The 288,358-nt window shown below is 40.2% G+C and overlaps 1 protein-coding gene across 2 annotated transcripts; it reads right to left on the reverse strand.

The window, feature by feature from the left end:
* Nucleotides 1–8,916: 8,916 nt before the first annotated feature.
* Nucleotides 8,917–218,156, reverse strand: GRIK1 (glutamate ionotropic receptor kainate type subunit 1). 2 transcript variants are annotated; one of them, XM_075910575.2, is made up of 17 exons: nucleotides 216,987–218,153; nucleotides 116,883–117,050; nucleotides 113,804–114,061; nucleotides 100,954–101,135; nucleotides 90,366–90,419; nucleotides 87,284–87,457; nucleotides 81,589–81,732; nucleotides 60,003–60,110; nucleotides 51,291–51,404; nucleotides 49,922–50,125; nucleotides 48,895–49,118; nucleotides 42,895–43,013; nucleotides 37,752–37,969; nucleotides 31,500–31,725; nucleotides 17,487–17,737; nucleotides 16,309–16,473; nucleotides 9,240–9,376 (listed from the first exon to the last, which is right to left on the reverse strand). In XM_075910575.2, the coding sequence occupies exons 1-16, from the start codon at nucleotides 217,108–217,110 to the stop codon at nucleotides 16,324–16,326; spliced, it is 2,718 nt and encodes a 905-aa protein (XP_075766690.2). In that variant the 5' UTR covers nucleotides 217,111–218,153; the 3' UTR covers nucleotides 9,240–9,376; nucleotides 16,309–16,323. The 2 variants fall into 2 exon arrangements, with proteins under 2 accessions (XP_014430532.3, XP_075766690.2); XM_014575046.4 differs by lacking the exon at nucleotides 16,309–16,473 and having other exon boundaries at nucleotides 8,917–9,376; nucleotides 216,987–218,156.
* Between the last annotated feature and the right edge of the window lie 70,202 nt (nucleotides 218,157–288,358).

The raw sequence follows: 288,358 nt of genomic DNA on the forward strand, positions 1-288,358 counted from the left end.
CCTTAAGTGCAGAGGACTGGACCAGATGATATCTCATGGAGCCTTCCAGTTCTACAATTCTACTGTAAGAAACAATTCAAATTGTCTTGTGATCCTACTGCAAAGGCATAGTCCAGAATCTTGTCCTCAGCTGCAGTTCACAATAGGCTCACCCAATTCCAGAAAGAGAATGGGTATGGATATCCAAATGCTGATGGGCAGCTCTGGGGTAAGAAATTCTCTGACCACATCTTGGAACTTAAGGTACTCTGGAAACACATTTTAGAATATTATTACAACTTGACTTGGAACATGATTTGCAAATATACAAATTTAGCAGAAACTGTGCTATAGATTTGCTAGGGGTAGCTCATAATACCTAGAGCAGCGAAAAACATACAGTGGTGCAAGTTTTCTAACTAGGGTTCTGTAGAAAATTGCATATAATGAAAAGGTCTGACTGTATTAAGCTGCACAGCCATTTTTTTCAATATAACTGTGGCTAGCAAGCTATGCTGCCAGGTTTGGGAAGGACCTTAACAAGAAGCTAAAATGTGTCAGCTAACAATTAATCAGGTAATTTGGATTATTTACCTCACTTATCAGCCACTCACTAAGCTGGATCTCATTGGCCAGTAATAGAAAGTAGAGGGCAAACTTGATAACCTTGTAAAAGCTCCATACCATGTTCTCTTAAAATGCTCAGCAGCATCCTTATTCTTAGTGTCTTACTGGTCTTTAGCAATTCTCCTTTTGTAAGCTCTTCAAGGTGAAGGCTCCTGTCTGCTTAAATATTTAGGGGCTATTAATAACAAAAAACACACATACATAGCAGATGCTCAACTTCACTTTTGGATGCAGGCATTAGAAACATAGAACCCTCACTGCTGGCTTTAGTCACATTCTTGGCTGCTTAAGTGTTGTACATCTGTGGCTTTTGGCACTGCACTGTCATGTTCAGAACTAGTCTTTTGTTTCTCTTGGTTCTTACCCCTCTCCCCTTTTTTAAAATTAGACCAGATACCTGTAATGCCATTTAGGTACAAGCCTGCATTGGGGTGTGGCACAGCTGCCCTGACCTACCTCCAGAAAGATTTTTCCCAGATTTCCCTGCAAGTCCTTGGTGTGCAATGGGAATGCTGCCACTGCTCCAGCATGCTCATCTTTCTCCAGCACCTCAATCACATAGGCTGGTGCAGAGGGGGATAGAGCCATGATCCAGCATGTGTAAGTGCCCATCCCAAAGGTCTCACTGTTCCATTGATAGCCTATTCAGTGTGGCCACAAGACTTACTTACACTCACTTCTGGTTTCTCTCTCCAGATTTATGCATCTGGTTGCACCACTGCAGTGCAGCCTTCTCCACATCCCTCATTGCCGCCTTTTGCATGGCTAGCAACCTTGGCAGCTAGCAAGCAACAAAGCCATACTGAAATCATTGCAAAGTTGTGCCTGCCCTCTGCATGGAAGACCTGTTCTGACCTGCCCCGCCTTTGTGCACTATACAAAGACAAGCCCAATGTGGCCTTTTATGAACATGTTCTTGTGCTGCCCCTTTCAAGTATTTTAGCTAGATTCTCTGCCAAAAACAGGAAAATTGCTCCTCAAGGTGGTGATGGTGATTCTCCCAATAGAGGGGAATCCTTGAGTTTAGCTAGTTGTATGCCACTTTCATTCCCATTCCTGCATACGGGTGACTCAGGGGTATGCTGGGCCAGCAGAGGGGGACTGAGTACACAACTATTGATAAATTGTATAATCAATTGCTTGATTATACTTTGGTTCATCATGAAATATAATCGAGACCTAATAATCAATATCAGTCATGGTTGATTGCTAAAAAGTCAATAGCAGTGCATAGGTTGAACCGTCCAGCAACATCTGTGGTCCAGCATGACTTTAGTTAGCCATATGTCCACTAGACTTTAGTTGCCAAGTTTCCCAAGGACCCATGAAGTTTGTTTACAAACACCAGTCCTGGCTATTGGTGTGCTGTACTGTTATTTAGCGCTGATTCACCCCTAAATGTCTTACATACATTCTGTAATTTTCACTCCAACTCATCTGATGAAGTGGATTTTACCCATGCAAGCTCATCTAATATATTTGTTAATCTCTAAGGTGACACAGGACTGCTTGTTTTTAAAGTTACAGACTAGCATGGCTACCTCTCTGAGACTTTCTAAGAGCCCCGTGAGCAGTGGGAGTGTTAGTAATGTTGCTAGACAATGTGGACCTCCCATGGTTTGGCAAATCCTCTGGTTTGGCACAGGTCAGGTTCCAAGTCTGCCAGACTAGAGAGGTTCAACTTGTAGTACAGGCAAAGTTTCAATATATCAGTTTCCGGGGAGCCATGTAGTGCAAAGTTGTTAAATTCACCTTATGTAGAAAGTTTGGTTCCAAAGGTACACACTTGTGCTAGGAGTATTTAAAGGATAACTTTACAAGTTACAAATCTCTTTACACATCACAAAAATCCAACCCACCACTTTGCCCCAATTCTTTATCTTATTGTCGTTGTATTGAGTTACTGTACAGATACTGGTATCTTTCACCTTGCACCAGGACAGAATATTAACGTGTTTTGCCTCTGAGAAGTTTCCTAGTTTCTAATGCCAAAGCAAAGTGTTATGGGATACTTAGCATAAGTGAACAGGGTTACAGAAAGACATAAATCCATTCAGGCCATATGACTTATTGATATGTTAGCCTAGTATATATTGGTCAACACAGACATCTGCCTTTCATTAACAGCATTCCTTGGGCTGCTATAAGCTATAATTGCAGTTTTTCTGACCTCAACTGCCCCATGATCAGAGAAGGAGAAAGGTGTGTCAAAGTCAACTTTCTATTATCACTTTCCTCAGGTGTATCCAGTGTAAATTCGGTGCAGTTGTAGATCTGGCCCATTGACTAATGAAAGAAACACAATCCTCAAAATTTCCCAAGATGGCTAGTGACGGGGGTGCCTCAGTATTTGAGTGCTCAGTCTGAGGGAACTTTAAAGAGTCTGATGTTTAGCACTTTCTGAAATCAAGTTCACTTAAGGCTTCTCATCACCCAGGATCACTTACCATTTCCGAAAATCTCAGCTGAAGATCTTCTGTTACTGGGTGAAGAAACACAGGCGTAAAACTAATATATATGACTTTAATTTTAAAAAATATTTTCTAAATGTCACTTCAGTTGGAACTATAAGAAAAATATTGAGAGTTGATTTAATATTGTAAATATTTTTGCAGTGGATCAGCACAGTTAATTAGTCAAGGAATTTCTGTAATTGTGACTCATTAGGAAAACGAGCAGTATACTATTTAGTAGTTGGCACATGGGTATTTTGGTTGGGTTTCTGTGAATGGTCTGTGCATTGGTATACTTGTGGACATGCTGCCTGAATAAAAAACTAACAGTTCCTCTTCCCACTGTGCCCTTTAGAGATAGCTGTATGAATAACAGGATCTATTCACCAGAAGTTCCAAAACTGGGGGAAAAAATTTTGTTTCAGGCTAAATGCCAGATTTTTAGAAAAAAACTTTTAAATCAAAAACTGTATTTTTTAATTGTTCAGAATTGAACTAAAAGCTTTGTCTTAACCATTAAAATGCTTTGTCTCAATTTTTTATTTTTAAAATAAAAATAAGGAATTTCCAAAAACTAAATGCTGTTTTGAACCAAAATAAAGTGGGGTGGGAAAATGTTTTCAGATTATTTTATTTTATTTTTTTTTTACACAAAATGTCTGCGTAGCCCAATCTGCATGTTTACTGAGTGTCGGAGAAGGGAAGCTCATACAAAATATTTTGCCCAGCTCAGTTGATAGCCTCCTTTTGTAGTCATTGACCATGCTTCTATTACAGCTAACGATGACAAAACTTGTCACTTGGGGTGTGGAAAAAACACCCCCATGAGTGATATTCGTTTCAATATCATAAGTGGTAGTGTGCACAGCTACTGCTGCTCATGTTGGTGGTTTAATTTTTTTATGTCAGTGGGAGAGCTCTTTTCCATCAGCCTGAAGCAGGTACATGAGTGATCGTATAGTGGTACAGCTGTGCTGGTGTAAACTCATGGGAGTAGACAAGCCTTTTGTCTGTACAGCATTAAAAGGAATTGTACACCCTAGTTTTAGAAGGGTTAAATTGGGAGTACTGTCAGTGTGCAAAAGAGTGATACGTTCACCGAACATCTAACTACCCTTGTGCACCACACAATTTGGGTAACGCAAAGTACTCTTGTGTATCTGGTTTTGTACATAGCTCATTCTTAAGAGTTCTAGAGAGATTCGGATAATTTTTCTTTGGCTGTTGAACAAACATCTGCCCCTGATCAGCTCACCACAAAGTAGAGGGCAGTGAATGTTACAGAAGACATACATCTGATTAACATTTTTTTATGAAGCTAACTATAGTTTTCTCCCTCTCCTTCCTTTCTCTAAGCCTCTCAGTGTTAAAAAATTCCATCTGAAACAAATAGCTTAATTCAATATTACAATCCTGTAGCACTTTAAGGGCAGAGCTACCAAAAATTGAACAATGCTAAGTGGGCTCCCATCCCAAGAAAAATTGTTAGTGAGATTCCAAGTGTTGTTTGAAACATTATCATTGTCATACTCAGCCTGTACCTATAATGTCCTTCCTAATTCTACAAGGCTCTCCACCACAGTCTGTTGTGATTGGGTCAACATATGCTGGAGTTTGGCCATGCAGACCCCTCTTATCAGCTGCTCCTCTGTCCAGATAGCCTTTACCATGGGTGCAGATGAACAAGCAGCTTGAAAGGAATTGCCATCTTCTTTTCCTTTGTAAGGTTCCTTCTGTGGAGTTGGTGATTTGACACTTCCCTCCACCCCTCTGCTCTCTTCTGTGTTTTCCTTGGGTTCTATCCTTTAGTCTCTTCCCCTTCAGACCAGCCAGACTGAAGGAGAGGCAGCTAGTGGAGTTCGAGTCTTTCCTCTCTGACTTGTCTGAGAAGATCTCCCCCCCCCCACACACACCTCCACTCCCACCCCAGCCACTACAGTATGGTGTAAATCCTACCATATAGCTGTTATGTAGGGAGTAGCCACTTCCATAGTGCCCATTAATAGCTGAGCCAACAGAGGATTCCAGTCTGTGGAACACCAGTCCCAAATAAGATTGGTTAGAAATTTCAACCTGGCCAGTTGAGCAGCAGACTAGCCTTTTAGACACCCAGTTGTGCTGAGCTCAATTCAGTTTTCTAATGCCAATTACTTTTTGTCACCAGCCTAATAGAGTTCTATGCTGTGAGTCCATCCTCAGAGTAGAAGGATGTGAGTTCCCCCAAACAGATGCAGTCAACTATTTTGACTTTGCTCTTCTCAATCATTGCGGTTTAGTTTCCACATTGCATTTCTAAGAGTCTGACAATATTAACCATATAACATCTATTTTAAAAATAGCAAAGACAGAGATGGGAGTGTGGGAAAGTGAACAGAATCAAAATTTTAGCTTCAAATATGAATTTTGTTTGACATACACATTTTGTGTCTGCCAATAAGTTGTATCTTTTTTCCAACTGATCAGCTAGCCAGAAATTCCCAGTCATTTGAGGGCTGCAGGTGACAGGTAGCTAAATAGCAGTGATTCTGATCATTGAGGAAACTTGACTACTGCCAGTCCAATATGGAGTAATTAAGGCATATCAATCATTTGATACATGGGATTACAGATTCATAGCATTGCTGCAAGAATCAGTCCCTTAACATAGGGTGTTAAACTGGTCCGTTAGCCAAATGAAACCTTCTGGGCTTAATATTGACTTTTTATTTCAGCTGAAGACTTTTGAAGATCAGTATAAGTAATAGAAAGTATAAAGCAGATGGCTATAAAGAAAAATACAGTATACATTTTTCTTCCTCGTGAGTGGAAAGTTTCTTCCTTACACTGTGCACTGATGTAACATGGTGAAGGAGGCTGGGATGAAAAGGGAAAACTGAAAAGGTGAACTGGAGTCTTTGTTGGAGGAAGTGCTTTGTACTTAAAAGACGTGGGGCAAATGAACAGAGTGCCAGTAACAGCTTGTGTTCTTTTGGTTGGCTTGATGTGTTTTCATGTATATAACTTGCATTGCAGCAATACCCACACGTCCCAATTATGCGTCTGTTGAGCTAGGCTCTGAGTGTACACAGTTAAACCCAGAGATCTGATATAGTATGTTGTTTTGTACTTTCTATAGAGTCTTTTTTCCAGGTATCATCTCAGTTGTTAAATGTTAATTAAGCCTTACAATACCCCCCCAACCTCATGATGTGCAATAGTATAAAGATCACATCACCCACTGCAAAAATACAGATGCTTCTGGAATGAAACACGGTAGCAGCACCCATCAACACTTCATTCCTCCATTAGAAGCAATTAGAGTATATGCATGAAAAATAAGCCAGTTTAACTCTCTAATAAGAACATTTGCTTTCCTGACAGATAATCTTCCAGTTAACTTAATTTGCATAATGTTCTGCCATGTAAGAAAAAAATCACTATTTGCTGGGACATTATAAAAAGGTCACAACTAATCATATTTGTTACTGTGAGTTTGCAAACAGACACACTGTTATCCCTCAGGACAATGTGTGTTTTCCCTCTTTGGGTTTATACACTACAGGTTGAACTTCTCTAATCTGGCACCCTGGGAACCTGACGGGTGCCGAACCATGGCAGGTCAGTATTGTCTAGCAACATTAACAACTCTTCTATGGCTTACTGGGCTCTTAGAAGACACTTAGTGATAAATTAGAGCTAAATAATGCACGGAACACTGAGAGCCAGGATTGGTAGCATGGAAATTTGGCCTCCCCCCATAAGCTACCTAAAATCATGCCAGACCATGGATGTTGTTGGACCAGAGGGTGCCAGACTAGAGTAGTTCAACATGTAGTTGTAATCTTACCTTGTGCATTAATATAGCAGACACATTATACGGTGTATAAGCAGGTATTAAAAACTAAAATACACTTAATATCCACCATGTCTTTTAAAAAAAATGAGGAATGATCTGAGCCACTTTAAAAGTGATTTGATTTGCAGGGTGGTGGTTGCTTAGATCTTTATGAAGATAAAATATCTGAAGTTCAGCACCTAAAATCACTAATCACTATTTTAAATCCAGCCCATAATAATTTATACTATTCACACTACTCCAATAAAGGAACTTAATTCATTTCAAGCTTCAGGCCTCCACTGCTTCCTTTTGATTCCCCCAGCTGTGCAAGTTAGTGTAAAAGATCCAGGGGGACAAAAGGGAAGGTTCTTTTCCAGTTTACCTCAATGTATGTATTTCTCCCATCACAGCAATTTGCAAAGGATGTGGATGTTACCAGAAACCCAAGGTGAGTAGCAGGAGGTCTGCTTCCCCATGAAAATGTCGAAGAATCACTATGGAGCTTAGCACTCCACTGAAGCAGTAATAGCTCTTGTGTCTCTTTTGTTGACTCCCCAATCAGAGAAGGCAGAGAACATGACTATGAACTGTGATAGATGGCTAGGGCCTGACTCTCTGATGCTTTGGGTCCATATGGCTGTCAGAGGATCAAAGAAGAGAAGGGGGTCTTTGCACAGCAGGCTGGGGAATCATGGTTTTCAGACGTATGGTAATTTTGCTAGTGTCACCCCCTGGGATTGCTCCTTTTTTCCACTTGTGAATCTGTTCAGAAGAGGGAAATATGTCCACTTGGTGACAGTCATTTAAAAAAAACTTTACACAGCCTCTATACTCCCACCTCTCTTTGTATAATTTGCAGTATTTTTCAGATAGGTGGTGACTCATTATACAGTAAAACTATAACCTATTTATGACGAGTACAATATCAGCCTGGGAGGCTTTAAAGCTAATATTTACTAGCTTATTTTTAAGTCTCATGAAAATTATCAAGAAAGTATGTTCATGGTCTGTGGCCTGCTCACGGAGAGTAGGGAGATGGGCTGGCTGCGGGGGCCAATAAATGAAACTGGTTTTGTACATACTACACAACAAAACGGTTGATATTTTGGGACAATTTGAGACATTTTAGTTTGGTTTCCAGGTTTGTATGGAATCAAAACTGGAAAGTGAAAGATGAAAAGTGTGCGAACTGCAACAAAAGGTTATCAGACTCTGTAAGCTTGAAACACTGAGTTACATAACTCAGGATTTTTTGGTTTTTGTTCTTTTCCTGGAAGGTCATATATTTAAAAGACAAAGTTGTATCCTCTGCTGAGCACTACAGGAACTGTACGCACATAAGCAAGGGCAGAACATGGCCCTTCAAATTTCACACTTTGGGGCCATCAGAAGCCATTCCTCATATTTTCTCAGATGCTAAAAAGAGGTAGTATTTCAGGAGAGACTATTATTTGCTTAATTATAGTATCTTTAAGTGGTGTCCCCTGTGACACACTTAAAGCAAGTACAGTTTCATCCTAGAAAATGAGCTCTGTTCTATTTCCTAAAAGATGCAGTCTAGCTTTGGTATTTTTGTGGTCAGTTTTATAATATGAATAAAATTAATGGTGTACTATTGGCTGTTATTTCTAAGGGTGACAGTATACATTAGGCATTTTTTAATACCAAGAGCCAAAAGGATAATGCAGTATACAAATGGTTTGACTGCCAACTTTCTCACCTTTTCAGAGCGTTTGTAATATTTGTTATTGTTTCTTAAAGCCCTCATTTTAATAAAAGGGAGAATCTCAGCTTTTATTTTAAAAATCCCACCTCTCCTGGTTGCAGTGAGAAGCTTAAAAAATGTGATGCTAAATAGGTCAATACCAGGAAGGCAAATAATCTTCAAGCCACTCAGTTTTGTATGGCCAGACACATGTTTTTTAGCTGCTTGTAATTGGCAGTACTGCAATTTTTTATGAAAAGAAATAAGAATATGTTATGGCTATGAAAGTGAAAGGAAAAATGTAGGACATACAGATTATTTGGAAAAAAACCCTCTGTATCTTTATTTATTTAGAAAGCACATACAGCGATGTATGGGAAGGGAACAGAGATGCAAAATAGGTCAGCATACAAATTCTTTTCAAAAGAAATGGTGAGATGCTTTTCCAAATAGTTGTACATCAGTCTAAATGAGCATTTAAACTGCTGGACCTTTCCTAGATAAAAAGAAACCACATACAATTTCTGAAGAACAAGTTAAATGTCTATTTTCAGAAATTCCTCGAGTCAATTTTGTAGGCAGCAAAGTTTGGTTGTTTGTTTTTATTCCTGATGTTTCCTGGGAGGGGTTTCCCCCTGTTTATGCCATGGTTTCTTTCCTCAGTGTCCGCCTCTGATGACAAGTAAGGATACTTGTGAACGATGATCTCCCTTTAGTTCTTGACCTTTTCTTTAATTTCTTCTGATGCTTGAGTGAAATTCCGAGCTCCTCCATTATAGCATTGAAAGAAAGACACTAGAGGAATTTGGAAAAAGTTCTTAACATTAATTGAAAATACATTTTAAACTAAAATTCTTCAAAACTTTCTGTCTGTAGAAACCTAAACTCTGGCTATAAGGCACAATTCACGGGTTTCACTAATTTTGGGAGTTTCTTCATGGAATTAAACAATCTGTAGTGTAGGGCCATATTGCAGAGTGGATTTTCAAAAGTTCTGGGCACCAGCCCCAATCCTGCTTCCATTGATATTTAGTTTAACATTTATTTCAATGGAAGCAAAGTTAGCCCACCGCTGTGTGGATTTGAAAATCTTACCCGAAGTCATTTATGGCTTCCACAGTTCCATCCAATTATGGAACTTACCTTTCCTTGGAAAACCATGATCACTGTTAGCCTTAAAATGCACTACTGCTAAAGAGACCAAATACAACTTATTTTAAAAGATTATTTGATTCTTTCCCTCCTCATTAAACTCATACATCTTAAGAATAAAACATTTTCCAATACTCTATATTTCTACTGAAAAATGGAGAAAAACACTTCAAGAACATTGTGTATCCAGGAAAGTTGAAGTTACCAGTACATTAGAACAAAACACTTGGAGAATTGCAATATGGTTTACAAAGTGGACTGTCATTTGCTACAGCACTCATGATGATATGTTGAGGGAAAATAATATAAAACTGACTGCTAAAATAACTCCATGTGGTATAAAAATGTATAATAAATGCCTCAAATGGAATGAGTTGTGATGTACAACTAATATATAGATTTTCAAAAGTCAGGTGATAGGTGTGATTTTAAAATGTACTTTTGACCATCTCACTGGCACCCTGCCCACTAATCTATTCTTTACTTTTAACATTCCAGACCCCTCTGAGGAGTTTTAAGAGATGCTATTAAAAAAAAAACCCAACCCAATGAAATATTTTCTGTATCCCAAACATGGATTTCCTTCTAAAAGTACAATGCTGGAAGATGGGCTCTCTTCAGTCTTTGATTAGTAAATCAATTCTAATAGGTCATAGCCTACAGAGCTAAATATGAAATATTTATACCAGGAGAAAAAGAAATCCAAACTTGCCTACCAGCTTCTAGTTCCCAAGAAAGAATTTGAAGCTGGTGGAATCATGTTAACTTGGGCAGAAAAGTGATTTAGTAAAGGTTACAGAGGGAATCCTTTTCAGAGCAAGGATTAGATTTCAGGACTTCAGTACCATGCCCTCCCTCCTTTCTCTGAGTAGTATGTGGCCCTGTTTCTGCAAACTGTGGTGCACACAGCACCAGTAAGAGACTGGAGCAATACTATGTGTGTTTCTTCAGGTACGTATATATATTGTATGTATCTCCATAAGGAGCCATTTATCTTCTGAAATGTGGCATATACTTGATGTGAACTAATTTGAGCAATATGTTGCACACACACCTTGGCTGTATCTACACTGGGCCACTTATTCCGGAAAATCAGCCGCTTTTCCGGAATAAGCTGCGAGCTGTCTACACTGGCCCTTGAATTTCCAGAAAAGCAACAATGCTCTACTGTACAAAATCAGCCGCTATTCCGGAAAAACTATTCTGCTCCCGCTCGGGCATAAGTTCTTATTCCGGAACGGTGTTCCAGAAAAGGGCCAGTGTAGACAGCCCAGTAGTCTTTTCCGGGGAAAAAAAAGCCCCGATCGCGAAAATGACGCTCAGGGCTCTTTTCCGGAAAAGCGTGTCTACATTGACCATGGACGCTTTTCCGGAAAAAGGGCTTTTCTGGAAAAGCAGCCTAACAATGTAGATGCTCCTTTTCCGGAAATACTTATAACGAAAACTATTCTGTTTTAAGCATTTCCGGAAATTCATGCCAGTGTAGACACAGCCCTAGTGTAACTCTAGATTATTTATTTAATATCCACTTCCTTTAGGCTTCATTTTGGTTCATCTTATGAAACACTGACTGCCTTAAGTATATAATAAGTAAATGGTCATTAACTCATGACTGACTTAAAATGTAATTGATATGGGCAAGAAAGCATACTGCTTTCTTCAAATTACTTTCTTGCAGATCACCCCTTGGTAACATTCAGGAATTCACTGGTGTAATTACCATTTTAAATACAGCTTTTGGCAACACAATTTACGAATTTCTGCAATTAAGCATTAGTTTGAAGCAGTGATAGCTGCTAGGGCTCTAGGCCCTCTGGCAGCAGTTGCTGAAGCAGGTGTCGTCCTGCTGTTGAAGTTACTTTAAAATTGAATGAGCAAAGCTTTTTTTTTTTTTTTTTTTTTTTTTTTTTTTTTTTTTTTTCAGCGAATGTAATCACTGATTTCCCCAGCTGCTAAAAAATATATGCACCAACTCACTGGCTCTAATATGTGGCTACTCCCTCTACCTTATTTTAATAGTAATTGGATTTTTTTTTTAAATCTAGGTTTTAGAATAAACCAAGAATTCCATGGTGAATGAGCAAGGGAATATATTAATCACTAAACTGTGTCTAATTTTTAGATCACTATCATGCAGTGTTTGACATTAATCCATGTTCTTTATATGTGTTGCAGATGTAGACTTATACACAATCTGCATAGGGATAATTCCTATAGACTGAACAGTGTCTTCTACTGGCATGTGAATGTTTACATCAAGGTTTTTCCCAGACTGATTCAGATTAACTAGATCATACTGTACTCATTTTGTTGTATATAATTAGAAATCTCATGAATAACATGTCATAAGTGTGTAGAGATGTTTGAGACAACACTGATAGGTCGATACTTGAAATCTTAAAAGTTTGGATACCTGTTGAATAAACTTCATGGAGCTTTACATGGCCCATTGGTCTGTTTTACTTATAAACTGCACATCTTTTTATTTTTAGTAATAATTGATGCTGTTTACCCAAGTCTGTATCCATCAGTGTTTAAATCTTGTATTTTAGAAGTAAACTTCTGTTGCCGTGCACATAATTAAACATTTTACTAAATTGTCATCAGTTTCAAGAGTTGCTGGTGTAAAGGTCTGGTTTAAAGGTTTTAGTTTTGAGTTTGTTTTTATCCATAAATAGTTTCCCATATTTACAAGTAGTACACACTGGGACTGTGGCTTAATCCCAAGTGCTTCTGTATGGCAGAGAAATATTCACAGCCATACAGGTATCTTAGCATGCAGATATTGGATGACCCATTCAGAAGAGAGTTAATCAGTCAAAGGAAACACACACTGGAATCTGCTATTATAGAGAAGGCACAATTTAGAAACAGGGAAAGAGGAAAGCTTTATGACAACTTTCTGACTCCTACACACGATAATGCCTAGTGTTGTATCTATTTGGAATTATAGGAGGAGTTGTAGCTCTAAGGATGGATTTAAACCGATGTCTTGGGAGAATTAACTACTACAAAAGCTGTTTAGGTTTAACAGAGTCCTGTAATAATGAAGTGAAAGTATAAATAAAGCCTGGGAACCTAGACTGACCCCTTTACAATACAATTCAAAGGGAATATTGACCAGGTTTGTAGACTTCAACTTTGATGTATGGCATGTTTGTCTGCAAAGTCCTGCCATCTTTTAGAAAATATAGTGGAGGAGGTGGTGGACCTCTACAAACAGTTATAAAAGGCCTTGAAGTGAGGGACTGTACTGCCCCTCCTTCCCTATTCCCACACACGTTAGGATATTCTAAACTGCAACTTGAGGGTGTTTAAGTAAACTATCTGGAAAATTTCTTACAAAATCTCCTCTGAGATACATTTCATGAGGCTCAAAGTGCTATTTATTTTCAAACTTGTACATAGATCACACTTCACTGCTTCTAAAGTGACCTCAGCCCTGTTACAACACAAAACTCTTAAAATTGTTCTTTACAGTTTGTTACACAAAGTGGAGATGAGAAAGCAGGACTGACATTACAAAATCAGAATTGCCCTGAACTCTTCAGATGAGCCAAACCTGTGTCCATGCTGAAGTGCAACTGCAAGCCAAACCACCATGTACATGCAAGAGGGAAACATAGTGGTAAGGAAACACATTCCATTATCAAGCTGCTAAAGGATTTTTATAAAAAAGTAATGCATGTGAAATATCATGATAGCTTTCTTTTAAAAGGGTAATGTAAAGTTAAAAATCCATTTAAATTTGCCTTCTGTGTTTACTTCTTGAAGTGTTCAAGCTGAAAGAATATGAAAAGCTTTAAAATCATTTTAATATTAACTCCTTAGACTTGGTTGATGTTGAACATATAAAACAGATCCATGCATTTCTCTTTTGCATATAGTCTGCTTCACTTTCTAGTTCTATTAAGATGTTGCACTGTTTGCCTTGCAAACACTGTATGGGACCATTGTTCCTTTAAAATATTGGTTTAGGTCTAATTAGACTAGGGAATTGGTCTCTTCACTCTACAGTAGGCATATCAGCAGATCCACCAGCTTGCTCAGGTCTCCCAAATATTTCTTCCACTACCATCTCACAACTGTAGAAAATTGTTTAGATTTTTGGGGGTAGATTTAACTGGACAGGGAGTTTTAAAATATATAGGGAAGATTGAGGAGAACCTGGAATTTTTGTCTAAATATGCCACACACAGTTCTTTGAAGCCAAACTGCCTATGATGATGATCTAGTCAGAAGAATTCATACTGCACTTAATAAATAGTAAAGTGGGGGGAGGGAATCAATCTATAGCTACTGTGTCACAGTGAACATTTTTCATAATTCTCAAATGACAGGATAAATTTATCTTGGCAGAATATATGACCAAAATCCAGTGGATAATTTAGTAACTGAGAAGAGCAGAATCAGGATTTTCTTTCCGTGGGCCAAAGCAGACATGCAGCGGCACATAAATGGAACAGTGGCATATGCTTAATGTTAAAAGAAGATATTTTGCCTTGTGCTAAGTACACTGGAGAAAAATGTTTCAAAGTAGTTCTTCCTGATGCAAAATCACTGCTGCAAATGAATTCAAAGTCTTCTTGAATATGCTGCATCAAGGTTTTTAGAAAGTCTTGGTTTATAAGAGCACAATTATTTCCAAGACTTATAGATCAAAGCTGTTGGGACCCTGAACAACAAATTTTGCTACCAGAGGAAGAGTTAACTATTGTGAGTAATTCCATCATAACCAGGATAACTTCTTCCAGGGTCTGGAGTGGGTTGGGCACACACACAAACGGACATGCTCATATTGTAAAACGGGCTTTCTTGGTCACACAAACAGATGGTTTTTAAGATCCAATAGAAGAACCATGAAAATAACTAAAATGGTAATTAAAATGGGCCAATTAACAATAAACTAAAGTGGATACAAAATGCATAGAATTCACTGTTCAGGTCACATAGAAAGTACATGGAAGAGATGAGAACAGGACTGAGGGTACGTCTAGACTACACGCTTTTGTCGACAGAAGTTTCGTCGACAGATACTGTCGACAAAGCTTCTGTCGACAAACAGCGTCTAGACTATATTCAGTTCTGTCGACAAAGCAAGCTGCTTTGTTGACAAAACCCTATAGTCTAGACACAACCCTACATGCAATAACACCTTCTGTCAACAGAACTCTGTCGACAAAAGGCGTTATGCCTCGTAAAATGAAGTTTACCAGTGTTGACAGAACTCAGCGGTAGTGTAGACGCAGGTATAGTTTTGTCGACAAAAGTCCACTTTTGTCGACAAAACTCTGTAGTCTCGACATACCCTGAGTTGAAGTGTATTCAGGGAGATTAGAGCATTTCGAACACTTCACCTACTTACTGTGAAGAAGTCAATCAGCAAGAAGTGTTTAATTGCAATAGCCTTCAGATATGGTTTCTCCAAAAAAAGATCATTAACTTGTTACATCTTGTGTTGAAAGGGTAAAATGCAGTGTACAAAGAAACCATACCAATATAAAATCTCAAGAGCCTATAGCAGGCTCAAAGATGATCAATACAAAGATGTCCTAACCACTAAAACTCCATACCAAAGAGAACAATATGTGTGGAAGATGAAATAGTGAAAAGTACAGGATCAGCTGGGTAAAAAGTAACTGGGGTTATTTAGAACAAAGGGCAGTTTATCATGTTTTATGACATTAATCCTTACCTTAGAGATATATTTATCTAAAACTATGGTCACACTAGTATTTCAGTATACCTATTCCAAACAACTTCCTACACACAACTTTATATTAACATATTTATTATGCAGAACAAATGCTAAGCATTCACAATTCATGATTTGTATCCTGACTGGTGTTTACACCATGGAATGAATCTGTTTTATAATATGTACAGTATGTCTGATCCTCCTTTCAATTACACACATGAACATCAAAATTAAATCTAGACCATTATACTGATGTAAAACTAGTGTCTACAAGAAGAAAACTAGGTCTTCTATAAGGATGCATTCACTGAATAGATTTTTTTTAATGTTAATTGGTGCCAGCTTAAAATGTAAGTGTGATTTTTGGGGTACAGTAGTACATGTTATTTGTAGGTGTTATATAATGAATTTAAATAGATGAATTAAGTTAATTTAAATATGTGACAGTGGGAACACGGTGCTGTCACTAAAAATCACTAGCTCTTTGCCATGAATGTGCCTTTCAGAGAGTTAATGGAATCTTGCAATTGTTGCTTTGTGAGGTTTCTAAAGAGCTGCATGGACTTTGTGCTAAATGCTCTAGAGAGGCAAAGTGTGCGTTTCTGCAAATTATACTGTCAGCAAATGGCATGGCAAGGGAAAGATGGAAAGAAGATAAATACATTTTTCTTACCTGAATATGTTGAACTACCCAAAAGAATGACGAGGATTATTCTATATAAAGACTAACACGTTTTAAATCTATTTTCTGTTCCATGATATGCACTGAACTACTCTAATTCTTAACACCCTGATTTTAAGGCTATTAATATGTTAGACAATATTTTGATCACTACCACGTATGCTCTTTGAGATGAATGCTTTCCATTAGACACACCTTTTTCTTTACTGATTATACGGTGTGAATTGAGGGTTGTGTTCGAATCCCTCGCTCCTCTCGGATTAATTTGCCACAGTCTAACTCCGTAGATAAGGTGGTTCCAGAGGTGGAGTTGGATGGATGGGTTTGCTTACATTGTAGTCCATAAAAGAAACAAAAAGCCTTGCATGCAGAGGAAAAAAATGGAGAAAAACGGATAAGTGAAATAACAAAAAATATGAAAATGAGAACTCTAAATGTAAAATAAAAATTTTATTATGGAAATAAGTCACAGATTATATGCAATTTATAGTTTATATTATCTTTATGGTGCTATACTTTCTATAGTAGTTTGAAGATACTATATAGACTTCTCATTGCCCTTTAAGAAAAAAAATCAGAGCAGAAGTTGTATTGAAATGCGCTGTATTCTTCTTTTTAAACAATCACTTCCCACAGATATATTGCCATTTCACTCTAATGCTGTTGAAGATTTTCATTATGATGCGACAGACTCTAATCTACTGCATGTTACTGTGATACAGTAGCAGGATTTTCACATAGACTGAACTTGGCACAGCCGATTCACATGGGTATTCACCCAAATTCATAGTGCACCGAGACTCCTGCCCCCCAGCTTCCTCCCTCCACACACACAAGGCTGCACTGGCAGCTCCTGGGAGTAGGCCAGGGGAATGGGCAAGGGGAGGCAGGGAGCCTACCAACTGCCAATCACGATTGACTGGGAGACTACCCAGAATTGCCCAGTTGATCGTGCTCAACAAGTGGGTGACCACTGCTTTAGAGAAAGAGGAAATTGCATGTGTGGAGACAGAACAAGTAGATTGCTTCCATTCCCAAAGGGGTAATGCTAAAGCTATGTAGAGAGCTGTAGCTTTGTTTTTATTCCTTTCCAATTCATTTATTCAAAATGTTAAGACCAAGCAACAACTCTTCAAGAATTAACTACACTTGAAATTTCTGCCCAGTCCTACTATGCAGCGCTAATCAGCTTGAGAGTGAGATACTTCTCTCTTCTCGTTTAATAAACATATGCAACTTTTGTGCCAGGAAATCGTGGCAAAGGTTCAAGAATCCAAGCACCTGAATAGACTCTTAATGGTTCAGCCTTCTATGCCTTGACCACCCCAGGCCTAAAAATACCCAAACAGAAATGAGTTGGCAATAGGACTCACCTGTTCAATATCGCTGTTTTTCCTTGATTTATATATAAATTCTCCAATGGCTACAAACACTGAAAGAACAAGTCCAGCGGCAAGCACTATAAAGATGCCCCCAATATTCTCAACCCCCAGAGCACTGGCCTCTTTGCTGTCCTCCTCAGGGCACCCGTTACCCCGCCACCACTTTTCTTTCATCATGTGCAGTTTCCCCTCCTCCTGAAGCTGGAGAATGGCAATAGTAATTTTGTCTCTGTAAGGAGACCCTGTTGATCAAGAAATAACCGGTTAGTATTTGTTGCAGGATTTGAGTGTTGGGGGTAGCGGGTGGGAATGCACCTTTGAGACAAAAGTGCACCCTTATAAAAATACAAATTATTCCTGATTATAACCAAACGAGTTTTGTGCATGACTGCTCTTGTTTGGATTTCTTTCTATTCCAATGGCACTAACTAGTGAAATTTGCACTGGTGACTGACAAAAGAGAGGGATCTTTCTGCCTAGATGTTCATATGGGAATGCATTAGGGTTTCTGTGGATGCCTATAATGGCTTTGGCCAAACCACTGCATTGCAATAGATCTTCACCTAAATTCTTTTAGTGTCTGAGCATTTCACATTCTCCTGGAGATGCTCTGCTTTCACAGCTACTCAGTACACTTCAAGCTTTTACCACTGCATTTAAACCTAGCACAACCTTAGGAAAATGTATAGTGAGTTAAATAAGTTCCAGTCTTGGTTATATCTTTGCATCCTTAACAGCCCACCGCAGTTGGCATAAATATCAGAGCTGAAGCTGGCCTTGTATTTTCTTTACAATCTGCAAAGTGTCGCCAAATATAGGTACAGGTAGCAAACTAACCACATAACACGCATTGTCATCACAGGTGGCTCATGGTAGCACTCTGGAGGTACACTGCCCCCTGTGGCCCCCTGATTTCCTGCACCTCCTCCACCCTAGGCACCAGTCATTCATGCGTGTTATACTGTCAAATCCAGGGCTGGATTTAGGCTGATTCCCCTGAATCGGGCCCCATGCCTAAGAGGGCCCTGCTCCCGGGCGCACAGCGCATATCTGGCCCCCGCCCCTGCGAATTGGGCCCCGCACTTCCTAAAGCCGGCCCTGGTCAAAGCGGATGATACCTCACAAGCAGAAAATGAAGAACAAGATTTTAGCTGTCTTCCCCCCCACCCCCACTTCTTAAACAGCCAGAACAAAGTAACAATGGAGGAATTAAGCCTAACAGACCAGCAGGAGCTAGCAATGTGAACAGGACTAATTGGCAGCAAGCACAAAATTCCCCAAAGGGTGAAACCAGAAGCCTATGTGGACTAACTTCCTACAATATTTGGAATTTAAACTGTAAGAAGCTTCATATCTTGGGCTGGTTTAGGCTGCAGCTGATGTTGACTTAAAACACGAGGGTTACGTGCAGTTACTGTGGAAGTGTCTGCACATAAATTTCACTACTGCTGACATAACTGCCCTGCTACGCTGACTTCATAACTCCAGTGGCGTAGACTAAAGGTTGATGTAATTAGGTTGGCACAGGGTCAGTGCAGCGACTGTGTGGCTTATGTTGACTGTTAGTGGCTTTCGGGAGTCTTCCCACACTGACAGTACACTCAATACAAATGCTTCTGGTGAGGACACACAATGCTGACACACACAACAAAGTGTAGACACACACAAGTGATATCATTACTGTGGCAAGTATATACTTACATATAGACTCACAGACTTTAAGGTCAGAAGGGACCATTCTGATCATCTAGTCTGACCCCCTGCACAGTGCAGGCCACAGAATCTCACCCACCCCTCCCAGAATAATCCTCTCACCTATATCTCAGATATTGAAGCCTTCAAATACTTTGAAGACCCCAAGATGCAGAGAATCCTCTAGCTGAGATCTGTACCCCCATGCTACATAGGAAGGCGAAAAACCTCCAGGGCCTCTGCCAATCTACCCTGGAGGAAAATTCCTTCCCGACCCCAGATATGGCGATCAGCTAAACTCAGAGCATGTGGGCAAGACTCATCAGTCAGACACCCAGAAAGTTCTCTAGTAATTCCTATCATCCCTCCATTGACCTATAATGAATGGTCAATTAGTTACCAAGATCATGTTATCTCATCAAACCATCCCCTTCATAAACCCATCTAGTTTAATCTTGAAGCCAGATAGATCTTTTGCCCCCACTACTTCCCTTGGAAGGCCGTTCCAGAACCTCACTCCTCTAATGGTTAGAAACCTTCGTCTAATCTCAAGTCTAAACTTCCTACTAGCCATCTTATATCCATTTGTTCTTGTGTCCACATTGGTATTAAGCTTAAATAATTCCTCTCCCTCCCTGGTATTTATCCCTCTAATATATTTAAAAAGTGCAATCATGTCCCCCCTCACCCTTCTTTTGGTTAAGGTAAACAAGCGAAGCTCCTTGAGTCTCCTTTCATAAGACAGGTTTTCCATTCCTCGGATCATCCTAGCGGCCCTTCTTTGTACCTGTTCCAGTTTGAATTCATCCTTCTTAAACATGGGAGACCAGAACTGCACATAATATTCCAAATGGGGTCTCACCAGTACCTTGTATAATGGCACTGACACCTCCTTATCCCTACTGGAAATACCTCGCCTAATACATCCCAAGATCGTATTTGCCTTTTTCATGGCCATGTCACAATGGCGGCTCATAGTCATTCTATAATCAACCAGGACTCCGAGGTCCTTCTCCTCCTCCGTTACTTCCAACTGATGTGTCCCCAGCTTATAACTAAAATTCTTGTTGTTAATCCCTAAATGCATAACCTTACACTTCTCACTATTAAATTTCATCCTATTGCTATCACTCCAATTTACAAGATCATCCAGATCTTCCTGTATGATATCCCGATCCTTTTCTGAATTGGCAATAGCTCCCAACTTTGTGTCATCTGCAAATTTTATTAGGACAGTTCCACTTTTGGTGCCAAGATCAGCAATAAAAAGATTAAATAAAATTGGCCCCAAAACTGATCCCTGAGGAACTCTGCTAGTAACCTTCCTCCAACCAGACAGTTCACCTTTCAATATGACCCGCTGTAGTCTCCCCTTTAACCAGTTGCTTATCCACCTCTCAACTTTCATATTAATCCCTATCATTTCCAATTTAACCAATAATTCCTCATGTGGTACTGTATCAAATGCCTTACTAAAGTCGAGGTAGATTAGATCCACTGCATTTCCTTTATCTAAAAAATCTGTTACTTTCTCAAAAAAGGCGATCAGGTTGGTTTGGCACGATCTACCTTTTGTAAAACCATGTTGTAATTTGTCCCAATTGCCATTAGCCTCAATGTCTCTAACTACTTTCTCCTTCAAAATTTTTTCCTGGATCTTACATACTACAGATGTCAAACTAACAGGCTTATAGTTACCCGGGTCGCTTTTTTTCCCGTTCTTAAAAATCGGACCTATATTAGCAATTCTCCAGTGAAATGGTACAACCCCTGAGTTGAGAGATTTCTTAAACATTTGTGCTAATGGACTTGCAAGTTCATTTGCCAGTTCCTTTAATGTTCTTGGATGAAGACCATCTGGGCCCCCCGATTTACTCCCATTAAGCTGTTCAAGTTTGGCTTTTACCTCGGATATGGTAATATCTACCTCCATATCTTTAGTTCCATTTGTTAAGTTACCATTATCCCTAAGCTCTTCATTAGCCTCATTAAAGACTGAAGCAAAGTATTTGTTCAAATATTGGGCCATTCCTAGATTATCCTTAACCTCCACTCCATCCTTAGTAATTAGCGGTCCTACTTCTTCTTTTTTTGTTTTTTTTCCTATTTATATGGCTATAAAACCTTTTACTATTGGTTTTAATTCCCTTTGCAAGGTCCAACTCTACCTGACTTTTAGCCTTTCTCACTTTGTCCCTACATGCTCTAACCTCAATAAGGTAGCTTTCTTTACTCATCCCTCCCATTTTCTACTCCTTATATGCTTTCTGCTTTTTCTTAATCACCTCTCTGAGATGCTTGCTCATCCAGCTTGGTCTAACAACCTGCCTATACATTTTTTCCCTTTTCTAGAGATACAGGCTTCTGACAGCTTCTGCAACTTTAACTTAAAATAATTCCAGGCCTCCTCCACTTTAAGGTCCATAATTTCTTTAGTCCAATCAACTTCCCTAACTAATTTCCTTAATTTATTAAAGTTAGCCCTTTTGAAATAAAAAAACCCTAGTCTCAGATTTATTTTTGTTTATCCTTCCATTTAATTTGAACTGAATTAGCTCATGATCACTCGAGCCAAGGTTGTCTCCTACAACCATTTCATCTATGAGGTCCTCGCTACTCACCAAAACCAAATCTAAAATAGCATCCCCCATTGTTGGTTCAGAAACTACTTGATGAAGGAATTCATCAGCTATCACATCTAGGAAAATCTGAGCCCCGTTATTATTACTAGCACTTGTTCTCCAGTCTATATCTGGAAAGTTGAAATCTCCCATGATTACGTGGTTTCCATGAGTATTTACTTTAATAAAAACATTAAAGAGGTCTCTATCCATATCCAAATTGGATCCTGGTGGTCTATAACACACCCCAAGCACTATCCCAGGGGAGGATCTGATAGTTTTCTTTCCCAATGTGATTTTTGCCCAAACAGACTCTGTCTTCTCCATTCCATCACTTTTTATTTCTTTACAATCTACCTCATCTTTGATATACAATGCAACTCCACCACCTTTACCCTTATTTCTGTCTTTCCTAAACAGCACATACCCTTCAATACCTGTACTCCAGTCATGCCTAGTATTCCACCATGTTTCTGTTATTCCTATAATATCTGGCTTCACTTCCTGGACCAATAGCTCTAGTTCCTCCTTTTTGTTACCTAGGCTCCTCGCATTGGTGTACAAACATCTTAATTTTTGCTGTTTGGCCTCATTCACATTCTTTACCCAATTTGGCACGGACGTTATACCTCCAATATGACCTATTAAACTAGTATCCACCCCACCCTTCCTCATGTTCATTCTCCTACCCCCAGCTATATCCTTTCTTACTTCGTTTTCCTCCCTCTCAGTGTTAAAATCTGGCGTAGAGATTACCTTGGCATCTCCCAACCGTCTCCCCCAAATTCCTAGTTTAAAGCTCTCAATCAATTGAGCCAGCCTCCATCCTAGAAGTCTATTTCCCTCCCTACTTAGGTGAAGTCCATCCCTAGAGAACAGTCCTCTGTCCATAAATGCCTCCCAGTGACCATACATCCCAAAGCCCTCCTTATAGCACCACTGCCTAAGCCATCTATTGATCATCATAATCCTGTCCCATCTTAGTTGCTCTTCTCTAGGAACAGGCAGAATCCCACTAAAAATCACCTGAGCCTCAATTTCCTTGAGCATCCTCCCCAGCCTAGCATAGTCTCCCTTAATTCGTTCCAGCGAGAATCTAGCCGTATCATTTGTTCCCACATGAAGGATGATCAATGGATTCCTTCCTGCTCCCTTAATAATCCTCTTCAACCTCAGTTCCACATCTCGTATCTTAGCACCTGGCAGACAGTACACCCTTCTAGTCTCTGGATCAGCTCTGGTTACAGGCCAATCTATTCTTCTCAATAAGGAGTCCCCAATCATATAGACCTGCCTTTTCCTAGTGACAGACTAGAGAATTTCACTATCTCTAGCTTCCTCTGGCTGCAAGTCCTTGCCATTCATATGCTAGGTTGACTTAATTTTGTAGTGTAGACATGGCCTGATAGATATTGAAAGAACTCCACTGAGGTCAATCACTTCTTTATGAGGCTAGCCATCATATCTATTAGCTTATCCATTAGCAAGACAGCTTAATTGTCTATGTAATGATTCCACAATTGTCATTTTAGCTGCAGACTAAGATGGTTGCAATTTCCAACCTGATCAACAACACTATGAATTCTTTAATACAGGGGACTGTAGGTTAGATTTCCATAGGAGTTTAGACATATAAAATAGGCAGTTAGGGGAATTTTCATGAATGCCTTGGTGCACTATTCCAAAATATTGGAAAATTTAGTTGCACAAAAATTCCACTAGGTGCTTATCTACATCTTTAGGTGTCTAAGCATCTATGAAAATCTGTCCCTAAATTTCCATTCTCTCTCGTACGCTATGCAATCTTATGACACTATACACAAATGTATTACAAATAATTGTACTATGGATACAGTAAGACACCCACCCCACCAAGCGTTTTATTTCCGTTCGCCAACTATATTGTCTAGAGAGAAAAAATGTAAAAAACATTCCAGTTTACACTGCTAAGCCAGATATCTTCCAGAGCACAGTCTGTTGCCAGCGATAGAATATGCTGAGACTGCAGATGCCAAGACAGATCTGATTATGCAAAGTTTTTCTGGATAACCAAAAGTCGTCAGCCTCTGCTTTGGGTACCCAGCAGTGAAAAAGAAAGAAATATACTCTGTATACAAATACCTTAATAAACCTGCATTCTAATTTAAAAAAAAATCATCTTACAAAAAAGTTAAAGTTGCCAGCTACAATATAATTAGTAGTGCCTCTTGGAAAGCAAGTGCATCTGCCAAATTGTTAGGAGGGGTTCTGGTTCCTAGAACAGCTAGGTTATGTCAACACTCGCGGCTTCTTGTGCAAGAAATATGCAAATGAGGCTAAGCATGGAGTATTGCCGAGCCTCATTTGCATACCTAATGAGCTACCATTTTTGCAGAAGAGGCTCTTGTGCCAGAAGGACCTGTCTACACTGGCCCTTCTTGCGCAAGAAAAACCCTCTTGTGCAATGCCGTTACGCTGATTATTTTCAGGAATAACGGCATTGCGCAAGAGGGTTTTTCTTGAGGAAGAAGGGGCAGTGTAGACAGCTCCTTCTGTCGCAAGAGCCTCTTCTGCAAAAATGGCAGCTCATTAGATAGGCAAATGTGGAATATCGCCGAGCCTCGCTTAGCCTCATTTGCATATTTCTGACGCAAGAAGCCGCGAGTGTAGACGTAGCCCTAGAGTTTATTAATCTACATGGTAGGCTATAAGGCCCTTGTCCTCTCACTCTTCTCCCTCTTTCCCCCCCCCCCCCCACCATAAGGAGATGGGTTGGTGTGGGGATTATGTGGAATGTCAATTCTTTGTTTTTGTGGCTGCAGGGTTGTTTGATTCCATCTTGATAGTAACAGAGACATCTGCCTTTATACTTATACTTTTAGAATTTTGTCACGTGTGCCTAGGGCATTGGACTGGAAACTTTAAATTATTATTGGAAAGTAGTAAAAATTCACAAATGTTCATTGTCATACCTCGGGTTGTTGAAATACAGCTACCCACTTGCTTAGCTACCTCCTGATTATAGTGATTATCAGATCTAGTAGCACATGGGTACTGGCAGCAATAATTGTGAAATCAGTGCTTGTTTGATGCTTGTAATGAAATGTAATTTCTTCAGCTGAATTCCTTCAAAGACACCCTTTTGGAAATATATAATGTTACTTTAATGTTACCTATGTCCTATGCACTAATCCTCTCAGAATGCACTATGCATATAAGTACTCATGAAAAAACAGCAGTGTTGGCTGCTTTAGTTCAGAGCCAAATTCAAAACCATTCACTAAAAAAAACGAATAGAAGGAAGACACTGAAAGTCATCTAAACCTGCCTCTTCTTTGTGTTATGGAAGGAAGAGAGAGAGCATTGTCTTTTTTTTTTTATAAACTGGTGGAGAATGCTCTTATAAGTAGAGTTAGTAGGAAAAATATTAGAATGATTTTTCCAGTGAAACATGCCCTTTTTAGAAAACCGAAACTTGGAAAAAAATTCATTCTCCTCCCTCCCCATACTTCTCCCCTCTTCCTCTTCCCCTCTCCAATCAGATTTCATCAGGAAAATCAAAATGACAGCAGCTTGCCTGGAATAGTTTTGTCAATTTCAGTGGCAGCAAGTGAAACTGACACAAACTTTCTGGGAAGGCTGAAGAGGCAGAGTGCCTTGAGCTAGAATGTCTACACTGTAATTAAACAGTTCCTTAGCTTGAATCCTGTGAATCCTGGTCAGCAAGCATGGGCCAGCCCTGGTCTATAATTCTGCAAATAAAAAACATTCAAGTGGGCTGTCAGATGGTAAGGCTCTAGTAATTTGACATGTCTTTCTTCTGGGCAGCTGCAAAACTGGAAAAATTCACTTTGATTCTTCTGAAACTGAATTTTTCTTGAAAACCTTTGCCATGAAATATTTCAGTTTAATGTTTCATTGCTGTTTAGAGTGATCTTTTTTCAAAGACGCAACGATTTTTACAACAAAGGATTTCTATTCTCTAGGGCTGTGTCTACATTGGCATGATTTTGCACAAAAGCGTCTGCTTTTGTGCAAAAACATGCTGCCTGTCTACACTGGCAGGGAGTTCTTGAACAAGAACACTGACATTCTAATGTGTGAAATCAGTGCTTCTTGCTCAAGAACTGTGATGCTCCCACTCAGGAATAAACCCTCTTGCGCAACTGTTCTTGTGCAAGAGGCCAGTGTAGACAGGCAACATGAATTTCTTGCACAAGAAAGCCCGATGGCTAAGTGGCCATCGGAGCTTTCTTGCGCAAGAACGCATCTACACTGGCACGGATGCTTTTGCGCAAAAGCACATCTCTTGCGCAAAAGCACATGCCAGTGTAGACGCTCTCTTGCACAAATACTTTAATGCAAAAACTCTTGCGTTAAAAGTATTTGCGCAAAATCTTGCCAATGTAGACATAGCCTAGCTGTCTCTAGTGCTAAAAGCCATGAATGTCCCCAGCTAGATATAAAAGTTTTTTTTAAAAGTATATTCTGTTTTTCCACTTGTCTGAGGATCATACTTAGTACATTCATGAGAATTTCTGAAGTGCATGGGCATCTGTTTGCACGTGTAAAATCTAGGCATATCTTTGCATTTTAATGACTAGGATTGTACAAGAGGAGACTGGGTGGAACTAGCTAATAATGTGGCCCTAAAATTTCTTAGAATCCAAAGTCCATTTATATTAGAAAAAATATGGTCTTGAATATTGAGAGAAGACAACTGATCCCATTTCCTTTGGGAATTCATGTGTATTATGGGAGGATCTTTGCAGCATACCTTGTCTAGGGTCTGTTTCAACTTTTTAATTTTGTATTAAAGTTGGTCGTGAGACATTAAAATGTTTTATTTCTCAAGACATTTGAAGATTTGTATGTACAGTATTGTGATCAGGGCCCCTCTGTCCCCTGCCAGCCCCTGCACTTCTCCCCTTGGCAGGATGGGCCTTGGCAAATAGAGGATGCTTTACCTGTGTCTGGACAGTCAGCCTTCCCTTTAGTAGAGGGTTGGGCTTGTATTCTTTCTTTGATATAGGGAGTCCAGCCTGTCCTTCTGGAGCTCCTCACTCTCCTCCTGTCTGTTAGCTCAGGAAGTGTATGTCTACACTATGGGACATGGTCAAATTAAGATACACAATTTCAGCTATATTTATTGTGCAGCTGAAGTCAGAGTACCTTAACTCAACTTTTGGCGTTTTCCACACTGCAGGAAGTCGAAGGGAGAACACTCTCCTTTCAACTTCCCTTACTCCTCATGGAAGTAGGTCTATTGGCATCAACCAGTGTGTACCTCTCAGTTCAAATTAGTGCATCTTCACTAGGGCTGCTAATTCCAACCCTGGAAGATCAACATCTTTGATCCTCTCTGTAGTGTAGACGTGCCCTAGCTGTTTGTATTTCTGTCTACCCATCCCTGTTCTCCCTCCACCTACCAGGGAAGGTTTTTAAAAGGTCTCAGGCAGGCCTGAAGTGGAATCAGCTGACCCTAATTGATCCAAGACAGTGTCCCAGTTGATCCTAATCTGCCTGAGACAACCTCTAGTCAGCTGCTCCAGCTTGACCTTCAGTAACCCACTTCTAATTAACAGGGGAGTTAGCTTTTTACCCTTCTAGGGCTGCCTTTTCCCATTCTGTTGCTGCCCTCTGGCTTGACTTTGTCACTATATATATATCTCCTTGAAGCCTACTGGTCTTCTAAAACAGCATATTCATCATAGAAGAAAAAAATCTTACAATATACCCACAGCTGCCTTTCCAGTGGATGTAGTCTCTCTGAGGATTACCATCTGTTCCAATTATCCCTTCATTGTTTTTAGTGTAAAGCACAGCAGCTTTATAACTGCTATGACATTCTTGCCATACATTTATTTATTATTTATTTGGGAGGATTTAAAAGTTTGGGTTCATTCTTCTCAGCCCAGGAACTTTTTTCTCACATAAGCAGTGGAAAAATATTTCCCAATATCATTTCTATGGAATTTTGGCTAAGATGGGGGCAGTGTGCAATAGCCTGGGGCAGGTGTCCTTCCTCAGTGGCTCTCAGCCTTCCCAAATGACTGTAACACTTTCTGGAGTCTGAATTTGTCTTATGCATCCTAAGTTACAACTCATTTAAAAATGATTTGCTTACAAAATCGGCATAAAAAGATAAGTGTCACAGCCCGCTGTTACTGAAAAACTGCTTGCTTTCTCATTCTTACCATATACCGTAAAATCTGTGTTATCCAGCACGCTCAGGGACTAGGACATGCCAGTAATCTAAAAATTCCAGCTATCTGAGGGGGCGGGGGGCAGGCGCTATGCGGGCCCTACGGGAAGGAGGGGCATGGGAACTGTGTGGGGGCCATGAGCTGCGGGGGGGGGGGAGGAGACGGGATGTGGTCTGGTGGGGGGGGGGGTGGAAGCCGGGAGGCGGAGGTGGTGGGGGCAGCCTGGTGGGGTGGAGGGAGAACTGCGGGGGGAGGCTGGCCTGCCGGATATACCAGGAGCTGTGGAGGGAGCTGAGACACTTGCTCCTGGCTGCTGTTCGCCTCTACCCCAGGTATGTGCTGCACGCTCATCTGAGGAGCATCTTAGCACTTAAAGGGCCAGTTTCCTCTCCCCCACCCCCTGGCTTTTTTTGCCAGTTTCTACAGTTTTCTGGATGCTTAAGTTCCGGATAGTGCAGATTTACTATAACTGTAAAATAAATCAACTGGATTAACAGAATACTAGAACTAAAAGGTGTGACGGCACGTTGGGGGTCCCCCGTCTCCTGCACCCCGAAATGGCACAAACAGACTGCACCAGCCGGTGGAATAGAGGAAGTTTATTGCCTCTCCAGGGTACAGCACAGATGGAATCTGGTCACAGAGCTGGGCTAGGATGCCTCAGGCCCCCTTGAGATGGGGGAGACTGGGCCCCTAAACTCCAGCCCCTTTCCCTAGGCTGTCTCCTCCATGCTTCCACCCAGCAACTAACTAACTCTCTTCCAGCCCTGCCCCCCAGCCAGGGCAGCATTCCACCTTCCTTTGTTCCTCTCCATGGGGGGTGTCTGGCCCTACTGGTTTGCATAGTGACTCATCCTGTTTTGCTGGGTCGTGGTACCCATGGCAGCCAGTGGGGGTTACCCCAGAGCCAGCAGCATAGAAACCAGCCAGGTACCCCCACTACATCACAGTAAAAGGTCATCAAGTTCATTCCCAGCAGGATCAAGCACCATCTAGACCAGTGAGGGGCAACCTAGGTTAGTGAGTGGGCCGCATGAGTACCCCTCCTTTATCCCAGAGGGCTGAAAGATTATTGTAACCAAGACGGTTTCCTGGGATAGGGTAGTTTTCCTAAGCATGCTTTTGTACCTAGAATTTGTGGGGTGTGCTGATTGAACTGTAGGAGTGCTTTGATGAGATGCAAAGGAAGTGCATGGCTCCCACAGTCAGTGTTATCTGCCCTTGCTTTATGCATGTGTCATTTGAAATATGAGGAGGAAAAAACTACACAGACAAAAACCAGCAGAACCCGTGACAATAAGCAAAAGTTCTTGCAGCCCACACACAGAGCCTTAATAGGCCACATGTGGCCCATGAGCCTCAGGTTGACCACCACTTATCTAGCAGGAGTTTGAATCTGCTCCAGTGGTGAAAATTCCACAACTTCCCTAGGTAACTTATTCCAGTGTTTAACCACCCTGACAGGAAGTTTTTCCTAATGTCCAACCTCCCTTGCTGCAATTTAAACCCATTGCTTCTTGTCCTATCATCAGAAGTTAAGGAGAATAATTTTTCTCCCTTTTTCTTATAACACCCTTTTAGATACTTTAAAGCTGCTATCATGTCCTCCTCTCAGTCTTCTGTTTCCAAACTAAATAAGTCCAGTTCTTTCAGACTTCCCTCATAGTTCATGTTTTCTAGACCTTTAATCATTTTTGTTGCTCTTCTCTGGATCTTCTCCAATTTCTCCACAATTTGCCTGAAATGTGATGCCCAGAACTGGACACAATATTCCAACTGAGTCCTAATCAGTGTAGCGTAAAGTGGAAGAATGACTTCTCGTGTCTTACTTTTTTTTTTTTTTTAAGTGTCACATTGTTAGTTCATATTTAGCTTGTGGTCCACTATGACCCTTAGATCCCTTTGAGCAGTACTCCTTCCTAGACAGTCACTTCCCATTCTGTATGTGTGAAACAGAATATTTCTCCCTAAGTGGAGTACTTTGCATTTGTTCTTATTGAGCTTCATTCTATTTACCTCAGTTCATTTCTCTAGTTTGTCTAGATAATTTTGAATTAAAATCTTATCCTCCAAATTATTTGCAACCCCATCTAGCTTGGTATCATCCACAAACTTTATAAGCATGCTCTCTGTGCCATTATCTAAATCATTGATGAAGATATTGAACGGAACCAGTCCCAAAACTTGACCCTTGCGGAATGCCACTTATGTCCTTCCAGCATGACTGTGAACCATTAGTAACTACTCTCTGAGAGCAGTTATTCACCCACCTTCACTGTATTTTTCTAGTTTATTGATAAGAAACTTATGCAAGACTCTTTCAAATGCTTAAAATCAAGGTATATCACATCTTTGCTCGTTTTCCTATTAAAGAAAGCGATCAGGTTGGTTACTGTTACTTATCACACTTATCACCGTTACTTATGACGACTCAGTATGGCCATTCTTATGTTCTATGTACCCCATAGGGGTGTGCATGATGCAGGTTGAATACCACTGTTGTACTTCACTCAGACAGCCAAAGAAAAAAATGAAAAGCCAAAGTCTATGAACAGTTTCATACTAGTGTAAGTATGTAGCTAATTCCACAGTTTCAGACTAGTGTAAGTCTGTGGAATTGTACTGATGTAAATAGGGAAGAGACCTGGGTGTGAGTAGTGCATGACTGAGCAAGATAAATATATTAAGCTAGAAAAAACACTGGTTACACAATATCCATTTGTAGAAGGCCCCAGTTTCTGTGAGGAAATATTCTAGCTCTTTGAATATGTATCATTAGCAAAGTATTTAAACATACAGCAGCAAAGCAAGCAAATCCACTGAAAAGGGCAGCTGCTGCTTAGCAGAACTGAGGGAGATGCTTTTAAGAATGCACCAAAGCACTAAGATTTTTAATGTAGGAATACGGTCTTGCAATGGTTTCTTATAGTCCCAACATATTGCTCTGACATAATTGCAAACTTCATAGATTATTCTACTAAGGTGCTCAAGCAACAGTGGATAGAGTGTGATATCAATCCTCTCTCCTTTAATGCAGCTTTGCAAAGGGTGCATATGTTACATAGCACATTTTACTTGATTTTTCCCCACATCCCCATCTTTCTACATTATATACTAACAGAGAGCTCCTGGAGGTAATCTGTATTGGTTGCATGGTTTAATAACATGGGATGGAGGGGCAGAGGGCACCCAATCACCTATGAACAGGACTTTTTAATCTACAAAAGCAGCAGGCCAGCTAAATGCTTCTTGAGGGCACTTTCTACACCTTAATTTTCCTGATTGCTTATAAGCCATTCTCTTGCCTTTCCAATTAGTGCAATTGCCAATTAGTGCAATTGCTGTATCTGAGGCAAGAGAGACATTACATGAAAGAAGGATCCTGGAATCCGTTGTAGCTAGGTGGAGTGCTCAAAGATTACAGAAGGCTCCTAATGGGCATCCAAACTGAACAACCCAGAACCTCTTGAAGTGCGCTCCTCATTAATATCGTTAATGCATCTTACCAATAGGAGTTCCCACACCGTAGCCTTTAGAATCAATGAGTCCTCCAATCTGGGTGAGGTTGCAGTTTCTCTGAGTCACGTATTCTATGCTGGTGGATTCCATTAGCAGGGCATAGTCTGTTGTGAGCACCCGCTGGATTCCCTCATCATTGTTCTTCACCAGTGCAGTCTGCTGCCTACTGCTCATGAACGCCCACATTTTTTCATATGTTGATATTTTGGATTTCTAAGGAAGGAAAGTGGATTCAGCAGAAATGTTAGTTCTCAGATTATGCTTGTGAAACATTCCTATGCTTAGTGTGAATGGTATCGATAATACCTCTTGAAATGGGGGGGAAGTAAGGGTTGGGGGAGGATTCTTTTTCAGTTTCCCCAGAAATGTTAAAACATGTTCCCCTCACGTTTTCCACACTGTGCAGTGTGCTGGGAGGCAGTTTCTTACTGCCTTCTACACAAGGGATGCCAGCATGTCAGCCTTCACATATAATCTCAGAGGAGCTTTGGGATCCTTTTGGAGGAGTGGTGCTATATAAATGTAAGATGTTACTATGATCCCACTGAATAAGTTAGCTGGGCTGAATGTAACTGATCGCTGCATTGTGAAACCGTGCCTAATGAAGAGGAAACAGTAATACCATTCACTGTTGCAAAAGTGGATAATTGGGGTACTGGCTCTTCACATGGAACCTGAAGTCTATAAGTTGGGCACTTCACAGTAAAGCCCTAAACTGCATGAGAAGGAAGTGAGATCTTAAAAGCCAAGGTGCCCTGATACACTTGTGTTTCTGCCTCCCACCACAGCTAACATAACAGGCCTAATCCTGCTCTCCCTGATTCCTGTGGGCATTTTGTCATTGACTTCAAAGGGAGCAGGCTTGGGCCTTAATGTGCTGATATCTACGCTTCAATTCTGCCCTGTAATGTGATGCTATCTAAACAACGAAGCTGAGGAATAGACTGTGCCTGGCCCCAGCAGCGGGACTTGAGTAGGGTGAGGTGGAAAGGAACCACATAAGGAACATCCTTGATGCCCTTCACCTAAGAGCCAGGCACAGTGCCAGGGAGCTAAAGGACTGTTTCCTCCTTAACTCCATTTACATGGGACAAGGCAAAGGGAGGAGTTGCTCACAGCACAAGGCAGCTTTGCAATCCTTGAGGATGGTGCTGAGTGCATGCTCCCTTTTTCACCTCAGGTGCTACATGAGGCGTTATGTCTTTTTCTGTGTAGTTTTTCCTGGAGCTGTCCATGGGCGCTGCCCCTGTGCTCAGTGTACACCTTTCTTGTAGCTGCAATCTACCATGAAGTGCTTGCACTGTATTAACATTCTTCCTGATTTCTTTTTTGTACTCAGGCTAGATTAAACATACACTTATTTTTAATTACAAATTGAGATTTGGTCTACAGGTGGGAGCACGCATACATTGTTTGTTCCTATAAGCTGTATTTTGCCTTAACACTTCATAGCTTTCCACCCATTTTACAAAAATGAAAAACGACTGTGGCTGTATAGCCCAGTTATACACCTGTACCTGGATAGAAAAGTTGTTGCACTCGTTGCTGCTGCTGCTGCTAAAATCAGTTTATTAATAGCATGATTTAGCAAAAAATCAATATACCACAATTTCGGTACCTATGCGCTCTCTCCCCTTAATTCTCCAGAGCGTTCCCTTGTACTTTAGTAAAACACTTCATGCATAGCCACTGGTGTTGTGAATGTTTCCATCTATTGGACATTTTTTTCCTATTTTCATTCAGCTGGATAAACAGGCTGTATTGCATGGTTTGGCTAAGGCAACCAGTGATGAAAGCAGTAGTCTCTTCTCCATTTACAGAACAAGGTTTTTTTTTTCCTGTTGTTCTTGTTGTTCAAATGTCAAACACTTCCAACTTCCTAAGTACCACTTTCCCTCTTGTCACATAAATGCAAATGCTTTTGGAAAAGGACTCATTCTCTTTTAGCCTGGTGCCTTTTCTGTTACTTTTACTCTCAGAAAGGATCCAAGTGAAATACACATGCAGTAATGCATCTGGAACAAGAAACGGAATCCCTGCAGTAAGAGCCCTTGTTTTAAACTTCTGTTTTTACAATCACCAAGAAGTACCTCCTTTCAGAGTTTTTAGGATTAGTGAGCTATCTGTAGAATGGGCTGCTGTGGGTTCAAGAGGACCTGGGTTGTTTTCCTTGTTTCTGCCTGGCACTGGACAATTGTGTGACTTTGGGTAAGTCATTTCCCTGTTTGATGCCTCTGTGTTTCCTTCCCATCCTTCACATATTTAGATGTCACAGGCTCTTAGACGCTTTCTCTACTTCCATTTGTGCACTTAGCATAATAGAGCCCCAAGCTTGGTTGAGGCATGTAGGTGCAATGGCAAGAGATGTAAAAATAATCTAGTTATCTACCCTGTTTGTTGTGTGCTAGTAAATATTGTATTGACTTCCCAAACTAGTAGTAGTTAGGCTTCTGGTCAGTGTGGTTTTGGAAGGCTGGGGGAATGGAAAGGAAAAATACATGTATGGGTATATAGTGTTGCTGGTAGCCAGGTCTGTGGACATGGGCACATCTACCTCAGGACTTGGGCTACACAAAAAATGATTATTGTATTGTTTTTTTGTACTGAGTGCTGGGTAACAACATGCTCCTAGTAAACTAAGCTGACTATTGAAGCACATACTAAGAGCTGCTCCATCTGTAATTTTGGGGCACACAGATTGTCTTCTCTAAACTCTTCCCTTCTCAATCCATAGTCCTCCCTCAAGCTTGTCTACAGTATGAAGACCATATAATCTCATTGCTTTCATTTGAATATTCTTGATGTGACACTGTTATGACCACGTCACCGTTCCGGATAACAGAACCTGAGTTTCCATTCCATAGTCTGTCTTCCAGCTCCCTACTGGTTGCCTTCTCTTGAGCAGAGACCTATGTCTCTTTCCTTTCTGACGAGGGAACGTGCTAGTTGTACTGTTCCTTGCCTTCACTGTATTATTCTCAGCAGAGAGGCTGCCCAAGCACACCTGCTTGCTCTCTCTGCATAAGTACTTAAATTGCAATTGCTGTAGTTAAAAGCACCGCTCAGTTCTTTCTATGCAAACTTATTTTTTTTAAAGTAAAAAGTACTACTGGGGAGAGAAAAAAAGAACCTACATAACTGCTAATAAGTTTACCAGGTCTTTCAAATTCACACCCAAGGGATTGGCTTATGGTTAAAAGTTTATCTTGGCTTTAGCTCATCACCATGCTCTGCTGCCAGCAAATGCTTGTGAAACCCACTGGCATTAAGGAGGACCAGAGACTTTTGTGGTGGATCTAAAAGTTCCAGTCCTGCTGATGAACCATGTGAATGTTGATGTGTTGCCACATGATGGAACTTTGAATTTTTTCACTTTACTTTTTTAAAACCCTCCAGTCACAGCTGCACATACATCATCTAACTTCATTCCCAGTCTTTTGTCATATGCACTGCACCTCGCATGTGCTCAGAGGTGGAAATGAAAGAACCCTAGAAACATTTATCATGAAAACTTAGGTGCCAAAGAGGCAATAGCCACAGATTTGTGGATTGCAGCATGTGATGCTAGCCAAGTCATTTAAACCAACCTCTCCCAGCTGCTCACTAATTCTGTATCCCTCTTTTCTGGGACATTGGCTTGGAAATCTAGGGTAATCTGATTTGTAAAAATGTTGAGTCCCCACAGCTGCAACTGAAGTCAACAGGAGCTGTGCTTGAATATAGAATATGGGTAACCTTTATGCTGGCTTTTCCTTACTTTTGAGTGTTTGACTTCTCACCCATAGTATTTTATTATTTTTAGTGGGTGATTCTTTGTAAAGCATCAGAGAGGTACATCGTACTTTATAGCCATAAGAAATAAATCCATGTCCTCAGGGTACTTCCAGTCTAAATTTTATACATACAAAGATATGTACTATTTATAACCTATTGTGTGTTAATTTGGGGCAAATCATGTTTTCTCTCTCTCTACCTCTGTCTCCCTTCACATCCTTTATCTCTGGTCTAGGAAGGGTCTTGCTTTGTTTTTATATCCCACCTAGCACAGTGGATCATTGATCTCTTTATGACATCTAAGAGATACTTTATTAGTTGTATTAGCTGTGTAGCAGTGATATAAATGTGAAATTCCATTTTTCATGCACTTTTCATCACATCACCTAATTCATCTCCACTCTCCACAGAAATTACTTCTAGCATTCTTCCATTTGAGTATCCATATATAACTTGAAGACCGTTATAAGCATGGGTTCATTTTGTAACACATCGATAACAAATTACCTGATTTGAAAACTCAGATGTTTAAATGCTTAAAAAAAAAGACCCATCTTTATTTGTGCCTGTAAAATTCCACCCTTTTATTAGTGTCATAAAAAGCCAGACCAAAAGTGAAAGCTGCTTTGGAAAACATGTTCTGATGTTCACAGTGCCCAGAGTCTGCAGTTATTTCCTCTGCTGCAGCAGGAGCCATAAATGCAGAGGCCTTCTTTGTGCAGATCCATTGTGGTGACCTTTCCTGGCCAATGAGGGGACACTGGGCTAAGGAACTTAACTGGGGTCTTTCAGGTAGTAGTACAGTACAGTATTTCTTTTCTACACCACAAGCCTCATAGATGTACCTTATTAAAATAGGTGATACTGTAGTTAATTTGTGACAGTTCCTAGGGTTCTCAAATTATTTTTTCCAGCATATGTTAATGAAGATTTCAACTTATTATTACAAAATCTGGCTAAATAATTAAGCTTTGAAAAGAGCATCAAATTCATTCTCTTATTCAAACACGCAGACACTTCTGGAAATGGGGGAGGAAGGAGGGAAGTAAGAGAGGAATTTACCGTTAACTGCTATAAGCAGGGTGTCTGTAAGATGTAGCAAACGACTGCAATATCCAATTACTAGTTTTCAGACTTTTCCAAATATATGAACTGAGATCCATTACTTTCTTTTATTTAAAGATATTAACTAAAACCATAAGACTGCATTGGGATTTGAGACATATGGGTTAAATTCCCAGATCAGCCACAGACCTTTTTAAAATAACAAAACATGTTAGTCTTTAAGGTGCTGCAAGACTATTTGTTGTTTTTTAAAGTTTTTCCAGTTAGACTAACTTGGCTACCCCTCTGAAGCTTTTTTAAAATACTCACATAAGATGTCAAACTGACACCAGAAACTGAAGCTGTTCCTTCACAGAAACTCTCTGACACAGGTAGCAGAAGCTATTTTCCCCACATGTTGCTTCAGTGTGACTCATTCTCTTTGGAGGGACTGCTTCCTACAGGTTACTTAAAAGATGCTCAAATGCCATACTGAGAAGCATGATATTAATAACTTACTAGGTATATTCCTGCTGTGTGTGCCAACAAAGCTGCTAATTAGAGCTAATTGCCATGGGATGTTTTTGTACATTTCCATATTTATAACTTCTTGGTATATGTGTTGACATTTTATGAGATCAACTCATTGTAAATGTAATTAAATTATCAAAGGTAATCTAGCTATCCACGGAAACTCTCAATTATATTACAGTTTAGATCTATATTTTTTTATGTATTTTTTAAAAAACAAATGGACTTTAACTTTCATTGACAGTTGTATTTTTCTAGTAGCTACTTGAGCTATTTACCTGTTATAAAGTTTGGGCCAAACAGCCCCCTTTTGAAGACTGAAGAATAACTAGTGCTAGTGGGCCCTAAATGGGGGGAAAACCCCACTGAGATTCTCCCTGTAGAGTTTCCACAAAATTCTTTTAGCTTGGGCATGGGGTTGCCTCCCTTACCTGACTGAATAGATCTTGGGGAATCCAGCAGAGGTGCGGGGCCATTCCAAAAGAGAATGTTGTGCCTGTACATTGTTTCAGAGTCCTTTAGCCCACTACTGTACTGGACCTATTCTAGCAGGGATTTTTGCAGATTGTAGCTGCCCAGCCCCCTCCATTCTTAGGGAGCAGTGGGTGCAATGGCCTAGAGGATCCTTCAGAAAAGGAATTAGTGTCAGGCTGTAAAATATTTATGGTGGTTTCCTGCTGATTGGATTCAAGTTAAGATGCATATAATACAACCTTCCCCATCACCTGTGCAGATTCCTGGAGGACCCTGTGTGGATCGTGGAAATGTTATAACTGCTAAATTTTACTAAATTACTGTTTTCACCGTTTCTCAGTCTGTTCCCTGTTTCTGAATCTATTAGTGAAAAGCTGCAATTCTCACAATGCAAAAGCTGCCTGACTCCATCTTACCTTGAAGAAGGTCATAGTTGATCCGTCTCTAACAGCTCCGTATTCTATCTTGGTTTGCTTTGCCAAATCATCTGCTGAATCAATGGGGGATTCCATTCTTTCAACTGTTAGGAAGGCAGCCAAGTTGGCTGTGTAGGATGAAATTATGATTAAGGTGAAAAACCACCATATTCCTCCAACTATTCGGGTAGAGAGAGCTTTGGGCATCAGCTCTGATCCTGTTATAATATCATCAAAATAATACAATTAAAACATGTTGAAAGAAGTCTCTTTTGCTGACAGTAGATTTTAGGAGTATAATACATTTATGATCTACAGAATAATAAAAGAAATGTACACAATCTCACATATGCATAGCTAATGTTTATAATGGTAAAATACTTTGAAAGGGATGTATGTCATGATACCTAATAAACACACAATTATCCATGGATCTGAACATCAGTTTGTCTTTGTGCTAATGTCACTTTTGGAGTTAACCTTTTAGACTCCTACCAAGCCATACTAGCCATGTAGTTGTATTTTAACTGCTTGATACAAGTATTGTAATGAGTCTTTAAGCCTTAAACCTTCAGAGTAACAATACAGTAGACCCTCAGAGTTTTGAACACCTTGGGAATGAAGGTTTTTCCTAAATCTGGAATGTTTGTAGCTTGGAACAAAATGCTATTGTTCTTCTTTCCAAAAAATGACAACTGAACATTAACTTTTAATACAGGTTTGTAACTTCACTATGTAAAAGAAAAAAATTCTGTTCTCCCTTTATTTTTTTTTATTTTTTTTAGTAAATTGCATTTAATACAGCACTGTACTGTATTTGCTTTTTAAAAAAATCTTTGCTGCTGCCTGATTGCACACTTCCAGCTCCAAATGAACAGTAGGCTCATAACTCAGAAATTCTACTGTATCCTATTTGTCATGTAGAGAAAATGCTTAAAAAGAAGGATTTAGTCCATGTCCCTTATCTATACATCAAGGCTATGTCTACAGTGCATTTTTTTTCCAGAAAAAGATACGCAAACTGCATTTTGCATACCTTTTTCTGCTTGTTTTTTCAAAAGAAGCTTTTCTGACATTTTGGCCATCTACATGGGGCCAAATTGGGAAAAACCTCCTCTTTCAGAAGATCCTTATTCCTCATAAAATGAGGAATACAGAGATGCCGAAAGAATGCGCCCGCTTTTTAGAAACTGTTCTGAAAAAGCGGATGCATTCTCTGGATGCAGCAGAGTTTCCATGGCAACCCCAAAAAACTCTGCAGTCTAGACATAGCCCAAGGTATGTAGGGTCCTGCATCTTTCTCTCTCTCTCTCTCAAACACTATAACTACAGTCCGTAGTGTTCCAATACAGTCAGTGGGGCTTACATGAATAAGGACTGCTGGGTCAAGACCTAAAATATGTCCTGTTATAAGCCTATACTTTAAAACAAAGTTATGAAAGGTAAAACAACTCTGCAGTCCCTTTTGGATTTGTACATGATGGTGAAATGTTATGAGTAATAAATGAATCCCAGTTTAAAGGACAGATTGATAAACTGAAGTGACATTAGTATATCCTACTTCACATCCCACATTGTGAGAGTTGGATAGTAAATGGATAATTTGTATATTTCATTTTACTTTATGAGGGCACGTAATTGACTGATGAGGGTTGAATTTTATTCCAGTTGTGAAGCAAAGTACCTCTAAACACTGAGCCAAATTCTGCCCTGGATGACCTAGCCTGCAAACTTGCTGACTTCAGTGGATCACTTGAGTGTAAGGCCCCGATTCAGACAAGAACTTGATCATGTGCTAATATTCCACTGACTTCATTTTACCTTCCAAGGTAAGCACTGTGCATAAGTGCTTTGTTGAAATAAGGATGGACTTAAGCAAATACTTAAGTGATGGATGAACTGGAGTCTGTGTGTGTACAAATTTGATTTAACTAATAGTCATTATTATTAGAGAGAGGTCCCCAAGTGTTATGTCTTCTGAGCTACTTAATGATTCATGTAGGAGCTTCAGACATTTCACAGAAGGCATGTAAGGCCTTGGAAGATTTTAGCATAAAACTGTGTACAATTTGAGCAAAAATTGCAAGGATAATAATCTTCTAAGCCTCAGGCAAACAGATTTAATTTAGCTTTTTATAAATATGTACACATCTCTCTTTAAAGGTCAGAGCTAAGCATAGCCAAGGGCTCTGAGTACATTGATGGTTGCTACCAAATTACGAGTGGTAACAACAAAGCATACTTCCTGTGGTGTGTAGCCTTTGTGTTATAGTGATTATAAACTAGGCCAACAATCTAAAAGTAGAGGTTCTTATTTAATGTATCATTTTAAGTGCTGCAGATTAATCCAGCTTTAATTGTGCTTTTCTTGGTGCTTTATCAGACTAGATATTTTAAAATGTAGTGAAACATGGAAGGTTTTTTTTTTTTACTCCTATGGATGCATTTATTTTTGAACTGTAGTTGACCTAGCAAATGTAAGAGCAGGCTGCTACGTATGCTGATTCAGTTCCTCGTGGAGATGTCATTTTCTAAAAGCCTAGATAATTACAGGAATATAAATGATGTAGTTAGACAGAGATACAATACCTAGTTTTAATATATAGCAATAGGTAGTACATCTTTATAGTTAGAGATACATGATAATAGATGGAAGTGGAGAAGCTCTTGGTTACTGTAGTTTTTTGGCAAAATTATAATATTCCAGTGGTTTTCTACAGTGGCAAATCAGTTGTACAGCAGAAACAGAAACTCTTTAAATATAAGCAAACTAAGGACAGTACATTTTAATCTTCTACTGAAGATGTCTCTCCACCTGGGGGAAGATTGAGGCTGCCATGATAGAGCTTCCTGAGTTCAATTTAGTGGGTCTAGTAAAGACCTGCTAAATCAAACTCAGAAGGAGCCCCCATAAGCAGCCAGTACTCCTCTGGTGAGGTGTAAAGGAACCTGATGGGAGCATTGGCCCCCATCAGCCTCCCACTGTGGGAATGGTGGGGAAACTCAAATTAAGGTACTTGGACTCCAGCTATATAACTAGTGTAGCTGGAGTTGTGTATCTTATTTTGACCTTCCCCTTCAGTGTAGACCTGCCTGAGTGTTGCAAACAAGGGGATTGATCTTGCAAGATGACAAACACTTTCCCCTCTTACAAAAGTCACTAGGAGTTGAGTATGGAGTTCAGTGTCTTGCAGGATCAGGCCTGTGATTATTTCAGTATTAACCATCCCTTGGAAACCAATTCAGCAAAGTACTTAAGCACATGCTTTAGTCCCATTGATGTAATCTTGTGAGTTAAGTTCTATCTTTAAAGATAAGACTGTGCTTTTGCAGTTTGTTGAATTGGACCTTAGCAGGTAACCTGGTTTTTTAAAAGCAATTGTTTCCCATACATTTTTTAATTCATTTGTTGACTAAAATTAGAAGTATGCCATGTCTGGATACCTTTAAAGACTAGAGGAAATATCTGGGTTGAAAACTTCAAGGGAATGGGGAAACAACATCTAAGTAAAATGTTACTAGCAAGATTCATGGTCAGAGACAATACTTGCTGAAGTCTCTCTAGTGCCTTTTTATGGCAGACATGACAGCCAATCCTGATCCAGACTTTGCTCACGCTCTGTAGAAAAGAGAAAGTCTGATCATCACATTTTAAAATTGAATTAACAAGTGGCTTCCAATCAAGCATAACAAGCAGCTTCTGTTAACAAGAAAGAGCATAACAATAGATGCAGAGGTTAACAACCATTCATCTCTTGTTCAAACTCTACACGTTACTGATGGTGCACTTACAATCACACGTACCACAAGTTTGTACATGGAAACATTTGCTTTGCCTTACAAATGTTTTTGTAAAGCTTCTTTAAAGACAAGCAGAGTCTGGTTGGGGCTGACTGTCATGTACCCAAGGTAGTGGTAACTAGCAGACACTACATCCCACAGTTTGCTGTGGATGATGGTAAACTCCAAAAAGGCAGGATATTAAAAACACAAAATCTTGGGGGCACTCACACACAAAGCAGTCACAATTATATACACACACCTGCCTGATACTGTAAAACCTTAGTCTGTGCTTTACAGATACATTGGGGGATAAACAAACATAATCTTCTTCAAAATAACTTTGGTGAGGATATGTGTGTCCTGTGAATATATCGATAAAACTGTGTGCATGTATTATCCTAGTTACAGTGTGAAATTTCTTCACTACTCTAAGAAACATTATTATTATTATTTTATTTTTATTTTACAAAATCCAAATTAGTATTGCCTACAAAAAAATTGTTCCTGAATGAATGTAAGTATTCGTTACTGAAATATTTGGAAATTGCTGTAACTTCATCTATGTGTTGCTTATTTTTTGCCATAAAATGTTTTCAGAGATATTGGTACAATAGCCCTTTAAAAGGAAGTCTCAAAATACACACACCATACGCATTTAGCACATGTGTTTGCTTGTTTAAATATTTCTCATATTGAGTGCACTTTGTTGCCTTTCATTATCAAGCGAGTATTGTGTGCATCTTCCAAAATTCAGCAGCAACTGGGTCTTGACTTGGTTAAATTTTTAATGTTGGTTACATTTACAAGAGGATCGAACTCAAACCTGCAGAAAAGCCAATAAAATTGGTTTTGTTTTGGATCTGAACAAAAGTTTGACAATTGCCAACAAAACTTAACAATCTTATTACAGAAATGCCTTTTGACTGGGTGTTAAAGTCTTTGTTCTAGAATTGCTCTGGCTATAACTGTCTATATTGGGATGAAGCCTAAATTAATAGAGATTTTTCTTGCTTTTGGAGTAGGAATTTTAGATTTATCCTCAGTATAAATTCCTTTATAGTCATCTTGCTATTATTTTATGTTTTGTTCACAGAAGCTCCCATTTGGCCAGTCCACTTTATACTTCTCTGTATGTTTTCCTTTCTAATTTCTGCTGTTACCTGCTTAAATCCAAAATAAGGTCTAAGTTTCATTTCCCTTCCCTCCCTATCCCAGCTTCACTGATGTGTAATCTGCTTTTGTAATTTTTGATATCAGGTTTTACAATATATGTGTTAGCTACAGATGGTGGAGTTTACCAGCACAGAAGCCCTTGAGCAGACTGTGGGATGTGTGCAATAATGATGTGTGACCGGTGTACCTTGCTGCATGAGAGCTCCAACTCCAAACCAGAAACTATTTAGTAAAGTAAAATTGTTTTCCACCACATCTGAGTCAGGGTTGCACGGGTGGGGGTTATACCACTCATAGGGTGTAAACCTGTGGTAGTTAACAGAAACAGTCTGTAAACATCAGATAAAATTCATACTGAGCCAGCAAACCTGCTAAGAATGCAGAAAATGAAAAGATTAATGAAGAAAATAAGATAACCGAAACTCAAAGATATATCCATAAGTGTCCAGCATGCTATGCAAGCTGCAGAGCAGCACCATAGTGCAGTGAGTGGCTGTCAGAGCTCCAGTTTCAGTGTAAACCCTACTTCATTAATCCTAATGCTCTTGGACTGTGATCTTCAACTGCTGTTTCTTTCAAGTGTCTCAGTGATTCCCCAAGCCACCTGATTGATGCTCTGCAGAGAAAGGGATGCTCTGATTCCATGTGGCTGCCCCTTGGTGAAAGCATGAGAGAATAAAGACACTCTAAGGCTTTGCCTAGACTACATCCCTCTTTCGAAAGAGGGATGTAAATTAGACATATCAAAATTGCAAATGAAGCCGGGATTTGAATTTCCCGCACTTCATTTGCATAATTGCATGACAGCATTTTTTCGAAAAACACTATTTTGAAAGTGAAATCGCGGTCTAGACACGGTTCTTTCAAAAAGAAAAGCCTGTTTCGTAAGATCCTATAAACCTCATTTTTACAAAAACAAGGTTTACGGGATCTTATGGAAAAAGGCTTTTCTTTTTGAAAGAACCGTGTCTAGACTGCGATTTCACTTTCGAAATAGCTTTTTTCTAAAAAATGCCATGATGCGATTATGCAAACAAAGCACCGGAAATTCAAATCCTGGCTTCATTTGCAATTTCGATATGTCCAATTTACATCCCTCTTTCAAAAGAGGGGTGTAGTTTAGATGTACCCTTAATGCACTCCCTTTGGAGTACTCTCTCTCTAAAGAACTGTTATTGGGCATGACAAAAAAAAACCAACCCTATTTTACAAGACATGTTGGTGTTAAGAAATGAATTTTTGTATCTCTCTCTCCAATAGCAAGGCGAAGTTATTGTTGCTACTTTGAGAGAGTAATTTCAGTGTTTAAAAGCCATGGGGTATATTTTCAGTATCATGTATAGAGAATTAGGCAGCCAGTTTCCTCTTAATGAGTGAAAGAATTCTGCTCAATTCCCAGCTCACCTTGCTGAAAATGCAAAATATTTACCCCCTTCTCATCTGCAAAATAGTTGGCAAAGTTAGTTTAAAATTTGTTCCTCCCCATGGTACCCTGCCTGCTGCTTTTCAGCTCTGCAGAGCACATTAGGTACATTCCTGATGAAGTTTGTCTATTAAAGCTATACTCATAATGTCATGCCAATACATTTTAATTACTGTTTCAGCAATATAATTAAGCTTTGAATTTATGCACTCTTACAACCAGAGCACTACACTAAGCTAAAGTAATGAACACTGATAGTAATGAACCTACTAATTGAAACAGTAGGTAGCTTAAGATGCCATTAACTAAACAATATAATCATCACTAGTACAATAGTAAAAAAAAATAATTGCAAGAGGCAATATAAAGATTAAAGATAAAACATTTCTGCATACACCATTAAAAAAAACAAACAACAAAATCAAGCTATTACATTCCAGCAAGTTTTTCACTGTGCTAAGTATGAAAACCACCTTTATACAATCAATGAAATTGTTCTTAACTAGATTTATTCACAAAGGGTGAAACTCACCCCTTGAGGCCCTGGCCCATATGCACCAGCTAAACCACACATAAGCCATCAAAATACAAGGCCTTCTGCAGGGCATTCTCCCATGCTGAATTACAGTGTTGACATGTTATAAAGAGCAGAAAACAGTATTTATGCCTGCTCTTTTGCTGCGACTCTTGCACTGCAAATTGAGCCAGGGCTGGGCTCTTACATTTTTGTCTAAGCCACACATTTATTACTTAAAACAATGTATCACTAAATGAACAAAATGGCAACTCCTAGAAAATAGCAATAAAGTTCAGTCAGCAAAACTACTCCTGCCAGACTGGACAGATTTTATTTTATTATATGAATTTTTTATTATAAAAGTAGCAACAGTTGATATTTTTAATATTTACTAGTATATCAAGAGAACGAGTCACCTAGAATTAAATATCAGATGTTATTGTTGTGTGCCTTATTCTGTGCAATGTACTGCACAAAATTCAATACAGTCAATAGAGGAGGGGAAGGGCAATGATTGTATTCCAGGACTTGGCTAATCTAGGAAATGTCTGTTTATAGTTCCACTGTTGTTTCTACTGATTCATTTCCACCAGTGGGAGCAGTAGCATGGACAAGTTTTTGGTGGTTGCTGACCTTTAATCACTACCTTATATAGGGTTTCTTTCAGCAAAGTTAGATGACACTGTGCCTATATCACTGTGGGACATCTGTTCTAGCACTTCCACCACTGATGTCATCTGTGGACATGAAATGAAGATGGCAACAGAGAGAAATTTTAGCAGAACATTATTGGTGTGGCCATAGCTATTATGGAGTAGAAAAAAACCAGTAAAAATTAGTATCTTTTAATAAATAGTGATAAAGGCATAGCTATTTGTTTAATTATGGCACTTAATGAAAAAATAAATGACAATGATAATGTTACATAATACTTAGGGAGAACTAAGATATGAGTCATGCCACTGGGGAAAAAATTTACAGGTATGTCCATAAATATTATGCCTGCATATTTCTCTCAGTGAACGTGCAACAAGAAAGAATAAAGTGTATTTGTTATTGCACTGCTAGAATAGTAAAGATTTGTGTGTAAGAGTATGCTTCCAGTATCCCACCAAAAAGTTCTTGAAAATTGACCTGTTCAATGCATGGCGAAAAAAACAAATCTTTAGCAGCTGAAAAACAGTTTTAGAGGGGTCAATGGACTATTCTGGCTTTTTCTAGATGTGCAGTGGGAGTCCAGCCTGTGAAAGCAAGTTTAAATGTCGGATGTGTGTACTGAACACCTTCAGCATAACTATTTGCCAACTAATTTAGCACTGTTTCTAGGCACCAGTTCAGCAAAGCACCCGAGCAGATTTTTAAGTTGCATTGACGTGAATAGAACCATAACCTATTCTTAACGCTATTAAGCCATTTGCTGAATTGAGCATTTAGTCTCCTGTTTTCCTAAATAAGTAATGAATAAGAATAACTAAGCTCGATATTTCTAAGGATTTTTTAAAATTAGAAAATGAGAACCATCATTGTTCTCAGGGCAAGACACTGGTTTTACCTAAAGGAAGCAACATTAAGCAGTTGAGAGTGAAATACAAAGGATGATGAGTCAATAATATATTTCTCTCTTACTGGGGGTTGAGGTATAGCCTACTGGATAGCTTTCTTGATTACTTGCTGTATCTGGTGTATTCTTTCGTATACTTAAAGCTTTGTCTGTTTTCTGAGTGTGACATGGTTTTCCTAGAGAACCTACGAGGTTGAGGGCAAGCTGGGGCTTGTTTTCTTTCTCCCTGCTCTATGGTGGAGAGTGCGTGGGATGATTTTAATCTTGGCGCACAACAGCAGAACAAAGCTAATTTGTCACTGGCGGGCAGATTTAATATCAGCCGTGAATGAGAAGATGATTTGTGTACAGTTAGAACTATTATTCATGCTACAGTGAGCCATTGCAAGAGCTTGTGGGGAATCATCACTAATTGTACACAGTCTCATGGCTGATACTATATCCGCCGTCAGTGATGGATGAACTCTTTCTGTCACCCGGGATTTCACTACACTAATGAGTGGTTCCATGGTCCCTTACCCGTACCCTAAGCAGTTTAAAACAAAACAACAATAAAATCCACAAATTGCCCTTCATCAGTGTAGCCTGCCTTGGGTACTTGTGCTGAAATCAGCAAACAAAGTTTCACGTATATGAGAGAGTGCCTTTGAAGAGCGCATCCATTGAAAAGAAAGCTGTTCGGCAGGCCATAAAAAATATACAACCACGTCAAACTGACCTCCGTGGGATTGCTCTTGTAAATAAGGGAGCTCATCAATGAAAAGAAATCCTAATTCGGGGTGTATATGAGGGAGAACTCATGTCTCTGTGTCTGTCTGCCCCTCAACTATGGGACTTGTACTCCTTCACTGGAGTGGCTGTGGACAGGTACTTCTCATCTGGTCCCCTAGCTGCTGTGGTGAGAGAGGTCTGAGGCAGCCCTCTCTCCTGGGGGCAGCCTGAGTACTGAACACCTCATCCTCAACCCCATCCCAGCGCACAGATTTAAATGAGTAAAACCAAAACTTATTTCAGTTGAGGATCTGAGCAATGTTGGGTAAATCTCCTGATCTGTTATATAAGTTAGATCATGAAGAGTTGTATGATTTGAAACTTGTTTTCTTGTATCTATGCTGATGCTCTTATTCCTTCACGAGTATGAATTATGTCATTGTTTTATATTCAAAGCAATACATAATAGGATCATGGAAAAAGCTTTGAGGTGTCAACAGGAAACAATAAGTGTTGGTAATAGAAAACTACTAACCCAGAAAAATAATTATGTATATTCCTAGGGAGGAGAAAAATGCTCAATAAATTCCAAATAGTGGAAAAAGTATAAATAAATATGACCTTTTTCCGAGTCTTAGTATAGATATCAAATGCCATCAGAAAAAATAATATGGTTCAAATATGGCATCCAAGATGTTAAAATATTTTATATATAAAATATTGAAATTACTTAGGCAAGGATTTCTTATCAAGCCTCACGTGCAATGTAGATGCCGGATCCCACAAATCTTTATTCCAATGACTTAACCCTTATTCATACTGGTAGTAGATTTTGAAGTTAGTGTGACTACTTATGTAGGAACTATTCCTGTAAGAAAGTTATTGGAATATCAGACTTCAGGGGTGTGTCTAGACTACACGGTTTTGTCGACAAAAGTCCACTTTTGTCGACAAAACTATACCTGCGTCTACACTGCCGCTGAGTTCTGTTGACATAACATTGACTGAACTCAGCAGTTTTGTTGATGGCTATAAACCTAATTCTATGAGGAATAACACCTTTTGTTGGCAGAGTTCTGTCAACAGAAGGCATTATTGCAGCTACACTGTCCTTTGAATCTACACTGTCATGTCGACAAAGCGGCTTGCTTTGTCAACAGAACTGGATGTAGTGTAGATGCTCTTTGTCGACAGAAGCTTTGTCGACAATATCTGTCGACAAAACTTCTGTCGACAAAAGCCTGTAGTCTAGATGTACTAGGATTGCTCAGAAAGTAGTATTGCTGAATTCTGTCAATCATACTTTCATATTTTTCCTTTTCAGCTTTTAAACACAATTTGTGGGTTTCTAAACTTGTATTTCATTAGTAGCTAGCTCTTTAGTGTATTAGAGTTCATTGGTAGCAAAGGTCCTGATCCAGGACAGCACTTAAGCATATATTTAATTTTCAGTATAGCACTGAAGTTAAACATGCTGTCCTGGATCATAGATATCTTTTTGAATACAGATCTCACTTGGGAATTGATAATACTTGGTGCTTTGCATCGCCTATGACAATCCACTTGACAGAGAGGTGTGGGAACATCTTGTAGAATAAAGCCCTTGGGCTTTCTGTTGTGCTAGCTTGACTTTTCAGAGTGAATTGATCAGAACTGACTCCCACCCTTCAGCAACAGGATTTTAAGATTCTCTTGGCTATTAACTGCATGTACTGTTAGTTGAAAAGTATGGTGCTTACAAAGGCATAACATATGTGGTGAAAAACAGTTGTACGTAATATTTTCATTTCTGTTAAGTAACTAGCACATTTTATAATTTTACTCCTCCGAATGCAGTAGTTTTGGTACTGGAAAAAAAATCTAGAATATATTTAAATTGTTATTAATGGAGTGAGTCTATGTTGTGTGACCAGTGTAACACATACATGAAAAGCAAGTAAAGTGGGTGTGTCTTTCACACAGTCTTTAAACTTACCTTGCAATTACAAAGAGTACACAACTGACTCCAAGGCAGGCTAGGAGGACGTACATCCAAATATCAGGAGAGAGAGGGTTTAGAAAAGAGAAAACACCAGGATTTGTGCCATTTGGTTTCCGGTACAAAATACTGATCCCAAGTGTCATGAAGGGTTTTGAAAAGTCAATTACTTTCTCCCTTACGTAGGTGATGGTGAGAGGAGCAACTGCCAGATCAGCTTTCTGGGAACACAGATTAGAAAACATTCTCATTCTCTTTGCCTTCAACAGGTATATTTTTTTCTTTCCTTCCACCTTTTCCCGTGGGTATTAAACAAGATAAAACAAACAGGTTTAGTTTTGCCTAGTTGCTGAACTACAAATGAGTGTAAAATAAAAATTTGTGGTTTCCTTACTTAAAGGTTATTGTGGACAGGAAATCTACTTCAGATGAGGTATAGTGATTTGAGTACGACTGAAACAGTTTACCTCAGGAAAGTGCAGCAAAAAAATTAATTATTAGGACATTACCAGAGGCAGAATGGACATGTCTGAAATACTGCTCCAAAAAATTAAAACTTTCCCTTGTGTTTGCAGATACTTTGATACAACAATATGGGTACCTTTCCAATGGATAGGACAGGGCGTGATTTAGGGAGCTTGCTTGGGACTCAGCACCACACATGAACTGCAGAGCAGTGAAGTGCAGGGCAGACAGGATCTCCTGCTATAGGGATTTAACTATTATTGCTGGAGGGGCCCAGGTGCAGGGGAAAGTGCTGTAGTCTCATGACTGTCAGATAAGCCATGGATCAGGTCTACAGCCTAGCAGAATGTACCTCTTCCCTTCTAGAATATCCCAGTTCTAATGGGGAAGGATCCCCCCCCCCCCAAGTGCAAACCCTAAATATGTGTCTTTGTTCAAAGGCTTTTCTGCTAGTGATGAAATGACTAGTGATCTGCTAATGAAAACACTTCATTCGATTTGGCTTCTTATAAACTATCTCTGGTTAAAGCAGAATAAAGACAGAAAGATTCAATCTTACATGATCTATAAGTTCTTTGACCATCCCATTCCACTCTCCTTTGTCATTCTGGGCTCCATATTTACCATCAGAAACTAGTTTGACCTCGTAGATGAACCCTAAAATATTTGAGAGTTCCTTCAACAAATCCAGGCAATATCCTTCAAATCTGTCATTTCCATACAAGGGCTTATCAGACTTTTTGTACATAACATAGGGATCTTCCTACAGAATAAACACACCAAACATGTAGCAACAGAAATGAGGTACATTTCAGATCATCTCAGTTTATACAATATACAGAGAGTTCGATTTACTAGAATTGTACAGGTGCAAGTAATTTACCGTGTCCATTAAAAGTCATCTCAGGTATACTAGTAAATTGCCCAAATCAATTAGCTATGAATGTATTTGAGCCTAAGTTACATGGGATCTGAATGCCTTTACTCCCAGCTTTAGAGGAGTTGTAAGCACTCCAAAATCAGGCCAAATATGCCATGTTAAGGGATAAGTAAGGATACTGCAGTAGTCCAATAAATACTAGACCAAGAATCATACATAAAGTGAACCTAAATATCAACTTTCTAAATAAAACAAACCTTAAAAAGTGTGAAAAATATAGCCATTAACTGGATAATATATTCATTGAGAGATGAAAAAATAGCATAGGCAGAGTGGTTTTCTGCACATGGTATTTCTGTAATTTCTTGTAACAAGGTTCGAAATAGCTCGCATCCTGGGCAAGGCAGGCTTTTGTAGCTTTAACCTAAAGTGTAGGACTCCTGGCAGTGGAAAGTCAGTGCAGAGGGAGTTGCAATAAAAAGAATCTACAACTTCCCCTTCTCCAGAATTAATCAGCACTGGCCCGGAAGTCAAGGATTAGCATAGCAGATTACACAGTTCAGCACATCTTCCCTTCCCCACACTAACTTCCATTCAGCACTGGTGAGGATGTACTAGAATCCCTCTCTCCATTTTGTGCCATAAGCTCTTCTCCTTCAGCCACCTTAACCTTATTTATAGTGAGAACTCTGAAAATGTACACACTGGCCATGAAGCTTAATATTTCTGAGAGACATTTTCTTGGTTGAAAGAAATACAGATTGTTTCTTCAAAATACAGAGATAAACTGAACCTAATTTGAAAATGTGATTACTCTTGTATATAGATGAACAGTGGGCAGTTGGATTTTGTGTCTATATGTGAATAATATGCTGGGCTAGAAATATGATTTGTCAAACTGTACATTGGTACAGGGAACCACAAAAGATGAAGTGCAGAGTTTAGGCTAAAAAGGAGGTCATCATATAAATATGTAAAACAATGCAAGCAATGTATGGTCTATTCTACACTATGGTTAATAATATTGACACCGTGCAGCAGGACTTACCAAAATGGTAGTGACTATGAGTGTTCGGTTAGCCAGTGAATCAGTGATATTGGTAGATCTGTCTTTATTGCTGTCAGTCATATTAAGGCCACTGTTTGAGTTCCAAACCCCAATCTGTACCAAACAAAGTAGATAAATGGCTGCTAAACCTCTGGGATTGCATTCAATGAAACTATGTGTAATTTTCCATAAATGTGCATTATTGTTTGTAGTCTAAAAAGAGAACATTGATACCATACATCACAGTGAGAGACTAAAACACCAGCAGTATGAAATGTTTCAGGGGAAAAAACTGGTTGTAATTCTAAATAAGGGTACAACATCCCATTGTCCCATTTTAAATTCATTAGGAACACACTGTTTTTTCAAAAGCAGGTTGAAATGAATTAACCATAAGAGTATAAAATACGTTAATTTGCCAATTGCCACATGTTGCCAATTTACCACACGTTGCCAAAGTGGAACATGTTGACTTTGTCAAATGTCTATTTTCATGATGTGGTGTTGGTGTTTTGTTTTGTTTTTTGTAAATGGTAAAGTTGAAACATGTGGCAAGACCTTTCTTTTCCAATACAACAGATTAAAAGCTTGAATAAATGTGCTGAAATAGATTGACTGAATGTGCTGGCCTTTACTTCTACTCTGAACCCCCGCTGAAGGCATAGACGACGATTCCTGTCACTTCTTGACTACTGATATGAGAGAACTATCAAGGTGATGGCATTTCACCCTCAATCAATGTTTGTTGGTAAATGCAAAAGACTAAAGAACAATGGAGTTTTAGATTCCAATCCCCACAATAGGAAGTAACACTAGTACTTAGGGCCTGATCCAGAGCCCAGTGTGGCCAAGGGGAAAGCTTTCACTGATGTAAATAGATTTTGATCAGTATTTTTATGTTGGTGAAAAATGAATTTATTCAAACAAATATCAGCTTCACAGATATTCAAACTTTTAATAATCTCAAGGTCTAACTTCCAAATTCTTTTGTGACTAGTTAATGTCTGTCTTTTAAAAGTTGTATAGTTTTGGAAACTTGGCTATAATAAGTGATCCCACATGTTTGTATGTAGAATTTTTTCCTCCTGAGAAATATTCTGACTTTCAATAGGTATAATTAAAAATGTTACTGAGCTAGCTTTGCACAAGACCCCAGAATAGCAAAGTATGTAAGCACATGTCTAGCTAAACACGAGTAGTTCATTCACTTCAAAGGGCTATACATGTGCCCAAAGTATAGACATGTGCTCAAGTACTTTGCTGAGTAGATGCCTAAGTGCCCAGCTCTGCAATATTCTGAGTGCTCTTCAGAACTGCCAGACTCCTGAGCATGGGAGGGAGAGGAGGGGACTCTGCACTCATGGAAGGATTGAGGCCTCAGGCAGAAGGGGCTATGTTACACCCCAGCCAGCCCTCAGAGCTGCCTGCATCATGCTGTGTGGTGGTGATTTAAAGGTTCCAGGGCTCCAGCTGCCGCTGCCAGTGTCACTGCTTCAGCAGAAGCAGCTGGGAGCCCGGGGCACCTTTGAATTGTTGGGCCCTGGGGTAACTACCCCTGCCCCTCACCCCCACTGTTGGCAGCCTGGCGCTCTTCAATCCTACTGAAGTCACTTAGCACCGAGTCACATAACTGATATGTTGAAGAATCAGGCCAAATGTGAAAACCACTGTTCTGTATGGGCCTGATCCACAAAGGGATGTAACTGTTCCAATCTCGACAGTCACAATGCCCAACTGTTAGGTGCCTAGAAAAATCACAGGAACAGCACTGCAATCCACAAAGCCTGAGTCAGGTAGCTACGCTTCTTATGCAATGAATGGGGGAGAGAGGTGCCTTATAGGGCCATCTGCAAACGCCATCATGCTCGGCAGCTCCCTGCTAGCCCATGGTGGGTATAGACAAGAGGTGCGGGAAGAGGTGTGTCTGGAACCTTCTTCTGGAATCTAGTGGCTTAGAAGTCAAAATTGTTCCTTGTGAGATGGAATTAGGCACCTGTCTGTCTCCACACAAAGCAGCTGGGGCGGTGTGTGATGGAGAGCTGCTCGCTTGTAGACTTTGTCCAATGGTTAGGTACCCCCTGGGATGTAGAAGGGATTTAACAGGGATCTGCCACCTCTCTGATGACTTAGCCACTAGATTCTGGCTGGGGGGGCGGGGAGGAGTGTCTGTCTCCACTTTAACATCCCTTCCCCCCACACCAGATCAGGCCACACAAGCAAGGTAGGTATTCCTCTACTTCTCTTCCTCCAGTCTGTGGATTGCAGTGGAGCTTTGGTGAAGAATTGGTGCCTAGATGCCTATAGTGAGGCTGCAGTGTGCATGCCTAGAGGCCAGATACATAGGCACCTAGGGAATATTTACAGCAGAAATGTAGGGTGCTAAATAGGTCTAGGCACCTACAGGGTTAGGTGGAAACTGAGCAGTTCTGTGGGTAGTAATGGAGTCTAAAGCAAAGACTTAGGTGCCTAAATATAGGGTTTTTGGATCAGGGCCTATTGCCCTAAAATTGAGGGCATATGAGTAGTCATTTTGGTCAATTTCATGGGCATAGGATTTTTAAAATAATAAATGTAATAATTTTAGCTATTTAAATCAGAAATTTCAGTGTTGTAATTGTAGGGGTCTTGATCCAAAAAAGGAGCTGGGGGGGACAAGTAGCAGTATTGCTACACTTAATTCTGCACTGTAGCTGATGGTTGGCACTGCCTTCAGAGCTGGGCTCCCGACAAGCAGCTGCTGCTCTCCATTTGGCCAGCACAGAGGTAAAGGTGGCAATATTGCCAACCTCCTAAAATAATCTTGTGACCCTCCACCCTCCCCTCCCCCTGCCAAAATTCCTTTTCAGTCATATACCCCAATTTGAGAAACTCTGGTCTCCCATGTGAAATCTGAATTGTATAGGATAAAAGCACACAAAACACCAAATGTCATGAGGGAGACGAGAGTTCATGGTCCGTGATCATTTTTCATGGCCATGAATATGGTAGGGTCCTAGCAATGAGCATTTACAGGATTGGGCCCTGAAGTGACGTCTGAGTACAGCAATCAGAAAATGGAGCTTTCATTATCTATCTATTGTTAGACACCCAGGCTGAAATGACACACACAGAAGATGTTTAGAGAGAATTCAGTATCTTTCCATGCTATTAGAAAACTTGATGAATGAAGTATGATAGGCCTTCGACCAAATTAATGCAAAAAAATGCACGAAGCAAGCAGATTCCCTGTATCAACATTCCAGGCTTTTGAAGGTTAGAAAAAGAATCTTGCCAAGCTAATTGTCCAACAACCAAAAATACAGAATCAAAATATCTGTTACTGAGAAGTAATACATTTTGGTAAAGCTCACCACAGGTTTTACTTTAATTGCATAGAAAGATTTTCATCTTAACCTGAACTAATGAAATTGCACCCTCCACTCGGGGGAGCAAAATCTATATGAAAATGGTATATGTTGTGTGGGTTAAACCGCCAATTTAACTGATCAAAACCCATTTAATGATCCATACACTGGTCTGTTAAAGCGGCCTACAATGCCATCACAAGTATAGATCATCCTTGTATAAGTCCAAGATGAATTCCAAAAAGCTTGGACTTACAGCAAAACAACTAAAAGGAATTGTTTTCCCGCAGCTGACTTCCATTTGTGCAAATTGTGGGTTTGGGGGCGGGGAGGGGGGTTTGTGTGCGACTTAAGAGCGGGGAATGGGAGGACTTATAACGCATCAGTTCCTACAAGTCTCAATGACTTTAGCATGGAATGGATGCATACCAGGGCGACTTATAGTGAGCCGCCGTGTATCACCTACCATCTTAGGATAAAAGAGTTAACCCATTTCCCTTGGATTTAAAGAGACAGTGCCAGCTGAAAGTCCATTTAGTATACATATATTTTAAATTGAAAATGTGTGAAAGGTAACATATTGATGGTTTGGAGGACTGACGTACTCCATCCTCGGAATAGTGGGCTTCATCACACTGATCTACCAATGCATTTCAACCGTACCCTGGAGTGCTCAGCTTTCGGTGCCAACAAGTCTGCCAAATCAGACACAAAGTGAAACTGCTGACTTGCCTCCACCAACTGTCAGATGACCAGTCACTGCTTACCCAAGTAGAATTCACTGAGGCAGGAGGTATCTTTGTCCAAAATCCAACACAATGGGGAAATGCTCCTGATTGGGGCTTTGGGGATTGCTATTCTATAAATATTCCAATAAAAATTATATAATTCAAACTCTCTGTCGCTGAAAACTCCTGGATCCCATTGTTAATTTCTTTAGCTAACCATTTCTCCTCCTATGACATTTTTAAATGGGATAACTTTGTTCATTATTCCTCTCCCACACACACACACACACACACACACACACACACACACACCTCTCTTTCAAGCTTCTTTTGCTTCCAGAAGGAAATCAATTTGGCATTATTGATCTGAAAAGTATGTACACACGCACACACGGTATTCCTTATATTTAGTTAATATGGGACCATGATAAATGACTAGTTTCTTTTAATTTGTTTTGGGGCAGTGCACATTAATCAAAAGCTATTATACTCAGCGTTGCTGACTTCCTGACACACTGGTGTGCTTTAAATAGTTGGCAATGAGGAAGAACAAAACAGTCATATAGAACATGAAACAGCAAAGTCATAGTGTATACAGAGTACATCAGGATGGCCATTGTATGTTAGAGTTAAAGGAATGACACTGTAGTTCAGTCTTGATGTATTAACAATGAAAAAGGTCAGAAAGGGATAGGATGAATGAGGCCAAGGTATTACATCACTATGATGAATTTGGAGGGGTTTATTGCAGTTTAGTGACAAATTCAAGACATATAATATGCCCTTCTCAATGAGTCTGTGTTCTGAACCAATTGTAATTTGGTTTAAATTAATTCAATGCAACATGAAATGCCTAGAGTCAAAAGCCAGATTGGTTCAATAAGCTTCTGTATGTCAGGTAGGATGATCTATCCACTAGTAATGAGGAAAATGGAATCTGTTGTGCCTTAGCCTGATTCACTGAAGATTAAAAAGGCTATTAAGTATGTGTTTTATTAGATTAGAAAAACAGACCCATAGGACACTATAAGCTACTCTACGGTAGAGTGCCAAAAGAAAATATTTTTAAATGGGAAAAAAGTTTAACATTCTTAAAGATGTATGCAAAATATAATATTTATTAATTTACCCAGCATTTTGAATCTGTAAATCCCAAACAGTTTGTAAAGGTGGGTAAAAAATTATTTCCATTGTATATTAGTGGAAAACTAGAGACTCACAGAAGTCTAAGGGCCTTATTATCAGAGGTACTGAGCATCTGCCATGGCCATGACTTCAGTTGGAGCTATTGGTGCTCAGCATTTCTGAGAATCATGCCTTGTAAGTGACTTGCCTATGGATAATTGAATCCACAGCAGACCTGAGAATAAAATGTGGTTCTTCTGACTCCCAATTTGGTGCCTTTTCTGTTGGGCCAAGTATCCCCCATGGGTCTGTCTACACAGAAGCTTTATTTTGGAATAACTAACGTTATTCCAAAATAACGTAGTCTGTGTCTATACACAAGCAGTATTTTGACACGTCAAAATAATGTCAAGCCAGAGGACTTCTTACTCTGATTCCTGTAACCCTCATTTTTCAAGGAGTAAGGGAAGTCTGAGGAAGAGTGCTCTTTCTTGGAATTCCTGCTGTGTAGACAGTGCCAAAAGCTGAAATAAGCTATTTCAACTTAAGTTATGAAATTGACATAGCTCAAGTTGCATAGCTTTTTTCGGCTTTAGCTCTGCTTTTTAGACATGCCCCATATGTTAAAAAGAAATATGAGATTCCTGGAATGAATTGGACAGTTTATAATGAAACCTGCTTCCGGTTTGCATGTGTTCTTGAATGTCTGAATTGTGTATTAATCATACGGACTATTTTATGCTAGGAGCTAATGTAGTGATTGAACCTTAAGTTGACACTAGAAAGGTCATTTGTTGCACACACTTTGTGGAGGTGTCAATAAGTCATACATTTAGCACAGTACCCACCATTAAAACTGTGACAGGCACCATTATTTGAAACCCTAATTTTGGTGACTCTTTAATGTGTAAGGTAGGAGATCAGCTGTGAAGGTGTCTGCTTTTCTTATAGCCCCTAGCCTTCATTCAGAGGAGGAAGAGGGGCAACCCTTAAGAATTAAAAAAAATATTATTAGGAAAAAATGTAATTCGGCTAAGGTTTCTTTACAATTTGAAAGTACTAGAGTGTGTATCTTGATTAAGAAGGGAATTCATTCTATCTCAACAAAGCACACCCTAAGGTGGAATATTGTCTTAAACTGCAATCTGAGATCCATTTGCAAAACCCAAAGGATGAGTTATAAGACCCAACCTGAAGGTTTCTTGCATCACTTCTCAGTGTACAAACCTTCTTCCACACTTTATATAAATGTTTAGAAACTTCGCCAGCAGCCTTGGTAAAGAGAAAAATAAACAGAGTGCTTTATTAAAGATGAAAAGGGAAACCAGTCTGGAGAGCTGGGTGCTAGTACAGGTCATTACATTTCAGCTTTTAGTTAACTTATAGATGATTATTCAGAATCAAAATGGAAATCCCCTGAGCCACATACTTTAAGTAGGAGGAGAAATAAGCTTGTTGTTACTTGGTGCTAAGCACTGACTCTGCAAGTCAAAAACTCTTTTTCTTAATTTATACCTCCCACACCCCACTCCTTTCCCTCCCATCATGAGCCCTTGTCTCTCTAGCTAGCGCACAGGGAACCCATTGAACACAGCTCCTTGGGTGCACAGGGTGCATGAGCCTCTAAGTGGGTATTTTGTTTCCTACCCTCTACTCTACACAGCAGAACTGTGCTGGTTCCAGTAAATTCAGAGATTTCTTCATCCTTCAGTTTTGCCTCTAGTAATTATATCTAGCTGACAATATAATGCTGGAGGTAACAGCAGTAGCTTTTATTCCAGTTAGGCTCCAGTCTATAATCTTCAGGATTAGGCATCTTTTTCTTATTCGTGTGTATTCAAAAGGGAAAGAGAGCTAGGTTCTTTATTGTCTTCCGAGTCTGAAGCCTACAAATGTGGATTCTTTATTTTTGTTTTATTTAACAAAAAGAAGCTCTGGATAGGTGTCCAACTTGCATCCACAGAACAATTAGTAAACTGTAATATAAGGGAGAGAAGATAAGGGAGACAAGACCTTTTAACACAGATTATTTCTGTAGTGGCTTTGCAATTTACAAGACTCTCAAGCCTATCCTGATGGAATGAGATTTTACTTGACCTTTGCTTGAATGTAACACCACGTTCAGAAGCTTATCCAAAAGAACACTGTTTAATCTCAACAGAGTAGACTACAACTAATTTCATTTTTCCTCGGTAGCATGACTATTTCAGGGGTGGAGCAAGTGGTGTGGGCCCCTTATGTTCCAGGGGTGCTGAAAACCAGTGGAGCTCCAGTGACTCTTGACTTACTGTGGGGAAGCAGGAAGGAGCAGTGCTCCCACAAATCGTTCTGTAATCTCCATGGCGTCTGCAGTGTTGCTGGGTGGAACCAATGTACCCAGACTTTTATTGCTAATGGAAGATTTTTTAAGTACTGTTCCAAACCAATGCTATCTGTCATCTCACCCATGGTTTCTGGAGTTAGCCAGCAAGAGATAAAATCTCAGAGCTATTGGGCGATGGCCCATGGGCTGCCTCCTTTTGAAAATGTTTCCTCTTGAAACTTCCTCTGATAGACCCAGGTGAGAATCCAAATCAATCCAATATGGCATTCTTTAGAGTGTAGTAAGCTTGGTCTCCTTCTGCCCATAAGGCCCTGTAAGCAACCCAGGCCCATCCGATTAGGTAAGGGGCAAGCTGCGTGACCCAGGACCTCCTCTCATAGCCAGTGGTGGCCACCCACTCAGGAAGGTTTTGAAGGGAGTTAGTCATTTTGGGTAGAGTGGGCCCTAGGAAAGCCTTAGCAGAATACTCTCATGGGAGCACTCGATGAACCTTGCATGAGCAATGTGGAAATATCAATTCCATTTCTGTTTTGCCAGATGGGCCATCTCCATGCACTGCCAGGGGGAGTTGCTATTAAGACTTCCTCGAACTAATGATTCACTTCTTCCTTATCTTTTGCTGCTTTATTATTAATTGCAATATTTCTTTTATAGCACTTAAAAAAGAAATTCCCTAGCCACTCAGGGTCCTAACATTCAGTCTCAGAGCATGACTCTGACCTCAGAGCTTGGGTTGGGGGGACATGGGGGAGGGAGTGGTTCCTTTGCAAAGTCTCTTGTCAGTTCTTATAAGGGCAAACCACTCTGGGTTCCTTTTGTAGCTGCTCTTCCCAAAGCTGACTGCTCAGCAGCTTCTCAGAGTCAGTCTTCTTCTTCTCCCTAAGAACTGCTTAACTCTCTTGTAGGGAATCAGCTGCCAGATGTCTCCACCTGGCTCATTTAGAAAGCCTGCTTCAGGCTTTAATCTTCTGCAGGGCCTCTTCCTTGCCCCCTCTTGCTCCTTTGCTCTCTCCCAATCTGTGTTTCAACTTTAACCCAAGCAATGTTAAAAGTAGAGTGAGCTTTTTTCAAGAAATGTGAGTCAAGATATCCCTGTTAAAGTAGGTTTTCATGGTGCATGAGGTCCACCTTTAAACAAGTACAGTCTCACCCATTGTACCACATGGCTCACAGTTTGAGCACAGTTACTTACCTTTTCTGTTCCTTCCTCCTTGAGACTAATAATGTCCAAATCAAAATCCTTTCTTAAGCCATCTGTTTTGTTGAAGGTAATGCGCCCAGTCAAACCATCCCACCGTGCCTAGGGACAAGTGAAAAAGGTGCTTCCTTTTAATGTTTAGTAATAAATATTCTAAAGCCATGAAAAATATTACACTTATTACCTCTCTGGTTGCCTATTCCCAGGCTGTACCCTCCCAAGCAGTCTGAATGATGTAGAGAAAATCACCAGGGGAGTTTTCCTACCCCTGAGTACTGCCCTCAGTCCCTATGGTTTTTACCATGGGACAGGGTGGTCTGGCCACCAGCCATGATCACCTGTAAAATGTTGCTGAAGCCTCATTCCCATCTTCATCAGAATCCATGGGGTTCATTAGCTGAACCAGCTAGCCATCCAAAATGGCCAGAATGTTCTTCCAAAAAAATCTGATTTTGGTTTTCCTTTTTTAAAGTGACACCTACATCAGTCCTGCCAAATCCATTACAGGAGCCCACCAGTGCACAGAATCTCACATTTCACCTCATCCTGGTAACTTGTGAAGGACTTTCATCACTTGCTGTTTGGACTGTTGGATAGACTATGGTTAATCAAACCTAGACCCAAGGGATTAGGGTCCTAATGCCCTGAGACTCTTTTGAAAATCTAAGCCTAAATAACTTAGGTCAGCACATTATCTGGAGGACTACATTCATAACTAATAGAGGTGCAGCTGCACTGGTGACCGAGGAAGATTAAAAAAAAAACAAATGAGACACGTATTTATATTTAAAATAATGTTTTTCAAATCATGACCTCAATTCTGCTTCCATAGATGTCCATGGCACAACTTCCATTGAATTTAATAGAAGAAGGAGTTTGCATAGACTCTCTGAATAGAGGTCCATTTAAACATAATTAAATAAAAAAGGCACTTTCACCTTCACAATTTCCTTTAAACTTTAATATCAGGAAAGAAATGAAATGGGGGCATTTGTTGTATCACAGTATATTCAGCTAGGATTATTGTACATAACAGCATACAATAAGAATAATTCTGAATTGTGGTTGTCAATTTTCTGTTCTAAAGCAACCTCTAATGAAGTATAAGATTTCTCTATCTTGTGTTCTTTCCCAATATAAATCAATATATGCACCTTTTAAAATGAGACCCATTTGGTTTGGTGACTGCATTTTTTGGTCCTACAGCTGAATTTTATCAACTGGAAAGAAAGATTTGGTGGCTTTAAAACTGAAAACAATTTTTTTTGTTTTTAAAGACCTGCATATTAGATTAATTTCTTCAAAAGTACAAGAAAGACATGAATTATGACATAGATTCACATATCTACCAGCCTTATAATTCTTAAATCATGGGCTTTTCTACTATGCATTTTTTCCTCTTCATTTGATTTTTCTTAGATAGCGTTTTTTTTTTAAAGCTGCATAATAAAAATGAAGAAATATAAATTACAGAGTACTGTAACCACTTCTTTTTTTAATCTGCACATTGTTCTGAATCTCCAGGAATTAATCTGACAGAGGTTTGCTATCAGTGTGTATCTCAAACAAATCTGATAAGGCTAGAGCTTGCCTCTAAATTTTATGGAAATAGGGTCAGATTTTCGAAAGTGCCCATTCAGTGGTGTTCCTAAATCATGCAGGAGTGTATGACAATCCCACCCATAAATAAACATATTTTCTAAATATGCAGCTCATATTTTGATTGGGTGATATTATATACTAAAATGAGTATGTGAGAAGGTTGATGCATTTTATTTTATAATACCAGGTTTTTTTAATTTCTTCCTCTGACATGATCATGATCAATTAGGGTATGTCTACACTACATGGCTCCATCGACGGAGCCATGTAGATGAGCTTTGTAGGCATAGCAAAGTGAAGCGGCGATTTAAATAATCGCTACTTCATTTACATCAAAATGGCTGCTGCGCTGTGCCGATCAGCTGTTTGTCAGCACAGCGCGGTAGTCTGGATGCTCGGCGGTCGACATCAAAAGCCTCTGTCGACCGCCCCGGTAAACTTCATCACACGAGGCATAACGGGGCGGTCGACAAAGGCTTTTGATGTCGACCGCTGATTATTTAAATCGTCGACAGAGCCATGTAGTGTAGACATACCCAAATAATGGATCTTGTTGAGATGATTTTTTACATCAATTTATTTGTACACAGTGATTTGCCACTATCTGTTCACATTCATCATCACTGTATCACATGCCTGACTCCTCCATTAAATGTATTATGGTCTTAATAAAAGAACTACCAATACAATTTTCAAAAGTGACTTAGCAGCCTACATCTCATCGAAAGTTAATGTGATTTATGCTCCTTCATGTCCGAAGTCACTTTTGAAAGGAGGATTTAGGATCCTGAATTATGGAGGTGCTTTTGAATGTATATAATTCCATTTCTGACCGCAAATATACTGGTATAATAAAAATGGGATATTTCAAAAAAGTCATATAATAACCTTTTTATGCCCTGCATGCCTTATGAAATTAAAGAAAGCTTTCCAAAAAGTTCATATCCTGATCCTTTTGAAGTCAAATTTACCAATGGCTTCAAGGCATGCTCAGGGGAGCTCTATGGCCTGTGGTATAGAGGAGGTTGTGTAAATTATATTGTCACAATGGTTCCTTCTAGCATTATAAACATGAATGAGACTAGAATTTGGCCTCTAAAGTAAAAAATGCCAGTTCCAAGAAAGTATAGTCTATATGTCACTTCTGGGGAACAATCAGGTAACTCAAGGATGTTGGATCATACTAGATATCACATGGTCAGGAAAATAATGGAAACTCAGTTACATAGTTCTCAAATGTAATTAACAGAAATGAAGCAGAACATTCAATACAGTGAGAATTTACATAACTATGTAATTGCAGTAAGATTTCATGTTTTATATGCAAGATTTATAGCAATTGTAATGTTTTTAGTGTCATTCCATGTTAAATGTTACATGGTATAATGAAAGTCAACCAGAACTTAATCAGATACTTCATCACAAGAAATAGCCTTTTTGCACTTATTCTTGCTTTTGACTCTAGTAGAAGTTAGGGCACAATTTAAAACTCTGATTTATATTATCTTCTACATGATTTTGGTTGCTGTGAGTTGTAGCTTAATCAAAGTCAGCAGCTTGTATTTGCAGTATCTGTAGCTTGAATCTTACACTCAATGAGATTCCAACAATAGTACCATGGTCAAAAAAGTCAGGAAATGATCTCCTACAACACTTTTTATTTGGGGTCTTGTTGGCAGTAGTAGGACAGTGCAGTATTTAGCAGAGGTTCACAAGCAGATGTCACTATCCTAAAATTATATTTTATCATGTCATTAATATCTTTATTTCTACTTTCTTTATATTTTTATTTCATCAACAGGAATCAGTATTAGCTCTTAGTTCCAGACAAAGCCGATCAGCAGATCAATAACAAAACCAATTGTTTCAGTTGCAATCAATTTTCAAAAGTTGACAACTTTAGAGTTCAAAATTTAGGACAGGAGATTGGTTTAATGTTCTCTTGTGTTTCCGATAAACTTCATTTTCCATTTTCAAACCTTGTTTTTAGCAAGGTATAACTAGTGCACGTAATTATAATGTACAATACATACAGTACTTTTAGTGCACGAAGAATGAATACATATTTACCTTCAGGAGGAATCTGTCTAAATTTTAATCTGTGTGCTACAAAGGTATCCAGGCAACCTTGTGTTTAGTCCAGGCATGTCCAAAGTCCGGCCCACGGGCCAATTGCGGCCCGTGTTCCAGTTTAATACAGCCCCACAGGTAATTTGGCAGTATCTATCTTTTATGGCCCCCAACGAATCCATATGTATTGAGATGAATGCATTGTAAAATCTCAGTTAATGTCAGTTAGTCTAAATCAGTTATAAATATATTTGGACACAACATGTATACTTGGTGTTATGTTCCTGTTCATATTTTTTTAACTTAAAAGTTGATAGACAACCTTTATTACCAATAATATGTAATGTACTTTACAATGTTCCTGACATATATTTCAGCTTCCTGGATTTTTTTTTCATCTGGCCTTCAGATATGAAAGGCAGAGTGATTTAACACCTGTTTAGATTTGTCATCCATGTGACGAAATGAAAAGTATGCCGTTTGCAATAAACTTTGCATAAAATAGTTAATTTGCATTTAATTTTAATGGTTCAAAGAATGTCAGGCAAAATGGTCGGCCCTCACGCATGTTCACTTCATCAAATCTGGCCCTCTTTGAAAAAAGTTTGGACACCCCTGGTTTAGTCCATGCTCCATTATCATTGACATCAAAATATGAATCTTTTCCCAGACAGTGTAATGGGATGCACAAACCCCACTCTGGAGAGGAAGAGGTTAAGCAATTGTTCTACGCCCACGAAGCTTTTCCCCACTGAACCTCCTGGAGGGGGAGCTTAAAAGAGGAACAGAGCTGCTCACTTGCCAGCAAGACTGTGGAGGAGAGCTGATCTGTACTCTATGGTTATGTCTATACTGCAGGCATTTGCCGGCAGAGGGTATGCTAATGAAGTGCTCATTAGCATTTGTCATGCTGTCATTTGCATATTCTTTGCTGATCAGGGGCGGATATAGGACAGGGCGAGCGGGGTGGCCGCCTTGGGTCCCACACTTCAAGAAGCCCCGCGCATGTGTTGTGGCGCCACCACGCATGTGTCATGGCAAACGGGGGCCCTGCGAAATTATGCTGCCCTGGGACCTGCAAAATGGTCATCTGCCCCTGCTGCTGATGCTTTTTGTGCAAGAGGTTTTTGCGCAAAAACAAGCAGTGTAGATGGGTCTGTTTTGTGCAAAAAAATCTTTTACATAAGATCCTTATGCCTCAACAAGGTACACTGCTTGTTTTTGCGCAAAAACCTCTTGCACAAAAAGCAAAAACAAGCAGTGTACCTTGTTGAGGCATAAGGATCTTATGTAAAAGATTTTTTTGCACAAAACAGACCCATCTACACTGCTTGTTTTTGCGCAAAAGCCTCTTGCACAAAAAGCATCAACAGAGAATATGCAAATGAGTGTGACAAATGCTAATGAGTGGTTTATTAGCATACTCTCTGCCGGCAAAAGCCTGCAGTGTAGACATAGCCTATGAGTTTCTATGATGGAGTTTTTGCTGACTGAGGCCTGGCTACAGTGACCTACCGAGCCTACAAAGAAAGAACATGAGAGGTGAGAGGACTGCTAGGAAGTGATCCAGTGAGGCAGCTACTTGGCACGTTAGTTGCCAACCATTGGGTCCTGGGTCAGAGCCGGGGGGAGAGGGTGGGCTCCTCTAGCAGCTCCTGAAGAAGGATCACAATGGATGCCTATCATCCAGTGGGGAACCTAGCTGGGAGGGGGGAAGACCCTGAAAAAACAAGTGTCTGGACCATCAGGGACAGACCTAAAAGGGAACACCTGAATCCCTCTTTTAATCCCTATTTTAATTATTTATATCCCAAACTTGAAAAACATGACCTGGTTGGAGGGCTGAATCACTGAAAGGACAGAGTGATACAGGGCAGAACAATAGCAAGGCCATGTCTACACTACCAAAATATGTCAGTCTCACTTGCATTCGCGGGGCATCTTGTCCCTAGGAGCAATTGTAACGATTGCATTGTAAACATGGGGCATTATGGGATGTCTCTGAAAGCGAATAACAGTTGAAATAAGAAACACAGTGTGTACTCTGATACCATGTTGACCAAAGTACATGGGCTGTGACTCTACACTGCTCAGGAAGGTGAGGTTACTAACTTAGCCTAGAGAGGCATTAATGTTGGCGAGAGGCAAATTTAAGGAAAGACACTTCCACAGCTAGGTTGACATAAGGCAACTTACAATGACCAGCAAGGGAAATGCTTGGGAGAAAGTCAACCTGCCATAAGTGTGCCCCACTACTAGGTGTCGCAGGCAAGTAAATTATATTTTATTATGTATTTATCTGGATTCATTTAAAATATGTTTAGTTAAAGTATTTCAGTTAGCTGCTCGTAGCATTCTCTCTCTTCCTTATTGGCTATGTCTAGGTGCCAGTCATTGGGGGCAGGGTGCATTAATCCAGCTAGCTTGGGTCCCAGAGCAATGAAGCCAGCATGGGCCATGCAAACCCTCTCTGAATTGTGCGTATCTAGTCACAGGACTGGCCCATGCTGTGGCTGCTGCTAGCTCAGAAACGCTGACTTGAACTGTGGTTATGTTCTATGAGACTAAATTACACTGACATCACTGGCAGTGGGTTTTTTTAAGATTTCAGAATCTCAGCTTCTTCGAAGTGCCATGGCAATATATAAATGTAATCAAGCAATCTTTATTTATAACATCTTAAATTATCCCAGAATATTTACTGTGGGATCTTTACAGAGAGACTTGATGTCTATACAGTCCTTCTTTTCTATTGATTTTTCCATGTTCTTTAGTATTCTGTGTAATATGACTTTTTCCTGGACCTATTCCTGTGTTTTCCATTTGGCATCTAATCAAGCACTGCCTCTGCAATCTCAGGCTTTATTTCAACTATTGTGTGGGCCGTACCCATATGGGAAAGACTGTAAATCTACATGATTTGTCCCTAGGTGAGAAAAGCATTGGAGGAGAGGGAGAGCAAATGTATATGTATGAAATATATAGAACATGTATATATATAAATGTGACACAGTACTTGAGTTCCAAGTTTCCACAATATTAAATAAATAGCTCTTAGAAATAACCAGCCCAACAGATCACTAAATATGGCCATTGGCTGAATTGCTTGGTCTAAATGCTGCACCCACTACAGAAAATTCATTCTCTATGCCATGCATCGTTGAGATGTTGCACAGCATCAAGCTCAAACTCAGCTGCGCGTTGGGTCTGCTGACATTTTGCATCTGTCACAGGACAGTTGAATTATTATATAATAAGCAGACTAAAGAGATGCTAAACTATATCTTGTGTGGAAATATGAAAAGTATCTTTTGACAGAAATGCTAAATTGTAGGGCTGGATCTTAAAGCCATAGAAGTTAGGTGGAGCCATTCTATTGACTGCAGTTGGTTTTGGATCAGTCCTCTAAAATTGGCTATGTGGGCTCTCTCCATATGGCTTGTGCAAAATGAAGGATGAAAATTTGAAGACGAGGTTGAGGCCTCATTAGGAAAGTGGATCCTGAAATCCAGTTTTCCCGAAGACAGTGAGCATTTGCCTCTGTGTAATAGATATATTAGAAGAGCTCTCCTCTGAAGATAATGGTGTTACATTGATTTGCACCAACTGAATATGAAGTCCACAGAATATGTGTGTGTGCTGAAAATGAAGCGATCATAGTCTAGTAGCTAGACTCTAGTGCAAGGATTAAAAGTCAGGAGATCTGGAGTGGAATGCTGGCTCCATTGAAGTAAATGGCAAAACTTGTATTGACTTCAATGGAACCAAGATTTTAGTCCTGGATTCTAGTCTCAGTTGTGCCAGTGCTATGGGTTTTTTTTCCTTTTCTTTTTATGGCATATGATAAGTCACTTAAACATACCTACAAAGAAAGAGTTGTCTTGTGCCCCCTTTTAACATCTTTATAATTAATTTAAAAAAGCCTTAAAAGTTCTCATCTTCAAGACTCGAATTTTTCCTGTTTGCTTATTACATTTGAAATGTAAGTATTAGCAACTTGTCAGACTGTGTAATGATAAGAAAAGCAATGAAATCATGACATCAAAGCTTCAAGGGCTGAAATCCAAGCTATTCAGAGGGAAGGTATTTTAGTCGGATTGTTTAAAATTATTTTGCTTTGTTTTGTTGCGCCTCTTTTCCTCCTATTTCTCCATAATGCCCAATGAACAGTTTGAAGAAAGGACATATTTGATAAAGATTCAACTCTCCTCCTGTTAGAGGCCCTGAGATGCTAACCAAATAAAGGAAGAAGTAATAATTCCTAAAATTTCTAAATTAAAAGAAAGCAAGCAGAATTTTTTTTTTTAAAGGAGATAGCATATGCCTGGGAGTGGGGGATGCTAAAAGTTTAAAATACTCTGCAGTTCACCTTTATCTTTTCCTTGCCTCCTTTTCTGCAACATACATCACAGATGTGGTATGAAACTTTATTAATTGTACATAAAATTCTTTGAGTTCCTTGGGTGAAAAGTGTTCCAAATACAAAGCGCTGATGCATTGTCAGACTATATTAAGAAAGGGTTTGAAGAGAGCTACTTGAAATATTTTTTTTCCATTTCAGATTTTGTTTTCAGCATTTTTTAAGAATCAGCTGTAATGGCAGAAATCCTATTTAATGGAGTTCTGGCATTTCAAAAGCAATGGAAGGCAGAGTCTTCAGGTGTGTTGTTCTAAGTTTAAAAATATTTAAAGGAGAATTCTATTGTGATATTACACTATGTAAATAATAATAAGGAGATCAGAAGGACTATTTGTAAGGAAAGTAGTGCATTGTAAAATGAAAAATCTGGATATGACAACCAGCCTAGCTTTTATTAAACTAGTGGTCAATGGTTCTTATAAATGTGGCTGTTTTTAACCTGTGGCTGGAACAAATGATTGTCCAAGTGCAAGTCCACTGCCTCTGAGTGTAGTTTTAAGACATGTCTAATGTCCAGCATTTTATTTTAGCAGGTGCCAATCCAGGTAAAATCCCTATATGGACATTCTTGAGAGTGGCTTATTTCAATTCAGCTTAAACCAGTTCTTAATCTACCTTAACTAAACCAGAACAAGATGAGCTTAAACCAAAAGAGTAGTGTCCATGCAGCCATTTGCACCTATTTAACCATATTTGATTAATATCACATCTTTAGTAAAACTGATGCAACGCTGCACGGAAATTGGGCCTTCAACTGGATATGAGAAAGGGGGGCCTTTTTACCTTGATTGGAAGGAGTACTTTCCCCCTGTGGTGGGAGAGAAGCAGGGGGGTTAGAGGAGAACCCCACAACCCACTCTATCTTGCCAAGAGGCACATGTGCTGGAACTGGGGGTGCTGTAGCACTCCCTGGCTTGAAGTGATTCCCATTACTGTATATACAGGATTCACAATTTAGTTCCATGACCTTCAGCACCCCCATTATAAAAATTGTTCCAGCACCCCAGCCAGGAGGGGCTCGCACATTAGCCATAGGATAAGGGGAGCACCAGCATTAACCACTAGGAAGAGGTTTCAGAGTTCTCTCGAAGCTGCAGAGAGAAGGCAGCACCACTGCTTTGCATTCTCTGTGTTGGCACATAGCTGAGAGGAATCTACTGCTGGTGACCTACATAACTTGCTTCTTCTCACTAGGAATAATTGTTTCATGAACTATTTGAAAAGTAAGGAAGTTGGTTTACACTGCAAGACCTCATATTTGCTACATACAAGTCTCCATGTGTAGTTCCTAAACCTCAGCACTGTGCCTGATGCACTGAGTAGTCCAAACTTCAAGGATGGAAATCCAGAAGTGTATTTTGCCCCTGCATTGCTCTAACCAAATGAAAACCTTGAATACAAGCTGGCTCTCTCTCAAAGGCTGATCTAATGTGTGTATTAAATCCATTTAGCACAAATTCAGCAAGCACATAATTTACCTCTGTGTGTTTCAAAGTACATTACTCATCTTTAGGAAATGTGAGAACACACATATGCACATTACATCACAGTGATATTACATTAGGGTCTTGTTCTGAATGTTGCAGATCTTTGGCACTTATCAAGGTCAGGCTTTGCTGCCTGATTATACCAACTATGTGAGGAAAAATACACTAACGGGGGTATAATTATTCACTTTTCTTCTTTATTGTACTTCTCTCTCTCTCTCTCTCTCTCTAGCCCTTTGTCTTTCTTAAATTTAGTAGAAAGTTTGACGAAGAGGAATTCATTAAGAGAATCTGAGGGACAATGGATTATTCCTCTTCTTTGTCTTTATTAGAACTTCCTGCTTATACAAAATAGAAGGGTGACCATTTACTGTGGCTTTGACTCAATAGTCAGATATGTGACCAGGACCATTACTGTACTAGCTGCAGTACAAATACAGAGGCAGACATGGTTGCTCCTCTAATAAACTTGGGATGCTAAACTGGAAAAAAACAGAATAAAATTGTAGGGGTTATGAAAATTATCAGGGTTGATTAATGCACATGTAGAAAAATATAAATTATGTCATGTGATTGGCAGTTAGGAAAACAATCAGACTACATCTACACTACAAGTTTTCTCAGCAAAAAAATACTAACGAGGGAGTCATTTGCATGAGTTGCGATCTCGTTTGCATCTTTTCTGCCGATTCATTTTTGCGCTGGAGGGGGTTGCGCAAAAACAAGCAGTGCGGACGTTTTCTTTTTGTGCAAAAACCCCTTTTTCCGCAAGACTGGTGGGTATACTGGTCTTGTGGAAAAAGGGGTTTTTGAGCAAAAAGAAAACATCCACACTGCTTGTTTTTGTGCAAAACCCCCAGCGCAAAAACGGATCGACAGAAAATATGCAAAAGATATCGCGACTCATGCAAATTAGTCCCTCATTAGCATATTTTTGCTGAGAAAACTCGTAGTGTAGACGTAGCCTCAGAGCTGCACTGCTGCTCTATTGTATAGCTATAGCTGTCTGTGCTGCTGAATTGGAGAATTTTTAACCCCTCATCAACAGCTCAACAGCAGTTGTGGAACAGGGCTTCCCTCTTTTACAGGGCACTGGCAATGAGAGGGAGACACTATTGTACCTTCTGTCCTAAAGTTAGAGGAAAATATTCTTATTGTTCCTTATTAGGTTCCTGGATAGGCCCCAATGTAGAGAGCAAGGCTAATCATTCGCTTCCATTGTATTAAGCAGAGCTTGGATTCCTCTCTATATAAAACAAAAAGCTTATAAATTTTTATAAAGGAGGTACAAACGATATACATGTACACTTAAAGCCAGCATTTCCAGAATGCAAAAACCATCCATTTTATGCAACTGGCCAGCAAAGCTGTGAATCACATCATGCTGCTGAAGTGCAGATTCAAGCAACAGTTAAGAGGATAAAGATCACTGCATTGTATAATCTCATCACTTTGGTTCAGAGTCCAGTTGCTGCCCGGGGATTTTTTGGCTTGTCTATGTCCATGGGGAAGTTGATGGTTTATTATTTGCACTGTAGTAGTTACTGGGAGCTACTCAGGATCCTCATTTTGATAGGGACTGTATGTACACAGAACAAAAAGACAGTTCCTACTCCCAACAGTTTACAAGTCATAGATTCCTAGGTCAGAAGGGACTGATGTGATCTACTCTGAGCTCCTCTATAGCATGGGCCAGAGAACTCCTCCCAAAATAATTCCTTAAGCATATCTTTTAGAAAAACATCCTATTATGATTTAAAATGCCGGTGATGGAGAGAAAAAGTAGAATCTCAGGTAGGAGTAGAGAGGTTGCAACTGCTGAAATACTGTGCCCAGAAGATTAAGGGATGATCATCACAGTCCTTGAAGCTGTTCCAATGATTAATTACCCTCACTCACAAATTTACAGCTTATTTCCAGTCTGAATGTGTCTAACTTCAGCTTCCCACCATTGGATTATGTTAGATCTTGTTTGCTAGATTAAAGAGCCAATTATTAAATATTTGTTTCCCATGTAGATATTTATAGAGCCCAGGGTATCCAACCAGTTCTGAAGCAGTAGCCACTATAGTGCAAACTAGCCACACTCAACTGACCAAATAGCCACATTGTTCAAGCCATCTAGTCACACTCAAATGGCCAAATAGCCACATGTGGTTTAGTGACTAGTGAGTTGGGCACCATGGTTATAGACAGTAATCGAGTCACCTCATAATCTTTCTGAAAAACTAAATAGATAGCTCCGTGCATTTACCACTGTCACCATAAGGCATGTTTTCTAATCCTTTCATCATTCTCATGGCTTTCCTGTGAACCCCCTCCAGTTTATCTTGCACTGTGGGCACCAGAATTCTGGTTGAAAAATGCAGAACACTTTTTGTGAAACGTTAACAATTTCCTTGAAATTTCCTAGGGTGCGTTAATGCTTTAGAGCCAAGCTGATTATCCATGACAATCCCAAATCTTTTTCAGATTCACTAGTTCCCAGGCTAGAATCCCCCATCTGTAACCAATGGCCTACATATTGTTTGGTCAGGCCCAGTTTACCAAAGGTTCAAGCTCTCTCTGAGGGTATGTCTACACTACAGCGCTAGTTCGAACTAACTTAGTTCGAATTAGTTAATTCGAACTAAGCTAATTCGAACTAACGCGTCTAGAACTAAAAACTAGTTCGAATTAGCGTTTTGCTAATTCAAACTAGCAAGTCCACATTGAGTGGACCCTGAACAGGGCTTAAGGATGGCCGGAAGCAGTGCCGGCAGGGCATCAGAGGAGGACTTAGAGCGTGGAGATGCTGTCTCAGGCTAGCCGAGGGCTGCGCTTAAAGGGTCCTGACCCCCACCCCAGACAGACAGTTCTAAGGGGTGCCCCACTTGCAAAACAGTCCTGGCTTGGATTGCCCGGAGTACCCACACTGGGCACATCACACCACTCGGCCATCAGCCCGGCTGCACTTGCCGCAGGCTGCGATCTGGGGAGAGGGGGCAATCGGGGGGCTGCAGGAGAGCTTCCACCCCCAGAAGCCCGCAGAGCCAGCCCAGTCCTCCCCATCGGGGGCTCGTACCCCATTCCTCCCTCACCTCCTTCCACTTACCCTTCCCTAGCCCCCCTTCTTATTGATGTACAAAATAAAGATAACATTTCTTCCAACATTGACTCTGTCTTTATTAAACAAAACTGGGGGAGACTGGGAAAAGGAGGTGGGAGAGGGGAAGAGAAAGGCTGGGAGAGGGGAGGGCAACTAACATGATCAGGGGTTGGGAACAGGTCCCAGATGAAGAGAGGCTACAGAGACTGGGACTGTTCAGCTTAGAAAAGAGGAGACGGAGGGGGGACAGGATAGAGGTCTCTAAAAGCAGGGGTTGGGTGGAGAGGGTGCATTCAGAAAAGTTCTTCATGAGTTTCCATAAAGAAGGACTAGAGGACACCAAAGGAAAGGAATGGGTAGCAGGCTTCAAACTAGTAAGAGAAAGTTGTTCTTCATAAAGCAAATAGTTAACCTGTGGAACTTCTTGCTGCAGGAGGCTGTGAAGGCTACAACTAGAACAGAGTTTAAAGGGACGTGAGATCAAGTGATGGAGGTTGGGTCCATGGAGTGCTATTAGCCAGGGGGTAGGAGTGGTGTCCCTGCCCAAGGTTTGTGCGCTAGTGTAGTGGCTATGAATGTTAGTTCGAACTAACGGACGTTAGTTCGAACTAACATTGTAGTGTAGACTTACCCTGAGTCAGTGACCTATTCTCTTCTCTTTTTATCTGTCCCAGTTTTTGTCATTTATCAGCAGTGTTCCCTGTAAACTATGTGCTTGTGCAGCTGCTCAGGAGAGATTCAAATGCTGCCCAGCTGATTAGCAGAGCACCCACAGCTAGGTTTTGTGTTTCTGTTGGTGGTACACATTTGCACATGCCTTGGTGCACATACCTTTTCCATCCAGGTGTAGAATAAATTTTAAGAGGAAATATGGTTTCAGTGATTTTGTGTTTTCTTCCATGTCATTGACAAAAATATTAAACAATGTATGGCCAAGAAGCAATCCCTGAGGCATCTCAATGGAAAAACCTATCAATCATTTTTATATCTATTTAATGTGTCATGTTAATTTTATATTTCCAATTTTGTAATGAAAATATTGTGTGGTACCAAGTCAAACACATTACAGAAATCTAAGTATATTACATAAATGCTATTGCTTTTATTGATTTAACTCGTAATCTCATTAAAAATCAAGTCAGGATCTATTTTCCATAAACTCATGTACAGTTGTATTAATTACATTACTCTCCTTTAATTCTACACAGTGTGAATACATTAAGAATTTAGTAAAATTCTGCCTTATTTATCTATCTACAGTAAGATGAGTCTGAATCAACCAGTCTTTTTTAGATACAGAAAGAACCTACAATAAGTTCTCTTGATTTTTCTGATGTAAAACTAGTATCATGTCTTCTCATTTAGGCATGTTTCCTCTGGGACTTAATACTACCAGGCCTTCTTCTCTGTCGATGGGTTAGAAAGATACTTGCAAAAAGAAGTCAAGGGACTTCTTTGGCTTCTGAGAGAAAAAACCTTTAGAGCCTTCTTGTCTTAAATCAATTAGCCCAAAAATCAAAGAACTCTCTCTTCTAATTTTAGAGATAAGCAGGCCCTTGTGCTTGCAGGCATTCATTGTGTTTGGGTCAGACATTTCTCAAAGGGAGTCCTGGGGCATATTTTTGGGAAAGAATTATTGCAGATATATTGATCCAGAAACTTGAAAGAAATGCACTTATGCTATAATATCAAAGTTGGTAGTCCCTGGGCTGACCCAATGTACTTATATTGTTGTTTTCTAGGCTCCTGGTTCTAAATAAGGAGTTTGTTCATCTCAGAAGAATGCTCAACTAATTTCTCTAATGATTTTTTAAATAATTTAGTGCCATCAGACTACATTATTCTTTGATCTAGAGTTTGTATGAAAAGCTCTTAGACACAGATTTCTTCTAGCTAATAGTCCTTGAGGAAAATCTTATTATAGCACAGGGTAAATGAAAGTTCAAGATGTAAATGCTTCAGATTTCCTTGAATCTTTATTTGAAGATTTCTGATTTGGAAAAGGAGGGATTTCTTAAAACCGCTCAAAAAGATACAACACAAACAAGAGCCAGGACTGTCACAGCCTTCCATGTCCTGTAAAATATTAGTCCCTCCTTGGTTACTATCTAGAGATTGAACTCTAGACCTTCAGAGCTAAAACTTGAGACTTTCCTTCCGTTCTTGACCTCCCACTCACTCACATTAGAAAACAGAAGCTGGCTTGTGAGACCTTATCAACTAGCAAAGAGGCTTGCTTGACTGGAGCTTTCTGCTGAAAACAAGGTGGTTGGTGTTATGGGCAGGTGGGGGATAAATGGCTCCTGCTTGGATAACGGTGGGCATGGAGAGGTCTGTCTTTTGTCACAGGGAGCAAGGGGAATTGAAAAGTAGGTGGTGTTGGACAAATGGATAGAGAGGGGGGGGGGGAACCGAATTAACTCACCCTTTGAAATTTCTCCTCCTCTCCCTCCCTGACCCGTCCACCTCCCCATTACGCTTTTCTGATGTGCAACATTATATATGCCAGAAACATTATATATGCCAGAAAAATACTGAATTTGTGTCTCAGATTTTAGCAGCCTTTTCCTTGGGAATCATGGTGACTTGTTTCCAGCAGAAATATTGCTAGCCATCATAATACTGACCTTAAAGGCTGGGTGCCTTCTTTGTGCCTCTGAAAGTCTCCCCCTTTGGATTTGAAGGAATTCTTTATTTTTAGATCAATGAATTATTTTGCAACACCTGCCTCATCTGTAGCATTAAAAGTTTTTTCTTACTGTTACTGGTTTTCAGCAAGAATAGAATACACACTGTTGGGATGAGAGATATTTATCTGTTTAGATTTTATGAGCTTAAGAGGAGTAAGGAGTTGATTCTTAAGTGGGAAAACATTTAGGCTATGTTTAGACTACAAGCCTCTTTCAAAAGAGGCTTTTATGAAAGAATCTTTCAAAAAAGCTTCTTTCGAAAGAGATCATCTAGACAGCAACCAGTATTTTTGAAAAAGAGAGCCGCTTTTTCAAAAGAGAGCACCCAGGCAGACTGGAAGCTCTTTTTCGAAAAAGCACTCTTTGAGTTCAATAACGCCTTTTTTCGAAAGAGCACTTAAAAAAGGCGTTATTCCTTGTAAAATTAGATTTTTTGTAGTTGAAAAAACTGCCATGTTCTTTCGATTTAAATTCAAAAGAACGTGGCAGCAGTCTAGATGCAGGTGACGGTTTTTTTTTAAAAGTTCACTTTAAAAAAAAATCCTGTAGTCAAGACACACCCTCAGAGTCCATTGTCTTTTTCCATCAATAGCACCTTAGGAAAATCATATTTGTTTTTTTGGATTTTTCTCTGTGTTTAAAGGATCTTTCTTTGGGATATGCCCAGAGAATCTGATCATTAGAGTTTTTATTATGGGGTAAGGAGTAATTTACTAAGTAATTTATCCATCTTCCTACTCAGACTTTTCTAGCACTGTAGAGAATGAGATTTCTCTCTTCAATGTATCATTTCACTTTTATTATACCTGAAGGGCCAAATTCTGCCCTTGGATGTACAATTCCCATCTTTTGAAGTTAGTAGAAATGTTTTTATATTATATTTCCTTAAGTGTGGAATAGAGGAAGAAGAGAAGTAGAAATTAGGAGAAATTAGGAGAATTCCCTCCCGTAACTTTAGGTTTTCTGCCTGTAGGATGACTAGGGGAGAAGGAGGATTCATGTTTATCCTTTTCATATTTACTATGTCTTTCTTTCTATTTGAGGAAGGATTATGTTTCCTTTTATTTCCTTTCTGAAAAGAAAATGACTTTTTCTTATTCTGGGCACTGGGTTGACTGGGGGTGGGGGAAGGTGACAAGATGTAACCATATGGAAACTCGACCATAAGTAGCCTATGGATTACAATACCCTTTAGATAACCAGTGAAACTAAGTCTTGGAGAGAAGTTCTTCTGATGAGTTAGTCTTAATTTAAAAGAGAAAAATGCTTCAAGGGCTACTGTGGAGAGTCATGGTCCCCTGCTATGTACTGTTTGTAATATTCTCCCAGTCAGGGACTAGTTTATGACTACTTGGACTTCAAATCAGTTGGGAGAATTGTGGGTTTGGTATGGGCTTGTTTTCTGGGAACCAGAAAATTGCAGTCAGAATCAGAAGCAGCTCTTGAGGTATTTAGAATGTAATTAGATTTCTGTTGTAGTATCGATCACTCCTGTAGCCTCAGACACTGATGTTCTTTTCCTCTAAAGACAGAGTTAGTGGTACTCAGCTAAATCAGTCTCCTGAGGTCTAAAGGCAGTGGAATTGGTATCATTAGTTAATTCATACTGTTAATTCTGAGTTGAAGGGAGGATTGCACTCATGTTAACACAGTAATTCATACTCACTCAAGGCTTGTGGCTTTTTAGATTAACATAAATAAAGGAACAAATTCTGTCCTCAGATATGCAGATCAGGAGAAACCCATTCATGCACATCTGAGGAGAACATGGAGCTCAACCTATGATTTCCAACAGAATACTGATTGAAAAAATTAATTTGCCCAGCTGCTGAGAGAAACAAAAGCCCAGTTCTCTACAGGTCTGAGATTTTCAACTTTTATTCTCTCCATTGGTATGTCAGAACAAATTAAATTGCTGTGCAAAAGCAAAATTAAAAACATGGAGTTCGCTAACCATATAACTCGTTGCTTTCCACATTTGTCCGCTATCCTCTACCTCAGTTGCAGGGCAGGTACCTTGCCTTCATACTGGTCTATAAAATTGTTCAGACTGTTGGTACTATACAAATAAAAACTAAACCATACTTAGGAAAATAAATGGACACAACCATTATGCAGCTACTTTCTTACTGTCTCTTGGCTTGCTCCCATCCTTACTGTGTCGCCTAGTTCTTTGCATGAATTAGTCAGTCCTAGTATCTCTATCTGTCTCTAAAGAAAGGTCTCTCTGTTCATCTGTGAGTCTGTTTATTCAAGAACCTCCTTCTAAACAGTCAGAGCTAGAGCACCAAATTTGTTATGAAGCTTTCTCTTCTCCTAACTTAAAGCAAGGTCAGGGTTTGGTTGTGCCTGGAATTTGATAGTTTTCCATATCGTGGAAAGTGTAGGACCAGAGAGAGGAGGGACATGAAAGGGAGGGGCATAAAGAGAAGGGATGCGATTCTGAGAGTGGCCACTGTGGGGGAGTGAGCACAGGAAAGAGCCATATTGCAGTGGCGACTGGGGGCAGCTGCACCATCAAGAGAGTGGCCAGCAGGGCTAGGGCTGGCCATAATCTCAGATTTATAGAGCACTGGGCTTCTAAGTAGCCCCTCTGCCCCAAACTTTTCCCCTCAAGCCTGTGCTCACGTGTGGGGGGGGGGGGGAGGGGCAGGAGAGGAGGCCCCTGGCAGTCAGGGGATTGAGGGAAGACAGAAAGGCCCTGATGACTGGGGAGAAGATGGAACCCCCAACCCTGAGCCCCCTCCTCAACCCCCAACCTCGCTCTCGCACCCCCCCCACACACACACACCTTCAGCCTCCTGCTCTGCCCCTCCACATCCCCAAGGCCCTGCCCTGACTCCTGCAGCCCCCACACCGCCAGCCCCCTGCCCTGAAGGACTTTTAGAAAACACCAGGTAAGTCTTCTAGTTTACAATATAATTTTAAACTCCTGCTGAGTCTCCCCTTGCAAAATGCATTACTGCCTTAGTTAATCTTATCAATTCATTTTAATCATGCACTTTTTGGCTAGCACAGAAAACACAAAGATAAGAGTCTTGGAGTGTGTATATCAGTGTTTTACTCACCATGAAAGAAATTATCCATGAAAGTATTAGTAATTAGTTTATATAGTTTGTTCCCAGCAGGAAGTCAGCTCTCCAGGATAAATGTGACCATAGAATCACTTAACATATTGAACCTTGAATTGGCTCTGCTGAGATGCTTCCACTGCTTTGGTCAAAGTTTTAAGGTGTTTTCAAAGATTATGATGCAAGCCATTTATGTTATGTGCTAAAGTCCACCATGTGTGCAGCAGAGCATCAGTGAGTTATGAAACAGTATTAATTGATTACAAAGTCACTTGTCAGTTCCGTTGGAATCACTGTAAAAATGTACCACCGACTGAGACTAACTACTACCTCATTTTAATTTGAGGCCTAATATAGGGATGTTAAATGGTTATCCATAAGCATTTAACCTTACTGGCATGTTTACTGGCAACTGGTTAACCTGAGAGTAGGAACAGCCCCAACCCATGGTGGTCTGGCCAGCAGGACCCTGGAAGCCGTGCATGGTGGGGCCAGAACAGCCCCTAGCAACTCAGTGCAGCGGGAGCCAACACAGTCCCCGCTGCTTCCAGCCTCACCTGTACACAAGCTGGAGCAGCCACTAATGCCCAGGTTAGAGCAGCCCGGCATGTCAGGGGTGGGGCAGGAGCAGTCCCCCTGCCCACAGACAGTGATTAACTGGTTATTAACAGTGATTAACTGGGGGGAGGGATAGCTCAGTGGTTGTGAGGATCCCTAGACTCCAGGTGGGACCAAAAAGGAGGGGTTCAGTGTGTGGGATGCTGGGGAGTGGAGTGAGGATGCATGGTCTGGGTGGGAGGACGGGTGAAGGAGTGAGATGGGGACATGATGGCTCGGCAGGAGGAAGGGTGGAGGAGTGGTCTTGGAGTGGAGGTGCAGGGGCTGGGGAGGAAGTAGGGTACAGGAATGGGCTGGTGATGGGGTCTGGATGAGAGATAGGGTGCAGGAGCAAGCTGGTGTGTGGGTGCAGGGTTTGGGCAAGTGCAGCCAGGAGATTGGGGTACTTACCTGACACCACTCCCCGAGGGAAGAGGTAGCTTCAGCACCCGTCCTCTATTCCCATTGGCCATGATTTCCAGCCAATGGGAGTAGTAGGGGTAGAGCCTGCTAGTGGTGACACAAGTGGCTTCAGACTGGGGCAGAGAGGGAATAGCAGTGCACAGAGCTGCTTCCTGCACCCCGCCAGGCATAGGCACTCGGGCTTTCATGTCTGCATACCAGAGACCTGGGCTTCAGCCCTAAATCTAGTTTCATAATCCAGCCCTGCCTTTATTGAGGTAGGCTACATCTACACTACTGAGTCTAAGATGAGGATGGGAAGAGGGGTGGTCAAAGCAGCTCTGAGCCTGACTTAGGTAGTTAACACTTGGGGCTTGTCCAGGGTGATGCACTCTATGAGTGTGTGATTTCTCAAGTGCACAAATGTATTGTGCATTTATTGGTTCATGTAAATCCTGCTAGCGCACTTTAGCATAGTGCTGTTTGAAACAGTAGTACATAAAAACACACTAGGGAACCGTTAGTGTGCACCAGCAGAGTTTACATGGACCAATCCATGTGCAACACAAATTTGTAGAGTTTAGAAATCACATCCTAATCGAGTGCAATGCCCTTCTGTGGAGAGAAGCCCTACACTGAGACCAGCAGGGCCTTAACAGAGACTCTTACTTTCTTCTCTGCTGGGCTGCCTGCTCCACCTGGAAGCCTCTGCCGACCTCACAAGTACTATGGCCCTTATTGCCACAGGCTGCCCCTGCACCAGCCTCACAGTCTCACCTTCTGCTGTCCTCTCTTATAGCCCGCTCAGGAGAGGACAGGCCATGCAGCAATCTTGAACCCTGCTGGAGTGAGGCACGTGGCTTCGTGGCAGTTCCAAATGCTGCATGGCATCTATTGCCTCCTGCAAGCTCTTCAGGTCCCCAAATACAGTGTAGGTCTTTTCAGTTACTGTATACTCCTCCTATAGGTCCTCAGAGGGGAAGACACTGTCCTGCCTGGGGAGTCCTATGCAGTTCAAGTGCTGCTGCATGCCTTCTCTCCTCTTGTGTTGTGAGTGAGGCTCATGAATGTCTCCTCACCTTTCCCCATCAAACTTTTAAAATAAGGTCCCTGGGGCTGGGGTTGCTCCTGTTCTTACTTTATCCTTTTTAAAGGCAGAAGCTTGGTACAGGCAGGTAGTGGATATCTACAGAACTTCCCTTGTGAGGAAAATATAGGAAAAATAGTGAAGAAAAAGAAAACGAGAAGGGAAAGACGTTGTCAGTACAGCAGAAGATCAGAAGAGACAAGGTTTTGGGAACTTCTGAAGCTGCAAATTCAAATGATCGGTAGGGACTTTTCTTTGACACCCCTTGATGGAAAGAGCTCTCAAAGATTCTGAAAAGGTACCTATCTCTTGACTACATTTTATATAACTTCATGTTCTGGTTGCAACTTGCTTCCAGAGAGATTTCTGATTTCAACAACATGCCACATCACGCCACCCACTGTATATTGTATCCCTTAGCCTGCCAACTCCATTCCCCTTACACAAGTGCAGTCTGGGTATGGCTTTGATAGGAATTACAGATCTTTGGATGTGGGGAGAAGAAAGGAACAATCACTTCTGACTCCTGCCTCCATACAACATTTCCTTCGTGGGAAGAAGAGTTCTGTTTGTTCCTAGTGTGATTCAGTATTGCAAAATCAGTTTGTGTGGGGGTGGAAGCACTTCACTCATTTGACAAGTGGCGAATCAGCCTGACAATGGCAGTCAAACAAGAGCAGTGCTATGGAATCTGGTTACAAAGATTCACACCAGTTTCTACAATGGTAGCAGATGGTTTTTCCATAACTTAGTGAATGGTGAGTACCCAATTCCATAATTAATATAAATCAGGAAAGACCTGGGAAGTCGTATAGGAAACTTTATCGTGCCTGGAGTTTCTTGCAAAATGTTTAAGGTGGGATAAAGTTGCTATTGAAATGCAGGCAGGAGCCTTGTGTCTATAAAGCAAAGCTCTTAACAGAGGTAAACAAGATAGAAATGGATATTCTAACAAAAGAAATCAGAATGTACAACATGTTCCATAGTGGCATGGAATACAGAGTCCAGTGCAATAAAGAATAAAAGAGGGGATTACGCTGGCTGTAAGCAGATGGTATATACTTGCCTCTTTTATCAGATTCATAAATCTGGGTCCAAAACGCCATGGCTTGTGTCTGTGGCACTGCAGGGAGCTGACAGTCATTTGGGAGGCACGCTGGGAGGCCACTGCAACCATATAAACAGCATCATACATCAGAGCTGCTTCAGTCTGCATGAAAAACAGAAGGGGGTTTTTTAATTTACAGCTTTCTTCTCCTTACTCTTTTATCATCTCAGAATAAACATCCCATTCTACTTATGAGAAATTAGGGCTACTTTTTTTTCTGAGACTCCCATATGAATCCAAGGTTAAAATAAAGAGACTGGCCTTGTTTCTTAAGCCTTGTATTAATTTTTGCTATGAGGTATTGCTAAGGAAAATATTTAACAATCAGATGGAAGAGAAAGGAAGTGATGTTTAGTGATTAAAGCACAGGAACAAGGAGATTTCCATTTTATTCCCCTCTCTGCTATACATTTCCTGCTGTAGGAAAGTCTTTTGGGTTAAAATTTTGACAAGTGCATTGTGTAAAATTTTGAAAAGTGATTTAGGAGCCTAAGTCCCATTTTTAGAAGTTCCTAAAACTCAGATTTTTATAAGTTTTTGGATTCCTAAAGATGAAGAAATTTGCCTAGTTAGATTTTCAAATCCTGCTAATTATCTCTCTATCATCATGTGCCTGGACACCTTTAAAATATGTCCTTTAGTCTCCTAAATCTCATTTAAAAATCTCTAGGATTTAGGAGCTTAAATGTCTAGTCACTTTTGAAAATGGGACTTTGACACTTTTGAAAACTTTGCCCAAAGTGTTACTATAAGTCAATGGGACTTGTGTCACTGACAGATTTTTGAAAACTCCACTCTTACTTTCTGCCACAGTTGTCCTTTTATATTAAAGAGGGGTGATTTTTTTACTCATCTCATGGAGATGTTGTCAGAATTAATTCATTAGTATGCAACATTATTTATTTTAAAAATACTGACTAATTCAGAAATAAATTTGTGACAAAGAAAAAAATAATGACTTGCAGAGGAGAAACTGTACTCATTTATGCAAACTACTACATAGCTAACCCATCTTTTATTCTTTCTCTATGGTGTTCCTTTGGGAAATTAACAGATTTGATTCTTTGTCTGTTTCATTTACCTAAGTAAATTACAATGGCATCAGTCTTATCAGCGCTGGAAGCTTTTCCTGGCAATCAAATGTGATCCAAATATACCGACTAATCTTAAACTACTGAGAACAAGGAATCACTCCTGACACCTAGTCAGACTCTGCACCAAACATAGCTCCCACAATCAAAGCTAATAAAAAATGTTATAAATGGTGAGATGCAGGAGGCAGGAGCAGCCATACTGTGAGACAAGCATCTTAAAAAGTTCCAAACAGATCCTTGTGACTAAGACTCTAATCCAGAGTCCCACAAAGTCAGTGGAAAGACTCTCATTAACTTCAATAGGCTTTGGATCAGGCTTGAAAAATGAGGCTGACTAGGGCAAATTAATCTAGGGTTTGAATCAGTTTCACAAGAGTTACAAAATTTGGCCTAGAGAGTTTGAGGATTTCTGGTGGAAATGCTTCAGTGCAGATCTGTTTGCATCACCACTATAGTCATACCATGCCATTACTCCAAAATAAGATGGATATATTGTTTGTCTATGACAGCACCTGTTGGGTATGAAGCTGGAAACACTTGATCAAAGTTCACTGCTTTATAATTGTTAATATTCATCCATCTTGCTGTGTGACATTGAGCAAGTCACTTGTCCTCTCGGACTCTATCTCCTCTTTTGACTTTGTTTGTTTTGTCTATTAAGGCTGAATCATGTGGCTGCGCTGAGGAATGAGAGGGGCACTTTGCTCTGCTATGTTGATCACTCATATTGTGAATAGCTGTGTAGGGGAAAAAGTTGCTTATGTGGGACCGTGACACTCCCCGTATTGTACATGTGATCAGAAGTGAGTGGAGAATAGGTCTGGGCTGGCCAGCATAGTCCCTCCTCCTCCCCCAAGTGCCTTAGGAGAATACATGCAGTAGCCAATATAGACCTGATACTTATCTACTGGAGCAACTGGGAAGCAGATTGTGACTTAATCCCAATAAACACCCCAAATACATTCCTGGAAATGCAGTTTGAGTGGGGAAAGGCTGCACTGATACGAGAGATGGTAAAATATTGATGTGGATCACTGGTATGAATCTACAGCATTTCAAATCATCTCTGATGGTAGTCGATGGCATATGTGAAATGACTTGGTTTGTTGTTCTTCAACTTCAGTAACCACCAGTCAATGAAAAGGCCATACATTATATTGTCATGGGGTGAGAACTGTTTTCTCACCACTAGGAGTCAGTGTTAATATACTGCCCTACCAGGGTAGTAGTGCAAGCTTCAACTGCTGCCTATGTTATACCTGTTCTCTAGGTTTCATAGTTCAATAATAATTAGGATCATCACAAAAACATTTTTCCTGGCTGCTAGCTAATGTGGACTCGGGTGAGCTGATATTTTGTAAAAAACATGAAATAATAAAAGGCTCCTCTGCATTCACAACAAATGAGTGCACCAACACATTTCTAAAAACACTTAAAAAGCAACAAAGGCCCTGTAGCTCCTTAGGCCATGTCCACACTCAGGGGTTTTTTCGGGAAAAGGCTACTTTTCCCGAAAAAACTTCCCCTGCGTCCAGACTCAAGCCACGTTCTTTCGAAATTATTTCGAAAGAACGCAGCTTTTCTTTCGATGGCGGTAAACCTCATTTCACGAGGAAGAACGCCTTCTTTCGAAAGCTCCTCTTTCGAAAGAAGGCGTTCTTCAATGTAAAGAGGCCGTCTTCGAAAGAGAGCATCCAGACTCGCTGGGTGCTCTCTTTCGAAAAAGCAAGCCGCTTTTTCGAAATTTCTCCGTGCAGTCTAGACGCTCTCTTTCGAAAGAGGCTTTCGAAAGAGCCTCTTTCGAAAGAAGCCTGCAGTCTAGACATAGCCTTAGAGACTAACCAAAAAATATATAGATCATATCATGAGCTTTTGTGGGCACAACTCACTTCTTCAGATTAATATTAGAAAGCATAATCATTCTCCTGATGATGCACAACTTGTCCTAGCTTCATTGTTTAATGAATTACAGCAGTATTGTAGCTAATGGAATATGTAAACTTGCTATATATATTGAAAGTAAGCACAGCTGATTAGCAATCTTGTCTGTTTATATTGTTTCCGAATAGTAAGACATCTGAACAAACTTGGACATTCGGAAAAGGAAGGTTCTGTTTAATAAAAGAAGAGATCTAAACTCTGTTTTCTTAGAACCTAGTCCTGCAATCAGATGTGTATAAATCAATGGTTCTGCCTGCACATATGCCTTTGCAAAACTGGGGCTTTAGACTCTAAGGGCATGTTTACACTAGGAAATTATTTTGAAATAAGCGTTATTCCTACTGGAAAGCAGGAGTTATTATTTTGAAATAAGCAGCCCTTTATTTTGAAACAACAGGCTTGGTAGTGTGGACACTCCACTTATTATTTTGAAATAAGGACTAGTCGACTATCCGATAAGCAACTGCTTATCGGATAGTCGACAGGTCACTTCCCCCCTCCTCCACTTGCTTCCTCTATCAGAGAGTATGTTTAGACTATATGCCTCTGCCTACCGAGGCATGTAAAATAGGCTACCCAACGTAATCAATGAAGCTGGGATTTAAATATTTCCGGCTGGCTCAGCTGATTGTCGGCACAGCACGCGAGTTAAGACGAGGATCGGTCAACAAGGGAAGCCTTTGTCGACCGCTCCCTTATGCCTCGTGAAACAAGGTTTACAGGAGTAATCAACAAAGGCTTCCCTTGTCGACCGATCCACGTTTTGACTCGAGCGCTGTGCCGACAATCAGCTGAGCCAGCTCAGCGCAGCGGCCATTTTTATTTTAATGAAGCCGGGGATATTTAAATCCCAGCTTCATTGACTATGTCAGGTAGCCTATTTTACATGCCTCTGTTGGCAGAGGCATGTAGTCTAGATATACCCAGAGGCCACAAGAGAGATGGAAGAAGAGAGTACTTCAAAGCGACAGTGCCTCATGGAGCCTGGGGTGCCGGGCTCCGTGCGATGCCGCCACTTTGAAATGCCACTGTGGCATTTCAAAGGGGCAGTGCCACATAGCTGATCCTGAGCTCTGTGCAGTGCCATCCCTTTGAAATACTGTGGCGACATTTCAAGGCAGTAGTGCTGCATGGAGCCCGGGATCAGCTGGGGAGTCCCCATCTGACCCCTGACTCCATGCAGCATGCCAGCTTTGAAATGTACAAGAGTTCCCAGGAGGGGCTCTTGTGCATTCCAAAGAGGAAGCTCAGCATGGAGCCTGGGTCCAGCGTGGGACTCGAGTCCCGCACTGACTCCAGGCACCATGCAGGCACTTCTGCTTTGAAATGCTCTTGTACATTTCAAAGGCGGAATGCGGAAGTATCTATTGACTAGTTGAGTAGTGGATGGAAATTCCATCAACTACTTGACTAGTAAATTAATTGCTAGTTAACATCCCTAGTGTAGACCAGGGCTAAAGTCATAGGGATGCAGACAATATCTACTCTACTCCATCTCGTAGATTTCTGTAAGCACTGCAGTAATGCTTAAATGAGAATTTTTTAAAAAATGCTAAGGATCATTGGCCTGGGATATTCTCTATAATGATTAGTGAGTTTCAGAATTACATCTGAAATAATTTTGTAATGAAGTCTGTTCTTAACATGAATTGAATGATGTGGGCTGCAGCATAGAATATTTTTTGTATGCTGGAAAAAACTGCCAAAACCTAGAACCTAGTTTGTTAGACTTACTCAACTCAACTGTTTCTATCTTTCCTTTCAGTGCTTAGAAGGGCACTCCCTCTCCCTCCCCTCTCCTGCCCAATTTCTCATCAAGATACCTTTCACTTATCACTAAATTACATCTTCAAAGCACGAGTGCTGCTGTAGATGATCAGAATGGAGAAAGAAGGCACTTTTCAATTTAAAAATGCTATTACTAGTCTACAAGTACGGTATTTTTCCTTGCAGATTACTAATACTATACCTCTCTGGAAGTTTTTATCTCCTACTATATTCATCACATTCTGAACCTTCTTAGAGAAATGAGGCTTCTTCAAGTGCATTTGACAAGAGAGATAAATGATAAGTGCAAAGCATCCTGTCCTGGTGCATTGTAACTCATTTATTCATGAGAGTGTCACTGGTTGTCACATGGCTAACCACAACATTAGTTAAAGGAACAAATTCACTACCATGGATAAGAAAAGCAAAATAAAATAAAATATTTAAAATGCAGGTTTACTTTTGAGGATTCTCTTCTAACATTTGTAAAATGAAGTTAATGGAAAAGCAAATGGGAAGCTTCTACTTCTGCTTAAACTTGGTCAGACTTCCAACAGCGCACATAGAACTCTGTCTTGTATTCCTGCTCAGGAGACTATTCCCATTAACTAGTTACATAAATAAGGGCTGCAGTAGTAGGCTCATAATGCTTGGGCAGATGTTGACCACCAAATTAATTTTGTTTCCTAAGTGTCTTCCTTTGCTGCCCCCTACTTTCTTCACTTCTACCTACCCAGATAAATATGGGCGACTAAGAACAAAACTTATTTGTTTATCCTTAGATTGGAAATTGATTTACAAAGTCCTTTGGAGCCATCTGTTCTAAGTTCATGCTATGGTTATTCACTTACTGTCATCATGCCATCTAGGAGACCAGTTTCTGGTTTGGGTGGTGCTTGTAACCTTTCCATTGACCACTTTTCAATAACTGATGAAACTTGTGGATTGTCAATGTTGAGCAGGCGAAATCCGGTCATGTTTACTCCACTGTATCTGTAGGGTTCCAGATCTAATGCAAATAGATCCTAAATGATCATTTAAAAATAAAAACAAAATATTTTAAGATGTATTATTTTAGAGCAAACTGTTTGTCAGTTATAATCAATGCTTCTCAACGAAGGCTGAACTCTGCACTTTTTGTCATTTTCAATTAAATGCTGGTGTATATTGTTTTCCTTTGCATCTCTTCCCTCTGCTGTCTCGCAAGCACTAGTCACACCTGCATTTGTGTATAGATTTTTTTTTTAAATAAATCTCATATCTGGTTTCTTGGAACATAATAATCAGTTCCCCATAACAGCACTATTTAACAAGCAAGCTGAACTTCAGTATCCGATTTTAATTTGTCAGTCTTCTCATAATGTTACAACTACAACAAGCCAAAATGAAGTAGTTTTTGGCCAACGTTAAGTGTACTTTTCAATCCCAGGAATGAAAATTCTAGGTGTGGAGAGTTTCTCCTGCCTTGCCAGCAACAAGTAACTTGCTGTCACCGTGCCTAACATATGTCAGGCCAGTGCATAGAACTCTATGGCTATGTCTGTACTGCACTGTTTTATGCAAGAAATATGCAAATGAGGTGAAGCGTGGCATATCGCCGCACCTCATTTGCATAATTAATGAGCGGCTGCTTTTTGCGCAAGAGGTTTTGCTCAAAAAGGAGCCATCTACACAGCTCCTTTTTGTGCAAAACCCCCCTCTTGCGCAAGAGCCATTCTTCCTGAAAAGAATGCTGAAGAACGGCTCTTGCGCAAGTCTGGGGTTTTGCACAAAAAGGAGCTGTGTAGATGGCTCCTATTTGCACAAAAGCCTCTTGTGCAAAAAGCAGCCACTCATTAATTATGCAAATAAGAAGGGCTTGCCGAATCACGGCAAGCCCCGCTTGCCAGCCACGCTGTCCAGCAATCTGCACATGTGCAGATCGCCCAAACCCAGCTCTTCTGGGTTGCAGTCTACTCGCCACAGGCGAGTAGATTGCATTATTTGTCAAGCCCTGCAAATGATGCACTGCAATATTCCACGCTTTGCCTCATTTGCATATTTATTGTGCAGTATATACATAGTCCCAGTGTATTAGACACTTGAAGTTTATAGGGCAGGAAAATAATGGCTACTGTAAGTGACAATTCTGTGACACTTTTCAAAACTATATGTTGTGCGGTAAAAATGAGACTTGTTTGCTAGAGATGAAGTTTTTTGCATTTCAGAAGAAAGTCTTGCTGATAGCAGCAGACCAGTGAAGCAACAAACGATCAGGTTGTGGCTGTGTACTGACATTACCTGTAAAGTGTCAACATTTACAATATCACAGCGATGTCTTGCTCTGAATGTAGAGGTCTGCAGGGGTACAAGTGTAGTGATACGCTTCAGATACTATAGCTTGCCAACTGTCTTGTAAGTATTGACATTATAAATTTGAATGAACTAATCTTTTACAAAGGAGAGAAGACCATAGTGTTACATATTTTTGGGAGGCAATTAGGGTAGATTGTATGGAAGGTTTTTCTAGATTCCATTTCAAGTTCTAAACATTTAGTACCTGCAGTTTTCAGACACACAATTTTTTTCAACCATTGCAACACATTTGTTTAAATAACTTAATCGTAGCCAGGCAGACGATGAAATTTTTGGGTGTAAAAAGGACAAAAATAATAATAATGCTGTAAAACTTAGAACAAAAATTCAATTTTCTCCAAATTTCAGTTGTGTTGACGTACCCCCAGATTTCTCTTGAGTACTCCTAAGGGTACTCCTACCTCTGGTTGAGAAATACTGGCCTAATCCACCACAGCTGTTGCCCTACAGTTGAAGGACCTTGACTATCTTCTTGCTGCATAACTGAGAAAAGCAGAGCAGAAGGAACAGAAAGAGAATAATTTTAGAGGCCCTGATTCATCCAAGTATTTTGGCATGTGCTTGACCCTCATTAACTTGGACTTAATCACATGCTTCAAGTTAGGTAGGTACGCAAGTTCTTTTATGATTAAGGGCTGAATTAAGCACGTGCTTAAAGGCTTTGCTGAATTCTGGCATTACCAAAACTGTACAGAAAAAGAGATAGGGCTTCATCTAGAGGACAAGGGTTCAACCCCAAATGGGGAAGTTTGGATTTGCTCCAAACATGAATTTCTGTTCTCAGGCCCATTTCTATAATTGGCTAACTCAGAACCCTACACCTAATCATCGGTTCTCTGCCAAATTTGGAGACATTTTCATCCAGACTTAATTGTTTGGCTTCATCGCTACACAAAGCACTTTCTCAAATGTGATTCTGTTAATGGGTATTTCATTTTAATTATTTTAACAAAGCAAAGTAAGAATTAGTGGGGGAAAGTATTGGCCAGTGCTACAACTTCAAAACCTTGGCTCCTGAAATAATAATAATAAGTAGTAGTTTTTTAGGGTGTGTCTAGACTACACCTCTCTGTCGGCAGAGAGATGTACATTAGGCACATTGAAATTGCTAATGAAGCAGGGATTTAAATATCCCTCACTTCATTAGCATAAATATGGCCACCGTTTTTTTCGAAATGGAGCTTTTTCGAAAACAAGGCAGTCTAAACACGGATCTGTCGAAAATAAACCCTTTTTTGACAGATCCTCTAAACCTCATTTTTTGAGGAATACACAATCTGTTGAAAAAGGGTTTATTTTTGACAGATCCTATCTAGACTGCTGTTTTTCGAAAAAGCTCCTTTTCAAAAAAATGGCAGCCATGTTTATGCTAATGAAGCATGGGATATCTAAATCTCTGCTTCATTAGCAATTTCGATGTCTTTGATTTGCATCCCTCTGTTGACAGAGGGACACAGTCTAGACATAGCCGTAGTTTTTTTAACTGTAATGGTGACATTCAAAACTCAGAGGGAGATGCAAGTTTTCAGCTGTCTCCACTGAAACAATGTTATTGGCAAAACTCTCAGTATTTCTTACCAGTGTTGTAAAAAAGTAGTGATAGTATTCAGTCATCATTCCCATGGAAAGAATCTGTTGAAGAAAATCAAAGAGTGAAACAGACTTTCTAAATAGCCTGACTTGTGGTACAGGTTGAACTTCTCTAGTCCAGCAGCCTCAGGGCCTGATGCATGTCAAACCAGAGAATTTGCTGATGCACGCAAGATCAGTATTGTCTAGCAGCATTACCAACACTTCCACTGCTTACTGGGTTCTTGGAAGTCATTGACAGGCAAACTGGAGCTAAAGAAGAGCACAGAACACTGAGAGCCAGGACTGGTGGCCGTGAACAAACTTTATGGGACTGCAAGAAACTTGATCACACCTATGATAAATGGATATCTGGCTAACTAAAATCAGGTCAGACTACAGATGTTGTTGGACCAGAGAGTGCTGGACTTAGAGAGGTTCAATCTGTATTTACAGATAAGGATCATGTCTACCTATCCCAAAATAAAGATCAAGAAAATGGCCATAATAAACAAGAGGAAAGACAGAGTTAATGGGAACCATGAGTGTTATTGTGAGGATTTAATATCTACATATTTGTCCACAAGAAACTTCACTGAGGCTTTGCCTACACTTCCAAGTTTAAAGCACTGCTACAGCAGTGCTTTAACACAACTGTGTGGTCATGGCAGCAGCACTGGAAGAAAGCTCTCCCAGTATGCTAGGTAAACCACCACCACAAGGGGAGTAGTTAACAGCACTGGGAGCCTATTTACACTTATTTTTTCACATCCTTGAGCAACAAAGTTACAGCGCAGTAACTTGCCAGTATAGACAAGTGCTGAAACTGCTAATTTATTTCATGTCCATTTCTGACCAACTATGCAACGGTAACCATTTTCATTTGCTACTGAGTGATGAATTTGAATGGATAAAATAGATATGAAAGATTTTGCACCCTCTTTGCTAATCCCCTAAGTCATCCATTACTGAATAAACCTATTGTTCAGGTAAAACCCTTTTTAAGGGAAGGATCACTGGCCAGATATGAGAGATTGTGTTGAACATGACAAAATCATTCTATCAACCTTTGATGGCAGTACTTAAAATGTTAAGTTAATATGCCCTCCATCTGGAAAATGGCTTTATGAGCAATAGGTAAATGTGGCCATGAAGATGAGATGAGTTTTTGCTGAGTTGTAATTGCAGTTGCCAGTAACTTGAAACTAATAAGAGAGTTGCAGAATCAAAAGGCAACAAATTAATCCACTTATTTTAATGGATTTCCATTAACCTACATTCATATATCCAGGCTACATTTAGCACACTCTTCTTATACACAATGTCAAAGGAGGATTTTATGAATGCACTGAGATGGTGTTTAAGATGCCTATAATTGAGTGGGTGCCATAGATGAAATTAGTCTAGTCTTCTCTGTGTAGTTCCCAGGTGACACGTGTATATCCCAAAAATCTTGATCACAACTGGCACTAATCAGTACCTTGGCTTTTAAGTGCAAGAAAGTGTCCAATGACTTTGATGGCCAAATCCAAAGACAACTGAAAGCAATAAAAGCATTATCCTTGAATTAGGGTACGTCTACTCTGCATGGCTATTTCAGGATACTGGAAGTACCCTGAAATAGCTATTCCACATCTTAATTATTTTGAAATATTTTTTGAAATAACAGGCACTATTTCGGCATCCCAGTAATCCTCGTTCCACAAGGGTTAAGGGATATCTTGAAATAGTGCATTATTTCAAAATTTGGCCCTGTGTAGATGTGCCAAATTTCAAAATAAGCTATTTCAAAATAGATTCGAAGTAATATGTAAGAAATTTGTGTAGCACAAATTCCATATCTTATTTCGAGTTAATGGTGCTGTGTAGACGAAACCTTACTGGGCTTCAAGTCAGGCCATGAATGTGCATGAAGACTGAACTCTTCTATCATTCATAAAGATAGTTCTTTCAAGTCTAAAGGTTTAAACACATTTATTCATCAATGGCTTGCACCTTTTATAATTATTTATATCTGTGCAAAATAACATTTCACACCTGAGTTGCACTACTGTAAAATAACTATATAATGTTCAGGGCAATGGCAAATCAATTTCACTATCAAGTTGTAAGGGGAAGCCTGTGCCATTAATCAAGCACAACTTGTTAATTAGGGACCTTTCATTTTGATTAATTTGCTTATTTATTCTAAAAATAATCCCCTCTTTATAGCAGGTTCACCTAGTACTTTACTTATTAAAGGACAAAATGAAATGCCACAAGAAATTTTTAAAATTTCCTGACATTTCTCTCTACAAAATAAGCAGGAGAATTTCTCTATATTGCTGTGATATCTAGAGCACAGGAAAGAAAGCCCACTGAAGTCCCCTTAAACAAAGGTGCACTACTGCAAGGTAGCTCTTCAAATGTGTCATTAGCTTTAAGTTTCAAAATATGTTTAGTAACTGGGTATGCAGTGGATCATCACAATGACTTCTCATCTCTGCATGCCTCCTTGCATCTCATTCCTGAGAACAAATACGGTTGTGTCATTGTATCACAGCTCCTAATAGACATTTGACCAGGTTACCAAAAGAGCTTTATAATTTAGCATGTGCTGCAGAAGATGGAGAATGGAGGGACTTTAATTACTCAAAAGCTTCAGAGGGGTAGCTGAGTTAGACTATAACAGGACATTTCTGTACCCAGATATTTCTGAGAAAGTTAACATGGCAACACACACACTTTCCAATAAATTCTTGGAATCTACTAGGAAAATGTTTGGTTCAGAAAGTGGAGGAAGTAACAAGGGGCAGATCCATTTTAGACTAGATTTTGACCATCAAGGAGGAAATGGTAGAGAAATTGAAGGCAGTAGGCTATTTGGGTGAAAGTGATCATGGTGATTTCGTGATTCTTGGATAGGAAGGAGTAAGAGTGCAGAATAAGGACAACAGACTGCAAAAAAAGAGATAATTTATAACAGTTTTCAAATATATAAAGGGCTATTATAAAAAGGACTGTAATCAATTGTTCTCAGTGTTCACTAAAGGTAAAGCAAGAATCAGTAGGTCTAATCTGTAGCAATGGAGATTTAGGTTAGCTATTTAAATGTTTTTCTTAACTGTAAAGGTAGTTAAACTGTTGAACAGATTTCCAAGGGAGGTTGTGAATCCCCATCATTGGAGTTTTTTAAAAACGGGCTAGACAAACACCTGTCAGGGATAGTCTAGTTTCGAGCTGGACTTGATGACTTCTCAAGGTCTCTTCCAAATCTACATTTCTGTGATTCTATGATAGGAATACAGTACTTTGACAGAGCATTATCAATGCTTGCTTGCATATTGCTTATTCATTGTCAGTGCTATTATTTTGTTTCGTGAGCATTAAGTTACTAATTAATCAAATAATTAGATGCATTACCACCACTCTATTTCCTCAGACTACGAAGATAAGCCTTATTAAATATATCTCACCCACATACCCTAGATGCTGAATGTTCTTATGAAACAAAGAGAGAACTATATTGTGTAAATCCAGAGTACAGTAACGCCAAAGATTTAAATCAAGCTATTTTACATTTACTCTGGTAAAACTGAGTCCAATACATTGAGTTACCCTTCTCTGAATACACACTTAGTGTAGAATTCGGCTCCAAATTTACACAAACTTGGAGAAATGCTATAGTCTATGAAATATTTCAATCACAAAATAACTCTTCTATTAATTTCACTTTATACCATCACACACATTACTAAAACTTTGAACAAATATCTGTCATCTTAATTAAGTGACGCAAGTGTCACTATAACCTGCTGACCAGTGTGTGGTACACGTTTCCCTGTGTGCTTGTTCCACAGCGGATGGAAGTTGTATAGCCGCTAGTTACAGTACCTGGCTCTTCAGCCTAAGGATGTTAAATTGCGGTTAGCTGGCTAATCAGGTAGTCGATACAATTTGTATCGACTAAACGATTAGTAGATAAGGGCCACTCTGCAGATTGCAGTGGGGGTAGCTCCTGGAGTCAGCTGGAGCTGGGACTCAGCACTCCTGGCTCAGGCTGGCTCCAGGAGCCACCGGACTCTTACTACATTTAAAATGCAGAGGCACAGTGTCCTGGACTAGTGTGAGCCCAGACTGCTCGGTGCTGGCTTGCGCCGAGTCCAGCAGCCCCTGTTCACAATGGCCAGGGCTGGCTAGAGGTAGGGGCTACTCCAACAGCAGTCCCTGCATGTGGCCTGCCCTGGCCACTGGTAACAGAGGTTGCTCTGGCAGCAACACTGGCTCCTGTCCCCCCCGTCTTGCTGCCTGTCATACAGAAGCAGCAAGGGGGCTAGCAAATAATTGAGTAGTTGACTACTCCCTAACATCCCTACTTCAGCCCAAGTTGTGGAGACCAATGCTCTTAGTTCTGGAAGCCCCTAGTTCAATCTCATGAAGGTCACCAAAGGTGGCAGTTGCCAGAAAATGAAGATTTTGCCTCATATCTGAAAATATTAGTTAGCCTAGAAGTACCAGCCTGCTCTCTCCCTGTCTCTGAGTCTGCTGGATGTAGAGACTCCTCGATGCACCTAGCATACACAGCCATAGAAGGTGCTCACTTTTCCAGTGGGGCACTGTGCACATAGTTGCAACCACCTAATGCTGTCTTAGGGCATGTCTACACTAGGAAATTATTTCAAAATAACTTAATTCGAAATAATTCCTGAAATAACAAAATTGAAATAGTGTGTCCCTACTATGGGGGAGCCTCAAAATTAGTCCGAGGCAGGCTCCGTTATTGTGGACATGCTACCTCGACTTATTGCCCCAGGAAGCACTGGGAAGTAATTACTTCAAATTACTCTAGGGAGTAATTATTTTGAAATAGCAGCAGTGGAGAATCCACACTATGGCTATTGCAAAATAGCTATTTCAAAATTATCATTATTTCCAGAGAAAAGCAGAAATATAGATTTCAAAATAACCAGCCCATTATTTTGAAATAACAGGCTTGGTAGTGTGGGTGCTCCACTGATTATTTTAAAATAAGTGGGGGTTATTTCAAAAGAACTCCCTAGTGCAGACCAGGGCTTACATTGCTCCTAAACCTGCCCCCATTCAAATGATATGTGGTATAAAGGTATTTTCAAAAGAGGTGGTGAGATGCACTGAGCATGCTCTGTGGTTTGGTTGAAGACTTAAACCCAGGCATAAGAGTTTGTCCAGCTGACTCATCTAATTAAGCTAGAGGACATGTTTTAAAGGAGCCACATGGCCAGAAAAGGAAATCTCCCCAGATGACTGTCTCTTTAAGGTCGCTAAGAGAGAAGGGGATCCCTCATCTCAACTTCTTTCCCCCTTGCTCCCAAGCCTACATGGTGATTTGGAAGGAAAGATCCCTTCACAATCATGGGAATTCCTCCAGCAGAGGGAGAGTAGAGCCAAAGCTGCTTGGGGTAAGACTATGCTGCAGTTGTGCCACTGTAGTGCCATAGTGTAGATGATTCCTACAACAAAAGAAAGGGTGTTTCTGTCAATATTTTTAATCCACCTCTTTGAGGGTGTATCTAGACTACATTTTTTTTTTAAAAAAAGTGGCCTTTTTTTGAAAAAACTTCACCTGCGTCTAGACTTTGATTTAATTTCTAAATTAAATCAAAAGAACATGGCAGTTTTTTCAACTGTGGAAAACCTCATCTTACAAGGAATAATGCCTTTTTTTGAAAGGGCTCTTTCCAAAAAAGGCACTATTAAATGCAAAAAGGGCTTTTTGAAAGAGAGCATCCAGACTGCCTGGGTGCTCTCCTTTGAAAAAGCAAGCCGCTTTTTCGAAAGAAATGGTTGCAGTCTAGATGCTCTCTTTAGAAAGAGGCTTGTAGTCTAGATGTACCCTGAGAGGCTATAACTGGGTTAGCAGAAAAATTCTTCTGTCAACCCACTTGGGTCTACTTTGGGGTTAGGTAAACCTAATTCCAGTTGCTCAGATCACAAAGTTTCCTATAGCCCTGAACGACATAGTTAGGTCAGTCTAATTTTTAAGTGTAGATCAGGTCTTAGAAAAATGGGACTAGGCTGCTACCTACCATCCAGTCATTGGGGTTTGAATACTGAAGTGGTAGAGTTTTTATCTTAAAACGAAATTTAAAAGTTTGAGTTCTATTCTCCTTCTTTCTCAAGCTCTTTTCTTACTGGAGCTATACGGGGAGGTCGAAGTAATGCCGGTAGGTAGTTTCTCACCCAGAGAAGATGTGTCCTAGAATAGTAAGCAGTGTTAAGGAGCCATGGAGCTCATCTTGTACCATCTCCCATGCTGCTAAGCACAGAACAGGATTTTGATCTTGCATAATGCAACAACTAGGCTTCGGAACTGACTGATAGACTGAGAAGGTGCCATACGGTATGTGTCTTACTGGGACCTGGGCAGTCGTATAGTCAGGATAAACTGTGAGCTGGTTAAGTCCCTTACAATTAGAGATACTCTAGCCAAGGAAAGTCTTTAAAATGGCATTTTAATGAAGTATCCTTTCCTATTTTATCATTGTTCCATAGAAGTTGTGTTATCCTGCACTTTACCAACACAGCATTTCTGATCTTCAACAGAGTCCAGCTGGCACAAGGCCGGCAGGCTCCCTCTCTGGCTCCACATGGTTCTTTAGAAACGGGACATGTCCCAGCTGCTCCTAGATGGAGGAAAGACCACAGGGGCTCCATTAGTTGTTCCCGACTCCAGTGCTGGCTCTGCAGCTCCTGTTCGCTAGGAACCTCAGCCAGTGAGAGCTGCAGGGGCATTGTTCAGAGCCAGCTGGCTGTACCTCTGCCCAGGAACAGCAGGGACATGTGGAGAGCAGCTGAAACCCCCTCCCATGCCCTGATGCCCAGTCTTGAGCCCCCTCCTGTACCTAAGTTCCCTCTCTCTTAGTTAACTGGAATTTTTGACTTACCAGCACCCACCACATATGCAGATAACAAAGCTGTTACTGTAGTTAGAGTGCTTACTACTGTGGCACATAGTTTTAGAAATCCTGTAAGAACTGAATGAGTTATTTTGCTGCTTATGACCACCACAGAGCTGAAATGACTATAGAAATCTTCATAAAACATTTTATGGGTGTTCTAAATCTTACTAAAAATATAGGCACATTCTGTAAACAATGTAAGAACAAAAAAGTGGGGGGAGAAGAGAATTTAAAATGAGTAGCTACAAAATCAGTCAGCTTGTCTAGCAGTAAAAGCTACCTCAGTTATGCTTAAGTCAGAAGAGTAAATTGCAAGTTAATATTAAAAACGTAACCAAAGTAGATAAGCCATGACACATAAAAAGAGTCTTCCGTATCAAAGAGACCTGACCTTTTCTATCTCTCAGGACACAGAATTCCCCACAAATTATTCCTATTGTATTTAACTTTAGAACAGTTGATCAGTAAGTACGGTTGGTCAAAAAATAAAAATTCTCAAAAATGTCAATATTTATAAGGGTTTTTTTAGGTTCTAGGTTAAAAATTAAATCCAGATTTCATGTTATAAACACATCTTCTCAAATTCTGACATTTTATGTGACATCTTCATAACATCTCTAACATTTTTGATTAAAAAGTAGATTTAAAAAAAGTCAATTTAAAAACAATGATTTTTGATTCATTAACCTTTCTGTTAAAAAATTTAAGGCAGTTCAATTAAGAAATAGTGAGCTTTGTAGCCTTTTTATTTCTAGAAAATTAAAATGTTCCTTGCCCAAACACAGTCCTCTTATCATAAAGCCCACTGTTTACTTTTATTTTATTTTACATGGACATTAAAGATTTCTTATATCTTTTAGTAAAAGAAGTTAACTGGCTCTGTCTGGCCAAAATTTCAACTCTCTCACTATTATGTCAGTCTTTATAATGTTGCCAAAGCCACATGGAGGTTAGAATCTCCACTGGCATGTAGATATGACAGAAGGTTTATAAGTCAGAAAGATTACATATTCTGTTAGCAGAATTTATAGACTGTCAGCAGAGTCACATAGGCCTTGCATGTTTGTAAATTTAATCTGCCAAATCATTGGTTTGAAGAGAATTAGACTGAGATTTTCAAAAGTAGGTTAGGTACTATTAGGTCTCTTTGAAAGTGCCACACTATAGACTCCGCTAGTGCAGCATGTTTAGTTTGTTAGTGCTCTCAGTTCAAAGTTTAAGAACAACATAATGCTATGAAGCACATACGCTTTTTCAGCTCAATTGATGGTTCAAGATATCACAAAATCTATTTACACAGGTGGTAGAATCTTATGCTCCATCAGCCATATTGCTCCAGTTCATGGAGATTATAAATTCTTTTGGAGGAGTGTTAGTCACATACTACGTTGTTTTGCAGTTCAGTGACTAACATATAATCATCTTTCCTCCACATCTAGAATTACAGCAAATATCATCTTCCTATCAAAAGACAATATAATGCTCTGTATAGGGGGAACAGTCCCTTCAGAGTTCCAGTTGGAAATTATATCTAGTCAAAAGCTCTCTCCACTGCTTTTGCTCTAGAGAAAATTCCAAGCAGCTACAAAAAAGGTTAGGAAACTGACCGGGGTTAGAAAGTCACACATTTTTCCAATCTTCCCAGATTTAGGTCTGAGAAGGGACAGCTGTGATTCTGACCAGTTAGTCAGAACATCTGGACCCTGTTAGGCTGGTGAGGGTTCCAATAAATCTACAGACTATCAAACACCAAGCATCAGATCTATAGAGCTATCCTGTAATCATGAGATACCAACCTGAATATAGACACCCCCACACATATTTGCTTCAGCTGTCTTTTGATCAGAGAAAGTGCCAACATATTTTTGCTTTTCCTTCATCTGCATTCCATAACAAGCCTGTCTTATAACCACCATTTCTCCTCCTCTTACAAAAGCTTAAAAATCCACTTGTCTAATTTTATCTCCAAAGCCTAAAGTTCATTCCACATCCTGGCTATTACTCCTTTTTCTGCAGTAGCCACATCCTCTCTGACTTCTTCTATCTTTCCCTCTCCAAGCCATTCAGTGTGCTATGCTGCTTCCTTCCCCATAGCTCTGACCCAAGGCACAGTCCTACTCAGTTCCCTTTTTCTTTCCACAATCCACTTCATGCTTGACTTTACTTCAGTTCTTTGCAGAGCATCTTTGCAGCCTGCTTCCTATCACTTTCTTCGGTTCTCTTCCCTGCACGCCATGATTTCCCACTGTAGTGCAGCCTTTGGCTACTCATGTTTTGTTGATTTTTTGTGCTTGAAATACTCCCCACCTCCACTAGTGAGACAGCTAATCTTAGTCACTTCCTTGGAACTGACTTTGTTTGCTTAGCCTTCCACTGCAAAACTCTTTCCTGTGTCATCTGTTCCTGCTGTTCAGAACTACCACTCTATGTGCCAAAAATAAATCAAAGCACATGACTTCCTGGTGCTTCCCTGCTGTTTCTCAGCTTCATTATATCTGATGTAGCCCCTATAAACCAGAGATAGACAAATAACGGCCTGAGGGCTGGATCCAGGGTTAGCTTCTGGTGGGCCCCCACAGTTTTATTTACCTGCACAGCTGCAGGTACCAGCTATCGTGGCTCCTATTGGCCACTGGAAGCAGTGTCCTGGTCCTTGGCACTTACTGCTGTTCCTGTTGACCAGGAATGGTGATCCATGGCCAACAGGAGCAGTGATCACAGCTAGTTGTGGCTGTGCAAGTAAATATAGCACTAGCGGCCTGTCAGGGGCTAATCATGATGAACTGCCACTATGTTATTTCCCACCTCTGCCCTAACCTGTTAGCCAACGTGCTTAGGCCTGTGTGGTGCCTTAGTGAAGACACTCTGTGTCTACATGGGCACAGGAATCTGCCTGTGCTGATCAGCTTGCAGGACTGGAGTCCTAATCCTACAAAGACTTACATGCTTTCTGCACTGAGGAGTAAACACACTACATAAAAATAAGCTGGTGCATACATCTTTGAGGCAATGGGGCTTTGGATTGCAACCTTCTTGGGACAGGAATTTTTAGGGTTTATCTTTGTCTGTATCTGGGGTGCTGTAGAAATTCACAGTACATAACAATACAAATGTTTTCTTTCTCTCTCTTTTCTCCAGCTTAGAATTTGAAATTTGGCGAGGTGCAACCAGTCAACCAAATTCTGCCCCATTACTCTGGTGTGAATCCAGAGTTGTTATATTGTCTTCAGTGGAAATAGTACAGATGCATTCTGATGTAATCTGTTTAATTTGATCCAGGAGGTTTTCTGGAGACACTTGAATTGAACAAGTCATTATGCACTTGGAAAATGATCCTTACATTTAGACATAAGGTTAAAAAAGTTGAAACTGGACGTATTAAAAATAATGAAATATTCCTTTCATCCCGGCAGAATCCAAAGTTGTAATTAAAATTGCAAATCATCTTTGCTGGTTCAACCTATATTCTCATCAGAAATATAGCTCAGCACATCTCCAAAGTGCTGTAAAACTCAGCAGAGCTCATATACTCTGTTGCTCTGTACCAACTTTCTTTGATAACAGATCTATAGTTTAAGCCACTTGAATTCCATTTTATTGTTTCCCAGCAAATGAAAACCAAATGGCATGATATCTTTGAGAATGAGAAATGAACATTGTTGGGTTTTTTCCCCTCTTACCTGCTTAAGGATTTCTGCTGCTGTTTCATGTGAGCAATCAAATATCACATAGAACTCCTTGCCTTTCTTCATCTCCTTGAGTAAAGGCCTGGCATCTTTATTCCCAGAGGGCAACTGACGGATTTTGATTTTAATGTTATATCTAGAAGGGGCTTTGATGAGCTCTTGCAGGCGAATTAGACCTAGAAAATGACAACCAATCATACGGTTGAATGTTCTGTGAAATGAGCATTTATAGCCACTCAGTCTCTTATCATTTCCAATATATTTCAAGCTGCCACCTATCTAAAGGTTAAGCTATTAACTTTTCATTTGTTATCTTTCTTGCTAGTATGGCTTATGCAGCTGTTTTCCTTTTGTGGACCTATTTACCTTGGAATCATAAAACACTACAAATAGGCTCGAATTTTGCTGGTATGTAATTCTTTCTTTCTCCCCAGTCTCTCATCATAAATATCTATGTTAAACAAAGCAAACCAGAATTGTGTAACCCTCATGTAAACATTCCTTTATGATTTCAAAGGTGGGCAAATAATAGGAACAAATTCAGGCCACAGCATATCCACCATAGATCATTTACAATCTAGTAGATTAGGATGAGTGGCACGTCCCGATATTTATTTGTAGGCCTTTCTGTGGTTATCACTCTAGTGCCAGAGTACCTTGGATTACCTCTGAGGAATGGGACTATCATTCATTATATTCACTGGAGAAAGTGAAGCATAGTGAAGGTAAGTGTCTTGTATAACATCAGACAGGAAGAACAATGCTGTTACTATCTCCTGATACTCAGTTCTGTGCCTTAACCACAAGACTATCCTGCTTCTCATGATATAAGACATTCGAGGCTTGATTTCCAGTGGCTTAAAAACTCAGGGTTTTTTTTTTTCCTTTTATTTACACCTTCAGCTGGGTGTAAATCTGTTCACTTTAAGTGAGGGCTATGCTGACGTACCTCAGTCGAGGATCTTCCCCCAACTACCTGCATACAGTACACTGCTTACTAGGCATCTAGCTCAGTAGAACTCTTGAATCTTATTTTAAGTGTGGTATTGCTTTCTCTTTCTCATTCTTCATGGACCTAAATTTCCTACAAAAACAGTATGCTGTACTTCTCCTGCGTGAAAGTAAAAAGAGTACGTGATATAGTGAGTACCCCACACTGGCCCTGCAAAAGATGAATTGGGCCAGGTGAGCCTAATGAGCTGATTAGTCTCCCACTGGCTTTCCTCACACTTGTCAGGAACGTGACAGACACAAATCGATGGGAGAGTGCTTAGCCATTGATCTGATGTGTCTTTACCAGACCTGCCAAATCTGCACCACTGCATCAATCACAGCAGTGCCAATTTAACTGGCAGTCTAGACGTGACTGTAGTAACCTAGTCAGGGAGCTAAGTCCCAAGAAAATGCTGAGATTTGGGAGGGAGATTGGCACTGCAGGCAAGAAGGAGAGACCGAGTGATGTTGTGCACACTGTAGAAGTGGGTGTCTCCCTCAGGAGCTAATCCCCACAGTGACCAGATGAAGGTACCAGACCGGCGTTGAGTGATGCACCTAATGGAGGGTTTCTACTTTTCCAGTTGTGGATATCCAGATCCCCAAAGCTCTGTTCCAAATGCTCTGCCTCTTTTTCATCTCCCCCCATTAGATTAAAAAAAACCCAGAGATTAGGACTTGTCAAATGACACCCAGCTATTCAAGCCAAAACCTGGACTGTCTGGGGAAAACCAGATGGGTGGCAATCCTAGCCCAGTGACAGGGTCTTAAAAAAATAATAAAAACATGAGATACAGACTAAGAAAAGCTAACAAATAGTAATTATGAAAATGAATCCCTCAGCAGGCCAGAGTGAAGGGCATATTTGATTTACCGTGTGTTTGAACCTACTTGGCTGAATGATCCTCTACTACAAGTATTGTACTAATGCAAGGAAAAGCGCAATAAAAAGCATTACTCTGTTTCCTCTGATGTTAATTAATGATTGCTACATTGCATGGTGTTGGCTTTCACTCAAGAATTCACATATATATTGAAAAAAGTGACACTTTCTCTGTTGTATTGGTTCTGTGCTTTTCAAGGGTTTTTTTTTTTCCTTTAAAGCATCAACAGTCAATATAGCCATTATGAGTATTCAAATGGAAATCATTGTGCACATGGTCAGAAACTACAGGCTGGCTTCCAGCCCAGGCTCCTAGATTCATTGTCATGAGAGTGGAGCACAAGCTTCTGAAGCTGACTAGCAAGCAGGGGAGTTTATGTAATTTGGCTGTAAACTTGTAGTTTGGCTGTATCAAGCATTCAAGTGTTTTGCTACAAACTGTGACACTGTAGTCACTATGACCAAAATGATTTTAACAAAGAAAAATTGAGATGCTGGGAAAAAAATCATTTCTGGTATGCTGAGAGCATCTCACTAACAGCAGTACCTGAGCTTGAACTTTATTGCTTTGTTTAAACGTGTTCTTCAGCAACGGGAGTTATGCTACATTTTTAAGTGAACTGCGGGAGCATGAACAAGGTTTGCTGGAGAAAATGATGCAGCATGGTAGGGCTGGAGGAAAAAGAGCCCAGCTCCTTCAGAATGTACTGTGGAAAATGTAGGCTCCCATTAATGTCTGTAGTCTCCCTATTGTAAAAGTAGCACAAAAAAAACAGAACAAAAATGTATTTCATCCCTGACCTCTCCCACCCAGGTTCCTAGATATTGTAGATAAGTATTCTGGGCCAAATGAAAGGACAAGGTACAGCTGCAGGGGAAACAAAGAAAATGAAGAAGCACTTACGTCTGAAAGGAGCTGCTATTTTAAGAACAGCCTCACAAAAAGTGGCTGGAAGTAATCAATAATGAAGAGAAATATCTTTAGCAAGAAAAGTGTGTGAGAGAGGTTAAATACTTTCTCCCCCATCACCACCTCAAAACCTAGAACATCACCAAATTGTGATGGTATTCAATTCTCCACCTCAAAAATTGATGTGTATTCAAATGCAGCACTTTAATTTCTATTATTTTGGTGGAATAGCTCAAAAGCCCAATTTGTTAAAATTTTCCAAATTCAGTCCAGGCTGGTGGTGTTGGTGGAATGGGGCCAGGGTCTGTATTTCTAAGTATGGTGAGTATCTAAAAAAATTAATAATGAAAAGAAAAAAAGTGAAATGTGGCATGTGCCCATCATGTGGAATCAGTGGAAGGATGCAGAGGGGATAGTCAAAGCAATAAGCCAGAAAAAATATTTTTGCAGCAACATTTTGAATGGATTTAGGTAAGAAAGAAGATGAATGATAAGATCAGACAAAAAGAAGTTGCAGCAGGCAAGATGTGAAATAATGAGACCCCAGAAGAGAATTTTAACTATAAGGATGGGGAAAGGCCAATGTTGTATGTAATTCCTAGGAATGAAAACTTACATCCTGAACAGTTGCATTCTTAATTTTTCATTGATTCATATAGCTATTTTTCAAAACACTCGAGTAGCATTTGTTTATCCTGAGGCTATTTGAAATATAGTAGATCCTTTGCTGAAAGCAGGAGGAATTATCCCATGCTAGGGTATTCATTCAGAAGTCAGTAAAAATACTTTAGGAGAGTTGAGGAAGGAGGCTCTGTATCTTGCACCTAAAATACACTGATAAGTTTATGATACATGTTGATGGATGAACTCTGGAATTTAGAATTCCATTTATAAGCTGTTGTGTGGATCTAGCTGGCTAAACGGACTGATTTTTTTCTAAATTAAAATTGTATTATAATGTGAAGGTAGCAGGTGCTATGTAGTAGTTACTGCTGAAGAGACACTCTTTTTATAACCCTTTGCATGCATAATTTTCTGAATAAATCACTTCTTGTTTGAAATCTCACTCTTATTCTTTGACCACCTGGTTTATGGTTGTTTGAACATGAAAAAAATTGTTTAATTTGATTTAAAGAGTAAAAAAGAGAGTAAAGAGTAGATAAATCCAAAATATTCTTCATTGAGGAAATGTGTGCTGATATTTTTGAAAAGAGAAAAAGCTTAGAAATAACAAAACTGTGTTTTATAAATATATGGATGCTAAGAAGGCAAATGCATGTTACAGTAGGAGTCTACTATAGACCAGCAAATCAACAGGAGGAGTATGTGAACGTGTGTTACTTCTAGAGAAAAATAACAGAAACATCCAGAACAAAAGAGCTAGTAGTAATGAGGGACTTTACTTACCTGTACATCAACTATCCAGAAATATATCGAGGATAGCTTCTCTTTTCTGAAAGTGGAGTAAGTAACCAGGGGCAGAGCCATTTTAGATTTGATTCTAACAGGGAGGAATTGGTTGTAAATCTTTGAAGACTGAAGGTAATTTGGGTGAAAGTGATCATGCAATGATAAATGTCGTCATTTCTAAGGAAAGAGAGGAGTGTGAAGTAACAGTAAAGACAATGGACTTAAAAAAAGTAGATTTTCAAAAATTTATAGAACTGGTAAGTAAGATTCTATGGGAAGAAAATCTCTAGGGGAACTGGAGTTCGGGAGAGCAAACAGTTTCTCAGAGATAACATTGCTGGCAGAATAGCAAACTACTCCAATGCAAAGGAAAGATGGGAAGAAAAGTAAGAAGCCAGTATGACTACATCAGGAACTCTTCAATAAGCTCAAAAGAATAAAGGAATGATACAGAAAGTGTAAACATGGGAAAATTGCTAAGAATGAATACAAAATAACATAATTGTGTAGGAACAAAATAAAAAAGGCTAAGATACAAAATGGCTTACACCTAGCAAGGGCCATAAAAAGTATTATGAAGAGATTATTTAACTAAATTAAGAGCAGAAGAAAGGTGAAGGAAAGTGTAGATCCACTACTTAGCAGGGTAGGAGAGAATGATGAGAAATTAGAGGACTGGTGTGAATTCAATAAGAGGAAATTCAGTAAAAACAACTACAAAAGAATACATTTAAGGAGGAAAAATTAATTGCACATCTATAAAATGGGCAAAAACTGTCTAGGAAGAAAAAGATCTAGGCTATGTCTACACTGGCACCCTTTTCCGGAAATGCTTAAAACGGAACAGTTTTTCCATTATAAGTATTTCCGGAAAAGCGCGTCTACATTGGCAGGATGCTTTTCCGGAAAAGCACTTTTTCCGGAAAAGCGTCTGTGCCAATGTAGACGCGCTTTTCCGCAAAAAAGCCCCAATCGTCATTTTTGCGATCGGGGCTTTTTTTGCGGAAAAGACTACTATGCTGTCTACACTGGCCCTTTTCCAGAACAGTTTTTCCGGAAAAGGACTTTTGCCCGAACGGGAGCAGCATAGTTTTTCTGGAAAAACAATGACGATTTTACATTAGATCATCATTGCTTTTCTAGAAAAGCAAGCAGCCAGTGTAGACAGCTCGCAGCTTATTCCGGAAAAGCGGCTGCTTTTCCAGAATAAGTGGCCCAGTGTAGACACAGCCCTAGGGTTTACAGTGGCTCACATGACAAAAAAAAATATGATGTAGTTGCTAAAAAAGGCTAATTCTGGGTGCCACATTTTAAGAATGAGATTGATAAATAGAAGAGTCCATAGGACAATGACAAAAATCATAAAAGGCTTGAAAAAACTGACCTGTGAGGAAAAGTTTAAAAAAAAAAAAAAAAAAACCAACAAAACCCCTAGCATCTTTACTTTTGAAAAAGAAGGATGTGAGACCTCAGCACAATTTTCTGATATATTAAGGGCTATAGGTCTCATGTGCAGCTGGGGGGACTTAAAGATAATTAAATCCTGGACCAGGATTCCAAGGAAGTTGTGGAATTCCTGTCACTGGAGATTTTAAATAGATATTGAACCCAACACCAGGTAATTCTGTTTTGAACCTGATGACAGATAAAAATGAATTCATCACTCAACTAGAAGTTGATGGTTGTCTAAAGACCAGTGATTGTATATGGTTTGATTGCATTCAATAAGGGTGAACAAAGGACAGTCTCGACCATTAATATATATACTGATTGCTTCCAAAGGGTTAATTTCCCAAAAGTGAGGGAAATTACACAAACTTGATTGGAAGGATAAATTTAGACAGAAAAATATGAATGAAAGATGGGAGTTCTTTTACAAAGATTTTACAATGAGCAAAGAGTGAAAAGCCCATTGTATTTCAGTGGCAAAGTGAAAGAGGCAGTTTGAACTAAAAAAAAGCAATATATATTAAACGGAAAATGAGAAAATAGATGGTAGGAGTTACGGCATGCAGAAAGTTGAAAGGGAAGCTAATGATGTCAAGGGGAAGTCTGTGACTGGTTTAAGAACAATAGGAAGTTTTAAATTTTATATTAGAAACAAAAGAAATCCTAGCAATGTTTACATCTGTTACTGTAAAACATTGTAGAACATGATGTAGAAGCAAAGACTTTTTTCAATAAATACTTTTGTTCTGTCTTTGGAAAGAAGCAGAATGTTCAGTTCATACCACATTATGAAGATGAAGTATTTCAGTGATCACTATTTTTAAACAAACAGCTCCAGATTACTTACTCTAAAAGAGTTGGTTGAGGTAATCTCTGGCTTGCTGATGTTAGATTTTAATGAATTTTGGAAAACTGAGTGAATTCCAGAAGATTGGAAGTGTCCTAACGTCGTGCCTGTATTCAAATAGGGCAAGCAGTATGACCCAGTAAATTATAGGCTGGTAAGCCTGACATCAGTTCTAGGTTGTGCAGGGGTCACTAGTAAGATCAATCTGTAAGTAAATATTAAATCACTGGTCATGTAATTTGTGAATGAGACTAAGATTGGCAACTTGGTAAATAGTGATGAGGATGGGACAGTTATACAGGATTACCTGGTAACCTGGGCCTACACGAATTATCTACTCTGATGTATTTACTGAACTAATATATCAAGGGTCTAGTTTTATGTAAAACATATCATAATTGGTGCTTCAGAGTAGAAGCCAGCTCCTTAGCTGGTGTATAGTAGCATAGCTCCATGGAAGGCTATTTGAAGAGTTCTGACAAGTAAATGGTTTGTGAGACAGTGTAATATGGCAGTGGATTGGGAATCAGAACGGGGTTTTATTTCCAGGTCTGTCACTGACCTGCATTGTGATGTTAGGCAAAACACTTAATCACTCTGTGCCTGTGTTCCCCTCCAACCTTTGCACTGTCTTTTCCATCTGAAAGACTATAAACCAGGGATGGGCAAAATACGGCCCAGGAGCCGAATCCGGCCCACCATGCCACCAGATCTGGTCCGCAGACCACACTGCCTAGATGCTCAAGAACACAGTCCCCGCAGCTCTCTTCTCTGTAGGGAGAGGGAGGCTTCGTGTGATCTCCCTGCCCCCAATCCAATCCTCATCTCCTATTGGTCAGAAACAACCAGCCAATAAGAACTGACCTCAGCCAATCTCTCAGCTCCTATTGGCTGGAAACAGCCATCTAATCATAGAATCATAGAATACTAGGACTGGAAGGGACCTAGTCCTAGGAATGGAGAGGTCATTGAGTCCAGCCCCCTGCCCTCATGGCAGGACCAAATACTGTCTAGACCATCCCTGATAGACATTTATCTAACCTACTCATAAATATTTCCATAGATGGAGATTCCACAACCTCCCTGGGCAATTTATTCCAGTGTTTAACCACCCTGACAGTTAGGAACTTTTTCCTAATGTCCAACCTAAACCTCCCTTGCTGCAGTTTAAGCCCATTGCTTCTTGTTCTATCCTCAGAGGACAAGATGAACAAGTTTTCTCCCTCCTCCTTATGACACCCTTTTAGATACCTGAAAACTGCTATCATGTCCCCCCTCAATCTTCTCTTTTCTAAACTTAACTCAATTCTTTCAGCCTTCCTTCATAGGTCATGTTCTCTAGACCTTTAATCATTATTGTTGCTCTTCTCTGGACCCTCTCCAATTTCTCCATATCTTTCTTGAAATGCAGTGCCCAGAACTGAACACAATACTCCAACTGAGGCCTAACCAGCCTAATGACTTCTCGTGTCTTGCTCACAACACACCTGTTAATGCATCCCAGAATCATGTTTGCTTTTTTTGCAATAGCATCACACTGCTGACTCATATTTAGCTTGTGGTCCACTATAACCCCTAGATCCCTTTCGGATCTGAGAAATTGGCCTGAGAGACTGGGGCAGCGCCAGCCTCTTCCCCCACCTGAAGCTGAGAGCCGCGTGGCAGGAGCAGACTGCTTTTGCAAGCAGGCTGGTGCTGCAGCAAGCAAGGAGCTCAGCCTGCCTTGGGGGTGCTGCAGCCTGCTGGCCAGGAGATATTTAGGTAAACTCCTCCTAGCCAGTGCTTGCTTCTGGCACCCCAACCCCTCCTACAACCAACTCCCTCCCCCAGATCACTATCCACACCCTCTGCACTCCCTACCCCAGGTGACAACTCCCTTGGAGACCCTGTGCCCCTCCTACATCCCTTCCCCAGACCGGAATCCTCTCCTGCATCCATACTCCCTCCCTGACCCTACCACCCCAATCCCCTGACCCAGGTCACAACCCCCTCCTCCATCCAAACACCCTCTCAGACCCCGCACCGTTTCCTGCACCCCAATACCTTACCTCATGTGCCCTTCTGCACCCAATTGCCAACCTAGATTCTGTACTCCCTCCACAGAGAAGTGTGGCCCTAGACCACTTACCAAAACCTTGGAGTGGCCCCCCACCAAAAATTACTTCCCACTTCTGCTATAAGCTCTTCAGACCAGAGTGGGCAATAAGTGTAGTTTGCCAGGGTTCACTGCTGATGGGTTGCCAGGTGCTTTATTTACCTGAGCATCTGCAGGTATGGCCGCTTGCAGCTCCCTTTGGCCACAGTTCTCCATTCCTGGCCAATGGGAGTTGCAGGAAGAGGTGTGGGCTGGTCCACAAGATAACTGGGGCTATCTCTGATCAATTGCGTATGGCCTGCAAGCTGGTTATTGCCTACCTCTGATCTAGCACAATAGTAAGTGCAAATGTAATAGAAGAAGAAAAATGTTCTTAATGTACACTTAATTTCTAAAAAGAAATGAGGTTTGCTATTTTCCTGCTGGTTTAAGAAGTTTTTCTTTTTATAGTGGTAGTCATTTTAACACCCACCCCTGAGCCAAGCAATATTATTCCCACTCAGAATCCAAAGGCAGCATCTTTTATTGATCATACTTGACTTGTTTTTGCGCTGCCAACTCCCATTTAATGTCTCGATTGATTATTCATTTACATTGTAAATATCTTTGCAGATGAAATCTCTTAACATTAATCATCTCTGGAATGTAAGCAAGCAACACAAATGTTTTTAATGCTAATTGGATAATATATTGCTAGATTGAAACATAAATTTACATTAATTTATCCATAAATATATTTTGGCATCCTGTCCTGTGAAAATGCTGCTGAGCTAGAATAAACTTACTGGGAATGAAAATGATCACTACAGTAAACCCAGTCTGTTTTTCCCTTTTGTGTACCTCCACCAATCTGGTAAATTCTGTAAGTACAGGAAGAGCAATGTTGAGATCTGCCATGTATCAGATGTATCAACACAGGGTGGCAGGCAGCTCCCCAGGATATGGACCAGAAGCTGCATGTAGCCATTTGGGTAACAGATAAAATCATGCTTATCAGTAACCTGTTTAAACAGCTACACTCTTACATCTCTACTTTGTACTGACATCAGTGGTATGGAAATCAAAATAAAAGTATTGTTCTTAAAACTCCAAATGTGGTTAGCAGGAATTCTGAGTTCATGACATATTTTATGACATACATTTTCTAATAGAAAGTTTCGGTTTTGAACATCTTATTTAAAGACTGTGGTCAATAATTTAGATTGTACAGAATAAGGGTGGATACACAAAAGTATCAGTGGATCTATCTAGACTCCAGTTGAATGCCTGTATAGGGGCATCAAAGCCTCACTATCTTTCCATGATAAATTTAAAAAACCAACAAATGGTCTGGTAACACTTTATAGAATAACAAAACATTTTGGCTGCGTTTAGATTGGCATGATTTTCCGGAAATGCTTTTAACAGAAAAGTTTTCCGTTAAAAGCATTTTCGGAACAGAGCATCTAGATTGGCCTGGACGCTTTTTCACAAAGCACTTTTTGCGGAAAAGCGTCCGTGCCAATCTAGACACGCTTTTCCGCAAAAAAGCCCCGATCACCATTTTCGCGATCGGGGCTTTTTTGCGGAAAACAAATCTGAGCTGTCTACACTGGCCCTTTTGCGCAAAAGGGACTTTTGCCTGAACAGGAGCAGAATAGTATTTCCGCAAGAAACACTGATTTCTTACAGTAGGAAGTCAGAGTTTTTGTGGAAATTCAAGTGGCCAGTGTAGACAGCTGGCAAGTTTTTCTGGAAAAGCAGCTGATTTTCCGGAAAAACTGGTCAGTCTAGACACAGCCATAAAGTGCTACCAAACCATTTGTTGTTTTATTTAATTTATCCTGTACAGACTAAGTTGGTAACCCCCTTATCTTTCCATAGAAACTCAATAGACAATAGGAAAAGAAGAAAAAATCAGTCATATGATCAACATTGGGGAGGAGTATATGTATGCAGATAAATGGTGGGAGTTTAAAACATGCATAATATTAGGCTATGTCTTCACTGTTTAAAAAATCTTTTTAATTATCCCACTGTAACAATCCTATTTGGAACAAGGCAGTGTGGTTTTACTGAGGTAAACTAGGTGAAGTCAACACTATACATCCACCTATGGCTGATGTCACCTAGTTTACCTCACAATATAGTCCCCTGTCCACATTACAATTTTAAAGTGGTAGCCATCCCTCATTAGCAATCCCACTATTAAAGAGCTCATTTCTGACAATGAAGATGAAGCCCTAGCATAGCTGTGCCATTGATACTGGAGTTAAGCTAAGATAGAGCACTTTTTAAAAATACTACCCTGAAACTGTAATCCTAATACTTTGGCCCCTGGGGTAGCAGGGCTTGTGTTGCTAAACCTTCCATCCTCCTCTAGCTGTGGTTATAAGACACAGTTTCCACAAATTCCATAAAGAAAGGAAGAGGTATTCAGTGTTCCCTGGGTATTGGTTAGGGATATAAACTGTCATTTAAAATGTTAACTAGTTAAACACTGGGGGGGTGTTTAGACTACAGGGTTTTTTTCGAAAAAAAGTGGCCCTTTTTCAAAAAACCTTCCCCTGTGTCTAGACTGCTGCCGCGTTCTTTTGAAAGTAAATCGAAAGAACGCAGCAGTTTTTTCGACTGCGGAAAACCTCATTTTATGAGGAAGAATGCCTTTTTTCGAAAGTGCTCTTTCGAAAAAAGGCGCTATGTAATGCAAACTGTACTTTTTCAAAAGAGAACATCCAGTCTGCCTGGGGGCTCTCTTTCGAAAAAGTGGCTTGCTTTTTTCAAAAGTACTGATTGTAGTCTAGACGCTCTTTTTCGAAAGAGGCTTGCAGTCTAGACGTAGCCTATGTATAACCAATTAACTATGGAGCAGCCCCTAGCCATTCCGCATGCCTCTCTATCCAGGTCTGGCATATCATTCCACGCCATAGGTGGAGGGCTGCTCCAGCCAGTCTGGACCCACTGCAACACACCGCGAGTAGAGGGCTGCTCCAGCCTAGCTGCGATGCTGGTTAACTGGTTACCAGTTAGCATCACCAGCTATCCCTTTATATCACTAGTATTGGTAGTAGATTCTGCCCTGAAGCATTTTCTTAACCAAAGCTCTCAATTTAGTGTAACTTAGAGGTTTTTGACTGAATTAGAACTTTATAATGGGATTATATTCAACTAGCTGTTGGAAGTTGAGGCTATATAACTTCAGCCTATCGGTACGTCTACACTTGCACCCTAATTTGAACTAGGGATGCAAATATAGGTGACCGAAATCGCTAATGACGTGGGGATTTAAATATCCTGCGCTTCATTAGCATAATTTCGCCCCTGCGCTGTTTCGGAGCTCAGCTGTTTCAAACCAGGAAGTGCGCTCTGGGCCATGTTATTTCAAATCAAACCCCTTGGTTCGAACTAACGTTACTCCTCATTTTTTTTCATAGTCTCTGACTGTTTGCAATTCTATAAACTCTAAATTATATGTTGCATATAACCTTTTCCCTGCAACAGGTGGACTACAAACCCTAAACTTCAAGACCATGTCTATGCTGTGGTTTAGACAAGGAGTTTCCAAACTCTGGGTTGTGGCTTGTTAAGGACAAGCTGCTAGCTGGCTGCAAGACACTTGGTTTACCTGCTCCTCTGCAGGTAAGGGGAATCACAGCTCCTATTGGCCACAGACCACCATTGCTGGTCAATGGGAGCTGCAGGAAGAAATGTGTCCAAGTCAGTGCCACTTCCCACAGCTCCTATTGGCCAGGAACAGCAATCCATAGCCAATGAGAGCTGCGATCGCTTGTACCTGCGTAGGCGCAGGTAAACAAAGCGTCTCTCAGCCAGCTAGCAGCTTTCCCTTACAAGCTACAACCCAGAGTTTGAAAACCCCTGGTTTAGACAATACCTAACAATGATAACCAAACATTTACTGCAAGCAAGGCTATGGCATCATGTCACTGACTGATGCATTAACAAGGCCTTTTTCTGAGAAACGTGTTTTAAATGATTCTGTAGGCTACCAGAGGGGATGCTATTTGGCTAGCCTGATTCTTAGTGACTGAATTTTTTTCTGCATTAGTTAGGGTAATGGTATTGCTTAAAATATGGCTGCTACACGGCAGCATGGTTTTAGACTTTGCCAACCTGGTGGCTCACAGCTGCCAGCATTGTCTGAATGGACTGATAATCAGCATCAACTGCAAATCCAGTCTCTTTCAAATATTTAAAAATATTCAGTTTTCATTAAATAAAATATCTTTATATATAATCATGCCCCCAATGTTTACCTACCTGTACTGTCCTCATATACTACTGTCACGATTTTCCAGTTGTAATAGAGTACCAAATCCAAAATGGCCCTGCTGATCGCTGCATAGTCTGGGTAGAGGTTGATATAAAATGCATCTTTGTTATCCACTGTAGGGTGCTTCCATCGGGTCTGTATATGTGGAACTTCAAGAGCATTGCAAATAGACTGCACTGCACTGACTGAGGAACTGTGGGATGGTCCAAACAGTGCAGCTACCCCAAGTGCAAGCTGGTCACATGCTGAAAAAGAGAGGGGAAGAGCTGTAAATGGGCTGCAAAGCCAGGGAATATGATGCATTTTGTTTTATTTTGGGTTTGGTAGTACATTTCATGTGTTGAAGGGCATGCTTTTGAGAATTGATCAGGCTCCCAAGGCACCTGCATTATAGATACTCTACATTGCACAACTAATTAGGAGTGTATTGCAGAATCAGCTCACTGCAAATAAAAATTAGATGACTGTTTCACTTCATTACCTTTAATCAGACTGAAATGAAATCCCTCAGTGGGGTGTTATCCTGGAGAAACCTAGAGCTATTCTGACAACCTATATGTCAAATGAATGTCATGTGAATTAAGTTTCATGGCAGATTGACAATAGACAGATTCATTTAGTTGCAGTGGACAATATAGAGGTTCCCTAGAGGATGGACAAACTGCTATCAAAATGAGTTAGTTTGTTTATTTCAAGCCAAAGACTTATAAAGAGGCAAGAGCATTGTGATTCCTGGGGTCTGTTTCTCTCTGTTTACTACTAAGGGACATGAACCTTACTACCAGTAAAGTGGGAAATGAAGTTTCACTGCACATTGTTATATTCGTTTTTTTTAATGTCAAACAAATATCAGTTTCTAGTGATTAAGTAATTTTAAATTTAAAAATAATGTAATGCATATTCGACCTGATCTTGTTCCAAGTGGGGTCAACAGCAGAGGTCCCACTGAAATTAATAAGAGCAGGCCCAGGCCAGTGATATCATAAGAAAAAAATAGGTTTTATTTCCAGAATAATTTTATCAAAGTGGATACCTTTTATTCCAATCACCGTAATGTAAACTATTTCTAACAGTAAACTAGAAAAACCCATCCCCATTTTGCCCTACACCTCTCCTCTTGTCCTTGGGCTAATCATTTTATAATGCAACAAAATTCAAGGCTCTTGTATAGGTGATAGAAATCTAGCTGCAGATATATCTATCCTCATGAACTAGGGTGAAACTATTCCACGTAGCCTTGAGTGATCTGATTCTTTGTTGGAAATGCTGCAATTCCTGCAATGACTTGAAATGATTAAATTATCCAAACACCTACAGTGAGCTGAGCTCTTCTCTGCTAATATTTAGCTATGGAACTAGTCCATTGTGACAGAAAATCAACAACTTTTTCTTTTCTGAGTTTACAAATGAGCACTGTGTACACCAGTGGCTTTCCAAGGGTTAATTTGCAAGCCACCTCTGGGCATGTCTACACAGCAGGGCAAAAGTTGAATTAAGCTATGCAACTTGATCTACATCAATTGCATAGCTGAAGTCAAAATAGCTTATTTTAGCTTTTAGCACTGTCTACACAGCAGGAAATCGAAGGAAGAACAATCTTCCTTTGACTTCCCTTGCTTCTCGTGAAATGATGGTTACAGGAGTTGGAGTAAAAATCCTCTAGCTCAACAATATTTGGAAATAAAGGCTTGTAGTGTAGACACGGTCTTTGTTATTTCTGAATAAGGTCAATTATCCCAAAATAATGCTGCTGTGTAGACATAACCTCAGAGAATTATGGGTATTGATGTCCAAATCATAAAGATGCTGTAAGTACTTTAAGGACAGAAAGTTAACACTTCTATTTTATTTTGTGTGTTTTGGAATATGAGTGTAACAATATTTATGATTTTCTGATTAGATTTAGTTTTCAATAGCCACAGTGCAGGATCTTTCAATGGAATCTAAACTTTTATTTAGCCCTATCATGACCTATGTTGTATGCTTAAGTCAATAAATGATATTTGAAAGGCAAATTAACAGGGAAAAACTACAAAGAACTGTCTTACAGGGGGATTATTTTGTTTGAAGCAGTTCAGGGTATTTTTCTAGTTGAATAATATATTGCATTGAGTGCTCTAAGACAAATTACTAATAATTTGAACATCTGAAAGGTGACAGCAAGTCAGTGTTCCCAACAAGCTTCATGATGTGGGTCCACATATCTATTTCAATAATCCTGAGCTTGTCTTTTAGCAAACATATCTTCTGCATTTGCTTTTACAGTAATCCATTTTGTTTTAATGAATGAATTGCAAAGTACATCCTCAGAATCCTTGGTGATTTATGGCTTTTTTTTTCTAGGCTTGTTTCCATCAAATTTTATGACAGTGTCTTAATTTAGGGAACAAAATTACGTCTATGGACTCTTAGCATACTTTAGGGATGTCTTCTAGTAGTGAATGATTAGGCTGTGTCTAAGGAAACAAGTGACAGTCCCAAATGAGTTTTTGCCTTTTAGTCTGCATGTATGTTAGATGAGATGTCAGACATTTGTCTTCCATTCAGGGAAAATAAATGGATGAGTATATATATTTCTTACTTTTTCAAGCTCAGTTGTTATATATTATTAGAACAGAGCAACCCATCTGCTTTTACTCAAAGCGCTAACATTGCAGGATAACCTCTTCATTCACCCTTTGCTTTGTAGTAGCTTGGAATTAATTTGGGGTGAATTATGTACATCAATGTGATTTAATTAAGAAACACAACATCTTTCTGTTCTCCTTTAGACTGCTTTCCACTGTCTTCAGAAAATCTGTGGTGAATCCATTTTTTTAAAAAAAGAATTGGGCTGGGCCTGCCGTCTTCAATTTGGTGGTATTAGGATTTATCTAGAATGTAGGTAGCTTATCAAAGGCTAGATAAGATAAAAGTTGAAGCTGGAAGACACTTATATCTACCAGTGAAGCTGTAGACTGAATTTTCCTGATATACTTTGTCTACAAATATCTGAGCTACTGCATAAGTATACACTGTACAGAACATACACATTACAGAAGCTGATTAAAATATTAAGAAAATTACCTCGTCTTGAGGCTTCAAAACTATCAAAAAGGTTAATTCTCTGGATGTCATAGGTTAATGTGGTATTAGGCATCAGTGTTCTGTTTCTGTTAATGTTGGTGACTGCAAACTTGAAAGCTAATTCTTCAACATTAACAGGTTCATTCTCCACAGTTTCAAATATTCCTCCTGTAAAACAAGGAGATAAAAGAGAAGCATTATTCACCTCTTTATTCATCACTATACTTAGATAAAAGCAAAGTATGAGCAATTTATAGCAGAAAACATTCAATATTTTAAAACTAGGATTTGAAGACTAGTGCAGGTGGGGGTCATTCATTTTATCCACAATATTAGTGTTGAATAAATCAATATTCTATACACTAGCTATACAGATATGTGTGAAAGACACTGCTCAACTTCTATGTAGATATTTTCAAAGTAAAAATTTCCAAAAGCATATAAGTGACTTAATAGCCTAGATGATAAACAGTATGGAAAAAGAGAAGTGTTATTTACCCTTTTTCACACACTAAAAAGAGGAAATGGTTGTGTACACTGTAGAAAAAGTAACCTATGGAACTCAGTGCCATGAGATATTCTTATGGCCAAAAGGTAAAACTGGGTTTAAAAAAGAAATGGACAAGTTATTGAAAAAGAGTTCATCAATGGCTATTAGTCAAGATGTTCAGAGAAACAGCCCCATATTTGGGGAAACCCTAAAACTCTTACTGACAAAGGCAGGGAGTGGAAGACAGGTGGATCACTCCATAATTCAGAGGGAGTTTACAGAAGCTTTGGTGTGGGGGTGGGGGGGGGCACTGTTAGAACCAAGATACTGGGCAAGATGGATCATGGTCGACCAAGCATGCTAGCAATTATGTTCCATTGTAAAAGTAAATTTAAGTACTTTTGTAAATGCCCTTAGAAGTCTAATTAGTCATTTCAGGCACAACTAGGCATTGAGGGGAGTGTGCAGAGATGACTGCTCCCAAGGGAACAAAGGGGCAGAGACGAGGCATTGTGCCTTGTACAAGCGTTATTCCACCAGTTGCTCCTGAGAAAGCAGGGGGAACCTGAGCACTGCACCACTCTTTTTCTGCGTCTGTGTTTGGTCTGTAGCTGCTGACCAGTGGAAAGCAGGGTTGAGGTAGTGATTCCATCTCCTTTGGAGAGGCTTGAGCTGGTAGCTGTGCTAACCTTGTGGCATGAATGCGATCAGGGGAGTGTAAGGATGGCAGTAAAGATCAACCTGGGCACAGGAAGTTCAGGGATGGCTCATAATACAAATGTCCCCAAGCAACTCATGCAGACCTAAGTAAAATTTGGGTGGTCTTGAATCAGTTGCTTGGTATCAGGCCTGTACGCAGGGGAGGTGCGAAACGCACCCTTCCATGGTCCTCCAAGTAAGCATGAGGCTGGGGCAGTGTGTTGCCCAGCCTCCCTCCCGCATGGGTAAACTCCCTTAAGGCCTCGTTGATCTCCTGTTATGAATGCTTTTTGCTGCACTTTCACACAGCAACCCCCCAATGTTGAGACTTGGAATGTAAACCATGTAGTGTGTGTGGGTTTTTTAAATTAAACCAAACACTTGCTTAGGTAATTTTGCACTTTTAAAATTAATAAGAATCAGGAAATGCAAAAGTCAATTGCCCACATCCTTGGCTGCAGCCAACAAGCACACAGCCCTGCTCAAGAGCAAGGGGACTGCAAAGGCTGAATTTCTGCCTTCAGTCTAGGGTAGTTGTGCACTAAGTCCTTAGTGCAAATCAGAGCAGGTGAAAGCTGCTCTACCTTGTGCATATTTTCTCAAAGATGAAAAGAGGAGAAACCACTTTTCTGCCCACCCACAAGCACCTGCCTTCATGGCTATTCAATTCAGAATCTGTCAAAAAATGCCTTCTCTGCTTTCAAAATCCATCATGGAATTTTCTTCCTATCGCCTAGTCCTCTCTCCCTCCTTCCCGCCCCCTCTCCCTACTTCTAATTGTTTCTCATTAGCAGCCAGAGAGCAGCAGGAATGTCTTGCCCATCACTTCTGTACTGGTTACCTGTGGTGGATTCTATGCTACTGAAAGACTGCCTGTGCTCCCAGGTTGATCCTTCCATAGTCAACGATAGAAGCTTGCAGGTCACTTTGTATCATCCTTGCCCCCACAAAGCAGCTACTATATTTTCAGAATCCAGACAATAAAATCAGTTTGGTCTTCTCCTGATTACACTCTGGCAAATGAAGGGATCTTTCTGGAACTTTGAGGTGAGATTTCCAAGGAAGAGCTTTTTTAAGAGTAACAGGTTTTTTGGGAGGGTGTTGGGGAGCAAGGCATTGAACATTATAATGGAATACCTTGGCAGCTATCAGAGGGAAGTTGAAGGGAAGGAAGACTAGTATGTCTCTGATATGCCTGACACCTGATTTGTGGTGACTAGAATATATACTAACCTCTAAGGAATGTTTTAAGCTAACAACACATTCAGGCTTTCTGGGAACACAGAGAATTGATGAATGCATAATAAACAACCCATTTTTCCCTTTTTTTAAAAGCTCCTTTAAACAGCAATCTCCAGTTTCAGCACTTGATTTAGCAAGTATAATTTACTCATTTAGTGAAAGTCACTAGAGAATATTTTGGATTTCTCGGTTCAATATTTTCCCATTTTCCCCCTTGTGAAATTTAAGCACCAGATATCGCCTTTTATTTTCTGATGATCAGAATATATTCAGCTAATGTACTGCAATTTCTTGCAATTTTGATATCACCAATATAGACTTAGTGTAGTCATTAGCTGACAATCAGAAAAGGGAAACACACAGTGGAATTAAGACCTGCTTTGCATTTTAACTCAACCATAAAAGCACTAGAAGCTATCAAAAGAAAAGAAGATGGCAATGTAATCTATTTCTATAACTACCCTTTAAATATGTAACATTAAATTACGTCTCTAACCCATATATAATAGCTTATCACATCTGAAGCAATTTTCTTATTTACTTTATGTACTGCAGAGTTACATTTGGACTGCACAACTGTTTCAGGTTTTAGATTCTTTTTGATTGTGAACAATAGCATTACCAACCAATTTACTGTTCCTTTAATTAACTACAATTTACCTTCCTTCCTCTCATCTGACAATACTTCTGCCCTTTTTGGATTTCAGCCTCAGCTTCTTGTTCGTAAGAAGGTACAACTGATTTGCCACTCAGCCTTGTTTTTGTTTGGTATTCATCTTTTTCCTCTTCCTCAAATTGCATTGCTACTTATCCCAGAAGATGCATTTATATATTTGCAGTGAATATGTTTATCTTTAGGGGTAATTAGCAATGCAACTTGAATGACAAGTATACAGTGTGGCAGTGATGTTGGCTAGACAGCTGTCTCATTGATATATGGCAAGTTTATAATCAACTGAAAACAGGGTTTTATAATGAGATTTGTTGGGGATTATCTGTGTGTCAAAACCTGTTTGCCATACTCAGTTGCTTAGAATTCTCCACATGAGTAAAACATCGGGATTTGACCTTTGAGTCCAATCCTCTTCCTATATATTCTAACATTGACTAAACCTGCTCCCAAAGAGAGGTTATTCTGTGCTAAAGCTAGTCTGGGTCTGCCTATATAGCATGCTATCCTCTTTTTCTAGCCTTTGGTTTATTTAACTACAGTATTATGATCTTAGCAAAACATCTTCTCTAGCTTGCTTTTATGCTTTTATAACTTTAATTTTCTGAAATTCTTTCTTTAAGTGATTTGATCACTCAGATTTTGAGTGCTTCACACACCACATGCACATTTGTAAAAGTCTGCATCCTCTCACTCCCCACACAGAAAAACACAAGAGCCTCTACTGGAATATTTACAACACTCTTTTCTCCATTATTGTAGCCCATTCACTTACAGCCTGCATGCCTATTTAAAAGTCCCTAACCCTGTCTGAGATTCATGCGGCAGATCCCTGTACCTTCGCAGAACCTTATTGCTTTCCATGCAGGAGCAGTGCATCTATTGCTACTGCTCTCATTACTACCTTGAGGTCCATATGGGGAAAACCTGAAATATTTTTAAGTTAGTCAGCATTTAGGACCACATTATTTTTCAGATGTTAGTGGTTGTCTTGTAAGTATCAAATACACTTAAGAAAAAACAAAGATAAATTAATCTTAATACATATCACAGTAGTCATTATACATAAAGCAGAATTGTATATGAATTTTTTTTGTCTCCAAAGAAGAAGTGTCCATAAAAGCTGCAAGCTAACTTTTTTTTTTTTAAGGAAAAAATTGCACATCCTAAAAGTACTGAAAAGGGCAGCATCCTCATTAGGATATCGTTGCAGAGCAATCTCTATTGGAATTGTAGAAGTAGTGTTGTACTCCAAAAATCTACTTAGTGTTTCCAAAAGTCTGTTCTCTATAGCTTAAATACCTGCCCCTCTAGTCCATATTCCAGATATATTTTGTCTATGCTAACAGTGTAGTATTTTTGAAAACAGCTTGCATATATACTTACCAAGATCATTTATTTGCTGTGAGATACTCTGGATATGCCTGCCAGTATCAGTATTGAATATACAGTTGATACGTACATCTCTACACGCATCTGTATGAAGCAGGAGGCTTAGTTCAACTAATCAGAGGTGCACGGCCAGGAAGTGCTCGATGCTTTTTCATTGGAAATTGGCCTGAGGTCACTGACTTGACTTCTTTTCAGAGTCCATCAAGCAGCTCTCTGATTGTTCAATAGTTGTTTAGGCCAGGATGTCACTACCCTTTTTCATGCTGAATAATCTAGTTTTGAATACACTACTGTTACATCATAAAAATAAAAGGGATTATTTGCAGAGTAAGGTGTGCTGCTTCGTGTGATTAGGCATGGTAGATACTCTTCTGTTAACAACTTTGGATCTCTTTTCATTCCGGCCAGTGACCAGACTGTGAAAAGGGTTATATCAGATGATAAATCCTTCATCAACTATCGTTAAAAATGATCGTAGATAAAATCTTGATATTGATCCTATAGCATTCTAGCCTTAATATCCCTGATGAAACTTAGCAAATTATTGCACTAAATAATTCACCTTCCTCCATTTAGAGACTACCTCACAGTCATGTTTGTGGTGAGGTCCAAACTACAAGAGAAACAGAAGCTTAAATGAGATGCATGAGACAGAACCAGTTTATCAGATACTGCAATTAAATATAAGTAAGGCCTCTATAACATATTAAAAATGAATTATCCAGAGGGCTCGACAAGAAAAACATTGAAGTATACACTAGATATAAGCGATGCTCCTGATGTGATGCAGTTAACACCATGCATAAAGGGAGCTTTCAGAAGGAGGTGATGCTTGGAGTTCTTTGGAAACTCTCCAATCCATGTAACTTAGTCCAGTGTAAGGGCTGCTCTCAAATCCATGTCTTAGAGCTGTACTCCAGGGGCTACTTCATGAGTCACTGGAACCCACTGGAATCCTACTCTTTCCCCTGATGCCCTGTCATGCTTGGGGTGAAGGGAAGCAGGCTATATAGGAACAGATGCACCAGCCTTATGCCACTTGGTCCCTTTAAAGCCGGGGGATCCCAGCTGCCCTGAGATGGTATTGCTGGATCAGTGTGATATGAAAGGGTCCAGGATCTGGCTGCACGTCTTTTGTGTGTGTGCACAGACGCGTGTGTGGATGGATGAGATAAGCCATCTCCTTTCACCATTTTCACTAAGAATACTACGTGCAAAAGACTAAAGAAAAACATTTATCGTCAGGTGTATAAAATATTCCTCAGCAGTGAGTAAAAAAGGAATGATGGCTACTTGGCTAGGATAGTTCTGACAGTGCCAACATCCCTAACCATATGACTGACTCATGTTCAAAGAAGAGGAGGAAGGGAATCCAAGTCAAACTGACTAATGTGACAAGGCATCAACCCCATGCACTCCTTTGAAGGGAAAAATCGAGAGCAAGTGAAATGTCAAAAGCATAAAAGCACACTTCAGTAGGCACTCCTAAAAAAGCTACAAAAGTCTTTCTAACCAAATAGATGTATCTTCTTTTGAAGATGCTGTCAAGGACTAAGGCAGACTCAGCAAGTCATTGCTAGATCACGTGCCTCCCCCTCAACTATTCTTAAAATGTTTCACTCCAGGGGGCTAAAGAGAGTGCTAATGGGATAGAGCTTGTGACTCCTTTATGTACCTGATTCAAATTCATCCCTAATCACTAACAGTAAAAAGTTGTTGCTCTTTTTGAAGGGTTGTTCTTGGGAAAGTTTTGAGTTCACAGTATCATAAAAACATCATCATACATGGTGTTCTGAGCACTCCAAGCAAGATGGAAACTGATCCTGAAAGGTGTCTGTGTATGTTTGGCACTTGGGCAAGGCAGAGAGGACAAGTTTGGACTTCTACCTGAAATTCTACACTGTCCTGTGACAGGGGTTGTCAGTTTTCAGTCAGTGGTACCAATCTGACACATTTCAAGCTCTAAATTAACATACAGAAATGTTTTTCATAGCTACACACCCACAACCCTTGCAGAGAGATTTCTATGGGGTTTTCTTACAGATCTTATATCCAGCTAGCAATTGCAAGGGACAATTTTACTATTCACTGAAAACACTCTTAAACTATCTATTACTCTTCTTTATTTGCCCTCCTCCCCTCCGAACACCCAAGATGCAAGACAGACTGGAAGCAGTTATTGAAAACAAGACTTGTTCTAATCTAACCTACGAGCTACAGGAACATCTTATTCATGAGGATGAATATGTACCATATTCTGACCCTTTCAAAACAGGATTGTCACATGATGAGCTCATCTATTTTTTGTCGGTAGAGTGCCCTGCTGGAAAGCCATTCTGAAAGTACTGTGTTTATTGCTCAGCACGCGCGCGCGCGCACACACACACACACACACACACAGACACACACACAATAAACAGTAACTGGGATTTGTTTTCAGCCTGAGGACCTATTCTAGCATGCTATCGAGTTCATCCGCTTCATTCCATGTACTCCAGATTTTGCAGCAAAATCTGTTTGTTTGGCTCCTTCCCAACCATCCTCACTCCAAGCAGCCAAGGAGCAATATAGCATGCTCATGCCTGCCCTTTCTTTTTAGTGATCAATTGCAGGTTTGCTTACGGCACTAGTCTTCCCAGAAAATTTCCAGCAAGGAGTGTGTTACACCAGGGTCCTCTGCATTTAAAAACTTTTCTTTCATGTAAAAGGAATAATGAGATTCTGATATTCACATGACTCCACGAGCTGCGGCTCTAAGCTAACATCAGAGACTATGGGATGTGGAACACTGGGAAAAATTCAAGTAACCAAATACAGAGGATTTTAAAAAAATTACGTGTATTTTCAAAAGATTCATACTCTGCTGTGTGATTCATGTATTAAAACCGCTGCATTTGACAATGATGACAAGGCTCCAATTAAAAATGAAACACCTGGGCCTCTGCAGAATGATAGACAAGAAGTACAGCTGAAAAGTATAGCTAAAGCTGTTATCAAGCCTGGCATGAAGTGTCCCAATGCTCTCAAATTCTTCTTTTTTTAATTGGATGTGCTTCATGTAGGCTGACATTTTGAAAAGCACATGAGTGATTTAGGAGCACATGGTCCACTGAATGACTCCTACATCAGTTAGGCCCCAAAGGATCTGTCTGCCCTGCCATAAAGCACCCACAGCTGGCTTGTGTCCGTTGACTCCAACTGAGGAGCTGTAACATTTGTATATGCTCGGGCTCCGGTCTGAGCCAGGATATCCACAGTGCAGTTTTATAGTCTCATTAGCCAAGTCAGCTGACATGAACCAGTCACATGTTTTATAGCCAAACCTGAAATCACTTAGGGCCAGATATTTAAGATGCAAATAGGTGCCCAGTGGAATTTTTGAAAGTTCTGGGGCACTTATCGCCAAGAGTATGTCTACACTACCCACCTAGTTCGAACTAGGGTGGTAATGTAGGCAACCGGAGTTGCAAATGAAGCCCGGGATTTGAATTTCCCGGGCTTCATTTGCATAAAGCTGGGCACCGCCATTTTTAAATGTCCGCTAGTGCGGACACGGCACAGACTAGGTAGTTCGGACTAGGAAGCCTAATCCGAACTACCTAGTCTGTGCCGCGTGTAGCTGCGCGGCACGGAGTCCGAACTAGCCGGCATTTAAAAATGGTGGTGCCAAGATTTATGCAAATGAAGCCCGGGAAATTCAAATCCCGGGCTTCATTTGCAACTCCGGTTGCCTACATTACCACCCTAGTTCGAACTAGGGTGGTTGTGTAGACATACCCCAATTGAATTAATAGGAGTTAGGTGTCTCCACTCTCTTAAGTATCTGTCTATAAATGTCAATGATAATTGTGGGTGCTCAGCACCAGCAAACATGCTGTCACAATGCCTATTGTCATTGAAGAAATACAAGTGTTTTTTAAATAATAACAATTGCAGTGATTTGGCAATGTCTGCTGGAAGATCTGGCTCCAACAGAGGCAATGCAGGAACTTAAGCCAAATTAGCCATCTTACACACACACACACACACACACACACACACACACACACACACACACACACACACACACACACACCCTGCTCATAAAGACATAATGCATAGCAGAAGTCTTTGATGATTAAAACCTGCATGGGGGAGGGGGAATCAGGCTGTCACAGTGCACAGAAGCTGCGATCTCAGTTATAGATGTGTGTGTATGTGTGTGGCACTGACAGTATAGTACTGGGACAGTGGCAAAAAGGGCATTGCTGGGCAGAAAAGGAGGCAGGAACAAGACAACCAAACACTCCATTAAGTCTCTCCCTCTCCAGGCAACTTCCCACTTGCCATGAAATCCTGTTGGGAATGAAAGCTGTAGTCTCCATTGAGTATATCACTCTGCTGTTGGCACATGTAGATGTACCCACATTACAAGCAAGCTTGCTAAAAATAGAGAGGTCACAGTGTCTAGCTCAGTCAAAGCTGGCTGGAGATGCCTCTATGTGCAGTCGGATTGCAATGTAGACATATTTTTAACTGGAAAACTCAGGAAGGATAGAAATGTTTTCCAATCATAGAAAAGAGATTTTCTTTAGCTTCAAGGAGTCTTGGAGGTGTCATTTACACCTTTTTTCACTTGTTTTACTGATTATGATCCATTGTCTGAAACACTGATATTTTAAATCATTTATGATGGGGAGGAGGAAGAAATCAAGTGAGCTTTATTATTTGAACAGACAGTTTAATTGTAGCTGTGTTTTTTTATTTTTGGTAAATTGCCTTACATATGATTGCTTTAGAATTTGGCTCACATCTCACGTAGACATGACCTGAAGAACCTCAGCAGTATATAAAGAACTGGTTCATAAGAAGAGTCATTAACTGCTCTACACCTGTAATAAATAACCATCTTTTGTACTTACAAAGCCAAATTCAGACTTGGTGTAAGTGCATACATCTCCACTGGCTTCAATGATTGATGATTTTCGTACCCTGTGACACTTGTGGCCGTGAATTTAAGCCTTGATCCTGCACCATTGAAGGTTGTGGGAACTTTGCTATTACCGTCCCTGGGCACAAAATCAGACCCATAGTGCTTTGGCTCCCTGAATTCAGAATTTGATTTGATTCAATTCTCATAGGAACTAACCCTTCATAGATTTTTTTTTTCATGCAGCCTATTTAGTGTTTAATTATGCAGTGTTGGAACCCTGGTTGAAATCACATTTCAAATTCAGACCCAGTAGTAATAGATATGTCTCCTCTGAATTCACTGGCATTGTACTCACTTAAACAAGGTCTGAGAATAACCCCTATTGAACATTGCTATTTCAAGGTCCAAATGAAGCATGCAAAAGAGGGAAAGGATCTTGGTACCACAGAGATAAAACATGACCCCATCCAAATTACTCTGTTAGTAAATGAAGATCAGGATGTGTATAGATCTCTTCATACTAACAAGGGACTGCACTCAGGTAGGCTTCCATCTATTAGAAGAGTGGAATGGAAATGTTTTTTTTAATGTCATGCTTATTAAGCTATGAAGATTTTACCTATTCTAGTGGGATCTGTCTGAATTAAGCTTGCAAGTTTGGGCATATTTCCCAAAGGATCCATTGGCATAGTTCATGTTTTAGAATAGCTAAATTAATGAACACTTTTAAAGGCTGGTTGACCTAATTTACTTACCTTTTGCACTGAAATGGCAGTGCCTCCTACAAGAATCATTTTAAAAGTGCAAAGTCTGAGAGTGGCTGGAAGTTTAAAATGGGGCCGTCTTGCTAAGTATGTTTTCAAGCATTTTCTTGTGGTATATTGGCGATTGAGCATGCAGAAATGTAATATGTGATGTAATGTGTGTTTTATTCACATGGTTTCTTATTCTGCCAACTATAGCAGTGTGTATTTTATGGCACCTTCTGGGCAAGGCACAGAAACATCAATTTTCAAAAGGTGGGGAGAAAGGAAGGCAAGGGAGGAATTTGGTCCCAGTTATCAAGTTACACAGACAGTCTTAAACTTTTTGTCTGGTTGTTACACAGCCATGCAGCATAAGGGAGAGAATAAGGATCCTTCTCTTTATCGCCTTGCAGGGCTAGAATAAGGGACGAGCAGATTTGCAGTTGCTGTGCTAAGGAGATTATTACTGAGCTGTTCTCCCCAGGAGTCACTTGCCTTGAAAGAGCAGTAGGAGAGTAAAGAGCAGGCATGTTGCCCTAGTTCCCCAGCACATCCCTAGATACTTGACAGCCTTGCAGGGTGGGAGTGACATGCTACACCTCTTAAATGGGAGTGGGGAACAGCAAGAAATTAATTCTTTTTTTTTCACATTACCACAATGATTGAATTGGGAACACTAGTCTGTTACCCTGCAGCAGCAACACAAGTAAATTCCTTGTCAAAAGTGTGGGCTATATGGTGGCATGCAGCATAAAGCACCTCACCCCAGGTGGAATACTCTGCCTCAGTGTGGGCACTTACCAAACACACACACAAGAAGCCAGATTTCAGCAAACTCAGGGAGCTGGTAGATAAGAGCCTATGGGAAGCAAGTCCTAAATGAAAAAACAGTTCAAGATCACTGGCAATTTTTCAGGGAGACAACGCTAAGAGCACAAATGCAAACTATTCTGCTATGTAGGAAAGATAAGAAGTATGGTAAAAGAACATCCTGGCTTAAGTAGGAGAATCTTCAATGATCTGAAACTCAAAAAAGAGTCATACAAAAAGTGGGAATTAGGTCAAATAGCAAAGGATGAATACAAACTAATAGTATAATTATATAGGGGAAAAAAATTAGAAAGGCTAAGGCACAAAACGAGATTCAATTGACTAGTGACATAAAGTATAACAGGAGAACATTCAACAAGTACATAGGAAGCAAGAGAAAGATCAAGGGCAGGGTAGGCCCATTATTCAACAAGGAAGGGAAAAACAATAACAAAGAGTAGAAACAGCAAAACCGCTAAATGACTTTTTTTGTTTTTCACCAAAAAGTTTACTAGTGATTGGACATCTAACACAGTGAATGCAAGTGAAAATTAGAGATGTTAGGGTTTAACCATTTAACTGAAAAGCTGATGCTTTTAGGTTATTTAAATGGTTACATTCACCACCGGTGACCGAAACCACTCAAAAAGAGGGGCCAACCGTGGTAGCAGGGCTTCCAGTAGATGCCTGCAGTGGTGGGGACAGCTGCCAGGACTGGAGAAATGGTCTGAAGTTATACGATGAAATTCAATAAGGATAAATGCAAAATACTCTACTTAGGAAGGAACAATCAGTCACATACATACAAAATGGGAAGTGAGTGCCTAAGAAATAGTAATGCAGAAAAGTGGATCATAAACTAAATGAGTCAATATTTTATCACTGTTACAAGAAAAGCAAATATCATTCTAGAATGTATTAGCATCTTTTAAGCAAGACAAGAGAAATTGTGGAGTGTGGTGTCCAGTTTGAGATGTCACATTTGAGGAAAGATGGAGATAAATTGGAGATAGACCAGAGGAGAGCAACAAAAATGAGTAAAAGTCTAAAAACCAAGACCTACACGGGAAGACTGGGAGCAAAATGGATTTGTTTAGTCTAGAAAAGAGAAGACTGAGGGGGCACAAAAGGTACATAAAAGGTTGTTACAAAGAGGAAGGAGAAAAATTATTCTCATTAATGTCTGAAGATAGGACAGCAAGCAATGGCTTTAGGTTGGACATTGGGGAAAAAAATGCCTGTCCGGATGGTTAACCACTGGAATGAATTGCCTGGGGAGGTTGTAGAATCTCCATCATTGGAGCTTTTTTTAGAGAAGGTTAGACAAACCCCTGTCAGGGATGTCTAATACTTAGTCCTGACTTGAGTGAAAGAAACTGGACTAGAAGACCTTTCAAGGTCCCTTCCAGATTTCCTTCTATGATTCTATAACTGTGCAAAATATACATTACCATGTTCCTTTGCAATGTAAGGTAATAATCCATTAAAAGTCTTGAACATTCCAAAAATAATTAATCAACATAATATATGCAGCCACTGCACTTTTTCTGGCAGGCAGAAGATCTACAGAAAAAATGAAGGTACATATTTTTTAGTAGAATGAAGCCAATGGGATGTACTGGGGCTGGAAAGTAACTGTACAATTCTGAATTCAAGGGTAATTTATGAAAAAAAGTGGAAAACACGTAACTGAACTTCAGTCTGCTTCAGGATCAGCCTTTTCATTTATGCTGTTATTCTAAAAAAAGTGGGTTTAACACACACTACCATGTTCCTTGAAGTCTTTGATGCTCGACAACCAACACTTTTAAAGAATAAATATTTTGGTTTCCTTTTTTAAAAAATTACATAAGGTGGTGGGGGTTTTTGTTGTTGTTTTGTTTTGTATTGCTTGAGTGCCATTAGTTATCTGTAAGGCGCTTAGAAACATAAGGTTTTTATTAAAGCTGCAGAAATCTGAGCTTATCCTATAAAAGCATGGATAAACCCAGATCACTGATTTTTCACATAGTACATCCTGTCAAAAAAGAGAGAAAGAGAGAAGAAAAATACTTCTGTACATTTCAGTTGTACCTAACTATTGTTCTTCCCATTTAAATCCATCCATAATAATTCCTTTACTTCAGTGACCTTTATTGATAAAGAGATTATCAACTCTGGTTTCAGCAGTGGTGAACTTCCAGAAGTCAGCTGCTTGCAGGTTGCAACAGAGGTTTCAGACTTTGAGATCACAAAGGACAGTATATGCATTTTCTGTTTTCATGGAGAGAGGGGAAAAAATCTCAGTGTGGCTGGATAAGGGATTTTAACTTTGAGGAGAAACAGATTGCACTCACTTGTGATATTCTGATAACTATCAGATCATGCTATTGTGTAAAAGGAAAAAAAATCAATAGCAGCTGGCAAGATTAAACTTTTTTTTTTAAGTTTTAATGCGGGTCTCTCATATTGGAGAACACCTTTATAAAGAAATTTGGCTAAATGTTGAATTACTTTGCCAATGAGTCTCACCATGTTCTCTAGACTTCATAGAATTGCCTGGGAGTTTGATTTACTGAACCTACAAAAGGCGCTCAGATACATTTGGACCCACAAGTACAGGAGCAACCATGTAGAGGTTCAGAGCTTCAGTACAGCTGCCATAACTCTCCTTCCTTAGAAGTCATGTGTTAGTAGGTTTTCAAGTACCTACAAGTTTGTTAGAAAGAGAAGGGAGAAAAAATATTCTTCTTAACCTCTGAGGATAGGACAAGAAACAATGGTCTTAAATTGCAGCAAGGGAGGCTTCGGTTGGATATTAGGAAAAAAAATGTCAGAGTGGTTAAACAATGAAATAAATTGCAACTGAATCAAATATCTTTCTGTTGGTGGGGCCCTGCAGGCAATAGCAGAAATCAGCTGATCTTTGGGGTAGAGGATTTCAGCTTGAAAATCCTGTCATCCTCTGTTGGGACAATGATGCATCTCGACACCTTCCCCTTTTTACCTCACCTACCAGTTCTGTGGAGGGACAATACCAGAGAGGGGTATCTGTAGGATATTGGGGCAGAGAAGGAAAAGTAGTAGAGCCAATTGCTTCCTCCCTCCCTGACTCTCACCACCACCAGTGGTTAACTTCAAACTTGCTGTATTTTGCTATTCTTTTGTAATGCTTGGCTGAGGGTTGGGAATGATCCAGGATCATTTTAAATACTGCTATTTCTGTCTTTGAGAGAGTGGAGCCAAGTTAGCTGACCTGACTAAAATGGTGGTGGCTTTTCTTGTAATAGCTCAGTGAGGGGGAATAAACATTTTGTTTTTTATTTCTAGATAATAGAATACAGTTCTGAGAATATAGCAATTTTCAGCACCTCCTGAAAAACACCCCTGATTAAATTCTTCACAACAATCTGTGTGAAGTGCCTTGGGATCCACTGATATCATGCTGCCTAGTGTCCTTCTGAGCAAAGAATATGTTCATGCTGCGGTGTAAGCAAGAGCTGCTCAGAAACCATCTCCCTTCATGGAGAGACCAAACTTAATGCGTGGTTGAATCTGCCATGGGGTAACAAGCAGACCCAAAGACTTGTGAAAAGAGTAACAGACTCAGAGAAAAAGCTCTGCAAGGAACCATAACAATTTCTGCTGTTTTTTAAGCAATTGTTTTTGATTTCACGTGAATAACAAAGCCAGGGTTTAGAAAAGGCACTTCTCATTGTTGACATCATGTTTCAGACCTTAAAAGCCAGAAGAATAAAAAGAAATTTGTGGATCTAAAGTGAGCAAGTATGAAAATTGAACTTATAAGTGGAACAAAACCAGAAAATAACAAACAAATCACCTTGTTTTCCTTTATAACCCTTTATGGGTATTTCAGCAGGGTAGAGGTAAATAATTATCCAAAACTCCAAACAACCCTATAGGGACTGAGTTTCTGCAATATAAGCCTCCAGTTTCTGTTTGTGAGACACCTGCAAGCTTAAAGAAATAGATTTTGTATAGCTTTACCTAATATCCATGGAGATATGTAAAAATATTTTTACTGTTGCGTTGGTGGACCAATATATGCATCTTCTACTAGCACTAATAGAGTTCCATATTGAATATTCATGTATCAAAATGAGCATATGCTACAAATTGAGAACATTTTTCTCAACTAACTATGATTTATATAACACCATCAGTGCAGTAGGTGCTTTACAGTCAAGCAAGAAGACAGACTCCCAGCCTTGGAAAACATATCATCACAGCAGGCAAATCTGAAGTTGCACTTTAATAGTGGGAGGTGCAGATTTTGCAACTGATATATGCTTATAACAGCTAGGTTTCATCAACATATGCACATTGAATTCCAATATTTCTTTATAATAATGGTAGTTGGTTCTTGTTAAAGTCATTTAGGTGCCTGTAATTTATAACTTTCATGGTAATTACCAATCTGGAACATTTCTGCTCCAGAATCCACTGAGGGCTGTTGTGTCTGGAAATATCTATTCATGTCTTCATTAGTGAATACTAAAAGAACAAGGGCAAACAGCCTGCATTTGCACCTAATTGCAACTTTATGTGAAGTATTATACTATGCAAGTTTAATAAACTTTCTGCAATAGGAACCAAACTGAATTTATTTTACTTTGGACTGCTTTGAGACTGTTGGTTTCTTTACTAAATAATGTTACAATCTTCAAAAGCCTGTATTATTACACTTGTGATTTAAAACCACTAACTCACACAGGAAATATGCTTCCCAGTTATGTCAGACCATTTATTGAGGATCATGTATACTGTAATTCCTGTGTATAATTGGTTTAATAAAGGGGGATATGAAAGCCTTAATTTGAATTGTCTTGCTTTAGTGGAAGCAGTCAATGTTATATCATAATATACTTTTTAATATCCCTAAAGATTCTTTTAAACAGAACTTAATTTCTTAGTTTGATTTTTACTTTTCGTTGTGACTTTTGATAGGCTTCAAAGGTTTTAAAACTATCTTCTAGATAAACCTTAGTGCTATGTAGACAGAAGACCCAATCTTTCTTCTACATAGGCTTCAAAAGTTTTATAAACATAAGTCCCAACCTAACTCTGCACTAGTACACAAATAATAAATGTCTATTTCACCCACAGATAATTTTTTGGGCTAACTGAAAGAACAAAATTGGGATCAGTGTACAAGCTTAATAAAAGAGAAATAATACTTAGGTCTGGTGGGTTTGAATCCATCATTTGATAATTTTTAAAAACTAAATGCTGCAAATGTATGACATTTGTAAGAAACATTTATTAAACTCTTCCAGTGGGGAGATCTCTACAATGTGTTTTCTGTTATTTTTTTTCCATTCTAATAATAAACGTCACAGGAAAACAACAATTAGTCCTATGGCACTTTAGAAACAAACAAAAGGATCATGAACTTCTGTGCATAAAGCCCAGTTCATCAGTGAATTTTAGTGGATCAGTGAAGTGGGTTTTACCCACAAAAGTTCATTTTTCTATGTATTTTTGTTAATCTCTAAGGTGCCACAGAACTATTTTTTTTTAATTCCAGATTAACAGGGCTACCCCTCTGAGACTTTCATCCCAAGAAAGTTGATTAAGTAAAAATTAAAGTGGATTATTTTCATTCACATCATTGGACTTTGAAACTGGTACAAAATGCATATGAAAAGTGATTCTAGGCAGGGAGCTTTATTAACCTTTTTCCTCCTCTATAGTTTCAATATACAGAGTATCTCCACATGTCTAATTTTAAGTGTGTGAATAGCTTCAGTGGAACTGAGGCCTAGACACTCAAAGGGTATGTCTACACTGCAGTGTTATTTTGAAATGACACAAAATGCATTTCGAAATAGCATTTTGCTATTTCGAAATAGCACGTCCACGCTGATAGGATGCTGAATCACATTTAAGGGTGGCCGGAACTGGTTCTGGCAGGGCATCAGATCAGGAGTTACCTTGTGTGGCTGCTACCTGAGTCTATCTGAGACCTGTGCTTAAAGAGACCAGTGTAGATTATTGTGTTCCTCCATTTAGTGTGGAGATCATGGACATTGGAGGCATCCCCCCAAACCTGAATTAGGTCCCTGATCTCTGCACTGGACCAGAGAGGCACCCACCTTTTCTGGACCCTGGCAGGCTCCTGGGAGCTGGCAGATTGGTCCTGGGGATCGGTGGAGGGCTGGCTGGCACTGGCTACCTGGCTCATGCTGGGGCCACTGGGTCGGGTGCAGTGACTGCTGGCTCTGGGATGGCAGGCTTGGAGCTATCACAGGCACAGTGGGCAGAGTCTAGCCCTTTAAGGGCTCCTGGGAGAAAGATGAGTTTTCTTGGTTGTGCCCAGAATGGCCACCAGGGCATTTGGGAAGGGCTGGAGGCCCCCTATTTCGAAATAAGTGTCTACACAACACTTATTTCAAAATAGCAATTTTGAAATAGAAGCTATTCCTCATGGAATGAGGTTTATCAATTTCAAAATAAGCCCTCAGCTATTTCGATTTAATTTTGAAATAGCAGTTTGGCTGTGTAGATGCTGGTAAAGTTATTTAGAAATAACGGCTGTTATTTAGGTATTTAGGCATCTAGTTCCCATTCATTTAACTGGGATTTAGGCACCTAAATACTTTTGAGCATCTGGGTCTAAGTGATTTCAGCAGGACCATTTATGTGCTTACAGTTATGCATGTTTAAATATCTTGCTGAAATGGGGCTTAATTTCTTGCAATATTTATTCAAAGGTAGATATTTGACAGTAAGAGAAAATGTCTGAATTCATGAGACCTTTTACAGTTGCATTGGTGTCTTACTCATAAATTGCTAAGTATCATGCATCTGACGAAGTGGGTCTTTGCCCACGAAAGCTTATGCTCCTACACTTCAGTTAGTCTATAAGGTACCACAGGACTCCTTGTCGCTTTTGCAGATTCAGACTAACAGGGCTACCCCTCTGATACTTAAGTATCAGAGGGGTAGCCCTGTTAGTCTGAATCTGCAAGAACAACAAGAAGTCCTGTGGCACCTAACAGGACTTCTCATTATATGAAAATAGTGTAAGAGTTGAAAAATTTTATGCAACTGTTCAGTCTACTGTAATTGGAGTCTCTGAGCTATTAATTTGCTCAAAAGTGATTCAAAATGTAAAAGCTCAAACTGTGGCGAAGCTACCAGGTGTAGTTATAATGTAGCACTCTTTAAATGTCCATAAAACCATGTTGCTACAAAGAATAAATGGTAATAGCTTATAATTATTATAGTGCATCAAGTGTGCCTCGCAAGCCATTACATAGCTGTAATTTCAACATAAAACCAATCAGAAGAACAATACCCAAGTTTCAAATAAAATAACAGTATTTGTGATAGCCTAATACAAGAGCATGTGCATGCGCGTGCGCACACACATAGAGTATTTTGGTTTTGCAATAAGTGTTTCTCTTCTCCTTCCCTTATGCAAAATTATAGTGTAAATGTGAGGCTATGTCTAGACTGCAGGCTTCTTTCAGAAGAAGCTTTTCTGGAAGAGATCTTTCAAAAAAATGTTTTCTGAAAGAGAGCGTCCACACTGAGAGAGTGCATCAAAAAAGTGATCTGCTTTTTTGACAAATAGCGTCCATTCAGTGTGGACGGTATCTTGCATGTGAGCTGTGATTACTATGGGCAGAATGGGCACTAAGGCACCTGTACTCTTTCCTCTTCTTTTGAAAGAACTACCTCTTCTCCATCCACACATGCCTTTTTCTGAAAGAGCTCTTTCGGAAAAAGGCTTCTTCCTCATAGAAAGAGGATTACCAATGACGGAAAAACCCCTCTGTTCTTTCAATTTACTTTTGAAAGAACGCGATTGCAGTGTGGACATTACTCGGGTTTTGTTGGAAAAACGACTGTTTTTCTGACAAAACTCTGTAGTGTAGACATACTCTGATTGTTTCCAGTTTGAGAATACTTCTTGTACAGTCTGATCCGAAACCCATTGGAATCAATGGAGCTCCTTTCCATTGAAATCAATGATTAAGGCCCTTAGAGTTAGATGCTTTATGAAAAGTTCAGATAGGGTTATCATTAGAATTAAGACCGTTTTGGTCTTTCACTGGGATTCAGACTGAAAAGCTAAAAGGAAATTTCTAAGTAGCTTGCTTTCAAGCAATCATGCTCATGCCACACTCGGGGAATTTTACTGCAGTGTAGCAGTGTCCACATGAGACCATACTGACCAGCAAATTGGTGCTCCATAGAGTCATGCCCACGCTTTTCATGTGGAAATTTGTCATATAGACAGGCACTGGGGTTAGCAATGTGCGATGTTTCCTCCATTTAAGGCAGGGGTGAGGAACCTAAGGCTCAGGGTCTAGAGGCGGTCCCCAGCTTGCCTGGATCTAGCCCCGAGGCGCAGGGCTCCCTCCCAGCATTGGGGAGTCCATGCTGGTGCTCCAGTCCTTGTCACCCACCCAAAAGCCACTAGCCTGCACACCACTAGGCTCTGGTATGTGTGAGGGGAATGTGGGGAGTGTCTGTCTTCTTCTCAGCTGCTCAGTTGGGGGCCATGTCCGTGAGGATTTGGTTTTTTTTCCCCTCACTTGTGCACAGTCCCTGACTGATTTTTCTGAGGGTCAGTGGCCCTCCCACCTAAAAAAGGTTCCCTACCTCTGAAAGCAGAGTCACTGTGGCAAGCCCATCCCTATGACAGAATTCAAGTGATCTGCAACCTGCAATTGTTGCAGAACCCTTATGTGGTTCCTGGAGTCACATCCTTTCCCCCGCACAATAGAGCCACATTTATTTAGTTGCATCCAGAGCCCACAATGCTTGAGACTGATGGGAGCTTTTGGCTCAAAAGGTGCCATCCCGGTCCCATTGAAGTAAATGGAAGTTTTGCTATTCACATCCATCAAACTAGGATTGAATCCTAAGTGCACAATCTTTAATATAGTCTAATTGCTTTGGGTAATTTGAGGAATAAATTTGAAAGTGCCAGGTATGCCAAAATATTTTTCTTGAGAATTGTTAATTACCCAAAACACAGTGCATGTTTTTTGGAAAGACTACAAAGAGTTTTAAGCAGTTCTTGCAATCCTGTAAAAAATAAGTAGGCATTTTAACATTGCCTGAATGCTCATTACCAAATGTGTATATATAGACCAACTGCTGTAATCTGCATGGTGAAAACGGCTGTTTAATTAAATATTTAAACAGTGCAGATATTCCAAACAAGTTCCTTTGATTTATTTTGTTGATTTATCCCCTTATAATAAAGTCTTGTTTTTCTTTGTACACGTGATAGTTATTTTAAAGGCATAGGACCTGATTCTGATCTATTATCATTTTTCCATCATTGTAACTCTGTTTACTGCTTAGCAGTTACACCTGATGTATATCAGTTTTAATAGCAAGAAACTCAGGCTCATTGTTTTTCTTTAAAATGCAGTAACACATTTGGAACAGAAAGTGCAGATTTCTGCCATTATCACAAAACAGGGGCTTCATTGTGCTAGCGTGGGTTCTTGGGTGTCTGCTGACCTTGATGGGGATTGTTGGGAATGAACAAACTTCATGAGGTTTAAAAGCTTTAGAGGGGTAGCCAAGTTAGTCTGTAACTAGAAAAGTTTAAAAAACAACCAATAGTCTAGTAACACCTTAAAGACTAACAAAACATGTAGATGGTATCAGGGGCTCTTGTGGGCACAACCCACTTCTTCGGATGACTAGACCACTCCAGTCATCTGAAGAAGTGGGTTGTGCCCACGAAAGCTCACGATACCATCTACATGTTTTGTTAGTCTTTAAGGTGTTACTAGACTATTCATAGGGTTTGTAAGGAAAGGAGAGCTCAAGGTACTCAGGCTATAATGGAGAGTTTCATATGAAAAAATCCCCCATAGACAGGAAACAAAATGTCAGTGGGAGCTTATCTAAACAAGGCCTGTGTGGTTAGGCTTTTTATTCTTTAAAAATATTTAGTTTTACAAACTATAAGCCTCATTCAGATCCAGACTGGATGCCATTCTGGAAGATATATCTGCTTTCATCCGACACAAGTCTTTGGGCTCATTACAGGCGGGATAAGGTGAAATGTTTTGGTCGGTATTATACAGGAGGTCAGAAAAGATTATCCAGTGGTCCCATCTGGTCTAAACTCTTTGCATCTGGGAATGAGGTTGTCAATCGTATTAGAATACCAAACAGGAAGTTGTATTATAGATTAAAATAAAACTTTCTTTCATTATTATGCAAATTAAAATGAATTGTGTAATAGAATTTATGCACACTTGTGACTTTCATTTGGCAACAATGTAGTAGTTAATCATATTCGTGTATTTTTTTGGGTGATGCTGACTATTGAAACATGGCCAAATTAATGACCACAGTCCATTTTCTATCTAAATCAAGCACGTATAGGAGACAATTTTAGTGATTATAGCTCTGTGTGACATATGCTTAATGATTTAGATTGGCTTCTAGAGAGAAGGATTTAATCTAAGGCATTTATGGCATTGGGCTCATATGCTTAATGATTTAGATTGGCTTCTAGAGAGAAGGATTTAATCTAAGGCATTTATGGCATTGGGCTCAAATTATTTGTATCAGTTGACTGAAGCGCATATTTCTCTATGAAGCTTATGTTCAAATGAGGATTCTATTTGTCTCCTGCGGGATCTAAACTGAGGGCTTTTGTCAGATTTTCTCTAATTAGATGCAACTCTGTGTTGTTTAACCAATTTGCAGTGCAGGTATCTGTCATTTTCAAATCCGCTTTAAAAGCCATTTAAAAATTAGCAGATAAGATTCATAATTAATTTTTACTTGTATGATTTGGCTAAGATTTTTTCAACCCTGCCTCTTTCCCCTCGAAGAGGGCCAAATGCCCAGTTATAATTCAAATTGCTGAACATCCACATCCCTTTGGGCCATTGAAAAATCTCAGCCTTTATATCCACTAAATGACAGATTAGGGACTGATCCAGGGGCTGCAGGAGAAAATAAATGGAGATATTTATAAAGATAAAAAAGAACCAAGAGAGGGTCATCAGTCTTCCCTTGTACAGCTGCTTGTCTGCTGACTTCCAGTCTTAGGCATGGATCTACTATTAATCTGCTACAATGATTTGTGACTTTCTCCTCCGTCTTAGGGTACGTCTAGACTACAGGCTTTTGTCGACAGAAGTTTTGTCGACAGATACTGTTGACAAAGAGCGTCTAGACTACATCCAGTTCTGTCGACAAAGCAAGCTGCTTTGTCAACAAAACCCTGTAGTCTAGACACAACCCTAGGTGCAATAACACCTTCTGTCGACAGAACTCTGTCGACAAAAGGCGTTATGCCTCGTAAAATGAGGTTTACCAGCGTCGACAAAACTGCTGAGTTCTGTCGACGTTATGTCGACAGAACTCAGCGGTAGTATAGACGCAGGTATAGTTTTGTCGACAAAAGTCCACTTTTGTCGACAAAACTCTGTAGTCTAGACACACCCTAAATAAACTGCTTCAAACAATTGTTTTCCATCTACTGTACATAGTAAAAGGAAAGTTTTACCTGTAGCTGCACTTGTGTGTCACTTGCTGAAGCAAATGAAAGTTTTGTACAGCTTTCATGGAAGCACTTTGCATGTGCTCTGTGTGATCCTGATGCAGAATTCACAGACATTGATAGAAAGGTTCTTATTGTCTGAAGTTGTCTTTGGATCAGGCTCTGCACATTTATTGGATCTGGGATCAGACCCTGTGCGCTTACTGGTCTTCAGAGTCTGTTGAGCCCTTGTGACTCATTCATAGCAATGAGTTAAATTCAAATATAAAGTAGGAAAAGCAGAGCGTAGGCTAGAGCAAATAATCAATATGAACATGTCATTTCCCCAAGCACATTCGGCAGCTGGTTTAGAAATGATTGAGGGCAGCTGAAGGTTTTTTTCCATTTTTCTCCAAAATTGAGTGGCTGAGGAACCTATTTAGACTCATCAGTTGGCTGTTTGTCCTATTTTGGCTCATTTGAGAGGAATGACCCTCCTAGGGCTTGAGTGAGGGCAGAGATAATTGATCAATCCTGGAAGACTATTGTAAGGCTCTCAAGGGATGAGGACTTTGAACGTTCTGTGGTGAAATGCTGGAGGGGTGGGGAAACACCAATAGCCTTCCAAAGGGACAGTCATGTTAGTCCGTATCTGCAAAAACAATGAGAAGTTCCGTGGCAATTTAAAAACTAACAGATTTGTTTGGGCATAAGCTTTCATGGGCAAAAACAAAGTTGGTCTTTGCCCACAAAAGCTTATGCCCAAATAAATGTTAGTCTTTAAGTTGTCACAGGATTCTTTCTAATAACCTTATAATGCTGGTGTGTGCAGAAAATAAAGAGGGCTATTAGTAGGCTAATTGGGGCCAATCAAAGCTGGAAGGAGGTGAACTTCACTCCCGCATCCTTAAGAGCTTCTTAGGGCTTGTAGCTTGGCAATGGTGGGGTATAGCTATGCATGGAGGAAAGTCAGTTCTATATACTTTAGGGCTGTGTCTACATTGGCATCCTTTTCCGGAAAAGGGATGCTAATGAGACACTTCGGAATTGCAAATGCTGCGGGGGATTTAAATATCCCCTGTGGCATTTGCATGAACATGGCTTCTGTTTTTTTCCGGCTCGGGGCTTTGCCGGAGAAAAGCGCCAGTCTAGACGGGATCTTTCGGAAAATAAAGCCTTTTCCAGAACATCCCTTATTCCTCTTAAATTCAGGAATAAGGGATGTTCCAGAAAAGGCTTTATTTTTCTGAAAGATCCCATCTAGACTGGTGCTTTTCTCCGGCAAAGCCCCGAGCCGGAAAAAAGCGGCAGCCATGTTCATGCAAATGCCGCAGGGGATATTTAAATCCCCCGTGGCATTTGCAATTCCGAAGTGTCTCATTAGCATCCCTTTTCCGGAAAAGGGTGCCAATGTAGACACAGCCTAGAAGTGTGCATCTGTTTGTCTGTCTGTCTGTTCAAGAACTCCTCCTAAATGGTAAGAACTAGGACCACCAAATTTGGTATGCAGCTTTCCTAACTTAAAGCAAAGTCTGGGTTTGGTTGTGCCAAGAAAATGGGGATGCTGGGAATAGGACTGTTTTCCATAACATGGAAATGAAGGGGATGGAGAGAGATGGGATGTGAAACGGTGGGGGGAAAAGAACAGGGACGCATGCTAACAGTGAACACTGGGGGCAGTGAACCTGCAGGGGAAAGCTATATGCAGAGTAACCATTGGGGGCAACCACACCACCAAGAGAGTGGCAGCAGGGCGAGGGCTCAACCATTTTGCCGGCCACTAGACTGGGTAAGTAGCCTCCCTACCCCAAACTCTTTCCTCCTCCCCCCACCCACTGGCTCTTGGCTGCAGCATTGGAGGGGGTGAGACAGAAGGCCCCTGGCATCCAGGGAGGTTGGGGGAGGGGGAGATAAAGCCCCTCTGGATGGGACCTGCCCCTGCTCTGAGCCGCTCCTCATCCCTCCTCACCCCTCGCTTTCACCCCCACTTATGCTTCCAGCCTCCTGCCCTTCCCTTCCCCATATCCTCAAGGCCCTGCCCTGGCTCCTGAACATTCCCCCCCTCCCCAACACTCCCCCCCTCCCCAACACACACACTGCCAGCTGCCTGCTCTGAAGGACTTGAGCAATGCTAGATAAGTATTCTAGTATGACTATAACCAAATAGTGACCATAAAAGCTGGACAACTTAAATGTAAATCACACATTGTGCCAATTGTAGCTGTTTCCTACTATGCTCTATCCACAGAGATAAACTGTTTTGCCAATTTCTGATTAGACTGGAAGCATATTTCCAGGGACAAACTGCCCATAGACAAATTTTCATCACCATTGAGTGCACCAACCTTTGGGAAAATGTTTCACTATCAGCACCCCCTCTGGGAGGAGATACAGACTTCTACAACACTTAGGCTATGTCTAGACTGCAGACTTTTTCCGCAAAAGCTTATGCAAATGATGCACAGAGTAGAATATTGCCGCATTTCATTTGCATAATTAATTAGCAGCCGTTTTAGCGCAAGAGGTTTTTTCAGGAAGAACGGCTCTTGCACAAAAGGGGTTTTTTGCGCAAAAATGAGCTGTCTGCACAGCTCCTTTTTGTGCAAAAGCCTCTTGCGCTAAAAAGGCTGCTAATTTTATGCAATTTTATGGCATCCTTTGATTTAAGTCTGTACATGTAGGCAAGATAATATCAAACAGATAAACAAAGGCATATATGACACTTATAGAAAATAACAATGTCCCTGATTCACCACCCATACAACAAGTAACCATTCCTGTTCCTTATTAAGGGTGAAACTCACTTCTGTGCCAAGACCTGTACAACATTTAACTCCTATTTTGAAGTACAATTGTCATGTGTTGATCTACTGCACAGAGCTAAACTTCACACTAAGGCCCCAATCTGGGCAGATGATGACAGTCTGATTGCATGTTCCAATAAATGATCCAGAAACTATTAGAGACAGAACTTGTGTATCAGCAGTGTAGACATGAGATCAGTTTCATGTCTTGTGTGACATATTTTCAGTCCTCCACCTGCAAGCTGTACAAATAAGCATGACTGTTCAAAATTGAAGCCCTAAGAAAAGGGCTTTGTAAATTTCTTAGAGAAGATACTTAATTTAAAATCCTTTTATAAAAATATAAAAATTAGCTACATAAAAAACAAAAAAGGGAAGATGGGAGGTTAAGACTTGTAAGGGGGCAAAGGTAGAACAGTTTCAGTATTTGGCCTGCAAATATAGGCATGTACAAATGATTTGCTTTCTTATAAGCTTAACTTTAAATTGCTTGGCTTTCTAGTTACTATACTTATTTTTTTCAAAATACAATGTATTCTTGTAAGGATTTTGAATTGAACTAAAGTTGATACCAGCATTACAATTTTAAGACACCTAGCATCAAAAGGAAGAAATAAAATTGTTTATGAGTCAATCTTTTACCTTCCCATTCAGATGAAGTAAATAGGATTATTTCTTTGAGTTTTATAATTGAAACATTATTTCTCTAAATTCCTAGAGTTTATCCTTTCTTACTGTGCAGAAATGCTTGAAAATGAAACTAAAGGGTCAAATAACACTTTCACCTATTGCATGGGGCCAAGTCTATGGGTTAAAACAGGGCAAGAATTGTCCCAATTGAACCATTTATCCAACAATTCAAAATGTTTTACAAAGATTGAGTTTTGATGGGTAGAAAGAGACATAGTACCTCTGGAAGTCAAGAGAGTTTCACACTTTGAGTAGTTCTTTTTCGCTGGTCCTCAGTTTTGCACCTGACTCTCACCTATAACAGCCACACCTGGCAAACTGCTTTGCCACGTAGGGGTTGTTATGAGAGGAAATGCTATTCCCCCATCATAGAAGTCTGCTTTGGTGGATGAAGCAATGGTGATCTGTTGGTCCAATGCCTGGAAAGGCACTGCATCAGTGTATTGGGGCATACTTTAGGCTTTACAAGGCACCAAAAAAAACCAAAACCACACTACCACTGGCTGTCTATTGTAGCTACAGAAATTCCCAATCTTTAAACCTTTTGAGCCGGTCTTTAATCTCAGAGAGAGAGAGAGAGAGTGCCCTCATATAATGGTCATCTTGCTTTAAAAAAACCCTCATATGGGTATTTACGTATCATTAAGAAAGTAAGTCTTGTAGTGAGGGGCAAGAGGTGAAGAGACAGGTGTCAATGAACACTGTGAGTCGTAGTCACAAACCTGCATGCAGCTGACGTGGGACTCTGGTTACACAGCTTGGAAACCTGGGTGCTAAGGGCACTCACTAACACCCCTAGGGGACAGAGCAGCCCTTTTTCAGGACAAGGTCCCTCTTAAGGAAAAGGTCTAGAAAAGGTGCCTCAGATATTGCCTGCCCAACTTTAATCTGGGCACTTCACTACAACTGGTGGTTCATCCATATAGTGGTTCTGTACGAAAAGAGAGCTCTCATGGTGGCAACATGGAACATAAGAACCTCAATGGATAGAGATGACACATTGATACATACATGTTAATTGCAAGGGAACTTGGTAAACACAGTATCAATATAAGTTTTCCTTGCAAAACCAAACTTGCCGACGAAGACGCCATAACGGAATTAGGGGAGGAAGGCAGAATTTAGGAAATTGGTTTTGCCATTATCAGCAGCCTCCTGAAGTCACTCAAAGACTTACTTGTGGACAAAAATTGATGTCTAATTTCTCTACAACTTCCCATTAGAAATGTACCTTTGATTGTTATCAATGCTTATTATGTTCCAACCAGGAACAGTATTGAAGAAATAAAATCTGATTTGAATGACATAAAATCTATTCCCAATGGAGACAATCTCATACTTTTGGGATACTTCAGTGCCACAGCTGAAAAAGACAGCGAGGCTTGGTGTGGTGTAACAAAGAACAATTGAGTCAGAAAAATGAACAGCAGCCATCTTCTACTCAGCAAGGCTACGTCTAGACTGGCCCCTATTCTGAAATAGCCATGCTAATTTCCAACTTTGGAATAGGGAAAACCGCGGGGGATTTAAATATCCCCCGCGGGATTTAAATAAACATGTCCGCTTACGTTCCTGAAAGTAGGAATAAGAGATCCTCTGGAAAAGGGCTTTATTCTGGAGGATCGCGCCAGTCTAGATGCTTTTTTCCGGCTTTTCCCCAAGCAGGAAAAAAAGCGGCGGACATGTTTATTTAAATCCCGCGGGGGATATTTAAATCCCCCATGGATTTCCCTATTCCAAAGTTGGAAATTAGCATGGCTATTTCGGAATAGGGGCCAGTCTAGACGTAGTCCAAGTGTGCTGAATGCAAACTCGCTATTGCCAACACAATCTTAAGGCAAGCTGCCAAACCTAAAACTTTGTGGATTCAAAAGATATCAAATCACTGGCCCTTGTTTGACTCTCGTTATATGGCAAAGAGACATAAGCGAGATAAGATCACTAAACAGTATGAGGAGCTGTTGGACTGACCACAGCTTAAGAGCCATTTCAATTTACACATTGCTGCCTCTCAGGTAAACAATATTGAACAGGTTAAACTGAAATTGAACATAGCAAAGTTGAGACAGCCATCTCATAAAGAAAAACTGAGGGAAAACATAGGAGAAGAATGTGATAGCATTATAGCATCACCTAATAATATATCTGAAAAGGGGAATCTAACCTTCAAGTCTCTGAAGAAATGCTAGGCAAAATTTAAAGATGGCACCAGAAATGGTTTGATAATGTAATGATGATATTAAATAGTTTTTCAAGGAAAAGTATGATATGTGTTTGTCTTGGGAAAATGACACAGAATCTACATTAAATTAAAGTATCTACAAGCCAAAGCTCAAAGATGGCTTTGTGTTTGACAGGATAAGGAGAACAGAAGAAATACGGTGTTATATTGACACTAAGAATGCAAAGTTGTGTCATAATTCCCAAAAGGTATTTAAGGATCATCCAAATTGGGACCAGCTCCATTAAATACTTCAGATGAATCTACTAGACATATCTGAAAGATGTTGCATTACTTTACTGAGCTACTCAATCATCCTTCTGTTGGCAACTCACAGATTGTAGAGAGACTAACCCAGGACCCCATATGGGAAGGAAATCATACTACCATTAAGCGAGTGCAAAAAGCTATAAAAACAAATGCAGTCAGATAAATCATCAGACAAAGGTAGCATACTAGTTGAAATCTTTACATTTGAAAGCTGCCAAACCATCAGCTCTCTCTCTATGAAATTATTTAGGCTATCTGGGAAACTCAGAAAATTCCTCGGGATTTCAAAGATACAATCATAGTTACTCACACATAAAGGCAACAAATCTGACTGTGGTGTCACCCTGTTGTTTGTCGGTGGTAAAACTCTTGCTAGTATTTTGCTTAGTTGGCTTATCAATGCAGTATCACTGAACCTTGTACCAGAGACTGTGGATTTACATTAGGCTAGAGAACCGGGGACATGAACTAAACATAGAAATGTATGCTGTCTTCACAGATCTTTAAAAAAAAAAAAAAAAAAAAAGATTCAACACTGAGCAGAAATGGTTGCTGGACAGTTCTAGAAAAGTTTGAGTGTCTCACCAAATTTACTAGCATCATATCTCAATTCCACAAAATTATGACTGTTCAAGTACCCTCAGACAGTGGTCAGACTCTAAACTATTCCTCACATCTAATGGGGTAAAACAAGCTGTGTCCTGGTACAATTTTTTTCTTCTTTACAGATATGAGTTATGCAATAGACAACCCTCAAAAGAGCATTTATGTAAGGCATGGAACTGATGGAAACATTTTTTCAGACACAAAGGCCTACTGCAACAACAAGAATCATTAAGGAAATAATGTCAAACCATTTTTGTGGATAATTGTTCTCTACTTCAGTCATAATGAAAGGGACTTAAAACTTATCCTTCACAGGTTCTCAGAGGCAACAATAAAGTTTGGACTCAATGTCTGCATTGAAAAAACTGAAATCCCCTTGCAAACATCAGCACTACCACCAAGCTAAATACCAGTGGAACAAAACTGAAAAACACCAATCACTTTATATAACTTGGCAGTACTACCTCAAGTGCCACTTCCCTGCACTGAGAAATATTACAAAAAATATGAAAGGCAAGCCATGCTTTTAGAAGACTTTGCCATAGCATACTGAACCTGCATATCATCAAATTTTCAATAAAAGTGATGATCTACAATGCAGAAAGGATTGCACACTCTATGAATCATGGACAGTTTACCACAGACACATCAAGCAACCTGAAAAATTTGACATGTGCTGAGTTGGCTCTATTCTGAATGTTCACTGGCAAGACAGAGTTGAACATCATTCCTAAAAGAGAAAAAACAGCCAACAACAAAGCGACAATTATTGATGCTCAGCTTACATGGATGGGTCACAATATCAGAATGAGTGATGACAGTCTCCTGAAATAAGTCTTTTGTGGCAAGCTGAAACTTGGAAAGCTATGGAAGGGCAAACAATGTAAATGCTTCAAAGACACCTTTAAAGCAGAATCTCTACTCGGGAAGTATAAATACTGATAATTTTGAATTCACTGCCAAGAGCAGACTTGAAGAGAGAGCAACTATCAATAAAGGGTGGTCAGGAGGCTAAAAAAGACCAAAGCAATGAACTGATTGCACTTTTCTGTGTGACATCTGCCTGCAATGTTGCTCCTGGCAAATTGGGCTATGCAGCCTCTTGAGAGAACATCAGATGCATTGGTGGGTATAACAGACTGCTATCATATCATGAAGTATGTACCACAGAAGCTCTCTCCCCAGTTTTGGAGTAAAAGCAAAAGCTGTGAATTCCTTGGTGATAAAAAGAATAACTCAAACTGAGTCTCAAATAATGAGTACTTGCAAGGTCCTATGAAGTACTAAGTGCCACCAGGGGAACAGGTCTTTACAGTCCTGTAAAGAGGTTAAAGGGTGACTTGATTAGCATACCTAGATATGGAACAAAGATTTAATAATTGTCTGCTCAATCTAGTAGAAAAAAGCTATAGTATGGTCAAATGGCTAGAAGCTAAAGCTAGACAAATTCAGACTGGAAATGAAGCATAATGTTTATCAGTGAGAGTAATTTACCATTAGAGAAGTTTACCATAGAATACGAGAACTGGAAGGAACTTCAAGAGGTCATCAAGTCCAGTCCCCTGCACTCATGGCAGGATAAGCACCATCTAGATCATCCCTGACTGGTGTTTGTCTAACTTGCTCTTAAATATCTCCAATGATGGACATTCCACAACTTCCATAGTCAATTTATTCCAGTGCTTAACCACCCTGACAGATTTTTTTCCCCTAATGTCCAACCTAAACCTCCCGTGCTGCAATTTGAGCCCATTGCTTCTTGTCCTATCCTCAGAGGTCAAGGAGAATAATTTTTCTCCCTCCTTGTTACAACCTTTTAAGTACTTGAAAACTGTTATTACGCCCCCTCTCAGCCTTCTCTTTTCCAGACTAAACAAACCCAAGTCTTTCAGTCTTTCCTCATAGGTCATGAATTCTAGACCTTTAATCATTTTCGTTGTTTTCCTCTAGACTTTCTCCAATTTCTCCCCTTCTTTCCTGAAATGTGGCACCTAGAACTGATTACAGTGCTTCAGTTGAGGCCTTAACTTAACAGAGCAGAATACAGTGAAAGAATCACTTCTCATGTCTTGCTTACACCACTCCTATTTAACACACCCCAGAATGGTGGTTCTTCCATCACTAACGATTTTAAGTCATGATGGGATGGTTTCTAAAAGAGTTGCTCTAGGGATTATTTTAGGGAGGTGCTGTGTTCTACATTGTACAGGTGTCCAGACTAGATGATCACAATGGTCCCTTCTGGATTTATAATGTATGGATCAAAGAAGAGAGAACTCCAAGTGCAAATAGTCTCTGTATGTGCTTGTTTTTAATACATTTATCAATATGTATATGAATTAGGGGCCTGATCCAACACCCATTGCTGTGTAAGATTTGTTATATCTAAACCATCCGTCCTTGATGGTTTGGACACAACAAATCCTACATCTTGATGGAGGTTATGCTAGATAACCCTTGTGGTTCCTTTTAACTCTATGATTCTATGGTTTCATGGTTCTAAGAGTGAATGGGACTTGACTGGCATCAGTGGAATTCAGATTAGGCTCTGTGTATAAACCCCAGGTTTCCAGCAAGCTGCTAGTGCAGCCATTAGTGTTGTAAAGCTCTTTTGACCCAGCTATACAGATTCTTCTCCATTCAGTCTATGGAAATGGAGATATAACATGTAGTTCTGGGATTAATGAATGAATTGAAATGTTTAGCAAGGAAATAAATATTGCAATTTGATATTTTGAAGGACCAATTGTCTGTACATATCAAAGTTCAGTTATAATACAAAATCTTACTCTCTTTCTTCAGAATTCATAGTTCATTTTTACACAAGAACGTAATCACTTATTTAAAAGTAGAAATGTATTTGAACCAATAATCCTGGATTATATACAGTTTATATAGTTGGAATAGGCTAACCTAGAATTCTGGATATGAAGCTGGGAGGCAGGGAGCTTAGAAATCTGGATCTGACCTTCCCCATATTTACACTTCTGATTTGTGTCAGTATGGAAATTCAAGCTAACAACTCAAAGCTGGGTCTGAGTGATCAGGGAGCTGTCATGTGATCAGCTGTGCAGTCATTTCTCCTTAAAAGCAATTGCTCATTCTTTCGTTTCCCCCTTAAAATTTAAATGAATTTGAGATTTATTGACATGCAAAGGGTGCAATAGGCATAAATCTGCTGCATTAGGAATTGAACTGTTTTGATTGTCTTTTCCAATAACCAACTTGTTCATATTCATAGGATCTCATTTCTTTCTAATCTCTCCTGTCATATGGTTAATCCTGCCAGAAATAATACTGGTTGATCTTGACAGGATTTCAATATGCGGTTTTATCCTGCCAAGAAATCATTTCTTAAATTTGTCCTGCCTGTACTCTTCCCAGATGTTTTTGTTCTGGTACGAATTGGATCTTGACAGGTATTCAGTGACGTACATTGTTTCTGAAGCAGAGAAAGTGAAGGTGGAAGTTCTAGAAGATGGTAACAATTGTAGCATTAAGCATTTAATTTCATTTGTTTATGCTTCAAAGTTACTACTTTGTATGGCTGCTGTCAAAGTTTGACCTTCATCCAAGAATTTGATGATTCCAGAAAACAAAGAGGGGGGGAGGAATAGAAGAAAATCAATTCAAAAAGAAAGGAAATTAAATCCTGTATGAGAGAAAACAGGAGAAACCTTTATCTCCTTGACATCTATCTTCATAGTTTTCTATTGTTTTTCATTTTGATCTGACCATTTTCTTTGTAAGAACACAATTGGGTGTAAAGTATACATTTTAAATAAATTTTGTCTTCTACTTTTCTAAGTAGTAAACATGAGGTCCAGATAGAAAGCAGTCAAGAATTTTGGCTGAGCAGCTAACAAACTATGAAGTCTTATTGAAATATATTACTCTTCCAGATAATTTCAGGATTTCAAATGCTCAATTTTTTATAGAGGTGGTAGGCTCGATTAGAGACCAGTAACACTGACTCATCATGAGGAAAATTGATCAACGGGTTAACTAAAATTATTGGATTCTATAAGACCTAGAATAAAACAGTGTACATCTGCAAAGGAAAATCATGCCTGTCTTGTCTGCAAGAATTACTGTGAATTTCAGTCATGGATAAAGGAGAACCTAATATTGACTTGGTCTTCAGAAAGCTTTTGACAAAGGACCTGAAAAAAGGCTGTTACAGAAGCCTAGCAATTGTGGAAGTAATGTTCTGTTAAGGATTAGAACCTAGCAAAGAAACAGGAAACATGAAGAAGGACAGATGGCCAATTTTTTAAATTCTAAATGTCTGATGCTTCAGACACCAGTTAGGGCCAGTGTTGCTTGCATATGAAGCAGTGACCTGCTAAAGGAATGAGTACCAAGGTAACAACATTTGCAGATGAGAGAACGTTGTGTTTGGCCAGGTTAATCTGTAATAATCTACAATTTACTGTGTCATGGTCTGCAGCATCTGATGTTGGCCACTATCCAAGACAAAAGACTGAACTCAATGGACTGCTTCTCCAATCCATATTGCAGTGCCTATATTCCTGTTCAGTAGAGTTGACTTTGAGGGGATACCTTTATCTCAGTTTGTACCTGTGGCTGCTCTCTTTACAGAAGTAAAATATGCATTGTAAAGACCCAAGTTTGCTTTCAGGCTTTATTTAAAAGACCAATGTTCTCTTTTGAGTATACAATGTAACCAGGATCTATAGTCAGTATTACCAACGAGGGCTGGATTCTGTGCTTTTTTGTGTAGGAGCAATTCTTTTTAACTTCAGTATGAATTGTTCCCAGGTCTCAGGTCCCTAGTGTACAGTATACTCTACTTAGCAAGAAATCCACTTAATTCCGATGTACTTCAGGGAAACAATGTAAGCCTAGTGATACTTCATAACTGCTGGTTAGTGGGGACAGTAATTCCACTTAGTTGAGATGCTTCAGATGGTTTAGTAGTCTTTTGTGTTTTCAGTCTGATGCTAGTTCTGGCTGCTTGCTCTTCTAACAGCTTTCATTTCATCCTTAGCTACTGTGAATGCAGAAGGCATATGAAGTGTTTCACTCCACTGCATGTTCTTCGCTGTTAGTTTGCTGCTTTGTTGGATAAATATACTGGGCCAATATGCAGTATGTTTCACAGCTACCCCTGTTGCTGTGCTGACTGTGAGCAGACTCAGGCTCATTCCCTGTTTTATTGTAAATAATGCCGCCTCTCAACTCTGTTAATGTGATGGGTTACATTAATGCCACTCTAGAATATTGAAATACTGCCTTTTTAAAATCAAAATTTCTACTGCTATTTACCGGGGCACACATAGTTAAAAGGATTCCACTGAATACAGATGTCTGTTTTAATCATCTAAATATCAGTTGTCAATGGTATCAATGGCCGTCATATAGAGAAACTGTTACATAACCATTTGATAGTCAGCACAAAGGCCCAGATTTTTTGCTGTATCTGATGGGCACAGCTGGAGGAAGGTGAGGATGCAAAGGATCAAGTTACATCTTCCTAATCCTCAGCCCTGTTTTACACCAGCCTCTAATTTATATCAGCTGACTATGACCCTGAAAGTGTTGCCTTCCAGACCTAGGATGGTGCAAAGGGAACAAGAGTATGGGTGAAAACATTAACTGGTATATCAAGGTTTAGAGAAGACAAAGATATAGTATCTTTTTTTTTCCTTTCAGATATAAATGGGACATAACTCTCTCTGATCAAGAATTACTTCTGTTGCTATCTCATTATGTTACTGTGCCTCCAACAGTGAACTCATTCTAAAAGTCCTCTGTGATATAAACCCAGATATAAGCCCACAGATATAAACAGGTCCATCTCATCCCTAGCTAGGATACTGGTATGAGAAAACAAGTTTATTATTGCCTAACCTGGCAAACACAGTTTTAGTGCATTAGGCATTAGATTAAGAATGGTGCTGGCTCCACCTTTTAAGGTGTTTTCTACAAAAACGAAACACATTCTCTTTCTTTTCTAAAAGTCCCTTGTGATGCTTGTAAATGTATCAGCACTGAGATTGCGCATGTCTACTAAAATTAATTTCCTGGTGCTTTGTCAGGGAAGGAATCTTGCCGTATGTCCTGTACATAAAACTAAATGAGTTTATTATCTAATTTGGCTTTACATTTCTCAAAGTAAAACCTTCTCTTTTCATGAAAAGGGACACATTGGTGCAAACATGAATGAATTCAGTGCTTTATTCTTTGTAAAAATATAGGTGTGATTTTTTTTCTGAAGGCTATAAGGCTACTTTGCATCTGGATTAATGCACAATGAGACAAGACGGCCAAAAATGTAATCCATAAAGAATAAGCCTGGATCATAGCTTCACACTTAATGAGTAAGATCCATTTTGCCATTGCCTTCAGTGGAAAAAGAATTTCACCAAGTTTCTGCAGTTTGTATTCTGAGGCTCTCATTCTACCAAGACTTACATTAAGCCCAATGGAGCCATTGACATAGTCAAAGTTAAGCTTATGCTTAAATAGTAGTTGGATGAATGGAAAATATTTTAATCCATATACCAGGTATCTATGTTGCATACCAATAAATACCCAATTTTCGTCACAAAAGTCTGTATCAATCAGCTTAAACTGATAGACAGAAAAAAGGACACTTATCCCTCCCTCAGGCTAGTGCCTGGGGAATACTACAAAAAGAAAATTATAGCAATCTGAAGGTACTCATACCGTAGTGGGAATAATAGCTCAGCTTTACAATATAGAAGTCAAAAAGTTAGACTTTACTGTGAAGCTCACTGAAGGAGATTATACTTCCTAGTGATTTGAGATAAAGGAAAGGATTGATAAAATTGAAGAAAACAATAATATCATTCCACAGAAAGAAAGACTGAAGAGGGACTAAAAGATGCTTGTAGTTATTGTACCTTGTTCTCATGTATAATGTTCTCTTGTATATCAAGAGAAGGGTAGCAAATACACGTGAAGAAAAAAAAGTGACAGGCACAATGGGGGAAATGATGTCCAAGTCAGTTCTTATCTGATTTGTATGTGCAATTCCATTCACCTCACTGGAGTTCTGCTGGCCTACGCTATAGCTAAGTTTGACCCAGTCTGTCTTTTGATCCTAATTCTATCTGGAATGGGATTTATGGGGATCTACATCTATTTTTGTTAAACCGCAGCAAAGTTTCAGCTGGTACAAGGAAAAGCCTTTCTCTGCAATGATGCATGTCTTTGATTTTTTTTTCCCACTGATCAGAGGGCCCCCATCTCACTTCTGTAAAGCACACAATTTATGTAATTAAAAGAAGTGGCTGTTTTAACAGAAATGTTTAATTAACCACAGATGCTTTCTCAGAGTTTTACTCTTTCAAAAAAACCCTAAATTTATATTTAGTATTTTGAGGTGGCTGGTGTTGCTAAGAGGACTCCCTAGCCACTAGCCTCAGCTGTACTCCTAGCTGCTGGCTGCACTCCCAGCCCTGCTCCTGGCCCTTGTTGCTAGTTCCACCTGTGCTTCCAGCCCCATCTGCCGGCTCTGCTCCTCTCCTGGCCACTGGCCATTCGGCCACTGGACTCCAGGCCAGCCTCCACTCTAAGGTTCGGGGGCTCTCTGCTTTGGCAGCATCTGTGGTCCATGGATGTTACTGGACCAGAGAGCCCCAGACCAGAGAGATCCTATCTGAAATACAAAAGTGAGATCCACTTAAAGCAAGGGTACATGAAGTGAGGTGCGTACTGATTGCACACAATATTGTAGGAGCTATATGCTCTGTATGCATCCAATCAAAGCGCTACTATGGTTCAATCGGCACACCCCACAAATTCCAGGGATGCACAGTTAGCAGAACTATCCAATCTGGAAGACTGTCTTAGTTATGACAATCTTGCAGCCCACTGAGATGAAGGAGGGCCACTCATGTAGCCCACTCACTGGCCTAGGTTGTCCCTGACTGTCATATAGGTGTAGCTCCAACCTGAGCCAAGAATTCTACACAACAATGAAAGAGCCCCATGAGCCTGAGCCAACTAACACAGTCCTGCTCTGGGTTTTTCTTTGCTACACAGATTTATCCAGAGTGGCTAATTTCTTTTTATAAAAAGCCTTAGTGTAGGCCTGCACTACAAGCTAAAAGTGATTCTCTGCTTTTGCAGACATATTCACGGTAGAACTCATCTGAGATAGCGTACTAAAACTAGTAGTATAGTCACAATAAGCAGCAGGGACATGAGCTAGCTGCCCTGAGTACTCTTCCATGTAGAATGCAGGTTGGAGTCGATGACCTCCTGATGTCTCTTCCAACCCTATGATTATATTATTCTAATTGGTATATTCCAAAGGTGAAGCCAGCACCTGAGAGAACAAGGAAGTCTGCCATTCATGAAGCAGATAGCAAACCAGCGTCTTCCTCCATTATGCCAGGTCACTCTAACATCAGGAGTGAATTCTCAGCTGTTGACTGAGAGGAATGTGTGAAGAGAGGAAAATTCTCAACAAGTAGTCTGGGAAAGTGGGACAGGCAGAGGCTGTGGGTCTCAGTTTTGAAGAAGATGGGGTAAAGGGATAGGATTTAAATGATCTTGAAAAACTTTAAAAGAACACAAATGAATTATTAAAATAATTTGGGTTTGGAGGATGGGGTTGGCCCAAACACTAAAGAGTGTCTAGATGCCAGAGAAATTGGAGATAATTCAGACATGTCAAAAGAAAATGAATACACATGGAATTAACAATCTCCTGTACATTTTGCTTGTTGGCTCTTTTGGATCCATTTTCCACGCCCTTCATCAGTTTGTCATTGTAGCATGTAAGCTTTCCACAACAGAAACTATATGTCTCTCTAGATGTTCCACAGTGCTCAAAACGTGGCAAGTGTTAGCATAATGTAAATAGCAGATAGAAAAGCTACATTATCCTCATTCAGATCTAAGAGAGCACTAAGCTTTCTGGGACAAGCGAATGGGGCTTTAAACACTACTTCAGTACAGGTAATGCCTGAGGGACAAATTCTCTGGTGTAATTTGATATTGTATTGATTTCACTGGGTGAGAATTTGGCCTTGCATTCCAACATAGTTTCATGTGTAATAGCAAGCAAACATTTAAAAAAAATCAAAACCAGCACTTTTTTGTATTGCTTAGTGATGAGAGTTGGGTTTTAGCTTCATGGGCAACTTGTCAGCCTTGCTGCTTTGCTCTGAAAGGCCATTCCCAGTGCATTTTGTGACAGAAGAGTCATAGGACTTTTTCTCCTCCTCTACCACTTGCTCTTATTTTTTCTTGATCCTTCTTATATGCTTTCAGTTTTATACACTTGAATGGAACAATTTTGCTATACTATAGCCAATGCTGTTATGTTAATCTCTGGTCACTTATATGCTGTTATGATCCTAGACAGGGTTGCCAACTCTTCAGGATTGTCCTGGAGTATCCCAGGACCAACATCATTCTCCTGCTGACTATTGAAAGCAGTTGTGGGGATTTAATAGGATTCTTTTAAGAAAATGACATTACATCATGTTGGAAAAAAATCTCCCACAATGGCTTCAGTCAGAGTTGGTAGTCTGATTCCCAAGGCTTGATCCAATATGATAACCTTTTTACATTCTGGTTTTTATTTTCTTTTACAGATCATTTCCCAAGGTTTTTCCTCAGTAAATTCAGGACATTTAATGCCAAAGCAAGACATAGATTTTGGTGATAGTTCCTGCATTTCAAAAAAAGGCTTTCTTGGCCAATGCTAGTCTCAAGGATACTTTATAAATTATGACTTAGATATAAGAAATTGATGTTGTTTCTTGGTGAAAGATAATTTTCAGAAAAGCATGTTAGCTTTATCTACTTAACCCCCCCCCCCCCCCCCCCAGAAAATAACCTCCCTTGCATTGTTCAGATTTGGCAATAAATAATTGGAAGACTTTTGTGTGCAGACTCATAAATCTTGTACTGTATTCCCCTTGTGTTCTGCCTGTCAGGAAAGCAATCATTCTTTTAAAAATGCCAAAATGTCTGAGACATGTACTGCCCTGGCACGACATGCTCAGCTCCCACTGATACCACTTAGGGTACGGTAGGTGGGCTGAGGAAAATACGTGCTCTTCTGTGTTCAGATTACAGACTGCAGCAGTTGATTGGCAGTGTTCATTGTACTCTGAAATCACTGTCTTTAGAGAGAGTGGTGATTTTACAAACAAAAATTAAAATAATTTCAAGTACAGGTGGCAACTCTCTGGTCCCTCCAGACTTGAGTGGTCCTGAACCACGGAGTTTGCCAGACAAGGGGAGGTCAAGGTTCCCTTCCTGGCCCTGCTCCCTGATGCCGACCCCGCTGCCCCCAGTGCTGGGAGGCTGCACTCTCACCCAGGCTGGGGCTGTGCTCCTTGCCACTGGGGGGCGCCAGTCTAAGCTGTTCTCCTGGCCTCTGGCCCTGCTGCCTCCTGCCAGGCTGGGGTTCCACTTCCCACGGTGCCAGCCCAACCAGAGCGGTGCTCCCAGGCCCCACCAGCCGCGCCGCCTCTGGCCCAGCCAGGGTTGTGTTCCCCGCTGTTCTTGCCTGGCTCCACTTGGCCAGTGCTGTGCACCCAGGTGCTGGCCCTGCTTCTTTTGGCCTGGGCAGGGCTGCACTCCCTGCCAGCTTCAGCTGAGGCTGTGTGCCTCATCGTACCCACTGCTGTCAGGGAAGCACTCCTGCTGGACCCCGGATACTGCTGGAACAGAGTGTCCCAGATTTTAGAGGTTTAACCTGTATATAAATAAGAGATGAGAGAAAAGAGCCTAGGAAGAGTCTAGAAGTGGCAAAGGCATATCACTTCCCAGTGGGAGAGCAGTCATCCTTTAGAACCATTGAGTTGGTAGTTGCAGGTGCTCAGTGTGTTCCTATAATAATTTTTTCTGTGTCTTCCTAAGAATAACACTGTCCCTGCTGGCATGCCAGAAGGACCCCATTCCACTCAGAAAGCTCTCCTTTCACCTGGTACTACTGGTAGCAGCCATTGTGCTCCCCTTTGCTTGCTGCCAAACATGGTATCATCTTTGTGGGGCACTGGTAGGCAAGGGTGTCCTCGCCGCTTTCTAGTGCAACTGTTCAGGGGAACTCTTATTATTCCCGTTGGTGCTCTCACCACTCTCAAAACACTGCATATAAAGATCCCTAACTTTAGATTAATCAAGCACATGCTAGTAGCTTTTCAAGGCCCTTTGATCACATCCTACTCAGAGGAATACATGGTTCACTGCTCATTCTGCACTATATATTAAAAGCCCTGTCAATAGACATTACTTTCCTTTTCACTCTAGAGACTATAGTAGCCTATAGATATTGACAATTATAAAACCTCATAATTAAACACTTGACATTAGCTGGTAGCTGTCACTGCACCTTATGCATACCTCCTCTTGTTACTAATGGGCCATTTTATTCTACCATATAGAGCTGAATGATGAGTAATGATAGAACTTAAACTGTGATTTGTTCTCGATGGGATGATTTTAGACACAAATCAGAAACTAACCTTTAATGTTCACGCCTTTCATCCATTATTGTGGTAATTAACTTCTATGGATATCCACTGCCAGAAAAAACCCAGAGGACCTAATTCAGCCCTCATTACAAGTAGATTCAACTCCATTGGCCTCAGTGGAACTGAATCTCTTTTATACCTGGACAGAAGGTGGTGCATAGTATCAAGGTTTAATCTACCAAATTACAAGTTTTAAAGTTATTATGGTCCTGGTTTTGAGATAATTACTTCCAGTTCTATGTCCACAAATAACTGAGTGTAGTTTACAGTAAATAATTGCAAGTACATTCTATAACATGATTATATGCAATAAAAATGCCAAGAATAGAGTAATTTGCATCTGAAAAATTGCTTCCACAAAAATGGAGATTGAGTTGAAGCCCTCTTTAAAAAAAGGAGATAAAATTAATTATATGATTACTGTCTGTCAGAAATTTGCTGCTATTACAGGAAAAAATGTTTAAAAACATCTTTCAAATGCATGTCCTTTGGTCTGCTGCACTGAGAAACTTACTGCCATCCCCTAAAGTTGTCATAGTGGTGTCCACTGTATATGAGATGGAAAAAATCTTCCTTGTGGTAATAAAAAATCATTTATCTTGTTCAAATGTTTAGAATTATGAAATACATGGAATGTTAAATGACAGAGGTCTCCCTTCTGTCTGTCTTTTCTCAGTCTGTTGTCCTTGCTCTCTCATTCTGGACTTCTTTCTTTCCTGTGGTTTCTATCTCTCTGCCTATTAGAATACTGTGGAATTCCTTAACTTGATACATATCATCCTTCAGTCTCCGCCATTATTGTCCTATCCCTCACCTTCCCTTTGTCACCAGAATCCGTGAGCATGGTCCGCGCTGCCACTTCCTTTTCTCTCCTGAAATAGTTGCATTTCACTGGTTGATGAAGAGATCCTTGTAGCAGTCTGTAAAACACTTTTGATTGCTTGAGAATAGATGATGATATATAAATGTCTGGGTTTCCTTCCTTCCTTCTCTCCCTCTGGGTGGCTTCTATAAATAAAGTTTAAAATTTGTCTCCTTTTGTTATGTTGAATAACCATTTCTGGAAATTCTTAATTTTCTGGAGAAACAGGTGCTTATTTTTCTCATAATGCTGAATCAGAACAGAAGTTAGTAGTCGAAAAATATCCAAGAGATTTACAGAAGTGTCTCTGGCTAAGCAAGAAAAGCCTAAAAGATAAGGTAAAGCTTCAATAGTTGGTTAAGCTGCAGTTCTGTTTCACATGTCTTTCAATGACTGGCTGTTCTACTATTATTAGTTGGTGGTTTAATTTTCTAGGTTAAGAAGAGGCATACACATTGATCTAGACAGTCTGATTAAAAAATGTGCTACTTATTAAAGGAATATTTCTTCTTAACTAAAGAATGAAATAGGTCGTGCTCAGTAGGGAACTCTATGTGGGGAGCTATTGTGGACTAGATGACAAACCATGATATAGCTGTGGGGTAAGGGTGAGAATACTGTCTCCAGGAGAAGAAAGCCCTGAGAGGGGTTTTGAGTGACTCACACCAGGTTATGTGACTCAGCCAGAGAGTTGAGTAGCCAAGAAAGGCTGAAGAACAGAGTGGCTGTAGGCACACATACTCAGCCAGATGGAGGCGCTCGAAGGAGTTGAGTACCAGACTGTTTCAAGCACCAACACAACTGTAATTAAATATCTGGTCTCACAACACTGTTCCGATGTTGCACAAATATGATCTGGCATAGCTGGTCATCAGAAAATAAATGAATGCATTTGGGAACTCAGCTAATGCTCTCCTGTACATTTGTTTTTTCTCATAACTATCTATGATTTTCACACAAATGTAAGGATTCTATCAAGGGAACACAGTCAAGAAATGTCCTTATACAGAATTTGTATAGACTTCTATTTTATTTTCAATCACTGTTTTCTTTTTATTGTAAGTATATTAATAATTTTATGTGTAACTGTAGAATTGCCATTTCCCATGTGGTGTTTAAAGTTTTATTGGCAGTATTAAATCTAGGAGGCTATATTAAGACTTCAAAAATATGATTCCTGCTCAAACTTGACATACAGCGTAAAATGGCAATGTGACAGAATGTTAATCTACATTTTTAAGAAAATATAGTTTTTTATAAGCTAGACTAGTGTTGTAAAAATAGATTGAGATTTTTTTCATAGATTTTTAAGACCAGAGGGGGCCCTTATGATAAGCTAGTTTGACTTCCTCCATAACACAAGTCACAGAATCTCAAGAAGAAATCCAGTCAGCTAATAATATACTTTGCTGGATTCTAAATTAATTTAGACCTAACATCACAAATATCATTTTGTAATGTGCATTTTGGAGCTCTTCCTTATTTGCTAGGTATGAAATTTGTAATATTTGTAATAAACCAAGGAAATTCCAGAGCAAAAGCCAGATTAATGTTGTGAGTACATATCAGTAATTCAGCGGCAAAGTAAAGATTGTTTGCGTATCTTAACTGTGCATTTCTATACTTTAAAGAAATCTAAGATACTAACATAACACTAAATTTCGTGAATTTTTAATGCTTGCTTGAGGAAATTATAAAATTCTTCTCATGTGGTTAGTGTAAAGTTACTGATCAGTACGATCAACCTCACCTCCATTTTTCAAGGAGTTAGAATATATTGAAGTGTGTATTATGTATACTCATGATAACTGACACAGAACAAAACGTAAAAGGCAAGTCTATTTGAAAATCCAGGACTCAAATTGTTTATCAAAATAAGTGCCAAGGATGTTTTTTAAACTTGAGGGTTTGGGAGTGGAGGAGTCTATCCTCCATACCATTTTGTGAGCTCATAGTTCCTCTTTGCCCTCCATCATTTGAAAAGAATTGCAGACAAAAGGGTGCTGTTATGAAATATCAGCTGCATTAGATATTTAAAAACACGTTTCCTTGTTTTCAAGTCCATTTAGCCCATAGTAATTTTTATTGGAAAATTTGCTACTCAGTTTCTGGAAATTGTACACAAGTTTAACCTAATGTCTGTTGCTATTGTAGGTAACCGTTCAATAGAATTCTACACTTTAATACTTGTATGTATATTGCTGTTTACTAGTCATCTTGGCAGCAAATGTTTAACATGTGTCTTGGTTTCTGTTGAGAATGTATAGTAGATTAATGTATTCCCCTTGCTATATAAAAATTGTAGAACCTTTTCTAATTTATCAATAATTTAATTAGTAAGGTGGTCACATTTAGATATTAATGTTATTTACAGCAACTGTGGTCTAACAGTTAATTTCTGTTAATTCCTTTGTAGCACACATATTTTTATGCAAACAGCTGTGTCATTCTGGTCTGTCATGTCCATTTTCATATGCTTCAACTACAGCTTTTTCTTCTATGTAACATAAAATGCAACTAAACAAAAGGCCCAAGAAAAGGGAAATACTAAAATAAACTATAGTAATGTAGTATAATGAGTCTGACCCAAACCTAAGATAGGGACAACACACGAGAGTACTGCATTGTGTGTATTACATAAAATGCAGTTGCATAATATTAATGAGATATGGAACCTCTCACTTGAACTGGATTTAAATGGGTAACCAAGAAGTTCTTAAACATACATGCCTCTAGCTTTCATCCAGGACACATCACACAGTCCGTTGGCGATAGCTAAACCCTAAGGGTATGTCTAGACTACATGGCTCCGTCGATGGAGCCATGTAGATGAGTTTACTAGACATAGGAAAATAAAGCGGCGATTTAAATAATCACTGCTTCATTTGCATCAAAATGGCCACCGTGCTGTGCCGATCAGCTGTTTGGTGGTACAGCAGGGCAGTCTGGATGTGCCGCAATTGACAAGGGAAGCCTTTGTCAACTGCTCTGGTATACCTCGTGAAAAGAAGTTTACCGGAGCGGTTGACAAAGGCTTCTCTTGTCGACCGTGGTGCGTCCAGACTGCCCCGCTGTGCCACCAAACAGATGATCAGCAAAGCATGGCGGCCATTTTAATGTAAATGAAGCGGTGATTATTTAAATCGCCGCTTTATTTTCCTATGTCTAGTAAACTCATCTACATGCCTCCATCGACGGAGCCATGTAGTCTAGACATACCCTTAGGGTTTAGCTATCGACAACGGACTGTGTGATGTGTCCTGGGTGAAAGCTAGAGGCATGTATGTTTAAGAACTTCTTGGTTACCCATTTAAATCCAGTTCAAGTGAGAGGCTCCATATACAATTTCCATTACAATTTATTTGCAAATTTAACACAATCAAATTAGAACTGAATAAGGATTTAAGATGGTTATCTCACAACAAAGCCAATTTTCCTTTTCTTGGTATTCAGACCTCCATCAGTTGATAGGTGTGAGCCACATCCACCCTGACTGAATTGGCCTCATTAACCCTGGTCCTATACTTGATAAGTAGCCCCCTTCTTTTGATATACAGTTCTACTACATATACATATCCCTTCCTCTGTCATTTACACTCCAGATGCATCTGATGAAGTGGTTTTTACTCATGAAAGCTTAATCCCAAATAAATCTGTGAGTGTTTAATGTGCTATGGGACTTCTTGTTTTTTGTGCGTGAAATCCTTGTGAACAATCTGATTAATCTCCCAGAACATCTGAATTGTAGTACCCTTTAGTGCACACAAATGAATGAGTGCATAAATTCTGCATGTGCACAGATCAGAAGCCTTTTGCCACTACAACTTGTGTCCATAGAAATCTATTTTCCTGAGCAATGATTCTTTTTTCTTGCACTTTTAAAAGTTACTTATCCTTTTAGAGACAGCCATCAAGTAATTAATCAGCTAAGCCTGCACCAATGTGACAAAGTGCAAGTTAAAAACAAATAAAACCTCAACAGTGCAGCATTTTCAAATCCAACATGAGATCAGAATACGTGTGTGTGTTTCTATTCTGTATCTTGTTTTGTTGGATTGCCTTTTTGCCTTGAGGCAGGGTAAGAATAGTATTCATGACAGTCATTTATGTTATAAATAACCTGTTTCTAGAGCTATCAGTTGTCTTGATTCATTTCAGCATTTGATCTCTTACAAAAGCTATTAATTGCTTCATATGTTTCTGTGCCCTTTAATTATGGATAAACTAACAGCCAAATCTTGTGATGTTTATTAAACCACAATCATTTTATTCCCCCAAAATAATAATGGGTGACTTCTACTTTTAAAAAAAAATAAATCAACCAACCAAACTCAGCCTTTATTCAAGATTAAATAAGGCACATTACCTTCCTCCTCTATTCTGCCTCCATCCTGACTGTCAATGCCAGTGAATCTTTTTCCTGTCTAGGAAACAACATAACAGGGAACTTTCACCTCCCCATGACCTTCTACTTTTAGGCAAACACCTTTTAAATAAATAAGGATCTATGACTATTTAGCCTTCAGTGGTGCTTTCCTCTGAAATGATCTCCTCCTATGGATTACCAGATAGTGCACCTGGAGCTACATGAGTTTGTTCAGGCTTGTGATTTATCTCAAAATCATTTCCCAGTAATCTTATATGTACCATCTGGCTAAACATCCCATTTAGGCATCAATCACTGAAAAGAGACAGAAGTATTCCATTTCCCCAAACCATTGCTGAGTATCTGAAATAGTAATAACTGATTTTTTCTTCACGTGCAAACCTATGTCAAGCAAGATTCCTCATCCACATCTGAGGCATGGACAATGCAGTTGCAACAAGGGATAAGCTGTGAAAATGGCTACTTTTTTCATCTCTCCATGATACTTAGCCAAAGTATAGGAAAGGTTATTTTTCCCTATGGGAAACTGAAATTACTTACTTACATTTGAGGTACTCTCAAAAAGGAGTGTGCTGATAAGAAAAGAGAGAGTTCCTCCTGGGTGACCAAATTTTCCCCATCCCCTCAGTCTGCAGATGCCTACTGATGGGAACTGTGCTCTATTTCGGACCCACAAAAACTCATGGGATAGGATTTGAGCAGGACCAGCGAGCCATCTGAACTCCTAAGGACTTTCTCTGGCCACCGTCCCAGTCTTCATAGGACAAATTAATAAAGCCTATAATTATTAACTTTTGCTACTTTCTCCTAAACAGTTATACTGGTTTTAGGGGGCATTCCCAGTCAATGGATCCCCGACCATCCTCTCTAGGTGTCAGTAGAAACCACTGAGACCATCTGGGAGAGGGAAGGCAAGAAAAAAATCTGTGAATTCTAGAAACTGAACCCCTGTGATTTCTTCTATAGGGAAGAAAAAAAGGAAGAATTACAGTAAAATTCCAATAGTCCAGCATCCAATAGTCCGGCACTCCTGATAGTCCGGCATCAAAATGGCAAGAGCCTAGTGAGTGAGCTTCAGCAAAAAATGAGTCACAAGGTAACAGCGGCAGCAGCTGAACTGAGCAAAAAGGGTAAAAAAGGCTTTAAAAAACTAAAACATTACAGTATACTGTATACAGTATGTACAATAAATAGGGTTAAGAACACTTTATATACAGTATATAATGTATACAGTATATATATAACCAGTTTATAGTACCTCCTGATAGTCCGGCATATATGATAATCCGGCACCACCTAAATCCCATAGGTTCCGGATTATTGGAAGTCTACTGTAATATGAAAATATTATCATGCCTGGATTAGGAAAATAGGCTATGTTTTAAAATGTATTTTCTAACACTAACATTTTAAATAAAATTATTTCAAAAAGGATCTTGCATCTATTGTGGACTAAGAAAGTTGTGTTTAAAAATGTGTTAACTGGTTGTGCTAGATGCTTCTCTAGTTTAGACATGGCCTTTGAGATTAAGTTCAGTGGTTACTGCTTATGAAGGGGAGAATCAGGCAAAATAAACCACTATAGTATATATACAATACAGCTATGTAAATTTACCATCTCTTTCAAAGCTAGCAAATATATATAATCAACTTTGCTATTTAAATGAATTCTTCCAAGATCCTACTAATTAATCTCTGGAACACTGCAGGTGCATTTATTAATACAGAGAGCATAGGGTGATCCCTTCTGACATATTAAGCCATTTTTAAATTGCTCTCATCATCTCCAGCCTTTCTAGTAGATATTAGATAATTCTAAGGTCCCAAAAAAGCTAGAGTGATTTAGGTAGAAAAAAAGAGAGTTATTAATCTTATGCAAATACCTGTATTCTTTTCAGAGGATCTTAGCACCATTGCAAGGGCTGAAAGTCATGGATTATAAAGAGAAAAGGGAATTTCTGATTGGTTTAATTGATCTCTGTAACTTTTCTCATGGATGGTAAATCTAGGTAATGGAATTTGCATGGTAACATCATTAGAAGTAAAAGTGTGACATTTGATTAACCCCATCTATTTAGATTTAATATGAATACCTGACTTACATTCTTGAAGAAAATGAATTGATATTTCTCCTTCTAGTGTCTAAATATTTTTATAAATGTACCTAGCATTATGAAGATTGACCATCAGTTGCTTCCTGTTTTTCTCCATAAGCCTTATGCACTGATTAGTGCACTAACTAGTAACCTGGGTTAGAGCAGGGGATTTCGGGGGATGGCTGGTTCTGTGGGAAGGGTGAGGCCATTGGGTTGGAACGGGGGGTGGGGCTGTATTATTATTATTGTATAACAGAGCAATTAATCACTATTAATTTTAATTGCTTGACAGCCCTACTTCTAACCCTATGGTGCTATCCCTTTGTCACTTGCAGTTATGTTGCCTTATGGTGTGATTTTGACACATCTCTAAAGCTATCAAGGTTCAGTTATGGCCACTTCTTGGATGAAAGTTTTCTTGGGGAAAGCAAGCATGTGATGATTCAGTAACTGGCACGTCTTCCTCTGATTCAGTACTGAACCACTTACACATAATGCTAGCTTTTCAATGAGACCTAAAATAGAAGTTCTTCTGACCATTCAAGATAATTAAAAATACCAGATCATTTTTCCTAACCACAGGAAAATTAGCTCCAGGGTTCTGGCCATGTTCTACTGTGTCTCAATGTATTCTCCCACCTAAAACACCTAGAGTTCCACTTCGAGTTCACTTTCTGTCTTAAGCAGTTGTTTAGTGATGGTGTGTGCTGCTAGAGTTGTTGTATTTTACCATCCATACTGGTGCAGCTCAGCACTGAACAATCACTTCTTTTTAGGAAGTGCTTTGGAATGAAGAGTGCCCTGTAAATGTAAGGTATTAGAAGTATTAGAAGTGATGCTAGTATTAGTATTCTAAAGTATTAGAAGTGATGCAGTAGTACTTTTGTAACATTTGGGTTTCTTATGGGGGCATCTTAACTTTGTAAAGGAAAAAATTACATGCTTTGTGCTGTTTCTCTTGGCTATTATTTCTCTAACTTCTGTTTCTATCATAGTAATATCCAGTGCCAGCACATCCATTTAATTTGATCATTTATATGCCACTTCACTGATCAAAACAGACAATACCAGTAGATAGTCCAATTTCCAACACCTTATTAATTAAGGCACCAAAATAAAGTAGTTGTAAATACTGAATGTGCATTTCACACTGCAATATGTTATGAGAAAGCTTTACAGTGCTTTATTTTGAGTTAAAATTCAATTATTTTGATTTCATTTTTATCTTCTCTTCCAAAATTATGACTATTAATATGTCTTCAGTTTGTAATTCAGTCCATGTGAGGTATGGACTTTTTAATTGTCATTTTAAAATGTGTCTTTCCATAACAATGTCCACAGGAGTTTCATTCCCATGAGTTGCATTTAAATATAATTTTGCCAGGTATAGCAGGAATTGTGTCTTTGTCTTTGCAGACTATGCTAGACCCAAACAGCTACTGATACTGGCTCAGGGATGGAGATAAAGAAAAAAAAGGACGTGTTGTGCTAGAACAAAGATTTAAAAATCATATAAAATGATTCTCTGATTCTGCATGTATGGGATCAAAGAGGAAAAAAACTTCCAGAGGCACAAATTGGGGTGGAGGGTGTCTCCCTCTTGAAATATGGAGCATCTCTGTGGTTCTTAGTAATCTTGCTCAGGTGCTTCTAGGTGTTAATGCATCTGATGAACTGGGTTTTACCCACAAAATCTTATGCCCAAATAAACCTGTTAGTCTTTAAGGTTTCCCAGGACCCCTAGGTTGTTTTTGCAGATAACACAGCTACCTCTCTCAGACTTATATTGCAGTAACAAATGGATTTGTGCACCATTTTCCTAGGCACTGTAGGGCTACGTCTAGACTGGCATGATTTTCCAGAAATGCTTTTAACGGAAAAGTTTTCCGTTAAAAGCATTTTCGGAAAAGAGCATCTAGATTGGCACGGACGCTTTTCCGCAAAAGCACTTTTTGCGGAAAAGCGTCCGTGGCCAATCTAGACGCGCTTTTCCGCAAAAAAGCCCCGATCGCCATTTTCGCCATCGGGGCTTTTTTGCGCAAAACAAATCTCAGCTGTCTACACTGGCCTTTTTGCGCAAAAGCTTTGCGCAAAAGGGACTTTTGCCTGAACAGGAGCAGCATAGTATTTCTGCAAAAAGCACTGATTTCTTACAGTAGGAAGTCAGTGCTTTTGCGGAAATTCAAGCAGCCAGTGTAGACAGCTGGCAAGTTTTTCCAGAAAAGCGGCTGATTTTCCAGAAAAACCGGCCAGTCTAGACACAGCCTAGGAGTATATAGAAAGTAAGTGTCCCTGCCTCCAAATACAAAAAATCTAAAATACAAGACATAATTGATGAACGAGACAGGTAAGATGGGGGTGAAAGGAGAGACATGACAGAAATGATCATTTATACCAAATCCTTGGCCATTCTTCAGAGGAAGGTATGTTGCATTTATAAATTGTCATTAGTCAATAGAAAATGACAGGCAATTATTTCTGAGCTCTTCTGTCTCCTGTTGATAACTGTGTTATAAAAATGTGTTTGAAATTCTGAGAACAGCTATGTTTGATGGAACATAAATATGAATTGTTGCTTGGGTGCTGTCACAATTAGGATGGGTACCTGACCCACTCAGAGAGACAGCTACCTGTGACATGCTGCTCTAAGAAGTATAAGACAATGTAGGTCAACCTACTACTCCTGAGTGTATTCTCCATCAAACATTTAAAATGCTGCACATTTTATTTGTTTATAAATAAATGTGGAGGCTTCAGCATGGCAGTGGGGTGCACAGGCCATGTAGCTGGAGTTGCAACTTAAGCCAACCTTTCAGGTCTAGATTAGACCTGGTCTAAGAGCCTCACTGAACTCAGTGGTAGCCAATTGGAGAAATGGAGGCAGAAATACATCTGTGGTATTGTACCGAGTTGCCAAGGGTTGTGCAGCTTGATACGCCAGCCTGAACGTAAGGGAGGTGCTCCAAGGCTAAGCATCCTGATAACAGTTGCATTAAATATCTGAGGGTGCGTCTACACTGCACCCATAGGTTGAAATAAGATATGCATTTGAGCTATGCAAATTGTGTATCTTATTTTGATCTAATTTTAAAATAGCTTATTTCGAAATTTGGCGCTGACATTGGAATAGCGAACCCGTTATTTTGAAATCTATTTCAAAATATGGGTTGGTTCAAAAGATGCAGAGTACCTATTTTGGGATACCTCTGGTATCCTGAGATAGCATTATAGTCTAGAAGTACCCTGAGAATGTACTTTAATTTCTCTCTAAACAAAGTTCTGCTGTGATGAGTTATGTACATTTCTAGTGAAGAAATGTCTATTTTTCTAGTTGGTCCATCATTCTTTATATCGTATCCTACCTTATGTATGCAATTATTTGCTAACACAGCTTTCAGTACTGTTGTGTATTTTAATAATTTGGCTCATCATTTATGCTATGTTAATTCTCTTTCTTCATTTTTTTTTTTCTTCTATAACAGCTAATATAATTATTTCACATTCAGGCATTTAATGTACTAATCTAGAAAGTGAATCTTTAAAACACTTGTTTGTGAACTCAGTCCTACCCTTATTAGTATACGTTTTATAAATGAACAATAGACTAAAGCCTGCCTTTCGTACTAATTGAATTACTGAAGTATTGCACCTAATAATAGCCATACAAATCAACTCTATTAAATTTATATGACCAATGTAGCAATACTTTTTATGTAATGTATTGTAGTAATCAATCTTTGCAATTTGTTTTGATTCACTAAAATGGTTCTTAGTTTCTCTGATGCATTGCTTTAATGCACAGCTGCGATGCTAGATTTATAAAACTTTTTTTCCTTTGAAGTGGAATGTTATTCTTTGATTATTAAATCTTATCTGAGAGAGTGAATATTGGCTAATTGTAGTTTCAGTGGACAATCAAATTAGGTATTAAATAGGCTAACATCCTATAATATGCAGTAATATACAGTAGACTTCCGATAATCCGGCACCTTTAGGACCCAGGAGGTGACGGATTATAAAATATGCCGGACTATCAGAAGGAGGGGCTATGAGGGGTCTGGGGTAGGGTGGGAGGGATGCCACCCCAGACCCCTCATAGCCCCTCCTTCCAATAGTCCGGCTCTGCCCCGGGCTTCCTGTAGTCAGCCGCTGATCAGTTTCAGCAGCGGCTGACTCGGGGCACCTGGGGCAGAGTAGCTGGCATGCTGCTGGGTTGGTCCCATAGCGCCGCCCTTCGGCGCTACGAGACCAACCCAGAAGCACCCCAGCTGCTCTGCTCCAGGCACCCCAAGAGCAGCCGGGGTGCTGCCGGGTTCGTCCCGCAGCCCCGAGGGGCAGCGCTACGGGACCAACCTGATAGCACCCCAGCTGCTCTGGTCAGTTTCAGCAGCAGCTGAATCGGGGAAGCCAGGCGCAGAGCAGCTCCAATTGTCCGGCTGCCCCGAGCACTTCCGGGTTCCTGATGGTGACGGATCATTAGGAGTTCCGGAGCATTGGATGCCGAACTAATGGAGTTTTACTGTAGTAAATTAGATTATCCTATCCTGATGTCTTACAATTGCAGTAATAATTATGTACCAACAATTATTTTTATGCTCTTCAATCTTGGATATCTGAAGATAACAGTAATTTGCTAACCCCTTTGTTGTTTATGGGTTTTTTTTCCACAATATGATTACTTGTACTATTTTATATTTAGCTCAAGAGTAAATCAGTTGTTGTATAGTAGGTAGAAACAAAGTACTGATGGTTCACAATAATCTGGATCTCTGTAAACCTTTAGGTTGATAAAATGTTAATCTCTCTGAATGTACAGTAAACTTCCGATAATCTGGCACCTTTAGGACCCAGGGGGTGCCGGATTATCAGATATGCCGGACTATCAGAAGGGGGGGCTATGAGGGGTCTGGAGTGGGGTGGGAGGGGATGCCATCCCAGACCCCTCATAGCCCCCCCTTACGATAGGCTCTGCCCCAGGAGTCCCTGATTCAGCCGCTGCAGAATACAAAGAGAAAACATTTAGTGCTCCAGTTATTTTGCTATCTCCAGAGCTACTCAAGGGAACTGTATCTTTGTACGGTACTGTTGTTTTTCTAGTATTTTCATTACATGTCATTTTAATGTTAAATTTTTCCGAGTTAGACAAAATTGGAATTATCCCTATCCTTCAAATTATGTATTTCTTAATGTAGATTACCCATTCCTGCAACATGCCTGATTACCTACTAAAATTAAATGGAAAACTGAATGTATTCATAGCAGACAAAGTCATAACTCCTTCCATCTCAGGGAATGCATAGAGGGCCATCAATAAACCATTTGGAACTGAAAACGTTCATACTTAAAGAACTTTATTTTTCAAAGACATTTCTTACTTTTGACAAATTAGGATAATTACCTTTATCATTATGAGTAAGTTTCCCTTTCATGCATTTGTTAACAGAAAGATAATTGCAATTGGAAAGCAGTAAAATGAAAAGAACTTTAATTATATATGAGAACAAATGTGTTCTAGCTCAGGTGAGCCTGGCCAATTAAATGTGACTAGTGAATGGAAACAATTGATGTTTCCATTTTTTTCAAGTTAAGCCAGCTGACCTTTCAGTGGTGAACATGCTGTGATCTCTCCCCCCTCCCCCCCACCCCATATTCAAGACTGTATTTTCTGCATCTCTTAATTAACGGAGCCTTTTCTTAAAACTACTTGTATGTGCTTGCAAACATGTAACGCTTTTTCTAACTGCAGTAGGTGAGTATTAACTCCAGTCCCACAGAAAGTATATAACCTGACTCAGGTTACACAGTGATCAGAGGCAGGAAATAAAGACCCATCAGTTACCAGCACTTTGTAATGACTCTTAGAGTATTCCAGTAAATGAGAGCAGATGAAGTCAGAGATGAGTCACAATAAAATCCTGTGTTCATACATTGCTGAGTTTTGAAATCCAAATTTTGCCAGTATTCAGATCCAGTTTTGGACCCATGTCCAGCTTTAGTAACAAAAGCATGATCATATTGATTTGTATTACAGTAGTGTTTAAAGGCCCCAGCTAATGTTGAGGTGCCATTGTGCTAGATGCTACATGAACACATTGGCTATGTCTACACTGGCATGATTTTCCGGAAATGCTTTTAACGGAAAAGTTTTCCGTCAAAAGCATTTTCGGAAAAGCGCGTCTAGATTGGCAGGACACTTTTCCAGAAAAGCACTTTTTCCGGAAAAGCGTCCATGGCCAATCTAGACGCGCTTTTCCACAAAAAAGCCCCGATCGTCATTTTCGCGATCGGGGCTTTTTTGCGGAAAACCCTACTGTGCTGTCTACACTGGCCCTTTTCTGGAACAGTTTTCTGGAAAAAGACTTTTGCCCGAACGGGAGCAGCATAGTTTTTCCGGAAAAGCACTGATGATTTTACATTAGATCGTCAGTGCTTTTCCGGAAATTCAAGCGGCCAGTGAAGAAAGCTGGCAAGTTTTTCCGGAAAAGCGGCTGATTTTCCAGAATAACTTGCCAGTGTAGACACAGCCCTTGAGAGAATCTGTCCTGTAATAAAGAGCTTGCAGTTTAAATAGACAACAGATATAGAGTCACAGCCCAACGAAGACACTTTTCAAAGGTAACACAGCATGGAATGGAACCTACATCTCCTGGGTGCTAGAGCAATGACTTAGTCACTGGACCACAATCTGTCTCATACTACAGAAGCATATTCAGACCTTTTAAAAACTGACAGTCCTAATTCTGCATTGGTATATAATTGCTGCTCTAGCAGCCTGAAGAATTTATTGAACATTTACATTCCAAAGACAAAGCAAGAAGTGCACTTTTTTGAAGGGCTCTGAAAATGACGTGACATTCAGTTTGCTGTGGGAAACTGAATGTCATACAATCTAAGGGGAAAATAACTCATTTTAAAAAGTAAGCTGTCTAAAGTATCCTTAATTTCCTTCCAACTGTGACAAGTAATTTCTGGTGTTTACTTTTACTGAGCGTTACTGAATAGCTCTTTAATTCAGTCTCTGAATAATTTGGCATAGTTTGCTGCAAAACGCATCACACTTCTTTACAACAGAAGCATAAAAGAAATCACTAGAAAGCTAAAAGTGCCAGTAAGTAAGAGATTGATTTTACTGGAATCTCCATTTGACAAAAATGACTGAATTGCTTAAAATGTGGCTGTTACTTTGAACAGGGTTCATAAAAATGTCACTGTGGGGTTCCATATTTATTATGAGCCACTGGTTCCATATCACATTTATTCAATTTGGCACTGGTACTGGTAACAGGATGCCCTGCAACTAGATTTTGTTTTCACAATATGCCCTTCGACACCTGTGCAGATCCACTTTTGGATAAGTGGGGGCTATAAGTGTGTCACTTAAAATCATAGATTTGAACAGCTATAATTGTAGGGCATAATTTGCTCTGCCAAATTATTATTGGTGATTCACGAACAAGGAGAAAATTCCCATGTTGGCTACCAGAGTCTGGGGTGAGTTAGTGGAGCTGGAATCATAGAATCATAGACTGGAAGGGACCTCGAGAGGTCATCGAGTCCAGCCTCCCTCCCTCAAGGCAGGACCAAGCTCCGTCTACACCATCCCTGACAGATGTCTATCTAACCTGTTCTTAAATATCTCCAGAGAGGGAGATTCCAACACCTCCCTTGGCAATTTATTCCAATATTTGACCACCCTGACAGTTAGGAATTTTTTCCTAATGTCCAATCTAAACCCCCCTTGCTGCACTTTAAGCCCATTACTCCTTGTCCTGTCCTCAGAAACTAAGAGGAACAAATTTTCTCCTTCCTCCTTGTGACACCCTTTTAGATATTTGAAAACCGCTATCATGTCCCCCCTTAATCTTCTTTTTTCCAAACTAAACAATCCCAGTTCATGAAACCTGGCTTCATAGGTCATGTTCTCTAGACCTTTAATCATTCTTGTCGCTCTTCTCTGTACCCTTTCCAATTTCTCCACCTCTTTCTTGAAATGTGGCACCCAGAACTGGACACAGTACTCCAGCTGAGGCCTAACTAGTGCAGAGTAGAGCGGCAGAATGACTTCACGAGTTTTGCTTACAACACACCTGTTGATACAACCTAGAATCATATTTGCTTTTTTTGCAACAGCATCACACTGTTGACTCTCATTCAACTTGTGGTCCACTATGACCCCTAGATCCCTTTCCGCCATGCTCCTTCCTAGACAGTCGCTTCCCATCTTGTATGTATGGAACTGATTGTTCCTTCCTAAGTGGAGCACTTTGCATTTCTCTTTATTAAACTTCATCCTGTTTACCTCTGACCATTTCTCTAACTTGCTAAGGTCATTTTGAATTAGGTCCCTATTCTCCAAAGAAGTTGCAACCCCACCCAGTTTGGTATCATCTGCAAACTTAATAAGCGTACTCTCTATCCCAATATCTACATCATTGATGAAGATATTGAACAGTACGGGTCCCAAAACAGACCCTTGCGGAACTCCACTTGTTATCCCTTTCCAGCAGGATTTAGCACCGTTAACAACAACTCTCTGACTACGGTTATCCAGCCAATTATGCACCCCTTTATCGTGGCCCTATCTAAGTTATATTTGCCTAGTTTATCAATAAGAATATCATGCGAGACCGTATCAAATGCCTTACTAAAGTCTAGGTATATGACATCCACCGCTTCTCCCTTATCCACAAGGCTCGTTATCCTATCAAAGAAAGCTATCAGATTAGTTTGGCATGACTTGTTCTTCACAAACCCATGCTGGCTATTCCCTATCACTTTATTACCTTCTAAGTGTTTGCATATGATTTCCTTAATTACCTGCTCCATTATCTTCCCTGGGACAGACGTTAAACTGACCGGTCTGTAGTTTCCTGGGTTGTTCTTATTCCCCTTTTTATAGATGGGCACAATATTTGCCCTTTTCCAGTCTTCTGGAATCTCCCCTGTCTTCCGTGATTTTTCAAAGATCATAGCTAAAGGCTCAGATACCTCCTCTATCAGCTCCTTGAGTATCCTGGGATGCATTTCATCAGGACCTGGTGACTTGCTGACATCTAACTTTCCTAAGTGATTTTTAACTTGTTCTTTGTGTATCCTATCTTCTAAACTTATTTAGAAAAAAAGTTAGAAAAAATATTTTATTTTCATCTGAGCAAATCTGATATGGGATTGGCGAGGCACAATAAATACAGGCTCCGATTCTTATGCTTTTAGTCTCATTCTTTGGACAGCTCCAAGACTTCATTTTGAGCTTTTAATTCAAGATCAGAAAATTAATAATATTTTAATTTCAGATTAAATGAATGTGATCATATTTATGATGGAGAGGATGCTGTGCATCAGGAAGCCCTCCAGAGCTTTTTATTACTGTTTATGGTTTTTTTAGTAGTGGGTACCCTGACATACATGGCATTTGGGAACACTTGTCTGCCTTTCCCAGCATTCCAGCATCAGTGCAAGATTATCCAGTGGTTACTCACCGTAACTGAAATGGCATTACCTGCTGTCTAAAACACCCATACACCCCAATCCTAAAGAAAGTTGTCAGGAATAAGGTCATTGCCCTGTGGCAGCATAGCTTCATGGAGCATGGGGAATTGGACCTTGGGAACCAGAGGAAATAACTAGAAGAATACTGTTTAAAAGGGATTTTTGCAGGCTTCCATGGCCCTCCTCTCTTTCTCATACTCCCCTTGGGCATCTCCACAGAAAAACGACACAAACCTATTTTAAATCCCAGACTTTCTCAGGTTGAAGATATTAATCACAATTCTCCAGTTGCATGTGATAAAACGATTTGCCACATAATCAGTTAATGGTGAATTTTACCCTGTAGAGTTTAGAGAATAGTTTATTAATATCTTCATACTGAGGAAATCTGGAATTTAAAATAGATTGAAGTATAGCCATCTCTGTAGATTTTGCATCCATTTGGCACTAAAAGCTTATTTCTGATTAATATCTTCACATTTTTACAAGTTTGAAATGTGGATTCATGTTAAATCAGTGCAAGTAGAGAGTATGAAAAGAAACTGCTACTGAAAATAATGGGCAGAGGACAGATGAGTTAAAAATAAAAGGTGGAGGATAAATTTAAATTTGTGATGTGTTTGCCCTGGAAAAGGTCATGTGGCCAACACTATTGCCCATTTTCCTCTGCTACTTGGTCTTTTGTTGTCTTCTGCGAAGATTGATGGCAACACAATTTACGGGGATAAATCATCTTTGTCAAGGCCTTGTGAATGATATTGCAGGATGGGTAGAGTAACCTTCAGGACTTCCTAGAGAGCATGGATTCAAAACAAATTAATAGGTTTAATTAACATCTCTGGATGAACACTTTTTAAGGCAAAGTAGATAAGGTACTGTTAGCTGATTTCAAGACAAAAAATAAAAGTGAATAGCTTACATACCTTGAAAAAATACTCTTTCTGACTACTTTTTGGGCAGCCTCTCAGCATATCTTCGTCAACTATGCTGTAACATTGCTTGTTAACTTTGCTGTTTCCAAAGAGCTCTTGTAGAAAGCCCTTGCATCTGGATCAATCAGATGTTTAGGATGCAAGGGAATGCAATCACCAAAACCTCTGTCTAATTTCCCTACCCCCATCTTAAAACTATCACATAGCTGGCACTGTCTGCTCCAAAGAACCATGTAAATGAAAGAGCAGAGAGGGTACAGATCAAGACTGAGGGATACTGGTTGGGCCATATGAGGAAGCTTGCTTGGCATGTGTCCACAATTATACTTAGAAGTCTGTCAAAGCTACTAAGCACTTCCAAGATTGGGACAACTGTACTTATTCCAGAACCAATAGATTATTAGTTCTTCACTCTCATGAGCTATAGGATGAAATAAGGTTGTCTCTGCTTTAACCTGGGGGAAAATACACACTATTTGTGCTCCATTTATACTGTATTATAAGCCATGAGGTCAGCTGGTGTAAATTGGCATATGTCAGATCTCCACTGTGGAGTGGAGCTATTTGAGTTTAAAATAGCCAAGGATCTGGTTCCTCTGTGTTTTTATTTTTAACACTTGAATTGTGACAGTCCCAACTGGAGTTAGCAGTAGCTGTTTCTTTTCAAGATTTTGTACTTTGAAAAGTTAACTGTTAGTCAGCGAGATGCCAATAATGACTAATCAGTAGGTTAGAAGTACATTTGTTCCCATCTGGGAAAACACTGCTCTTCTGTGACTGAGCTTAGATCTGCATGGTTGTAATTCATGCACAAAGATAAGACAAAACAAAATAGTGGAAAAAATTCAGTATAATAGTTGGCAGAAAAAAATCTATACTGCATGTCATATCACTCTTTTGAATTCACAATCTTCCCAATACTTGACATTCTCCTAACAAGCAAAAGACCATTATAAATCAAACGAGAGAGGGTGTAGTGAAAGTCTGTGTGAGTGTTTTGGTCTCAAATGTTGATTTCAAGTTTTGCTTTCTCAGATAATTCATATCCCATTTGTATACAGATATAATGCATGGGTGTGGATGTCTTTTATTATTACAAAATATTTTTTAAGGTTAGAGAAACAAAACTTATAATTTTGTAATATTGTCACAATACACTGGGTTAGTAACTAATAAACATTGTGTTGTTATGGAAATGGAACACAAAGGAGCTACCAAGCATAGGAAACAAAACTATTCATTCAAACAAGTGGGGATTTATTATTATTATTTATTATTTATGTATTTATTATGTGGGGTGAGAGGGTCAGTTAAAATGTTATTTCAAACCAAACAAAAAAAGCTGAAAGAAAATTCACCCTGCTGAAACTAATCTTATTGTGCCTAAGAATTACAACAATAAGGCCTGCTCTTTCTTCTGCTCCCATTGATTTCAAATGGTGCAGGATCAAGCCGTTCATGTGCGGTAGGTGATTGTACTGTCACTCACTGTATGCTGTAAATCAGCACAACTTCATTGACTTCAGTTGGGCTGCATTGATTTATATCATCTGGTAATATGGCTTTACATGCTACAACTATAAACACACTAAGATGAACTTGGAATTTTATCATTTTGCTGCAAGGTACTGAACATTCAGGCCCTGATCCAATAAATTGTTTAAGCATACGTAGTGCTCCTGATTCAGTGGGCCATCGTGCTCAATACCTTATAGAATCACATTCATAATTCATTTACTGATATGAATGTCATGTTTTGTTTATAAAAATTGAGACAATACAGAAGAAAATATCCAAAAAGTCTTTCTTGGATGTTAATTTCTTGACCAAGGAACAGAACTGCGCTTTCCCACTCTCTGCTTTAGCAGTGTTACCAAATGGCATTTCACTCAGTCTAAATTATCGATTCTGCCACCCGAGCAGAAACACAATGAGCTGATGCAGATGAATTTTAGCAGCCTTTGAGGACCTCTCTGCCGTGGAATGCTGTCTAGTAGAACTCAATATAGTGCACTGTCAGATATGAATTATGCATTGACACTTCACTCCCACATCATTATACTTTTCATTCTGCTGTGTCTGCACAGATAGGATTGATTCGCACATCATACCCTGTAACACATATAATGGGGAAAGGCTGGAAACATTTTCACAGTAAGAAAAAACATGAATAAGTACACTTTCAGTATAACCTTATTAGTTGTTGGCCCTATAGTTCCTAATAGGGCATGAAATGTCTTCCAAAAAGCCTTTTGCTTTTATGAAAATATTCCCTGTTTAGGGAGTAATTCAAAAGCATGCACTGGGGGCCTGTTGCTAAACATCTTCGTGCATATGGTCTAGCAAGAGTAAAAAAGCACTTCATGAATTCTGAAAATCGTGCTTTCCAGAACAGTTATGCCAAATGTTCATGAGTATCATTTTGGACATCTCGCAGTAAAGAATTTGCCTCAACTATGCGGTAAAATAATCAGAACAGAAATGTTGCATATCAAGAATGGCATTATGGGGCTTCAGTACAGTACTTCATTTTTACAGCACCTATTCTTCTCTGAAAAATAACATGCTCATATTTTTTTACTGAAGACAAGAAATGTGCATTTCTAAACCTCTTTCCCATCCTCACTTTCACACTGAACAGAGGGTCCATGTTATTTCTCAGGTACACGTATCATCTGCATGTGCTTTAAGCAAGAAAAAACTCACCCATTTTTACATAAATGAAGCTTGATCTGAAAATATATATAGAGCAACAAAGAAGCATGGATTGGAAAACATCCATTACTATCTACTTCCTACCCAAAAGGAAAGCTAGCAATTTCTCTATTAAGAGGCCAGTCTATCATCGTATGAGGAAATAATTCACTAGATTTTGCAGCAATCCCGTGTCTTCTGTGATCCTTACTTTACCCATTCATTCTGTTGATGGGAGGAAACAAATGGACTCTTGAGACCAAATTAATAATCTCTGTATTTCTGTAGGGATGTTCATTGCCACAGAGAATGAATATGAGAAAAAGAATGATTATATTGTATTCCGGAAACTATTTTTAATGAAATCATGATAACGACTCCATGGTACAGGCTTTGACTTATACCCATGTCCGTTTTGGTTCTCCCTCTATATCAAAATAGCTACTTTTCATCTAACAAATGTCTCTGGACAGAAGTAGGGTGGATTTTTTTTAAAGTGGTCAAAATAATTTTTGAGTTGTAAAGATGGAAAGATTTCAACAGGTTTTGGATCAGGTTGCATGGTAAACTTACCATTGGAATGCGTTAACTTTTATGAAATCTCATAAGAAAAAATGAAAAGAAGCATTTTCATACGGACAAAATGTTCTGTTTTAACATTTTCAGGATGGAGTGTTTTGATGTTTTATTTTGAAATGAGTTGTGTAAATAATTTTATAATTATTATTATATTAAAAGTCAAAATTTGAAAATAAGTGTTTCCATTCTGTTGAAACAAATCAACAAAATTTTGTTTTGTGAGAAATTTCAAAATTTAAATTTCCTTGTCTGGAAATGGCAAACCACAGCCAATCGGAGTGTGAGGCTCTGTAGCTGTGGAGCTTTAGAGTTAAAAAAAAAAAAAAAAAAAAAAAAAAAAAAACCTGGTGTAGCTAGTCTGAAGATGGAATTCCATTATTGGTTCAGACAAGTGAGTTTGTTGTCTGAGTTACACCCTAAGACCACAGTTTTGGTCAGCACTTATGCCTCATTGACTTCAATGGATTCAAATACACGTTTAGGTGATTTCTGAAACTAAGATCCATCTCCCATTCCTGACCCCATGTAAAATCCCAGTTTAGGAAAGGAAGAGCCTGTTCTGAGATGCCCTTGTGATAAAGAGGAATGAAGGGGGAGTTTTACAATGAGATATACATTAGTTGCACTTTAATGTCTTTGTTTTTCAATTATTTTTATCATCCCAAATTTTTCTGGATTAAATAAAATTGCATCTCTGTTGAGGAATAAAAAAAGATGCCCTTATGTATCCAAGTGTCCTTGTGTCTTTTTTGCTTGCATGTCCATATTGAAAAGGGTCAGTTTAAATTCCTGCAATGTTTCTTTCGAAAATTAACTGAATTATATTATATTCTGAATTCAGGCTTTCTTCCATCATTTCAAAAAAGTCCTTTTTTCTTCCAAACTGATTTTGATGAATCATGCAAAAAAATCTGTGCTTCTTGCTTTGCTCAATCCAGCAGCAAAAGAAATCCTAATTCCAATAAGCTTCATTGCTTTTTGTTATTGGATAGGAGATGTTACGGAGCACTTCCTGGGACTTAATTCTCCTTGGCCTTGCAATTGTGTAATCAGTAAAAAGTATGTCCATACTGCAATTGGAAGGGTGACTGACGCACCTGTAGACACACCCAATCTAGCTTTAATATAGCTAGCTCAGGTACTAATAACAGTGAAGCTGGAGCAGTATGAGTATCAGTGCAGGCTATCTGCCCAAGTAAAAACCTATAGGTTTGTACAGCCTGCACCAAAAACCATGATGCCATGGTTTCACTTCTATTGGTGCTCTAGCTAGCTCAAACATAGTTTGGGTATATCTTCACCTGCTGCAGTACACCTCTGACTTCAAGGTAGGACATAGTGGTAGTAATTTGGACCCATGTAATTACATGAGATGCAAAGAACTAGAAAACAGGTCCCATTGCCTTTTGTTTCATCCACAGCATTCCATGTTCCATGCATTATTCTGTCAACTAAAGGAAATGTATTAATACATCTTGGCTGTGTCTACACTGGGCCACTTATTCAAGAAAATCAACCGCTTTTCTGGAATAAGCTGCGAGCTGTCTACATTGGCCCTTGAATTTCCGGAAAAGCAACAACGCTCTACTGTACAAAATCAGCCGCTATTCCAGAAAAGCTACACTGCTCCTGCTCGGGCATAAGTCCTTATTCCAGAACACTGTTCCGGAAAAGGGCCAGTGTAGACAGCCCAGTAGTCTTTTCCGGAAAAAAGCCCCGATCGCGAAAATGACGATCGGGGCTCTTTTACGGAAAAGCGCGTCTACGTTGGCCACAGATGCTTTTCCGGAAAAAGGGCTTTTCCAGAAAAGCAGCCTGCCAATGTAGACGCTCTTTTTCCGGAAATACTTATAACGAAAACTATTCTGTTTTAAGCATTTCCGGAAATTCATGCCAGTGTAGACACAGCCCTTGAGTACTTAGCTCTGTGATTAGAACTTTATTAAATGTCACGTGGACAGCCACAGAATGGAATGGATAGCAACATGGGGAAAGGGAAGGTAGCACGAATATCAGACAAGTGTGTGAGATGGGACCAAAATACAAGCAATGAGCAAATACATACAAGAGCAGGGAAGAATCTGCATAAAGAATATATTTAGGTAGGGAAAGGAGAGAGAAACAACAAAGAGAAGCAGAATACAAAATGAGAGGAAAGAGAGAGATGTAAACTCTTCTTCTGACACTTTTCCAAAAACTCCTTACTATGACAGGAGGGCCTTACATCATGAGGGAGCACTGGGTAATGGGTGAATGAGTGTAATTATGTTATAAAAGTGGCTCAATAGCCTAAAGGAAAATTAATTCATTAAAATAGGCTGCATCTTTAAAACAAAACTGGGCACGTTTTCTCCTAAAATACAGAATGTGCCAGCTATACCATTATCCTGGTTCCTAGCTAAGTAAGCTGTCAGTTTCTAAGAGGACTTTCTGATTTTGTGATTGATAAAGAGGTAGGACACGGAAAAAGTTGCCAAACTTAGTACCTTCCTTTTTTAGACAAAAATAAGAGTACATCATGGTCTACAGCAGTGCTTTTCAATGACCAGTTGATCTGACATGTCTTATGTAATGTTATGTAATTGCTTTGACAAGAAAGGCTATTTTCATAATCCAGAAGACCGGTCCTAGTCGAGCAGCAGACCAGTTTTCTCACAGATTTCATCATGATGCAGCTGAATTGAAATCTTGGCTGACGGAACCCGCCACCCCCGCCATCTCACAGCTGCAGCCGCTGTGCAGCTTCAAATGCAGCCACCAACCAGACTCTTCATCCATAGAAAGAATCCATGACTTTGTCCCTCACTGCCATGTTGTATTCTTGTTTATTATTTGTATTATTGTAGCACCTAGAACCCCAACTGTGCTAGGTGCTGTACAAATACAGAACAAAAATCCTTTTTCCATAGGAGCTTACAACAATCTAAGTATAAACCACAAGACAATGGGTGATTATAGACAGACAGAGTACACATTAAACAATAAGGCTGTGTCTAGACTGGCCAGTTTTTCCAGAAAATCAGCCGCTTTTCCGGAAAAACCTGTCAGCTGTATACATTGGCCGCTTGAATTTCCGCAAAAGCACTAACTTCCTACTGTAAGAAATCAGTGCTTTTTGCGGAAATACTATGCTGCTCCCGTTCGGGCAAAAGTCCCTTTTGCACAAAACTTTTGCGCAAAAGGGCCAGTGTAGACAGCTGAGATTTGTTTTGCGCAAAATCGCGTCTAGATTGGCCAAAGACGCTTTTCTGTAAAAAGTGCTTTTGTGGAAAAGCGTCCGTGCCAATCTAGACGCTCAGTTCCGAAAATGCTTTTAACGGAAAACTTTTCCGTTAAAAGCATTTCCGGAAAATCATGCCAGCCTAGAAGTAGCCTGAGACAATGTTGTTCAGTATAATAGGCAGTAGTCTGTGCACACCAGCAGCTGAACTGTTGTCAAATGCTATATAGGAGAGAGAGAGAATGTGTCCAGATTTTCTAAAACTCTGTATAGCTCAGTATTATTGCAGTGCTACTGCCTGGTGAGGGGTGATTATTCTAGTACTTTTAAAAGAAAACACTTTTAAGGGAATCATTCCTTCTTTGATGGCTTGGCATTTAGCCTCTCTGGAAAGAGTGATGGAGCAGAACAGACTGCAGAAATGCACATGATCCAGCTGACCATTTTGAATCAGATATTAGAGGTGATAATTGGGAAAGCTATCTTTGTAATGGGTAAGATAATTAACATCTTTGTTAAGGTCCTTTCGTAAAGTGTCAAATTTATGCATGAATGACAGTTCAGAGGCTTCTCTTTGAAGTCTTGTGTTAAAATCTCTTTGAAGCAGGATGAAGGTAATCAGGTCGTTGAAACAATGCCCATTCTGGTTGAAATAGCAAGAAACTGTTTTTTCTTTGTGAAACTGTCTGATGTCTGTTTTGTGTGCATTGATTCTTTGGTGAAGTGTCTGAGAAGTTTGTCCAATATACATAGCAGATGGACACTGTTGGCACATGATGGCATAAATTATATTTCTGGATGAGCAGGAATATGTGTTCTTGATCTTATAACTGGTTAGAGAAATGGTTAGGTCCAATGATGGTGTCAGCAGAGTAAATATGTGGACAAAGCTGGCAACGGGGTTTGTTGCAAGGGGAAGTTCCAGAGTTGGTATTAGTGTGGTATGTCCTGTGGTTGTTGGTAAGAATCATCCTGAGGTTAGGTGGTTGTCTATAGGAGACTATGGGTCTGTCTCCCAGAGCCTCTCGGAGTGTAGTATCCTGTTCCGGTATAGGTTGTAGTTTATTGATAATATGTTGGACAGGTTTAAGTTGGGGGCTATAGGTGATCTCTATTTCTTCCCCAAAGAGAAGGAACACAACTTTTTTTAAATAACTTTTGTTCCAAACTGTGATGGCGCGTTGGGGGTTCCCCGTCTCCTACACCCCGAAATGGCACAAACAGACTGCACCAGCCAGTGGAATTGAGGGTGGTTTATTGCTCCTCCAGCACAGCGCAGCACAGATGTAATCTCGTTACAGGAACTGGGGCTAAGAGGCCTCAGTGCCCCCCCTTGAGATAGGGGAGTCCCAGCCCCCTCCCCAGCTCCTTATTTCCTGCCTTCCAGCCAGGAACTAACTAACCCTCTTCCAGCCCTGCCCCCCAGCCAGGGCAGCATTCCACCTCCCTTTGTTCCTCTCCATGGGGGGGTGTTTGGCCACTGGTTCAACAAGTTTGGCATTACCTTTGCATAGTGAGGCTTTCCCTGCTGGGTCTTGCTCCAGACAGCAGGGCTCACCACAGCCCAGCAAGTACCCCCACTACGTCACACAAACTCACTGTGCTCTGTTTAAACTTCAGCGGGGAGAGGGTGAGTTGAGTACATAACACATTTTTTGTTCATTTCCCATTTTGTTCTGTCATTAAGTCAAATACCAGCAAACAATACATCTGCCTTCAAAGAATTAACCTGTAGTTGCCACTTACAGTAGCTCTCCATATGGCCTGGTGCTTGTAGCGTTTTTCATAATCTTGTCAGAGTAGGGGAATAATGACTAAGATGGTCACTGAGGAAATGCAGCAACTACTCCTTCATAAAGGTTCCATACCATTGAGTTTGACAAATGAACCCTGTCATATAGGATTTTCCTGTAGACTTCCTTTGATATCACTTCAACTCCTGAAGTTGATTTTAGTCTCTATGAAAACACCTGCTCAGATCAGGTCTTCTCACAGACTTTCTTTCTTTCTTTCTTTCTTTCTTTCTTTCTTTCTTTCTTTCTTTCTTTCTTTCTTTCTTTCTTTCTTTCTTTCTTTCTTTCTTTCTTTCTTTCACCAGAAGATAGTTTTTGTCATATGGAAGCATAACTATTTGAAGTATAATTCATTCTTGTGTAAATCAAGCTTTTAGCAAACTCCCTTTTCTTGTATGAAGATCAGAAAATTCCCCAGTGGGCAGGGTATTTGGATTTATGAAAAAACTGTCCAATATTTGAGAATGACATGGGATTTATGATGTACTCCTAAGCACATAAATATAAAAAATATTCACATAGCAGGTGAATTTTTATAACCACAAAGCCTTTAACATTTAGGCAGCTTGGCAATGTGTCAATAACTGACTGACCTCATTTGCTGTTTTTCAGCAAAAATCCCCATTTCTCTCCTTCATGCACCCTCTAAAACAGGCATAAAATAGTTATTTATGACTACTATATGGAACTCTGATAAAATATTCAACAAATAGTGCAACATAAGCATAGTTTATTTTGCACTCCCATCTTTATCTTTGCAGCCCTGTTCACAGGACAGAGTTGCCAAAATATTGTATTTGTTTCTAAAACTGTTGTAACAAACACACTCCAGATTGGTAAACCTGAAACATGATCTGGCTTTTCTTCCTTAATATCTTATTTGTGGAATCTGTTTTAACTCTTTCTTTTTGACTTTTAGTGAGCTGAACATTTCAATGCTTTTTCCATAGTAAAAATAATACAATTAATAATAAATAAATGCTGACACTCCATCCTATGCTGCCATGTTGCACGATAATAATAAATCAGTCCTTAAGGAAACTTAATCTTAGTAAGGCCTGATCCAGTGCCAGTTGAAGTCAGTGGAAAGATTCCTTTTATGAACACTGAATAAAGCCCATGATAAACAATCTGAAATATCTGGATCTTGATAATATTGGAAAAACCACTGACGTTCTTTTATGGGCATTCCAAGATGCGCATGCTTGATTAAAACAATTACAGGCAGTCCCCGGGTTATGTACAAGATAGGGACTATAGGTTTGTTCTTAAGTTGAATTTGTATGTAAGTCAGAACTGGCTCCAGATTCAGCCACTGCTGCTGAAACTGACCAGGGGCTGACTACAGGAAGCTGGAGGCAGAATTGCTCTGCCCCCAGCTTCCTGGAATCAGCCACTGATCAGTTTCAACAGCGGCTGAATCTCGAGCCTGGGACAGAACAGCTGGACTGCCAGGTAGGTCCCTGCAGGACCAACCTGGCAGCACCCCAGCTGCTCTACCCCAGGATCCACAACAAAAGCCTGGTCTGCTGAGGGGGAGGGCCTGGTATATTTAGTAGCTTTCTGAAGGGTAGAAATCTAAAGACTAAAATCCCATTGTAAACAATATATTCTATGCAGTAAATTAAATTTCCTGACAGATTCTTTATGACTAATCTCACACTATTGCTTACACTATTTGTTTCAACTCTGATTAATTAGTGATCATTTTAAGAATTAAATCTTCTCTGAGGCTTACATGTTTATTCCTCGCTTTACATTTATGACAAGTCTCCTGTTGGAAAGAGGATTATTTTAGTTCTAGAGTCATTTCTCTTCAATTAATTGTTATTCTACTTGCCAACATTCTAACTAAAAAAAATAAATTCCTTTTCTTTCACCATCATTTACCTCCTTCAAGACAATAGCTTTTCAGAAATTGTAGTCAGTTGTTACCAGTTCCCATTATAATAGTCACAGCTGAACAAAGTCTAAATCTTATCTACTAAATTAGTCTTGAGGCTCTGGAGGATCCTTTTCTTGAGTCTCCAGTCCATCAATGTTTTATCCCAGCTGCCCTTCCTGCTCATTCCTCTCTCTTCTTCATGCTGTTCAACATGACCCTACTACTTGTATGTTTGCTTTTCCATTTGCTAGTTTTCTTATCTAACTTTAAGACATCTAGCTTGCAATTTTTCATTCTTCTTACCTCTTCCTTTTGTATGGCTTTTGTTACTGTTTTGTTTCACAGTCACATAACATCTTAGAGAAAGATCAGTTGTTGGAATCATACTGATGCTGGCTGCACTTCTATAAGGTTTATGTCTGTACTACCATTAAACTGTATTTGTTAATAAGAGATGAAAACTTCTCCATAAGATTTCATCTGGACTGAGGCTGCATGTTGTAAAATGCTGTGATTCAGCATTTTTTCTTTAGGTGTTGGTGCATTGACATTTGTTGTGCCTTCACAGGAGTAGGATGACCAGTAAAACATGATGGTTGGGGTTCACCTGAGCCTGAGGTGGCCTCTCCCACCCTCAGGGCTCATCAAAAGAATCCCCACACAGTCACTGCCCAGGGCTGGGGCTGATGCCCTCCCACGGTCTATACCCCGTCTATGGCTGGGTTGAATGACAAAGCCCCTCCACCTGAGGTGGGTTGAATGACGTAGACCTCCACCTGAGGCTGACACCCGGAGCCCCCTGTCACCCAAATCTGAGACTGACCTACCCCCCAGTCCCTGACCTATGTGTCTCTGTAGCCCGCTGCTGGGGCTATGTGCATGAGCCCCCTGCCACTCTCAGTTGGAGCTAATTCTCCTAAACTCCACGCTGCTGGCTACTGAGCCTTGGCCTAAGCACTTGAGATTCGTGCTAGCTGGGACTGCCCAGGAGCCCCACTTCCCCCACAGTTGGGAAGAGAAAACAGGACAAAGTTTTGTGTTAAAAAAAAATTCAGGATGGCCAGGAAAGAGCTTAAAAATGGGACTGTCCTGGCCACAACAGGAGGTATGTTCACCCCACATAGAAGTGTAAAGGCCAAATGAAGCATTTGATATGCAAACATAATGAGAGTGAAAAATCCAGTGTGAGAGATGGAAAGGGAATAGTGAAGCACAATCCTATGGAGACATATTCCAGCCTTGCCTTGCACTCTGCTGAATTGTTGGTTGTTTGACAACTGCATTGTAATTAGGGATAGTGGGCATTTTATCCGCTTATAATACAAAAAAGAAATGTAAATATATGTGGTTTTTCATGTCACAGCTTTACATGTAATTTTTGAAAATAAGCTGTTGGGAAACTCACCAGTTTGTACAACACTTAGTGGGGTCCTATAAGATCCTTCTTGGTGATACAGTACTGTAAATATTAAATAATTATTATTTTTGGTCAGAGTTCACTTTCTTCTGCTCCTGATTTCTGATTTCTCCAGTGAGGGGGTAGAGGTGAATTAAGTGACTTATTTTGATAGATTTGCAGTAGGAGATTTTTCCGGTATGTTTATATTCATTTAAGTTGCATCCTCAGTGAAATGTGCAAGTCTTGTTCTGGGGCAGCCGGGGGGGGGGGGGGGGGAGGAAGGGAGGGAGAAATTATCAGCTACTCAGCTCCCAGTGTTAAACTATTATTTAAAAAATGGACAACAAAGAAAGAAGACTTGGCAGGTTCATTTAGTCTATAAAATAAATAACTTTTTAAAAGGACTAGCCTCTCTGATGCGGCCACTCTCTCCTTTGGGAATAGGCAAGCAATCCATTGTCAAGAACCCAGGAGATTAGTCATTCATCAGTACAAACCATTCCCCCACCCCTTACTAAACAAAAAAATCAGAGGGGTAGCCGAGTTAGTCTGTAACAGGAAAAACTTAAAAAACAACAAATAGTCTAGTAGCATGTTAAAGACTAACAAAACATGTAGACGGAATCATGAACTTTCGTGGGCAAAACCCACTTCTTCAGATGACCGGAGTATAAAAAGTCTGAAGAAGTGGGTTTTGCCCACAAAAGCTCATGATACCGTTTACGTGTTTTGTTAGTCTTTAAGGTGCTATTAGTCTATTTGTTGTTTTTTAAGTTTAAACAAAAAAAGTAAACCCAATTAGCTTTTCAATGTCTCCTCTTTTCTCCCTTCTAGCCCTGTTCTCAACACTGCTGGAGTTGCCCAGAACTCTTCATTGGTGAGGAGGAGACACGGGAGAACTGCCAGTGTTACTGGATCCATTTATAAGAATGGAATCTCTTGGCCACCTGTAAATCCCCCAGATGCAATTTCAGTGCCAGTGGCAACTTATTTTAATCAGAAGGTTGGCACAGGTTGGTATGAATATGTTCTTCCCGTGCAATAAAGCAACCTAGCCATATTTTCAAAAACAGACTCCACCTATGTATTTATCCTATGTATTGAGCGCAAAAACATGTATATTCAAATGCTAAAATAGATCCACAGTTTTTAGAAGTGTTTAACATTGGCCTGTCTCTTACCCCTTTGAAGTCAATGGGAGATTTTCCCATTGCCTTCAGTAGAAGTAGTACATAATAGTGAAGAGTTTTTGAAAATTCCACCCTAAACATGTGATTACCTGTTTGTCCTACAAATTAGGGGTACGGTTTTTATTACAATTATGCCCAGAGTCTCTAGATTAGATCAGGAATTTTTTCACAGCCCTGAACAACGTAGTTAGGTCAGTCTAATTTTTAGGGTAGACCTGGCCACTGTCTCATTCCAGAAACAGCCCTCTTCCTCATTCCATGCCTAGGTTCAGATTCTACTGAGTATATCTGATTTAAGTGTGGAACCCCTTGGTGAACTCAAAGAGGACTTGTATAACTCTAGGTTCTCCCACTTTGTGCCTCTCTTTAAACCCTAAAAAATGATCATTTAAATCACTGCTTATTTTACCTACATATGGCCATGGGGAAACAGCTTTTCCACACACCGGTTCAGATAGCACATCTCTGTGATTATTATGACTTTGTTCAGAATGAACACTGGAACACGAATGATTTTATAAAACTGCCGTTTTATAAAATTGTTTAACTTTATAAAGTAAGGCAGTTTTAAAATGAGAAAGGGAAAACAAAATAACAGATTCCATGGGAATATCCTATACCTGATGCTTTCTTTCTCTCTCTCTCTCTCTCTCTCTCTCTCTCTTCCCCCCCCCCCTCTACCCGTTGCCACTCTTAAACCTTTTTCACTGATACTCTTAACATCCTTAATTAAATCCTTGCTTTAAATTGTTACAGATCTTTCTTTGGCTTATAACTTGCATTTCTAATTATAGGACCAAACCCTTTCTACTGAACGGAACAAAGGGTATATACTTTGCTCAGATAAACCAGGGTTTGGATGCAAAGGGGATTTGGGGTTTCCAGTGTAACTGATGTATCTGGGCACATTGCCCAATTTCAAATATGATTTTTTTTAAATAAGATGGGTGGCTATACCTGAATGTGTTATATTTTTATCCTCATGGAGGCTAATATTTACTAATGTAGGAAGAGATTACAGGCTTACTGTGTGAGAAATCTATACCACATTCTCCACAAAAATGTTCACCAAGGGAAATAGAAGGGTGCTAGAAAGAATATTTATGGAATTGGCTACAAACAAAATCACAGCAGGATGTCTAGAGAAAGAGCTTTGTTATGTGGAGCCCTTGCTAAATTAGAAAGGAGAAACAGCATTTTTGAGAGATCAGAAAATGATGCTCTTCTCAGGGAGCCTGTTAGGAACTGGGCTGGAGAGAAAAAGCAAAGAGTGAAGCACAGACATGAACTTAGACCTGCAAAATTCCTGCCTTTTTTGTTTAACCCTTTTAACTTGTTTTTCATGACCCATAGAAGTATAGCTTCCCACTGCTGAGTGCATTCAAAAGGAAAGAAATAAATTCACTGTTTTTAGTTGTTTCTCTCTCTCTTCATTGAAGAAAAATAGCATATTGTTTAGCTGCAACAAAATCTGAATTGGACTGTTAATACTAAAGGGAACAAGGGTTGGCTCACTGCCCAGGCTCTCCGATTGGGGAAGAAATTGCTAAGAGGTAGGACTGAAACAAGATACAACAGAGATTAAGAAAATGAGTGGAGCAGAGCAGGTTGTGCACTCCTGTTTATCCTTTCTCATGGTACAGGAACATGGGGGTATTTAGTGAAATTGAAAAGAACCAAATCTGAAACTGGTAAAAGCAAATACTGGAATAATTAACCTGTGGAACTCATTGTCATGGTATAAGAGCTCTGTGGAATTGGAAAAAGGATAAAACATTATATATATACACATCTACAGTTACACTGGATAAAAATAAATATATTCTAAGAAATATACAAACCTTCATAAGGGATAAGCTAATCACTAGCTGATAAGAAATTAGGAAATAACTTCCCAAATAAGTAGCCTTTCCATAATTAACTTCTGTGGTGTTACTTGCACCTTCCTGTAAAGCTTCTCATCCTGGCCATTGACAGAAATAGGAGACTGGACTTAGTGAGCCACTGAACCAATCCATTGCCAATTCCTATGTGCCAATGAAGTGTAAATTATTTTAGTGATCCCCTTACTTCATTTTGGCTATGTCTAGACTACAGGCTTCTTTCAGAAGAAACTTTCTTCGGACGAGATCTTCTGAAAAAACTTCTTCCAAAAAAGTGTCCATACTCAAAAGCGCATCAAAAAAGCGATCTGCTTTTTCGAAAGATAGAGTCCATACTGAATGGACACTATCTTGCACTTAAGCTGAGATTACTTTGGATGGAGTGGCCACCAGGGCACCTGTGCTTTTTTGGAGCTCTTTTGGAAAAAGAGCTCTTCCTCATAGAAAGAGGATTACCAATGTTGGAAAAACCCCTCTGTTCTTTCGATTTACTTTTGGAAGAACATGATTGCAGTGTGGATGTAACTCAGGTTTTGTCAGAAAAATGGCCGTTTTTCTGACAAAACTCTGTAGTGTAGACATACCCTATTGGGGAAGCCCGCAGTTTCATGGTAATATCTGCTGTAACTCTAGATGCAAAACTCCACCTGTGGATTTGCTTCTACAAGACTATTTTTAGTCTGGATTGGAATTCCCACTGACGTCAATGGGAGTTGCATGCACAAATCAAGGCTACATAGTCCCTATTCCTAACTTCATAATATCTTCCTTTCCTCACCAAAATGATGCATAATAAGGGGATCAGCAAATATTAAAGGTTTAATTGATAAATGAGACATCCTAACCCTGACTGCCAGCTCACAACAATAAGGAAAAATTATTTGTATACACACAAACTGTTGTATCTCATTTGATAATCAATTCTCTGAGTGTAGTACAGATATTATTAGTGGTCTACAGAGATTTAGCAGTGAGACGTAACAGCTCATTGAAACAGGCATAAAGCATGCCTGGCACTTTGATGATTTGGTGGGTAATACTTGCTCCTGGGAAAGAATAAAACAACTGATCCTTACTCCAAGGGGAAGCCATTCGCTGTGATTTATACACTTATTGCAGTGGATAAACACTAATGGCCATCCTGATTGCCCATTGTAAAGATCCTGTCATCTGAAGCAACCTGTCTTTTCCTTTGGGGCCAACTGTGCTATCTGATGCTAAATAATAAAGCTTTAGAAGGCAACTGCAAAAGTAACAGACTGTCAGTAGCAGTCAGAGCTGTCATTTGTTATGTCACTGCCAGTTATTTGAATTTTTAAACCTGTAAACAGGAAACCTGCTGCGTATCTTTCACTTGGTCTTTTTTCCTGTCGGAACTGTTCTCCAGTTTACAAGCTCAACTAAATTCAAAAGCAAACAATAGTGCAAGATATAAATCCCCTATTAGCTATTAACCCATTCTCTTCTGAAATGTTATTGCAATAGCTTTATCGACATGCTAGCATGACTTGCAGTTGAAGTTCACAGTTCAAAACCTAATCCCAGTTTAAGGCACGCACTAATATACCAGGATGTGGGTAATATATTTTTTTACTTTCATTAAGGTTTTCACAATGAATTCGGCCGGTAGTTAAACATGTTGCCTAGTGAAAAAAACTCCAGCTTGAACAGAAAACATGCATAAATACAGTTCACAGATTAACAGCAACCTACCAATTCACTCTTATCTAGATGGGGGTGGAGGATATTGAGCACTATATTTTTACTCTTATATTTCTAATTCTTTATCCCCTTTGTGTACCAATGTATGTATGCACAAGGCCAGTGGGTAGGAAGACTGTAGAAAAGAGTTCCTGTAGTGGAACCCTTGTCAATCAATCATCTCAAAATGATGAAGGCTGCTTGTGCCAGGTACAACACCCAGCCCTTGTCATCCAAAAGGATGAACATAATCACAAAGAGAGTTTTGAGAGTGACAGGGAGGCAAATAAATCTGAAATGGGCAAGGGCAGGAATTTTTGAGATTCTGAGAATGGTAGCCACCTTTACCCTCCTCTCCCTTAAAAAAAGACAAAAAACATATAATGTACCTTCCGTTATGATGCTACAGAGTATCACAGCAAATGGCAATGTAATGTAATGAGATCAAAGCACTTTGCAAATATTACTTCATTAAGCCTTACAACACTGGTGAGATAGGTACACATTATTACACCCATTTTCTAGATGACTGACTTCAAGTTCACAGAATCAAAGCAGTGCTGAGAAAAATACACTGACTCCTAGTCTCTTGCTTTAAATAGTAGATATACTTGGCACAATTACAATTTTTATTATTCCAGTTGAAAATGTTTGTTTTAAGCATTTTTTTCTGTTTTATCTAGTTAATTTTTTTAAGTTGCACAGAGTTACATGGAATGGCAGGAAATCGAGCAAGTTAAACAATAATTATTTAATTAATTTTGAATTAATTTCAAAAAGTTAAAGCTTTGTAACAATTAAAATATAAATTGTCAACATCTTATGTCAAAATATATGATGTAGATATCCTTAAATAAAACTCTTAAGTTCTGAAGCAGCATTTTTACTTTGCATATCTGTATCTGTAAATTTTAAGTACTGGTGGTGGAAATATTTTTTGTCCACTTGTATGTGTACAGTGAAATCAATGTTTACTAACATTTAAAAGCTAAATCTTCCAAGCCTAATAGTGAATGCCACCATCTCCCTTGCAATTTTTTTTTCTGTTTTTTCTTCCATTCTCTTTTTCAGATTAAAAAAGCTGGATGTTTATGAAGATAAATTTGGAATATTCAAATGAATCAATTAAGAGGGCAAAAAGAGGCCTCTTTGATTTTGGAGCATTGCTTAATGTCAACAGTATGACATAAGGTAAACTTTGAAATAGATGTACAAGATACGGGTTACACTATTTTCATAATAATATATAATTTTGCATCAAAATATCATCTGGTGCTTGAAATCTTAGAATGTGTTTGCCTGTAAAATGAAGCAACAGCTATTACAGCAATGGATCTGACATTCCAGAAATTGGTATCAAAGCTTTTTCTGTTGATATTTGCCCGTGTCCTGATTGAATTTTCTCTTAGTCAGGATAGGCAGAAAGATATTGATAGCATAGTGTGATATGACTAAAAGAGAACTAGCATGATGCCTTAATCCTCTCTTGTCCCACAAGAAACATACATCTCTTTAGATCCAATCTCCAGAAAGCAGATGCTGTACTGGGAGGGTACGTACAGTTCAATTTTGATTACACATCTTCATTGATGATTGGAGGAAACCTGGCATTTTGGCTACCTCTTACATAAGCCAGTTTGTGGTTAGACAGACATATTGATTTTCTCTTCAGACACATTGACTTTCATAAACTAAAATTCTCAAGTCCTTTTATTTATTTATCTCTATTCTCCTTGCACCTTTACTCTTACTGGAATTCACTGTAAAAAAAGTATCTCTCAGAATAAATTCAGGATCACTTTATCTAGCAAAGGGGATCTAGCTGGTTCAATTAATTTTGTAGATTTTTCCTTTCTGTATAAAACAACATATGGAACTAGATCTTCTCTTGGAATAAGTCAGAGTAATTCTACTGAAGTCAGAGAAGTTATGCTGATTTATGTTCATGTTCTAGCACACAGAAGGTATCTGTATTTAAAGATTAATAATCAAGTCAAGTTTTTTAAAGAAATCATTAAGTTGGAGAAATATATTTGAATAGCTCCATCTCTTTCCTTTCGTTCTTCTTCTATGGCTCCCTCCTATTTTTTCCTTTTATACTTTCTCCATCTCCTCTGATTTATACTATTCTCAAAGTCCCCCTATTGTACACGAATTCCCCATTCAGCAAGGCTGAGAGCACTTTGTATGGTAGCCCAGGTGTGCTTGTGAAACACTATCAAGCGGACCCAAACCTGGGTCTTCTGGAGTTTAGCACATGAGCCTCGACAGCTTGAGCTAAAAGCCAGCTGGTTTGCAGCTAAGCCTGTAGCGCGCACTCATTCTCTCTGTGTGTAAGTGATCTAGGTGCCACTATACAGGTCAGTGAACCACACCTCGTAGGTGTGTGGGTTACTTTCACTCCAGAACTTTTGCTGAAGGCACTGCCTCCATTGCCACCCCTTCCCTATATCAGGCAGGGAACTGATGGACTGAACCCTTATCCCATTAAATGTTTAAACATATGGTAGCCTAAGTCCTGTATAATCAGGATCCACTGCACTTAGAGCCAACAAGAGATCTTAGTTATGACCACAGGAGAGAACTTTGATCTTTTCATGTACATGTCCTTGCAAAGAATAACCTTCACTATGGCTTTCAGTTCAAAGCATAGAACATTTTCAGGCTGTCTGTAAGGGTATGTCTAGACTACATGGCTCTGTCGCCAGAGCCATGTAGATTAGTTTACTAGACATACCCAAATGAAGCGGTGATTTAAATAATCGCTGCTTCATTTAAATTAAAATGGCTGCCACGCTGTGCCTATCAGCTGTTTAGTGGCACGGTTCTGTAGTCTGGACGCTCTGCGGTCGACATCAAAGGCATTTGTCAACCACCCAAGTATGCCTCGTGGGATGAGGTTTACCAGGGAGGTTGACACATGCCTTTGATGTCGACCGCGGATCGTCCAGACTACAGCGCTGTGCCGTCAAACAGCTGATGGGCACAGCGTGGCAGCCATTTTAATTTAAATGAAGTGGCAATTATTTAAATCACTGCTTCATTTGGGTATGTCTAGTAAACTAATCTACATGGCTCTAACGGCAGAGCAATGTAGTCTAGACATACCCTAATTGTCTAGTCTACCATGCATTTAGTGGGCACACTATCTAAATGCCACAAATATGATAAAAAGCTGGCACACAGTTCTCCCACACCTTCACAGAAGCTGGCAGTTTAGTCCCACAGATATCTGAGGTTATATATAGTTGGTAAGCCATGGGTTCTCTGCATCCATTGGTGGCAGCAGGAGTTCTGTGCACTGGTAGAAGGTAGTATGGCATCCCAAAAGTTTGCCTATCAGGGTTCCTTTTGTTTGACTTTCATTTTACATTTTAAAGGAATCATGTCAGAATATGTTTAAACCCCAGCTCCATGTCATTCAATAAAATAAAGCCAATTGTGATAAGATAGACAGTTATTATGTTCCCTATTTTATGCCCATTGATTCTTTTTTTATATCTTTCATGAATCTTGTGATTGAAAAAGTTACAGTTTTATGTCAGGCAGAATAGGATAAGAAGAATTAAAAATGACATTTCAGTGTAGTACATTTAACCTAATTTAATGTATTTCCTTGCTGAATCTCAGGGTAATGCTGAGCCCCACAAGAGGAGTGGGGAAAAAAGACATTTGATCTGAGGAAGTGGGTCTGGCCCACGAAAGCTCATCATCTAATAAACCATCTTGTTAGTCTTTAAAGTGCTACATAGTCCTGTATTTTGCTTCAGCTACACCAGACTAACACGGCTACATTTCTATTACTTTCCTAACAAGATATTCTTCCTAGATCATTACAGGCCTGTGCTGCTATTTTCCATGATTGCATTGGTAATGTGAACATAAGTATACAATAGTGTTATTTCTAGAATTCATGGGTGGAGGGAGAAGTCCCATCATTTCCATTTTGTAAAGTCTGTTTGCAGCATCAGTAGCCGAAGTGATTTGAATCTGTCAACATCTGTTCTTATTATAAACCAGTGAATTTATGGTGGTGCTTTTATTCATGCAGCTTGTTAAAAAAAACTTAGCAAGTCCATTATATTTTTAGAAAATCAGCAGCCTGAGAAAGGGGGAGTTATGAGGAGGTTTTCCGCATTAATTTCCTTCAGCTAAAAAATCCAGAATTTTAATGGTTTTAAAAAATTTGGATGAATAATAATAAATTAAGTTTTGTTTTCTTCAGTCAGAATAATACACCGGACAGATCCTCTGCTAGTTTATATCTGCCCATTGTTCCATTTAAATTAACAGAGCTGTGCCGGATTGCACCACTGGGGGATCTGGCCTTTTGTGTTTCTGTAGCCATTATTATCCAAAGATCTCATAGGACTTTACAATGGTTAATTCATTTTCACAACATGCCTTTGATCTGATTAAATATTTCCTCTAATCTATAAATGGAGGATGTGGAGCACAGAAATCTTAAGAGACTTATTTTCAGAGATGGGTGTACACCACTGCAAGTGTTCTGATATGTAAGGAGATGCATACATGGCCACTTTGACAGTATTAGAATAGTTTTGGCATCACGTTTCCTGAGGGACCGTGGTCTATTAGTTAAAGAGAAACATGGAGAATCAGAAGTTCTACTTCTGTATTCAATTACTGAGACTTTATACAAATGACCAAAGATCTCATTTCAAAGGATAGGTCTACACTGCAGGGGGATGGTTGGCTTACGGTATAACTCCAGCTACATAAATAATGCAATTGGAGGCAACGTACCTTAAGCAGAGCTTGGCGCCATCTCCACAGTGGAAGATCAATGGGAGAAACATTCTCCCATTCCCTTACTACTTGCAAGAGGGAGGCATATCCGTGCTGGCAGGGACTGGTAAAAGCCCACTAAATTGAATCCTGGTAGATTGATCAGCAGAGTGTCAGTCCTCTGGTAAGTGGAGGCATGGCCAGAGACTGATTCCTGCAGTTATACATACTGTGAAGTTGTCAAGTCTAGTGCCAGTACACTCTTCCTGGGGATGCATGATAAAGGTCAAAGGGCAAGAGTTAAGTACACGATGTTTCTATTTTCCTTGTTTTTCAAGTGTTCAGATGGTATCTTGCCATTCTCTGGTAATAACAGATATGACCAAATTGTGACAGACTGGTTATGCTCTCTTAAATTACTGATAATGAACATAAGAACATAAGAACTGCATCTTATTTTATCATTGAATTGTTCATAAGTTGGCCAAGTTTGATTTGGTTTTGAATGTCAAAGGATATGTTGTGTTTCAAGTGGCTGCATGTTCTTTATTGGAGCAAACATACTACATATGTAGTCAATGACAAATTTCCATTTGACTTCAGTGGAGCAGAATTGGATTTCTCCAAGTTTGCCCATGCCAAAAATGGCAAAAGTGCTTTTAGATATGGTGTAGTATGGAGATTCTTTCAGGGATTTCTGCACTTAAAATCTGTCAAAATGTCAAATATAAGTGTCTATTTTTAGGGAGCTTCATGGCATGCAAAATGGAGAGTCATCTTTTTACATTTTGGCTCTTTTTAATATCCTGGAGTGCTGAACAAAAATAAACAGTTGTGATTATGAGTATTTTATAGTTTGTCAACTTAAAATATGTTGGATATTTTAAAAATGAAATTTTGTTGCTCGTTATTTTACAAAAAGGCCTACCTCAGCTGAGGTACCGCAATGTAAAAATGTAGTAGCTTTTCATGGACATTTTTCATTAGAATTTTTTCTGTGCTCTTCTAAGTATGTGTTAAATCTATAATGAACAGATATTATTTAAAACACATACAGTATTTCAACATAAATGTCATCAGCCATCATGGATTCAATGATTACAATAAAAGCATTACTCTTGATGTAAAATAGCTACCTTAAAACCACAAAAGCAAGGAATTTTTCATTAGCAAAAACAAGGGGCCAGATTCATCCCATGTCTACCTCCAATGATGTCCCTGAATAGGTGCTGCTGGATTTGGCCAGTACATGATAACTAAGGCCCAATTTGAATCATGGGTCAATTGTTAAATAATTGTGGCTGAGTTGCTGATCAGACCTGGAAAATCATAGAAAAGTAATAATGGGCCTTTTCTTATTAGTGGTAATTTGGAAAAGCTGACAGTGGGAGCCTCATTGTGCATGGGTTTGACTGTGGGGGTGGGGGGAAGGGGAATTAGTAGCTGCCGCAGGCTGACAGCAGGAGCCCAGGGCTGACAATGTGTGGGGGAGGAGGGGTGTCACAAAGGCATATAACAGGGAAGGCTGGAGTTTCCATTGTCAGACCCATGCATGACAGGGCTCCCACTGTCAAAATTGCAGTGGAAGCCTATTATTATGGGAATTGTCTTTTCTTCAATATCATGATTAAGGTGGGCATTAATAACAGAATTTGGTGTGTCTAGTCATTAGGGGTTATTATTATGATCTTCTGGTACTATCCAAAAGTCTTCTTCAACTTTGTGGCATCCCTAATGCCTCTTTGGCTATGAAATGGATTGAAATTCTCTGTAAAAACATTAGTCCAAAAATCTTCCTCTAGAGAATGCCACTACTCTGATTAAAGGAAGAGGCTCTGCAAATGTGTAGTGTCAGGAGAACTGCACATCAAATCAGTCTTCCACCTAAAAAAACCCTCCAACTTTTACAACCACAGTTAAAAACTAGAGGAGAGAAATAGCTCCTCACATTTCTCAACGAAACCCCTAAAAATAAAAATCTCAATGTCATTGTAAATGAAAAAAATATTTACCTGATTATATTCTTACCCTTTGTCTGGATCACATGTTTGTAACCATGGCAGGGGTGACAGAAGTGATGATGACACAATATCAGTGTTTTCATGGGCTGTTTTAAATAGTGGCTATATTTTGCTCTTTTTGAGTGTGAAACACAGAAACCTGAGCCAGATTGGCATCAGTGGGATCATTGACAACAATGGGAAAAAGGGTTGACACAAAATCTGGCTTCCCAAAAATAAGGTATGCATGTTTTATAGTTCATAAGAAGAACTTTAGTGGCAGTATAGAAAAATACAATCATGCAGAATAAAGGCTCGACTGATGGATTTCTGCAGTTAGTCTAAGATGATTTCCAGAAAAGAATAGGATGAAACCCAGGAGCCCTATGATCCTTAGTTATTGACTTTTAGCACTAAATTAGGCATATAAATGACTTCAAATTGGTGGTTGTTATATTAAATATTTTAAAATATAAAGAACAGTTTTATTTTCCTCCGCTCCCCCACATTTATCTCGCCAAGAAAGGCATCTCAGTTAAATAAGAAAAACTGGATTCATTTCTGCCTATTTAAAAAATTCTATGAAACACCTTGCTCGCTACCAAAGAAGTAATCTTCTTTAATTAAGTCATACAAGGAACATTCCCATTGAAAGAACAGAACTACAGGGTATATTACATGCAGTGGTTCAGTGATCTTATTATTAACAAATTCATGTTACCTTTCTCATCTTATTTCATGTTAATTTCAACCCTTTAAAAGGCTCTTGCAATGTGAGTGACTGCAGGCATAGAAAGAGAATCTGATGGAGCTGTATGAAGGGTTTTTATTAGTATGGGGTAGGCACTTGTGAGTGAGTCATGCAGACCATCCCAAGGAGATACTAGTGAAGCCTGAATGCCATACCATTCCAACATGTATTCTGTATATACCACATGTGACCACAAAGTACTTTAGAGATGTTGTTTTTGAGCAATCTAAACAACTGTATCATTTCTAGGTACTTTTGTTACAATGGGCTGAATTTTCAAAAGAGCTCAACTCCCTGGGTAGGCCCCCAATTAAGTGGCCAGATTTTCAAAAAGCCAGATTCAAATTCACATCACAAGTATTCAGACAAACATTTTCAAAGAGTTGCACTCATCTCACCTGGTTGCTTGCTATATCTCTGTTCCCTTCCCTACATGTTCACTCAGCACAGCTTGAATTTCAAATGGTGAATTCTGAATACTTGGATTAATAATGACTCCTAGCTAAAAGCCTGAGGGCTTGCTTCTCCTATTGCTTTCAGCAGTTTTACACAGGTGAAATGCCATTAGCTTCAGTGGAATTTTTCCTGATTTACACCAGAGTAAGTGAAAAAAGAATCAGGCCTTCAGTGTCCAGACTTTATGGAAGTGGAATGCAGAGAAGTGGAACAAGTGAAATTCACTATTCCAAAGTCCCAGGTATCTCTTAAGTTTGAATAGCAGCCACTGACCCTCTGGCAAGATGCATGGACCCGTGCAATTATAGTTCCCTGTTCCTGTCTATGGCCTGTCCCCCAGCTATCTGCACTGTGACCTCTAATGCTGGCTTATGTAAGCATAGTGCCACAGCATGAAGGAGGATGTGGACATCTGTGCACAACTACTCATCTGGCTGACTCCTTCCACTGCTCCTGGGTGGCATTTTAGTGGGGAAGGCTACTTCCAAGGTTATATTCTCTGAAATCCATGTCTGGTACAAGGCTCTGTTAAGGAAATAGCCCTGCATACTTTATGCTCATAACTTGTCATAAAAAGTAGAAGTCCATGGAATATAGTGATTAAGGAAGAACTAGGATTAATAACAGTTATACCTCGTTCTCATGTACCACTTTACACCAATGCATCACAAAGCATAAGTGCTGTCCATGTGGGGATTCTGGGACTAAAGCACCCATGGAAAAAAATAAGGAAGAACTAGGATTAATAACAGTTATACCTCGTTCTCATGTACCACTTTACACCAATGCATCTCAAAGCATAAGTGCTGTCCATGTGGGGATTCTGGGACTAAAGCACCCATGGAAAAAAATAGTCACAGCTCTAGGAACCATGCAAATCTAGAAGATTCTTAGTTATTGGGGTTTTTTAAATAAATTTATAACCCTCATGTTGGGAAAGAAAACTGAAAAGATGACCTGACCACCTGTATAACTGATGCAATGATGCCTGGCTGACTCTGGAGCAATTGCTCTGAGAGGTGTGAAATGCCCCATGTTTCTCAGTAATCAGGATACTAAATCCAGGATAAACTGCTTTTCAGGACCCACAAACACCTCCCCAGCAAACGACTCCATGTATGGCAGTAGAAGAATGCAGAGGGCTCAGCCCACCAGTCTGAGAAGATTCTGCCTCCAGCAACCAGGGTGTCTGAATAGGGAGAGAGGGGGCGGGTCTTAAAGCCATTCCTCTTCCTTGGGGATAGAGAGGAGACTGCTGCTGCTCCCCATGTTTCTCAGAAGGTAGGGGAGCTCCACTGCCACTGGTGGTGAAAAGGGGCCACTTCTATTTGAGAGAGAACGGTGGGCAGGGGAGGGGATATCCTGCTTCCTGACCATGTGGATATGGATTGACTATGTAGCCACAGGGGAGATGTTTCATGGCATGCCTTGGATCCAAATTGTCCTAAATCTGGTCCTGTCTAAAATGTATCCACATAAAGTATAATTTCAAACAAACAATAGGTATAGCAATCCCTAATCTTTTTGCAGATATTTCATAAACTGGGGGGAAAGGCTGAATTCATTCCCTTAGATAAAGGCAGCACAGCTGTTTGCAGTGAATGGCACATTCTGACCTGTAGGACAGGCAATGGGAACAAATGCACTGAGGTACTTGCTGTGAGGATGCTTTGAAAAGAACAAGCCTGAACATCATGCTTACAGGAGCCTGAGAGAGTCAAGAGTGGAGGGAATGGACTTCAGGCACAGGTGAAGGAATAGTATTTCCCTCTTAGAAAGGGCTAAAAAAGGCTCCTGAGGCCATCAATAGACACACAGCTGCAAGTGTGCTAGGCAAGTGTGCTAGGCTTGGCTCCAATTATGGTCTTGCATTAGTGAGATCAATGCATCAGAATTTTCTTTTATGGAATTTGTATCTTAGTCACACCTTTTTTAGAACTGTTTTTTAAAACATGGCATGGAGTATTTAAATCAAATTTCAGCCAGTAGTTAATATGAGTGTGAAATAATCTCCAGTGTATATTTGTGTGTGTATATATGTATGTACATATGTATGTCTAGTATATTTATACATATTACATACATAAATATATATAATACATATGTACGTACAGATCTATACTTGCATATAGAAGCAGCGTAATTTAAGAATAATGCAGTGTATACAGGAGAAGATCTGTGCTGATGTTCTTTCATTGCAGTTCTTTTTGCATATAGATGCTACTGAACATCACACATTCATTCTGTGTTTGGCACTCCCACTGATGACAGTGCATATATCAATGGCAGCTACTCATGGACCTACATGAGTAATCTGCCACCTTAAATTAGAAGAAGTGTTTGGGGAGCAAAGGATGCAATGAGCCCCTATGGTGCAGGATAGATTATCCATTTCAAAGTGAAAAATGTGCATTCTTTAGAAACTAGTATTCAAAAATATAATCTTTATCCAATTCAGTGGAGCAGCTTTGTAATTTGCAGCACCAGATAAAGCTTGAAGATGTAATACGAAATAGCTGGAGCAGTTCTTCCCTCTGTATTAAAATGCACCTAGAGCAACAGAGCCTGAACTTCCCTTAACATATGGGAGTAGCAGATAAGTAAACAATTTGGACCTGAAATGGAAATTTTAAAGATAGCTATGGTTGGAAGGGCATCAGCTCACATTTCATGTCAGCTGCATTGCCCTGCTGAGGTGCTTTTAGGTTGTTTGGCACAGGAAAAAGGAAGCAGCTCTGGAAGAATGAAAAGCTTTTGTACCCCATTTGTTGGAGCAGAGATAGTGAGAAGAAAGACATCATTTTAAAGGGAAGTTTTGAGAAGTAGGCTTGCCTGGGGGATTGAGTCAGGTGCCAGTGAGCACAGGTTGGTTAAGTTGAACCACTCCATGTTCAGAGTAGAAGAGAGAGTGGCAGCAGAGGAGGCAAGCATGGGATCTGCAATTGAGTCTGTGTTATTTAGGGGGTGCAACTCGCATTAAATTCTATTAGGATGTAGGTACCGAACTCCCTTTGCCTTTTAGGAAAATCTCAGCCCAAGTCGTTAGTCACATGAGTACTAAGAGCATATTTCACGCTTCTGCTCAAAGCCAGCATCATATGGGACACTCTATCAGAGGTGGAGGGTTGGGGCAGAGTTAACAACCAGCATTTCCAACTCACAGACAGTCAGAGAACTGCAACTCAGCCCTTGTCAGTTGCTACTCCATCCTGTTTCAAATCTTCCAGAATACTCATAAATCTAATGCTCCCTTCCTAAAACTCACCCCCTTGTGGTTAGTATGGAATACGCACCAACCTCTTCTTTGCAGCATGCTGCTTATGTTACCACTCCTGTCCCATAGGGTATGTCTAGACTACATGCCTCTGCCGACAGAGGCATGTAAATTAGACTACCCAACATAGTCAATGAAGCGGGGATTTAAATATCCCCCACTTCATTAAAATAAAAATGGCCGCCGCACTGTGCCAGCTTAGTTGATCGTCAGCACAGCACGGCAGTCAAGATGCGGCTCGGTCGACAGGTAACGCCTTTGTCAACTGCTCTCTTATGCTTCGTGAAACATGCTTTGTCGGCAAAGGCATGTAGTCTAGACATACCCTTAGGTTTTAACAGCTGTAGAGAGCATTCTGTGGGCCCTCTGCACCACAGTTAAATTTTATCTTGAGAGAAGTAGGCATTGAAGTATTTCCGAATTGAGGATAAAGTTAAAGCAAAACAAAAAAACTCTCCTACTTTTCCTTCTATTGGTTCTTGGCCATTAGCAGCCAAACTCCTTGCAAGTTGTACAAGAAAAAAATAATGCAAATGTTAATGGCTTCATTCAAAAAAAAAGTTCACGCTGGCTGATCTTGTATGATGTACAAGAGTTTTGCACTAGCAAAGGTAGGGCTGACTGTAAGTAGGGATGCCCAACATTTCGCATTCCAAGATCCTGTATTCAATGCCTCATAACTTTGTCAAACTTTAACCATTGGGCTGAAATTTTCCCTTCTGCAAGTTTGCCTTATGCAGATTTATTTATTTATTTATTTATTTTTTTGTGAAAGATTGAGCTGAAATAGTTCAGCCATTACTAAGAATAAAGCTCGGTCCATGTTCACACACAAAAAATCTTTCAACTGTTTTGTTGAGGACATCTACATCCTGTGGGGCAGGGGTTTGTACTTGGGCAGGGTGGTGGCCTTTGCATCAGGGATACCCTTTTGTGGTCTCTTTGAATATCTGTTCAAGTTCTTTCATGATTAGTGTTTCCTGTAAGAAGAGATTGAAATGCTGCCCAGCTAATTTTGCCCACAGCTGGCAGCATATGTTTCTACTAGTGGTGCACTTCCACGCATGCCTTGGTGCACAAGACAATTTATTCTGCTCATGGATGGAAAAAGTTGTTCATGATTCCATTCGCACTGAGCATGGTCCAGGGAGGTGAGCAGGACATCCCCTGTAACTGCTACTCCTGGTTGCTGTGGCACCATGCACTAGCATTGAGAGCTGGGAGACTATTTCTCCGGTGCTCTCAGTGCTCCCCCATCCAGTGCCCAGGCAATGTGATAGAGGAAGCAGTTTGACTTAAATACAGAAAGAAGAAGAACTGGACGGAGGGTAGAGACTGGAATAAGAAGCTGGCAGAGTGGATAGATAAGACCGGGCAAATACATCAGTGATGAGGAACTGGGGTGGGAAGCCAGTAGTGTGGAAGGGACAGGACTAAGTCAAGGATAAGTTGGAGGGGATAGGGAAGAAGAAGGGATCAATCTGTGGGAAAGAGGCAGAAGGGTCTGTGACCACTAGACACTTCTCTCCAGAATCTGGAATGGAACCCAAGATTCAAGTCTCATCATTCCTCTGCTGTCAGCAAATATCAATGAAATCCACTGGCAAAATGTATCTCCTATCCCCCAGGTTAGTTCACATAGAGGATGACAACCTACTATTGATAACAGCTAGGGTGACCAGATGTCCTACATGCTCTGCTTGTCTCTACATGTTGCATTGAGAAGACCAAGTACTAGGAGACTCAGGCAGCCATGGAGGGTGGAGAGCATTGGGTAGGGAGTATTGAATCAGGTCGGTCAGTCACCCCCATCCCTGTGTGAGAGGGGTGAATGGGAGTGTGTGTGTGTTTGCGTGTGTGTGTGACCTCTCCCTGGGCAACTCTTCAAAACAAGAAGGCAAATAAAAAGACTCCAACTAGGCAGTATTCTTAACAGGGGCTCTGTGAACTTGATGTTAATTTCAACATTTGTACTACATGGTTCTGATGGTTTGCCATTGAACTCACTTGAATATGAGTAATTTTACCGCTGTCTTGTATTCAGCATAGGAAAATATGATCACCCAAGTACAGCTCCAGGGACGAAGGTATATGCAGTGGACCTAATGGTTCCAACCTTGCCGACGATCCATTTAGGCATCAGCATGGTGTTCCATGATGGGATTTGTGGGGAGTTTCAGTTTTCTTTTTTAAAAACCTAGGAAATTGCCTATAAAATCCATTACATTAAAATAATGTTAAGTTTGCAAAATCAAGTACTCAAAAGTTAAGAAGGGCCAGAGTGAAGTTGCATCTGAAACCTTAATTCATCCCCCTTGTGGATATGCACTATAATACATTATTTAGTTACATGATCCTGTACCATTTTTCCCCATAGGTCCATTTTTTCCCTCATCAAGCACAGACTTTTAATGTAAATTTTCAGTGTAATATAAAGTGTAGGTGTGTGCATGGGGGCCACTTCATATAAAAATGAAAAATGTGGTGTTTATAGAATTGTATAAACAAAATAAGCCTGTTCAGCATGATCACTGATTTTTAAACACTATGCACACTATACGATTAGCAAGAGGTAACAGTATAGTTGTGATTTTGTCATTTAATGTTCCTTTTGTGTCACATATTAGATAGTCACTTGTACCTGAGTTCTCATCACCTATCTAGGATTATTTTGGTTTCTGTTTTGTTTTTTTTATAATTTCTTATGCTTATCTAAAGTCTTCCAAACTGAAGGCTAGACTTCAGCAGCAAAAAAGACAAATTACAATATACAATATAATTATATATCTCTTTTCCTCCTCCAAATTACAGAGAACAGTTTCTCGGTAGCTTATTGCCATAAACTATTTTTAAAGAAAGTGCTAACTTGCCATACATGTAAGTAGTCTAAATTTGTTCATGTGTTTTCACTCACAGGTCAACCTGACCATGGCTGTCAATTCAGAGAGAAGTGCAATAGTCTTGGGAAGAAAGTTGACCTATTTTTTAAATAAGTTCCTTTTTGACATAAACAGCAAGTAGAGTTATACCTTAGTTACCAAGTTGCTGCAGCATCCTTGCCTCCTCCCCAAAGCCTGTGACTGTAAAATTTTTTGGCACGTTGTACTCAAATGAAGAATGTCTTGAGATGTATCTCTTGATCACTCCAAAGAAATAGATTAATTTGCACTTCCATGAATGTAAAGTGGCTACTTCATGTAAATAATTTTCCATGTTCTCAAATCTGAGATTTCCATTCATAACTTTTATAGAAATGACTGATTTGGCTTGAAGCCATCAAGACTTTTTCGTATAGTGGAGGGTGGATGAGAATAAAAAAAATTACTTTTGCTTCCTTTTTTAAAAAACTTCATCTTAACAGTTTGTTAGCTCACCAAGCTCCCTAGGATTATGGGGGGATCCTCTACTGCAGGGGTGACCAACCCGCAGCTCGCAAGCTGCATGCGGCTCTTCAAAGAAAACATTGCGGCTTCCGCACCCGCGGCTTTAGGCTCTGAAAGGGGCAGCATGTTTCTGTCTGAAAGAAACAGAGCCAGAGTTGCAGCATCCCGTGCAGACTTCAAAATGACCACTTTCAAGGGGCAACAGCCTGCTCTGTTCTTAAAAGGGCGGCGGCCGGGGCTTTTTTTTTTTTTTCTCAACAACTTTTTTCTCTCGTCTCTTTACACTGTACGCACTACTATTTTGGCTCTTCGTCTGTAATGGGTTGGCCACCCCTGCTCTACTGCCACTGTCAGCTTTTCTGGTCCTTTTGTGCTGTTACTTTGGGGGTTGAAGACTGTTAGTAATTTCAGTCTTGCTGATTGGCAGGGCAGCCAGTGGGTGCTGAGCACCCACTATTTTTTTCCATGGGTGCTTTAATCCCAGAATCCCCACATGGACAGCACTTATGCTTTGAGAAGCATTGGTGTAAAGTGGTACATGAGAACAAGGTATAACTGTTATTAATCCTAGTTCTTCCTTAATCACTATATTCCATGGACTTCTACTTTTTATGACAAGTTATGAGCATAAAGTATGCAGGGCTATTTCCTTAACAGAGCCTTGTACCAGACATGGATTTCAGAGAATATAACCTTGGAAGTAGATAGCATGACTTATGCTGTTCACTGTCTGTTTCTCCTATACAATATTCAGGCCATTAGCAGTGACACCACGTAACACTGTAGTTTATGTTTTGTTAATATTTTCATTATAGATTCTGAGTGACAATTTTGAATAAAAATCCAAACTTGTCTCTCCGGTGACAAATTACCCTTGTCCATCCTATGGCATTTAATGTGTCACTTTGCAGTCACTAAGATCTTATTAGCACCTTCTCCTAACCGACGTTATTGGAAACTTTCACTGGTGTGAAGTCATTATAACTGCACAAGTTGTAGACTGTCAAAGAATTTGGGCTGATTTCTCTGTCTAGAAAAATGCCTGTATCCTTGATCATGAGGGTCAAAACTCAGACATAAGGAGATATTTAAACATGAATGAAGTGAGGAGAAATCAGATGCAGTTGAACCAATGTAAATGCCCCAAATCACTGCTAAATAACCTTGCAGTGCAGAAGCAAGCAGAAATAGGGCCCAGTGTAGTTAAACTGTCAAGTGGGCGAGGGGGTATGGAGGGTGTTATGGGAGAAAAACAAATTGAAATACTGGACAAAAAATTGTTTTTGATTTATAAAACTAAACAGCTTTTCATTATTTCTTGCATCTTAAAATAATGAGAAAATTGAGAGTTTTTTCCACATTAACATCATTACCACTTTTGATCAACTTTGATAATTAGATTACACTATATTTTAGGACTGGAAGCACAGACCAATAGAAATGGCAAGAGGAATTTAGTTAGATCCTGATTCCTCAACTAGGAATTCGGCTGAGAAGCAGGAGTTAACAATGCAGCCCTTACCAAGAATACCATGGGATTTTTAATGCTAGCAAGTGGGTCAGGACATCAGTTTTATATCCGATCAAGGCACTACTTCTAACAGCCAAGAGTCCCCTTCCCTCAACCTCATGGAATACTGGCTCAATATTGATTCAGAGAGAAGAGAATAAAACTGTTTCTGTCTCACTATTTTGTTGTTGTTATCTCGCTTAGCTCTAAAAAGGGGGCTTAGCTATAAACAAATAAAATATTTCCAGGTTAGTCCACAGCCTAGATTGGTGCCTCCTGCTGTTCACATGGCCAAAATATTTACAATTGAAAGGCATCTACTATGTATGTGTAGCGTATGCCTCTTGTAATAGATTGTAGTGTGTATATGCTTTTCATAATGTGTTTTATATGGAAGGCTGACAATCAAATTGATTTTAAAGGCTTTAACAGTACACTATTTCAGTCAATTGACACTGATTTGAATGGGAGCTGGAGCAGAGCCCCTCCTAACATGAATAGTAGTATTTGTATAAGAACAGTTCCCTGAGCATGATGGATGTGTGGAGTTTTGCTGTCACTTAGTTTTACTGGAATTGTGAGTTTCATACACATACTCATACACATACACATACACATACACATACACCATTAGAACTAGGGCCAAACTCTGTTAGGGTATGTCTACACAGCAACATTATTTCAAAATAACTAGCATTATTTCGAAATAATGTAGTCCATGTCTACACAGTAGGCAGTTATTTTGAAATAATGTTGAAATATTGTCAAGCTGGAGGACTTCTTACTCCAACTCCTGTAACCCGCATTGTATAAGGAGTAAGGGAAGTTGGAGGCAGAGTGCTCTATTTCGAAATAAGTATTGTGTTGAGGCTCCCAATTTCAAAATAAGCTAATTTCTATTTTGAAATTGAGCTACATCAATTGCATAGCTTATTTCAAGTTAAGCCCTGCTGTCTAGATGCACCCTTACAGTGTTTTTTGATCTGTTCCAATTCAAATCTCTCCCTAGTCAGGATCTAACTGGGACTTCCATCCCATTTACAAATGTAGGAAGGACAGGTTGGTCACAACTTACATATTCAAAACCCATGCATTGCGATATATACACAGCTGCTCCCCTTGAAGTAAATAAAAGTTGCCTGTACCTATCTGACAGCAAAATTTGGACACAATTACACTGTTAAGAGAATGTTTAATACTTATTGTTTTGATTTATGGGGTAATTTTAATCCAAAGGAACATAAAACATGAAATTTGTAGTAATAATCTTAAAATCCTGATGTAACATTAAGGTTCTCACTCTGTTATTAATTCATTGGCCTGTACTGCAGTGGCACAGAAGTGATTCAGGTTTTCTCACAGTTTTGACACACTAATTTAATACCTAGGTGCAAGAGCTGCCTAAAAGACACTGTAGGGAGCAATCCTGCATTGGCAGGTAAGAAGTCGAGATATCCTAATAGTGCTTTTCACTCTGTGGCGCCTGTGAGTCTGATCGCAATTGTGTATGATTGGAACAGTGTGATTTTAACTCTGAATAGTGACTTGGTCCAATAAAAATATATAGTTTTAAAAATACATTTTTGAATTTAAAGTTTTATGGACTTCCACATGGAGAGTGGGAATAGCAACATTCCTATTTTAAACCTCTCCCAAAATCATAAACTCATTATTGTATTTTAAAGCTTAAAGTCAACAGAAAACTAGGACAAACTGGGCTTGCGGGTCACAGATCCAAAGCTCTGGAGTAAAACTAATCAGTTCTGGGATAGGATTTTTTTTCTTTTTCTTTTTTTTTTTTTTTACTGCAGTACAATCTATGGTCCAGTCAGTCAAATCAAGCCTTTCTGAGAAAAGAAGATTAGAGGCAGTTGTTTAAAATACTTGAAGGGGGGGAGAAGATTTAAGCTTTATTGCTGACCAGGATATACAAAATATTTTGTAATGAAAAAACAGTAGTGGGGCTGTATTCACTGAGTGAATAGAAAATGTTAATTGAAGACTGAGCTGTATGGAGCAGTTTATAGTTAACGGCAAGGACTGATAATGAGGCAAATGTCCTCTACGTATATCAAATTAAGAGCTGTAAGTTTGTTATGAGATATATGCAGAAAGTAGAAAAATGACTTCATTAAAAGGGTGTAAATAGGGTGGTAAGTATAAAGGGCACATTCAGAGAAACCTGCCTTTTATTCATATTGGTTACTTCTTATGCAATGACCTCACCACTATGTATTCCAGATAACTGGCAAGAATTAAGGGTGCAAATCTTTCAGTCACAAGTCAATATAATTATGTTGTTTAAACAAAACATGTAGGGTGAAATCCTGATCCCCGTAGCAAAACTCCCATTGATTTCAGTGAGGCTGTGTGTTTAATCTGTCTCTTGTCTAAAGCTCTGTAGATGGATGTTGATGCAATACAGTGATGCTGATCTACATCAGTGAAGGCTCAGGCACAAAGTTTTTAAATATTCCCCTGCAGTATCTGCAATGTTGGTAAATCCATAAGCCAGTTTAAAATCCACCTGACTTTAATGGGGCTCCATGCTAGTGCATGGGTCATAGAATAACAGAATACTAGAACTGGAAGGGACTTCAAGAGGTCATTGAGTCCAGTCCCCTGCCCTCATGCAGGACCAAGCACTGTCTAGACCATCCCTGACAGGTGTCCATCTATCCTGCTCTTAAATATCTCCAGTGATGGAGATTCCACAACCCGTATAGGCAACTTATTCCAGTGTTTAACTACCCTGACAGACAGGAAGTTTTTTCCTAATATTAAACCTTCCTTGCTGCAATTTAAGTCCATTGCTTCTTGTCCTATCCTCAGAGGCCAAGGAGAACAATTTTTCTCCTTCTTCCTTATAACATTCTGCATGGAGTTTGTTAGCAGGGTCAGAGCCTATATATGTTTTAAATCATCACACAGTTTAGAACACAATCACAATAGAAATGTGGCCAGAAGTGAAAAAGATGTGGATAATTATTTTTCACGGTTGATAATATCCCTTTGTGGTATTTTCATATTGTTTACCTGCATCCTCCTTGAATGTTGGAAAAAATATTGACATAAGGCTAAATGAAATGAACAGAAGAAGGTCTCTAGATAAAATTATTCTTAGGTGCAGTATTTGTCTGACTGACAGTATCTTCATGTCCTATCTTCTACAAACTTTTTATTTCTCTCCATACTTTCTACACTTCTGGAGAAGTTCTAGTTTGGGTGTAATTTAGGCAAATTCATTTGTAGCCTTTTGTAATTTAATTGCCATGTTCTAGTCTCAGCACTTTACCTTTGTTGTTTTCCACTGACTTTTTTGACAACTGCTCCAGTACAAGAGCAACTTATCATCCATCTTATGATGTTAATTGGGTCCTAAGTGGTTGACTGCCTGTTGCACAATCTGACAAGCTGAGAAATGCCTAAATGCCACAGTGCTCCAGAGCATTTGAGAACTATCCTGTGTCTTTATAGCTAATTTATTTTATGCTGCAGCACACGTTTGAAGCGTAAGCGTCGTCTTATTACAACAAAGACACAGATTGCCATTTTTCTGCAAAGTGAATTTGCTCTTTTTATATTTTCTTCAAATGTCAAGCTGCTGTTTACACATTTTCAGCCATAATGAAATTCTAGCAAGTGCATGCACTTAGTTATTCAGCATACTTATTGAGTTATCAAAGTCAAAAGTAGCAGTCATCACACAAATATAGTTAGTGTGCTTAGTGATCACTGTTGCTCAACTCATCAATGAATTCCAGAAATAAAGTAATTTGAACTAACAAAGGTAAAATGAAGGCAAAAATAAATGAAGGGCTTCATTTTTACCAGGTACTAGTCAATGTGTGGGTGGCAGATTACTGGAATTATGAAAGATTTCCCCATGTTTCATATATTAAATACTTAGGCTCAGCCCTTAGCTGGTTTAATCAGAATAGATCCATTGACTTCAATAGAGTGATGCTGATTTACATCAGTGAAGGCTCTGGTGCAGGATGTTCAAATATTCCCCTCAACATCTGCAATATTGTAAGATTCTCCTAAAACAAAAGAACCAGAAAATGAAATAATCTGGAACTCAAAGTAAAACTGGCTGGTCTGTTTTCATTGCCAAATGTAAGTAAAGAACAAAAAGTGAACAGTCAATGAGCTTTAACATATTTTGGTTTTAGTTACTGAGGGCCAAATCATGGAAACCTTTTCTTATTACAAGTGTTTTCACTATAGTCAGCACATGCATTAACCTTAGTGGTCACCATTGTCTTTATTTTTGTGAGTAAAGGTTTGCAGGACTGAGTTCTTGAGATGTTATATTTCCTTAATGGTTTCTCATTTATCTTTTAAAAGTAGTATAAACTAACAGTATCCTTTCAAAGCTTCTAGGCCAAATGCTTAACTGACTTATATGTTGTGGAACTCCACTGATTTCTGTGGGGGTGTAGTTGTCACATAATTCAGTTCTGTGTTTTCAAGCAGTAATTCTTAATAAATGATTTGTTACAGAGTTTGCTGTTAAGTGTGGTGAATAATGGTAAGGATAAATCCTGAACTACTGAGTATCTGGATTCTGATGACCAAAAAGCAGCTGATGTCTGATTTGTGTATACAATACAGTCCAATGCATTTATACTACTTTGTCAAGTTTCATAATTTTATTACTAAAGTCCACGTCAAAACAGATATATAGTAGTAGATATTATTTAATATTTATGTTGTAGAAATGCCCAAAAATATGATAGGAACTTTGTAAATGCACAGGAAAACACTGTCCCTACTGAATAATATTAATGTTATATTCATCTCATTGACATTACATGCAAGGCTTTAATCTAGTAATTTACAAATTTACAATATTGCATGTTTGCAATATTAATGTCTTGTCAAGTTACCGTTATGCCTTCCATGGGTACAGTAATATCGCATTAGAAAGACCTTATATCTGTGATATTAAGAAAGAAAAAAACATCCCGAAGGAGGATGTTTTCAAATCTATATTGAATATTTCAACTTCTTATTTAAGATGTATGTTGTAAATTAGGTTGATTCATGTGTGTGTGAGAGAAAATCTCTCTCTCTCTCTCTCTCTCTCTCTCAAACACACACTCTCTCTCTCACTTACTTAAATAGAATAGGAGAGAACCTCCTTTTCTTACTCCTTGAATCTCAATGAGTGTTTTGCCCAGTTAGGCAACAAGTTAGTATGGGATTTTACTATATGTTTCCAAAATTCTGATACCACTGTGATAGTCCATACAAAAAGTTCCATGAAAATTGAACAAAAAATGCAATTTACCTGTTTCAGCCCCTAAAATTTTCCCTATGAAACCTAAAATATTAGTCATTTACTTCTTAAGAAATACTAAGTTTAGAGATTAATGCCATGTTTCAGCCAAGTTACAGTTTTAAAATATTTATTGAAATTTTAACATGCTTCCTTTTTAAGGAACTTCATTGGTATATTAATATATGAAATTTCTTTGCCAATTTTAAATGAGAAAATGGGTTACATTAATACATTTTGTAATTTGTCATGTGATAGCTCAGCATGCCATTAGAGGGTATTCTTATAACTTGGATTTATGAATGATATAAGTTAAGTATTGCTATGAAATAGTAAAGCTGTGAGTCCACTCATAATGAACAAATAATTCTGTTTCAGTCTTGTATTTCACTGTTTTGAGAGCTATTGTGACACAGTTTAGTGCATGGGTTTTAAAAAATATATATTTCTTACTTTTCTCATTTGAGCTTTATACTGGGCATGCTCATTTATTTTATGCCAATAGCTTAGGATAGACTGAATGAGGTATAAAGGTTGACTGAGGTGCAAAAAGTAGACATTCTTTGCTTCTAAACCAGAAGTACTGGGTTAATGAAGTTTAATGATACATTATAGAATATAGGTCAGTGTATGAGTGGCTATAGATGTTATTGCTTGGAATTTTGATGTCTGAACTTGCACAAAAGAAAACACTTTTAAAAATGTACCTGAATGGGAATAGCCCAGTCGGGCAGTAGAATCTGAATGTCATATTGTCTGAAACTGAGTGAAGCACTGTGTTTCAAAATCTCTCATTTATGGAGAGATTCATAAAATCATAGAATCCTAGCCCCCTGCCCAAAGTAGGACCAACCCAACTAAACCATCCCAGGGCTTTGTCAAGCTGAGACTTAAAAACCTCTAGGGATGGGAGATGGAGATTCCACCACCTCCCTAGGTAACCCATTCCAGTACTTCACCACCCTCCTAGTGAAATAATTTTTCCTAATATCCAACCTAGACCTCCCCCCTTATTTGTGAGCTATTGATTTTGTTTTATTGCTTGCATTGAAATCCCTTACTTGTCTTCTCTTGTTCAAAGTGTTAAGCAACATTTTCAAAGTAATAATTACCTAGAGAATGAGAAGTATCTAGAATTTTAAATATCACATGTTCCTCCATGAGCTTCTTTCTCTAGTAATTAGATGTAAGCAGTAAAGTACACTAATTTGTTATATAAACCAACAAAATCAAATAATCCAAAGCAGTCTATCAGTGAAAAATGCAATTAAGCCACCAATGTATTCATTCAGATACAAAGTACTGCACTGTGTTATACCAGTGTATTCCTTTCCTTCATTAACTAGAACTTGAATAAGAAAGCATGATGGCTTAATAGCAGGTTTTTCACTGTTAAAAAGTATTTTGTTATCTAAAAATGTGATTGAGGCGTTATCCACATCATTCCATTTGTCACCTGTAAAAGTGATACATTCTACAGAGAAACCTGTTATAGCATAGGGATAGGAAGAATTAACATGTTTATGCCATTTTTATACACAGACTAACCAATCAAATTGTACATTTTTATAAAATTCAATATCTGCATTTAAAAACAGTATACGAACAGTTTTTCTCCTGCAGTGTACATTTGTATGTATACATAGTGCTTTGATTCAAGCTTACTAGGTGTATAGTGGAAAAACTTAAACAATGAACAGTCTCGCAGCACCTTTAAGACTAAGTAAACATGTAGATGGTATCATGAGCTTTCGTGGGCACAACCCACTGTTGTTTCATTTATACTGTAGTAGCATTCAAAGGGACCAGTCCCATCGTTCTAGCTATTATACAAATGCATAGAAAATATTGTCTCTACTCCAAAGAGTTTACAGTCCAGGGCTTGATCTTACAAGGAGCTGAACAATCTGGCCCTGATCCATCAAAGCACTTCAGCATATGCTTAACTTTAAGCTTGTGAGCAGTCCTATTTGTTTCAATTGTTATTCACTTTAAGGTAAGGAAATTAAGTATGCCAAATTAATGTACTTCCAAAGCACAGTGATGCTGTTTATTATATTAATGTAAGACGTTGAACTGTTTTTCTCTCTTTATGTAGGCCAGTTTCTCATTGAAGACTGCAGCGCCATGCTTTGAATTTTCCATCACATGTAAGCGTGCCGATTATTATTTCTTCTACATTCTACACGGGTATTTCCTTCACATACTATAGCTTGTTTTGATATTATTACACAGCTTCACTGCATTACAATGCAGTGAAAATTTCACAAAATAATTGTGAATATATTGAATACAAAGAGTTACACTCTTTGGACATAATGCTCAGCTTCTGTTTGCCTTGCAATCACTGCTCAGAGTTTTGCCAGATTGGACCCCTTAGGACAAGTATTTTGCCACTTTTATTTTATTTAAGTTTATGAAAGTTATATGCTTAAAGTGAAAAGGAGTTCAAATAGTCCCCTTAACTTAAATGAAACAATTTATGTGCATAATATGAAGCAAGTTAAGTGTTTGCAGGATCAAACCCTCAGACAGCTGACTAAAGGCAGAAATATTCCTTTGTGTATGTTTATATCTCTTGTTCCACACACATTTCCCCACTCTTCATGCTAGACATATATCAAGTAGAAGGGAGAGAGTGCAAGGAAGTGGAGGTGGGAGATACTGCCTTTATTTTTTCTGACAGTTTCTTCCAGTCCTTAACTCTTTTGATACTTTGTATTCACTGTTTGACTTGAGTGACACAAGAAACCCACTGTAGGAAGAGTAGCTGTCTGTGAACTAAGCCTTGTTTCCATGGCACAGAGTTTTCTGTTTAAAAATAAATTCCTGCTTTCTGGGGCTACATGTATGTACAGTGCTTGTGGTGTATTCATGCCAAGTAAAGGTTACACGGGGGCAGAGGAAGATAGGGATTTCTCTCTTCCCCATCCCCTTTATGCCCTATAACATTTGCATTCTGCATGTTTTAGCTTTCTGCTCTTTGATTCTGAACAAGAAAATCTCATTACTTTTTGGCATGCATTTTAAGGTCACTGAATCATTTTTGTTGTTGTCTCGTTGCCATTGTAATGAATGACTAGACTTAAAAACCATCATATTTGATTGTTTTTATGTTCATATTAAATCCTCTGCCATTGTGCATTTTAGACACCCAGATGTCTGTCAGTTCTACATGAGAGTTTAGGAGGTTTTGTCATCTTGTCTGAGTAGCTAGAAGTCTCTCTTGCTGTCAGAAGGAAGAGGGGGCAACTTCTAGCCTACAGGGTCTCATCTTAGCCACTTTGGTTTAAGTCTTTTAGGACTTCAGTTAATTCTATAGTACTTGAATACCTGTCTTCCAAGTGATTTATAAATGGAAGTGCCAGTTCAGAGGTTAACAGACCACATTGTGTAGGAAAGCTACCCTGCCTATTAAAGCCTCTGACCCGGAGCTAAATTTGAAAGCAAACTTGACAGACTTTGAGACTTTCTGAGTGGAACTTCAGCAATGAAACTCACCTCAACCTCTCACCCTCCGGTACCTTGGGTTCTCGCTGGACCATCTCACTGGCCTTAGAGAGCTCCTGGTATAACAGAATCTATGACAGAGAGGAGGGAGAGGGTGCTGCTCCAAGGCAAAGGACAGGACTGAATGAAAAGCACTGTGGAGCACTCCATAGAAATCTACCAACGAGTCAGTACCCCAGCCACAGTGTGTGCACTGCAGCCAGCCTGCAGCTCCGAGCTGTGTGTGCCGGGTCACCTAAGCATGACGCTTGCTAAGTAGTTCAAGAGACAGCATGGTAATCAGAAACCCTTTCATTTAGTGTGTGTGAAACAAAGCTGAGTTATGATTTTTTTTAAAGTAGTGTATGTGTATAATAAATTGTACCCATAATATTTGAAGGGGATTAAGGCCATATAGTCATTTGAATGTACTGTAAAATCTGTATGTACAATCTGAACGTGTGTTAACATCTATACAGTTTATAAATCCCATGCACATTTCTCACCAGTCTCACCCCCCGAGGTAAAAGCAGAAGAGAAACACTGGGCCCTTCCCCCCTCCCCTCACCAGCACACTTGGCACTTACCGATCCTTAACACTTGCTGGAAAGTCTGAGGGATGCCTATTAAAATGTAGAGAAGGAGAAATAAGAGTCCCCTGCTGCTATCCATAGCAGAGAGCCTGGGCTCACAGCAAAGGGTGCTCTCCATCTTCTTCAATCCTTTTTAATTCATGCTGAGCCTCTGCCAGTTCCTTGCACTCACAAGCTGCTCAGAGTTAGGCTATATTTCCTCCTCATTCTGTTGGTGTTTTTTGCTCATTGTGCAGAGTATTAGAAGTGTACGTTTCCCATGAAGTATTTACACATGAATAGCTGTTGTTGCTCTTTTGGGTCCCGTTGTACTCCACTCTCTTTTTCTCTTAGCCCATCACTCCCCCTCCATCAGTTAGTCGCATGTTGCAAAAGGGTCTTCCCTGAGATCATGGATCGATGCTTCTGTTCTGTGCTGAGCTCCAGGGGGTGGAAAGTTGCCGCTCGAAATGGCTGGAGCGCCTTGCTCATTCGTCCTAGAGTTAAGTATGAAAGTAGAGAAGAAAAGAAAAAGAAAGGGCGGGGGAGGGAGTCATTGCAGGGTTCCAGCACTAGCCTGATCTCCAGCAGATTAACTGGGATCTCAGCCACCTCTCTCCCTCACGCTCACACGCACTGAACTACTTTATGCTGCTGCTCTAGAGCTGATTGAATCTTTGCTTGCATCCTGATGATACAAGCACATCAAATCTCTGTATTGGCTGGCACGGATGCTGTGCCTGGGTATGATTAAAGCAGCCCTGTCAACTTGAAATGGGTCAATTTGACCAAACTGAAATAAAATCTCTTTTCTGGTGTCCGCCTGCCCCTGAGTTTTCCCTTGCACAATATGCTGGTTGTGGGGAGGGGGAGTCGGACCAGCTTGTCTTGCTCTGTTTTATATGTATTTCCTTCCCCCTTTTATTGTCTGAGAGACCCACACACTCAGCATGTGAGTGGGTGTGACACAGCAGGGGTCTTTCAGAGAATGAGACTTCACTTCCCCTTTCTAGGCATACATTTCTGGGAGCAACTGAAGCTAAGTTCCAAACCCTGCTATCTCATGTGAAGCTCCACAGAGAAGCCTTTTAGGGTGGAGCTGATAGACTCCTCTCTCCATCTCCCAGTCCCGACTTCTGGCTGCTTTTCTTTCATCTTGAATGGCTGTCTACTGCCATTTCTACACAGAAGCTAGAGGAAGTGGGAGGCCCCTACTCCCCCCTTCTTGGCACCTGATCTCATACCAGTTTGGCAGATGATCAAGGGGGAAAGCCCTTTTCCTGCATTCCAAGCTCATCTACCTCCACCAAGAAAGATAGACAATGGTTTATGGAAAATAGATTTTGTCAAACCAGATTGAGTTTTTTTTTATGAAATCATAAGTTTGGGATATAGAGATCATAGTGTTTATGTAATAGACTTCTACAAGGCATTTGATATGGTACTAAACACCATTTTGATTAAGAAACTAGAATGATACAAATTAAACATGATGCATTTATTACATTAAAACCAGGTATTTGATAGGTCTCAAAATTTAATTGGGGAATCATTGAGTGGGTGCATTTCTGGTAAGGTCCTGCAGAGATCCATTGTTGGCCCTACCCTATTTCAGATTTTTATCGAGGCACTGGAAAAAAAATGTTACTGATGAAGTTTTCAGATGGTAGAAGTGATGAATAACGAAGAGGACAGGTCATGGGTACTTAAATTATCTGGATTGCTTGGTAAGATAGATAGAAGCAAATAATGTGTTTCAATATGGTCATGTATAAAGTTATGCATCTAAGATCAAACAATGCAGTAACTCTGAAAAAAAGACTTGGGGTCATGATATATAATCAGCTGAACATGAACTCCCTGAGCTAATGTGATCCTTGGATGTGTATTGAGTGGAAACATAGAGATTATATTATTTATGTATTTGGCCCTGGTGCATCCATTTCTGGAATACAGTGTCTGCGTCTGGTGTCTACAATTCAAGAAGAATATTGATAAATAAGAGAAGGTTGTGAGAAGAGCCAAAAGAATTGTTAAAGGCCTTGTAGTGAAAGACTCAAGTAGTCCAGAGTATTCAGTTTATCAAAGAGCAAGTTAAAGGGTAACTTGATCAGTCTATAAGTACCTAGCAAAAATTCATTAATGGGCTCTTCAATCTAGCAGATAAAGGTATAATGAGATTGGAGGGCCAGAAGCTGAATTTAGACAAATTCAGACTACAAATAAGCTACAGTTTGAACCTTCCAAATCTGGAACTCTCTGGTCCAGCGACATCCATGGTCCAGCCAGGGCCAAAGATATTGCTGGACCAAAGAGCCCCAGAGCAGCACAGGGGCTGGGAAACCCTGGCTGGGCCAAGCGGCATCTGGGGCTGGAAACTGCCCTGACCTGGAAACACCAGCACCAATGGGGCCAGGTGATGCCCAGAAACCCTTGGCATTAGTGGGGCCATATGGCTGGGGAGTCCCAGCCCCAACTGGGGGAACCCCCAGCTGCTGCTGGGCTGCCTGCAGCCAGGCAGCTCTGGTCAGGAACCTTGGGAAATCCCTTGTAGTAGTGGGACTAGGGTGACCAGGCAGTCTCTGCCAGAGAACCCCCAGCTCAAGTGGAGCTGGCAGTGGTAGGCAGCTGGACTCACTAGCGGCAGTGGGGCAGCCCCAGTAGCAGGGTGGGCTGGCCAGACCGCCCCGGCTGGAAACCCCCCCGGAGGCAGCAGGGCCTGCAGGGGGAACACTGGAGAACACCCTGCAGCAGCAGGACTGGCAGCAGCCAAGTGGCCCCCACTGAGAACCCTGAGAGACCCTGTGGCAGTGGGTGGGCAGCAGGATGGAGAGCTATGCCAGGCAGCTTTAGCAGTGCTAGCGACAGGGCTAGGGAGCTCCATGGTCAGCTGCTGTCAGCCGACGGTCAGGGCAGTGTGTGTGTGTATGTTTCCGAGAAAAGGTTTAACGTCCGTGCCTTTACTGCTAGGACCGGGGTCCCATCGCAGAGGGTGGCCAGCAGGCCAACAGACCCCCCGTTATATAGGAAGAGCTTATTACATCTTAGATTTCAGCTGCTAGAATTTCATAATTCCTTCGCAGCGGGCAGCCTTGGAGAAAGACTGAAAGATGCCCCAGTGGATCCTGTCACCTGGGAGTGACACAGATCCAAACGCCCAAGCTCTTCCTATAACTGTCCCTTTAGACCGGCTGAAGTTCTTTTAAATTGTGCTTGGTTCTGTTACAGCAACTGAAGGAGGCAGGTTAAAGCTTAAACAGTTACAGGTTTATTAAAGAAGCTTATAAATCATATGGTTACAATGGCTATTGCTCTATTTCTTAACTATTAGCAAAATATAGGTCTTAAAAATGGTTACAAAGAAGATAAAGATAGAAAATTAGAAATAATGGTACCAAGCAACAGCTTACTCTTTCTATGTGTACACTTAAGACAGAGGACCACATCCAGGTACCATTTTTACCCCCTTCTGTGCCTCTCGACTCCAGCATGTCAGGCCAGGGCCGGTCCCTCAATTCCTAGGAAAGACGAAAATACAAGGTGGGCGTCCCCATAGAACCTCGGGAGGTCAAACACCTAACCCGACCAGCAGGTAGAGGGTAGAATGACACTCAAAGTGAGTGTGTGCTGGGCCCATCTTATATACTCATGGGGTCACGTATTTCTCTTTCTTATCTGTAATGCCAATTGATGCTGGTCTGTCTGCTGTGAGACCAGTTCTTACAAGGGAGTTGTGAACTTAATTTACACTTGTAAGAGAGATTTGAGATGATTAAATTTTGAAGTACTGGACATTGTTTTCTCAGTGGGAAATTCCTCTCAGGGACTGTGTGTGTGTTCGAATCAACATAGGTGCCAGCCGGTGGCAGTCTCACATATCCTGATCTCTCCTCATATCTATGTTTCAGCTTCTCAGGATCAGATGAGCCAGCATAGACTATGCTGATTTTATTGCTCCTTCTCTGTCCTGTATGCTTCAGGAAGGCAAATAAGATGGATGATATGGAGGCGGGCTGTCTGGCCACAGCTGCCCAGGAGTGGAGCAGCCAACAGGGAAGTACTGACCTCCACTGATCCAGCAAGCTCCCTGGTCTGGTACACCTCAGCTCCTGAGCGTGTTGGACCCGGGAGGTGCAACCTGTACATGTTTTTAACAGTGAGGCTAATCAACCACTGGAACAATTTACCAAGAATCTTGCCAGATTCCCCATCACTGGTTTTTGGGGTTTTTTTAATCAAGAATGGATGTTTTTCTAAAAGAGATGTTTCAATTCAAAGAAGAATTAATTCAGGAAAGTCGGGAGGTTGGGAAAGATTACCACAGTTGTCCCTTATGGTGCTATAATTTTATGAATTTTAACATTCTCCATTATCACCAATCTATTCCACACACCCCACACACTCATTTCTCTGAAGTCCTATTTTCTGAACTGCTGTGTAATCCTAATTCCTTCCTTGATTCCCATGTATCTCATTCTGGGAAACAAGAAAGGGATTGAAATGAAGTGAAATTTCAGATAATAGAGCTGTAAACTCTAGCCAAGACTTCAAGGAGGAGGAAGAGGTTATACCCCTGCCTGCAGGGAAGCCACACTGCTGCTGAAAGAACCACACAGGAATGAGAGAGTGGGGCTATGAGAGAGGAGATGTCGAGGGCTCCCTGTATTGAGTGACTTCCTACCCCTGTAAGCCCAAGGTGTGAAGAAGGCTGCAGTCCTGACAGGGCACAACAGAGTCCTGTCTGGGTGTGTCTGCTCTGCTGTTACTTTTGCTTCAAGAAGATATTTATTTCCTTCTAAAAATGCAAACTGGAAAAGAGGCATGGGTTAGTGTTAATATCAACAGGACTTTCCCTTTTTAAACAAAGAAAGTATAAATGTTTGAAAATATACCATGGCCCCAATTCTGGAAAGGATCTCTATTCAGAAAAGCACTTATGCATGTATTTATGTCCCATTGTAGCCAATTTCTTTCTGTATTTTAAGTTTTTTCAAGCATTTAAAACATGCACAGTGTTTTTAACATTAGAGGTGATGGCAATTTTTTCTAATGAAACCACTTTAAATTGAAATATGGTCCCTCTTTAAAAAACCGAATTGTTACCAAAGGCTTCTTCAATTTTTGTTTTCCCCATTTTCAGTTAAAAGTTTAATTGAGAAAAATAGCGTTTGCTCTTCTGTCAGATTTTTTCTTTTTCTGTATTTTTTTGTTACTGCCAGATTAGTCATATTGTGGGACTTTTTCACAATTGGGATGTTCCATTTTCCAAATTTAAAATTTAAAATCTTCTTTAGGAATTATCTGCTTTGACACTTAAAAATGAAATCTGAGCTATTTTAAAACACACTAGGACTGGACATTTTTTGAATTTGTTGAAATTTCCTTGGAATCCCTGCTTCCCTCATTTTTCATTCCACTGATCTCATGATGATTTTTTATGATATTATTGCCTGTGGGTCAAAAAGTCAACAGTTCAGGTTGTATACCAGGACAGGAGTTAATATGAAATGCTGACATTGCAGTTCATTGCAATGGGAAGAGCTATACCTTTTGAGTTGAGGTTGTAAATCAAGGTATCTAAAATACAATGTCTCTTGCCAGTCTCCGGTGGATGCCATAGGATCTTTAGTGTCCACCTGGATATATTTCAGAAAAATGCAGAGGAAAACCTAGGTGCCCTGGCCAACATTCCTTCTCTCAAATGAATAAGTTCCAAAGCACAGATCTTTTGCATTTGACCTATTGCTCAGCTCATACTGTCTGGCACATTTGCTTAGTCATTCATGGCATCGCCAGTATTTAATTCAATGCATTAGCAAAATACTTTGGAATATCTTGAGAATGAAAGGCACTAACTAAACCCTGGGCTAACAGTAAAACACATTAGTATTATAAATATTAACACTCTTTAGCAAACATTTAAGACTAGTGTTCCTTGCCTTTGACAGCATCTAATTTTAGCTGGTTGAAATGTGTAATTTGCAATATTAATATTGCTGTACATTGAAAAACTGGAACCTCTTAATGTTTATGGGGCATTCTTACTTGAATCCCAGGATTTAAACCCTTTCCCCTAAGATTTTAGTTCCAGGTTGGTGTCAATACTAGAACAGCTCTGTTTTCATGTTTAGATGTGGCCAAAATGTCAAAACAGTTATCCTCATTAAATTTCTACCCAATATAATGAAGATCTCATCAGAATGGCTCATACAATTTCTTCCAATTAGTGCTCAAATTTAGTGAAATTTAGGCACCATTGAATCCAAATATGAAACTTGGTTCATCTTTGATACCAAACTTTCATTTAAACTTTGTCTGCTCTAAACAATGTCTCATCGGTGGATTCAGGTCGTGGAATTCATTTAATGCTAAGTATAGTAAGAACACTTTTTCACATTCAGGTTGACCATTTCATTAAACATATAACATTATACAGTATACATTGCATTTTAGAAAACAGTAGCCATAAAAACTCCAAATGGAAACTTAATAAGTCATGCTCCACTACTTTCTTCATAACCTGTATGCAGCAGCTCATAACACGGATATGGGTATGGTCATCTAAAAATGGCCCCATCAAATCGGCAATCTGCTCCCGAAACAAACAAAAATCCCATGTTCAAAAATTCGTCTACTATGAATACACCATGGAAAAAACCTGCCAGTAATTTAAAAACAAAGAACTTTCTTTCTTTCTTTCTTTCTTTCTTTCTTTCTTTCTTTCTTTCTTTCTTTCTTTCTTTCTTTCTTTCTTTCTTTCTTTCTTTCTTTCTTTCTTTCTTTCTTTCTTTCTTTCTTTCTTTCGAATAAATGGTAAATTTTCAGAATGGAGAGGTGTAACTAGTGGTGTCCCCCAAGGGTCAGTCCTAGGACCAATCCTGTTTAACTTATTCATAAATGATCTGGAGAAAGGTGTAAGCAGTGAGGTAGTAAAGTGTGCAGATGTTACCAAACTGTTTAAGATAGTCAAGACAGAAGCAGCCTGTGAAGAACTTCAAAAAGATCTCACCAAACAGTGATTGGGCAACAAAATGGCAAATGAAATTTAATGTGGATAAGTGTAAAGTAATGCACATTGGAAAAAATAACCCCAACTATTCGTACAGTATGATGGGGGCTAATTTGGCTACGACAAATCAAGAAAGAGATCTTGGAGTTATCATGGAAACTTCCACACAGTGTGCAGCGGCGGTCAAAAAGGCAAATAGGATGTTAGGAATTATTAAGAAAGGGATAAAAAATAAGACACAGAATATCTTACTGCCCCTATATAAATCTATGGTACATCCTCATCTTGAGTACTGTGTACAGATGTTGTCTCCTCACCTCAAAAAAGATATTTTGGCCTTAGAAAGGGTTCAGAAAAGGGCAACTAAAATGATTAGGGGTTTGGAACGGGTCCCATATGAGGAGAGGTTAAAGCGACTGGGGCTTTTTCAGTTTAGAAAAGAGGAGACTGAGGGGGGATATGATAGAGGTCTATAAAATCATGAGTGGTGTGGAGATGGTGAATAAAGAAAAGTTATTTATTAGTTCCCATAATAGAAGAACTAGAGGACACCAAATGAAGTTAATGGGTAGCAGGTTTAAAACTAATTAAAGAAAGTTCCTCGTCACACAGCACGTAGTCAACCTGTGGAACTCCTTGCCAGAGGAGGCTGTGAAGGCTAGGACTATAACAGAGTTTAAAGAGAAGCTAGATAATTTCATGGAGGTTAGGTCCATAAAAGGCTATTAGCCAGGGGATAGAAATGGTGTCCCTGGCCTCTGTTTGTCAGAGGCTGGAGAAGGATGGCAGGAGACAAATCACTTGATCATTGTCTTCGGTCCACCCCCTCTGGGGCACCTGGTGCTGACCGCTGACAGGATAGTGGGCTAGATGGACGTTTGGTCTAACCCAGTACGGCCGTTCTTATGTTCTTGTGTTCTAAATTTCAATATGCACTACGGAAGTGATGTGCTCATAGCAAGTGGTCCCATGAATGAGCCAGGCTGCCGTATCCTGTAGGAGCTGAAGTTCCTCCATCACTTCCATCTTCAGCTCCAGAGATTATGAACTGTAGCAATTCAGACTGTAGGTGACAGATGCACTGGTTGCCATGGTCAGATGGTTGAGTGGGCAGAGCCTCCTAGCAGGCTGAATGGGGGGAAGAAAGCAGCATTCACTGCTGCTATTTTGTCAGCTTGTGTCAGTGAGAAGTTGAACAGTATGATGATGGTTCCCATCATTAGGGCAAAAAAGTTCTTAATATTCCTCCCCTAACAACCAGCATCAATCTGGTTTTGGGGGATTGAGATCTTCATATCCAGATATTCTCTGGTTCAGAGGCCTGGTTCTTCTACAGACTTTATCAAGCTTTGGATCAAGCACTTGATATTCTGATGTCTGAAATAGTTCCCTAACATGCTAATAGCTATCATATGCTATCATATGTTTCCTATCCCAGACAATGAAATTACATGGAAAAATAATGTATCATTAAAACACAACCAAATTAAGGAAATGATTCCTTCAGAATTAGCTTGAAATTCCTGTACATAGAATTGTATTACGCTCAGCCTAACCCTGAAATGATGCTCTTGTAGATCTCTTAATAACCCAAAGCCTTCACAAATTCCTTTTCCCAGTAATTTAGATGTTGTTTTATCCTAGTTCTCCTCTGCAGTACAAAAAGTAAACCAAAACTCTCCAATTGTATTTGTGAACCAATTTCTTTTTAACTTTGGCTCTGTCTCTCTCATATAGCAAATGACACTGCATACCTAATGGCACAAAGAATGTGTGCTGATAACAATCCACATGTTCTCCAGCCCTGTCTTCATTTTTATTTTATCCTTTTACTTCTGACTAATTCACATTCTGTCCACTCTATTGTGTTGCTGCGTGAATGCTTTTTCTGTAACTAGCTGATGACTATCCAGTTATTTGACCCAGCAGAAACATGTTACTGCCTTTTTTGTACAAAATACCCCATTTTTTCTGCGAGTGTCTGAAAGTTAGCATCACCAGCTGCTAAAATAACCAGCTAGAGTAAATACTAAGACATGTAAAAAGGCTCTCTAGCACTCATGCCTGTTGATAGCTAGGTGAATCAAAATCAGGATTAGGAGAAAGGAAACATGTATGTACCAGTGATGATGTCATTGATAAATCCATTGCCTGCCTCCCACAGATCATGATTCTTAACTATCTTGAGGTGTAGATAATTGAAACAATCCATTCAATATAGGGCAGCCTCCATAACTGTGACTGAGATGTACAATACTGTGTTTTTGGCAATAATAAAATGCCTTTGAAAGCTGAGAAATTAATCAGCACAGTTATTTTTAATCTTTTAGATCACCACAGACTCCCTTCATAACACTGAATATATCAGTAATACCTGAGTCTTCCAACTTATCTAAATACTGTTGTTTTAATGTGCTGTTTCTCTCACCATGAATAAGAGAAACTTGTCAGTTAATTCTAGCGTTGCCTTTTTGACCTAGGAAAAGAGAGATTGGGGCAGGGGAGAGGAGCCTTGACCATTATAAACAGAATGTTTCAGAAAATAACAGAAAAAGGTTCATTAACCGAATTCCAGAAGTGATATATTTTGTAATTCCCCCTCCCCTGCTGATGGTATTAAACATATTAAGCCAAATCCTCAGCAGTTCAAATAGCACCATATGACTTTAATGGACCTATGTCAATTAACACCAGCTGTGGATCCAGCTTGTTCTGGGGCTAGACCTTACTGCACTTGAAAATGAAATATAACGTGAATTGTATCAGAGACATGAGAATAGTAAATCTTAAAAATGAGAGTGAAATGACTTTTCCCTCCAGAGTTATTGACCAAAATCTTGAAATCCAACTATAAATATCTAATACATATCTCAAACTCTGCTGCAGTTTTCTGATGCCTGAAAATTCTACCTGTCCTTTGGGATGAATTCCATTCAAGAACACTGTGTCCCTATTGAGACATCTCATTCTTCCAGGATAGATGGGTTTTATAAATTCCAAGACGAGCTCATTTATAACAAAGTTTAGCATCAGTAGCTGCGGACTAATCTGGTAATGGAATAACCTGAGTAAATTCATCTTGCACCAACTTGCTGCCTGTGGTGTTTGGAACTAAACTGAATGCAATGAGATTCAAAAATCTTATTTACTAACAGATGAAATATGATGCAGAGAATACCCAAGAGTCCAAAGTCTTCCCTGATGCAACCTTACTGATATTTATGTTTATCTTGCTTTTCTAACTTTATGAAAACTGAATGGATCATCTTGACCTCTCACACAAATTGGAGTGAAAGGAATTTTGTCAACTGAATTTATTCAGGGTGAAATGTAATAATGAAACCTCCTCTAGGCACTCTTATGAGGTCACAAGGTAGCATGACAATGGTCCAGAAGTTCCTTGGAACAGGAGTGTTTGGAGCATCAGCAAGTATTTTAGTAATTCTTTAATATCTGTGAGCCTGAAACCCCTTTATTACAAGAGGTTTAAGTTATGGTAGGATTTGGCCCATAATATTCATGTTATTTTGTTAGGATTCGTAAAATTATTTCTGTATAAATTATTTACAGAAGCATTAGACTTAAGCAATACAAATTTATTGTTGAAGTTGTTCTGATGAAAATGGCAGTAGGAAGTATCTATATTAAAGGACTAGACTTTGGGAGATGAGGGTCCTAGCCCTGGCTACAGGCTTCCTGTGAAAACTTTACTTTTTGAACTTTCAGTTTCTCCTACTGTGAAAAAGGAATAAATAAAAAAAATACAAAAAGCAACAATTCCCTAACTCTCTGTAGTATTATCATCCCAATTAATTACTATTTGCACACACAAAAAAACTTACCAGTGCTCTGATGGAAGTTACTATACAAGTGCAAATGATTGTTATTACCAGATTCTCACTTAATGTACATTTACCTAACTATGCTGAATTCAGTGCAACTGTTATGCAAACAGGTTGAAGTGAACCTGGGATCACTGGAGCTTAGTGTGTGAGCCTCTATAGCTTGAGCTAAAAACCAGCTAAGGTCATAGAGCAAACTCATTCTTTCTGTACACGCTCTAAGTGTCACTAGATGAGACAGTACATCACACGCAGCAAGTATGTGAGTTACATGACTACAATGATACAGCTGAGACCTGGCTTGTGCTTAAATCCATGTAAATCAAGCCATGTGCATACTTCATAATAAAAAATGCAACTAAACCAAAGAGGAAAACCAGGATTTGAATGGTCATCGTATTTTTTACACAAAATATGGGTACAGAAGATTCCTTTGTGTCTTGAAGAGATTTTTCTGTATATTTTGTTTAAACTTGTGAACTTTATCCTTTTAATACATTTAATGTTAGGGGGAAAAGTTGAGATTCAACAGTAGGTCTCCAAGCATATCAAAGGCCCTGGTTTTTGTCCAAATTAGCCAACTTTTAACTGAACTAAGTCTATGGTATCTAATGAGAAGATGTCTGTGTCAAGGGTTGCTAATCTCCAGAAATGTGCATTCCAGATAAATGCAGTATATTCCAAGCAAATTTAGAGGATGCATTAATTGTATGTTGTTAAGAGAACAGGCTTTAATGGAACAAATTGGAGAATTAACGTACTGCTCAAAGTGAGTAAGGGCAGCACATCTGAGTCCTCCCATCCTCCCCATGTTGCCACATGTAAGGCTCCATGTTTAAAGGAAAACAACAAAGCAAAACTGCAAGGCAAAACAGTGAAAATTATTGTATGCGTAATGCTGAGGAATGCACAAAATAAGCAAGCTGAAAACAAAAATAGGGAGAATTTATATTCTCTTATCTTGTCTAGTTACCATTACAAGGAATATATGTATAACAATGATAAGTGAAGAGTTTCAGAGGTGTAGCCATTAGTCTTTATCTTTAAAAATGAGTAGTCCTGTGGCACCTTAAAAACGAACAAATATATTATATATCATGAGCTTTTGTGGGTAAAACCTACTTCATCAGATGAGGTGGAGTAGAAAATACCAAATCCCAGGTATATATAACAGCAAAAGCAGTTACCTGTCAATTGTCAAAGCCAATTTCCCCAATTTTTAATATTCACATTTTCACCTCAATAGCTATGAATGGGGCACATTCAGCCCACTTAATTAGCTTAATTAACATGGGTCCTACAATTGTCAGGTAACTACTTTTGCTGTTATTTATACCTTGGATTCTGTATTTTTCACTCCAATTCATCTGATGTTTAAAGAAAATAGTTCCAATCATTTGTTTAAAGAGCTCTTCCATGGTTTAGAGCAGAAATTTGGCAGACCTAATTTGGCAGCCTACTTGTTGGCAAACATGAGTCTCATCCACTTATCCACACTGCCTTTGAGAATGATTATGAATAATCTATGTGCTGTCTGTGACTAGTATGAGTACATCTTCAGTTACATGAATAAAAGGCCGAGGATACCAGATGCCTGGGCTTTGGCTGTGCGGCAAAAATTGTGGTATAGATGTTTGGTCTCAGGCTGGAGACTAGGATCTGGGACCCTCACCCCAGCATGCAATTTTACAGTCTCAGAAGCCTGAGTTTCACAAATCTGTGTCAGTAGACCTTGCCCACAGATGTTTGCTGTGGTAGATGCACCCTGCATGAACTATCATTAAGCCACTCTTGTCCATAGGCAGAAATAGAAGCTAGGAATCTCAGCTCCCAGTATTTCACTAATATCTAGTGTTTAATCGTAAAGATGACCTAAATTTATATTAAGAAAGACTTTGAGTGTCCATTCTCAAAGGAGAGAGGCAGGGTTGGCCATTCCTGCACCCTGGGCAGCGCGCGCGATGCATGCACAGCTCTGCCCCTAGGCACACGGCACCTGCGCAGCCCCATCCCCCAGCACGCTGCGCCCCTTAGAGCTGCAATCGGGCATGTAGCGCCTGATTGCAGCTCTAAGGGGCCCCGCGCAGCCCCCAGACCCGGGTGCGCAGCACCCCTTACAGTTGCCATCAGGCACCCCCCATAGATTGGCACCCCAGGCAGCTGCCCGGCTAGCTCCCCCTTAATCTGTCCCTGGAGAGAGGGGCCATGTAAATGAAAGTCATAATAGTACACAAGTGAATCTCAGAAATTACAGGGCATTTCCTTCCTTTTGCACAAGAAAAATGTATTGTATTTGATTATGTACGTGGTCAACACATTTCTACATAACTATTTTCCTTCCTGATTGAAGAACAGAGAAATTGTAATCCAAATTCATTGGCTGTCAAGGAGAATTTAATTTTCACTTGTTACATTCACTCCATGAATTGCATGTGTAGATATTTACATAAGGCAAAAATTTCTTTGACTCATTTAATTGCCTCTTTTTCAGGGATGTTTCAGGGATGCTGCATATTCTCTCTTCATATATGAAGCAATGCATACTGTTTCATGTATGAGGCAAGGGAGTGGAATGAAACTGCTGGGCTCCATTTTAACTAATGTCCTGACCAATCAATAGTTAAATAGTGTACAGTCCTCTTCTTGAAGGGCGTGTTCTTATTTGCTAATCTTGTTTGCCTTGGTTCTGGGGCTTTGTCCTCAAAATGTGCTGCATTATGTATCCCATGCATCAATATTTTCACGACTAATAAGAGCATTTATTGGATTTACCACTTTCACATTTTCTGTCACAATTTAATGCTGCTCACAAACAGCAGCCCTTCAAAATTGTTTCAGTGGGAAACTCTCTGGCTCCAGGACTATACATGTTGTTTACTTCATCCCATCTATAGAACTGGTTTTATAGCATGATTTATTCCTGGTCACTGAATGGCCCTTTCACAACAGGTTAGTAACAGATTGCAAATATAAGAAAGGAGGCCATTAGGTATCTTGAGCTACTTTCTAGCTAACAGTTTGGCAACAAAAGAATATTTTCAAAAAACATAACAGGAGACTGCATGCCCAGAACCCATATTTTTTTCTATGAATTGTTCAGGAACCACTCACACAGTTTATTCATATTTATCCCTGAGGCTGATATTATTTTTGACATAGCCGTATGACTAGTCAAACATTGTCTGCAGCCTGACTTTTTAATGCAAGAAAGATAAGCATGCCTTGAACTTTACTACACATGTCAGATTCATTATACTCACAAGCAGCGTGGGAGAGCTAATTTTATTGGCATGGAGGTTGGAAACTCCTGGTACAATTCACTTACAAATCCCATTTTTTTTCTCTATTGGCCCACCCCAAGGGAAGTTAAAAGCAGTATGTCCACTCTGTTCTTTATTTTAAAACTACCTTTTCTCTTGATCCAGCAAAAATATTTGAGGCTATTATGTATTTCTATTTTAATAACTTGCCTGCATCAATAATGTATGATGTTTTAATAAATAAGACTATCCTAACCTAATGCTGCATAAGCAAGTGAAGCTTGCCTGCCAGACAAAAATGTACTAAGCCTTGCTTATGGCGCTAAGATCTTTCTTTTTGAATCTGGATGCTACTACAATAGAGTAGCTTTCTTTTCATGGCTATGAAGCTACCCTATGCATAAAACAACACAGAACTTATTAATTTCTCTTATAGTGTCAGAACACTGAAGAAATATTTTCTTTCTTGTGGGAAAAAAGGTCAGTAGCTGCACACTCTACAAGTACTAGAGATTAGAGATGACTTCTACTTTGTCAGCTAAAATTAATTCCTGCTGCTGAGGAAAAGGTTCAAATGTTATTTTAAAGCTTTGTGCAAGTAAATGTGGCATCTGGCATTATTCTAAGAATCTTTATCATTTACCAGCTACCCATATAAGGTGCTGTGTTTTGCACTGCTTTTCCTTGCTTCAAGTTGCATATGTATTGTATTTATTTCACATCAGTAAATTATTCTTTTTCAGTTTATATTGGCTTTCAGTTTATAAACACTTCCAGGAAGGGAATACATATTGCTTTGTCAAAATATTTCTGGATCAGGAGCTTTTTTAGACAAATGAATAAACATCTGTTTTTAAACAACAGATACAGAAAAACAACTATTCAGATTCGGATCCCTTCACTCATCTAGAATAGCACTTTACTCCTATGGAACAGGGTGCTGTTCCAAAGAAAGGTGTCAGAATCTGGCCTCAAGGCATTTCAACCACAGATGCAAAGGTAATTGTGAAGAAGCAACAGTGGCAATGTTTGCACTATCTTCTTCTCTATGTATTTTAGAAATGTGCATCTGTTTGTCTGAGTCTTCCTTAAATGGTAAGAGCTAGAGCCACCACATTTGTTATGCAGCTTCCTTGTCTCCAAACTTAAAGCGAGGTTGTGCCAGGAAACCAGGAAATACCTGGAATGGGACTGTTTTTGATAACATGGAAATGGGGGAGGGTGCTTTTTGAGGGACGCAATACTGCTGGGGGCAGCAAGCGCAGGATAGAGCTATAATGCAGAGTGACCACTGGAAGCAGCCGCACCACCAAGCAAGTGGCCAGCTGTGGCTGAGCCTCACCATCTTATCAGCTACCAGACTGGGTAAATGGCCCTTTGTCTCAAACCCCTCCTTCCCTGGCCCTTGGCTGCAGTGCCAGAGCAGAGGGCTGTGGGGGGATGGAGAAAGCCCCACTGGATGGGGGGGACTGTAGAAAAGGCCCCTACTGGGGGAGAAAAGGTATGACAGGGAGAGGAGACAAGGCTCTACCAGAGAAGAGAGGGGATGGGGAAGACAAGGCCCCTGCCAGACAGAAGGGGAGGATGGGGAGAGAAAGGCCCCTGCCAAAAAGTAGTTTATTTAACCACAAATTTAAGTGAGTGCAAGTATTGAGGCTCAAAAGTTAAACCTGGCTTCAGTAAAATAAAGATAAGTTAGGCACTAGGAAGCATTTTAACTGACTATACTTGATTCAATGTAAAATCCTTACCACATCCTTCCAACAGCAATACAGAACATAATTTTCAGGTGAGGCCCTCCCCCAAAGTCCAACAGCTGGGGGGAAGGGGAGATTTGGATAATAGGAACAATTTTCTGGCCTCAGGATCTACATTTGTAACTTTGTATTTCATTATCTTAAAGTATGTGACTTAAAACAATAGTCTTTTTCAAAGACAGCTTTAAGATATGCTTCAACAATATTTAAACGTTATCAAGAATATTGAATGAACATATGTCTGTAATAAAAAAGACTCTAGATCATTATTAGCATCATCACTATGAATTCAAACATAGCTCTACATAGGCTGAAAAGTGTTTAAACCCTGTGCTGAAAAATGATAGTGAAATAAGAAGGGGAATTAAATCATTTCATTAAGTGAATGTGGCTGCGTTGAATAACTGATACAACATTCTCATTATGGTTTCTTCAGTTTTCTGCTTCTCTGAATTCTTGAAGGCTGGAAGTCTTACAACACACGCAGAAAAATCTATGAGATGATTAATTCCTGCTGAACCATTCTGTTATAAAGCTTTGGTGTCCTTGCTGATTATAGTTCCTTTATTTGAAATTGTGAGAAGATGAGCAATACCCCGTCAGGAATTGTCACTAGAATTCATCCTAATCAATGACATACATTAAAAGCGAGTATCAGTGAATTCACATACATTAAAGTGTGCTTTATTGGCATGTCATATGTAATAACTATTTTATTTCAATATTGTCTTCTTGATTTAATAAAATGATGGCCGTGTGCTATGTTGTTTTATGCTTGTGCCTTTAACTTAAACCCAAATGGAAGTTAAACGAGTTTGTAGGATTCCTCCTAATTCGTAATGTGCTGTGTGTTATGCATCTGATAGTTAAATGTAACTGTTAATCCACAACAATCACATGAGATTTCTTGAATAATTTTGGGTGTGACAGAGACAGAGTAGAGGGCTATAAAAAAGTAGTAGAGGGGTGATATATAAGCCTCAGACTGAGGAGATCCCTGCTCCCAGAGTAAATGGGAGGAGCTGGTTTAGAACCAGCAGAGGCAATAAGGGGCAGTGGGAACACCTAGGTCTAATTTACCAGGCCTGCAGAGTCAGGGCAGCCTCAGCTAATTAGGACACTGGCCAGGGTGGGGGGTAGGTAATTAAGAAAACCAATTCAGACTAGTTATAAAAGAAGCTTTGTCTACGGTTGGGGTGCACGTGTGGCTGAGAGGACAGAGGAGGGCACTGCTGGGAGTAGGAGGAACGGAGACAACAGCTGAACACTAGGGCTGTGTCTAGACTGCATCCCTTTTCCGTAAAAGGGATGCAAATTAGACATATCGCAATTGCAAATGAAGCGGGGATTTAAATCCGCCCCTGCTTCATTAGCATAAAAATGGCTGCCGCTTTTTTCCAGCTCGGAGCTTTGCCGGGAAAAAGCACCAGTCTCAACGCGGATCTTTCAGAAAATAAAGCCTTAGCCTGAGGGATAAGGGATCTTTCGGAAAAGGCTTTATTTTCCAAAAGATCCATGTCTAGACTGGCACTTTTTTCTGGCAAAGCTCCGAGCCGGAAAAAAGCGGTAGCCATTTTTATGCTAATGAAGCGGGGGCGGATTTAAATCCCCGCTTCATTTGCAATTGCGATGTGTCTAATTTGCATCCCTTTTACGGAAAAGGGATGCAGTCTAGACACAGCCTAGGAGGATGAACGGGTGAGAAGGAAGGGGCTGGGGAAGGTGTTGGGAAGTAGCCCAGAGGTCTGGGAGCTGTCTTACAGCAGGTGTTGGGTACTCACACAGACAGATTCTATTACAGAGCCCTGGGCTAGAACCCAGAGTAGAGGGTGGGCCCAGGTTCTCTCCCCTGCCTCCCCCCCAACACTCAGCTCCCCATTTCCATTCGGGGAAAAGGATTATGGAGTTTATTCTCTATTTTACTATACATTGGCCACTGATGAAAAGAGCTCAACAAACAGCAAATTAAAGCCCTAGGCATGGTGCTTAAAACTCCTGTGAGCCTCTGAGGCAAACAAAATCCTCCAGGAAGTGCAGGACCCACTGAGGTTTCATAGGAGCTTTGTCACATGGGATGTATAATTAAGTTGCATTAGTTATTTGCTGACACAAGCACTTTTCCAAATGAGGATGATTTAATCAATGAACATAAAGCATGTAAGTATGTAATCCTTAAATAGCTGCCCGGAAAAAAATAAAAGTTTTTAATTTAATATCCCATTCAGGGTTCAAATTACACAGGGATCTATCTGTATATTTGTAGGGCTAGATCATGAATCAACTTGTGCAACATTTCAGGGACACGAGAGAGTAAAAGCCTCCACACCTGTGCCACAGCCTCTTTGGACTGTGAGTCCTGGTGTGTAACTATTGCACATTTGGTTACCTCCCCATACACCCAACCTCTGCCACCAAAAAAGGAAAGATGTGCTACTGGCTAAGGACAATGTACCAAATCCCATAGCACAGCTGAAGTGGGGGGTAATAATCTGACCAGTGTCCTATTACTATTCTCAGGAGCAAGGGAAAGCAGAGAAGTAATCAACCCTTTGAGGTCTATTTCCTTACCTATGCTGCTTCTGGGGCAACATCGCTGTTCGTGCCTCATTTCATGGGGCAGATTATATATGCCAGTCTAGCTCCTTATTGACTCCTTTGTATCCTCCAAAGATATTTAAAATAAAATTGAGTTAAACCAATTGAAACAGAGAATTGAAGTCCTGATAGAAATGTTGCAGAACATGAATGTCCGTTGCTGCAAGGCACTTTGCAAGCATTAACTTGTTAATTATCCATGGGAGGTGCAGCCAATAACTAGTAATATCCCAGGGGTTAGTGTCTGTGCTCATCTGAAGCTCTACAAGGAGAGGAGAACGAGGTCCTTTTTAGTTCTCCATCTTTCAGTGATTCTTCCAATCCCAAACAGCTGATGTATAGCTGAAAGTCTGAGTCTGTGTGCATTATGGATGTTAACTATAGATTTATTGAATAGTCGATTAACCTCATGAATTCTTATCGGTTAGTCGACTATTCTATAGACCTGAAGGTGGGGCTGGCAGCCAGTGTGTGCTGGACTTCACACCCAAGGAGCCCCCTGCCACTCCATGCTACTGCCTCTGATTCAGAGGCAGCAGCACAGGGTGCCAGGCGGCAGCTGATCCGCAAGGGGAACCTCGCAGACTGGCTGCCTGTAGCTCCGCGCTGCTGCCTCTGATGCAGTGGAAGCGGGGGAGGGGGGCAGTAGCCCCTGTCTAGGGGGAGTCTGAGCTCCCAGACGCAGTGTGACCTGGAACTGAGACAGGCTGCCTGCCTGCCCGGCTCCTAATACACTTTAAATGCCGAACAACAGCAGGGGTAGATCCCACACCCAGTGTGAGCCAGGACTGAGCCGGGCTGCTGGCCAACCTGCTAGAAAATTTACTGGCAAGAGGTGTGAGGGGAAATGCACGTAGTCTATGGCATTAACCTATAAGCTTTTGCTTATCGGTTAATCAGTTACACTATTACATCCCTAGTCTGCATTGTTACCTGATTGTGGGAATCTTGGCATACTGGATCTGCATATTCAGTGAAAAAAACATTTGTATTCCTGAACATGGCATTATACATTGCTGAGGCATGTAGGAAAATGTGTGTGCAATGTGTAGCTTCCAGAAGGAATAGGAATTGTTTGGGACTATCTTTCATTTCTTATTAGTTTCTTCTTGGTTTGTTTCCCAGTGTTTTGTACTTTAAACATCTTAAAGCTGCTGTTTTTTAAATGCTTCAAAGCAACAGCATAAATAGCTTCTGTTAGACTAACTCCCTCATTCCCCTGATACTTTTTAATTAAAATCATGAATGGTCTAATTATCCCATTTTTATATTTAGACCTCTGATTTCTATGGAAGATTGCTATTGAATTGTCTGAGGTGGCATAATATATCACCTTCTCAGAATCTTTCACTACTTCTACTAGATTTAGAACTTCTCCTAGGGACCAGACTCTGTAGGTCCTGGTCTAGGACCCGGTGGAGAGGGTAGGCCTGGGTTCCCCTGCCCCAACCTCACCAACCCTACATGGGGATCCACGATCCATTAGTGTTGACTCTGGCTGTTAGGCCACACTGCCCTGTGAAAAAGGGCATTGTTATTGATTTAGGCCACTGGACCATACTGACCTGAGGGAAGAGGTTACTGTTATTGACTCAGGGCCACCAGACCCTATGGCCAGGGCCACCAGACCCTATGGCCTTACGTGTATAAGCAAGAGATGAGTCATATTATCCCCCCCATCCTGCCTCCCAAAGTAGTATGCACACAAGATTGAATGCCATTGGAGGGGCCTCAGAGGTTTGACACCCATCCACTGAGGGGGACAAATATGTCACCCCATGACAGGGACCTAAAGTGGGGGGGGGAGTAAGTGCTTGGGTTAGTTTCTCATGAGTGATTTCTTTTTACATTGTGTTATATAAATAAATGTATAGGCAATGCTGTTATTCCTGCAGAGGAATCATAAGCTGCCAAACTGAAGGTGAGGGAAAGACGGGTTGCTTCTAAGGTACATCTACACTGCATACAGGCAGTCCCCGACTTACGCGGATCCGACTTACTCTGGCAAAGCCTCAGAGAAAAGCCTCAGAAGCGCGGGGAACCGCCGCTGCTGTGGCTTCAGTCCCTGTGCCTGTGGTCTGCTGGGGACCGTCCCCAGCAGACCACAGGCACCGGGACTGAAGCCGCAGCCGCGGGTGGGTCCCGCGCCTCTGAGACTTTGCCAGAGCAAAGCCTCAGAGGCGCGGCACCCCGCTGCCGCTGCGGCTCTGCTCCCGGTGTCCCTGGTCTGCTGGGGGGGGGGGGGGCGCGGCTAGTGTGCCCCCCCCCAGCAGACCAGGCTTTTGTTTTGGACCCTGGAGCAGAGCAGCTGGGGTGCTGCCGATTGGTCCTGCAGCGCAGCTCTGGGCACTACTGGACCAATCCGGCAGCACCCCAGCTGCTCTGCCCCAGGTCCTGATTCAGCCGCTGCTGGTCAGTTTCAGCAGTGGCTGAATCAGGACGCCTGGGGCAGAGCAGATGGGGTGCTGCTGGGTTGGTCCAGTAGCGCCGAGGAGCGGTGCTACTGGAGCAACCCAGCAGCACCCCAGCTGCTCTGCCCCAGGCGTCCCCAAGTCAGCCGCTGCTGAAACTGACCAGCGCTGACTACAGGAAGCCCGAGGCAGAGTTGCTCTGCCCCAGGCTTCCTGGAATCAGCGCTGATCAGTTTCAGCAGCAGCTGACTTGGGAAAGCTTGGGGTTCTTAAGTTGAATCTGTATGTAAGTCAGAACTGGCGGTCAGTTTCAGCAGCGGCTGAATCTGGACGCCAGTTCCGACTTACATACAGATTCAACTTAAGAACAAACCTACAGTCCCTATCTTGTACGTAACCCGGGGACTGCCTGTACTTATTTTGAAATAAGCTGTTCCAGAAGAAATACTCTGAAATAGCTTATTTCAAAATAGCACATCTACACTGCAGAGAAGCTTCAAAATTAGTCCAAGGCAGGCTCCCCTAATGTGGACATTCTGTCTCGATTTAGAGCCCCAGGAAGCACTGGGGAGTAATAACTCTGAATGGCCCTGGGAAACAACTTTTTTGAAATAGCAGCAGTGGAGCGTCCACACTACTGCTGTTTCGGAATAGCTTTTTTGGAATAAGCGTTATTCCCCGTGGAATGAGGTTTAGAGAAGTCAGAATGAGCCATCCGTTATTTCAAATTTATTTTGAAATAATGGAATTGCTGTATAGACAATTGCATTATTTCAGAATAACGGCCATTATTCTGCTGTGTAGACGCACACTGAAGGTGAATTGTGAACCAAAAACTGTCTGACTATTTTCTTCCATTATTTGATCTGAGGAAGTGGGTCTGGCCCAGGAAAGCTCATCATCTATTAAACTATCTTGTTAGTCTTTAAAGTGCTACATAGTCCTGTATTTTGTTCCTTTATGAGAAACTGATAAAACCACCTCACCATCAATATGAATCAGTTGTCTTTGTTTTTTTTTTACACTTCACAAAGCAGGGATATAAGCTTTACACTTCCCTCTCTTTGCTAGAGGAACTTGGCAGGGTCTTGGAGGATGTGAGTAATAATGTCTCATGAAAGCTGCTGCTCTCACCCTTTTCCCAGCTTTGTTGGGGGAAAGAGAGGAGGTTGATTTAGCATCTCTGCCACATGTGAAAGAGAGAGAGAGAAAATTATAATTCAACATTTTCTCTCTGTGCTGTCATGGGGAAAGGGAAAGCTGTAAGCTCGTCTCCTCCTAAATTCTTGCCATAATTCTCCAGCAAAGAGGGGGACACGAGAGCCTCATCTTTTAATGTAAATATTGTTTCTGAATATTTGGACCAGGTTTATACATAGTAATTAGCAATGGAGGATAAGGTTTTATCTTTGTAGTTCATCTTCCCTCTTCATGCACTATAATAGCTAATTTTCTTCTGTTTATATCTTTTTTGATTGGTGTTACAAGCAATATGATAACTGAGATACATGTGTTTAGTTAACACCATATTTTAATTCAGAGAAATGAAATTCAAAGAGTACGATTTGCCAGTATCAGACATTTTCCTCCTGTAAATAATGCACATTTTTACTCTAATTTTCTGAATGCTTTGTTTTGTCTTGACACTTGTGAAATAGAGTTGTTCCTCTGTGTGAAATTGACTTAATAATGTGATGTATGAAAATTAAGTTTAAAGTCCCAAATTTCCAGCATATATTAAATCCATACTTATGGTGAGCACATACATACTTTGATCAAAAGGAAACTTAATATTTGTTTGTAGGTAGTCACCACTGCCACTTTAGTTTGAGGCTGAACTAGCAGTTAATTGGCTTGGCACCGGTGCTTGAAATTAAGTTGAACAATGTAATCTCAATGTTTATATACAGACACCAGATGTGGCTTGAGATTCCTGATCTTAGAACACCTTCCCCAGAGATCAATAGAGACTGTGGGTGTTATGAAGAGGATATATAGTTCCCTCATTTGCACACTCAGTGGAAACTGATGTCAGTGAGATGAGTCTACAGTAAATCAAAGACAGTCCCTAAACTATATGCAGATCCTGGGCTGTTATGTTGCATCCCTTAACAACTATTTCTATGATCTACTTTACTGTGAACTTTGGGGACTTTCATTTGAAAAGCACACACACCACTACAACACAAACAGTTTCAATTAAATGAATAATATTCCTGCCCTCCTATAATCTTTGTTTTTAAAACTGTGGGAGTTTCCATGCACTGATCTTTATTTCATCCTTCTTGGGCTTTCTTGTTACTATCCTGTCCCGATTCTCCTCCTACCTCTTTGACTGTTTTTTCACTGGATCTTCTTCTGACACCTCCCATTGTCTATGGCAGTCCCAAGGATTCGGTCATTCACCTTCTTCTCCTCGCACTTTGTACCTCGTCTCTGGACAATCATGTCAATCCAATTTAATTGATTGACTAATAATTTTTCTTCCTAAAGACCCCAAAGAGAGGGTCCCATTACCAAATACCCAGACCATGCTGGAGCATATGACATAGCTATTCATTTTGGCCACAAGGTTGAAAAATGGCCTCAGATTTTAGATGTTTCTTTCTCTGGGGGTGTCCAAGTTGAGACACACAAGACCTGATATTCAAAAGCACTTTTAACGCCAATGAAAGTTAATGGGAGTAGAGGGTGCTCAGAACCTCTGAAAATGAAGTTGAGTGTTTCCCAACCCAAGCACCCAAAATCAATGCCTAGATTTGACGATGCTGGCCTATACAGGTATTTATTTTGAAGCACCATAGATGTGCATGGCTCTTTGCAGCTTCCTCACAGAGCTTGCCGTTCCCCATCCCACATTTACAGGCAAGGTTCTAGCCCATGCAAGTGAACAGGGGATCATGCAATGTATTTCTTGGGGAGACATAGCTATATGTTTTTTTGTTTTAGCAATTAGCTGACAGATTTTTCTGAGGTGCTTGAAACAATCATGACTTGTTAGACATTACATATATTGGGAGATTTAAAACAAAATTGAAGAATTAGCTAGGCATGTTGGTGATTTCATTCATCTTTCCTCAAGACTGGCTATCTTTTACTGAGAACAGAACATGACTGTAGAAAATGGTTTGATAAACACAAAAGGGATGAATGGATGGATGACCAGAATAACAGAACAAGTGAAAACTGGTCATCACCTGAAACTCCCATCTTGAATTAATAATTATTTAGTGATAGGGCTGGCTGTTTTCCTAGATTCTCAGTTAATTATAGTACCTGCAGTTTTCAGACAAAGTTGTCTGTAATACAAATATGGCATTTTTTAAATAAAATATGAGCTCAATATTAGGTACTATAAAAAAATCTTCATTATACAGTACAATGTTTATTATATAAAAACAAATAGAAAAAATGTTACCAACAATTTTTTCTTTTAATCACTGAATTCATTAGACAGATGCTAATACATGTATAGTCTATGTGCATGTTATGTAGACTCAGAAACATTTTGTTTCGAGTCTATTCCTCTGCAGTTGCATTTAAATTGGAGAATGGGATTAGGAGTACTTATTCCAAATGAATTAACAGTCTTTGCTAACTGATTCTTTTTACCCATGAATCTGACTTTGTTTTTTACAAAAATGAGATCTGGAGACATTCATGGGGAAATTCCAGTTTTGATTTCTTTAGTAAATGCAAATACAAGTCCTCTCGTTAACAGCTTGTCGTTCTTAAGAAGTAAAGAGCCCCGGAAATTATTAAGGTCCATATGGTACTTCAAAGGGTTTTCATGTGGATTAGTATCTTATATAATGGTGGGCCTAACCTACATTGGGCTTAATTTAGTTTCCCCCTTTTCCTGCTCTACAGGAAAAAAGGTTTGTTTCCTAATGATAAACTTGGGTATTAATGTAATTTACATTTGGTTTGCTTTCAGGCACAATCAGCATACGCTGGAATAAGCATTTTAAATCCCTTACAAAACACTGTTGGTTTTTGCAATTATTTTTTTAAATTTTACTGACCCTATCTTGACTATTTTCTTGGGTTGAAACAATTTAATTAGATTTGATTTGGAATTATAGATATTACATTTTTAAAAAAACCCTCAATAGCATGCAACCTTTATTGGAAAATAAAACAAGATTGTTCAGCAAGGATGCAAAGATTTTAAATTTCTAGGTCCTGGTTCACGCAATAGACCTGAGGATGGTTACAAAGAATACATACACAATTTTGCCAATAGAGAATATCACCACTGAATAGCTGTATAGAATACTTTTTTGTAGCAATTTAAGTTAAACAAAACCATAAGAAAGAAGCTCTTAGTGCATTCTAAATTTTCATTAAATTGTTTGTTACTTTTTTAAAATAGTTTTGCTTTTTGTAACATATACTTTGTTTCCCAGTAGACAGTCACATTATCAATGTGTTCCATTTTGGAAAATGTAACTAAACAAACCTCTCGGATTCACATTTTCAAAAAAAAAAAAAAAAAAGTCCACTCATTTGGGGTACCTCCACTTTTGATCGCCCAATGTTACATACTTTGGGCCAGATTTGTGTCAACGGCAAATGAAGCCAATGAGAACTGTGAATGCTCAGCACCTCTGAAAATCAGCCTCCCAGCTGGCATCCAAAAATTGAGCTAAGTCAAAATTGGTTGACACTTTTTAAAAAAGTTGGTCTTGAGATGCCAGATCCTCAGCTGACACCAATCAGTATAGTTCTATTATACCAGCTGAAGAAGAGGACATTTGTCACTAATTCCCCTACTGCTTTCTGTGCACCATGATTTTATTCTGTGAAGACAACAGTTGGAGCAGAAAACAGGTTTACTAACTGGCTATATGGAAAAATATATTCCATTTTGAAAAGATTGGGAGCAGAAATGTTCTTCGAGTAAGTCCCTTTTTCAACTGCTGCTGCTGCAGATATATTTTTGTATGATTGGCCTGACCCAAGTAATTTCAGATTGTACTATATTCACAATTGGCTAGAAAATGGAATAGTCAAACACTTACTACAGATAAAGGTGGACTTAATATACTCAAACTACTCAACTAGACAGAACTATCTACCACTAAAATATGTAACTTATTTTAGATGCACTATCTTGTTCTGTGTGTTTAGTGTGAATATCTGTAGTACTTGAAGCAAAATCACTTGCTTGAAATGATTGATCCATGACAAAAAAACCTAAATCTTAATTTCTTATTATCAGACAACAGACATTCCTTTTATACTGCAAATGGTGGGGGGAAATTATGGTAGACAACTGGGAATAGCAGGGATAAAACCATTCACCTCCAGCGACTTGTATTCAGTGTATCAAGGACGTGTTTCTAGAATACAACAATAAAAAGTTATTAGATTTCAGGAAAGAATGTCGAGAACTTGGAAATTTAATGAGTTATGTTTGATGGGTGGAAGTATTAATGTCCACCCGGACAGTGGAAGGTTGGAGAATCCTAAAAGTTGTGGTACTTAAAATACAGTTACTACTACCCCATGTAATATGTAGTTTCACAAAGGAACATTCAAGTTTCAGGGTTAAAAAAGTCATGTTCTGCAAATGGAAAACCAGAGAGACCACAATGCCAGAAGATGATATGCCTAAGGCATAAAAATGAGTTAAGGTTAGCTAAGAGGTCAAGGAGAAAAGCAAATGTGGGCACAGTCAGTGAGGAGGAAGTCATCTCAGGAAAGTATTATTTTTTCTGTAGATAAGCCCATTCTGACTGTAGGACCCAGGAATGAAGTTTCATGAGCACGCACCATTGGATCTGTGCTCAGCCCTTTCCCCTAAGGTCTGCTGTGGGGGATTAAGAGGGCAGGTTAGTCATTGTGCCTATTCAATCCTTGGCTTCTTTGCTGAGAGTGCCAACTTAGTTTCCAAGCAATGCCACTTTGTAATGCTGATTTATATCCTCTACTAACACTACCATCTATCTAAGGATTAGTTACTCAACTGGTATAAATTGGCAATGCTCCATTAGCTTTGGTGGAACTACAGTAATTTAACCCAACTCCAGAGCTGTCTGGCCCTAATTTCATAGAGCTCTCCAGACAGTATTAAGTTGGTAAGGATTTACAGTCACTACTAATATGGGCCAGATTCAAAGCAGTGATCTAGAGATTCCAAGGTTCTCTGTGGCAATGTAAATCCTGTGAGCCAATTGGACTCCTATTCAGTGCTATAACAGAGGTGAGTGTCCCATCTGACCACATCTGTGCACTGCCACAAAGGCCATTGCTAATACTTAACCTTTTATAGTTAGTGAATATTTTAGATGTGTACAGATATAAATTTGGGATGGATATTAAAGGAATGCAAAGCTGTCCTCACACCTGTTAAAATCACACTTTAAACCTACTAATAGTTAAAAATAGGTTTTTAACATGCCACTCATATAAGGACGCCCATGCCAAATCTGCAGAAAGTATAAGTAAAGAAAACAAAGGGATAGTTTTAAAATAGATTATTTTTATTACTCTTTCATTTTTCAAAAATGTATTTAAAGATAAATGTACGATGAATACCATTTAAAACAGGAAAATTTAAGACACTCCAATATCATTCTCTCCTGGTTGTCACAAATCTTGTTGAAGTCCCCCTTTGGAACATGTTCCAGACTGCTGTGAAAGGATCCAAATGCCACCTTCTCACATGCTTTAAGCCTCCAGAGTCTCCACAGGCATTTGTATTCCCTTCCTTCAGTTTTCAAGATGGGTTAAGGGCTCGTCCACAAGTCCTTCTTCAGAGATGTGGGGGGAGCGATCAACAAAGCCATTTGTCTATTGTGGCTTGCTTGATGTCTTTAGTCCTTCTTTTACTGGGAAGAAATTAATACTTCTTCTTCGAGTGATGTCTCTGTGGGTGCTCCACTGTTGTTGGGTTGTCCCAGTGCCTCGAATCAGAGATTTTCCTAGCAATAGCTGGTCATGCCACACATGTGCAATAGGCTTCTCAACTGTTTGCACCTTTGCACTTCGCATGCATGACCCGACTTCCCTCAGTTCCTTCATTACCAGATGGAGCTCAATCTCTCTCTCTTCTTGCCTATCTATAGATAGAAAAATATAGTTATAATTAGTTAATTTTCCCTGTTCGTGACCTGGTTAGTTAGTTATTCTTGTAAAACAAACAAAAAATTCTTAATGTAAATATCTTTACAAAAGCAAGCAGATAAACAGCACACAGTGGGAATAGGCCTCAGCTGCAGCCTTTCCGGACTATTCATCCCGCTTTAAAAAAAAAAGAGAGAGGGAGGGGGAGAAAAGAGAAGAAAGATGAACGTAACTGCCATAGAACCAGTCAAGTGGTTAGCCCATTTGCCACCATGTCATGATCTCCCAGTTTTAAGGAGTATGACACTTGTTGTGAGCCTATGCTGGCCTTGGATGGCCATTCCTCATGCCTCCAATGACTTGGAGAGAGACAAATTCCCCCAAAGTGTGTCCACTGCTGCAGCCTCACAGCCAGAATGCACAGAGTCTCTGTATATTTCTCTTTAATAAGGCTCTACAGCCTTTGGACTCCCAGGATAATAGCAGCCAGGCTCAGTTTGCCAATACCCAGAAGAGATGGGTGAGTTCCCTCCAACAAAACCACCCACAAAGAAAAAGATCTCTTCAGCCAGTTTCCTACCACCAAGGTCAGTATGGGAGACAAACCGGACACATCCCGCACTGGGCACTCCCATGCCATGTCGGTCACAGAACCAAAATACAACACTCCCAGACCACAGCACTGCCAGAGCAGCACCGATGCCAGCCAAAACCCAGGAACCGGACAAGCCTTCAGCACCGCCTGCAGGTGCTGACTAAACCACCAGCACCTCAAAAGGCACATTCCAAATTGGCCAGACCTCTGCCACGCACACCTAGCCTGGAACTGGTGCCGTCTCCACCGGCACCGATGCCTCCTCCATCAGCACTATGTTCAACAGCACCACTAGACAATGCCCCTGGTTTGGCACCACTACTCTTCATACAGACACTATATACCAGTGCAGCCTTCGGTGCCACGCTCGACATCAATGCACAGCACCACTTTGAGGCAATCGTCTCCATCCCCTCCATCATCAAGGGGGTCTCCTCGCTTACCCAGATCACCAGTGCTGTCTCATCAGAGTGGGTTTGATGACTGGAGGAGTGTGTTCTCTTCCCAGCACTCATCACCTGCCAGATTATATGCACCCTATGAGAGTCATAAACCACGATACCCCTTCCCCAGGGTTCCCAGACTGGTTGTATCATCTGCATCATTATCCACCACAGTGGTCCCCTTGGCATCAGTAGTCATCCTCAAGATATCATTCAACCGTGCCGTCAGCACCTGCTAAGAGACATACAACATCCTCTTACCCTCAGAGCCCTCCTCCAACTGAAGAGGGACAAATCATGAATGAGTATGATCCTCAGCCACCAGATACTTTGCCAACTGACCAGTCGTCCTCTTCACCTGATGAAGCGGTGATCCTGGCTGATTCATTGCTGACAGATGATTTAAAGCAATTGCAAGAACTCTTCAAGTGCATTGCCACTATTCAAGAGATCACACTTACTGAAGTTCAAGAGAAACAACATTGGCTCCTAAATAACTTACAGCCAGCGACCCAATCTAAGATCGTGTTCCCAATAGATGAGGCAATCATGGAAGTGGCACATGAGGTGTGGCAAACACCAGCCTCAGCCCCTTCCTCGCCCAACAAATGGGCTGACAAAAAATACTTTGTCCCTTCCAAGAGCATGGAATTTTTATTTTCACACCTACAGCCGAATTCACTAGTGGTAGATCTTGCTCATCACAGATCTAAATTACCCCAATTCAAGACCTCTACCCAAAATAAAGACCATAAATGCATAGATCTTTTCAGTAGGAAGATGTATTCTTCCTCAGCATTTCAGCTGCTCTCAGCTCACACATAGCTTCTTTTTGTTCCTCCATTTCTCCTTCTGGTTCATTGCTCTTTGTCTTCCCCCACTCCTTACCTAGGGGAAGCTTTTTAAAGCAACTCCACTGGCTGTAATTGGCTGCAGGTGTTGAGTGACTTGTCTGCGGGAGCGATCTAGTTAACTAGCCCCAGGTGTTTTCCTGCCTTCATTTTATTGCAGTAGGCTCTAGTAGTTTATTCTGAAAAGAGAAAAGCACTTATTCAGTGCCCTGTTTACCTGCCTTCCACCAGAGTGTGGCAGGCTGCTGGCTTAGGTCTGTCACAACAGTTATGCACCAAACGTCATGGCTACAGGCTACTGGTGTCCCAAAAGAGCTCCAGAACAAGGTGGAGGACCTTCCTTTTGACAAGGATAAACTCTTCGCAGCAAAGATAGATGAGGTCCTCCACTCCAGCAAAGACTCTCTGATGACCCTCCGTACCCCGAGGATATACACACCTCCCTACCACAGAAGGTGTTACATACCTAACCACAGGTAGAAATTTCTCCTGTGCTCGCCATCAACAGAGGACCTTAGACCAGAGTCGCTCCAGAGTAAGAACCCAAAAGAGATGAGCTCCCAACACCCGGTTGTCCATCCAGCATTCTTCCAAGCAGCAATTACTACAGACTGATGGGTCCTTGAGATTGTAAGATGCGGATACACCAGCCCCCTCATCTCTGTTCCTCCAATCTCCCCACCTTCCCTGTCCCTTTTCAGGGACTCCTCTCATGAAAAACTCCTAAATCAAGAGGTAGGGAGACCATCTGTTACACATAGGAGCCATAGAAAGGATGCCTGACCAATATTGGGGCAGGGGATTTTATTCCAGTTACTTCCTCAGAGAAAAGAGAATAGTCACTTGGAGACCCATCCTAGATCTTTGTCAGTTAAAAAAATTCCTCTGCAAACAATAAAGAACATAAATGCCTAGATCTTTTCAGTAGGAAGATATATGATCATGCTCACATCAATTATTCTGGCACTAGATGAGGCAGACTGGTTTGCAGCCCTTGATCTTCAGGACACTTACTTCCATGTGACTATACATCCATCGCACAGACTATTTCTCCGTTTTATGATCATGTCAGAGCATTTTCAATACCGAGTCCTTCCTTTTGTACTTTCTACTGCTCCCAGAATGTTTTCAAAGACCCTGGTCATCGTTGCAGCCCATCTACATCGTCAGGGAATTATGATTTTTCCATACCTGGACAATTGTGTTATACAAGGTCCTTCCCGCCAAGTCCTACGAGTTATGGTGATATTCACCAAGAGGTTCTTCCAGTCCCTGGGACTCATTATAAATGAATGGGAATCTACACTACACTGTACTCAGTCTCTAGAATTCTTAGGGGCTCATTTGGACTCCATAGGTGTGTCTAGACTACATGGCTCCGTCGATGGAGCCATGTAAATTAGTTTATTCGGCATAGTCAAAGAAGCGGGGATTTAAATAATCCCCGGTTCATTAAAATAAACATGGCTGCCGTGCTGTGCCAACGATCAGTTGATCCAACACAGCATGGCAGGCTAGACATGGATCTGTCAGCTGGGGAAGCCTTTGCCGACCAATCCCTTGTGCCTTGTGATCAATGTTTCTAGGCCATACAAAATCTTATCACTATTGTGATATCTAGCCCTACTTTTCCAATACTCACCTGCCTATAGTTCATGGGTCACATGGCTGCTACAGCATACATAGTCCAACATGCACATCTGCACTTTCGCTGCCTCCAGCATTGGCTCTCCTCAGTATATGCCCCCTCCACGCACCATGTATGCAAGCAGATTTCTCTTCCTCCAAATGTACTCACTTCATTATATTGGTGGACCAGTCCTGGCAACCTCCTTGCAGGTGTTCCAAATTTATCAGACATAGCCTACAGAAAAATCCAGATTACTACAGACGCTTCCCTTCATAGATGCGGAACCTAATCTGTCTGGACCATGAAGGGCTATCAGAATGACAATGATCCATCTTTATCTTGCAAAGAACTCTTGGAATGAGGGGAATTCGGAAAAAAGAGTAGTGCAAATGGGCATCCCCTGTAATGAAAAAGGCATCACCCAGCGATCCTGGTCTCACACGCATTCTGGAACACTTGGTATTGTGGTGTGATGCAAATAAATCTATCAGAGGGAAACTCCGTCGCAGAAACACAGTGTGAAGAACGCACAGGTGGAGTTCCCATTCGTGGTCTATTGTGAAGTATGTGCTGAAGATATCTGCGGTTGTATTCTTGACCCCAGGTAGGTAGGCCCCAGTGCTCTTAAGGAGGATAAAAGTCTCAAGGGAACAGAGCATTCAATGGGAGCAGAGGGAAACCATCCCGTAGTTGGGACCCTCCTCCCAGAGGATGTTGCGGTATCCTCTCGCACTGAGGATACCTCTGAGGGGGAGGGAATACCAGTTAGGAAGAGGCAGGTGTTAGTAGTGGGTGATTCGATCGTTAGAAACATAGATAGTTGGGTTTGTGATGACCGGGAGAACCGTATGGTCATTTGCCTGCCTGGTGCGAAGGTTGAGGATCTCTCGAGGCATCTAGACAGACTTATGTGTAGTGCTGGGGAGGAGCCGGTGGTCGTGGTACATGTAGGTACCAATGACGTAGGGAAGGGTAGGAGAGATGTCCTGGAGGCCAAATTTAGGCTGCTAGGAAAGAGACTGAAATCCAGGACCTCTATGGTAGTGTTTTCGGAAATGCTTCCAGTTCCACGCACAGGGCCAGGTAGGCAGGTGGAGCTTCAGAGTCTCAATGCGTGGATGAGACAATGGTGTAGGGAAGAGGGGTTTAGATTTATTAGGAACTGGGGACACTTTTGGGAGAGGGGGAGCCTATACAGGAAGGATGGGCTCCACCTAAGCCAGGGTGGAACCAGACTGCTGGCACTAAACATTAAAAAGGCCGTAGAGCAGTTTTTAAACTAAGAGATGGGGGAAAGCCGATTGGTGTGGAGATGCACGTAAATCGGAGGGAGACTTCTCTTAGAGGAGAATCCATTGATAGAGATTCTCTAAGATGTAGTCAGAAACAGAGGAGGGGAGAGGGCAAACCATGGGCCAGAGCAGACAAACAACCGCATACAAAGGAATCCAATGCATCAGGGAAGGGCAAACAAATAAGCAGTGGCAAATTTTTAAAGTGCTTGTACACAAATGCTAATAAGATGGGTGAACTAGAGTACCTCATATTAAATGAGGAGATTAACATAATAGGCATCACTGAAACCTGGTGGAATGAGGAAAATCTGTGGGACACAATCATACCGGGATATAAAATATATAGAAAGGATAGAGCAGGCCAGGTGGGTGGCGGAGTGGCACTGTATGTGAAAGATAATGTAGAATCAAATGAAATAAAAATATTAAGTGAATCAACATGTTCCATAGAATCGCTATGGATAGTAATTCCATGCTCCAATAATAAGAAATTAGCAGTAGGGATATATTACCGACCACCTGACCAGGACAGCGATACTGACATTGAAATGCTGAGGGAGATTAGAGAGGCTACCAAAATAGAGAACTTTATAATAATGGGGGATTTTAATTACCCCGCATATTGACTGGATACATGTCACCTGAGGAAGAGAAGCGGAGATAAAATTTCTCAATGGCTTAAATGATTGCTTCTTTGAGCAGCTGGTGCAGGAACCCACAAGGGGAGAGGCAATTCTCGATTTAGTCCTGAGTGGAGTGCAGGATCAGGTCCAGTAAATAACCGTTACAGGACCGCTTGGGAATAGTGACCATAATATAATAACATTCAACATTCCTGTGGTGGGAAGAACACCTCAGCAGTCCAGCACCCTGGCATTTAATTTCAAAAAGGGGAATTACACAAAAATGAGGAGGTTAGTTAAACAAAAATTAAAAGGCACAGTGACTAGAGCCAAATCCCTGAAAGCTGCATGGAAACTTTTTAATGACACCAAAATAGAGGCCCAACTTAAATGTATACCCCAAATTAAAAAACATAGCAAGAGACCTAAAAAAGTGTCACCGTGGCTTAACCACCATGTAAAAGAAGCAGTGAGGGACAAAAAGGCATCTTTTAAGAAGTGGAAGTCCAATCCTAGTGAGATAAATAGAAAGGAACATAAAAACTGTCAAATCAAGTGTAAAAATGTAATAAGAAAAGTAAAAAAAAAATTTTTGAGGAACAGCTAGCCAAAAACTCAAAAAGAAATAACAAAATGTTTTTTAAGTACATTAGAAGCAGGAAGCCTGCTAAAAAACCTGTGGGTCCCCTAGATGATCGAGCTATAAAAGGAGCAATCAAGAACGATAAAGCCATTGCGGAGAAACTAAATGATTTCTTTGCTTCAGTCTTCACGGCTGAGGACATTGGGGAGATTCCCAAATCTGCACCATCCTTTGTGGGTGATGAATCTGAGGAACTGTCTCGGATTGAAGTGTCATTAGAGGAGGTTTGGGAACAAATAGAAAAACTTAATGTTAACAAATCTCCGGGACCGGATGGCATTCATCCAAGGGTTCTAAAAGAACTCAAATGAGAAATTGCTGAGCTATTATTTGTGGTTTGTAACCTATCCTTTAAATCGGCTTCCGTACCTAATGACTGGAAGGTAGCCAATGTAACACCAATATTTAAAAAGGGCTCTAGAGGCGATCCTGGCAATTACAGAATGGTAAGTCTAACTTCAGTACCGGGAAAATTAGTCGAAACAATAGTAAAGAATAAAATGGTGAAGCATGTAGAAGAACATAATTTGTTGGACAAAAGTCAACATGGTTTCTGTAAAGGGAAATCATGTCTTACTAATCTATTAGAGTTCTTTGAAGGGGTTAACAAACATGCAGATAAGGAGGATCCAGTAGATATAGTATACTTGGATTTTCAGAAAGCCTTTGACAAGGTCCCTCACCAAAGGCTCTTGTGTAAATTACATGGCCATGGGATAAGAGGGAATGTCCTTTCATGGATTGAGAACTGGTTAAAAGACAGGAAACAAAGGGTAGGAATAAATGGTAAATTTTCAGATTGGAGAGGGGTAACTAGTGGTGTCCCCCAAGGGTCAGTCCTGGGACCAATCCTTTTCAACTTATTCATAAATGATCTGGAGAAAGGGGTAAGCAGTGACGTAGTAAAGTTTGCAGATGATACAAAACTGTTTAGGATAGTCAAGACAGAAGCAGACTGTGAGGGACTCCAAGAAGATCTCACCAAACTGAGTGATTGGGCAACAAAATGGCAAATGAAATTTAATGTGGATAAGTGTAAAGTAATGCACATCGGGAAAAATAACCCCAACTATATGTACAGTATGATGGGGGCTAATTTGGCTACGACAAATCAGGAAAGAGATCTTAGAGTTATCGTGGACAGTTCTCTGAAAACTTCCACACAGTGTGCAGCGGCGGTCAAAAAGGCAAATAGGATGCTAGGAATTATTAGGAAAGGGATAGAAAATAAGACCCAGAATATCTTACTGCCCCTGTATAAAACTATGGTACGCCCACATCTTGAATACTGGGTACGGATGTGGTCTCCTCACCTCAAAAAAGATATTTTGGCCTTGAAAAGGGTTCAGAAAAGGGCAACTAAAATGATTAGGGGTTTGGAACGGGTCCCATATGAGGAGAGGTTAAAGCGACTGGGACTTTTCAGTTTAGAAAAGAGGAGACTGAGAGGGGATATGATAGAGGTCTATAAAATCATGAGTGGTGTGGAAAGGGTCGATAAAGAAAAGTTATTTATTAGTTCCCTAAATAGAAGAACTAGAGGACACCAAATGAAATTAATGGGTAGCAGGTTTAAAACTAATAAAAGAAAGTTCTTCTTCACACAGCGTGTAGTCAACCTGTGGAACTCCTTGCCAGAGAAGGCTGTGAAGGCTAGGACTATAACAGAGTTTCAAGAGAAGCTAAATAATTTCATGGAGGTTAGGTCCATAAAAGGCTATTAGCCAGGGGATAAAATGGTGTCCTTGGTCTCTGTTTTTCAGAGGCTGGAGAGAGATGGCAGGAGACAAATCGCTTGATCATTGTCTTCGGTCCACCCTCTCTGGGGCACCTGATGCTGGCCACTGTCGGCAGACAGGATACTGGGCTAGAAGGACCTTTGGTCTGACCCAGTACGGCCGTTCTTATGTTCTTACCACTGCAATGTCTAGCACCCTGGGCCTTTAAAATTGCTGCCAGAGCCCCAGGTGGTGCAGGTCAGGCAGTGCTGAAGGACGGGCTGGGAGACTGGAGCCAAACCCTCCCTATCTTGCCCAAGGGCCCAGCAATTCTGTCGCCAGGCCTGCAGCTCCACATTGGTCAGTGTTCAGTGAGGTCCAGGGCTTTGACATTAGCTGGCACCTGGTCTGCCAGCATCACAGGTCTCACAGCTAACCTGTATGTCCCCTGCTACAAAAGCATGTCTTTTCCCAAAAACTTATATTCCCCATCAGTCTTTCTTTCAAAAGCCTTTCCCTCCCACCCTGAGTCCTTTTTAACCCCACCTTTGTCTCTTTGTCCTGTTTAGAAATTTCCATTTTTCAAATGTCAGACCCCTATTGAGAGTTGGAGAAAAATGCTTTCTCCAAATTTCAGCCAACTTCCTTATCATAACCATTCTGTGGTCAGAGTACAGTCATTATGGTTAGCTACCTTCCATTAGCCGTAGTTTGGTGGGGTATATGGTACAGGATCCATGATGGATTTCACATTTACATAGAGGCATTCAATGATATGGCACTTTTCATAGTAACAGTTTAGATTAATAGATGCTAAGGCTCAAAGGATTGCTGTGGTCATCCATTCTGACCTTCTGCACAATTCAGGCCTTAGAACATCCCCAAAATAATTTTTGCTTGTCACATTGTCCTGAATCAAAACTCCGATTGAAGCAGCAGCTATATTTAGATTAGTGAGAATTGTGTGGGGTGAAATCCTGGCCCCATGGAATTCAATGGAAAAACTTGTATCGACTTCAGTGGAATCAGGAATTCACCTTCTATTGGTATTAACTTCCAAGGGACAGTCCACATTTCCTGACCCATTATGCTGATTACTTTATTTTAGCTAGTTAGCTGTTCTGCTTGTTACTGCATGCTTACCTGCACTGACACTGCTCTTCCAGCAACCCATTATATTCTCTGGTAGCTGTCTTATCTATGTAAGCCCATCTCTCTGACCAACAAAAGTTGGTGCAAATAAAAGATATTACCTCACCCACCTTGTCTTTTAAAAGTTTATGAGGTATTCCTGCAGAACACTCATAGTGCAAAATGTGCATATGAGAGGGGAAAAAATTGGAATCTTAGATTGGATTTAAAAATGTGTGCCCAAATTTGAAATTGTGCTCCATAGCCACAGGGTCCAGCTAAGAGGGATGGGGAAGTCACTTGGGATTCTCCAGTCCTCTGACTGATTTCCCCCTCGTTTGAGCCCTACCATAGTGTATAGCTACTTTGAAAGTGCTTTAAAACAAACCTCAGCACATCCTACCACCTCAGGGTGAGCCTCTGCTTCTCACCTTCCACCTTCTTGAGCTGGCTATGGCTTAAGAAATTGCAGCACTTCAGCCTTTCCTCCTTTTGCTTAGCCATGCTCCCAAAAAACCCTCTAACATTGGACGTTGTGCAAGAATTAGTAGCTATACAGTATTGACAGTTGGGGACATCCCAGGGATGGGAGAGTCCTCAGCTAAATAAATCCATTGGTGGATGAGTACAAAGGATTTGTAAAGATGGGATAAACTGGTCCATAGGGGTCAACGTGAAGGGCAGCTGAACCTTGGAGCTACAGGTGAGGAATTAATCCCCTTTCCAGAACCTATGGGTCAGGGTTTTCATTTGCAAACCTAAGTCTGCAATGCTGCTGCCAGCACAGTGTATTTCTTCTCAGTAAAGCCATAGATCCCCTTGGGCTCTTGATCAGCTCACTAGTAATGAACCTTAAATTGATTATAACATTAGTCCTCTAACCAAAAATGGAAGACGGAACAAACAGCACACCAAATCTCAAATGGCAGCAGATAAACCTTTGTTCCCGTTTATTGACAGTTACTGTAAATTAAAATGCTGTTTGAGGTCCATTAAATAAGAACCCCTACAGCTCATTTCTTCATGTTCTACAGTTTTAAATCAAGATTTAAAATTCCCAAACAATGGAGCAGCTGACAAATCTCTTGGCAGTCTGGTGTGAGCACATATTTTATGCTTTTCATTTAGACGGCACTAGATACTGTCCTCAGCTCATTTGTACTCCTCACAGTAATGTTAGCTTTCAAAGAAACATATTCTCATTCTCTTGCCTTCATGTGGTGAGATCTGGAGTCTCCTGTGTCTATTATAGGCATTTATTAGCATAAAAAAGAGCTTCACTGAAAACTACCATGGTTTCAATAGGAGTATTGCCTCTATAAAGGCTGAAAAAAGACTTCAGGATTTAGACTCATGGGGAGAAATCTTGGTCCCATTGAAGTCAGTGTGAATTTCACTATTGACTTCAATGAGGTCAGAATTTTACACATGGAGTTTTGCTGTTGAAAAGTTCCTTTGGGCAGATTTTCATGCTGTATTGCTCAGTTGGAGTCAATGAAGTTACACTGATTTATACCAGCTGAGGATCTGATCCTTTGTTTGCAGGCCCCAATATAGCAGTCCATACGTACTGAACAAAGCACTTAAGCACATACTTAAAATTAAGTGCATGGTTAAATGCTTTGCTAAATGAAGGCTTTACAGTATAGAAGTTTTTCAGTATTTTCTCTCTTCCTAAGTATTTTTTTAAAATAAATTCATCCTCAATTTCTTACTGTTCCAAGAACCATTGCCATGAAAAGCTCCAATTACTCTTTGTTAGTGATAAGAATGTTCTATGGCTAGTACAAAAGAGAAAATGAAATGTGTAAAATGCTGCCACACTAAAATTTATGATTTTATGCTTTATTCAAGTTATCAACAGCTGTAAGTAAAAAGACATTAGAACCAAATAGTCTTTAACTATATATAATCCCCAAACTCCTTAGGGTTTATCTGGTCACTCTGTCTAACACCAAATTTGTTTTGGTACTTAAGAACCTGAATCCTTTTGTACCCATTGTTTGTAAGGTGGAATACAAGTTATACTAATGTATTGCCATCCCAGAACATGACAGAACCTATATCCAGAATTGTTGTGTGTAGCATGAGGTGGGCAATAATTTTTGACCAGGAGCCACTTCAGAAATTTGTGAAGTGGCGCTGGGCCTCCCCAGAAGGGGAGGAGCCTCAGGAAGAAGGGGTGGGGCCAGGATATTCCTATGCTTCCCCACCCACAGACCCCGATTGGCATGCAAGTGGGGAAGCGTGCAAATTCTCCCCCCTCCCCGCTGAGAGAACAGCCATCTGTTCTGAACAGCTGGCAGTTCCCTCTAGGTACCCATGCCCCTGACAATGGGAGGAGACTGTGCGTGCTCCCCCTTGTTGCTCCCAGATCAATCAGGGCCTGGGGAGGAGGAGCCTATGAAGTCTCTTGCTCCCTGCCCCCACCCTACAAGGGAGTACCACACTTAGCGACAACCGCCAGCTGTTGCTCAGCTGGCAGTTAACTTTAAGTGTTGAAGCCCTTGCAGGGCAGGAGGAGACTTGGTGCCCTCTCCCCGCTCCCAAGCCCTGATTGGTCTTGGGGCAGGGGTCACGCATGAAGTTTCCTCCCACCCTGCCTCCATACTGCAAGAAGCGTGCAGTGCTTAGAAGTGCCTCACCCCTCACAGGGTGGGAGAAGACTTCATGTGTTCTCCCCACCCCCAGATCAGTGAAGTCTCCTCCCGCCCTGCCAGGATCACGCAAGGTGAGGGGAAGAGACTTTGCATGTTTCCCTCTGTCCACAGGCCTTGATTGGCCTGTGGGTGGGTGGAGCAGCAGGACCTCCACAGGCCAGATCAACTTACTTGGCGGGCTGAATCTGGCCCACAGAGGACCTTTTGCCCACCCCTGATGTAGCAGGTTTTATGATCTACATTATTGTTTTCATTTAATTATTTCAAACTTGCTCTTATAATTATTATGAATGAGAGAGAGAGAGAATGCTTTATCTGTTTGTTTCCCTGTGAAGCTCTACCTATATAAAATTGCTACATCAGATGATAGAGGTAAGCTATGTTACAATTTTTAAAATAATGGATTTATTATTTCCCATTTCCTTTAAAATTGTTCCAAGCTCTGCGTTGCTCTGGCTGCAGCTTGCCTCGTTATAAGATTTACGATCACACTCAGGCTACGTCCAAACAGCAAGCCTCTTTCGAAAGAGGTTTTTTCTTAAGATACTTTTGAAAAAGCCTTTTTCGAAAAAGAGCATCTAGACTACAACCAGTACTTTCGAAAAAGCAAGCCGTTTTTTTTGAAAGAGAGCACCCAGGCAGTCTGGATGCTCTCTTTCGAAAAAGCACACTTTGCATTACCTAGCGCCTTTTTTCGAAAGAGCACTTTCAAAAAAAGGCATTATTCCTCATAAAACGAGGTTTTCCCGTCGAAAAAACTGCCGCATTCTTTCAATTTACTGTCAACAGAACGCGGCAGCAGTCTAAACTCAGGGGAAGTTTTTTTGAAAAAAGGCCACTTTAAAAAAAAAAAATTCCTGTTTTCTAGACACACCCTCAGTGATACATTCTTCCTGTACTCCTGAAGTACACATTTTAACAGCTTTACAATGGAGCTTTAATTGTTTTCATAATGTAAGATGGGGCTAAACTGAAAGGAAGTACTTAAAATAAGTTTGTTTATAACACTTACATTTTCTGCCATTATCTAGTCCTAGTCATCTCTGTGTGGAGATTTTGCTGGACATGGGGAGGTCATTCTGCCCCACGCCCCCAAGACCTGGCCCAGCCCACCAGCCTCCCAGCCGGCTCCCCATCTGTTGCTGCAGTTCCCAGCCCTGCCAAGCAGCCACATGCTGGGTCTCGCAATCCCACAGGGCAGCCCTGCCACCATGTGCTGGGTGACCCTGCAATAGCTCACTATGGGTAGCTCACTGCCCTGCCGACCCTGCAGGGCTCCCTGCAGCTGGCCCTCCACCAGGACTCTCTAGTCCTGCAACATCCATGCTGGACCACAGATGTTGCCAGACTAAAGAGTCCTGGTTTAGAAAGTTTCAACCTGTACTATGATGTTGAGGTTTGTGACAGTCAGTCTGCTAGTAGTCCCTGAATAAGGCCTTTTCCTTTAGCAGTGACTTGCTTTTATCAATTACTGTATTAGTGTGGTAATTTATTTTCTTTTAGCCTACCCTGTTCTTTCAGCCTTTTCACATCATTCTTTGAGCTGTTGCTTCACTAATGTACTGAATTCTTGGCAAGCTGTATTTCAGCCATATTATAGCAGTTTTTCATATGTCTCAGCTTGCTGAATCAAACTTTCTTGGCAGTATTCATTATTGTATTCCTTCAAATTGATTTTAGAGATGCCCTCATTTCTCTTAGATAATTTTAATTTGTTTTTTCATTTGGTTCTGGTTTTATCCAGAACAGAGAATTCAAATATACATTTTCAGATATACAAATGTTGATTTGGTTATAATTAAACTCAAAAACGGACTACTAGCAATGCATTTTTCCCTCCATTGCATATTCTTATTTGGAAATATTCAAAATTGTACATTATTTCTATTATGGTGGTACTAGAGTCACTGATCAGGGATTAGGGCCCCATTGTGTTAAGTGCTGCACGTATATATAATAAAAAGACTGCCCTCGCCCACACAGAAACTGCTCTTTACAGTCAGATATCAGGAATAATTACACACATAAACCTGTAGGGGAACAATTTAATCTCCCTGGACATTGAATAATGGATTTTAAAGTGGCCATTCTTCTATAAAGGATTTTTATCACCCCATTACCAAGGGAGACTGCTGACCTGGAATTCATTTACACGTTTCTCACTTTCAACTTGGGCTTGATTAAAGATATTAACTGGTTAACACGCTATAAAGGCAATTTCCCTTGCCTTTAATATTCACATTTACACATCAAAAGCTATGAATGGGACACATGCAGCCTGACTCAATTAGATCCATTAATACTGACCCTACAATTGACTGCTTTTGCTGTTATATATATCCCAGATTCTGTAATTTCCACTCCAACTCATCTGATAAAGTGGGATTTACTCATGAAAGCTCATGATGTAATATATTTGTTAGTTTCTAAGGTGCCACAGAGCTGCTTGTGGTCTTTACAGTATCTTTCAGTTCTGTATTTTCATGAATAAGCAGGACTAGCAATTTCTACACTCATTACATATTACAGTATTATGAACAGTTATGCAAAAGACTTATCAAATTGTAAAAGCAGAAAACAATTATCTGTACTAGTTTAAAGAAAATGCTTGTCCCCTGTGCTTCCTAAGTCTGTTTGCTTAGAAAACTGCTGATCTTGCATGTAAACATCTCCTTGCTAAAAGGGGGGAAAAATGCCTCCAAACATAAAGCTGTATTGCAGAGTACCTTCTGTAGCATAGGAATAGAACATCTTTACTGCCCTTCAGTTACCCAGAAAGTACACTACAGGTTGAACCTCTCTAGTCCGGCACACTTTGGTCTGGCAACACCCATGGTCTGGCATGATTTTAGTTAGCCAGATGTTCACTTCTCGTGTGTGGCCTAGTTTCCTCTGGTCCCATAAAGTTTGTTTACAGCCACTAGTCCTGGTTTGCAGTGTTCTGTGCTGTTATTTAGCTTTATTTTATTCCAAAATGACTTTTAAGAGCCCAATAGACAGTGTAAGTGTTGGTAATGCTGCTAAACAATATTGACCTCCTGTGGTCCAGCAAATTTTCTGGTTCAGCACCAGTGAGATCCTTAGACCATGGCTACAATGACATTTTTTTGCAGAAGTGGCTATGCAAATCGCGCTCTCATTTGCAGATCTTCTTCCAATTCTTTTTGAGGACGAGGTTTTGCTGATAAAAAGCCCCATGTAGACAGGGCCATTTGTTGGGAAAAAAACACCTTTTTCGCAAGACCCCTTATTACTCAAAAATCGAGGTTTACAGAATCTTGCAAAAAAGGGTTTTTTCCCCGACAAATGGCCCTGTCTACATGGTGCTTTTTATCAGCAAAACCTTTTCCACAAAAAGAATTGGAAGAAGATATGCAATTGAGAGCACGATTTGCATATCCTCTTCCGCAAAAAAATGGCAGAGTAGCCGTAGCCTGAGAGTGCCGGACTAAAGAAGTTCAACCTATAATCCATGTAGGTTTCAGTTAGCTATGTCACTAATGCTTGGTGTTGAATACAAACATGTACCTGCATAGCAAATACAAAAAAGGAAGCCTGCAGAGATGAGAACTATTTAAGAAGGAACTGTGCAAACTGAAATATAAGTAAGCCTGGATCACGTTTCTTCTCTGTATTAGAGAGTATTTTTCTATGTAATATGTTATAAGAAGAGCATCAGTGTCGTCCTCTGTTTCTGGAGGACTGCCCCCTTAGTCTACAACTGTAGCAGAAGAAGTTTTGAATCACACAAATAGTCTATCACTGTGCACAGACTGATACACACAAATATCAGCCAATATTCTGCATTATTTCAGTTTGCAAACTCAGTTTAAGGAATAGCCTTAGGTCCTGCCTTAGGATCTGCTCTCTACCAGTTTTGATAAGGCAAACAGACTTTTAGAGATGAAACAGCACAAAATGGCAAAAAAGCTCTAGTCATCTGTGAACCCTATGGAGTGATTTAATAACCCAAATTCACTGATGGTCCAAGTGACAGAAAGTCTGCTGCAAAAGCAACCTTCTAAGTAGACTGCAGTGACTAAGGAGCCAAGAGGGGAGTATGATTAGGGTGACTAGATGATGTGCTGGTTCAAAACATGCTTTTTCCAACCATTGGTTGACCTGTTGTGGGGAGCCAGCGAAGCCTAAAATTGGCATTCCCTAGTAGAAGCATGATAGGAGGTGAGTGGTGGTAATAACATTTTTGATTGGGACTTAAGCACATGCTTAAGTTCACTCATTCTAAACAGGTATGCGCTTAGGATAAATCGGGGTCCATGATTCATGACTTTTTGCACATGGGTCACGAGACACACTTCCCTCCCTGCATCATGTTGATTATACTCTGGCTTTGGGACTTTATGTGAGACTACAAGTAACCAATAAATATAAAAACTTACCATGTCCCAGTAATAAATTTAATTTGTAAAACTTTAATATGAAAAAAATTAAATTACAGACAATGTTGTGGCCACTTTCCAAGACTTTTGCATATAAATATAATGTTTGACCAATGGAGCTTGCCTGTGCATGAAAACTATAAGAATACTTGACTTAGTAAACCACACAGGATGCAATATAGTTCAGTAATCAATTTCCTAATTCACTGTAGCATTTTAATGGTTTGACTTTACTTTGATTTAGGGATTTTTTTTAATCATTTCTATTCTTTCTTTGTTAGGTGGGTCAGAGAAGCCTTTCGGGCATGAAACAGCCAATGTTCCATTAATCCTGTCTCAGATGGTCACATGACCACCAAAAAGAGAATTCTTGAACCAGAAGGATCTAATTATTTCATTATAATTAATCAATCCACACAGGACATGTACAGCTTGATTCTGAGAGGTGTTGAGCACCTCCTAAGGGAAGTGATCTATTCTTATTGACATTAGCGGGAAATGAGGGAGCTCAACACTTCTTAGGATAAATCCCAGGCATGCTGAGGGAAGAACTATTCTAGTCATTCCGTTAACATTTTTGTCAGACCACAGGTAAATCGTGTTGTGTGGTAGGTCTGCTCTTTGGTTTCATATTTCAGAATGCTGGACACCATAAGCCAATTCTGTCACATTTGTATCAAGCATGAGACAAGGAAAGGCACTTAAAGTGGTCACTCTGGCACATGTTACTGATAATTTGTGGGTCTTTTGGGTACTGTTCACTATAGAAGGTGTACTTACACCTTCTACAGTGTAAGTGCGATGCAGAAGGCAACATTACACAATTCTGAGCAGTCCAAAGTGAATCAATTTAAGGATCAATTTACTTGTTTAAAATGGGTAATGAAATCAGTTATTTTCTGGCAGTGGTGAATGTCATCTTAGGCATGTACGTTTTTTTTTTTTTTCAAATAATGCTTTGTAATAGGGTTTAACCCTCCACAGTGGACAACAAAGGGTTAAAGAGCTGCTCTGGACTCAATCAGCCTTATGCTGCCACACCTATAGAGATGCACATGCTACAGTAAGAGTTAAATTGAATGAGAAGAACTCATTGGTAAGTCGGCCCAGGATGAGAAAGGATCTTTATCTTGCAGCTCCCAAAGAATGGATTGGGAGAAGGCAGGGTCTTTCCCTCAACAATTGCCTGAAAGTCCCAACCTCTACTTCCTAGGAAAGAGAGATCCTACTTCTCATATGGCTATGTCTACACTACAGGTTTTTTTCAGAAAAAGGAACACAAATAGTGCTCCTCATTTTGCGTACCTTTTTCTGATTGTTTTTTTCAAAGAGGCTTTTCTGAAATTTGGCCCATCTACACTGGGCCAAATTTCAGAAAAGCCTCCTCTTTCAGAAGAGCCCTTCTTCCTCGTGGGAGGACGAAGACAGGGCTTCCAAAAGAGCACGTCTGCTCTTCCACAAAAAATGTCGGAGAATTTCCCCCTAGCACCTACTAATCTAGTTCGTGTTAGATTTTCCATTTTTTGTTTGTGGACTATCCTTGAAGGGGAGACACTCAGAGCTGACCTAGCAGGAGGTCAAGCCACGAGCTGAGGCAGCCGTCGCTCCAAGAAGGAGAGAGCTATTATGCCACACCCAGTGAAGAAGTGACAAGTGGTGAACGATGCCCGTCAGAGCCTTGTGTGATAGATTATGAACTTTGGAAATAATACTATGCTAGGAGTGGGGCAGCCCGAAGGGTGTATTGAGTGTCTGTCCCATGGGCCACCCTCACTGGGTCCTGGGTCAGAACCTGCTGGAGTGGGAAGTCCTGGGTTCACCTACCGAAACCTTCCTTTGAATGTTGAAGGACGTAAGTCTTAACTACTAGACAAAGACCATCACATGCTTAATTAAATATATCTCATCTCCCACTGGGCCCTCCAGCACCTTTGGTTTGTTTGTGTATAGACAGGGTGAGTTTGTTTCTTATCATACTTTTTAAAAAAAATCTCTTTATTTCAAGTGTTCCTCACAGTTTAGAAAGAAGGCAAACAAGTTCAGGGCATATATATGGGATTGTGTTTGTTTACTTTCCTCTGCTGCCTTTCTCATGTATGATTGATGCAACAAAAATGTAGTGCTAGAAGCACTTACCCAGAACTGCCTGGGTCCTTCTCCCTGCCCCACCCCAACATTTTCTGCAGGACAGCTCACTGCCTCCTCCAGTGGCCACTCTCAGTATCATGGCCTTCTGAACAGCCCAGCCTCTCCCTTTCCAAATGGACTCACAGACAGACACACAAACTGATGCACAAATCTCACTCATATATTATATATACATGTAATGCATTCCTAAAGGATGTGAAGTACGTGGGGTGGAGAAAGACAGGCAGGGGTATTCAAAAGAAGGTGAGAGAGGTAGGTACGTAAATGCTATTGTGCCCAGCTCTTTCGGGCTCCTTTGAAAAGATCAGACCTCACAATATAAGAGAAACTAAAGAAACAGAAATTAAACAGATGCACGTGACTTCAGGCTATGCTACTCTCCTCCTGAAAGTGCAATGGCTAGCAGTCTGAGGAAATAATGTTTCACTGATCATACATTTCCATGGTGTATTTCTTGTTGGTTTTTACAGTGATAAAAGTTTCTGGTGAGAGAAATAAGCCTTCTTTTAAACCACAAAAATACCGTATGGGCTGTGTTTTGTGAATTTCCCTACATTTCCTAGTGATGCCAATATTTTCAAAAGAGGCTTCTAATTTGGGGATTCTTCATTTCTGGGTGCTGGTTTGCAACATACAGTCTAAGCTTTTTAAAAGTTCAGAGTACCCACAAGGCACAAGCTATCAGTGGGAGATGTGGGTGCTCTATACCTCTGAAAATTGTATCTTAAATTCTTAGTCTGGGACATAACAAATGAGGAATCCAAAATTGGCAGTCACTTTAGAATATTCTGGACTAAACATGTATCAATAATACTTGGAGAGGGGCCTCCTTGAGTTATGACAACTTTCTAGACTTCATGCCTATAGAAGCTGTGGTTCACAAAAGTGCATATTGCATAATTAAGTTATTCATCCCTCTTCAGAGGAGCCCTTAAGCACATGCTTAAGTTTAAATGTAAGCATGTGTTTTGCTTAAACATAATCAATGCTTCTTTGCTGAGGGTGCCACTTGTCATGTTGGCTTTAGAACTGTACTATGTAAATGGCATGATCTCAATAAGGTTGGAAAAGAGGCCATTTTTGGCCTAACTCACACATTATGTCATCTGAGTCACACTGACACTCTGACATATGTTTGTCACTATATCTTTGAATTTGGCCCATAATTAAACAGTAAGGGCTCAATCCCGCAACAAGCTTTGAACATGTGGAGGAGTCTCACAGTAAGATCTGGATTCATAATTGTAATTCTATTGATGGGTTCTAGAAACATCATAAACCTAAGGAGTGAAATTTGACACTGGAATCTCAAAATGGAGCTCATTGGTTCAGTTCTTAAGACAATTCATTTGAAGTGTCAAAATGGCAGATGGAAGAACCTTTTTGCCCAGCAATCCTCAACATTTCTGATTTTACAGATTTATGTACTATATTACTTTAGCAAGTTAGGTTACATTTTGCCAGTTTCACTGCAAATATGAGCCAAAGTTACCAACTTGAAATGCTTTTCTTTAGTATTCAAGTGGATTATCACAAAATCCCTTTGTGTTTTGTTGAGACCTCTTCCTTGTTTGTTGGACCAAGCTTTGCCCTGTTCTAATTAAGCTATAGGTATTTAAATTCATCTGTGTCTGTAGCTAATGCTTCTCCGTGGTCTATTAAATCACTGTAATTTAAAAAAAACATTATTTCTGTTCCCCTCCTCCCAAAAAAGTGGATTTCAACCATTTTTCCAAGCTGTGGGTTGATCATTCATTTGTCCCTATTTTCCACATTTTCTCACAATCTCCTATTAACTTTTCCAGCAAGATGTGGCTGCAGGGTAGTCCTCAACCAACCAGACAGCAATCAATTGCATAAAAATACCCAAACTGTTGGATCTCTTCCAAAATGAAGTATCAGCCTGATCAGAGACTGTCCTTTGTTGAGAGTACTCGATAATAATGATGATCCTTCTGTGGTATCTTTTATTTAAGTCTGTTCCATTTTGTATCTATGTTTTTATCCATGGAGATCAAGTGTAAAAATAAATAGTGTATTGAAAATGAATTACATTTTCAGCAGTATACTCACAAACCTTTTCACACCACTAGCCTGAGGTGCTTGTGTCTCCCTTTGAGAAATTCAGCCCTCCCACCCCCAGCATCTGTTCCGAAAAGCAAAACTCGACTGTACGGCAAATGGTTTCTACAAATACATTGAACCTGAATGTGCCATGTATATGTGAAAGTTCACAGCCCTTGCTTGCCCAGAAACCAAGAAGAGAGGGTGAAATCTTTGCCACTGAAGTCAATGGCAAAAATCATTGACTTGAATGGGCCCACAATTTCACATACACAGTCCTTAGACTGGCAGTTAGTATGGTCAGAAGCCTGTCTTCGTTTAGATAACTTTTGAAATAGAAAAGTTACCATATTTCAATAAACCAGCCACAAATCAGTTCTGCTTAAATATGCAAAGTACTTCATACCTGTAATAATAGTATTATAATTACAGCTTAATAGCTCTCTGTGGGGAAGGAAACATGTGGGGTTAAGTTGACCAACCATTGGATGTCACTGTTGAGCTACAGGAATACAGTTGAAAAGAACCCTTACATTTATACAACAGTAATAACTTGAGTCTTAAAGGTCTTTTACATTATGAGCTACAGGTGGTTTGCCATATTTTGGAAACTGTGTGGGCAAGTGTTTTATTGTGTGTATATTTTTAACCTAGGCATTTAAACTATAAGTAAGTAGGAAATACCTGGTCTATTGACACATCTCACATTCAAACTCAGCTGAAGACAGCAGTCAACATAGCCGATGAGGTAGTAATAAGTTTGGGTTTTTTTCAAATGGAAAGGGCTAGTTTAAAACCTTTGAGAATCCTGGAGAAAGAAGAATTTTTTCAGTCTAAAATTAACACCATTTTCCCCTTAATAAACGGGAATTTATTTTTCCATTTGAGAGTGCAGAACTGTAGCAAATATGTGCATATTCAACCAGGGAAAGAGATTAATCAGAAATTCCTGAATTTCTTTTTTCTGTTTTAATGTTCTATAAGCCCTCACCCCAGGGCAAATCTATTATGGAAAGTTAAATAGGAAACAGGAAGTGTTGTGCAAAATTTGCCCAACATACAAGTAGATGTCATTTTAGATATGTAAGCAGCTGGGTCAGCAAATCCCAAAGCTAATATAGACCAGAAATGCAACATTAACTACACGGAGAGCCCTGGCATGTCACTGAGAGGAATGTGATTTTTTTAATTGCTAACCACTCCTTGAAAATGGTATATATGTAAAATACAATGGGAGTGTGCTGACATCTAATCACAGTGAATAATATGTTGCACTTATGTTACAAACAGTAATTAAATCTCACAACACCCCTGTAGGGTTGGTAAGGGATAGGGTGGGGTCTCACCACACCTGCTATGGAAATGCAGCCCTACCTGGGATTTATTACACAACAAAACAACACAATTGTGCAGGACAGGAAATGAAGGACAACTGATGTTGAAAGGGTGTTTGGGAAGATTGCACTTCCCTAAGCTGGAAAGTTTTTAAGAATTACACCATGTGTGGGGAGCGCAGGGGTGGAGGTTAATGACCACAAGTGTTTTTGCTTTTATCTCTCATTCAAAAGACCCTAAATTCACTTTTTGGCCTAAAATCTTTGCTGTATGTTATACTACACTGCACTTGCTCTATACATATGAGAACACAAATTTTGGCTTGGTTTTAACATTGGTTATTTTATTAGTATTTATTATTTCTATGACTATAGAACAAGAGTCCTGCATTGGGGATGAGAAGCCCAGTGTGTTAGGTAGTGTGTGTACACAAAACAATAGGTGGTTTTTGCTCCGGAGAGCTGCCAATATCTACAGTCTAATTTCTTACACAAAGAAATAAATTGTTGCTCTGTTACATTAAAGAGACATCATAATGGCCCTCTGAGCCTGGTCATCCAGGTGGGTGCCTGTTTTTTGGAATGCAATTAGTTACTAACTAAATGTTCACATTTAATCATTGCATTTACATGGGCAAGCAATTATGATTTACTAAAAGGCACTGCACAATGCTTTGTTCTCCATTTGCATCAAGACAAATTATGTGAAGGGTAAATTGGAGTCTAAAATCCATTTCAAAATGTTTTCTCTATATTTATTTATTTATCTTAGCTGCCTTTGTACTTATGGCATCCATAGAGCGGTGCCCCCTTGGAGGCACAGGGAGAAATTGTGGTAGTGGGGACAGCAGAGTGGGGTTGCAAGTACTGTGCTATGAGTGGGGAAGTGAGGAAAAGCAACCTTATCAATTGTTCTCCTATGTCTAAACTACTACTCCTTTCAAAAGAGGAATGTAAATGAAGCTAATCGAAAACGCAAATGAAGCACAGATTTACAAATCTCACATTTCATTTGCATAATCGCGTGAGAGTGCTTTTTCGAAAAAGGGATTTTCAAAAAAGAAATCACAGTCTAGACGGGGTTCTTTAAAAAAAAAAAAAAACTTTTTCGAAAGAACCCGTACACCTCATTTTTTCAGGAGTATGGGTTCTTTCAAAAAGGGTTTTTTGTTTTTTTTTCTCGAAAGAACCCCATCTAGACTGTGGTTTCTTTTTTGAAAATCCCTTTTTCGAAAAAGCGCACACACACGATTATGCAAATGAAATGCGAGATTCGTAAATCTGCGCTTCATTTGCATTTTTGATCGGTTTCGTTTACATTCCTCTTTCAAAAGAGGAATGTAGTTTAGACATAGGAGAGGACTCTGAAGATTTCCTAGAAAAGATAACTGTTACAGAGAGGTGAGGATTTCAGTGTACATTTTGGACAAGGAAAAATAGACATATGCCATTAAATTAAAACTATGTCTGCACTGTATAAGTCAAACTTTTGTTGCTGAAGGGTGTGAAAAAACACACCCCTGACCAAAACAATTTTTAAGTTTCCAGGTATTTCTACCATCGACTTCCCTTGCTCTTCTCATTTAGGGTAGAGTAACAGAGTCAATCGGAGACCTATCTGCAGTTGATTTGGCAGGTCTTCAGTAGACCGACCCAAATCGACTGCTGAGGGATCAATCTCACAGTATCGATCTGGCCTATCAAGTAGGTGTAGACGTATTGGACATAGCCACTGATGGGAAGGCATGTGACCAAGTGCATTGTGATTTCCAGCCAGTGTAATAATCCCCAGAAACATAATTTAACTACACAGCCAGCTCCCGGTCAACCAGCTCCCGGTCAGCCCTAGGATTTTTGAAACACAGTGGCAGCTTAGCATAACTTTTCCCTCTTTCTGCATGTCCTCCAAACTCTGTGTTGAACAGAGCTCAAACAGACCCAAGGAGTCCCTTTTATTTAAGTGTATAAATTAGATGCTTTAAGAGCTAACATTCACTACAGATCTTGCCTAGCATGGTTTACTAAACTGTTACCTGATTTTGTGGATGTATTTGTGGGATGTTCTATTAACACTCTTTCAGAGAAAACCTTATTTGACTCTTGCAGAAACCTTTATTTTACCTTTATTTTTAAGCTATCCCATTTTTGCCTGATTGCTTCAGTTTTTACTATTTCTTTTGAAATGGTTTGCTAGAAGCACAGAATATTTAAAGGAACAAAAAGCAAAATTAAAGTAAAGTATTAAATTTTTACAATAAAATATAGTGTATTGAGTAAGGTAATATTGGAATCCACAAATATTAGAAAATACACTTAGCATATTCCATTAATGTTTTTATCCCAAAAAAGAAAAGAAATTCACACCAGCATCAGATAGCAAACATGTATATTTTATGCTTACATTCTGACACCTACCACTTCAATTAGTCTGAATGAATTGAGTAACTAATACATCCATCCCAAACATGTACTAACCAGCTTTTTATATTGCACCATCCCATGATGTGTTTATCTATGTATGATGTGTTTAACATGAGCCAGATTTTAAAAATTAAACCTCCAATTCCACACAAAGATGCTTAGATTGGCATGTAGGTGTCAGCATACCCATACTTTAAATAAGGGCCTATCTTTTTTAGAAAAATCAGGACTGTGTAGCACTTTAAAGACTAACAAGATGGTTTAATAGGTGATGAGCTTTCGTGGGCCAGACCCACTTCCTCAGATCAAATAGTGGAAGAAAATTGTCACAACCATATATACCAAAGGATACAATTTAAAAAAATGAACACACATGAAAAGGACTAATCAAATTTCAGAACAGAAGGGGGATGGAGGCGGGGGAAGGGAGGGAGGGAGGTAAATGTCTGTGAGCTAATGATATTAGAGGTGATAATTGGGGAAACTATCTTTGTAATGGGTAAGATAATTAGCGTCTTTATTCAAATTTGAATGTAGAGTGTCAAATTTAAGCATGAATGACAGTTCAGAGGATTCTCTTTGAAGTGCAGTCTTAAAAGGTCTTTGAAGCAGGATGAAGGTAATCAAGTCGTTGAGACAATGTCCTTTCTGGTTGAAGTGGCAAGAAACTGGAATGAGGTGTAACAGTTAATTCAAACTAAGGACTTAGTTCTAATTGCCGTTTCACTGCCGCATGTAGCCACGGGCAGTTACTTGGAGCTAGTGGAATTTCAAAATGGCGACCGGAGGGGAACGTGCAAATAAAGCCCGGGATATTTAAATCCCAGGCTTCATTTGCAACTTCGAATGCCTACATTAGCCTCCCTAGTTCAAACTAGGGGGCTAGTGTAGACATACCTTAAGTAATTTGGCCAAGATCATACAGGAAATCCAGAAACTTGTGGCAGTGCAGGAAGCTAAACCCTGGTTTCCCAAGTCTGATGCTATTCTCTTAGCCAGTAGATTCTTCTTCTCCTCTCAAGAGGAGTTGGACACCAGGGCTTGATTTTCAGAAAAACTGACATCCTTCCATTGACTTCAGCTGGAGTCATGTGACTGCCCATCAGCCATGAAAATCAAGCCTGAAGTCTAGAATTTAGTGTCCTAGCTTAGTCAGCCAGGTTGGCACACTGAATTTCTAATATGACTCTCTCACCATCAAACATGTTTGTTCTTGTGAGCGCATGTAGAAGCTGCTAAACAGATTAATAAAGTTTATTATAATTAGCTCTTTAGTATTTTCCTCCTTGGCATGAGCTGCAGTTTTTTTGTTTTTTGTTTTTTGTTATGAGCCAGTTGGGAAGCTGAATCAATGTCACAACCAGCTAATAGTTCCAGATTCACAAAACTACTTAGGAACATATAACCCAGACTTGGTTGACTTAGCTCCTTTTGGACTTCACTGTAATCCAGTGTAGTCTTCAGTGCCCAAGCTACAAGGGTGCAACTTCTCTAGGAGCCTATGCTTCTGCCTCTGAGCATACATACTGCTCTCTCACAATAGGCACCCAGATGCCTATCTCCTGCCTGTACACTGGAGCAATTCACAACCCAGGGAAGTTAGACATTTGGCCAGCTAAGTGGCACGGGGATCTGATCTAATAGGCAGGGCTCGACAAATAATACAATCTACTCACCTGTGTAACCCGGAAGAGCCGAGTTCGGGTGATCTGTGCATGAGCAGATTGCCGGACAGCGCGGCTGGTGAGCGGGGCTTGCCGTGGTTTGGCGAGCTCTGCTAATAGGTGTGTTCTGAGACTGCCTACTGGACTGGATCTAGGGTTGCCAACTTTCTACTTGCTCAAACCCAAACATCCTTGCCTTGCCCCCTGCTCTACCCCTCCCCTGAAGCACCACACACTCCACTCCTCTCGGTTGCTCATCCTCTGCTTATCCTCCCCCACCTTCTCTCCTTCATTCTTGAGCATTTAGGGAAATCATTCTTGGTGCAACTAAATTACCAGCCCAGACGACTTAGATTAGTCACGTGGCAGGAAAAGGACAAGCTGGGATTCCCCATGGCATTCCCCTCTTTAACACTTCTGACAGGTACAACAACACTCACTGGTCAGAGGTTGGCTCTGATTTAAACTGCAGCAAGGGAGGCTTAGGTTGGACATTAGGAAAAATTTCCTAGCTGTCAGGGTGGTGAAACACTGGAATAAATTGCCCAGGGAGGATGTGGAATCTCCATCACTGGAGATATTTAACAGCAGGTTAGATAAACGTGCGTTAGGGATGATCTAGATGGTGCTTGGGGACTGGACTTGATGACCTCTCGAGGTCCCTTCCAGTTCTAGTGCTCTCTGATTCTATGATTCTCTCATTTTCACCCGGCTAGGGGTTGGGATGCAGGAAGGGATGAGGACTTCGGCTATGGGTGGTGGCTCGTGTGGGGCCGGGGAGAAGCAGTGCAAACTATGGGAGGCTGAAGCAGGACATTGAGGGGTAGGAGTGGGTACACACTCTGACCAGGGGTACAGGCTCTGGGATGGGGTCAGGGATGAGGAGTGCAGGAGGGGGCTCAGAGTGTGGGAAGTAGTACAGAGCTAGAGTGGTGGATTGGGTCACAGAAGGAGGTTCAGAGTGCATGGTCCAGACAATTCACACCTTGGGTGTCTCTCCACAAGTGGTGACATGTTCCTTGACATGTCCCTCTGCTCACAGGCACCACCCACACAGCTTCCATTGGCCACACTTCCCAGACAATGGGTGCTGTGGACCTGGCTCCTAGGGGCAGCAGAGAGCCATGTGGAAGTAGCTAAGGAGCCTGCTTTAGCCCCTTGCCAACCAGACTTTATCCCTTTTCAACCAGGTGATCTGGTCAGAAACCAGACACCTGGTAAACCAAAATCTGACTGGAGGAAAGAATGATGCCCATTTTATCATTTTTAGCCCAGTGGTTAGAGCTCTCACCTAGAATGAAGTTCAATTCTCCCTTCAGCTAGAGGGGCAGAAATATTTTTAAGACCCCTGCTCAAATCTTCTGAGGATAGTTCCCTAACCATGGACCTATGGGATATTCTGATGTGGCACTTCCTCAGTATCTCCTGTTGAAACTGTTTCAGTTTGGATAAATAATTAGGATGACTGGAGAGGATGACTGGACTCTTGGTCTAGCACTGCCCAGATGGAACCCCTAACTAGGATATTGGATCATTCCCCTCCCCTGGTCCAATGTCTCTTAAGTATATATTGTCAGAGAAACAGCTTCACATACTTTGTGAGTCCAGGCCTATGAGATTTTTTTTACCTGAGAATAGTAAAAGTTAGACTCTTAGGAACTATAATCTCGTGCATTCATATATTCTGCAGGTACAGTCCGGAAATAAAATATTCCTTTATTCTGTGACTGATTTGCATCCTGAAGGATCTATCTTATTCCCTGGACCATAGCAATAGTTTATTTCCCTTTATCTACCTCAGTATATATTGACGTGCTTTTCATAGGCTGCCAGCAAGAATGACATGTCAAGTTCCTGTGAACTATTATGCAAAATTCAAGCATTACATTTCACCAAGCTCTGAAAAAGAAAAAAAAAGAAAATACCTAAACCACAGGGGGAAGGAAGATTAATGGGAACCAATTCTTCACATACAGAATATGCGGTGCAGCTTCTTTCAACATGCTATTCCTGAAGTATGTGGTAGCCCATCAGGCAGAGGGAAAAGGCAAAGTCTGCTGTCCTCTTGTGTTTCTCAGGGCATGCTCTACTGAATTTCAGGAATGTCTTCTCATAACTGCATTCAGAAATTATCTTTGTAATAATTCTAACAACAGACTTAATGGTAGTCTAGTCATACATGCTCTGGCTGCAAAAATGTGACAGCTTCAGAAGATTGTATTCAGGAACATCTGCTTTTAAAACCCAGACCTTTTTACCTTGTCAGTTAAAGGAGAATTTCTGTTAGCTCTCAGAATGTTTGTTACCCACAATAGCAAGTAGTCTTAATAATAGGGCTTACCGGCTCTGCAGGTCAGCTACTGAGGGTGATTTAGTTTTTCCCTCACACTATTTTATTAGGTCTGACAGGTCTGGGAAAGAGTCACATACATATAAGCCAGTATCTGACAATCTATAAATATTTAGCATGAAGAGTACATGACACTGGAACAGACAATTACTGAACCCAGAATCTTTAAACTCTGTAAAAATTTGTCCACTAGGGGACAGAGGCCAATGAGTAGAGGACTTGTGAATACCAAAGAGTTTTGTTCAACCAAATGCTTGAGTACAGTGGAAATCTGTGAATACAGGCATTCTAGTTGTGGATTTTTGCACTTTGTCAAGCCACAGGGGCAGGGCCCAACAGGGTTGTGGATTCACTTCAAGACAGTCAATTAGTTGATAGTGAGATTGATAAAAGCAACTATGTCACTACTATTACAGGCTTAATACTGGCAAAAGGTTGCACAGCTACTGCAAAATAATACAAATCAGCATAGGCAAAGCAATACATAGAAGAGTAACAGGCACCTGGAAATGCTCACGCCCATTTAGTCTGTGGGAAGTCCTGTTCCGGTTACCTTGCACCTGGGTACAGTGGATGTGGCTCCAGCTAGGGGGATTTAGGACACCCTTCGAGATCTAGGTCCTTGTTGACTCACAGAGGTGTGGGACTCCCAGTGATCTTATATTACAGTTGTTTACTGGGTGTGCATGTACCTGGCTCAACACCATTCTTAACACTCTTATGGGCTGAGACCAATGTCAAACTTGTTTACTACATAGTAGTTTCCCAGATTAAGCCATGGATTAGAGCTGATAAAGCCCAGCTTTTATTTGGGCTTGCAGGGTCCCACACCATGCTAAACTGGGTACAGCAGGGATGGAAACTTCTAAGTTTAGCCTGCTAAGCTGCAGGAACCACATATGACTTTTATGTGACACATTTCAAATAAAAATCCTTCACGTGCCAAGTCAAGATCAACACTGTTCATCAGACATGCATGTATTTGATTGCCTGTATTTGTTGTCATTTTGCATGACTAAAGGATGCATTTTTAAAAGATTTTATCATCATCTTTTTTATAAAGGTGTAAAATCACTATCCTGAATACAAGCTGCATTCCATCCCATTCCAATTATTTTGAACTATATTATGAGGGATGGTTAAGAGAAATTTATTACAGGAAGCAGAATTTTTCAGTGATCATTTTCAGGGACAAGGCATAGATGATATCTAGGTCTGAAAAATAATGAACAAGAAAGTTACCCTTGTCATACAAACACTTAATTGTAATTGATAGTTTTAGACTATGAGCGACTATTTCAGTGCTTAAAAAAGTTTCTTTAAAATCCATAAAACTTTTTATGTGATATGGTCACAGCATTACTTTTAGTATGAGACATCTAATTACTAGTCTCTCCACCCATTTTTCTCCTTGTTAGATGCATTATATTAAAATAATGAATAATCAAATCCTCCTTGTCATAGGATAGATGGAATTTACTGGTCAGTTTCTACAAGAAGCCATAATGTTTGCTCTTTTTAGTGCAGAGGAAATGTTTGTGCTACTCATCAAGGAGAAGACATGGAGGGTTAAAAGGGGGATATAAGAGAGGAAAAGATTTTAAAAAATGATCACACCTGGTACTGAAAAAAATGTGTACACAAATGTAGCTGCAAGGATGGAAGAAGAGGCCAACATCGCCTAGGCTATTTCCACATAGCACTGTGAAATCAAGTGACAGCATTGTGTATCAACAAGTGAAGTGTCAGGCATGAATGTGACAGCTGTGTGATTTAAGAGACACTAGGAAAGCATATGTCAGCTCCCAAAACTTGCTTGGTATCAGTCTCAGGTCTTCGAGATGACTGGACAACCAGTGAGAGAGTTCTAATGATGCAATGCATCCTTCTGGTGCTCCTTTGGATGAGTGTACATTCACTCAGCTTCCCATTGGGAAAGTTGTAAGGGAGGGATTATGTAACAACTGGTCTGAACTGTTTTCAACGTAGAGAATGTTTCTGTCATGCTCATGTTTCATTGAAGCCCAGATGAATTTATCTCATAATAAAAGTAGTAATTTCAATGTGAGTCTCATGATATTTGGTGCTTTTCTTAAAGCCTCACTCCCTGGAGTTATAGGATTCTGTGAGAATCTCAGCTTTCAGTTTCAAAAGCAAAGTTTCTAGCTCTTGTTGTGACAGAAGCAATCTTGAAAATATTTCCCCAAAGTCTCAAAACCCAGAAAGCAAATAGAAGGAACCCAGCATGGATATATATATATATATATTTAAACACAAAATATCTAATGACTTTAAAGTCAATTTCATGATTTCAAATGCTTGGCCATACTATAAGAGCAGACTGTCTATTAGCTTAGGGTATGTCTACACTAGCCCCTAGATCGATCTAGGGAGGCTAATGAGGGTGACCGGAATTGCAAATCAAGCCTGGGATTTAAATATCCTGTGCTTGATTTGCATGTTCCTGGCCGGTCGCCATTTTAGAAATTGACTAGCCCAAAGTAACTGCCCACGTCTACACGCGGCAGTGAAATGGGATTCCGGAATAAAGCCCCTAAATCGAATTAAGTAGTAAACCTCATTCTATGAGGAATACCACCTAATTTGATTTAGGGCTTTATTCCAGAATCCCATTTCACTGCCGCGTGTAGACGCGGGCAGTTACTTCGGGCTAGTCAATTTCTAAAATGGCGACCGGCCGGGAACATGCAGATTAAGCGCGGGATATTTAAATCCCAGGCTTGATTTGCAATTCCGGTCGTCCTCATTAGCCTCCCTAGATTGATCTAGGGGGCTAGTGTCGACATATCCTTACAGGACTCTTCAACAGAGTCGTGAACCTTGGAGATGCACCCCTTACTGCAAGTTAGAGCCTATTTCCTTTCTCTCCATTCTTTTTTCACTGGTCAGCTAATACTGAATGTGTGTACAGCTATGGGTAGCTCCCAAAGTGCAAATTGAGGGTTTCTGCGTAGAAAACATGTGCAAATGAAGTTCTCTCAGTTACTGTTCTTCTCCCTGGTTGCCAACAGATGGGAACCGATTGGTCTTTACCCTGTAGAGCTTCAGCCTAGAGGGCTTATAGTTGTAAAACATTTGACAGTGGTTAGGCAGCTTATGTACTTGGGTCATTGCAGCTACCAATCATTATGCTGTTTATATAAGTCTGTTGTTGTTACCACATATATTCCCTGCCTCTTGGCTCGTCACATTCTTTGTCTCTTAAACTGAAATTGGAAGCTATTTGGGGCAGGAACTGTCTCTCTGTACATTTGTTTAGTGCCCAGCACAGAGGGGCCCTGACATCTAGGCATTGCTGCCAAATACATTATTAACTATCCTCCTGCCTTGTACAGTGCTGGGCGAGTTCCCCACCCAACACTCTGTGACCCATTTGGAATAATACTTTTTTTGGTATATGTGGTGTGTACCATATTAAGGGACATTTTGGAATAGTGCTCTATTTTGAAATTTGGCACAGTGTAGACCAGGGGTTCCCAAACTTTATGACACGGGGACCAGTAAATCCATTCATGAACTTTTGGAGGACTGGTAATTTTCATTTGCATATTCATTAATCAAATGATGAATATTCAAATAAGTTGTTTCTGGTCCTCCCGAAACTCCCAGTGTCAGCTTTAGCAAAGCTTTTGATATGGTCACCCACAATATTCTTGCCAGCAAGTTAAGGAATATGGATTGGATAAATGGACTGTAAGACAGACAGAAAGCTAGACAGACAGAAGTTAGACCAGGGTTTTCCAAACTTTTTACTTTAGTTGGAACCCTTTTTTTTTTTTCCAGTACTGCGTTTTGAAGCCCAAAAATATAAAAACAAAAAACAAACTGAGAAAATACCAGACATATAACACGTCTGGTATTTTCTCATTAGGTAAGTTGTATTATTACTGGATGTATCAGTTTGTAGTTTCAAACTGCCTGGCTGGTAAATGTGCTCAAGCTGCATGAGTGGGTCTACCAGCCAGACAGTTCACAACTACTCGAGGGGTGTGTGTGTGGAGGGACAATAGAATCCCCGGGCCAGGCTAACTCATCCTTTGTGCTTTGCGGGAGAGAGGGGGAACAGAATCCCAAGATCTACATATGGCCGGGTCAGTCCCACTCCCCACAGGCCGATTCATTCCTCTCCCCTGCTCCCCCTGCTGTGCCTCTGGCCAGCCCCACTTCCCCCAACCCTCTCCCGGGCAGCCAGGTCCCTCCTGCTTCTCCTCCCAATCTCCCTTGGCCAGCACTGCTGCCCGCGTCCAGCCCTCCTTCCGGAAGCCGCTTCTTCTCCCCCTCAACCCCAATTTTCCCCGGCCAGCTCCCTGCCCCCAACCTTGCACCCCCCGGCAGCCCTGCTTCCACCAGCCCCCCAATCTCCCCAACCTGCCCCGAGTCCCCTGTCCAGTGCTGCTTCCGGTGGCCAGCTTTCCCCTCCTCCTCACCCCAGAATCCCCTGGCACCTGCACCTTCCCTTAGCCCTGCACCCTCCTGGTGCCTCCCCCTTCCCTTACTGCCCCTGCCCCCTTTGCCCTCTCTTTCCCTGATACCCACCCCTTCACCACTCTCTGCCCCATTCCCCTCCTACCCCTCTGTGCCCTCACACATGACTTGCTCCATCCCCATGTCTCTCATGCCCACTCCTTTTTTCCAGCCTTCTCCCAGCTCCTCCTCCTCCAGCCCCCAATGCCCTTACCCTCTCCTCTCTCAGCATCACCCTGTCCTCCCCTCCCACTGACACCTTCCCTCCTGTCCTTTCCCTCATTGTCTGCACTTGGCCCCCTGGCATTTGTCTCTCTCCCCTGCACCCTGTCCCTTGGTGCCTTCCCCTCCCAAGCCCCTTCTCCTTCCACTCCTCCCCCTCCGCACAAGCTCTGCGCAAGCCCCCCCACTGCCGCCTCTGCCCAAGCCTGTTCCCTACCTTCTGCCTTCCACATTGCGGGGCCGGAAGCCACCGGAGCCAACGTGGCCCCGCCACGTGCCTCCGAAGACTTTTAAAATCCCGGGCTGTGATGTCACGTCATGCCCAGGCGTCCTCCCCACCCAGGTGCAACGCCGCACATGGGCAGCAGCAGGCGGTGAGGAGGAGCCGCGCACAGTGGGGACACTCTGGGGCGGGGTGGGAGGATGCGCAGCGGGGCCGGCGCAGAGGCCCGGGCCCACTCCAGGCAGAGCCGGGGGAGAGACCCAGCTCCACATATCTGTGGAACAGGGTCCCTGGCTCTGTAACTCACCAGCACTTCCGGGTTCAGGGGCGCGGGGCCCGAATCAGCCTAAGGCCGGCCCTGCCGGCAGCCACCAGCCATGCTAAGACACGGTACCGGGCCATGGCCCATAGTTTGGGAAACGCTGGTGTAGACTATTTAGAAATTAACTCGAAATAAGCTATGCAATTTGTGTAGCTCAAATTGCTTAGCTTATTTAGAGCTAAGGATGTAGTGCAGACGCACCCTTACAGTCTCTGTAAATTATGCAGAAGTATACAAAAAAAACCCGTGTAATTCATTTGTGAATTCATTGTAACTATTTTGTTAACTTTTTTCAGTGACTGTCAGAAGTCTTCTAAATATGTATGTAAAATTCATCCTAAAACAGATGTAATGGTACTGTTGATTGTACTACACTAACTCTTCAGCTGGTGCAGTGGTTCTACTGTGTCTCATTTTATTTTAGGTTAACAATATACCTATTCAACAGAATGATACAGCAAGCCAATGGGCACACTTTAATAACGGTTAAAAATGTTGTAAGTGATTTCTTCCTTCATCTTAAGAGTCTAGGCAAGGTCTTAACTCTTAGGCTGTGTCTAGACTACACCTCTCTTTCAATGGAGAGATGTAAATTAGACACTTCGAAATTGCAAATGAAGTGAGCATTTAAATATCCTGCGTTTCATTTGCATAATCATGTAATGGTGCTCTTTCGAAAAAGTGCCATTTCGAAAGTAAAACCGTGGTCTAGATGTGGTTCCGTCTAGATATGATCAAAAAGTGACAATGAGGAGTACAGGATCTTTCAAAAAAGCCTGCCATTTTCAACAACTGCATCTAGACCACGGTTTTACTTTAGAAATAGCTCTTTTTGGAAAGAGCACCATTACTCGGTTATGCAAATGAAGTGCAGGATATTTAAATCCCCGCTTCATTTGCAATTTCGAAGTGTCTAATTTACATCCCTCTGTTGAAAGAGGGATGTAATCTAGACACAGCCTTAGAATCCACATAGGCTTGGATTGAGAACTAGCTGATACTCTGTACAGGCAGTCCCCGGGTTACGTACAAGATAGGGACTGTAGGTTTGTTCTTAAGTTGAATTTGTATGTAAGTCGGAACTGGTACATATTGTACCCCAGGTGTCCCTGATTCAGCTGCTGCTGAAACTGACCAGCGGCTGACTACAGGAAGCCCGAGGCAGAACTGCTTTGCCCCGGGCTTCCTGGAATCAGCCGCTGATCAGTTTCAGCAGCAGCTGACTTGGGGACACCTGGGGACAGCTGACTTGGGGAAACTGACCAGCAGCAGCTGAATTGGACACGCCTGAGGCAGAGCAGCTGGAGTGCTGCTGGGTTGGTCTGGTGCACGGCGGGACCAACCCGGCAGCACCCCAGCTGCTCTTGGGGACGCCTGGGGCAGAGCAGCTGGGGTGCTGCTGGGTTGGTCCAGTAGCGCCGCACCTCGGCACTGTGGGACCAACCCGGCAACCCCCCAGCTGCTCTACCCCAGGCATCCTGATTCAGCGGCTGCTGAAACTGACCAGCGGTGAGAAAAGCCTGGTCTGCTGGGGCGGGGGGTGCACTAGCTGCGTCCCCCCCCCCCCCCAGCAGACCAGGCTTTTCTTGCCGCGGAGGACGGGGGCGGCGGGACCGTGGCGCGTCTTGGCGGTCCCGCCGCCCGCGTCCTCCGCGGCGAGAAAAGCCTGGTCTGCTGGGGGGCAGGAGGGACGCACTAGCTGCGCCCCCCCCCACCCCGGCAGACCAGGGAGATGCGGGTGGCGGGACCGCTGAGACGCGCTGTGGTCCGGCCGCCCGCGTCCTCCGCGGCTTTACTCCGCGTCTCCACTCCCCATCCCTAGTCTGCTGGGGGGCCCCCCCCAGCAGACCAGGGAGACGCGGAGCGGCTTTTCTCACCGCGGAGGACGGGGGCAGCAGGACCGCCCAGACGCACCGCGGTCCCGCCGCCCGCATCCTCCGCGGCTTTGCTCCGCGTCTCCCTGGTCTGCTGGGGGGGCCCCCCCAGCAGACCAGGGAGACGCGGAGCAGCTTTTCTCGCCGCGGAGGACGCGGGCGGCGGGACCGCGGTGCGTCTCAGCGGTCCCGCCGCCCGCATCCTCCTTGGCGAGGAAAGCCTGGTCTGCTGGGGGGGGGGCGCACTAGCACTAGCTGCGCCTCCCCCAGCAGACCAGGGAGACGCTGGTGGCGGGACCGCCGAGACGCAATGCGGTCCTGTCGCCTGCGTCCTCCGCGGCAAGAAAAGCCGCTTCGCGTCTCCCTGGTCTGCTGGGCCCCCCAGCAGACCAGGGAGACGCGGAGCAGCTTTTCTCGCCACGGAGGACGCAGGTGGTGGGACTGCGGGGCGTCTCGGCGGTCCCGCCACCCGTGTCCTCCATGGCAAGAAAAGCCCCGTTCGTAAGTAGGGATCCGACGTATGTCGGATCCACGTAACCCGGGGACTATCTGTATTAATTTCTCCTACAAAGTAAGTGTAAGAACAAAGACTTCACAAGCTTTAGAGGAAGATATATGCTCCTTAAAATTTTGTACAAGCGTTACTGATAATTGAAGGGTAATATATGTTTACAGCTAGAGACTTGCCAAATGGCTGTCAAATAAATCTGTATAATTTTCAATATAAAAAAAATTCCATTCATTTTAATGAATTTCCCCCAAGTCAGATGCAATACTCTGGTAAATTTTGGACCTCAGTGATTTACCACAGTTGAAGAGTTGACCCAGTGTCTCTTTTCAGATATAGTTTAACTTATGAGAGATGTACAGTTTTACATAGGTTGTTATGAGGCCATGACTGCTTACAATCTACAGCAGAAATTTTGCTCTGGTGTTCTGATATGTAAGATTTACTTCTCTTTCTTGCATTTATATGAGTCTGAGTTCCCATCTGACCTTGCTTTTTCAACTGTTGAGATGGCCTTTAAAAGATAAGAGAACTCGAATGAAGTAAAAATGTCAGTTTATGAGCTACTATAGCAGACGGAAAAATAAACAATATTTTTATGACTACCAGCAACGTATGAATTTCCAAAACAAAGAGCAATTGCATTCTGAGGTCTAATCAAGACTTAATTGCATCTGTGTTAGCAGTTTGGTAAAGGACTGAAGGAAATAAAACAGGCTATTGCTCAGTTCAAAGGGTAGTGTTAGAGTACTTTTCAGTAGATCAGAGGTTGCCATCTGGTTGTCAGAAGTGTCTCTGAGTTCTTCTTAAAATAAGCTGCCTTGATTGCAAATGTTATTGGTTTTTTTCCTAATTATCTTTCCATTGTTCTACAAAAGACTTAATACTTTCACAGAATTCCAACTAGGAAATGCTAATAGAGTAGAAATGTGTTTGTTACAGCATATAAACCAGACCAGGTGACCTTAATAATGGCTCATGTTTTGCTCCTTGCCATCCTGGTCCCCATCTGTGATCTCGCCAGGCAGCACACACAGCCCTTCGCTTGCTTTTTAATATGGTCCTGTGTATCTGTGGATGAGCTGAATCTGCTCATTCTGTCCTCCTGCTCTTTTGAGACCCAAGACATTCTGTCAATGCATATGTTCCTACATTATCAGCCAAGTCAAACTCAGATGTAGTTATCAAACCAGCATTTATTTAAGAAAGAACAAAGGTTAAAAAATAACAAAACAATTAAGCTAATGCTAATCTCATCATGAGCTATGGAAAGCCATGTTAATGTGGGCCCGGGGAATTCAAAGATAAAAAAGTTGTTAGCTGTAGGCCATCTGGGTAAAGACAAAATTATTGTTCTCTTCCTCTGTACAGCTCACAAAGCCCATCCGCTCTATTGCTAGGAGCTAACAGCCCTATTGAACAGCCTTTTCACTGAGCTTAGGGCTGGACCTTATAACCATGGGAGTCACTATTCAGTGACTTCAATGGATGTGGGCCTAGCTCCTTACTCTTGTGTAGGAAGCAAATCATCCTTTAAAACCTTTCAGAAAGCACATATCAAGACGTCATTCTCATAGTTTATCATTATTTAGATGTGCATGGCACCCTTTTCACACTTGTACTGCATTTTAGTTAAGATGAATAATGGAATTTCTTATAATGTGATATAAAATCTTAACATTTCAGGAATGCATTGTCCCCTTTTAAAAGAGTTCTTTTCGGCCTTTTGTAGCTTTAGCACATTTATCTTGTTGATTCTCTCAGCTGGAGCTAGACAAACATACATTCGTTGGGAAAAATCTTCCCAATTATTATTTGAATTCTTCCTTTGCGGAGGCCTGGTAGTCCAACCCCTCTTCAAAAGGGAAATCGGTAGGTTTTTTTAATGCAAAAGTACATGGCATATGGAGACTACCAGTAATATGCTACTGCCATTTTAACAGAGGATCTGCAAAATGTCCATTTATCCTCAGTCAGTTGCCACCCTAGAAAACGGGAGATGAAAGAAGGCATTTTTTAGATTCTGATGCCAAGTTGTTTGTTCAGTCTCAGCGAAGAACCAAAGAGGACCCTGAGGCTTTGCATCCGTTTGACTTAAGGGAGCTGAATGGAAGGTGGTCGTGACATCTTGGCTTCTCCTGTGCCAACTCTGTAGGTGCCACAGAGATAAATGGAGTGGGTTTGGGAGCGCTATCACTACAACTGTGCTTGCATACAGCATTGATCATTAGTACCACCAAAATAATTGTTATCAATGTCACCATTCTGGATTACAGATGACATTTGGTTTGGCTGAGTACACAGATTTCTGAACTGCCTTCCGCGATTATGTTGACAATTTGTTTGCCACAGATAAAACTCACTAATCAGATGATCATGACTGAAGTCAGAACCATGCACTTAATGCACATCTTGAATTTATATTTCTGTTACATTTGGGGTTGATCCAAGATTTGGAATAATTTTGTTGCCTTTCTGTTCAAATCGTAATTGATTTTTATAGTGTCCAGTATTCAATCAATTCAGAGTAGATATCCTTATAAAATTCCTTTGCTGGATTTGGGTTAATCTCTCCTGGGTTTGCATTTTCTTAGAACATTTTCTCTTCCACTGAGGAGCAGGCATTTTGACTAGCTCTTACTTCAAACTTTTCTGGTGGATTTGCTCCTAAAGAAGTCCTAGATCTCAATGCATCAGATGAACTAAAGTGAATTCATTTTCATTAGAGATTGGCCTTAGGTTGTTGAAACATCTGCCTGTGTATGGTTTTGTTCAGATTGAGTACCGGGTTTAGGACTCAACTATCTAGTTCAGTTAAAAATTAAGTTGGAAATGTTTCCATTTAAACTCTCATTTCAGGATCTTTTGTTGCATCTTTTGCAACCTCCCAACCTGCATATGATACCAGGTCATTCTTAGAAACTGAAGCCAGTGCCTTAGCAGAGAGTTCATCTTTTTTAATAGTGGACATGGATACCTGGTGACATGATTAACAAATTATTTATGTCCCAAAATATAATATCTTTGAGTGTTTTTAAATAATTGTGTGATTACATAAATATCTAGTGGGATATTTAGGCATCAGCTTCTTCAAGACAGGCCCAACAAAGAAAATGACAGAACACCAGTGTTCATCACCTACAGCCCCCAACTTAAACCCCTCCAGAGCATCATCAACAATCTACAACCTATCTTGGAAAATGACCCCTCACTCTCACAGGCCTTGGGGGAAAGGCCAATCCTCACCTACAGACAACCCCCTAACCTCAAACAAATTCTTTCCAGTAACCATGCAGCACACCTCCATCATAATCATCCAGGAACCCACCCCTGCGATCAGCCCCAATGCCAACTCTGTCCACACATCTATACAAGCGACATCACCACAGGACCTAAGCACCTCATCAGAAGCTCATACAACTGCACATCCACTAATGTGATCTATGCCGTCAAGTGCCAGCAATGCCCCTCTGCCATGTAAATGGGCCTGTAATGGGTTCGACTCACCAGCACACCTCCTTCCCTCAGGGTGGCTTTGGGGAAGTAGCTGGGTGGTCCGACATATCCCCTTTTGGTGTTGTCTTCAGGGCACTGCCCTCCAGCAGTGCCCAGTCTGGTCTTTGTCTGCACCCTCTTCTGGGGGCGGGGATCATTGTTCTTCCTTTCCTACTTCAGGGTCCTCCCTACTCCCTAAGACCCCTAGTTCCTCTACCCAGGAACAACCAGCTCCCTCCAGGAACACCCAGTTCCCTTGTACCCTCCAGGCTTCAGTGGCCCACTGCCAGTCCTTCTCTAGTCCCTGTCTCTGGGCAGACTGTAGTCCCTAAAGGCCACTCTTCTCTGGCAAAGGGTGCAGACCTGCTACCTCTGCCTACCAGATTGCCTCCTGCAACCCTGCCTTCAGGCCTTACAGCCTGAGGCTTCCCTGGCCCAGGCTTCCCCAGCCTACCGCATCTGCCTGTCGCAGCCCGGCCTTTTATGACTACCTCTCACAGGGACTCAGGCCTGGTTTTGTTAGACCCAAAAGCCTCCCCAACCCTGCCCTCTTCCAGGGAGCTTCTTGCTTCCCTGGCAGTCAGGTCTCTACTGCCCTCCCTCCAGAGCAGCAAGCAGATCTCCCTTGTCTTGCAGGAGTCCCTCATTATAGCTCCACCTGGGCCCTCACTAGCTGCCTCAGCTGGGCTTGCCTCTGACTCCATTCTCAGTCCCTTAAAGGGCCAGTGTAGGACAACGCTTTATCACAGGACCAAACTGGACAGTCTCTGCAACAAAGGATTAATGGAACCAAATCAGATATTCAAAATGATAACACATAGAAACCTGTTGGGGAACATTTCAACTTGCCTGGGCACTCATTAATGGATCTAAAAGTGTCTAAATTATTTCAAAGCACTTTCAAAAGTCACCAGGAGAGAGAAGCTGCAGAACTTGGTTTCATTTGCAAGTTTCACACCTTGAATAGAGGTTTAAACAAAGACCTGACCTGGATGGGCTATTACTTTCCACATCCTAATGACATAAAAAGCCAAGCACTGGATACTTAGAATACGTAGAGCCCACTCTATTAGCCTCATTTAGCAGGGACACTCTGACAATATTTTTTTCTCAATTTTTTTCCCTTTTCCTTGCCCTCTCCCCCCCCCCCCCAACTCCATTCATCTGAAGAAGTGGGTTGTGTCCACAAAAGCTCATGATACATGTTTTGTCAGTCTCTAAGGTGTTGCAGACTATTCACTGTTTTTTAAATTTTTTCTTGGGATAGAATCATAGATAACTAGACCTGGAAGGGACCTTGAGAGGTCATCGAGTCCAGCCCTTTGCCCTCATGGCAGGGCCAAATACTGTCTAGACCATCTCTGATAGACATTTATCTAACCTACTCTTAAATATCTCCGCAGATGGAAATTCCACAACCTCCCTGGGAAATTTATTCCAGTGTTTGACTACCCTGACAGTTAGGAACTTTTTCCTAATGTTCAACCTAAACCTCCCTTGCTGCAGTTTAAGCCCATTGCTTCTTGTTCTATCCTCAGAGGCCAAGATGAACAAGTTTTCTCCCTCCTTTTAGATACCTGAAAACTGCTATCATGTCCCCCCTCAATCTTCTCTTTTCTAAACTAAACAAACTCAGTTCTTTCAGCCTTCCTTCATAGGTCATGTTCTCTAGACTTTTAATCATTCTTGTTGCTCTTCTCTGGACCCTCTCCAATTTCTCCACATCCTTCTTGAAATGCGGTGCCCAGAACTGGACACAATACTCCAAGGCTATGTCTAGACTGGCATGATTTTCCGGAAATTCTTTTAATGGAAAAGTTTTCCGCTAAAAGCATTTTTGGAACAGAGCATCTAGATTGGCACGGACGCTTTTTTGCAAAAGCACTTTTTGCGGAAAAGTGTCCGTGCCAATCTAGATGCGCTTTTCCGCAAAAAAGCCCCAAATGCCATTTTCACGATCGGGGCTTTTTTGCGGAAAACAAATCTAGGCTGTCTACACTGGCCCATTTGCGCAAAAGTTTTGCCCGAACAGGAGCAGCATAGTATTTCCGCAAGAACACTGACAATCTTACACGAGATTGTCAGTGCTTTTGCAGAAATTCAAGTGGCCAGTGTAGACAGCTGGCAAGTTTTTCCAGAAAAGTGGCTGATTTTCCGGAAAAACTGGCCAGTCTAGACACAGCCCAACTGAAGCCTAACTAGCGCAGAGGAGAGCGGAAGAATGACTTCTCGTGTCTTGCTCACAACACACCTGTTAATGCATCCCAGAATCATGTTGTGGCAAAAAAAGAAAACATCACACTGCTGACTCATATTCAGCTTGTGGTCCACTATAACCCGTAGATCCCTTTTTGCTGTACTCCTTCCTAGACAGTCGCTTCCCATTCTGTATGTGTGAAACTGATTGTTCCTCCCTAAGTGGAGCACTTTGCATTTGTCTTTATTAAACTTCATCCTGTTTACCTCAGACCATTTCTCCAATTTGTCCAGATCATTTTGAATTATGACCCTATCCTTCAGATTAGTCACAACCCCTTCCAGCTTGGTGTCATCTGCAAACTTAATAAGCGTACTTTCTATGCCAATATTTAAATAGTTGATGAAGATATTGAACAGAGCCGGTCCCAAAACAGACCCCTGCGGAACCCCACTTGTTATACCTTTCCAGCAGGACTGTGAACCATTAATAACTACTCTCTGTGTACGGTTATCCAGCTAGTTATGCACCCACCTTATAGTAGCCCCATCTAAGTTGTATTTGCCTGGTTTATTGATAAGAATGCAAGACCGTATCAAACGCCTTGCTAAAGTCTAGGTATACCAGATCCACCGCTTCTCCCTTATCCACGAGACTCGTTATCCTATCAAAGAAAGCTATCAGATTGGTTTATTCTTTACAAATTTATTCTTTACAAATCTATGCTGGCTGTTCCCTATCACCTTACCACCTTCCAAGTGTTTACAGATGATTTCCTTAATTACTTGCTCCATTATCTTCCCTGGCACAGAAGTTAAACTAACTGGTCTGTAGCTTCCTGAGCTGTGCTTATTTCTGTTTTTATAAATGGGCACTATATTTGCCCTTTTCCAGTCTTCTAGAATCTCTCCTGTCTCCCATGATTTTCCAAAGATGATAGCTAGAGGCTCAGATACTTCCTCTATCAGCTCTTTGAATAGTGATATTTCAATAATGTCTTTGCATGCCAACTTCAAAGCATGCCCATGATAATGAGTATATATACACACCTCATGGTTACATCAGTCAGTGTTGTTGCTGACACTAAGCCTTTCCAACATAGCATTGTTGGTGATGGTGCTTGATCCTCAGATTTAGATGTAATTATATATATATATCTTCAATTATTTATACTATTAGCTCTGTCAAGCCACAGGCTACGTTGTACAATCCAATGAACCCTTAATGAATATTCATGTCATCATCAATAAGTACTTCCAGCACAAAACCACTTGCTGTTTGTTAGAGAAGTCTATTGTTTCAACTACAAAAATTATACATCACATTCTAGACATTTTTTCAAAAATAAGCCTCAAGATTTTAAGAGATGATTTCCATTATCTTACTCTGAATATTTAGACTTGTGAATTTATCTCTTCTTTGGCCATTTTGAAATACCAGGATCATACTCTGCATGCAAACAAAGCAGTTGAATAACATTTTCATCAGCATCTTTGCTTCAGAACATATTTTTAGCTTGTTCTCTATAATGGTCTTACATTACAAGCCTTTGTCTAAAATGACAGACGTTATTTTGTGTTTTCATTAGAATCTTCCTGTTTTCTTCTGAGCATGTTGAAAACTTTATATGTCACCAGTATTTTTGTGGTTATTTGAAGAATTTCAGCTGCTTTGTGGTGATGTACACAAGCTTGGTGCTTCTCAAGTTTGTCTTGAGCCTTTGTCCAGTTAGAGTGTGTGAAAGCTTCAACTCTGTAGTTAATCAAAAATAGTTTGCAACTAAAGGTCACCCAACAAAAGAAACACCGTATGATGTCACTAGCTTCAGCAAAAAGGAGCCATTACAAATGATCAAACCAGAAAAACAGAAAGTATGAACCTTTTTCCATATTTATGGGGAAAGATTTAATTTCTGGTTGATGAGGTGTCGCAGAAATTTGTGAATAGCGTCAGGCATAATCCATGTCAGGTGGATATTTGATCCAAAGCCTTTTACCAATAGAAAGGGTGCTGTGGTCTTTGGATCAAGTCTTGGGTGAGGAAGATACATTTTAGTTGATGTATTTCAGCTGAGAGAGGATAGTATTTCTCACACAGTTATCTCAAGGCCCATGCCAGGCCCTACCATTCACCCATCCCCATACTA

The sequence above is a fragment of the Pelodiscus sinensis genome, chromosome 1 (genome assembly GCF_052426305.1).
Source record: "Pelodiscus sinensis isolate ZL-2025 chromosome 1, ASM5242630v1, whole genome shotgun sequence".
Taxonomy (NCBI): Eukaryota; Metazoa; Chordata; order Testudines; family Trionychidae; genus Pelodiscus; species Pelodiscus sinensis.

What these genes read in the sequence shown, in the direction of transcription:
- GRIK1 (XM_014575046.4), bottom strand. Translation starts at nt 217,110, where the DNA reads ATGGAGAGCACCCTTTGCTGTGAGCCCAGGCTCTCTGCTATGGATAGC. An exon ending in TCAAAGAACTTATAGATCAT is followed by an intron (nt 49,119 to 49,921) that starts GTAAGATTGAAT and finishes CTGTGTTCCCAG; the next exon opens with AAAGCTGATCTGGCAGTTGC. An exon ending in TGGAGCTCTCATGCAGCAAG is followed by an intron (nt 37,970 to 42,894) that starts GTACACCGGTCA and finishes ATATTATAACAG; the next exon opens with GATCAGAGCTGATGCCCAAA.